General features: G+C 42.5%; 1 protein-coding gene across 6 annotated transcripts; it reads left to right on the top strand.

Annotated features, from left to right (window-relative positions):
• Nucleotides 1-745: 745 nt before the first annotated feature.
• ZNF608 (zinc finger protein 608) lies at nt 746-132,106 on the top strand. Of its 6 annotated transcripts, XM_073557118.1 has the most exons (13): nt 746-848; nt 8,793-8,920; nt 10,996-11,173; nt 13,121-13,371; nt 13,825-14,900; nt 41,744-41,996; nt 120,091-120,178; nt 120,364-122,788; nt 123,150-123,558; nt 124,511-124,686; nt 125,206-125,359; nt 126,161-126,242; nt 131,042-132,106. In XM_073557118.1, the coding sequence occupies exons 5-13, from the start codon at nt 14,040-14,042 to the stop codon at nt 131,046-131,048; spliced, it is 4,455 nt and encodes a 1,484-aa protein (XP_073413219.1). In that variant the 5' UTR covers nt 746-848; nt 8,793-8,920; nt 10,996-11,173; nt 13,121-13,371; nt 13,825-14,039; the 3' UTR covers nt 131,049-132,106. The 6 variants fall into 6 exon arrangements, with proteins under 6 accessions (XP_073413219.1, XP_073413331.1, XP_073413154.1 ...); XM_073557230.1 differs by lacking the exon at nt 10,996-11,173 and having other exon boundaries at nt 126,161-126,220; XM_073557053.1 differs by lacking the exon at nt 10,996-11,173.
• The last annotated feature ends 111,687 nt before the right edge of the window (nt 132,107-243,793 follow it).

Here is a 243,793-nt window from a genome sequence, read left to right as displayed (position 1 = left end):
AATGTATATGATGCCCTCCTTTATGACTAATATAGGGTGTACCTGAATCCCTAATTTTTGGCATTTTTTGCTTCCTTCATAAATTACATTGAAATTTCCTATTTTTTAATGCAAAAATTGTTTTACTTAAATTTTATTTTTTTAAAATCCTTTTTCAATTTTGCCTTATATACAAGTCAATATACAGGAAAAAATGTTTCTTACCATTTTTTCCCTGTAAAATGCAATTTTTTGTCAGTTTGGAATGTTTTATTGTCACTCCTTAAAGTGGAGTAAAAGTGTGACACCATTGTTCTCAGCAGTGATCTGGGAGTCAGAGATGCTTCCAGGGGTCTTCCTCATGCTGTTCTCCTTCCATTCAGCACTTTTCTCACCAATTTGAACATTTTCACTGCCCTTAGACCTCTATGTAGGGTCTATTGGAAAAATGCTTGGCTTTCCCTTTGACTCCCATTATGCTCGTTACTCAAAACGAGCATGCGAGTATTAGGAATTGCTCAGTACAAGCAAAGAGCATCTGCGCATTTTAGTGCTCACTCATTCCTAATTAAATGCTTAAAAAATACAAAAAATGCCTTTATCATTTTAAAGCAGGGGTCTCAAACACGCTGCCCATGCGGCAGGCATCTGTGGCCTGCTTTGCACCACATGTCTCACTCCCTGAGGCAGGGGGAAGGCATGCATTCAGGAGCGGCAATGGCATTGGCTGTTCTGTGTGTGCACCCACTGCACAGGACCTGTGATGAGGTCACAGGAGGGGGAGGAGTCAGGGGTCACATGATCAGGGGCCTCAGTGTGTGCAGGATGGACGCTGCTGTCTGTGCTGGTTGTCATGGTACTGGTTGAAGGTAAGTTTATGCATGGGGTCAGAAGGGGTTTACAGGGTGGATGGAGCAGAGCCCTGTGTATTCGAGGTGTATGGAGCGGAGCCCTGTGTGTTTGAGGTGTGCGGAGCCCTGTGTGTATGAGGTGTACGGAGTGGAGCCCTGTGTGTATGAGGTGTGTGGAGTGGAGCCCTGTGTGTTCGAGCTGTATGGAGCGGAGCCCTGTGTGTTTGAAGTGTATGGAGCAGAGCCCTGTGTGTTTGAGGTGTATGGAGCGGAGCCCTGTGTGTACGAGGTGTATTTGGAGCAGAGCCCTGTGTGTATGAGGTGTATTTGGAGCGGTGCCCTGTGTGTACGAGGTGTATGGAGCGGTGCCCTGTGTGTACGAGGTGTATGGAGCGGTGCCCTGTGTGTTCGAGGTGTGCAGAGCCCTGTGTGTTTGAGGTGTATGGAGCGGAGCCCTGTGTGTTTGAGGTGTATTTGGAGCGGAGCCCTGTGTGTATGAGGTGTATTTGGAGCGGTGCCCTGTGTGTACGAGGTGTATGGAGCGGAGCCCTGTGTGTACGAGGTGTATTTGGAGCGGAGCCCTGTGTGTATGAGGTGTATTTGGAGCGGTGCCCTGTGTGTATGAGGTGTATGGAGCGGAGCCCTGTGTGTATGAGGTGTATTTGGAGCGGTGCCCTGTGTGTACGAGGTGTATGGAGCGGTGCCCTGTGTGTACGAGGTGTATGGAGCGGTGCCCTGTGTGTTCGAGGTGTGCAGAGCCCTGTGTGTTTGAGGTGTATGGAGCGGAGCCCTGTGTGTTTGAGGTGTATTTGGAGCGGAGCCCTGTGTGTATGAGGTGTATTTGGAGCGGTGCCCTGTGTGTACGAGATGTATGGAGCGGAGCCCTGTGTGTACGAGGTGTATTTGGAGCGGAGCCCTGTGTGTATGAGGTGTATTTGGAGCGGTGCCCTGTGTGTATGAGGTGTATGGAGCAGAGCCCTGTGTGTATGAGGTGTATGGAGCGGTGCCCTGTGTGTATGAGGTGTATGGAGTGGTGCCCTGTGTGTATGAGGTGTATGGAGTGGTGCCCTGTGTGTATGAGGTGTATGGAGCGGAGCCCTGTGTGTACGAGGTGTATGTAGCGGTGCCCTGTGTGTTCGAGGTGTGCAGAGCCCTGTATGTATTAGGTGTATGGAGCGGAGCCCTGTGTGTACGAGGTGTATGGAGCGGAGCCCTGTGTGTACGAGGTGTATGGAGCGGAGCCGTGTGTGTGTGTACGAGGTGTACAGAGCCCTGTGTGTATGAGGTGTACAGAGCGGAGCCGTGTGTGTGTGTACGAGGTGTACGGAGCGGAGCCGTGTGTGTGTGTACGAGGTGTATGGAGTGGAGCCGTATGTGTGTGTACGAGGTGTACGGAGCCCTGTGTGTATGAGGTGTACGGAGCCCTGTGTGTACAAGGTGTATGGAGCGGTGCCCTGTGTGTTCGAGGTGTGCAGAGCCCTGTGTGCATGAGGTGTACGGAGCGGAGCCCTGTGTGTACGAGGTGTATGGAGCGGAGCCGTGTGTGTAAATGAGGTGTACAGAGCGGAGCCCTGTGTGTACGAGGTGTGCGGAGCCCTGTGTGTAAAAGGTGTATGCAGTGGAGCCTTGTGTGTACGAGGTGTATGAAGCGAAGCCCTGTGTATTCGAGGTGTGTGGAGCCCTGTGTGTATGAGGTGTATGGAGCGGAGCCCTGTGTGTACGAGGTGTATGGAGCGGAGCCCTGGTGTACGAGATGTATGGAGCGGAGCCCGAGGTGTACAGAGCAGAGCCGCGTGTGTACGAGGTGTGCGGAGCCACACATGTACGGGGTGTATTAAGTTTGAAAGGAATGAAGCCCCCCAACTCAAATTTTTTTTTATGTGCGGCCCATTTACACTGCTGAGTTTGAGACCCCTGTTTTAAAGGCATGCTGTTCATTTGTGATCATTCATGCTGTAAGAGAATGACAGTAGCATTGCCTGTATAAAATTTTGCTTGAATATAATTAAGTTAAAATAATTTTGGCTAATTACTGATTTCCATCACTGGATGAAATGATCTGCTCTGAGGTGTAGACTTTAGGCCGGGGTCACACTAGAGAGGAATACGGACGAGTGAGAGGCGTTAAAAGCACGCATTACACACGGACCAATGATTCTCTATGGGTTTGCTCCCAACAGCCGTATATTTCTCGTCCATATTCTACGGTCCGTGCCAATCGCAGCATGCTGCGATTGTCAGCGTACTACGCCCGTAGTACGCCAATGCAAGACTATGGGTGCGCAAAAAATACCGATTATACACGGACCACACATGTGACTTGCAAGAAATACGCAGGTCTTTTGGCTGCTGACAGGAAATGGGACAATCCATCATCAGGAAGCCTAGACATGCAAATGAGCTCAAAAAGCGCTCCAGACATCCAGGAAGTACGCCTCCACGGAGTACAGCAGCGTCATGGCGCCATATTTCCTCAATGTGGAGATGCTTATTGTATTAGTGCAGGAGTGGCCAGAACTCTAGGACCAACGTGATGCCCATTATGCCTACCGGGCAAGAAAGGAGGCATCATGGAGGTGCATATGTCGCCAGATGTTCCATGATTTTGGTGATCGGCCACGTGAGGAGCAGCAGAAACTGAGTAAGTACAACCCAAAAACTGTTTAAAAATATCTCACATCAAAAGATGCATATAGAATCGGCCACCCCCCCTTCCTGTGCTTGTACTTTTTTCCTCATGAGGCGGGTAGATTTTGATGTGACCCATGGTTTTACACTGCCATCATTTGGCACAGACCACAAGCTCCTCATCCTCCTAGCCAACCAAGTTATTAAGTGTAGTTACTTGATACATGAACTATTGTGACCCTGTGTATCTGGGCTGGATGGGCCAATTAGATATGCCACCCTGGGTAGAAAGCACACCCCAGAAGGCCACATGCCTAGGCTACTGGTAGCAAATTTGACATATCAAATATGTGAAATTGATAATATTTCCTGTCACATTGCAGTGGAAGATGTGATGAGACAGTGGCGCAGCATCCGCGACCAATACAGGCTGGAACGTCAGCAGCGGTCCAGGAGTGGTGATTCGGGCTACATAAAGAGGAAATACATCTATTATGACCGCCTCTCCTTCCTCGCCCCTATTCTGCATCTGAGACCGTAAGTAGATACCTCACACCACATTACACAGATACTTTACAGGGCCAAAAATATTGATTTATTTTTGGCTCTGTTCTATTTCATAACAGAACTCAGTCCAACCTTATGGATAGAGGAACGGGCCCAGATACAGAGCCCATCATTGATCCTGTAGGGGATGAGGTGGCTGGCCCATCTTCTCCCTCTACAAGAAGCATGGGTGAAGAATCCTCTCAGGAGAACCCAGTGCCTGCGACACAAACCCCACCACCAGGACCATTTGCTGCTGCACCATCAGCCATTCTGGAGGAGCAGGGCAACATGAGCAGCAGCCCAACTGCCCAGATCCGGGGCTCCCCACAGCCTGCTGGACCATCCCGGCGAGGACGAAGAAGGCGCCAGATCCCTGCCCAAGATACTCGGACCAAAGTGGACACAGGGGTCCTCAACTATCGAGGAGGCATACTCACGTAGCCTGGCCCTTTATCTTCGTGCCCTTTCCCGTGAGGTGAGGCTCCGTATTCGAGGATGTTTTCAGATCCTGCTTGATGCAAGCACACCCCCCAATACCCCATATGAGTTGTTTGAATATCTGGAGAGGTGGCAGCTTTTACCCAGAAATCTAATGCGCCTTAGACCACCCACACAGATGCTTGCTCAAGCAGGCTCTGAGGATCCTCAAATACGTGGGCCTACACCTCACCCCCTTCCTCCCCCTACCCAACCTTTACAACACCAGCAACACTTGTCTGCCTCTAGCCAACCTCACCAATATGGCCACTTTTTCCCACCCAGTGTTGGAGGCTGGTCCCAACCTGGATGGGGACGACATGGCTATATTGGTGGGTATGAGACACGGGCCTACCCGAGCCAACAAGATGCCCCTGTTCCATATCACTCTGGCCAGTACCAAGCCCAATCCCAGGAGGCAGTACAATACCCACATCATGGGCAACCGTATGCTCCCACACAGGGCGATGTTGGGCAAAGTAGCCAGCAGCAACCACAGGCTGGTCTTCCGCCTTCTCCTTCCCCAAATTACCAAAATTTATAATGTAGCCATTTTGGTATTGCATTATGTTGTATTTTTGTTTTTGTATGTGTGAAAAATTGTTTCTGAAAAAATATTCACATCTGCAAAAAGGCCAATTTGCCATATTGCCACAGTTCTTATATGGCAATAATATGTTTTGATTTAAAAAAATAACAACAAAAAAAAGGGTCAAGTAAACATTTGGCTACTACATTTTACGTCTCTGTCTCAATTCTAAAAAACAGTGTCAGCAAACTAACATACGCTTACCAATGCAATTAAACAGTCATAGAATCAGAAGGGGTAGAAATATATATATTTAGACACACATAAACCTCAAAATTATAACATAGATACAGCATGCTCTTGCCAAGATGTTTCCCCCTCAGGTGACATAAAGTAATTTGTGAAAATATCACGCACTTTGAGGCCAGAGAGCGGTCTACATTGAGGGTTGATAGGTTGTCTCACCCTACGCACATTGGACAACCCACGCACAACACCACCAGAGGAGGAACAATCATGTATCCTGGTGAAGTTATGAAGAACTACACAGGCTTTAACTACTTCATTAACATTTTGTTCACTCAGCTGAATGACAGACTGGAGTACCCGCCATTTGGCACAAAGAATGCCAAAGGAACACTCCACTAGTCGCCGAGCACGTGATAGGCGCAAGTTAAAAATTCTGCGCCTGTGGTCAAGGTTGCGCCGGGGATATGGCCTCATGACATTGCGCGTTAACTGAAAAGCCTCATCTGCCACAAGGACATAAGGGACAGATTCTTGAGTGGAGCCTGGTAGCTGGCGTGGTGGTGGTAGATCCAACTGGTCGGTGCGTAGCCGCCGAGCCTTAATGGAAGTATTGAAGACTCGAGAGTCTCCCGTCCTTCCATAGGCCCCAGTGTCAACAATTATAAACTTGTATTGAGGGTCAGCCAGAGCCAACAATACAACAGAAAAGCATTGTTTATAATTGAAGAATTGGGAGCCAGAGTTTGGCGGCTTACGCACCCGGATATGTTTGCCATCAAGGGCACCAATACAATTAGGAAACTGGCATTCCTCCTCAAAGTCCCTTGATATCCTCAACCAGTCTTCCATCCTGGGCTCGGGCATGTCGAGTTGATGTAGTCTTGACCATTTTTGACTACATGTCGACCTGACTATGCCAGAAATGGCAGATCATCAAATCAGAAAATCATGGTGGAGGGCGGCATAAGACAGGCCAGTGGACAGGAAGCTGAAGAACAACAGAAAAGGAACCTTTTAGAATGCACAAATTAAACAAAAAAAGGTACATACATAAAAAACTTGTTATGTATTCACATCTAATAACACACACATAATTTGTTGCACAATGACTAAGTGATATTCAGTACATCTTACACATAACATTCTGGTCTGTAAGTTTCAACATATCTGGAATAAGATGAGGGCATTAAAATTAGTCCATGAAGCAAAAAATACATACTTTGGGCAACACATCATCAACATAGAGAATGTGGTTGTGTAGTACATACCGTAATATGAGTAGAAGTCGCTCCTCTGCAGATATAGCTTTGCGCATCCTTGTGTCCTGAAAGATTATCCCAGGGCACACTGTCTCCAAGAGTCGATCAAATGTTGCAAGGCTCATGTGACAGTATTGGTAGAATTTAGCCGGATGCTCCGGCAGAGAAGAATAGAGGTGGTGAAAATGACCTCTTGTGAGTCGTTGCCTCAAAAGTGGATGGACCCACATGCGTCTCCTCCTCCGCAGATCCACTATCACTGGGTATGCTTGACCAAAGCGGCGTGACAAAAGCCAGTTGAAGAGAACCTGCTCAGTTGTGTTGAAAGTCAGACTGTCTGCCATGTTGCACATACAACAGCAACACACCTAGTGAAGGCAAGGTCACAAATGGACAGAATGGAGGCAGCCACCTGTTCTTGCGGCAATAAATAGGGTGCAGGCTAATGATTTAAATAGTTAGCAGGCCTCAAAAGCGTTAAATGCCCATTTTGCAAGCCTGCGAGAAAATCTCGCCATACGGATTACATATAGATCACATACGGATGCTGACATGCGCAAAATACGCGACCACACCTTGCTTACGGATGACATACGGAGCACTATTTAGGGGTCATTCATCCGTATTACGCATGTAAACTACGAACCGTATTTTGCGTCGGTTAGTGTGACCCCGGCCTTAGTGTGAGGCTATAAATCTGCTCACCATGTGAGTGTTTAATGTAATAGTTATTTAGAATAGATGCTAAATCCTTTCTTTTCCTGTGAACTATGTAGCTGACTAGTGAGCATGTAGTGTGCATAAACACAACTGTAAGTGTTGTACCTTCTTAATGGATATATATGTTTAATTTGTTTAATCCTCTTCACAAGGGTTTGTGGCTCTATATGACATATAGCTCCTATAACAAAGCACAAAGGGACATGTTTAATAGTCCAGGTGGTTGTTTGAGCACTATACCTGTATTTTATTTGCACCATTTGAGCAACACTTCTCCACTCAAGGGCTGCAGGAGGTCTCTGTTGTAAATGTAGTATTCAGCCCTGATGATATTGTTATCAATGCATTTAATACTGTGGAAAAGACACATCCATACATAGTCTTATTGCCAGAACTGTTGCTCTGCTGTAACATGTTTTGTAAGTTTGTTTTCTGTGCTCCAGTTTCTTCCCATTTTCCAACATACAGTAGAAACTAAGTGGTCTTCTGGGGATTGGGGCATACATAGAAATCATGAGGCATCATAGCAGAGGCTCTTATTGGGACCCTCAGGATGACATAAGAGCATATCTCACAGCCTTTATAAAGGAATTTCACTCCTACTGAAGCCCTAGATTCCCCTTTCATTGCAACCATAAAGTATGATACCAACAAAAGTGCCACACAAACACGGTATGGTATCCCCACAGTAGCCTCCATACGCACAGTATGATAACCCTACTGTACCCCACCCCAACTCTCCCACCAATGTATGGTGACACAAACACATTTTGACCCTGTGTGACTAGCAACACTCCACCATGCAGTATCATGGGCCTACTGTATATACAGTATAAAGGCGTGACATGTCATCAAATTGTATAATGACCCCCACTAGCCTTCCAAACAGTATAATGGCTCTCACACAGTCCTCTACACAGTATGATGGACCCCTCATGAACCTTATCGTTGTCTATTTACATGTGCAATGTATAATGAACCACATATAGACATCTAGACATCCATAAAGTATAAAGACTCCCATATAGCCCTCAAAATATTATGATGGCCTCACATAGCCCTCAAAATATTAAAGTGGCATCCATATAGCCTTCTAGATATAATAATGGCCCACACATAGACCTCCATATATTATAATAGCCCTCCGTATAGTATAATGGGCTCCATAGTCATCCATATAGTATACTGTACCCCATAATCTTATATATATATATATATATATATATATATATAGTATCCTGAGAAATATCACCTAGCTGGGCGTTCTGCTTAAATGTCATATTTGTTTAGGCAGGAGCCCCTAGGTTAGCATTATCACTATTTTTTATTATTATTGCCGGATCAAAAACACCCTGTACTTTAATGTAAGTTATTACTATTTCTTGTTGTTAGATGTTATGTATTAACAGCAACTCACTGTACTTTAAATGGGGCTGTCACTATATCTTATTAGTAGATGTAATATCTTAAAGGGTATAAACAGTAACACTCTATATTTTAATTGGGGCTGTAGCTATAATAGTATAATGCTACCTTATTTCCCGATTCTAGTGTGAAATGCAAGAGCACCATCTGTATCCTGACACCATTAGGGAGGTCGAATTTATCCCTGCGTCTGTGGTTCAGCTATAGTGCGTCAGGCAGAGATCGCTGATTCAATCTGGAATTGCAAATCCCAGGTAACATCATTACTAAAGGGTAAAGATCTCAATATTAGAACAAAGCCCTACGCATTTCATCATAAAGGATGATCAGGGGCTAGCAGTTGTGCAAAAACCACTTAATGTGTCTTTGATGCTATTTCGATGTAACGTATCTGCAAGATTGCTGGATGCCATTGACTGGCGGCTCGGCTCATAAGCCCCATAGCAGCCACACGGCCTGCCGCCTTTGCCGGTGTGCTATCGTCTGGGAACATTTTACACATTCAGATACCAGATACATTTGTAAAAATAGAATGCCAATATCTGATATATTTAGCTTTAATATTCAAAATTCATACATTAACACACAGTTAAAGAAGCACTCCCATTAAGTTTTAATTCGCGAATTGTGTATATACAATATGTGTATGTAGTGTAGTGTGAATGTATTAATATACTCACTTATCGCTATATTTTTTGGCGTCCTGTTATTCTCCTCTTCTGTGTGACATCACTGCTCTCCAGGCTGGCCTGGTCGCACTGTGCTCTGTGTGCCCCAGAAGTGGCTTTTAGAATGTAGGTCTATAGAGCATCAGAACGAGGCTTCATAGGCTTGTATTGTAAATGAGATTTCCTACTCATAGAACATAGAGTAAGCCAGATAGTCGCAAATGCGGTGATGTCACGGAGAAGCAAAGCCGAACACTAGAGAGAACACTGGTAGGTGTGTATATTAATACACTCACACTACATTACATGCACATTTACACACATTTAATGAATAAAAAAAACTTTCTGAGAGCTCTTTTTTTAATACAATAACTTTGTTTTTTCTTCATAATTTCAATTGCTGTTGTGTTCTTTTGTCTTCCATTTCTGTCTTACCTGCAAATGACTAGCAAATGCCTATTTACAACGTTGGATGTAATGCCAACAAAAGATCACTTTCAGACCGTTATCTAAGAATCTGTGCTCGACAAGCTTCCAAAAAGAAAAAAATGGTTTGCTCGACCTAAATATCTTTCATATATTAACCGTTTAATATTGCCCTAATGACAGGGTCGGACTGGACATCTGGCAATTCTGGCAAATGCCAGAAGGGCCTGTCTGGTCATGGGCCGCTTTTTCTGCTACGTTGTTAACAGAATCGGTGTTCTCAAGACACCCATACTGTTAAGAGTTGTGATGGAGCACAAAGTCGCTGACTCCGTCACTCACCCCAGCAGGCCATGGGTATCATTAGAAATATTGGTCTTGTAGTCAATCTTTCCTTCCTCCATCTATGGTAATATTAGTAATACATTCCATCTGGTGCTTGGGGACAGTGACAGTATGGGCCTATGTGATTTCAAATGCCAGGGCTGAATTTCAGGCCCAGTCTGTACCTGCCTAATGGAAATGTTCATCGGAACTTAGGCACTGGGAAGGAAGTTGGTGATCACAGTCTATATTAAAATGCACGAAATTACATTTTTTAACCCTAGGTATACTGAAAATTTGGAGCAGTGCATGTGCTCTGTTATTGCTATACAGCTGAACTACCCCCGGTATTTTATACATAGTCACAGTGATACATATTTATGTTTTCTCTTTACAGGGAATGTAAGTATATTTTAGAAATGTCAAAGATATTTACATCTATATTTATAGAGTGGCTTCATATTTGAAATAGACATGAGCTACTTGTTTTGTTTGACTGGGCGAGCGTACCTTGCAATTACATGTGTGTTTTTTGGCATCTGTCCTTTCCCCAGTCAGCCTGTGCTCAGTGCTGTATTGTGACAGACAGTCCCTTTGTGCTGAGCAGGTTTGCATTTCACACTGCTCATAATTCAGTTAGGAACATGTGTTTATTGCTAGGGTAATTTTTTCTGCAGCCTGCCGTGTAACTGGCTTCTCCTCTTACATGAGTGTTTGTTGGAAGTGTATACACAGCACTATGCTCGCCCTCGCCTCCCCCACTGTGGCTAAAGAAAAAACGCAGCCAATCAGCAGGGCGAATTCCACAAACGCTCGATTCTGATTGGTCTTTCGAAAAAAGGGCATTAGGAACAAAGAAAAGTCCTTTCAGGTAGAGACACTGCTCAATTCTCTTCTTCTCTCTTTCCCAGTTGTGATTTTCCTCAGTTCTGCTGCTCGCCTAGTGATCATTAAGAAGAAATAGCAATCTGTAATGTACAATCAGGAAGGATCATGAGCCCAATATAGGTGTAGAGTAAACTCTCGGCGTTGGCAGCATAAAACATTGATGCAATTAGAAGCAAAGGTCATCTTGATCGTATTCAGATCGTAAGTAGACGTGTGTGAAACGCTGTGTCATACTGAACTGCTAAATTTTCCAGTAAAATAACTGGAAGCTGTTTGTCTTAGATCAGAGGAATGAGGGAGCGAGCGATCAGCTACTCTCAGGATATTTCCTACACATTGCCCACTCCACTAATATAGACCTATGCCGAATATTATTAGATCCACGAGACGGAAAACCTTGAGTGGATATTACCATATCTTGCCGCTCAAAGCCTTGGCAGCAAGATTAAAACTTTTCCTTCCCCCCTAGCATATTTCAAATCCTAAGAAGCTCAGTTACGTTATATGGACATTAACCCCAAGCTATACCATATTTTTTTTTTTATTTTTTTACATTTCTGCCTAAGATGACAGCTAATTTAATTCAAGCCTGATAACCCTCCTGATCAATGCTTTTCACAATTATCTCCGAGTACGAGACCATCCTGTAAAAGGTGCGTGACACGTTGTATAAAATGTTGCCTTTACCATTTCTGTCATATCAAAAATGATTATAGGAAATGAGCAATTCAATGAATTTGAACCCATTGATCACTTCCATCTCTTATTTGCCTAATTCTAACGACATTGAGCCCCTCCGGATGACACCGATACGAGAACGTTCTGCGTATGGAGAGGCGCAATGTCTAGGTTGTTTATAAATAACAGATAATTGATACATTGATATGTAAATATTTCTCACAGGCTCGAGTAACGCCCCTTCTCCTATAAAAAGGGAGAAAAAAACCCCCCTTTCCATGCATGCACAGCACGTTGTCTACTCTTCTCCCCCTGAGACACAGATGTACAGCTGCAGAGAGAACTGTTTCGCATTCATGAGTAATAGTTGTGGCAAGGGGAGGAAGGGAGAGCAGGAGAACCTAAAGAGGTTTGCTTGTGTTAAAACCAGAGATGAGCATTTTCCTGATATTGCCTGTCACCCATTTTGTGTTTTCACGTCACGACAAGCAATTGAGCTCTTGATCCTCACGTGATGTAAAAGCTTGAGCTGCAACAAAATAGCTGCTTTCAGATGGCTGCTTGTTGCTAACTGCCCTTCCCCCTCCCTCCTTCTCTCTCTCTCTCCTCTTCTAACAAACCACTCTAGACTTTCAATCTATCAACAATTCATTATAGCATTTTAACTGGGAATGTCAGCTAATTAAAAATACTAAGCATGCACGGCGATCGCTCCGACGAAACGGAGCCAAAATAAAGCACGTTCGCGTAAAATAAGGGGAACGCAGTCGGCTGATATCAAATCCCGATGTATAGCCATATAATGTTATAGGTTTGAGAGCATGGCCATTGGTCTTTTACATATTGACCATAAGCGGTTAAATGGCACAATGAAACAAATGACAGTGGGCAGAGGATAAGGCTCACATCCCTCTGAAGATTGAGCATCACACTTAAAAATGTTTTGATAATAGGTTTATCAGATCCCAGATCCATCACTGTTCCAAGCAGCAGCCCCCACCCTTCCTCCTCTTCTCTTCTTCATGTGTTTTTTCAAGAAAGCAGATTTGTCAGAAAAACTAGTGATTGGGGGAGGGTGTGGGAAATGCCACTTCCTGAGAAAGCACAGAGCTGAATCCAGACCAGAGTTTCAGTCCCTCTTTTTTTCTCTCCCTCACTCTCTTTCTTCACCCCCCCCCCTCTCCCTCTCTCTCTCTCTCTCTCTCCCTTTCACTAATTTATCTGGATGTTAGCACATTCTGTCTTGTTACAACTGGATGCCTGTAGGTTTGTTCATAGGGATCATTACTTAACTGATCAGGATGGCTGTGAAATCTATGTTTAAAGGAAAGACGTGATTCAAGTGGTGTCAATGAAATAAACCTTACAACTTTTTTTTTTTTCCCCTCAATCCATTTTTTCTGGATTTTTTTTTTTTCCCTTCCATGGATGAAATTGTGAAACAATTCCTCCTTGTGCTTTTCTCGCCAGTGTGAATCCCAGATGTAAAATGGAAAGGAAGGAAGACTGCAGAGAAGGAGAGAGAGAGGAATAAAGTGGGAAGATTCTGATGTTTATGCTAACAAGGAATTACATGGTCATCCTCTCCTCGGGATATATGACTTGTTTTCTTCTTCAGAACTCATGGTGCATATGTAAAATGAGGCATCAACCTGGCTCGATTTCTATGGGTTGCAGGATTCTTTCTCGGTGGCCTTATTAACTAAATAAAATGACAAAAGGTAAGTGCTTTGCCTCTTCTTTTTACAAACACTTCAGTATTAAGCATGATGTTTATCTTCTTACAAATACCATTTACTCATCGTTGTCAAACACAACCTCAGTGGCGGTCACCGAGGCCACCTTGGTGCAGAACACTTAAAGTGTATGTCTTCATCAGTTTCCTGTGTAGTCAGTAATATTATATTTAACGCACATAACTCTTCTCTCGGTGCATGATTGCAGTTTGCTTTTTTCTCCCTTGCTATGTAGTTTTAAAAAAACAAACCAGAAATATGATACATTTTTGCAAGGTCATAATTAGTATATGTTAGAAAATACATATTTTCAGCTCCATAATTACATTCTAACCGTGTTATAAAAAGATTATAATATCACTTATCTCATAACATGCAGCAAATATTGAAGTTCACCTGTGTGTTTGTATAACCCTTACTGTTTTTACCACCCTACAGGAGCTGTAAATCAACCGAAGTCACATTTGGACAGTTAATGGAATACATTGGACAAAAGACTTAACTTTTTATTGGAATAACTTGGATTTATTTATTTTTTTTTATTTTTTTTTTTTTAATTAAATTTGAACAATATTAAACAGAAATAGACGAATGTCCACCTTTCTTCAAAAAGAAGTTCATGGGAATGTAATGCCACCTGTCTCATCTTCAGGATGTCATTGAGCATTTCTACTGTAGGGAAAGGTGTGGATCCAGCTGCAGTTGATGCCTATGACAGTGGTGATGACTGGGAAATCGGTGTTGGAAATTTGATTATTGATTTGGATGCAGATTTGGAAAAGGACAGACAGAAATTTGAGATGAGCAATTCAACAAATAGTGGTTGCGTGTCCAAGGACAGTGGACATTGTTTGGCATCAAGTGGACCAATTAACTCTACCTCCTCTACATTAGCTGACAGCCTCAAATTTGCTTCAGTTCAGCAACCCTCCCAAGGGAACAGCCACAAAGAAACTAGCAAATCAAAAGTGAAAAGGAGTAAAACTTCGAAGGATGTTAATAAGTCATTGCCTTCTGCATCTTTGTATGGGATGCCTGAGATTAGCAGTGGCACTGGCAAAAGACAGCAGGAAGCAGGACGCCTTGGGGAGGTAGCATCTTCAGCTGGCATGAATGCAGCATTGGGCCATAGCACTAATGGAGTTGGCATTACTGCAAATACTACTTGTGGGAAAAATGTCAAAGAGGAGAGAACTGGAAGTAAAAGCCAAAGCACCAGGGGCTCAAAAAGGGATAAGGATTCTGGAAAGTCTAGAAAGGACAGCAGTAATAAATTGTATGACCTTGGGCATTCCAATACTGGAGTGAATAACCAAGCAGTTGTGCATTTGTATGGTTTTGGAGGTGGAAAGGCCCCTGGGAATGGCAGCCCTTTTCATTGTGGCAATAGCCTTGCAGGGGAGTTGACTAAGAATGCAGTTGATTCAGGGATAATGGGAAACTCTGTACTAGGCAAAAAAGACGAAGATGATGAAGAAAGCCACAGGCGAAATAAAAAGTTAAAAACTGAAAAGGTAACTCCTGAAATCATTATCTTTCCTCTCCTATTCTCCCTTCACTGTCTAGACTGTAATGTGTGTTACTGTCTCTTCTTTGTAATGCTTGATAGACTCACAGTGAGAATAATCCTGATTGAGCCTCCCACTCTTTTAAGACAAGTGTTCTAGACAGAAGAGTACATTTTTGACAAGCTGTTTTGTTTGTAAATACTATTTTTCTCCCCATTTACTCAAACAATAAGAATATCAGGATTTTTATCAAAGAGGTTCCTATCTATTGCTTGCGTGCACAAGTGGTCTCTAACTTGTTCATGTTCATTGGCTTTCATTTAGCCGGACAAGTTCTTTTTCTCCTTTGTTTTGTTTCCCATGTTTATCTTGTGTTAATGTAGCTACTATTCCACCCCTCCCCCATAATTCTTATTGCCTGTAGCAGCCAGCTCTATTTGCACAACAGGCTAGAGTATAAACAACCAGTGAGAGATGACATGGTTACAATAATCTGCTCTGTTTGCCCATGGGGTGGGGGAGGTGTCTCATGTATTCTCTTGCATTGGCAGAGCTGTACTAGATAGGATTGCAGTGAGGAGAAAAAAAAATAAAGGATGTAACAAGAGAGCTATTTCAAGAAATGCAAGACAGCACTGTTTCAGGCACTCCTTTGATTTCAACCAGTCTGTCTTGAACTGTGTGAATGCTAAGTAGCTTGAAAGCACATGAGCAAATCAAATGTTAGGACTGGTTATGGAGAATGGCTATTCTTGCTGCTCATTGAGGCAGGTTATTTACTAGCAGTTATCCAGAGGGCGTAAGGTTTCTCTGGGGAACTAGTGCTTTTGTTGATTGATAATTAAGGGTCAAATGCATTCTCCAGGCTGTGAACTCTTGTGTGTGTGGTGTGCCTTTTTTTCTCTCCCTTCACGAATTAAGTACTGTGAAGATTATGCATTCTGCGCTCCTTGTTAGACCCACTTGTTTTAACTCTTGCTTAAAAAAAGTAAAAAAGGGCCTATAATAGCAAACATTTTAATTGGAGGGGGGTAAAACAAACCAATTGCTAAATAAATCAATTATGAAACAAACAATTTGATCAATGAAAGGTAAATTATCAGGACACTATATTTCTAGGATTTTTTTTTCTGTAACCTGTTTCGTAAACATTCGAGATGTGATCGACTCTTGTGCGTGTTTTTACAAGCGTACAGCGAGCATTGCACAATAAGTGTGAAGGAGCAGAATGGTAATGACATTTTCCCGGCAGCAATCTATGTATGACATACACTTGTCGGCCTTTGTTTATGCTTTAGCTCTTTTTACTGTAGGTATTTTTTGCCTGTCAATAATCTGTAATGTGCAGTTTCTTAATCAGCCTTAACAGTCCAGATAAATTGCCCTAATCCAGTGATTATAATAGCACTGGTTAAGGAGTCAGGTCTTTTGGATTGGATTTAGTGGCTTCCTGGAATGTGGGAGGTACCGCCCTTTTATATCCCCTTTAGCCTTTTAATCTTCCAGCCAAATGTTCACAATCAACAATTTTGTTTAGCTGGCAATCTGTACATTTCAGGATCTCAAAGGCTGCTGTCATGGCAACAAAGATTAGCATGCTGTGGTTTCCCTGCTTCTCTTAATAATTCCTTTCACAGCGCTCCTTCAGAGATAAAATGTGTGTGAGAATTATATTTTAGCCATTGTTGTGTTTTTTATGGCTTCGGTTATTAACTCTGCAGTGAATTCAATTACCAGGCAATCTCTGAAGCTTTCTTTGGCATTGAAAGAGTAAAGTCATGTTTTACATCACAATGTTGTATTCTTTGTCACCTTCCCCTCCTGGCCTGCCTCAAGCAAATATTTCCTTTTTAAACCACTCAGATTCTTGTGATATCTTATAGTGGTCACCTAGATTCTATAGAATTGTTAGGAATTTTCTCATTTACTGCTAATAAAAACAAGTGTTTTTTTTTTCCACCTGCAATTATTTTATGTATTTTTTACTTTCTACAAATGAGCAACTCGGTAGCAGACTAGCAGAAAGATTTTCACGATCAAGTTTGGATTGACCAGAACTAAAATACTGGTAACCTCCAGAAACATTAAAATGAATGTTCTGCCTAGAAAATGGCTGGATCATTGGAAGAACGGAAGCTTCTCAAGCGCAATGAATTATGTCCAAATGTGTGGGCAATAAAAAAGACAAGCTTACACAGGCAGCACTGAGTGACAAATGAAGACTCTCATTGGAGCTGGGGTAATTGATTGACTGGTTGTCCAAGACTTGCATCATGTGAAATTAATTTTTATTCTGTTTCCTAGCTACTTGGTCCCGATATACCAAACCACAGAGAAAGGAGTACAAAAAGCTGTTTATAGAATGTTATAAAAATTTACAATTTTATTAATATTGCATACAATAAAATACAAATTAAAATAAATTTTGGATAACAGTTTGTTCAATAGTACAAAGGACATGAACAGTACACAAATAGGTGGTATATATAATATAAAATAAGGACCGGGTATATTAAACCCCTATAAACCAGTATGAAAAAACAATCCTAAAGTGCCCTAGTGTATATGGCCACTCATATGGAGTAGGCTTTAATAGGCGTAGTGAAATTCAATATCAATAATCAACTCAAAACAGTCTGAACCACTCCACATGAATAAAGTGCCAAAGTGCAATTAAGAAGGGGAGTTCTTACCCAAATAGGTCCAATTATACCACATATATAGCAGCCCCAACGCGCGTTTCACGTGGGCTTCCTCAGGGAGCTGATATGTAAAGTCTTAGACATCTTATATTAACCTTTAATATGTTGTTTCCCATTATGGGAAACAGTTATCCCACTTTACTCTTTCTATGTGAAACAATTATCCTACTTTACTTTTTCACTGAGTCAGAAAATAATGAGCGTAAAATGTTCAAGCGTCTGTACGTGACTCCGTAAAGTAAGCAAACCAAATGATGCATGGTCTAAGGCTTTGAGCCAATTTAAAAAAAAATTGCTCTACTTTATGGTTCAAAAGTAACTAAAACCATGGGATTACAAAATCTTTTGTAAAAATGATACTTGTATCAGGTAATCAGGAATTTAGGTCCCAGGAATTAACAATGGGGCTTAATGGGTTTCCTGTTATTCTATATATCCGATTGACCAAAGCAATGTTTGTCAAGAAGAAGGTTGCAAAGTTCAGCGGGGAATATCTTAATCAGTCATATCAAATTTACTTTGTTCTTGTTCGAGAAAGCAAACTGCTATGGATTGTGTTTAGGTCAACAATGACCTTCTCGCTTTATCTTTTCTTGACCGTGTAACTAACATAATGTCTTTCAAACATACTTTTTGTTAAGAAAAATAGTATAATATTAGGTTATATCAGTTTCCAAATCACTTTATAGCTGCATAAAGTCCAACTTGATTAATGTATTGGAGGTTGTGATTATGGTGCCTCTTCAATGCCTTGAATATAACCTGCAGTTTCTTCAGACTAAAACACTGGGTCAAAAAGGTCACTGACTCTAATTGAAATACAAAGTCTATTGAGGCTTCACAGCAGCCACTTCTTAAATCTACATAAGCAATTTAGCAATTAAATGGACTGCTAAATATGGGTGCCTGACAATAAGCCTGGTTCAAGATCTTAGTGGGTTTTTACTTAATCATACTATTTAATAGTGCAGCCTCTGAGTGTTGGCAAATCAGCACATGGCCTGAGCTGTTGAAATCAAATAAAGAATTTGATTTAAGCTTTGATTTATTATACTTACATTATGTTATGGACATTTCTGATTAGTAGAAACGGTTCAATTGTTTTGTCCTATAGCACCACAGAGGTAAGTTAGGATATACAATGAAAAACTGGAGATTTGGAGATTTGTCATTTCTCCTAGGCTTGGACTACCAATTTTATAACACAATTTGGTCATTTTATAGTAGAGGTTCCTTAAGCTGCCCATACACAAGTGATTAAAGTTGGGCAAAATGGACAATTTTTAGCATGATAATTTAGAAATTACATGTGAACAATCAGTCATGATCACACTCATCAGACTAATTTGTGCCAAAAATACATCTTGACAGGTTAGATTTTTGCTCTCATTATTGGCTTAAAAGAGAAGCACATATCATGATTTGCCGAGTTTGGTCCACCATTTACAACTTTTGCATGTTGATTATCAAATAGTATATATTATCAGTCTTCAAGATGACGAATCAGCTGCCTTCTAGCTGATCATAGTCTTATGGATTTGGTCAGCTTTTCCTAACTCTTGCCTTTTGGCTTTTGAAATAACTTGATTCCATTTTACTTTGGGTTCTGCTTCCTCAAATAGAAGTTGTGTGTTTTTAAATAGCTAATTGAAAATTACATTGTAAAGAGAAGAGGCATTGAAGAGTCTCAAATTGTACTCAGTTTGTAAGATTATGGTCCACATGCGCATTAAATAGCTGTCTACCAAGTCCCTCGATACACAATAATGCTTGACAGTGCTTCATGTGTTCTGTATGAAGGAGTCACTGACAGAATCCTGTGCCCAATAAAATGATCGGTTGTTGAAATTTCACCATACCAATCCTCTCTTCCCCAACATCATCTGTTGGGGAACAGTCAAGTCCCCATACTCATTAGAATCTTTGTCTGAAAAACACAAAAAATTACAAATACTGATACACCATGAAGAAAACTTGGGCAAAAGAACTCTAAAAATACATGAAACTTTGAAAGACAAATTGGGCATTCAAAATAGCCCAAACATTAGGCCCAAAAAGTTCTTTATTATATATCAAACATCAAGTTAATAAATTTATACCAATGAAATAAATAAAATCATAGGTGTTACAATTTGCAGGGAACGCATAAAGTTAATGTACCAGACCAAATATATGCAATTGTAAAGGCATTTGAGGGATGATAGTGAATATTGAATTGCTTGAGAATAGTATCTCAGAAATTGGCTAAGTGTCACAAAAATCAAACAATATAACTATACATGCTAACTTACATTGTGGCTTGTTATATGCATGTGCCTGCCCCCCAAACGCACGTTTCGCACCTCTTTGTCAGGGGGTGAATATAATCCTAGTTTCAGTGGGTTTCAAGTTTAGTCTAATGTGTACGGTGCTTGTGATGTGATGACAACATTTACATACCATTTATGATTTGTAATTCATTGCGGCTTCTGACAATCTAGATTACACATCCTATATATTTGACTAGTTCATGTTGGGATGAAAACATGAGTTTGCCTTTTGGTTGCACATGAGTACACAGCATAAACTGAATGCATTTCTCTAGTAATATATCTACCTTTAGTTACAACTCATGGTATTCTTCTGCAGAAACTAATATAAGAAAAAACATCTGCTCCTAATTTCCACCTCCCTGCATTGAACCACACAAGGGTTTTATTATATCCTAGGATCTTTTGTGATGTTGCATACAGTTTTACTATTACAAAGTGTGTATACCACATCAGTGAGTGAATTTCATGGAATTGGACAACATCCCATTTCATTGATTTTTGGAATAGTATCATCTGTTTGTGATTGTATAGCAAATGACAGTATATATGTGGTATATATCAAGTCCATTATTCAGTGGGAAAATAAATGTTTTTAGCTTTGTGGTCTGGTAAGTGGCAAATCACCTAATAAAAATGTTATGTCCCAACACTTTTTTCCTGTTGAGGTTTAAACTTACATTTTAGTGATTCATCCATTACAACTGTGACCTGCCAGCATACAAGCAATGAAAAGGAAAACATCATCTGGCCTTTGTTTGAGGTCTTTTATTGAGGCTAATGACTGGTCTTGTGCCACCCTCAGATAAATGACATTATCTTTGAGGGGTCTGACAGGCAACAGACATGTTAATGGTTAAGCTGCAGGGAGGGTTTGTCATAGCTGTAACAAAAGGGAAAACACAGATCTTTTGACATGATTATAATAGGACAGCAGTGTCTTTAAAAATGTAAAACAGTGCGCATAAGGCTGATACAAGGTGTAGATATGCGTTTGCTAAAACTGTACATGGAGATGTCAACACATCCTTACAGAGAAGCAGCATTCTGAAGGCAATTGTATTTGCAATCCAGCCTGTCTACTACATTTTACTGGTGTTCACTGTATCTTTGCTCATTATTTTTATTTAATTTGTGAATGTGTGTATGCTGAATATTACTTGCACTCTGCTACACGTAAGAACTGTCACCTAGTTTGGGGATGGTCTTCTTTGCCTCAGTCAATGATTTACAGTGCTACAAATATAACCATAGTTGCTGTTTTCCTGTATTTTTTTCAGACATGATTAGTAAAGATGAGTGCTAGTATTTTTGATTCATCAGCCAGCAATACTCTTATTCTAGAACCCTATTTCCACCATTTAAGACAAGAGAGACTAAAATACAGGTCCAAATTTAAACATTCATTGTCATATATGGTGGAGATAAATGATTCAGCGCTGCGGAATAGGTTGGCCCTATATAAGGATTATTATTATTATGCAATGTATCAATTGGATAATCAAAGATTTTCCACATTTTAGTCATCTTTAATGTGATTAGTGGTGATTTATGCCCTTACATACATTTTGATAGCAGTCAGCTGAACAATGATTTAGCTGATCATTTGGTCAGCAGTTATCTCGCCCACCTCCCTCAAATGCAGGAGAGCACTTCTGTGCTTTCTATGAGAGAGCCTGACAGGCATCACAGGTAGAGGCTTAAAGGGAATCTGTAACCCATTTTTTTTGAGATATCATGTAAAGATATCATTGAATTGTGTGTTACCTAAGTATTCTAGTTGTACTTTTGATCCCCTGTCCCCGCACCTTTGATGCATAAATACCTCTTTTATCACTCTTCTGATTTATGGAAATCGCCGCCGTCCAGTCCGATGGGCGTGGCTTATTTTCCTTCCCCCCCGCACCTTGGCTTGCCGGACGCAATTTCTTCTGTAAATATCACAGATGCCGTTGTTTTTTCGCGCTGCGCATTGATAAGGCCATTTGCGCTTGCGCAGTATGCTTTGCTCAACTGTGGGCAAAGCATATAATCGCTACTGCGCAAGCGCCAGTATTTTTCCCTGCGTCTATGACCCGGAAGTCTTCATATGCATATGAAAACTTCCGGATCATAGACGCAGGGAACAATACTGGCGCATGTGCAGTAGCAATTATATGCTTTGCCCACAGTTGGGCAAAGCATACTGCACAAGGGCGAACGGCCTTATCAATGCGCAGGCACGAATAAACAATGGCATCTGTAACATTCACAGAAGAAATTACGTCCAGCAAGCCAAGGTGGGGGGGAGAATAAGCTGAACTGCTAGCTTCTCTAAATTAGCAGAATAGGTATTGTGGCTTACTCTGAACACATTTCGAAGAGCAACTGACTTCTTCATCAGGAAAACCATAAAACGGTCTTTATGGTTGTTCTGATGAAGAAGTCAGATGTACTTTTAAACACGTGAATAATTGGCAATACCTATTCTACTAACTTAAATCTACTCTGGACATCCATATTCATTGATATGTCAACAGTGTAGCACAGCTGAATCTCCATACTATCTTGATTTAAACATTGGATAAGAGTTGTGCTTTCTCACCACTCTGTCAGGTGAATAGTTGCTGCAGCACAAAAGCTTTTGTCTGGATAATGACACATTTTCCATTGTCCTTTTAGCCTATAATCAATCTCAACATTTTCATAAATAATAGCTATTATCTATACAAAGACTGAAGGTGGAGTTACACCAGCTGATTTGAAGCACTTAAATGCACCTCATCAGCTAGTTGTTTGCTGACCGTCAAACATTTAGTAGCCAGTTTACCGCATTTTTCAGACTATAAGATGCTTTTTTTTCCCCAAACATTTTGTGGGGAAAATGAGGCTGCGTCTTATAGTCAAAATATACTTACAAAATACTGTGGCGGCAGTGCCGGTCCGACGCTGCAGGGCGATGCAGCCTCCTTTCCCAGGCTTGTGCGGCGGTTATTCTCTGTGGTGGGGTGGTGATGCTTTGTGGTGTGGCGGTGGTGCTCTGTGACGCGAGATCTCATTGTCGAGATCTGAATCTGAGCATTCTTTCACCAAATGCCGGCGGATCCCCGCCACACCACAGAGCATCACCGCCGCACCTATCACTAAATGCCAACGGAGCCCCACCACACCACAGAGTACCATAACCAAACCTGTCGCAAAATGCCGGCGGAGCCATCGGGAATTCCAGAGCACCACCACCACACCAGCCTGGGATGGGATTTACCGGAGGCCAACTCACCAGCCTGGACCACCGAACAATACCTGTGATCATGCTCCCCTGTGACCATGTGACCACTCCTCCACCTCTGCCGATTCCCCACCTGGTAAGCTGAATTCAGACTGTAAGATGGAGCCCCATTTGACACATTATTTTTTTTCTCCTATTTTCCTTCTGAAAATTTGGAGTGCGTCTTATGGTCCGATGCAACTTATAATCTGAAAAATATGGTAGATAGGCAGACTACGATTCAATGCACACAGAATGATCAGTAATGTATCACTCGGTGCTCACAGGCTGCCATTATTCTTGGCATAGAGGTCCTGTTTACACAGTACAATATACTGCTGAGAACAAAGATCTTTTAAAGAAAACTAGAATATCATTTCACACATTGAACAGGCATTTTACTCATTAGTAGGATGATGGGCAGCCTGTTTACACTGCCTGATTATCGTTACAATAGCATTCCTAGGAACAATCGTTCACAATAATCGTGCAGTGCAAATATACCTTCATATATACATTTGTTGAAGTTTAAAACTAAAATTATGTCTTTCTTTAAAGTTCCATATATATTTCCAATAAGATTTATTTTTAAAAACTTATCTTAATATATGATAACATGTGAATGTTTGTGTAGATGGCATGGTGTATGGACATATGGAAAACCTTTTATATTCCACTCTTGAGTGGATATATGGAGTGGAGAATATTTGTCTTGCTGTGAATGAACTTTTACCTCCGGCGGTTTTGTACATTCTTCTATTGTGAAGGACTTAGAGGATAAAAGGCTGATTACACCTTAGTTCTCACTGTAATTGGAATGGTATGTTTTGCATTTGAATATATGTTGTGCTTCTATTCAGGTTTAAACACTCATGTTACACTGTGAAGACAGCAGCATAGTGGAATGGGGAGAGTCTTATTTCTCCCTGAAACTAGATTTGAGATGTTGAATGAATGGTGTCAATAGATTCTTTTATTTAGTTGCTTTTCTTCCAAGACCTTATTCTTCTTTGCCATGTAAGCAGTAAGAGGTGACAGATGTTTGAAATGACAGAATGGTATGATCTTATTGAGAACATTCACACAAATGTTTTTGAGCTTTTTCCAGACTTGGACTATAAAGCCAAGCATAAAAGTAGAAGTCTTTTCATTGTGCCATTGATTTGTTTAGTTTATTTCCTCACCTGTCTACATTCACTTGGACAGTATTCACACAAACATTTATCTTTGTCTTTGAATTGCACAAAGTTCATTTTTTTACAAAGTGTTCTATTCACGATCCAAGGCTAAAACCATCTCCACATCAAGTAATGATAATCTCATAAATGGGGAAAGTCTGGCAGATTGCAAAATGCAGGTGAAAGGTGTTGAATGACAGCTCCATCTGGCTTTATTTATCATGTGCTTAGTCTAGAATGAAGAAACAAGTTACTCATCTTTGGATCCTTTAAGGCTGGTTTATGCTGTTGTTTGACCCCAAAATATCAGGGACCAGTGATTGATGGATTAGAATTTTGTCATGTATGCCCTTTCTAAAGGGGGCATCACACATAGCGATATCGCTAGAAATATCGCTAAAGCGTCACCGATTTTGTGACGCAGCAGCGGTATTGCTAGCGATATCACTATGTGTGACACTTACCTCTGACCGGCTCCCCCACTGGCTATCGCTGATCGCACGAGAACGTCCTGGGCCATTTCTCGTTGGCCGCTTCCTGCTGGCGCCAACGAGCGACGCGTGGACGCGGGCAGAGGACTTCATCATCGCTGCGTGTGACAGGTAAGTAACGACCGCTGCTGCATCGCTGGTGAGATCTGCCTGTGTGGCAGCTCACTAGCGACCATTTAGCGATGCACCAGCGATCCTGACCGAGTCGTATCGTTATCGGGATCGCTGGTGCATTGCTAAATGTAACGGGACCCTAAGTCTATTAAAACACAGGATAATTGAGTTATCAGTACTCTAATACCATGTGCAGAATGTTTATTTAAAATTTAGGAAAAAAACATACTAGACAATACTGTTATAGGTGCAGTACTAAAGCGTATAGCATCAACCATGATTACCTGTAAATAAAAGTTACTCAAAATGGGATTTCCAACTTTAACAGCCCTGTGTCAGATTGCAATTTAGCCTTAACCCTCTCCTGATGAAACATAATAGTATGTCAGCTTCCTATGTATGCAGTGGGCTCAGGAGTTGAGCCCACACCCTACCTCGCTGGCAGTGGCAATACATGTTTGATGAATGTCACCATAGCCAACTAATTTTAGTAGGCTCTAATGTTGATGGATTGTCCTGACTCTACCCCAACAGTAGATGTTGAGGTGAAAATGGTTCGCCATGTTGAACTTGAACATGCTATGTTCTATTTATCCTGTTTGTGAATAACTACCTGCCAGAGATGTCTAGCAGCTCCATATTCCCTCTTCCACAGTGGGGGAGCAGGAGGAAAAGCTGTGAGCAAACAAGTATGTTTCCTGAATTCCCAATAGGCTGAGTGTCAAAGCTGTTGCCAGACCCTATAGCTTAACTCATTGGAGAACAAAATGATCCTGCATTGAAACTCAGCAAACCCTATCCTTGTTTCCTTCAACATCAACTGTCAAGCAAGGGTAGAGAGGCTCAATGTACTTTAGATGGTCAGCCAGTCTCATGACAACAGTATGTTTAAATGCTTAGAGTAAGCAACATTTAGGTGTATGGTCACCATAATTCAGACATACTGTATATTACTTCACCCCAATCTTTTATTAAACACACATAAAACTGTTTTAATGAGTATCACTCAGTGTATGATTTCATCACACTAACCTTTCCTAATGCTCTCCAGGTTCCTTTCTGAAAAATGTCCTTTAAACCATCAAATAGCTTCCCATCAAAGAAAATCATTTCAAAACCTTTTGAAACCACTTTCTCTTCAAGGCTAAACTTAGAATACAGATGTAATATTTATACTCAGAAAAAGGGTTACGTGTGCAGGAAAATATCAGTCTCTGGTCTCTAAAATCCAGGTTTCTATAAACATTATGACATTTCCACAGGTTGTTAATGTTCCAGCCATGAAAACACAGTTGTACGAGGAATTATCAGTTTCTAACAATCATGAACTTTTACCCTTGGAGATGACTTTTATAGCAGACATTCTAAAAGGGTTAAATAAGTAATAAGTGGCATTTAAAAACCTGCAGACTCAGTTTACAAAATATACAAGCAGACCAAATTTTTTTGGATTTCCTTTTACCTGTTTTTGGCTTGGTAATTTGGATGGCTCATGTTAAAAAGCAATAATGATGTTTGAATTGGAAAGGTAATCCTTACGGTTCTCATTCTCCAGACAGAGCTGTTTGTTTGTGTGTGGTTCACCGCACTACATGGATAATGCTATCAAATATGGCCTTTATTATAACCTTAGAACTGCAATGTTGCAGCACTTTTCATCTTGTATGTTTAGCCTGGGAGTCATTTTCATTCCGACAAATATCTCAAACGGTAAATAAATGAACATTTTTCATTTTTTAAAGAATAGTTCCACCATCGTTACTCTTTTGACAAACTCTCATTTTCACAGTTAGTGGCACTTAAAATTCAAACCCATATTTGCTAGCCTTTTAATGAGTACAGAATGCCTACATGGATGTTGAAACTATAATATCAATGACATTTTTGACATTTCTGAAGAAAAAATTAAAGCCCAATTGCCCAATGTTTAACCTTGATTTCGAGATCATCAATTTCCATCTCTACATTTAAACGACCTGCTGTTTGTAGTTTTAAAACATTAGAACATTTTTTTTCAATTAAAGCTGATTTTGTAGTTTATCACTACAAATGATCATCAACATTCCCCCTCCCCCAAAAAAACCAAGATATTTTTCCATGTCTTTCTGTGAATTTCACAGCATCTGCTTTTGACAGAAAAATCTGTTTCTTGTTTAGTGGAGGCAATCTTGAGGATTTCAAAACTTTTGTATATTTGTACTCATTAATTGAAATGTCCTGTGATCTTTTCGACTTGTGTTCTAAACTGACAGTTTATTCTTCCGTCTCCACTTTATAACTTAACCTCATTGGCCATAGTCAAACATACAAAGTGTGGGTTAGTTAGACTAATTTGTTGTAGTCATGGACCACCCAATGAGCCGTGATACTTCCTGCTTGGAAACAATCATGTTGAGAGAAGGCAAAACCCAGAATAATAATTAGGTAATGGCATTTAGTGCATACATTGAGCTGGTATTATTTAGTGTCTTTCCTACTCTGAACACAGCTGAAACAATCACATTCACAGAATAGGAAGAGAGGTCACTCACAAGAAAGCAAGAGAAAAGTGGAGCTTGAATACCATTAGTTTGGGATCACTGCTCCTGCATGTTCTGTAAGGCTTGTCTTTGTTGTTGTTTTTATTAGTTTATGTTCTGAAAATAATATATATGTGGCACATACATTGAAAATATGATGTGTGTATAAGGAGAAAAAAGAGCTAGTAGGCAAAAAAGTCTAAAAAAATATCATTTTATTACGTGAATGATCAGGACTTACAATAATTACATGTATAAATATAATGAGACCTCCTACATTTTCATTTGTTCTAGATACATTTTTATGTAATGACTCCTCTAAATTTCCACCATGCCCACATATTTCCATTGTACCACGCACTAGAGATTTTTTTTTCCCATTAAACTCACACATTACACAACATAATATTTTGTTTCTCTGTTTTTTCTAAAGCTTACTCAGAATTAAATTACCACTTATTTTTACTTAACATGCAGGTCAGAACCTTTTATAAAATAAGTTAAAAGTCATTGTTTCCTAGTTTTATGCCGTTGCTGTTCAGATGTGACTGACAGAACTGCATGCATTACAGTAAAGCATATTCATTTTCATCTAGTACCCGTTTATTGCCTTGAGCACTGTAAATCTGTCAGCTCTTCACAATACTTTCACCTCTTTCTTCATTTGCTCCAGCTCCTAGTCTGACAACATTCCCCCTAGGCAGAATCCTAATCTGCTTCCAATTAGTTGCAAAATGTGACTGAAATTTCCACATTCAGAATGTAGCAAAAAAAATAATAAGGCTGTGGATTTTTGGGGATTTCCTTTTTTTAAGCAGATTTTTTTTTTTCCATTGAAAACAATAGTTTTTACGCTATTTCTATGGCTTTATTGTTAAAGCTTGCTTCAGCTCACACACTGACAAGAATTAAATGATTTTTTACTGATCCAGCCTTCTGATCCCTAACATAATTAAACTGTATCATTCATGCATAATTCAAGCACATATCATTGCACAGCATTACCGAATCTAAAGTAGTCTTCTAGAAGCAGGGATTATTTTGTAGTATTGCCCTGAAATGGGTAGATCTTCACAAGGCATATAATCTCTCAAGTGTATACTTCACATAGCTGACCTTTCTGAAGGGTTCCAATGAATACCAGCTATTGGTATCAGCTTTTGTATGGGTTTTTTATCTTAGGCATTAAAGTAAATTTTAAAAATGAAGCACACAACTGACTTCTTGTTAGATGTTTTAGATATAGTCTAAAATGTATACTCTAAAACTACTAGAGAATGGTTAGCCATACTTGTCTTCTTATGCTGGATCATTACCTAATCAAATTTATCATTTTTTCCAATTTTTACTCCTTAAAAAAAGTAATTTCCTCTTGTGTGGACTTTTTTTTTTATTATTTAACGCAAAGTGTTAGTTATATAATGAATGATAAAATTATGAAATCAGTAAATAATTCATCAGCATTGTTGAAGTCTACTAAATGTTAAGAATGTCCTTCTGATTTTACCATAGCAATATAAAGCTCTAAGCTATCAGACATTGGTATGCTAGCAGCAGAAAAATATTGTTTCTTGCAGAAAAGGCTAGAACAAAGCTATTGCAATTTGTTATTCCATTGCCTTCAGAGTGCAATGAAGCTTGCAATGTTGGAGGCTTCTTGATGTTCTTCCTAACATTCATAGGGGATGTTGCCAGTACATTCTACACCATCCCCCACAACTTTGTTCCAGATGAATCTCAGGAAAAACATCAAGATAAATATACACCTACATATATATATCTGTTGCACATCAATACAATATCAACAGTCAAGTTATGACATTAATGAGTGCAATTCATCCATCCCACCAATTGTTCTCAGAAATTTGAGAATAGTTGACCCCTTTGATACTTGTTTGTCTATCTCCTTAAGTTAGGTCATGAAGTAATCAGTGAATGTTTACTCTTACCATCTAGAGACTGTTTATACTGACAGTGACTAGAAGAAATGTAGCTCACCCAGTGTTTTGCATTTTTAGTATCCCCCCTAAATTATCTGAGCAAAGACAATGTTGTCTTCCTAAACAAATAAAGTCTGGTGATAAACAGGTGTTATCAGTATCCATGTACAAGTGTTGTGCTCTTACCTAATGCTGACCATACACATTAGATAGCTGTTGGACAAGTTAAGATTTGTCTGACAGCTGTTCACCCATCCCCCTACCTTTTCTACACCATTCTCAGGAATGCTTGGCTTAAGTGTTAGTGTTTTCTATGATGGAGTAGCTACCAGAATTATCTGGTAGCTGCTTATTTTTCCTTCAAACAAAAGAATCAGGCCACTGAACCACAAATATCCAATCCTTGTTGTCCTCCAAGGAGAGCAACAGTGAGATCACCTATATACGTTTGATGGTTGGCTGACCCCTTTAAAATTGGCAAGTTTGACTAAATTTAATCTAATGTACATGGTAAGATTGAGGCATGTAAATAAAAGTATGTCTCAATGTGAAATAGGCTTACATTGTCTATATAATATATAATTTACATTTTTATCATTGACCTTTAATGTTAGTTGAATCGATCCTCATGGTAGTTAGTTGGGTAGATCCTTGATTAATAGTAGAAAAAGACAGCAGGATGGCACTCACCGTTCTCTTGAAATGATTCACTTTATTTCATATTAATAAAGCATAGGCAATGGCACGGGAGAAATGCAAAAAGACGGACGACAGCTGTTTCTGTGCACGAAACGGCTGTCATCCGTCTTTTTGCATTTCTCCCGTGCCATTGCCTATGCTTTATTAATATGAAATAAAGTGAATCATTTCAAGAGAACGGTGAGTGCCATCCTGCTGTCTTTTTCTACTATGATATTTCATGTTTTTTCTTCACATGGATAGAGCACCCGTTCAGCAAGGGCTACAGGTGTCACACTGATAGCGGTTATAAGTGGCTTTGCGGGTATTTCTTTCTCAGGGACAGTGCCGGATGTTTCTTTTTTCTTTGACTGAGATTCTTGATTAATGTCAACTGAAACTATTGTTTTTGGCATGGCCATCTGATTTGATCTCTTGTAGATGCACTTAAACTGCAGATTATTGTGAATGAGCATTAATAGAAACACATGTTTTACATTTCACTACAATCAGGTAATTTTCACAGACAAAATGTTTGTCAGGTGAAATGATTTCAACAAAAGATTATCATTCTTGGCAGAGCCTCATCTTGTGCAACCGGACCTTTGCTGTCGCCTAAAAACTGGCAGCCTGTGCACACTGAACAATCTATTAGGGTATGTTTCCACGTTGCGTACTTGTAGCGCTTTGGAAGCAGCAGAAACCCCACTCCGCCCAAAGCGCCTCCCCTGTTGTACGCGTGGTGAATCATCGCATCCTATCCATAAACTGAATTATCTTGCGGAGACATAAAATCCCCTCCACTATGCTGTAACATCTGGATGCTGCAGATTGAACGCTGAGTTCAATCTGCAGCAAATCCTGAAAACATGCGCTACGTGGAACATACCCTTACAGTCCATTCAGTGTGCATCTAAAGTGCAGTCTGTCTGTGGAAAAAAGCTAATAACCAAATAGCCTATGGGCATTTTTTTAGCTACCAGTCATAAGGTGTAAACACACAATTAAGGGCTCGTCTCATAGCGAGATCACTAGCGAGATCGCTGATGCGTCACCGATTTTGTGACGCAACAGCGATCTAGCCCGCGGTCTTGCTACATGTGACACATATCGGCGACCGGCCCCCCTGCTGGATATCGCTGATCGTGCTCAAATGTCCTGGGCCATTTTTTCATCATTGACGTCCCTCTGGCCAGCGCGCATCGCTGTGTTTGACACTGACGAGCGACCTCGTTGGCGACGCAGAACTCAGGGACGCAGGCTGGAATCGTTCAGAATAGCTGCTGTGTGACAACACACCAGTGATACTTAACAGGTCGCATTGTTGTCGGGATTGCTGGTGCATCGTTGAAGAGATCTGCCTGTTTGGCAGCTTACTAGCGACCATGTAGCGACACACCAGTGATCCCTACCAGGTCGTATCGTTGTCAGGATCGCTGGTGCGTCTCTATGTGAAATAGGACCCACAGATGTTGTCAAAGAAAAGAATGCTTTGGCATGTTGAATGTCAACAGTCAATACTTTTACCTCTATAGAAGATAACCTACTCCCAGAGTTCTCTGACAGCAGCACCCTCCCCTCTCCCCATTGAAAACACATGCATGTTTAGCAATGCAATTTTGTTCAGTCTAAAAATAAAAAACATTACCCCTTTTGTCTGTGGGCTATATCTGTTATCACAATTTAACCATATTCAAAGTTCATGAACAACTGTGATGTTTGTGGTCCAATGGAAACAAAATGAGTTCTGTGATAGTTGGCTTGTGTATGTTACATGGTTGTACTTATTTTGACCTTTATACAGAGGTATGAGTCTAACAAATGACAAATAATTACTTATTTTTTTGTGAAAGTCATCTGACATGGAAAGTCTTTCTGGTGAGTGCAATGATATATTGCACATTTGTTTGTTGTGCCTCTCTTTTGCATAGTAAAATGAATGTCATTCAAATCAATTCCGCTTCCTCCCTGGCATCTCCCTTCTAAGGTGTCATTGCGTTCAAAACAATAGCAAAATGATATTTTATAGTTCAAGTAGATTGCCTGTTTCGCTATTTGCAAAGTACATTGCTTTCTTTTTTTCCATTATTAATTCTGCAGGCAAAAGCCACTGTGCTTCTGAGAAGCATTAAATGCTTTTGTTGACGGCTTATAGTTTTATAAACTCCAAATGAGCTTATTGCCTTTTAACCATCATGAGTACTAAATAATAGAAAAACCTATGAGCCTTCAGATTGGAGAGCCGCCAGCCACCTCCAAGAAGAGGGGAAAAAAAAAGAAATTAATAGTTTAATTGTGAAGCAAATCATTTGTTTACAGATTAAGACCTAGTTGGTAGCCAACTGCCATGGACAAAGAAGTTAAGAATAAATGCTGAGTTTCAGGAAATGAATGCCTCGCTATACATTTTGTCACTGTTGTGGTAATGCTTCTTCCTTGCACAAGGGAGTTAGGGTAATGAATTGTGAGGCCACTACTTTAAGCCTTCTGTGTCTCTTAAAATAACAAAAGGGTTGAGGGCAGGAAAATGTGTTGGGTTTGTTTATGCTGTCTGACTGGAACCAGATAAGCCTGGTTACTCCCAGCAGTTGCCTTAAGTTATTGGCAGGGTGGTTTCACTCTTTTGTTTAACTGTGTGAACTGTATTACAACAAAAATTGGAAAAAAGGGGTGCTTGTGAAATCCAAAAAACATAATGGTCTCTGATTATTACAGTCTTGTCTCTTCCCAAAGACTTTGAGTAAAGATGGCAGCTTTAGATGAATTTGAAAATAGAAAAGCCTTTAAAACTTCCTTAAGGTAACATGATATGCATTTTTTTATTAAACTTTTCTCTTGTACTCTGAAGATTAATGATATTCTCATTCTATTGACCAAAAGGCTGAAATTCCTGGGATTTTTTTTTTGTGGTTATGGCTACTTTACTTCTGAAGTAGCACAACAAGAATGTCAAATTATAGTGATAAGACTTATATTTAAGAGGTTTCATTGAGTTACTACCATTTAATTCATGTAAGTCATAATTGGAATACTTATGGTAGTCCATCAACTAAAATGTACACCTTAATCACTTTTGTAATTTATTTTATTGCAAAATTCCTCACACTTTTTCCTAACTAACTAATCCTTAATTTTTTTTATTGCACTTGTGTTAAGCATGTACCACACTCACCAATGGGTAATGGGAGTAAGGAAGACTAACTATAGAGAGAAGCTGAACCTAGACCCAACTGGATCCTGCACAGTTTGGTCAATCGCTAGTTGCACAATTAAAAACACCACCTTGGACATGACTTTTAGAGAGTCCATCAAGGAGTTTTTCATGCCTCCTGTGGAATCCGAGGGAGTCCGCAAATCACAGCCAACAAGGAGAGAGGAAAGTATGCAAGTGGACATAAAGACCCAGAGTGAGAAACTTAAGACACTTTCATAAAAGGGTAAAGAGGGAAAAGTAAGGAAAGCCCAAAAAATATGTGAAACTAGAAAAAGCTCCAATAAACCTAACAATGGTAAAAGTAGAAGGTGCTGGGAAGGTAAACAGACGCACAGCAAGGATTAGCTGAAGTGATGGAACTTCTTAACAAAATTCCATCTTGAAGTATAGCCAGCAAGGAATTTCAGTGAAGGGATAATATTTAAAGCCTCACCAGAGTGTGATAGGGGAAAAAGAAAATTTGGAAAATGGAAAACACTTGGAAAAGAACAAACGAAGGAGGGAGAAAAAAACCCAAAATGAACATTAAGCATTTGGACAGGGAAGGAAAAGAGCAATAGCTGAACAGATAGAAGAACCAACCACAGCAACAGGTCACCTGATCAAATCCCCAATTTGTACCATGGCAACTTTCTATGACTCCTCACTTGAAAGAAGTCTCAATTGTGACATCACAGGAGGCTTGGGCTGTACTCATTCCCTGCAGTGTCCATCACCTCTCTTGGAACCGGAGGCAGCACTGCAGTTAATTATTAGTGTCCTGCATCACCACCCCCTCTGTAGACATTCTGGATCCTGGGTGATGGACACTGTGGGAGATGTAAGCAGTTCAGCACCCACACTCTGCTTTTATCTCTGCTACCACAGTAGCTTATAACTGAAAGAAGATGTTATCAAGGGACACGTCCCTCATACACATCGACATCAAGAGCCATGCTGGAGTCACATCTTATCACTGTCCCTGCTGACAATTGGTTTGAGGGTGGTTCTAGAAGCACAAAGTGACACCAGTGACACCCTGATGATGATTCATTTGAGGGTGGTGCTAAAAGCTGTGGGGTGGCATTGGTGTTACTCATTTCTTATATGTCTACCCCTGAAGGCATCTTCTTTCACTCAAGCTATCCTGGTGGTGGAGATAGAAGCAGAGTGCTGTCACTGCACTTTCATCTTCCACATCATCCATCAGCATCAAACAAAACCTGACAGGAAATATAGTATAAAAAAACACACATTTAGGCATTAGGTAGATTGGGAAAATTGTAGAACATTGTGTAATAAAGCAAATCGCAAAAGTTGTTAGGGTGTAATGATAGATATTTAGACATTTCTCCATCCAGTTCAGCCTATATACTGTCAGAATAATTCCCCACATCTACATCCTTCTAAAGAACCTAATAACTGTAAGATACCATATTGTTACGCTACAGGAAGACATCTAGGCCTCTCTTGAACTCCTCGACTGAATTGGCCATCACCACCTTCTCAGGCAAGGAATTCCAGATTTTCACTGCCTTAACAGTAAAGAATCCTCTTCTATGTTGGTGGAAAAACCTTCTCTCCTCCAGATGCAGAGAATGCCCCTTTGTGACGATCACATTCCTTTTGTATAAACATCCTCGGAGAGATATTTGTATTGTCCCATTATATACTTATACATGGTTATTAGATTGCCCCTCCGTTGTCTTTTCTCTAGACTAAATAATCCTAATATTGATAATCTCTCTGGGTATTGTAGTTCCCCCATCCCCTTTATTAATTTTGTTGCCCTCCTTTGTACTCATTCTAGTTCCATTATATCCTTCTTGAGCACCAGTGCCTAAAACTGTACACAGCACTCCATGTGCGGTCTAACCAGGGATTTGTACAGAGGCAGTATAATGCTCTCATCATGTGTATCCAGACCTCTTTTAATGCAGTCCATGATCATGTTGTGGGCAGCACGGTGGCTCAGTGGTTAGCGCTGCAGCCTTGCAGCGCTGGGGTCCTGGGTTCGAATCCCACAAGGACAACATCTGCAAGGAGTTTGTATGTTCTCTCCGTGTTTGCGTGGGTTTCCTCCGGGTACTCCGGTTTCCTCCCACACTCCAAAGACATAATGATAGGGAATTTAGATTGTGAGCCCCATCGGGGACAGTGATGAAAAATGTGTGCAAACTGTAAAGCGCTGCGGAATATGTTAGCGCTATATAAAAATAAAGATTATTATTATTATTATCATGTTTGCCTTGGCAGCCGCTGCCTGGCACTGGCTGCTCCAGGTAAGTTTATCATTAGCTAGTATCCCCACGTCCTTCTCCAAGTCAGATTTATGCAGTGGTTTCCCATTTAGTGTGTAATGGTGATATTGATTCCTTCTTCCCTTGTGTATAACCTTACATTTATCATGGTGAAACTGCATCTGCCACCTTTCAGCCAAAGTTTCCAACTTATCCAGATCCATCTGTAGCAGAATACTACTTTCTCTTATATTGACTGCTTTACATAGTTTTGTATAATCTGAAAATATCGATATTTTACTGTGTAAACCTTCTACCAGATTGTTAATAAATATGTTGAAGAGAATAGGTCCCAACACCGGCCGCTGCAGTACCCCTCTGGTCACAGAGACCCAGTAAGAGAATATACCATTTATAACCACCCTGTGTTTTCTATCACTAAGCCAGTTATTTACCCATTTACACACATTTTCCCCCAGACCCAGCATTCTCATTTTGTGTACCAACTTCTTGTGTGGCACGGTATCAAACGCTTTGGAAAAATCAAGATATACCACATCCAATGACTCACCTTGGTCCAGTCTATAGCTTACCTCTTCATAAAAACTGATTAGATTGGTTTGACAGGAGCGATTCCTCATAAACCCATGCTGATATGGCATTAAACAGTTATTCTCATTGAGATAATCCAGAATAACATCCCTCAGAAACCCCTCAAATATTTTACCAACAATAGAGGTTAGACTTACTGGCCTATAAATTCCAGGTTCACTTTTAGAGCCCTTTTTGAATATTGGTACCACATTTGCTATGCGCCAGTCCTGTGGAACAGACCCCGTCGTTATAGAGTCCCTAAATATAAGAAATAATGGTTTGTCTATTACATTACTTAGTTCTCTTAGTACTCGTGGGTGTATGCCATCCGAACCCAGATATTTATTTTAGTCTTATTTAGTCGATTTCGCACCTCTTCTTGGGTTAGATTGGTGACCCTTAATATAGGGTTTTCTTTGTCTCTCGGCATTTCACCAAACATTTCATTTACCACTATGAATACCGTGGAGAAGAAGGCGTTTAATGTATTAGCTTTTTCTTCATCAGCTACCATCATTCTTTTCTCACATTGTTTTAAGAGGCCTACACTTTCATTTATGATTCTTTTACTATTGGTATAGTTGAAGAATAGTTTGGAATTAGTTTTACTCTCCTTAGCAATGTGCTTCTCTGTTTCCTTTTTGGCAGCTTTAATTAATTTTTTAGATAAAGTATTTTTCTCCCTATAGTTTTTTGGGGCTTCAAGAGTGCCATCCTGCTTTAGTAGTTTCTTTTCACTGTCAAAGTCAGGAGTTCTTAAAAAAACAAAACAATGGGAAGTTTCTTTTTTTTTTCTTTGTTAGGCCTGTTTCACACTTCAGTTTTTTCCATCAGTCAAGATCCGCCGTTTTCCTAAAAAAACGGATCCGCCATTTTGTTTGGCGGATCCGTTTTTTTTCCCATTGACTTGCATTACTGGCGGATCTTGACGGATGGCCATCCGTCGCATCCGTTTTTTTGCGGGTCCGCCAATTTTTTTGCATCCGCCGACATGCCCGGACGGAGCTTGTAACATTTTTGTGGCTGAAGGATCCGCATTTCTGCACAGCGCATGCCCGGAGGAATGATCTCAGCCGGAAATTTAACCCTGAAATCATTTCTGGCGAACGGTAAAAATCCTCTCTCTCTCTCTCTCTCTCGTCCCCAGGCTGCGGTTCCTTTAAAATACTTCAGCCAACGGATCCGTCAAAAAACCGGTCCGCTGCCATCCGTTCACTTCAGTTAACAACGGATCCGCTTTCCGCTATTTTGGCGGATTTTAACTGACAAGATAAAACTGAAGAGTGAAACAAGCCTTAGATGTTTATGTCATTGGCCAATTGGTGCCTTTTTGACATTAACGCAATATTCTGCGTATGTCATTTTTTTTTCTCCACAGTCACCAGGAAGATTTACCGCTGAGAATTAGGAATGCGATGCAGTGGGAATAGCATAATAATAAAAATGACTCTTGTCAGTCAGATCCATTATATGTAAATGTACACTTTTCAGGACAATAGTTGGAAGGAAACATTTAATTTAAGAAATTATTGTTCTATGGGTTTATTGATAATATTACTTATGCTAACTGATTTGTCTTTTGGACTTTTGAACTGAACATCTCCAATTTTTACTTCAAAGTCATCAATATCAAATACTGGTAGTTATCTATTGGAGCTGTATTATGTGTGGGGGTCGGTGCCTTGTTTTAGTGATTGGAATCCCATGACTAGTCTTCAGCTCCCCTCTTAACAATATTCTTTATGATGCAAGTTGTAAAACAAGAGTATTGGAAGCTAATTTCCAACATCTCAAGGGCTTTTGGCTGTGGTCCATAATTGATGTGTTCGCGTAGCTGTTGTCTGACGACTCATAATTAGACAGCAATGTTATCCTGGAGCTAAATCTGTAGTGCTCATAAGTCATACTTGATAAACTGTAGGATCATATATTCAGGGTTATTGTTTCTTAACTTTTCCCTGTGTGTTCTTATTTTTCTCCTTAAAAAATTGTATGTCAAGAAAAAAACATAAAGCCAGAGGCATTTCATGAATCTGTCAATGTGAATCAGCCACATTTTATCATCTTCAGGAGACCAATATGATTTTTTATACCTTTTCTTCTTGCAGCTTGTGTGATAAAATAATTAGCATATCCCCTGACAAATATGTGGCTTAGGAACAGTTTGTACCACATGCCATTTGAAACTATAATTCCTTCAATGGCTTGTAATGTTTCTGCCATTTAATTACTTGCTCTTTCTTGTGTCATGTATATTGGTTCTACAGTAAAACTTAAATTGTTTTTCTATTTCGCTGTATAAAAGCGATGTATTCTATCTGTCCTCTGCAATGCAGTATATAAAACCCATCTTCGCTGATCAGCAGCCTCCTTCAAGATTCTTTTAATTTAATATGGTTCAGTAGAAAAAGGTGCAGCTGACATTGTGTTTCTTTAAAACTTTTAACTGGTATGAATGTCTTGTCTACATACCATTATAATACTAGCACTTCCCAACCTTTCAACTAATTTAACAGCTTGTAGAAAGCAAATTTTTATGCAGTTATTGAAATTTGGTTATAACTATAGTACTTTGTATGTTTTTAGGTCAGTGTTACATTAAAATTAAAATGATTGTATTTCAGAAATAAGTGTAAATGTTCTATTATAAATTATAGTATAATAATGAGGTTGAGAAGGACCCCATATATAAATATATTTGTGTTTATCTATGTGTGTGTGCACGAGTTCAAGTGAGCCTCCCATTTAATTTTCTCAATGTGTACAGTATGATAAACTGCATTTTTTTTTTTCATTCAGATCCTTGTAAGCACACCAAAGCCCGGTGGACAGTGAAAACTACTTAGAACTTAGATTTGCTGGAATTATGATCATCTGACTCTAATTAGAATGTGGGCACATAAAGAGGACGCTGGTGGAAAAAAGAATTGAGCATGTTAATTTTCATATCCCATTCGTTTTGTTCTTAAGCCCTCGTTACACATAGCGATATCGCTATCAATATCGCTTTAACGTCACCAATTTTGTGACGTAGCAGCGATATTGCTAGCGATATTGCTATGTCTGATACTTACCTCCGACCAGCTCCCCTGCTGCTCATCGCTGGTCACACGAGAACGTCCTGGACCATTTCTCGTCGGGCGCTTCCTGCTGGGCTTCCTGTGGCGCCGACGAGCGACGTGTGGACGCGGGTGGGAGGACGTCAGGTTCGCCGCATCTGACAGGTAAGTAGCGACCCCCGACCCCTGCTATGTCACTGGTGAGATCTGCCTGTGTGGCAGCTCACTAGCGACCACTTAGTGATGCACCAGCGATCCATATCGTTGTCGGGATCGCTGGTACATCGCTAAGTGTAACGGTACCCTCAGAGTAGATAACCTGCCAAAAACTGTATCTGCAGTGGCTTGCTCCCCTCTTGGCCAAACTCAGTATGTACATGCATGGGGGAATTAGGAGACATAACATTCAGTAAAATATGTAAATGGGCACTTTTGCCTTGCCCCAAAACACATAACATACAGTAAATGCATTTGAAAGAGAATATGAGCAAAATTATATAAAAATGAGAAATAATAAAGTATAACAAGTCATTAGCGTAGACATTTAAGGCTGATTTCACACATCTGTGTTTCATGATTCAGAGACAAGCCTAGCATCTATATGTGCTTATGCCTATGAGATTGTGGGATTGACTTTGGGTGAGAAAACAAAATGCCGGTCTATGCAATGGATGTGTAAAATCTAAAGGCCTCGTTACCCATAACGATGTCCCAGCGATCCCACCAATGATCCGACATGGATGGGATCGCTGGGACATCGTTAGGCTGATCGCTAATGAGATGTCACATAGAAGACAGCCCCTCAAGCGAACAAGCTGGTTTCCAATGTAAACAGCGGGTATCTAAGAGCCGCGAGGCTCATAGATACCCGCTGTTTACATTGGAAGCCAGCATCCAGGGTCGCTGATCGCTGGTCTCTTGCTGCCACACGCAGCGATGCGCGCTGGCCAGCGGGAGACCAGCGATCAAGAAACGGCCCATGACGATGGAGCGCGATCAGCGATACCCTGCTGGGGGCCAGTCGCTGATCCATGTCACACACAGCAATCTCGCTGGCGAGATCGCTGTGGCGTCATAAAATCAGCGATCTCGCTGGCGAGATCGCTGTGTGTGACGGGGCCTTAAGACTGGTTTTGCATTAGTGCTATCATACAGATGAAACAAGTGCTCTGTCTTCTGGACCAAACTAAGATCACTATAAGGTCCTATATACTAAGAATGTATGCAAGCAATTTTGAACCTATTTTTCTTCATGGTAAGGATAAATTCCAAAGGCATCTATTATTAGGAAAATATGTATTACAAATTAAATTGAAAATAATATATGCATTAGATTGAAATTCTTTCATTTACTAGATTATTCTATGCAGAAGTACCATGCAAAGCCAGTTAATAATTACTGAGCATTTTTTGTTCTCAGCTCTTTCAGGATACCTTCTTGGAGCTAAACTGCATTCTTTATTTGCATTTTAGAGATAATCTTCCTTTTAAAAGAGATCTATTTGCAAGTCTATCCTCCAGTTACTTATTCAGTAAACACCTACATGTGTATGAAGCCTGTATGTGGACAATCCTCTGATTAATATCTCCTGCTAGGCTGCTACTTTACAGCAAGCATGAACACCTGGCAGACATCAAGCAAAAATAACACTGCGAGGCTGTAAAGATTTGTTTTCTTACTTTGCTTGATTTGTCACATTGCCACTAGCAGCTGTTAGACCTGTGTACATTTTCCAGTGTAGATAATTGCCTTACTTTGCCTATTCTCCCGGCATTGTTGTAGCTGTAGATAATTAAAAAAAAATAAAAGAAGAACAGAAGTCAATACATTATGACCCTTGCAAGTGACATCATAAAGTTATATTTTTCTTCATTAGTTTTCACTTTTCATGCATGAATGTTATATTTTAGTAAATCATATATTTGGAACATCATACCAACTATTCTGATTTTTGTCGATCATAATTTTTTTTTTCCCATAAACAGATTCTGGGTCTGATGGCTATTTATCTGCTATATTGACTAATTTATCTTAGCTTCTATGTCCACCTTAGGGGGAGCAATATCAGTCCATTAAGGATTATGAGAAGATTTTCATAATTACACACCACACAGATAAGCACTTCCATTTTCTCCCATTAGTAAAATGCAGTTACTCCATTTGCTCAGTCAGTGCTGTTGTGTGGAACATTTTCTGGTAAGAGGGATTACAGCTCTCCCTGTCAGTCTAACACTTTCAACAGCAGGTTTTCCTGCCCTACTTCTCAGTAACTGCTCATTAAATTATTCTCTACAGGGAACACTAGTTCTCTGCACCTTTTCGTTTTCTTTTCTATCAAAGATAAGCCAAGGTCAAATTGAATAGAATCCATATTTACAACCAAAGGTGACGAATCGGAAGCATTTACAAAACAGCAATAGAGTCAATGGCTTTGCCAAAGGAGATATTGTGGGTAAAAGCATCATGCAATTCAATTCACCGCTAGAAATTGATTAAAACAAAGGCAGAGATACCTGTAAAATTATGTCAAACAATTACACTTTACTATGTACTGTCAATAAAACTCAATATTCTTTTTTACCAGGTTGATCCCCTGTTTACAGTGCCTGCCCCTCCACCACCAGTTTCTAACAACATCTCATCTCCAATTCTGCCATCGTATTTTTCACCATCATCAACTATTGCTGCACCTGTGGAACAGCTTTTAGTAAGGACTCGCTCAGTTGGTGTAAACACAAGTGAAGTTGGAGTAGTAACAGAACCAGAATGCCTTGGACCTTGTGAACCTGGCACCAGTGTCAATTTGGAAGGGATTGTATGGCATGAAACTGAAGAAGGTAGGTCTGATCTTCTGTATGAGCTTCTTAATGTCATGTTTCAAAATGTCAGCTGTGTTGCAAAAAGCAGACTTTTAGAAACAGAGAGTCCGTTACCATCAAAGTTACACATGCTTAAACCTTCTATAGAAATATAAACTTGTCTAAAGAGGAAAAATGCTTCAACCTAGTTATCGCTTCTGGAAGAGAGATCTGGTGGCTATTTTTATTAAATGCCAGGAGGACCAGACATGGTTGTTGAGACAACTAGTGTTTTTGTTAGTCACAAATCTTTGACTTCGACATGATTAACTGTATTGTTTTGACCAAGCTGTAATTCTACTGGGTCTTCATGCTTGAATAGGCAGTTTTTTGTCATTAATGTATATTTTAATGTGAAAATGTGATTTTGGGTAGTTATTCAGATGTAATGGGTGTCGAAAGATAAGTTAAGTCATGTACAGCACCATGGAATAAATAGTGTTCTAAAAATAAATAATAATGCTTTATAATGGAAAATTAAACACCCTTCTAGGGTTGAGACTGTGGACAGAATGAATTGGGTTGAAACATCTATGATGGGAAAACTCTAGAATATCGTAAAGAATGGGTCACTGTCTAAAAAATGATAGCAGGATAATATTGAATAGATGAAAAAAATGTTGTGTCAAAAAAGGTAATAATTAGTTAATCCAAAAGATGTAATATGACAAACGGATTTTGTGGCACCAACGTATGTAGGTGTCATTTACTGTATATTACATATTTCAAAATAATGTTATTGTTCGTCTTTAAAGAGTATCTTTCTACCTTGTTTTGTCTCTCCTGCTGAGAGCCCTGTTAAAATGATTTATGCGCAGATAGTTTGCTGACTGCACCTTTTCAGACGTGATTTGAATTTTTATGAAATGAAGTAATCTTGGGAATATTGATTTTGGTCTCTGATTTAATATCTTTCCAGTGTTTAATTCAAGAAATGCCTGATGGTGTATTCGGTCAGCAATACCATGATGCCAATGTGCATGTTTAGCATCTTGTGATATAGATAAAAGAGCTTACAAATTATGGTTGGCTTCCAAAATGTAATTTAGATATTAAAATGTATTCTATTATGACTGCTTGAAGTGCATTTTTTATTGAATCTGTAATTTTATGCATTTACATATACTTGACTTCTGGATGCAGCTTTGTTAAGATTTGATGTATGAGTGTAAATAAATATTCCACTATAAGCTAATTATTTCACAGGTGACAGATGGATGTTATTAAAATGCACCTGTCACCCACATACAGCAGGAACAAGCTTTTTATGGTGAGAAGCAATGTTACAAGACTGGAGCAATCAGTTAGCTTGGAACTAATGGCTAATAAATATTGCCCTTGATCTGCTTCAGTTTTTATTTTAATGACTAAGTTGTTAGATAACTTTCTCATCAATGTTGACTTTTCCCAAGTGGCTAATGGTTTCACTAAGCATAGCTAAGTTTATATTTAAACAATTGGAATATGGTGTCAAGATATGCATTGTCTTATTGCACCTCCAATTTCCTATAGGATATTAGTGCGATTGCTACAGATCAGATTTCACCATACTATTAGATTGGTCAAACATGAGATCCCAGAGTAGTGTTTCACGCATGCATCTGGCATGAATATAAAACAGGTGGGGTAAAACACTTCCAGATAACTTTGGTGGCAACATAACGCTCTGAAAACAAAAGGGTGAGGTTGAAATCCAACAGCACAATCAATTTTCCTCAACATTTACCAATAAAGTAGAATTGGACACTACCATATATTAGATTGTGTGTCCTGCCCAGATCTAATGTAGTGTATATGATGAGCCGTATAGGTAGTATAATAAAAGAGCAAATTCAAAATATCTCAGCAACAGAGAGGAGAAATCAATATATCTATATTTATCTATCTATCTTTGTGTTCAAAAGTATTTGCCCCTTCCTGACTTCCTACTTTTTTCGCATGTTTGTCAGACACTTAAATGTTTTAGATCACCAAGCAAATTTAAATTTTAGACAAAGATAACACAAATAAACACAATAGCAATTTTTAATTGAAGGTCTTTATTAATAAGGGATAAAGAAATCCAAAGCTAGAGGGCACTGTGTGAAAAGGTTATCGCCCCCACTCACCTTAAAACATAAATAAACTGTGGTTTATTGCATCTTTTGGAAACTGAGTTCAAATTTCTTAACCACATGCAGGCTTCCACATCCCTTCACAATCAAGAAATCACTTAAATAGGACCTGCCTGAAAAAGTGAAGTAGACCAAAAGATCCTCGAAAACTAGATATGCCACGATCCAAATAAATTCTGGAACAAATGGGAAACAAAGTAATTGAGATCTATCAGTCTGGAAAAGGTTATAAAACAATTTCTAAAGCTTTGGGACTCCAGCAAACCACAGTGAGAGCCATTATATACAAATGGCAAAAACATGGAAGAGTGGTGAAACTTCAAAGAAGTGGCAGAATGACTAAAATTAACCCAAGAGTGCAGCAATTACTCATCCAAGAGGTCACAAACGACCCCACAACAGCATGCAAAGAGCTGCAGGCCTTGCCTCAGTTAAGATCAGTGTTCATGACTCGATCATAAGAAAGAGACTGAGCAAAATTGGCCTGCATGGCAGAGTTCCAAAATGAAAACCACTGCTGAGCAATAAGGACAAAAAGGCTTGTCTCAGTTTTGTCATAAAACATATTGATGATCCCCCAGACTTTTGGGAGAATACTTTGTGGACTGACGAGACAAAAGTTGAACTGTTTAGAAAGTGTATGTCCCATTACATCTGACATAGAAGTATCAGCATTTCAGAAAAGGAACACCATACCAGCAGTAAAATATGATGGTGGTAGTGTGATGGTCTGGGGCTGTTTGGCTGCTTCGAGACCTGGGAGACTTGCTGTGGTAAATGGAACCATGAATTCTGCTGTCTACCACAAAATAATGAAGGAGAATGTCCGGCCATCTGTTGGTGACCTCAAGCTGAAGCCCACATGGGTCATGCAGCAGGACAGTGATCCAAAACACACCAGTAAGTCTACCTCTGAATGGCTTAAGAAAAACAAAATTAAGTCTTTGGAGTGGCCAAGTCAAAGTCCTGACCTTAGTCTGATTGAGATGCTGTGGCATGACCTTAAAAAGGCAGTTCATGCTTGGAAAACCTCCATAGTGCCCACAATTCTGCAAAGATGAGTGTGCCAAAATTCCTCCAGAGCATTGTAAAAGACTCATTGCCAGTTATTGCAAATGCTTGATTACAGTTGTTGCTGCTAAGGGTGGCCCAACCAGTTATTAGGTTTAGGGGGCAATCACTATTTCACACAGGGCCCTGTAGGTTTGAATTTCTTTTCCCTTAATAAAGACCTTCATTTATAAACTGCATTTTGTGTTTACTTGTGTAATCTTTGGTTAATATTTAAATTTGATAGGTGATCTGAAACATTTCAGTGTGACCAACATGCAAAAGAATAGGAAGTCAGGAAGGGGGCAAACACTTATCCACATATCATATGGGTAGTATGCCACCCTACTCTGAACCTTGTAGCCTTGTCTATAACTCTTATACAATGCATTCGCTATAACAGATAAAGCTGAGATAAAACATATGCATGTGTTAGGATATAATTTATGAGTTTATAGTACACTGTAAGCTTGGAATTATCCATTCTTCTTCATGTTTCAAATTAGTTAAATAGTGACAATGACAGCCATGTTTTGCTCATCACTTTGATGTATTGTCATGACATATTAGCTAGTAATAAAGGGATCTGACCTTTCTGCCTCTTCTGTTTTCTTATGCTGGCTAAGCAGAACTGTGATAAGATGTTTACCATACTGAAGGAAAAGCAGGTTAGCTTTTTGAGGAGTTGTTCTACTTGAATAAACTAAACTTCTGACCTTTGTTGAATTAAAAGTGCTTGTTGTTTGCTGGACCATATCTATTTACAGATGTGCCAGAAGCAAACACTCATTGTGCTTTGTAGTCTGCAGTTTAATAATAGTGAAATGTCTGAAGCAGCAGAAGAATTTCCCATGTTGCTGTAATTATAGCATTTTACTTAGCAGTGGGATGAGGAGGACTCATTGATGTTGGGAAGAACAGAAGCTGTTGGGTCAGCATGTAGATGCCAGGCCATATAAGGTTTGGTTTGGGCATATAATCTCTCACTTTTGACAAAGATTTGGCACTGCTCCTTAACCCCTAAGCAGTTTCATGACAGCTATTCAAGTCCAAAATCACACACCTGGACCAACCGCCAAACTACCATCAAACGGGTGCTCAATTCAGAAAAGCAAACATGTAATCTGATTATGTACAAAAGAGGAAAAAAAGTGATGGCACTCACCGTTCTGTCGTGAAAATTCTTTATTGATTAAAACGCATTTGCACGGGAGGAATGTAGAGAGTGGCGTCCCGTTGAAGCGCAAGTGCGTGAAACGGCCGTCGTCCACTCTCTGTACATTCCTCCCATGCCAATGTCTTTTAATCAATAAAGAATTTTCATGACAGAATGGTGAGTGCCTTCACTTTTTTTCTCTTTTGTACATAATCAACTCAAGTAAAAGGAGACATGACTTAAAGAGATATTATCATCTCACACATTTATCGAGCATCAGCAGGATTTTTACCTCTGAGACATGCATCTATCTCGTAATATGGAAAATCAGTCTCTTTTGATTGGTGGATTAAAATGATTGTCAAGATTTTTTTGTTTACAATAAGAAATGTTATAAAATAGCTCATTTCTTTCTTCTACAGTCCCTCACAGTTTTAATTCTAATATTGTAGACTCATCTGGGCAGCACGGTGGCTCAGTAGTTAGAACTGTTGCTTTGCAACTCTGGGGTCCTTGGTTCAAATTCAACCTAGTGCAACATCTGCAAGGGGTTTGTTTGCTCTCCCTTTGTTTGCATGGTTTTCCTCCTACACTCCAAAGACATACTGATAAGGATTCAGGATTGTCCCAATGGTGACCTTGATGACAATGTCTGTCTGTCTGTGGGGTATGATGGCGCTATATAAGCAAACCATAATAAATAAAAAATAAACCTTTCCAATTGTCCTTTCCAGTCTCTGTTTACTTTGTTGCAGCATTCACTTGGCGTACATTGACTGTAGCCAATAATTGACCTTAGCGGTAATTCTTGTATACATTGCACTGGACACCTAAGGCCAGTGAATGGTTGCAGTGGTGACAAAGTTATCCAAATGAGAAGTAAAGGGCCTGTTACACTAAAGGCCCCGTCTCACTAAGCGACTTACCAGCGATCCCGACACCGATATCAAGGTGTCAGGATCGCTAGTAAGTCGCTATGTGATCGCTGGTGAGCTGTCACACAGACAGCTTCACCAGCGATCAGCACAGCGATGCCGAGCGCCCGGCATCGCTGGCCATCGCTGTAAAAAATAGAATCAAAATAAAAAATATAGTTATTCTCACCTTCCGACGTCCCGTTCAGTCATCCTGCCTCTCTCCACGCTCCGGTCAGAGTGATCCTTTGCACGAATGACCGCGAGATGTCACGGTCTCGCGGGATAACAAAGTCTCGCGGTCATTCGTGCAAAGGATCACTGGGACCGGAGCGTGGAGAGAGGCTGGATGGCTGAACGGGACGTCGGAAGGTGAGAATAACTATATTTTTTATTTTTTTTATTATTTTTTACACCTGATCGCTGGTCTCCCGCTGTCACACACAGCGATGCGTGCTGGCCAGCGGGAGACCAGCGACCAAAGAAATGTCCAGAGATTTCTTGCAGCGATCAGCGATACCGGCAGGGGGGCCGCTCGCTGATCGCTGTCACACACAGAAATCTCGCTGGTGAGATCGCTGTTACGTCACAAAAGTTGTGACTCAGCAGCGATCTCGCTACCGAGATTGCTTAGTGAGACGGGGCCTTTAGCGATATCGCTAGCAATATCGCTAGAATGTCACTGGTTTTGTGACGCAGCAGCGATATTGCTAGCGATATCGCTATTTGTGATACTTACCTCCGACCGGCTCCCCCGCTGATTATCGCTGATCGCGCGAGATCGTCCTGGGACGTTTCTCGTCGGCCACTTCCTGCTGCGCTTCCTGCTGTGGCAACAAGCGACGCATGGACGCAGGCGAGAGGACGTCTTCATCGCCTCGTCTGACTGGTAAGTAGCGACCCCCGACCGCTGCTATGTCGCTGGTGAAATCTGCCTGTTTGGCAGCTCACTAGTGACCACTTAGCACTGCACCAGCGATCCTGACCGGGTCATATCATGGTCGGGATCGCTGGTGCATCGCTAAGTGTAACGGTACCCTTACAATCAGGGACCATTGTAGGAATAATTCTGGAGCACCAGGAGCACTGAAAGCCAAATATTTATTTGTATTTATATTTAAAAGTATTATTATTATTCATTTTTTTTAAAATCCTGATAAATCCATCAAGCTGTCCAGATTTTACACAGGATAATTTCATGTCATTTTGATAGTTGAATGGGGCATGTACTGAGTTGGAGATCTCTCATATGTGGCATATTAGTAGAAGCTGTGCTGGTACTTTTTCCTTGCACATCTGTAACTCCCATAGAAAAGACAATCTATTTGGCACAAATAGCAATGGTGCCAATTTCCAACCTCTTTCTGTGCCGCACTTACCGTACGACGGAGAGCCTCAATTACTTTTATCCCACAACAATCTATTTTAAATGCTCGGAGCTTTGTAGTGCAAAGAGTGATTATAGGATCAAGATAAAACTGGTTGTTAAATGACAAATAAGTTGTTTCAGTCTCAAAAATGTAGCTAGTTGTAGCAGTCATCTCTGTAATTCAGATGGCTTGCTATTTCCCATAAAGACTTTTGAAGTTAGAGACCCCTTCTACACTAGAGAGGAAGGAAAAAAAGACATGGAAGAAATACACGTTTTTTTCATCTTATATACAAGAATAGTCTGAGCATGTTTTGGGTTTCCATCCTTTTTGATCTACCCTGTTTAAAAAGTTCATTGCCACAAGAAAATATTGTTCAAAATTGTTCACAGATGCATAGAAGAATTTCCATAACATTTACGCTGTAACATTTGGGGCACACATGGCATTGTAGAAATTTGTGTCGTCAGATTTCCTGGGATTGGCTTACTACCACCTGGCTTTTCACGTCAAACTTATTATTCTCTAATACATTCTTATCCTGGTTCGAGCCGATAGTGTTTAGCTCATTGGTTTGCCATCCAATCTAAAATCAAACACAATGCAATTCAGCAGTAGACGTATTATTAACAAACCCTTCTGTTTTATTTCTTCTTCCTACGCGCCTTTGATCACTGAATTGGTTATGTGAGCTCTGAACACCATAGATGTTAACTGCTGTTGTGCCTATTCCACTTCATCTGTGCAAAACCAATTGCACTGTTTGAAGTTATGTAAATGAGTTGTTTACTGCTAATTAAAATGTGTCTGTATTTGGGCCAAGGGGATCCTAAACCATATGATTGCTCAGAGACATGCTTCTATTGCCTGTTTACAGTTACTGGGAATACAAAACGGTTCCTGCTTCAAAAACAGTGTGCTAAAACAAAACACTACATTTTGAGATTTTGTTGACCTCTACTAAATCCAGAGCTTGCTTCTGTCAGAAACGTGAGCCTAGGAATCTAATACTCTGGAGGTACTTCCTATAAAATGAGACCTGTTACTCAACTTGTCAGACACTGCTGTATTTTCTCATATTCCTTTAGGGAGATAAAGAATCATTTGCTTACACCTACATCAGTATATTTTTTCAACAGGAACGTCTACACAATAGCCAAATGTTATAAATGGATATCTACTATGTGTGAATTTTTTCAGCATGCTTTTAGACTCCTCTTTAGAAATTTAGGCCTCTTTCACACATCAGTTTTTTGCTATCAGTCGCAATCCAGCAGTTTGGGGAAAAAAAACGGATCCGTCGCAGATTGTGAAAAACTAGTGTGACGGATGCGTTTTTTCGCTGGATCCGATTTCCCTACCTGGTAATAATAATTGGAACATGCTCAGTTTTAAAAAAATGGAATCCGTCGCTGGATTCCGTTATTTGACGGACAGTAACGGATCCTTCACCCATAGGCTTCCATTATAGCCAACGACGGACGGCGCTGGATCCGTCACTGTCCTACTCTTCGACGGAGACAAAAAACGTTACTTTTTCTTCATGTCATTACCAGTTAGCATTCGTCTGGTTAATACGATGGAGTGAGCAAAACTTTACAGTCAAAATAGTCTGTATAAGTTTCTTTAGCTTCCAAAAAAATCACGAACACCTTAAATTCTTTTTATGGACAGGGCAAAAAAAGTACCCTGTTTTTACAGACTGTCCTGGAATTTCTGGATGGTTGGTAAGAATTAAATGTGCATTTTTACATGAGGTTTTTTTTTTAAATTGAATAAATCCCAGGAGAAGGGAATAAATTCCAAACTTTTCCTTTACCTTTCCTTTCTTTATTTGATTATTTGTGTAATCCATATTTTGCCAAGTATGTTTTAAGCAGTTTGTGAATTATATTTTTTTTCTATGCAGCTTTTCCTTTAATCCATGCTATTTATGGTGTTTCTACTTTTCCTTTCTGCTACAACGATCCATCCTTCACATGCTCATATGTTGCCGGGAAGTACATTTTTCATTGCTGCAGTCAGAGCTTTGTTACAACTGGTGGTTTAGATTTAATGCTTGTGAAATTACATATGAAAACCATTAAGAGAGGTTTGAGTACTTAGAACATGAGTATATTATTTTGAAATATCATACAGCATATTATAAAATCAATAGGAGCAAGCCAACTTAAACTTTATTCCCTCTCTTCTAGATCCGGAAATTGCTTTGAGATGTTGTTTATAGTTTATATCTTTAAGAGCTTTTATGTCATATTTAGTGAAAATAGATGGAGCAATTTAAAGATCTTATGTGAATAGATGGCACTTGTGAACAACAGAATCATTTTTAAACCAGCCTTGCAGAAAGCTTGAAATGATGTAGAACATTGTTTGTCTAGCAGAATCATAGAGGTCTGGAGCACAAGGTTCTATGTAAAAAAATACTTACATATTGTCCCTAACCCATTATAATAATAATAAATTTTATTTCTATAGCGCTGACATATTCCGCAGCACTTTACATTTCAGAGGGGACTTGTAGAGACAATAGACATTACAGTATAACAATAATCACATAGACCATAACAGATACCAAGAGGAATGAGGGCCCTGCTCGCAAGCTTACAATCATTGAGGAAAAAGGTAGACAGGAAAGGTGGGTGGTAACAATTGCCCTGATTGCATGGACCAGCCATAATGTTAAGTGTGTAACAGTACAGACACAGGAGGCTAATGGATGCATAAAGCATGTGGGAACATGATGCGTGGAACCTGGTTATGGTAAAACTTTTGGCTGTGCCACACAGGGATAGATTAGGTTAATGCGTTGAGGCAATAGGCCAGTCTGAATAAATGTGTTTTCAGGGCACGCTTAAAATTGTGGGGATTGGGGACTAATCCTATTGACCTGGGAAGTGCATTCCAAAGAATTGGTGCAGCACGTGTATAGTCTTGGAGACGGGAGTGGGAGGTTCTGATTATTGAGGATGCTAACCTCAGGTCATCAGCAGAATGAAGGGCACAGGTAGGGTGGTAGACTGAGATGAGGGAGGAGATGTAGGGTGGTGCTGAGCCATGGAGACCTTTGTGGGTGAGGGTAATAAGTTTGTACTGGATTCTGGAGCAGATGGGTAGCCAATGTAATGACTTGCGCAATGTAGAGGCGTCGGTGTAATGATTGGCGAGGAATATGATCCTGGCTGCAGCATTCAAGACAGATTGGATTGGGGAGAGTTTGGTAAGAGGGAGACCGATTAGAAGAGAGTTACAATAGTTGAGACAAGAATGAATAAGAGAAACAGTAAGAGCTTTTGAGGAATCAAAAGTAAGAAAAGGTCAAATTCTAGAAATGTTTTTGAGGTGCAGATAACAAGAGTGAGCCAGTGATTGTATGTGGGGGCAAAGGAAAGCTCGGAATCAAGTATGATGCCAAGACAGCGGGCATGTTGCAGGGGAGTAATAGTGGAACCACACACGGAAATGGCAATGTCGGGTATAGGTACATTAGTAGCGGGAGGAAACACAAGGAGTTCAGGCTTTGACAGGTTAATTTTCAGTATAGTGAGGACATGATGTTAGACACAGTGTTTAGACAATTGCTGGTGTTTTCTAGAAAGGCAGGCGTGATGTCAGGAGAAGAAGCGTATAATTAGGTGTCATCAGCATAGAGATGGTACTGGAAACCAAATCTACTGATTGTTTGACCAATAGGGGCAGTGTACAAAGAGAAGAGGAGGGGGCCTAGGACTGATCCTTGAGGAACCCCAACAGTAAGGGGAAGATGAGAGGAGGAGGAACCAGCAAAAGATACAGTAAAGGAGCGGTCAGAGAGATCGGAGGAGAACCAGGAGAGAACGGTGTCCTTGAGGCCAATGGAATGGAGCATAGTGAGGAGGAGCTGATGATCCACAGTGTCGAATGCTGCAGAGAGATCCAAGAGAATTAGCATGGAGTAATGACCATTTGATTTAGCTGTTAGTAGATCATTAGAGACTTTAGTGAGGGCAGTTTCAGTAGAGTGTAAAGACCGGAAACCAGATTGTAGAGGGTCGAGAAGAGAGTTATCAAAGAGATAGCGGATAAGACGGGAGTAGACCAGGCGTTCCGGGAGTTTAGAGATGAAGAGAAGATTAGCGACAGGTCTATAGTTAGCGGCACAGTTTTGGTCGAGGGATGTTTTTTTAAGTAGTGGATGTATGATGGCATGCTTAAATGAGGAGGGAAAGATACCAAAGGGAGAGAGAGGTTAAATATTTTAGTTAGGTGAAGGGTGACAGCAGTGGAAAGGGACTGGAGTAGATGTAACGGAAATGGATCACTGGTGCAAGGGGTTGGGCGAGAAGATGCAAGGAGCCTGCTTACTTCTTCTTCTGTGACTGGTTCAAAATCAGAGAGTGAGCTAGATGCAGTGGGGGAGGGAGGACAGTGCATGGTATGAGGTGATTGGGAGATAATTTCCTGTCGAATCTGGTCAATTTTTTCTTTGAAGTAATTTGCCAGATCGTCAGCTCGAAGATCCGTAGTTGGGGCCTGTACTCTTGGGTTGAGTAGAGAATGAAAAGTGTCAAAGAGATGTTTAGGGTTATTGGACAGTGAGGTGATGAGGGTGTTGAAATAGGTTTGTTTTGAGAGGTGAAGGACAGTGTTGTATGTTCTAAGCATAAACTTATAATGGATGAAATCTTTGAGTAGATTGGATTTTCTCCACAGACATTTGGTGCACCTGGAGCACCGCTGCAGGAAATGTGTTTGCAGGGTGTACCAGGGTTGTCACCATCTGTGTTGTGGTGTTCTATGTATAGGAGGTGCAAATTCATCCAGGGCACTTTGAAGTGTTTCATTGTAATGCTTCAATGCAAAATCAGGACATGAGAGGGAGGAGATAGGGGCCAATGAAGACTGCAAGTTCTTCATAAGTTTCTGGGTGTTAATGGCCTGTATATTTCTGTAAGTATGGACAGTGGGGGTGACCTGAGTGGCCTGGCAGTTTTTGATAGCGAATGAAAGAAGGTTATGGTCAGAGAGCGGGAGAGGGGAGTTTGCAAAATCATCTACTGCACAAAGCCGAGAGAAGACCAAGTCAAGGGAGATTCTGTCTTCATGCATTGGAGAATTAGAAATCTACAAATGGCCAAATGAGGAGATTAGCCATAAAAGGTGAGTAGCAGATGGGGAGAGGGGAAGAGCAATGGGGATGATGAAATCGCCCATGATGAGGGTAGGGATGTCACAGGAGAGAAAATGTGGAAGCCAAGTGGCAAAATGATCCAGGAACTGATGGGAGGGGCTGGGAGGAAGATATACCACCACCACTCGCATGGAAAAGGGGGTGTAGAGTCTGACAGCATGGACCTCAAAAGAAGGGAAGACAAGTGAAGGTACTTGAGGGATAATCTGAAAGGTACATTTTGGTGATAGGAGCAGACCAACGCCTCCACCTGCTCTATTGTCTGATCTTGGGGTATGAAAGAAGTGTAGTCCACCATATGAAAGAGCAGCAGCAGCGGTAGTGTCTGACTGCTGGATCCCGGTTTCAGTAAGAGCCAGAAGGTTAAGAGAATTAGAAAGGAAGAAGTTATGAATGAAGGAGAGTTTGTTACACACTGAGCGAGAATTCCAAAGGGTACAATTAAGGCTAGTTTCACACTAGCGTTTAAACGACGCACGTAAGGCGCCGCTAAGCCATGCCCCCTGCCGGCTCCCTGCCCGCCCCTTCCTGTTATCGCCTCCTCCGAGCGCATAGGGCTGCATGCGTTATGCGCACCCTATCTTTAGCATAGGGTGCGCAGGCCGTGCGCAACTATGAATATAGCGTGCGCTGCGCATTTTTGAATGTGCGCCGTGCGCGCCAAAATGCAACATGCTGCGTTCGGCGCGCACGGCGCACCTCCAAAAATGCGCAGCGCACACTATATTCATAGTTGCGCACGGCCTGCGCACCCTATGCTAAAGCTAGGGTGCGCATAACGCATGCAGCCCTCTGCGCTCGGAGGAGGCGATAACAGGAAGGGGCGGGCAGGGAGCCGGCAGGGGGCGTGGCTTAGCGGCGCCGTGCGCGCGTCGTTTAAACGCTAGTGTGAAACTAGCCTAAGAGAGACAGATGGCATGCAGGGAATATTAATAAGATTAGAGGGGTTTCTGAGTATACCAGTTGGGGGGTTTGACTTTCTATAACATGGGGGACCAGGGTTGGGAGCAATGTCTCCTGCGACTAGGAGAAGGAGGATAGAAAGAGTGAGCAGATGGTTAATTGATTTGTGAGAGCATCTCTGATGTTGAATGGTGGAACTGAATGGATCTGTGCAATTTAGCAATGTGAAAAGAGCGTGAGTGTTATACATAGGAAAGAAAAGCAGTGAGGGGCCAATATGGATGGCGTAGAGAGTTAATGCCAGGGCGGTGGATGTGTATGAATGCAGCGGCCAGGATATAAATTAGACAAATGCATATGGTATATATTTGTTGTAATCCTATTGTACATGGAGTAGATGTATATAAATGTCTTACCTGTCTCCTGCTCTGTCTAACTGCCATGTTATAACTGCCTCATACTTTGATGCATATTATGTATATTTCCAAAGAAAAAGTTTGAAATCCAGACTTTTTTTTAGCACTAATAGATGAATATGATAGATATTAGGGAGAATATTTCACAACTGCCATAAATGCGGGATCACATAAACAGGATAAAATCCAACTCAATGGACTTGTGAACAAACTTTTTTCTTTATTCATCAAAAGTGCTCAGTGGAGGATAAAACAGATTCAGCGATGCAAGTTACATGCTATGCGACATTGATGCGTTTCAATTGATCATTATCCTTTGAGCTGGTTTTTCTCCTTTTCATTTGATTGCCCCAAGCTTTGATGCAATGTTTCCTCTGCTCCGAACATCAAAGGATGTCTACTATGGTGAGCTGAACTTGTATTTATACCTGTGGGATGACTGTTGTAATGAAGCTAGTATTTGGGATTGTCTGCTTTGGACTTCTATTCTTGGTTGAAGGGTCCTATAGCATTAAGCTTATCACACAGCGATCCCTGTGTTGGAATCCCAGGAAATCAGATGTAATCTTCAGGCAGATCAGGATTCAATTAATTCTCCTGCAGGTCCACCACAGAAGAGGCCAGTCATTTTAAGATACCCACTTCCAATGAGTATAATTTTTCCTTGCAGAGAATGACATGCTAAGCATGCCAAAATGAGGAGACTTAAAGCCGCAATGCTCCTCTTGGAAATATGCAAATTGTCTCTTCAGAGAGGAAGAGGACTAGAACTCTAGTGCCACCTATTGGAAGTCGCAATCTCCACAAGGAGAAATGATACTTCTTGGATATCGGTCAGACGCCTCTCACACAGCCAAACCAGATCTCACACTTTGCACTGACGAGGGGCAGTACCCAGAAACACAGTGTCTGCAAATTGAGATTCTGGTTTTGACTTTTATCCTAAGTCATGTATTAAGGCTCGTTAAAGAGTCGACATTGACTTTTAGGATTGCTACTTCCAATAGATGGCACTAGAGTTCTAGTCCTCTTCCTCTTTGAAGAGACAATTTGCAAGATACCCACTGAAATAGATGACCTTTCTTTATTATGATCTCTCAGTTGTTTAAATATTTTCAAGTTTACCAGTGGGACTAACACAGTGGATTGAGGCATACCCTTCCATAAACTCAAGATTTATTATTATTTTACTTAATTTCTGAGAATAACACTCAAATCTTTCATAATTTAAGGCATTGAACAAGGGGAAATAACATTCTCAGTTCATTTAATGTCTTTTTTGTGTTAAATTCTTGTGAAAGATTCAATTGTGCTTTCCGTTACAAGCAAAATAATACAGCACAGAATGACTGCAGTTACCCAACCAATCATTAGAGCAGTTCTCTGGCTCAGATTGAATTATAGCATGTCTGATAATTTGTGCATTTGAAAACTGTTCAGCAGGCAGCCATTTTTCACTTTACAGCCTTTGTGTGCTGAACGAGCTGTCAGCATGCCACACACTTCTCACATCCACAGACTGACAGTCCTCTTCTCTCAGCACACCCTGCTTCTGTTATTGGAGTTGGAGGAAAGAGAGCAAAGAAGAGTAAAGTGTCAACTTTGTTTTCATGTCAATTTTGCAACCAGCTGAGCCAATGTTATATTATCTGAGGTCAAAGGGGCAAAATAACAAAACTTGTAGCACTGGCTCTCGGTGATTTACATATAAGTAATAGAGTTGGAATAGCAGAATGGTAAAAGCTTGAAAAAATTATTATTGTACCTTTATTTAAGCACAAATAAAAACCATGCACACAAAGGGATTATTAACATTTTATTCACATAGCATTGTTAGACTATAAATGTTAGATTTTGTATTTTTCACAATATTGAACAGTATTTCATTAATCCATTTATAACTGAAATACTTCATAGATTATGGATGGCCTTGTAATCTCTAATGGGTTTCTACAAGCACTAAGGGCTCGTGCAGATGGTCGTAGATTCTCATCCAAGAGAATCCGGACGATTATGCAAATTACACTATGATCAAATTCTGACCAGAGTTTGATCAGAGCGTCAGCTTAATGGGATTCGATTCTCTCGAATGTTGAGAATGAGAGAATCGAAGCACACTGTGAGGAGAAGGTGGGGAACAACATTTCTACAGCTTATCCATTGTACCAGTGCTCAGAAGTTGACTGCAATCAGATGTCATCCAAGTGCAGTCTCATGGTTTCCACGCACCCATAGACTTGCATGGCCACGTATAATCCGAATACCAAATCAAACTCGGACATGCAGCGATCTTTTCCTTGGACAGACTCTTTCCGAAGGAAAAAATAGAACATGTCCGCGGCCCCATAGAATAACATTGGTCCGGGTGCCATTCGATATTTTGTTGGATCGTACTCAGACCAATAATACAGAAATCTGCACCTGTCCTAAATGTACATGAGATTAATAGATTCACACAGAGTTAATGCCGAGACTCTCACTCAATTCATGATGCCCAAAACTTGGGCATCATGAATCAGAACCTGGCTGTGGAATTGTAGTCAAGTATGTTTTTCACTGAAGTTCTGCATCAGGAAGCCAATATCTGCAGCAGTCCAGCATGTTCAACGAAGCAATGTTCAATTGAGAACATATTATACAGCATGACATAGAGTATGTTCAATAAATAGCATTAAAACCTCCTGATTAAGAGGGCGTACACAAATCCAAAGGCAGGTGGCCAAGTCCAAATATAAAGTAGAAATGATAAGTATGAATAATTCACAATCAGCCAAAGAAAATACTATTCACTGGATCATCCTAGACACAGGACATTCATTTTGCTGTAGAGTTACAATTATATGCATTTTATATGTATTAAAGAAAGTAGTAATACCTATAATTTGTGCACAGGTTTGATAGATAAAAATAAATATAACGGTGTTATAACTGTCTTTCAGACAGTATTTTCTGACGTTGGATGGATGGCAGGACATTCATTTTGATAGACAAAATGTATAACTGATTAGTAGAGATGAGCGACTTTGCCTTTTTTTAGGGTCGAGTCGGGTTTCATGAAATGCGACTTTCTCAAAAGTCGAGTCGAACGAAATCGGCTGACTATAGTGAAAAGTCGAAGGTCCGACTGAAACACGAAACCCAATGCAAGTCAATTGGGAAGCAAAGTCGGCAGGGAGTGGAGGACAGTAAGCACACCTACATGCCGGACCGATATTTTAAAGTGCGCAAAAACTCTCTCTCTCTCTCCCCCCGGACACTGCACATGTCATCTCGTTGCCCACAGTGTACGTCCTTGCTCATTGGCTGAAAAAAAGTCATATGCAAGCATTCTGTGAAATCTGACTTTGGTGCTCGGGTCGCCGACCGCATGGCCGACCTCATGCTATGATCGGGTTTCGCTCGGCGAAACCCGACCTTGGCGAAAGTCAGCGACTTTTGAATCTGACCGACCTGCTTCGCTCAACTCTACTGATTATAGTCCATTTTAGTAATTAGTTCAGATGTAATGCATCCAATCATTATTATTATATTATTGCACCATTTATTCCATGGCGCTTTACACGTCAAAAGGGTATACATAATAAAAACAACTACAATAATCTTTAGCAATACAAGTCACGACTGGTACAGGAGGAGAGAGGACCCTGCCCGCCAGGGCTCACAATCTACAAGGGATGGGTGAGGATACAGTAGGCGAGGGTAGAGCTGGTCGTGCAGCGGTTTGGTGGACGGTGGTTACTGCAGGTTGTAGGCTTGTCGGAAGAGGTGGGTCTTCAGGTTCCTTTTAAAGGTTTCCATGGTAGGCAAGAGTCTGATATATTGTGGTAGAGAGTTCCAGAGTAGGGGGGTTGCTTGGGATGCAATGTTTGGCATAGTAGATAATTATACAGAGACGATACATTTATTAATTTGCCACAGTTGTATAGTCTGTAGAACTGTTGCCTGTGCTTGCAATTTCATATGATTCCTTTCACACATCCATAGAAACACACGTCACTCCCTTTAACCCCTTCACCCCCAAGGGTGGTTTGCACGTTCATGACCGGGCCAATTTTTACAATTCTGACCACTGTACCTTTATGAGGTCATAACTCTGGAACGCTTCCATGGAACCCAGTGATTCTGACATTGTTTTCTCGTGACATATTGTACTTCATGTTAGTGGTAAAATTTCATTCAAATAACTTGCGTTTATTTGTGAGAAAAACGGAAATTTGGCGAAAATTTTGAAAATTTTGCAATTTTCCAACTTTTAATTTTTATGCCCTTAAATCACAGAGATACGGCACACAAAAAACTTGATAACTAACATTTCCCACATGTTTACTTTACATCAGCACAATTTTGGAACCAAAATTTTTTTTTGTTAGGAAGTTATAAGGGTTAAAAGTTGATCGGCGATTTCTCATTTTTACAACACCATTTTATTTTTAGGACCACATCACATTTGAAGCCACTTTGAGGGGTCTATATGATAGAAAATACCCAAAAGTGACACCATTCTAAAAACTGCACCCCTTTAGGTGCTCAAAACCACATTCAAGAAGTTTATTAACCCTTTAGGTGCGTCACAGGAATTTTTTTGAATATTTAAAAAAAAATAAACATCTAACTTTTTTTCATAAAAAAAATAATTCAGGTTCAATTTTTTTTATTTTACCAAGGGTAACAGGAGAAATTGGACTGCAAAAGTTATTGTGCAATTTGTCCTGAGTACGCAGATACCTGATATGTGGGGGGGAACGACTGTTTCGGCGCATGGCAGAGCTCAGAATGGAAGGAGCGCCGTTTGACTTTTTCAATGCAAAATTGGCTGGAATTCAGATTGGACGCCATGTCACGTTTGGAGAGTCCCTGATGTACCTAAACAGTGGAAACCCCCTACAAGTGACCCCATTTTGGAAACTAGACCCCCCAAGGAACTTATCTAGCTATGTGGTGAGAACTTTGAACCCACAAGGGCTTTACAAAAGTTTATAACGTACAGCGGTACAATTAAAAAATCATATTTTTTCCAAAAAAATGATCTTTTCACCCCAATTTTTAATTTTCCCAAGGGTAACAGGACCCTAAAAGTTATTGTTCAATTTGTCCTGAGTACGCTGATACCCCACATGTGGGGGTAAACCACTATTTGGGCGCATGGCAGAGCTCGGAAGGGAAGCAGCGCCTTTTGACGTTTTTGGCTGGAATTGAGATCGGACACCATGTCGCGTTTGGAAAACCCCTGATGTACCAAAACAGTGGAAACCCCCCACAAATGACACCATTTTGGAAACTAGACCCCCTAAGGAACTTATCTAGATGTGTGGTGAGAACTTTGAACCCCCATGGGCTTCACAGAAATTTATAACATAAAGCCATACAATTAAAAAATCATATTTTTTCCACAAAAATGATCTTTTCACCCTCAATTCTTATTTTTCCAAGGGTAACAGGACCCTAAAAGTTATTGTTCAATTTGTCCTGAGTACGCTGATACCCCACATGTGGGGGTAAACCACTATTTGGGCGCATGGCAGAGCTCGGAAGGGAAGCAGCGCCATTTGACGTTTTTGGCTGGAATTGAGATCGGACACCATGTCGCGTTTGGAAAACCCCTGATGTACCAAAACAGTGGAAACCCCCCACAAATGACACCATTTTGGAAACTAGACCCCCTAAGGAACTTATCTAGATGTGTGGTGAGCACTTTGACCCCCCCAGTGCTTCACAGAAGTTTATAATGCCCGGGCGTGAAAATAAATAATTCGTATTTTTTCCACAAGCATGATCTTTTAGTCACCATTTTTTTATTTTCCCAAGGGTACCAGGAGAAATTGGACCCCAAAAGTTGTTGTCCAATTTGTCCTGAGTATGCTGATACCCCATATGTGGGAGAAAACTACTGTATGGGCACACGTCGGGGCTCGGAAGGGAAGTAGTGACGTTTTGGAATGCAGACTTTGATGGAATGGTCTGATGGGGGTCATGTTGCCTTTGGAGAGCCCCTAATGTACCTAAACTATTGAAACTCCCCACAAGTGACCCCATTTTGGACACTAGACCCCCCACGGAACTTATCTAGATGTGTGGTGAGCACTTTGAACCCCCAAGTGCTTCACAGAAGTTTATAACACTCGGACGTGAAAATAAAAAAATCATTTTTTTCCACAAAAATGATATTTTTGCCCCCAATTTTTTATTTTCCTAAGGGTAACAGGAGAAATTGGACCCCAAAAATTGTTTTGCAATTTGTCCTGAGTAGGCTGATACCCTACATGTGGGGGTAAAACACTGTTTGGGCGCATGGCAGAGCTTGGAAGGGAAGGAGCACCATTTGACTTTTTCAACTCAGAATTGGCTGGAATTGAGATCAGACGCCATGTTGCATTTGGAGAGCCCCTGATGTGCCCAAACAGTGGAAACCCCCAATTCTAACTCCAACCCGAACCCCAACATGCCCCTAACCCTAGCCCTAACCCTAGCCCTAACCCTACCCCAACACACCCCTAGCCCTAACCCTAATGGAAAAATGGAAATAAAATACATTTTTTTTATTTTATTATTTTTCCCTAACTAAGAGGGTGATAACGGGGGGTTTGATTTACTATTTATGGCGGTTTTTATTTTTGGCAGCTGTCGCACGCTAAAAGACGCTTTTTATTGTAAAAATAGTTTTTGCATCACCACATATTGAGAGCTATAATTTTTCCGTATTTTGACCCACCGGGTCATGTGAGGTCTTATTTTTTGCGGGACAAGTTGACGTTTTTATTGGTACCATTTTCGGGCACGTGAAATTTTTTGATCGCTTTTTATTCCGATTTTTGGGACGCAGAATGAAGAAAAACCAGCGTTCCATGAATTTCTTTTGGGGGGGTGCGTTTACACCGTTCCGCGTGCGGTAAAATTGATAAAGCGGTTTTATTCTTCGGGTCAGTACAGTTACAGCAATACCTCATTTAGGTCTTTTTTTATGTTTTTGTCGGTTTTATGCAATGAAAACTATTTTATATAAAAAATAATTATTTTTGCATCAATTTATTCTGCGAGCTATAACTTTTTTATTTTTTCGCTGATGATGCTGTGTGGCGGCTCGTTTTTTGCAGGACAAGATGACGTTTTCAGTGGTACCATGGATATTTATATGCGTCTTTTTGATCGCGCGTTATTACACTTTTTGTTTGGCAGTATGATAATAAATCATTATTTTTTGCTTCTTTTTTTATTTTTATTTTTTAAGGGATTCGCTAAAGGGGTTAACTAATGGGACAGTTTTATAGGGCGGGTCGTTACGGACGCGGCGATACCTAATATGTGTACTTTTATTGTTTTTTTTTATTATTTCCAAAAAATGGATTTATTGGGGGAATATTTTTTTTTTTTTTTCTAATTTATTTGGCGATTTTTTTAAAATTATTTTTACACTTTTTTTTTTATTTTTTTTTTACTTTATTAAATAGTCCCAGGTGGGACATCACTGTCCTGTGACAGATCGCTGATCTGTCACATCACAGATCACTGTGACAGATCAGCGATCTGACACAGGCACTGCAGAAGGCTTCCTCATGCCTGCGCTTTGCAGGCACTGAGGAAGCCAGCTTCCTCAGGCCCCCGAAGGCCCCTGTCGCCATCTTGGATTCGGGAGCCTGGAGGAAAGGAGTCGCCCGCAGCAGCGCTGCACATTGCGCTGCCGTGGGGGGCTCAGGGAAGCACGGAGGGAGCCCCCTCCCTGCCGATGCTTCCCTTTAACTCCCGGTACACCGCGATCAAACATGATCAAACATTAACAAGGGGTTAACGTGTCGGGGGCGGTCCGTGACCGCCCCTGACACATTGTGCCGGGTGTCAGCTGTGATAGTCAGCTGACACCCGGCCACGATCAGCGGCGCTCACCACGTGGGCGCCGCTGATCGCGCCCGACGTACTATCCCGTCCATGGGCATAGGGGCCCAGGTCCCATGGACGGGATATACCGTCGGATGTCGGGAAGGGGTTAAACAAGAAGTCAATATCTGGCATTCACTTTTACATATTGTTCTAATATTAATTGCTCTGGCACGCGACTTGCAATTTTTGCAGAACAGGGAATATTCTTTTAGCTTTTCTGTTTTTCTTTCTAGGTTTTTTGTAAATTTATTGCACAAACTATTTTCTAACAGTTGGTGAAACCACAAATGTAAGATGACTGCTTTTACTGCTCCCCATTGCAAAACTGTTGGAGCAGAAAGTCATTACTTCACACACTTGTGCATGCTATAAATGTGTCATCTAGTTTTCATCATAGCTTTCTCAGTGCCTGGATCCCTTTACCTCATTTGTTTCCATTTTGTAGACAAGACAATTTTAGCTGCAGCACGGAGCATTGCACTACACTTCACTGCTTTTAGATGTGGGTAATTTGTTTCCACAAGATGCCTTCCATTTACAAAGCAACTGCATTAGACATGTGAAGAGAGTCGCTGTTCTTTTAAATAAATATCTCTTTATTTGTGATTTCAGCACATATTTACACATTGTTTTCACACAAAATTTAGGGTCTATACATATATATGACTTTATCATTTTTCTTACACTATATATTTGTTTGTAACAATCATTTATAGCATTAGTGGTGTTTTATTGTGCTCATCAGTGAAGTATCAATGGAATATTTCCCTTCTAAAACCATATAAATTCTTCCTTCATACACATATTTGTTATCTACATAGATGTTATAAATTGAAAACATATCTATCAAGAATGGCTTTTGTTTTGCTACTGTTGCATGTACATTGAATTTCATTTTAGCCTTCTAACTTCAATGTCATATCTATCAGCCATACCTTTGTTAAAATGGAGGACAATAATCAATTCCATTATATCAAAAAGTATATAACTATGAGTATCATGTTTGAAGAGGTTATATCAAATTGGAATATTGTTTTATTTTTCTATTCAGAAAAGGTGCCAGGTCTGCCTATAGACTGTGTTCGGTATTCCAGCTCAATTCATTCAAATTAGAGTTGAGAAAATCACCCAAAATTAAATTTGGGCATATTTGCTAAATTCAGGGGGGATATTATATGCAAGTTGAATCAGCCAGGACCCGCCTGTGGTCGACTCTTTTATCGACGTTTACATCTTTTGCTTTCTGTCTTCTTTCTTCTGTCTTCCTTCTGTCAATGTCTTGCTAACACTCAGCCCTACACTATCAATGAGGGCATAATACATGCTATTAATGACAATAGCGCCACATGCGGTCATGTCAGGTGCAGATCACATCAACTTACTATGATCGGATAATTGGCAGTGGTAGGATCATTATGGAGATAGCTGAGGAAAGGTGAAAGTGAGTGCAAGATTTTTGTGTTTATCTTCTTTTCAGTTCTCTGTATACCAGCAAAATGGTGGCCAGTTGTCATTTTACTTGTTTCACCCAAAGCAAATACTCCAAAATTTGGATTTGAATCCACATTTTTAAACAAAAATTTAAGGCAAATTTGTTTTACCTCAAATATATTTGTTCAGCTTTACTTTGAATGGAAATGCTGCTCCACAAATAGTCTGTGGATAGGAGTGATGCAATTTTAAGACCCACTTTTCCCCCATATTTGGGGAAAAAATGGGAGTGTGCCTTATAATGCGACTATACCTTACCTGCCGCAGTGGAGCAGGGTCACTGCTGAAGGAGGAGGCAAGAGTGGTGCATCGCTTCAGGCCACAGGCTGGGATGAGGGGTTATTTGCAGGAGTGACGCTGTGGGTATTCGGTGGTGTGAGGGCTCTGCCAACATTTTGTGAAAGCCCGGGACCCCCGAACTTCCATGGTTTACATTGTGGTGGACATCGGGAAAATGGCTGCCAGGGGCAGCGCATGCACAGATCGAAATCTCGGCACCAAGATCTTCAGGGATGAGATCTCAGTGCCAAGATCTCCATCTGCGCATGCATTGCCCCTGGCAGCCGTATTCCCAGAATGCACCACAAAGTAGACTATGGAAGTACGGGGGGTCCTGGCTTTCACAAAATGTCAGCAGAGCCCCAGCACTGCCGAACACCCACAGCGTCGCACATCCGAACACCCCTTTCTCCCAGTCTGGGGTCCACAGCATCGCCTCACTCCTGCCTCTGCCAGTAGCGACCCAGTGACCCCGTTTCACCCAGCCACCACCCCTGATAAGCAATAAGACACATGGATTGTAAAAAGCACCACCATTTAAAAAAAAAAAAAAAGTTTTTTTTCCTATTTTTCGCCTCAAAATTTTGGCTGCGTCTTATAATCCAGTGCGTCTTATAAACCGCAAAATATGGTATATATTTTCTTGCAAAGTAACCATGTGCTGACAATAGACCCTTTTGAGATTCATCTTCACTTCTATGTGGTAAATGAAGGATCAAGTACATAAACCCCGACTGTATAATCCTTTTATATTGAATTTGATATCGACTTACTATTACATACCTCATACTTTACTCAGTTGGCGTCTGTATCTTTTTGTTATAATTCAATTACTCTTTTTTTCAACTTTGATTTGACTATTTAATAACGCAATCCTAGGATCCAGACATCAAGCCAACATAATAGGATTTTAAGCAGCTGTTGACATTACGCTGTACTATAGAAAGATTGCCAGAATTATGTTTGACTTGCTTTTACTTATTTTCACTTATGTGAAAGAACAGTCTGCACTCAATTACAATATACCAAGGCCACAGGACTTGAGAGTAAGGTTTACTTTGCTAACAGAATGTTGAAAATATAATACTTGTTGCTTGATGTATGAGAGCTTTTTGGCTTGTGGCCATGTGAATAGTCAAGACATCTTTTCATGCTCTGTTGCTTAGGTGCTTTGGCTTACTCTTAGGAACCCTGGAAGTGCCGGAAGACTGTTCTCTATGGATCACAAGCAATGCAGTCATAATAAACAGCACACCAAGACTTTTATGAGTCCCACTGAGCATTTGTTTCTAAAGTAGATATTAGCATGTATATTCCAATGACTTACAAGCCAACCAGATGGGATAGCAGATCAGAAATAGTTTTGCTGGCTGCCTGCCACCGTTCAGTGTGTTTTGATTTGTGCGGATAAGTAACCATTCTCCTTTTCCCTGTTTGCAAGAGTTTTCCTGTAAGGCTTGCAGGAAAGCTAATCCTTGGTTTCCTGTAAAATGTGTGCTTGTTAAAAAGATGTTGCTGCAATGTGCCATGCTGACCCTGAATTGTAGAATTTTATGACATCAAACATGCTCAATGGCTTGTACAGATTGACATTTACTAGAATTACATAGAGTCAACTCCCACACGGAAAATCAGTCTGCTTTATCTTAGCAAAGGCTATTTGAGCTTTGATATTTACAAAGCTTGGTTTATGATTTTCATATATAACTTTATGAAAATGGCAATTATGTACATGTCTACAATGGATCACTATTTGTGATTAGTGAGTCTTTTGGATTACAAAGTCTACAGAATTTTCAAATTTCCTAAAAAATAATTCTTAATTTGGCAAGGCCTCTAAAAAGCCTGGAAAATTGGTGAATAATTCCCTGTGGTCTGCTAAGACTGTATTAAACCCTTTTTGAGCTGTTTACCTCTAACACAGTAATGTCCAAATGTCCTGAACGTTTCTAGGTAGGGAAAAACAGATGGTAACCAGGGGTAGATAACAGCTTATTTAACAGCTAACGGCATTACCAGACTTTTAGGCTAATTATATTTTAAAGACAGCTCAAAAATTATCCCCTTTGGAGACAGATGTCGGCCTTGTTTATATTCATACATAAGCAGTGCAAGCGAATGAAGCCATTACTTTTTCAATAAGGGGTGGTGCTTGGTAGGTTCACATCCCAAAAGCATCCACCTGCAACAGAACGCTGTTTACAGGTGCCATTTATGGGTGTAATATTAGACTATTACAACTAGAAAGTTTGCAAAAAAATAATATTTTATATTTTGCTATGACAACAGTTGCTTTTAAAATTGTGGCATGTGAAGGTTTTTCTATTATCTTTAAAAAGAAAAACATTTCACACAAGTCAGGAAGCACATGTTCTCTGACACACAAGCCTTTTTTCAGAATTTTTATTCAAAAGCAAAATTAGGACAGCGATGAATAAAACTTCCCTTTTTGTTTGCAGTTCGTGAAAATTGCAAAAATTCTGTTATTAGGGTACAATTCCTTCAGTATACAAGCACAACAGATCAATACACTCACTGTCAGGGCTAATGCAGACGACCATAGTATTGGTCCCAGCGTAATCCGTCAAAACACCGTCTGTTAATTCCCTCTGATGGCACTCATCCATTCATGTCTAGAAGTCATTGGAAAGTGGACTCGTGACATTCGAGTGTGGCCCAATTTTCATGTACAGACTTAATGGAAAAGATGGATTTCTTTTTTAAGTCTCTACATCTGAGAAAGTCAGATCACACTCTGATCAAAGTCTGATCAGAGTGTAATTAGCATAATCGGCCCGATTCTCTCCATTTGGAAACAAGGTCGCGTTACCATAATAATAATAATAATAATTTTTATTTATATAGCGCCAACATATTCCGCAGCACTTTACAATTAAGCGGGGACATGTACAGACAATAAATTCAATACAAGTTAAGACAATTCAAACAGTGACATTAGGAGTGAGGTCCCTGCTCGCAAGCTTACAATCTACAAGGAAATGGGGGGACACAGTAGGTGAAAAATGCTTGTTAATTCAGGTCTGGCAATTATAATAGGGATTTTCATATAAAGCTGCATGATCCGGTCATCAGCCCGTGTGTTTAAGTGCAATAGACAAGTATCAAGTGCAGTTATCCTGTGCATGAAGGGTGTGGAGACAGATGAATAGTAGGGTGCAGATTCAGAATAATATTTGGAAGGAGGGAACAGGGCAAAGTTAGCTTGCTGGGTAGTTGATGTGGTAGGCTTGTTTGAAGAGATGGGTTTTCAAAGCGCGCTTGAATAGGTCAGGGCTAGGTATCAGTCTGATCGCCTGGGGAAGTGCATTCCAGAGAGCTGGAGCAGCACGAGAGAAGTCTTGGAGGCGGAGGTGCGAGGTTCGGATTACGGGGGATGTTAGTCTTAGGTCATTTGTAGAATGACCATAGCCTCACACTGCCTGAATCTCAAGTACAGCACCTCCCTATTACTTGAATCTTTTGATTATTATTCACAGACTTTGACACACAAGTCAAAGTCATTCTTGACTAATGGGCTCGTTGAAGTGTGATGTGCCTAATTTATTAAGAGTTGAATGTCACTTAATGAATTAACTATTTTAACTAGCATGCACTGTTGCCAGATATGTATGACTAGAGTACACTTTTTGAAAAAGTTAACTCACTAATCCAGGGCAACTTTTCATGAATTTGACGGTGGGTTAAACCCCATCCTGCTCATCCTCCATCCATGTTATGCTCATATAGGCATAGCTGGCTGGACTAACATGGAAATTCCAAAATTTACAATATTACTGCGCATCCAAATTTTGTGACTTATTAAGATAGGTTTTTATGCCAAAATTCTGGTGCAAACCCCTAAATGAATTGACCCTAATGTGTTACACTACCCTCATGGCTGTTTTTTTTTTCACAATTAGATAGGCCAATCTAAATGTTCATCTTGTATTTAGGTTGTCTTGACATAGTTGTTTCCTGTTAGTAGGTTTTGTTATTGATGTGGTATCAAAATTTAAGTGAGCCTAAAGGTGAGCAGTTTGTATAGCTGTGTTCCCATTTTTCAATGTGGTTTGTTATTTTATTAGACTTTATCTTAACAAGACAATTTCTTACTTTGCTTGCAAGGAAGAAAAAAAAAAAAAACCAAGTGTTTCACTGAGCCGAACCATAGGGGGTCACTTTATATTGTGCTAATTTTCCAGAAAATTTCATTTTCTCAACTATTCACCACTAGTTGTACAATCAACCACCAAACAAAGGTAGGATGCTGCCTTTTGTAACCTACAGAGCTTGTGTATTCATGTTTTCCTTTTCCATTCACAGAACCCTCCAGCTGGGAAAATATAGTGTGTACAATTCTCTGTGCCTTCAACTGACATTTCTCATAAATTGCAACAGAAACACTGTTATCAGCAGCTTAATAACAGCTCTACAGATCAAGTCTCAGCATGACACAGAAACTATGGTAACCACATTTTCCAGGCAGATAAAGGAGGAGGAAGGTTTTTAAGTAAAAAAGTAGCTGAAGCAAAATTGTAAATAGAGCCCAAATTACTTAAGAGTTGATAAGGGTTTGATGGATTAATGGCATTGTTCTGAAAAGCCTCGGCTATGCATCTGAACTATTACTTAAATCTATTAAACATTAGTCTTCGACACAGAAATGTATTCCCCAGTTCTTATACTGTAACACTGTCATTTATTTCTCTATAATACAGCTTTATGTACAAGCAAGTCATCTTATGAATGTGTTGCCCTCACGGTGGAAATGTGTAAGCTGACGGGCTGGGAAAGCGGAAAGCACTTGTTCATTTTTTGATACATTTATCTTAAATGCTTTTGTTACTGTGTTAGTATATCAATGATGTGGATCAGTGGTTAGATATGTTGTTTTGCAACTCTGAACTTCTAAGGTCTAAATCCCACCAAAGATTTTGTATTGTCTTCAAAAACATACTGATAGGGATCTTTTGTGACCCCCTAATGGTGACAGTAATGATAATGTCTTTGAAATGCTATAGAATATGCTGGTCCTATGTAAGTAAAAAAGATACACGTATGTCACTTTTTATTATAATTAGATAGAATAGAAATGGTTTATGTAGTAGAGGTGTTATCATAACATTTCTCATTTTCACTGAGTTAAGGTACTGTCACACTTAGCGATGCACCAGCGATATGACGCGGTCAGGATCGCTGGTGCATCGCTAAGTGGTCGCTAGTGATCTGCCACCTCCTCCCTTGTTTCAGTATACCACCCTACCCGCGCCCTCCGTTCTGCTGATGACCTGAGGTTAGTATCCTCAATAGTCAGAACCTCCCACTCCCGTCTCCAAGACTTTACACGTGCCGCGCCAATTCTTTGGAATGCACTTCCCAGGTCAATACGATTAGTCCCCAATCCCCACAATTTTAAGCGTGCCCTGAAAACACATTTATTCAGACTGGCCTATCGCCTCACCACATTAACCTAATCTATCCCTGTGTGGCACAGCCAAAAGTTTTACCATAACCAGGTTCCCCGCATCATGTTCCCACATGCTTTATGCATCCATTAGCCCTCTGTGTCTGTACTGTCACACACTTAACATTATGGCTGGTCCATACAATCAGGGCAACTGTTACCACCCACCTTTCATGTCTACCTCTTTCCTCATAGACTGTAAGCTTGCGAGCAGGGCCCTCATTCCTCTTGGTATTTGTTATAATCTACTGTATGTGATTATTGTTATGCTGTAATGTCTATTGTCTGTACAAATCCCCTCTGAAATGTAAAGTGCTGCGGAATATGTCGGCGCTATAAAAATAAAATTTATTATTATTATCTCACCAGCGACATAGCAGCGGTCAGGGGTCGTTACTTACCTGTCGGACGAGGCGATCCTGACATCCTTGCGCCCGCGTCCACACGGCCCAGGACGTTCTCGCGCGATCAGCGATAACCAGCGGGGGAGCGGTCGGAGGTAAGTATCAGATATAGCGATATCGCTAGCAATATCGCTATAACATCACAAAAACCAGTGACGTTATAGCGATATTGCTAGCGATATCGCTTAGTGTGACAGGCCCTTTAAGCTACGGCCACACTATCAGTATTTAGTCAGTATTTCACATCAGTATTTGGAAGCCAAAACCCGGAGTGGGTCAAAAATGCAGAATTGGTGCACTTGTTTCTATTATACCTTGTCCTCTGATTGTTCCTCACCTGGTTTTGGCTTACACATGCTGAGAAAAAATACTGAACAAATACTGATAGTGTGGCCGTACCCTTAAAGGAACTCTGTCAGCTGAGAATGACTGTTCACACCAAGTACAGGCGCTCGGTGCATCAAGGTGGAGCCAAACATTTAACTATGCCTTCATACCTCATTGTTTTCACTCTCTCCATCCTACCTTCAGTATGCTTTGAAAGCTCTGCCTTGATAGAACAATAGAAGGGTGGAGATAGGTGGGAAGCCAACAGATCAGAAGGTATAGTTAAATGTTTGGTCATACCATGGAGCACTGAGCACACAGTCATTTTGTTCTGACAGGGTTGGTCCATTTAAAGGTAACCTATCACCAGTTTGTGACTGCCCTTTTTATTTAAGAAAATGGGCAAACATAGACAATATTTTGCTAAATAACACTTAATGGCAAAAATGCTGATAAGTGGACAAATGTAAGGCTAAATGACTCAATTTTCTAACTATAGTTGGGTGTGAACTTCCAGGATTTAGGATCCTGGTATGCAGATTGCACCACCCTCTGCAACCCACTAACTATGAATGCACAAGATCAAGCTTGTTATTGCAAGATTCCACTCTTTGAACTAAAACAGCACTACTACATCCTATGTGTTTTCCAATCGGTATCATCATTAAAGCGGTAACAAATCAGTGATTGCTGTGGCAGCACTGCATTAGTTCAAAACACGAAATCTCTTGGCTGCCGAGGATTGTGGGATCCTGCTCTACGTGCTGAAATACAACAACCAGGAACTTTGGAACTGACTTTTTCTAAAATGTCTGGTCTTTAAAGAGGCAAATTATTTACACTGTATGATTATCTTGAACGGACTTATCTATAAATACTTGTTTCACACAGTCTAAACAGGCAGCTGGTCACCTGACAAGCTAGCAAAATGCTTTTTTCAAGAATGATATGATCTTTTGGTTTGCTCAAGAGATCATGGTTCTTAAGGCCCTTTTACATTTAGCGATGCACCAGCGATCCAACCAGCGATCCGACCCGGTCAGGATCGCTGGTGCATCGCTAAATGATCGCTAGTGAGCTTTCATACAGAAAGATCTCACAGCGATTCAGCAGCGACGCAGCGCACGATACTTACCATTCACACACAGCGATCCTGCGTCCTCCCGCCCGCCTCCACGCGTCGCTGGACGTCACAGCAGGAAGCCCAGCAGGAAGCTCCCGACGAGAAATGGAGCCGGACATTCTCGTGCGATCAGCGATGGACAGCGGGGGGAGCCGGTCGCTGGTAAGTATCACACATAGCGATATCACTAGCAATATCGCTATAACGTCACAAAACCAGTGACGTTTTAGCGATATTGCTAGCGATATCGCTTAGTGTAAAACCCCCTTTAAACAGGACCTGTGCTGTCCAGTAGAATGACAGCTTATGTGCACTGAACAATCTATTTCTAATGGTTTAATGCACATATAAAATGCAATCAGCTTGTCTAAACAGATTATTTAAATCCATGCATCAAGTAGTGTAAATTAACCCTTAGACCCCGATTCATCAAGATCGTCTATTTTCTTGTCGCTCTTGATGAGGGGTCGTGATGTAGTGAGATGCTTCTGTTTCATGAAGAGGGTGCACGATTCTTCATGAATCTGGAGAGTCTGATGAGTGGCATATGCCTCCTCTGCAGGAATTCTTTTTTCATTTAGCAGCTGGCATCAAATTTCTGGCTAGCAAAATGCCACTGATTGCCATGAATTAGATGAAGTGTGGAGTCAAACCCTCACTATACCCCATCCCACCCAGCTCTGCCCATTTTCATAGAACCATAGAATGTTAAAGTTGTAAGGGACCTCCAGGGTCATTGTGTCTAACCCCCTGCTCAATGCTGTATTCAATAAACCGTCTCAAAGAGATATCTGTCCAGCCTCTGTTTGAAGACTTCCATTGAAGGAGAACTCATCACCTCTTGTGGCAGCCTGTTCCACTCATTAATCACCCACACTGTCAAAAGTTTCTTCTAATATCTAATCAGTATTGTCTCCCTTTCCATTTTATTCCATTTCTTCTCGTGTTTCCATGTGCAAATGATAATAAGGATGATCCCTCTATGCTGTGACATCCATTCAGTTATTTATAGACAGCTATTAAGTCTCTTCTAAGCCATCTCTGTTGCAAGTTAAACATTTCCAGATCCTTTAACCGTTTCTCGTAGGACATAACTTGCATCCCACTCACCATCCTGGTAGCTCTTCTCTGAACTTGCAACAGTTTTTCAATGTCTTTTTAAAATTGTGCTTCCCAGAACTGGATACAGTATTCCAGATGAGATCTGACCAAGAAGGAGTAGAGGGGGATAATTACTTCACTTGATCTAGACTGTATGCTTCTCTTAATACATCCTAGAACTGTGTTTACCTCTTTTGCTGCTGCATCATACTGTTGACTCATGTGCAGCCTGTGATCTATTAGTATGTCCAAATCTTTTTCACATGAGCTGTTGCTCCCATTCTGTAGATGTAATTTTTGTTTTTCTTGTGGAGCTGTGATTAACTGGAATGAAAACATTGCAACAAAATTTGGCGACTTTGAAAAGCTTTTAAGACACTTTTTTGATGTGAAAACTTTGTTGAATCAGAGGACTTAGTGTGTCATTAAAGACACCTGTCAGTATTTTTGCTAATTAGATTTTTTTGTGTGAAATCATCTGTCTGTTGTCTGCCCATTTTTTAATAAAAAAACACAAATTTGCAATGGAAATTAAAATTAAAATGTTTGCTTTTTTGCTATCATGCAATAGACAATGTTATCATAGAATAGTAGGGAATATAGCCATTCAAGTTTTAACTATTTGCCTACATGCAATAACTGAGCTGTAAGATATACTTAGTGTTTCTGAGGTTTGAAAGCACAAAGAGATTTTCCAATGTGTCGGGAAATCTCTTTGTAGTGATATGATCTTTCCTTTTTCTCAGAAGGGGTCTGAAAACAGGAAGTTTTACTATGGTGAGATATCTAAACATTTATGACCAGTATAGACTTTAATGAGGTATAATGAATGTACATTATAATTTTGATCTGCCGGAAAAATGCCCTTTGACCATTGGATATTCTTAGACATCAAAGCCTATCTTGTATGTCTACCTTATTTATTCTTTATATCTTTAATTACCCATATTTATTCTTTGTGTTTTTAGTTACCCATATTGTATAAAATGGCTATTTATTCAAAATAATATGAAACATTTAATTTAACTTCTCATAAAATTTAGTTGAATGTGATTGATTTTGGCTTGAATGTTAATAGATGTTGAAGTTCACAAGAACACGCTACGATAAAAAGGACATGTGCTCTGTGCCTGACATGAAAGGATAGAGAAGAATGTGTGGGGGAGGATGTGATCTGATGCTCTTGTATTAGAAAGAATATAATCAGAACTGACTGTTTTGGTATGGCAATAATAAAAGACTGATATCTGTCTGATGATATGTTTGAGCAATAAAATATGGTGTGTTTTATTTGAAGGTGTTGTTTCCTCTCCATGCGTGTTAAAGGGAACTTGTCATGTAAAATAACACTATTAACCTACAGATATGGGGTTAATCTGCAGGTTAATAGCTTCCTGACACCATGTGGCACCTGGCTGCTGGGAAGAAATTTACTTTATTTCCCCCTGGCAGCATTTGGCTTTAAGTCACTGGGGTGGCGCCAGCACAGTTTCTGTCCCTGCTCAATGTATAGAAAGCGGTGGCTGTAACTGTGTCCACGGCATTGACTGACAGCCAGCCCTAATTATGAGCCTGCGGTCAATCAGTGCCAGGTGTATGGATACAGCCACTGCTCTCTATACATACATTAATGAATATGCTGGCCCACTTCTATGACTGGAAGCCAAACAATACCGGGAGAAATAAAGTTCATTTTCTCCCGGCAGCTGGGCTCTCAGCTCTGATGCAGCACAGAAATCTATTGCTGTAACCTACAGATTAGCCCCATATCTGCAGGCTAATAAAATTATTTTACATGACCGGTTCCTTTTAATCCCCAGCTGCAGGTTGTTCTAATTAATCAAACCACACTGTACTCATCTTTCCTGGGTCCGTCAGCAAGTCTATTCACTGCTTCTGTTGTCTGGACTGTGCTACAGTGCTGATATGACGTCAACAGTAACGCAGTCAATCAATGAGCTCAGTGACTCTGAGAAAGATGTTCCCATGTAGACAGAATGCCCTTAAGTGGGTTTTACACAGAGCGATATCGCTAGCAATATCGCTGAAACATCACCGATTTTGTGACGTTATAGCGATATTGCTAGCGATATCACTATGTGTGATACTTACCTCCGACCGGCTCCCCCGCTGTACATTGCTGATCTCGCGAGAATTTCCGGCTCTATTTCTCGTCGTCCGCTTCCTGCTGGCACCGACGAGCATACGGGTGGAGGCAGGCGGGAGGACGTCAGGATCGCTGTGTGTGAAAGGTGAGTATCAGCCGCTGTATCGCTGTACCGCTGTATCGCTGCTGCATCGCTAGCAATCATTTAGCGATGCACCAGCGATCCTGACCGCGTCATATCGCTGGTCGGATCGCTGGTGCATCGCTAAATGTAAAAGAGCCATGAGACTCGCTGGGTTCACTGATTGGCTGCCATACTATCAATGAAAGAGAACATTCCCTTTAAGCTTTTTTTTTTGCATAAGTAACATTTATGAAAGCAATCAAATAATTGTCAGCATTTTGTAATCTATAATTATTAATTTATTATCTATAAATCACAGTAGATTTAAATATTAAATCTTGTTTTATCTTTAACATTAAAAAGCAAGACACTGATCCCATTAATTTCAGATGAGTCCCATTGTTTTAGAATAGGATATGTAGAGTGCCATTGGGATTCCAGTAGATTTGATTGCTAATAATGTTCTGTAGATTGTGCTATCTTCCAGAAATCACAAGAACATTTTATGGAAAGGGCAAACGATCCAGTAAATCATTTTTCATGCGTCTAATTACTGAGCAGTTGAATGTTGTATTCTGTGGCCTCTGCAAGTGAACTTTTCAGGCTGTGGAAAGGTCTGTCTGTTTTCTCAATAGGATTAAGAGAGGAAGTCCAAAGAAATCACCGCCCCCACCCACGACCATTACTTTATATCCCATAAATCCAATGCTGAGAACCTCAATCAACATATACATGCATATGTGTAAATAAATAATAGTAGAAGCAGTTTTTAATTTTATTTATATCCTTCCATTTTTATAATTCAGAATCATTTGAGAATTTTCTCTGCCAATTTAACACAATTTTGCCGCAGTCTAAGATCTTTTATTATTTCGGAAGTTAAAATGTGTTTCTAAAAGGCATAAAAATGCCAGGCATTTCCTTAGAAGTGCAACTCATTGCTTTTCAGTTAGCAAGGTCTGGTGTCAGAATGTTTATTACATGTAAGAAATGATGCTGATATTTTTTCCGTTACAGCTTTGCGGTTGTATTTTAGTGCTGTCTGGCATCCCTGATGAAGTGAACAGCAAACTATTCTCCAGGTAAACTGCCACTTCACTTCCTCATGTGAAGCATTGAGATTAAAATCTACAAACTGACAAAATTATAGTTTGCAGTGAGATATATATTTCAGATATGTGCCTGTATTATGCCAGGCTTGTAGAACATATTGAAAGTATACATAAGATGACACTGTGGTGAAGAGAGAGAACAAATTCTGAGAACCTATTCTCTTTGAAGCTCTTTTGGAGTGTAATAGAGTAGAATTAAAGCTTCTTTTTTCTAAGTGACTCGAAAAAGATATTATTAGTATATATCTAAGTATACAGTATATCTATGTATCTTGGATTCTCTTCTGTTAGAAGGTGAGTGGATGCAACAAAATTTGAATTAATCAAATCACGCTAATTTTTCCAATAAATTCAGTTATTCCACAAACTAAATGTTTATTATGCTCAGAGGTCTATTCAGACCTCATGGTATAATAAATATAGGGTGTAAAAAGAAACACAATGACAACTAATGCTCATCTCACATCCTGGCTGTAGACCTCTACTATTCACTGCCCACTGTCCAGTCCTCAGTGCCTCTTGTTTCCATCATCTTTCGCTATATGTTCACTCTAAATTGGGATTATCGCGCTGACATGACGCACGTCATGAATACGTACACAGCAGCCTTATGAGGCGCATTGACCTCCAAGGTCAAATACTAGTATAAATTGAAAAAACACCGAAGATACGGTGCGAGACAGCGGGAAAAAGAATATCAGAGAACCACACAGTAGGTAATGAGCACAAGGGAGGCCAGAAAGGAGAGTGGTGAAGTGAGTATTAGGGGATTTTTTTGGCCTTTTTCTAGCCTAATAGCATTTGGCTGGACACCATTTTTCGGAATGTGTGGAACGTATTACAAAAAGATTCGTATTCAGGAAAATATATTATATATAATATATTTCTTTATCGCCTTATTGGGGGACACAGATTACCATGGGTGTATGCTGCTGCTGCTAGGAGGCTGACACTATGCAAAACAAGAAAATTAGCTCCTCCCCGGCAGTATACACCCACCGACAGGCACCAAGCACCTCAGTTTGTGCTTAGTGTCTGTAGATCCGCTCTTATTAATATCCCCTTTTTTCTTTTAGGTTTCCAGTCGAACCTTTTAATCTTTTTGCTTTATTTTTCAGGTTTTCCGTCAGGAAACAGGGTGTAGCTTCACCCTGATTTCCCATATCAGGCGGCTGAGCGAGCAGTGTGGTGTCATCCACATCGCACCTCTCAGTTCCGCAGGCAGGACCTTGGCCCTATCACCTCCCGGTGCTAGGGGCTGTGGACCGGTGGCTAGTCCTTGCCAATTACCCTCCTCACCCCTCTCTCTGGACAGGGCTGAGAGGAAGACGGCGGTCGCAGGAGGTCTATGCCGTCTTCTGCAAGATGTGGGCATAGAGGAGCTTCTCCAGTGGCTTTCACCGTGGGCCCCTGTGACAGCCTCTTCAGGGACGTCAGGTAAGTGCCCTACGATCCCTCCAGGCCCCACATCATAACCAGCTGCCTGCCAGCCAGCGTACCTCTGCAGAGAAATCCTGAACTAGACTTCCAGATTTGAATCTCCCGCCTTCCGGTGAGAGGGGACAGATCAATGAGCATAGGGGGAGTCATCGCTCTCAGCGCATTGTCACACCGGCGTTTATATCGCCCCCCCCGGAGTGGCTTCATCGGTTCGGGCAGTGCGGGGCTGCGGAGTCCGGGTCAGTTTCGCTTTCACTTTCGTTCGGGCCCCTCCTCTGTTCTAAGCGCGCTTTCCTGCGCGCCCTTTTCTGCCCCATCACAGGGCTCCATTCACTTTATTACTCCAGCCTCCTCCGCCTTTCTCCAATCGCGGCACGGCTGCAAAGCTCCGCCCCTCCTTCCTTAGGTGTTTCCTGGTTCTTCATCTCTTCCTGCGCTACTTGGGGGACACTTCAGCATTCGGCTGCTCATCTGAATCTGGGTAGGCTCTACACTGTGGCGCTAATTAGCTCCCTCCTGCAGTTTTTCTCACAACCTACTGCGGTCTCTCAACGCATTTTTACTTATGCCCAATCCTTCAAGGGATCTCTGCTTCAGGCCCACCGCTACTCATTACGCCTGTGCGCGCTGTAAAAAGAAGTGGGCTTCAGGTCGCCCGTTCCCCTTTTGCCCATCCTGCAGTCCTTCCGCTATGTCTGCATCCCAGGAGCACGCAGAGCCCCGGGCCGAGGACGCTCAACCTCCCCCGGAGTGGGCCATTGTAATGTCTCAGTCAGTCTCTGACTTGACTAAGGTTTCCCAGTCGCTGGTCCAGGTCTTAGAACGACTTCCACAGCTGTCTACTGCCACCTGCGCGCCGACCGCCTCTCAGGGTGAGTCGTCCGCTCCTGACCGCGACCTTCCAAGAGACAGACAAAGCAGGAGCTCTAGGAAGCGGGCTCTGTCTACCTCGTCCTCTAGCTCGCAGGGTCCCTCGGAACCCGTCAGATTGCATTCTCCTTCCTCCGATGGCGACTCCAGGTCTGTCGATGATTCTCCATCGGAATCGAGTTCAGAGGCAGACAATGTTTCTAAAACGCGGGACATGGTCGATAGTCTGATTTCGGCTATCTTTCAAACCCTTAAAATTAAGCAGGACAAGGCTCCCCCTCAGGAATGCTCTGTACTCCTTAAACGAGCAAGACCTCCGTCTCGGACCTTTCCCAACCACAATGATTTCGATACTACCTTGGCCAAACACTGGGAGCGCCCTGAGCAACGTTTCTCAGGCCGCAAGTACTTAGACGTGCTCTACCCTTTTGAGGCACACCTGCTCACAAAATGGGCCAAGGCTCCTGAGGTGGATCCCCCGGTTTCCCGGATAGCCTCCAAAACGGTGCTATCCTTACCTGATGGGGCATCGCTTAAAGACCCTACGGACAGGCAGATCGAATCTCTGGCTAAGTCAATTTTTGAGGCATCCGGCGCCTCTCTGTCCTATTTTCGCATCAGCCTGGGTAGCGAAAGTCATATCCGCTTGGGCAAAAATCCTTCGCAGGGGCATATTGGCAACAGCTCCTCAGGACGAATTGGCAGATCTTGCAGATCAGATTAACCATGCGGGTAAATACCTTTTTGGCCGCCTCCTTGGATGCAGCCGGGTGCGTGGCCAGGGCAAATAGCAACATAGTAGCTATACGCCGAGTTCTTTGGCTAAAGTCATGGAATGCGGATACCACTTCAAAAAAGTCCCTTACTAATCTGCCATTCCACGGTTCTAGACTCTTTGGAGCCAAGCTGGACCAGCTAATCTCCGATGCCACTGGTGGTAAAAGCACCTCTCTTCCCCAGTCTCGCCCACGACGTTTCCTTAATAGAAGGGGTTTTCGCCCGTTTAGGCCCTTTCGTCCCTTCTCGTCCACGGACAGATCTGGCCAGCAGGATCGCTCATCGGCCACTAGAGAGCGAGATCAGAAAAAGCCATCCTACAAACCAGCTCCCCGCTGGAGATCTAGAGGACAATATTCCAGGGCTTCAGGCGCCAGTTCCGGCAGGTTTTCTTCCAAGTGACGGGTCACCCCCACCTGGAAGTTCTTCCAGGGTGGGAAGCAGACTTTCCTTTTTCGTGGATGCTTGGCTGTCTGTTGTCGACGACGCTTGGTTCAGAGAAATTGTCACATCCGGCTACAAGATCGAATTTGTTTCTCCCCCGAACAGACGTTTTTTCCGGTCTCGGCCTCCGCGACAGCGGTCCCAGACTCCGGGGTTTCTCCAGGCCATTGCCTCCCTTCTTTCCGCCGGGGTGATTGTTCCCATTCCCTCAAACGAACGGTTTTCCGGGTTTTACTCGAATCTCTTCGTAGTCCCGAAGAAAGACGGCTCCCTTTGTCCAATTCTGGACCTCAAGTTGCTCAATCGCCACGTGAAGATTCTTCATTTCAAAATGGAGTCTCTTCGATCGGTGATTGCCTCCATGGAGCCCGGGGAATTCCTCTGCTCTGTGGACATTCGGGACGCCTATCTGCACATTCCGGTTTGCGTGCAACATCAGAAGTATCTTCGTTTTGCGGTTCAGGGAGACCACTATCAGTTCGCGGCTCTTTCTTTCGGCCTAGCTTCAGCGCCCCGTGTTTTCACGAAGGTGATGGCGACCGTCATGGCCATCCTTCGCTCCAGAGGGATTCTCATCATTCCTTATCTGGACGATCTTTTAATCAAAGGTTCGTCTCGTCAGGACTGCCTCCAGAGTCTTCAGATCACTCTGGACACTCTCGGCCGCCTCGGTTGGCTAGTCAACAGTGAGAAGTCCATTCTGATCCCCACTCAGTGTCTGACCTTTCTGGGCATGGAATTCGACACGGAGTCAGCCCGAGTGTTTCTTCCGAGGGAAAAGATTGCGGCTCTTTCCAAGGGCATCAGAATTCTCAAGAGGCCAACTCCCATTCCCATTCGGTCCTGCATGAAGGTTCTGGGCAAAATGGTGGCTTTTGCGCAGTTTCATCTTCGCCCCCTCCAGCTGTCTCTGCTTTCAGCCTGGGACAAGACCACGATGTCCTTGGACCGTCCTATTCGGCTCCCTCTCAGAGTGAGGCAATCTCTCACTTGGTGGTTACTGCCGGCGTCAGTTCTCCAAGGGAGGTCCTTCCTTCCTCCCTCCCCGGTGGCAAGTCATCACCACCGATGCCAGTCTTCTGGGATGGGGAGCCGTGTTCCATCAGAAAGCGGCCCAAGGACGCTGGAACCCACAAGAGACTCTCCTCTCAATCAATCTTCTGGAGATCAGAGCAATCTTCCTGGCCCTTCTTCACTGGCAGCCTCTCCTCTCCGGCAAGCCGGTCCGTGTTCAGTCGGACAACGCCACGGCCGTGGCGTACATAAACCATCAGGGGGGCACGTGCAGCAAGCAGGTTATGTCGGAAGTGGCCAAGATATTCCGCTGGGCAGAACGTTACGTTCCGGCAATCTCCGCCGTTCATATTCCAGGGGTGGAAAATTGGGCAGCCGACTTTCTGAGTCGTCAGGGCCTGGCGTCCGGCGAATGGTCCCTGCATCCCGCAGTCTTCGATCAGATATGCCACCGTTGGGGCACCCCGGATGTCGATCTCATGGCATCTCGGATGAACCACAAAGTGCTGCAGTTCGTAGCCAGGTCCAGGGACCCTCTAGCCATCGCGTGCGACGCTCTGGTGATTCCGTGGTCCCAGTTTCAACTTCCTTATCTGTTCCCGCCTCTGGCCTTGATCCCACGAGTGGTCAAAAAGATAAAATCGGAAGGCGTACCAGTGATTCTTGTCACTCCAGATTGGCCAAGACGTCCTTGGTACGTGGAACTGGTCAACATGCTCGCGGACGTTCCCTGGAGGTTTCCAGTCCGTCCAGACCTTCTCTCGCAAGGCCCCCTTTACCACGAGAATTCTCAGTCTCTGAGTTTGACGGCATGGCTGTTGAGACCGCAGTCTTGAAGGAATCAGGTCTGTCCGGTCAGGTTATTCAAACTATGATCAGAGCCAGGAAACCAGCCTCTTCCCGCATTTACCACAGGTACTGGAAGGCTTTTTTCCGTTGGCGCGATGATAAAAAAGTCTTCCCAATGTCCTTCTCCATCCCATCTATCCTTGGGTTTCTTCAGTCTGGTTTAGAAGCGGGTCTGTCCCTCAGTACGCTCAAGGGCCAGGTTTCCGCGCTCTCTATCCTCTTCCAAAGAGAGTTAGCTTCTCTACCAAAGGTCAAGACCTTTCTCCAAGGGGTCTCCCATGTGGCTCCTCCTCATCATTCGCCGATAGACCCGTGGGATCTCAATCTCGTCCTTAGCGCTCTCCAGAAGGCGCCGTTCGAGCCTATCCAGGACATTCCTTTGTCCCTTCTCTCGTGGAAGGTCACCTTTTTGATTGCCATTACATCCATCAGAAGAGTTTCTGAATTGGCGGCCTTGTCTTGTCGTTCCCCTTACCTGATTCTCCATCAGGATAAGGTCGTCCTCAGGCCCGTTCCTTCTTTTCTTCCAAAGGTGGTTTCCTCTTTCCATATCAATGAGGATATCATTCTTCCATCCTTTTGTCTGGCTCCCTCTCATCCGCTTGAGAAGTCTCTCCACAAACTGGACGTAGTTAGAGGCCTGCGTGTCTATCTCGCCAGGACCTCTTCTTTTCGTCAGTCTGATTCCTTGCTGGTCATCTCTGAAGGTCGCCAGAAAGGACTTCCGACATCCAAATCCACGATCGCTCGTTGGATTCGTTCTACCATTCTGGAAGCGTACCGACTTCAGGAAAAACGGCCTCCTCCGGGGGTAAGAGCTCACTCCACCCGGGCTGTGACGGCCTCGTGGGCTGTTCGTCACCAGGCTTCGGCCATGCAAATTTGCAAGGCCGCAACCTGGTCATCCTTGCACACCTTTGCGAGGTTTTACAGGGTTCATACCCAGGCCTCGTCTGATGCAGTTGTTGGTAGGAAGGTTCTGCAGGCGGCGGTGGCTCACCGGCCGACCTAAGCCTTTTTCTGATTCTTTCGTTCCTTTTTTGCTGTTCCCACCCTTGGGACTGCTTTGGAACATCCCATGGTAATCTGTGTCCCCCAATAAGGCGATAAAGAAAGATGGATTTTTGGTTCTTACCGTAAAATCTCTTTCTTGGAGCCTTCATTGGGGGACACAGCACCCTCCCTGTTTAAGTTGTACCGTGTTGGGTCCTAGAGTCCCTTGTTGGGTTGGTACATATGTTAGAGTTTTCTCGTTGCTTCTCCTACTGCTTTTTCACCAACTGAGGTGCTTGGTGCCTGTCGGTGGGTGTATACTGCCGGGGAGGAGCTAATTTTCTTGTTTTGCATAGTGTCAGCCTCCTAGCAGCAGCAGCATACACCCATGGTAATCTGTGTCCCCCAATGAAGGCTCCAAGAAAGAGATTTTACGGTAAGAACCAAAAATCCATCTATTCCATCTGGACCCGTGGAAGCGTGTTAAATGCGAAACGGCCATAGTCCTGTCTCTTGTCTGCATGCCTGCACTTGTCCTGCCCTCACAAACCTTGTCCATGTATAATTTTCTAAAATAAAGGACTTAGGTTTTTATGATACAGTAAACGGAGTGTGCTGCTTTTTTTCTTACTTTTTAAATTATTTTAAAAATGCCATGAAAACATTGTAAAAAATGCAGTGAAAACGTTATAATGCAGCACTTTAATGCCATAAGAACAGGTTTTCGCTGCATCAAAATTGCTGTGTATGAACATGGCTTACTTCATCCAGTCAAGACATTTTCAGGCATATTTTTTCACAATGTTTTAGAGACTACAGAACATGGTTAATTTGCTTAACCCCTTAGCGACAGAACCAGTTTGCAGCTTAATGACCAGGCCAATTTTTACAATTCTGACCACTGTCCCTTTATGAGGTTATAACTCTGGAACGCTTTAATGGATCCTGCTGATTCTGAGATTGTTTTTTTCGTGACATATTGTACTTCATGTTAGTGGTAAAATTTCTTTGATAAGTCTTGTGTTTATTTATGAAAAAAATGGAAATATGGTGAAAATTTAGAAAATTTAGCAATTTTAAAACTCTAAATTTTTATGCCCTTAAATCAGAGAGATGTCACAAACATTTCTTAATAAATAACATTTTCCACATGTCTACTTTACATCACCACAATTTTGGAAGCAAAATTTCTTTTTGCTAGGAAGTTATAAGGGTTAAAACTTGACCAGCGATTTCTCATTTTTACAACAAAATTTACAAAACCATTTTTTTTAGGAACCACATCATATTTAAAGTCATTTTGAGGGGTGTACATGACAGAAAATACCCAAAAGTGGCACCATTCTAAAAACTAGACCCCTCAAGGTGCTCAAAACCACATTCAAGAAATGTATTAACCCTTTAAGTGCTTCACAGGAACTAAAGCAAAGTGAAAGGAAAAAATTAACATTTAACTTTTTTTTGCAAAAAAGTTACTTCAGAACCAATTTTTTTTTATTTTCACAAGTGTTAAAAGAGAAAATCAACCACAAAATTTGTTGTACAATTTCTCCTGAATACGCCGATACCCCATATGTGGGGGTAAACCACTTTTTCAGCACACGGCAGAGCTCGCAAGGGATGGAGCGACGTTCGACTTTTTCAACGTAGAATTGGCTGGAATTGAGATCGGATGCCATGTTGCGTTCGGAGAGCCCTTAATGTGCCTAAACAGTGGAAACCTCCAACAAGTGACCACATTTTGGAAACTAGACCCCCCAAGGAACTTATCTAGATGTGTGGTGAGAACTTTGAACCTTCAAGTGCTTCACAGAAGTTTATAACGTAGAGCCGTGAAAATAAGAAATCCATTTTTTCCACAAAAATGATCTTTTTGCCCCCAAATTTTTATTTTTACAAGGGTAACAGGAGAAATCATACCCCCACAGTTATTTTGCGGTTTGTCCTGAGTACACTGATAGCCCTTATGTGGGGGGGAACCACTGTTTGGGCGCATGGGAGAGATGGAATGGTCTGCGGGCATCATGTTGCGTTTGCAGAGCCCCTGAAGGGCCTAAACAGTGGAAACCCCCCACAAGTGACCCCATTTTGGAAATTAGACCCCCTAAGGAACTTATCTAGATGTGTGGTGAGCACTTTGAACCCTCAAGCGCTTCACAGAAGTTTATAAACGCAGAGCTGTGAAAATAAAAATTATTTTTTATTTCCACAAAAGTGATTTTTTAGACCCAATTTTTAGACCCCCAAAGTTGGTAAATAGTGGAAACCCCTCAATTCTTGCTCCAACCCTAACCCCAACACACCCCTAACCCTAATCCCAACCCTAACCTTAATCCCAACCCTAATCCTAATTCTAACCCTGATCCTGGTTCGCCCTAACCCTAATTCTAACCTAGCCCTAACCCGAGCCCTAACCCTAGCCCTAATCCTAGCCCAACCCCAACCCTAGCCTAACCATAGCCCAACCCTAACCCTAGCCCAACCCTAGCCCTAGCTCTAACCGTGACCCTAATAGAAAACTGAAAAAAAAATTTTCTTTATTTCGTTATGTTGGCCTAACTAAGGGGGTGATAAATGGGGGGGGTTATGTACTATTTTGTTTATTTTGATCACGATAATAGTTTATCATCATGATCAAAATGAATGAATGGAATCTGCCAGCCGGAGCCGGCAGATTCCCGGCGGGTGCACTGCGCATGCTCCCACCATTTTCCCCAGATCCAAGATGGCGGCACCCACCGGAGGACGTCGGCGAGATGCAGGACCACCGGGAGGGGACAGAGGACCACGGAGAGGTACCGGGGGGATCGGGGACCCTCTTTGTCTCTCCTCTGATGTGCGATCACATCAGTGGAAAGAGAAATTAAATGTAAAATCGGGTTTTTTTGCGGTCGCCGTTATAGGGTTAATAACGGCGATCGCAAAAGCGAGGTCGGTAAAAACCGACTGATTCATGTTCTGTGGGGTCTCGGCTACCCCCGGCAGCCGAGACCCCGGAGAAAATCCGACACTGGGGGGCGCCATTCACTTTCTCCACAGCGCCGTGAATTAGCGGCACTGTGGTTTTAGTACAGATAAATACCGCCGTTAAAAGGCGTATCGGCGGTCGCTAAGGGGTTAATATAATTTGATAATCAAAATGACTAGCTCCATGTGATTTATCATTTTGAAAAGTCAAGTGAGATGCCACTAAAATCAAGATATTTAGATGACCATAGAATTCTATAGTGTTTGATTCAGCAGAATTGTAGGATGTCCAGATTTTACTGCCAAAATGTATATATTCATTTGTGGCCACATTAGTCAACTGACATCAACTTAATACACCTAATAGTTATACTGATTATTATTATTTATTATTATAGCACCATTTATTCCATGGCTGTTGTGAACAGTTGTGACCTGACTTGAAGTCCGCTTACCCCGGATGGGTCCTGCATCGTTCAGATAAATTATTTGTTTGCTGGAATCATTTTGCATTTGATCCAGTTTTTGCCTTTCTCTGCTTTCTGCTTTGCTGTGTGGGTTCGGCATTGTTCCCTGCTGGGACCAGTGCTGGACCCCGTTCCATATGCCACAGCTTATGTTAGTCAGTTCAGTATTGCTAGTCCCCTGTTATATCAGTATCTTTTGTTTTGCTTCCAGTTCACACCAGAATTCTGATCTAGTGGGGGAGAGGTCGTGTGGCCTCAGTATTTATCAGACGTGTTGGATTTTTCTTAGGGTTTTTTGGGTGATTGCAGACAGTATCTTTCCTGTCCTGTTCTATCTAGACAGTTTGGGCCACATCATTTGCTTACTCTATTTTCTGCCTGTGTTTGTGCTTCATCTTGTCTCAGCGGCAATATATGTTTGGGGGCTATCTATTCCTTTGGGGTTCTACTCCGGGGCAATTTAGCTTTCCCCTTTCTTGCTTTAGGCTTAGTTAACTCTTTGGCTGTGCCGAGGCGTCTAGGGCATCGTAGGTACGTCCCACGGCTAATTCTAGTTGTGTTGTTAGTTTTAGGGGTCTGCAATCCACTTAGTTACCAACCTTTCTGGTTTTCTGGTTGCCTAGCTTATTCCCCGGCTATCCTCCTTGGTGACCTAATCATAACACATGGCCCTTTACATGTAAGGAGGGGTACTTGTGAGGAGGGGTATACATAATAAAAATGAGTAAAATAATCTTAAACAATAGTCACGACTGGTACAGGAGGAGAGAGGACCCTGCCTGAGAGGGCTCACAATCTACCAATCTACTGATCTTTATAATGCAAAAGTTAAAGTCTAAAGGCCCCGTTACATTTAGCGATGCACCGGCGATACCGACCATGATATGATCCGGTCAGGATCATTGGTGCATTGCTAAATGGTTGCTAGTGAGCTGCCAAACAGGCAGATCTCACTAGCGATGCAGCAGCGATCGATACTTACCGTCAGACGCAGCGATGATGTCTTCTTCCGCCCGCGTTCATTGCTCGCTCGACGGCGCCAGCAGGAAGCCGATGATGAGAAATGGACCAGGCCGATCTCGCGCGATCAGCAATAACCAGCGGGGGAGCCGGTCGGAGGTGAGTATCACATGTAGCGATATCGCTAGTGATTTCGCTGCTGTGTCACAAAATCGGTGACGCTTTAGTGATATTGCTAGCGATATTGCTATGTGTAAAGTGCCCTTTAAGATGCATGTACACAAAAATGAATAAATGTCACTTGAATCAGCCAATTTAGGCAGGACTAGGCAACCATCTCATAAGTATGGGGACCTGACATGTGATATCAGTGGAGAGAATGATCCAGTCTGTTGAATTCCAATGGCCAATCCTTTTGCTCCCTGGTGAGTTAAGCCAGGAGCAAAGCAGGGAGTCTCTCATGGAGAAAATAGGAGTAAACAGCAATAGCCAATTGTTCTGATGTACAGGGAAGTCAGGAGAGATAGCTCTCAACCACATGATCTTTTACCAACAGCTTTTTAATGTGCATGGACTTCTTTAGATATCCATTAGCCAAGCTGCCCCCTATCATCCAGACAAATACACGATTTGCCAACGATTAATGGAAGAGGCCACAGGCTGTCACCACCAATAGGCCGGTTATCGGGAAACAGGGAGCATATGGTATATACACCTCCGAGCATCAATGAGTACTCTATGGGGACGGCAGAGTAAGCAACTATCTGATCCATCTGCCAGTGGTATATCCATAAGGAGGACAAAATTATTGAGCATTTAAATTCAGACAGCCCGATCCTTATGGTCTGAAAATGATATGAATCAAGCAAATACTAGCCAACAATCAGCAAATGAGCAATTATAGAAATAGTTATTCTCAACTATTGACCAATCTTAAAATGCTAGCTATCACCCAACAAAAGAGCAAAATAATTGTTTGTCAGGTGCAACAATTTGGTTGGCATAAAAATCCTCATTATTGAACATGCTTCAGTCCATGTAAGCAGATGATGTTCTGCTGCTAACACAATAATCATTGCATGCATAATGATTGTATCAGTGATTATTCTTTGCCCATAATTTGGTCATCAGCCTACCTAAATAGCCCAATAAACGAGTGACGATTGGTGAGCGTTTAGCAGCCTGGTTCAACCCTTCTAATGGGACCATCAGCCACTATTTGGTGCTTTTCCTTTCTCTACATAGTTTTTTAAAAAATAAATAAATGTAAGCAATAAGCTTATACTACTTCTTTTTAATATCTGAAGTGTTATCCTCACAGCTCACAGAGCATGCCTTAATGAAGAAGTGTAAACGTCTTAACATGTTGTCAGTGCATCTAGTTAATATGTATTTAGCTAGGAAAGCAACAGCTTTCTTATGTCTTAAGGGCCTGTCACACTAAAGGCCCCGTCACACTAAGCGACTTACCAGCGATCTCGACACCGATATGAAGGTGTCAGGATCGCTGGTAAATCGCTATGTGATCGCTGGTGAGCTGTCACACAGACAGCTTCACCAGCGATCAGCACAGCGATGCCGAGCGCCCGGCATCGCTGGCCATCCTGTAAAAAATAGAATCAAAATAAAAAATATAGTTATTCTCACCTTCCGATGTCGCGTTCAGCCATCCCGCCTCTCTCCACGCTCCGGTCCCAGTGATCCTTTGCAAGAATGACCGCGAGATGTCACAGTCTCGCGGGATAACAAAGTCTCACGGTCATTCGTGCAAAGGATCACTGGGACCGGAGCGTGGAGAGAGGCGGGATGGCTGAACGCGACGTCGGAAGGTGAGAATAACTATATTTTTTACTTTTTTAATTATTTTTTACACCTGTTCGCTGGTCTCCCGCCTGTCACATGCAGCGATGCGTGCTGGCCAGTGGGAGACCAGCGACCAAAGAAATGTCCAGAGATTTCTTCCAGCGATCAGCGATACCGGCAGGGGGGCTGATCGCTGTCACACACAGCGATCTTGCTGGTGAGATCGCTGTTATGTCACAAAAGTTGTGACTCAGCAGTGATCTCGCTACCGAGATTGCTTAGTGAGACGGGGCCTTAAGTGATATCGCTAGCAATATCACTATAACGTCACTGATTTTTGTGGCATTATAGCGATATCGCTATGTCTGTTACTTACCTCCGACCGGCTCCCCCGCTGGTTATCGCTGATTGCGCGTGAACGTCCTGGACGCGGGCGGGAGGACGTCAGGATCGCCTCGTCTGACAGATAAGTAGCGACCTCCGACCCCTGCAATGTCGCTGGTGAGATCTGCCTGTGTGGCAGCTCACTAGCGACCACTTAGTGATGTACCGGCGATACTGACCGCGTCATATCGCTGGTCGGGATCACTGGTGCATCGCTAAGTGTGACAGTACCTTAAAGCTCTCTTACCATTTGTTTTACAAAGAACCCATTTATATAAGAAGATTGCTGGCATGCATGCAGCTGCACTAATCCTCAGTTGATTGAATAAGGAAAGATATTGTTCTTATATTCACATCTTATTTTATTTATTTGGGAATGAGAGCAGAGCAATGAAACAACATTTACGTGGGATGAATATTTAGAAGAGTTGATGCTGTAGGATACTATCAGTCGTATAGGCAACTGCTTGAAGATTCATAACACTGGTCAACAGCATTTTTGGTGCCAAAGATATTTAATCGAATTTAGGGTATTTTTGGGGTGCTGATTCTGAATATGTCATCAGTTTTGCCAGATTGGCTCAAGTTTTTGAGATTTTTGGTATCTTATTTATAGCACTTGTTGGTAAATGCGACGCATCATCTCATTAATTTCTTTGGATTAGTACTTGAACTGAGCAGTTCTCAATATAGTTTTGTGTTAATTAGTGTTCTAAAAGTTTGTTCATAGCTTGATTTTTGCACTAACTTTATGTTGTTGTCTGTTTTCCAGTGAAAAGCATGAACTCATCAAGAAGAAGTTGTCTTAACGATCCAGACTCATTCTGTTACATTTGTGGTGAATACACACTGCCAAAACATAGAAGAAACATAACAGACTTCGTAAAAAAAGTGTATTTTGCCTATTTTGGGGTTATGCTTGGGGACCAAGACAAGTTTTGGGCACCACACATAGTGTGCAAAGCATGTATCGAATTATTACGAAAATGGAGCAAAGGACAAAGAAAAAGCTTCAAATTTGGTGTTCCAATGGTGTGGAGAGAGCCAAAAAATCATCATGATGACTGTTATTTATGGTAAACACAGGTACAGGCACATCTTCACAATGAGGGACAGGCCTTCTTGCAGATTCCATGTTACTCCCATTTTCGTTTCTTATGCTTATTGAATCCTTGCACTTGCACTGCACAGAAATAACAGTCATCATGATGATTTTTTGGCTCTCTCCACACCATTGGAACACCAAATTTGAAGCTTTTTCTTTGTCCTTTGCTCCATTTTCGTAATAATTCGATACATGCTTTGCACACTATGTGTGGTGCCCAAAACTTGTCTTGGTCCCCAAGCATAACCCCAAAATAGGCAAAATACACTTTTTTTACGAAGTGTGTTATGTTTCTTCTATGTTTTGGCAGTGTATATTCACCACAAATGTAACAGAATGAGTCTGGATCGTTAAGACAACTTCTTCATGATGAGTTCATGCTTTTCACTGGAAAACAGACAACAACATAAAGTTAGTGCAAAAATCAAGCTATGAACAAACTTTTAGAACACTAATTAACACAAAACTATATTGAGAACTGCTCAGTTCAAGTACTAATCCAAAGAAATTAATGAGATGATGCGTCGCATTTACCAACAAGTGCTATAAATAAGATACCAAAAATCTCAAAAACTTGAGCCAATCTGGCAAAACTGATGACATATTCAGAATCAGCACCCCAAAAATACCCCAAATTCATTAAAATATTTTGGACACCAGAAAAAAATTTTTTTTTCGTTGACCTGTGTAATCTTAAGTTAATGTTTTCATGGAATATTATGAATATGAAGTATTTGCACGGCTTTGAGCTCTGTTGGATCCAGTTTTATATGGAATTAGATGATGAATAGTGAGTGAAATATAGTTTTGATTTCCAGGAACATTAAAGAAGAGTTTATCTTTCTTGGCACTTTCCAATATAAAACCCTTTGAGATACTGCCAATTTCTATGCTCAAAATTGCTCATTAAATGTCATATCTTTAGGGTAAAGCAGGAGAGATGTGTTCTAAAAATCGCCTGTAATTACACGAGCATTAAAATGGTTTAATGCACTCACTTCGTGAAGCATAAATATATTTCTTTTGAATGTATCTCTTTTCTACACATTGAATATATCTTTGTGCTTGGTAAATGCTGCACTTTCTTTCAGAATTGTAGATGTAGATGCTACTTTTAACATACCTGTGTGTAGTATGTATGAGGAGGCTGAGCATTAGAATGGCACAGCGGCTGCCTTTGTAAAACCAGATTTTACTAATCTGTGTCAAGTTCTAATCTTGCATACATTTGCATTTTACTTGAACCCTTCACACTTTATTAGGCTTCTTTTTTTTGTTACTTCTAGTTTTTCAAGAACCTATAAAATAGCAGGATAGATGCACTTTGTTCATTGATGATACATTTGAATAACTTAGACAGGATTATGGTAAGTTCTTGATCCATGTACCCATGTAGTCAGCCAAAGCAGTAAAGGAAATTTACAATTGGAATTGTTTTCCAGATGAAAATCCTTGGCTTCATCTTAACTTTATTCAAGAAAAGGAGAATAACATCTGAATAGAATCCTGCAATTTAAGTTAGGCCTAATGGGCCAAGGCTGTAGAAACTGTCAAGGGTCTTGATTGATTGGCGTCTACACATCAGTCCCCGGAGCAAAGCAATAATGCTCTTGTTTTCTTTCTGAGAGGATTTCATGTGCCACTCAGGGTTACAGATTATCTGCTGGAAAAGCCGATATTGTAGATAACAGTGCATTATGGGTAGTAATTTAGGCTGAAATAAGTGCTTGGAGTGCATCTGTTAGATGAGTTAGCATTACTTGCATACTTACTCAAAAAAACACAAAAAAGACTTTTACAATTTGGTGCCAGAAACCTTTTCTTCTGCAGAAAATATTGTCTTATGTGTCTTGTAGCCAATCATTTTAATTCGACCAGTTTTGCATTTTATTCCTACCATTCTCTTTTAGTTAGGTAGGACACAGTGCTGTCTACTTGTAAACCACAAATGATCATATGATTGTACAGGAAAGATATATATCTTTGTACCGTGTTAGCCAGTAGATAGAAGAATATTTAGAATTGAGAGTCCTCATTGATTGATACCTTTTAATGGCTAACTGAAAAGATGGTAACAAGTTGCAAGCTTTTGAGACTACTCAGGTCTCTTTATCAGGCTAGACTAATACATAGCCTTCAGATTTTGTATTAGTCAAGCCTGATGAAGAGACCTGTGTAGTCTCGAAAGCTTGCAACTTGTTACCATCTTTTCAGTTAGCCATTAAAAGGTATCAACCATTGAGGACTCTCAATTCTAAATATTCTCATATGATTGTAGGCTTTCATAGATGTTGCTCAAGTCAGACATGCTAAAAAGGTTGATCTAGTCTGTTTTCCACGTTCATGACTATTCTATAAATATTAATACACAGCCAAGTGATCAGCTTTTAGAGTGAACTAGAATGGAGGTAAAAGCTGTAGGCGTCATATTAGGAAATATATTATCAGCTGAAACCCCTTCATAAGATTGTGTTGATTTAAGAAATGGCAAGTTAATCATTGTGAAGTACATTGGGCACAATTTAATGATAAGCTAGTTAGTTAAGGGCCCATCACACTAAGTGATATCGCTAGCAATATCGCTATAACGTCACTGGTTTTGTGACGCAGCAGCGATATTGCTAGCGATATCGCTATGTGTGATACTTACCTCCGACCGGCTCCCCCGCTGGTTATCGCTGATCACGCGAGAACGGCCTGGGCCGTTTCTCGTCGTCCGCTTCCTGCTGGGCTTCCTGCTGTGGCGGCGAGCGACGCGTGGACGAAGGTGGGAGGACGTCTTCTTCGCCGCGTCTGACAGGTAAGTAGCAACCGCCGACCGCTGCTATGTTGCTGGTGAGATCTGCCTATTTGGCAGCTCACTAGCGACCATTTAGCGATGCACCAGCGATCCTGACCGCGTCATATCATTGTCGGGATCGCTGGTGCATCGCTAAGTGTGACAGTACCTTTAGTTATCAGAGGTGTTTCATCTGCAGCAAGGGATTATAATACTTTTTTTTCATCAAGTCAATCTTTTGTGCAGGCATCTCTGCTAGTGGAAGAAACTTGGGAAAAGCAAAAAAAAGTGTTAACAATAGTAGAAATAGTGTAGATATTTAGAAGCATCATACATGAGAATATACAATTCTGTAATAATTGTATTTACAATTATCATGATTATAATGGTACTAGATGGTGGCCCAATTCTAACGCATTGGGTATTCCAGAATATGACCAGTGGGGGTTATACTCACCTTCTGACAGCTCCCGATCTCCTCTCCACGCTCCCGGCATTTTCCGGTCCCAGTAATGCTTAGCGCAAAGGACCGGAGATGACGTCACTCTTGCGAGAGCGCGACATCATCAGTGGTCTTTCACGCAAAGTATTACTGGGACCAGAAGATGCCGTGTGCGTGGTGAGAGGAGGGAAAGAGTCTGGGGGCCGTCGGAAGGTAAGTATATCACTATTTTTGATTTTAATTCTATTTTTTACAAGTTTATGGTACCCTGGGCCTGGAGAAGAGTCTGGAGGATGGTACCCTGGGTACCATCCGCACATTGAGCGCTGCGCCGGTCATCTCCTGGCTGCGTCGCCGCTGACCTCCCGACGGTAGCGGTGGCATGCATCATTCGAATGCTGCGCCAATACGCGGCCGGACAGCGCCTGTCACTGATTGGTCACGACTGGTTGGCTGCAACCAATCAGCCACGCGGAATTTCCATTACAGACAGACAGACAGAATTAGACAATTATATAGTAGATTGCCACACTGTACACTAATGGAAAATTAATTTTTACAAGCAAAGTGAAAAATTACACACATTGAATAATGTTTCTAATATTACTTGGAGGACTTAAAGGGTCATTCCCATCTCCAAGATCCTATCCCAATATGTCATAGGTGTAATAATAATGTTAGCAAATACCTCCAATTAGAAATGTAGTATAGTTCTTCTGATTAGTTATGTTGCTTACCCCATGTGCAGGGCGTTGTAGCAGCTTACGTATCCATTGTTATGACAAACTCACATAGTGACAGATAGTTGTTAGTGGTTATAAACATGGATGTAGGATCTTGGGAATGTGAATACTCATTTAAAGAATGACATATCCAGCTTTGAAACCAACATGTGATCCGTTTGGACACTTTCAGTCTTCCAAAGTCATGATGCACACTGGATTCTCTTAATAGTTGCTGAAGACCCCTTCACAGACACAAATATTGTGTTCAATAATTTGCCCCTATGTGACAGAGCCTTTTGAAAAGTCTTATTTTGAGTGTCACCAATCGGCTACTGCTCACTCTACCTTCGGCTGTGTCATCCACCATGCAGTCATGCATCAGGATGCAGCGGTGTCATGCACCATGTTAGTAAGATGCAGTGTTTTTGTTCACATCGGAACCTCATTATAGTAATCGCTGTACTATATTTATACCTATATGCTTCCCCCCTCACCACTTCCTGAGGAAGCGTCGTGAAGAGTATGTTTAAATTAATGTGCCTTGTCCACTTTGTATATAATAAAGATTATTTTAATAGTTCACATTGATCCTGTGCTGAGTTCTTGTATGTGTTATTTATTATTGTATAAGAGCGTTAATTGTTATTGTAATCCTGCCTGTGGTGATAATGAGACTTATGAAAAGTCTTCTGCAAAAAAACATTTAGTGGGAGTATTAAATAGCCCCAATTGCCAGGTTGAAAAATTGCAAGATTTCTATACATTTTTAAAATACAGATTGTGAAATGGCACAACAAAATTGCCAAACATTTAAACAATACATTTAGAGCACCACTCCAGCATTTTTTTTTATCCATCCCTGGAGTGGTGCTACTGATCTAAGGTCCCTGACCCTAGTTGTATACTTACCTGCTGCTGTTTTCACCTTTTATTAGCACCGCATCAGTCCTACTCTGCCAACCTGTAATCCATCTTTCTGACAAAGTCAGAAAGATGGATTACAGACTGATGTAGGACAAGAAGTACTCTCCTTTCTGTGCTGTGTCCTCCTTCTCTATCTATATTCTATATGTGTTGTGAGATCCCTGCTGCTTCCAGAGACTGTGTGAAATGCGCTTATGCAAGTATATTTATTAGTGTATATGGTGTAGTGTATATGGTGTATGTGCACGTGTGGTTTTCTTTGTGTAAATGACTGTATGTGGCTATGTATCTGCATTCCTGTGTATGTATGATTGTAGTTTTACAGTAAGATTTTATACTATAGTTTTTTGTACCTGGCTTCTACCTGGCCAGCGTTTGATCAATATTAGGCCTTGCTTTTTATCCATATTAAGCATGTATGTTTGTAAAACACCCAATATAAATGCTAAATATGCCAATAACCTTGTATTGCAGGCAGAGGCCAGGACAGTGTCCTTTTGTCCTCCATCTGACCAATGTATATAACACACAAAAAAGGTTTAGATTAGTGCAGTAGATGAATTTATGTCAGATCATAGTGTCCTGTAAAGTAACCCAAGTGTTTAACCCCAATATCTTATGGATAGCAGATGCCCCTGTCATTAACCCTCTGTGTTTGGAAGCTTCAGTGATATCAGAGACAACATACAGACATTAACATCACTGGGGCTCCCCATGATATCTATCAGAGAAGATAAGATGCTAATACTTTTTTTCAGTGCTAAACATTGTGTAGAGTAAATTTATTTATTTTTTTAATCCAAATAGTTTCCTTGTTAAAGTAAACCTGTCAGTGGTTCATGCTGACCAAACTGCAAGCAGCAGTATCAGAGCCTGGCTGTATAAGTGCAGGAGGGTATACTTTATTCTGAAGCACTGTAGGGTTTCAGAGAAACCATAGTTTAAAGTCCAGCTTCTCCCCACACTGCATTAGTTGTCACATCTATCCCATTTGTTTATATTGGGAGCCACCTGTCAATCAACTGGATTCCAGCAGGGAGAAGCCAGCCAGATGTGTCGACAGATTAGTCTAATCAATTTTATAGTAACTAGTCAGTTCTTTAAAGCACCACTTTTATTTATTTCACCCTCAGAGTAAGTTCCCTGCCTCTAGTATTATACTTACCAGCCGCCATCTTCATTTCTTCCCGGAATTGCTCTAAGGTCGATTGTCCTTCTCGTGACTGCTGCTTCTGACTGACCAGAATCATAGAATCGTAGAGTTGGAAGGGACCTCCTGGGCCATCTGGTCCAACCCCCTGCTCAAAGCAGGATTCGCTAAATCATCCCTGTCAGATGTCTGTCCAGCCTCTGTTTGAAGACTTCCATTGAAGGAGAACTCGCCACTTCTCGTGGCAGCCTGTTCCACTCATTGATCACTCTAACTGTCAAAAAGTTTTTTCTAATATCTAATCTGTGTCTCCTCCCATTCAGTTTCATCCCATTGCTTCTAGTCTTTCCTTGTGCAAATGAGAATAAAGTTGATCCTTCTACAATGTGACAGTCCTTTAGATATTTGTAGACAGCTATTAAGTCTCCTCTCAGTCTTCTCTTTTGCAAACTAAACAGAAGTCAGAGTCAACGGTCACAAGCTTTCAGTGTAAAGCCCCCTCACACACAGCGATCTCACTAGCTAGATCGCTGCTGAGTCACAAGTTTTGTGACGCAACAGCGATCTCACCAGCGAGATCGCTGTGTGTGACACTCATCAGCGACCGGCCCCCCTGCCGGGCATCGCTGATCGTCCTCGAATGGCCTGGACATTTTTTTCATTGCTGGTCTCCCGCTGGCCAGCATGCATCGCTGCGTGTGGCAGGCGGGCGACCGGCGATCAGCGACGCTGGAGCTGGTAACCAAGGTAAACATCGGGTTTCTAAGCTCTGTGCGGCGCTTAGAAACCCGATGTGTACGTTAGATACCAGCACGCTGGTGCAGGGAGCTGGTAACCAAGGTACACATCAGGTTTCTAAGTGCCGTGCGGCGCTTAGAAACCCGATGTGTATGTTAGATACCAGCACGCTGGTGCAGGGAGCTGGTAACCAAGGTACACATCAGGTTTCTAAGTGCCGTGCGGCGCTTAGAAACCCGATGTGTACGTTAGATACCAGCACACTGGTGCAGGGAGCTAGTAACCAAGGTACACATCAGGTTTCTAAGTGCCGTGCGGCGCTTAGAAACCCGATGCGTACCTTGGTTACCAGCTCCCTTTACCAGCACGCTGGTATCTAACGTACACTGCGGGTAACTAAGTGACGTGCGTCGCTTATTACCCGCGTGTCATTGTCCTGATTGCTGGTGAAGCTGCCTGTTTGGCAGCTCACCAGCGATCATGTAGTGACACACCAATGATCCTGACAAGTTCATATCATTGTCGGGATCGCTGGTGAGTCGCTATGTGTGATGGGGCCCTTAGTCTATAAGATTCTCATTGTGGCATCATAGTCTTACATTGAGAAGTGACCTCTGGCTCATCCTGTAAACACTGGAGTGATGTAGCAGGTCATAACCTGCAGAAGGCCAGGGTCAGCGGCGGTCACATGTGCTCAGTTGTGGAATTCAGCTAACTTTACAGTTACCATGGCCAGGTATTGCTGATCCTCCCCTTTTATTGTAAATAGAGGCATATCTGCAGCAGCCAGTTATGAACACTATAAAGTGTAAACTAAGCACATCCAACAGTGGGAACGGTTGCTGATTGGCAAGGGTCACAGTTGCACCGATCTAATGTTGATAATAATAATCTAGATTTTATATAGTGTTAACATGTTCTGCAGCGCTTTACAGTTTGCATACATTATCATCGCTTTACCCGATGGGGCTCACAATCTAGATTCCATATCAGTATAGGTACTGTCACACTTAGCGATGCACCAGCGATTCCGACCAGCGTTATGACGCTGTCAGGATCGCTGGTGCATCGCTAAGTGGTCGCTAGTGAGCTGCCACACAGGCAGATCTCACCAGCGACATCGCTGGGGACGGGGGTCATTACTTACCTGTCACACTAGGCGATCCTGCGTCCTCCCGCCCGGCTCCACGCATCGCTCGTCGTCACAGCAGGAAGCGCCGCAGGAAGCTGACGACGAGAAACAGTCCAGCCTGTTCTCGCGCGATCAGCGATAACCAGCGGGGGAGCGGGTTGTAGGTAAGTATCACACACAGCGATATCGCTAGCAATATCGCTATAACGTCACAAGTTATAGCGATATTGCTAGCGATATCGCTTAGTGTGACAGGCCCTTTAGTCTTCGGAGTGTGGGAGGACACCCACACACACACAGAGAACATACAAAATCCTTGCAAATGTTATCCTTGGTGGGATTTGAACCCTGGACTCCAGGGCTGCAGTGCTAATCAGTGAGCCACCGTATTGCCCAATGATCAATGTTGATGATGATCCTAAGAATAGGGCATCAATATTAAAGTACCACACAGTTCATTTAAATGCTCTGCCCTAGTGACAGGTCACCTATTGTGGTGGATTATGTGCAGGAAATGGCACACAAGCCACATTCAGAGTATCCCCATTGAATAGGGTTACTTCACATATAGATCCGCAGTATATCAAGCTGTATGCCTGAGAATACGTCAAGTTAACAATTTAACAATTGCTTCATCTGTAAATATGTGGCGCCCCTGAGGCTCAGTCGCCACAGAGGTACTGCACCTCCTCCTGAGGTGTGGTATCCCACCATCCAGGTAAGGTGGAGACTCCTGACCACACTCCAACACCTGCACCCCACACCACAAAGTAGTGTAGCAAAGCACCTTCAGCGGCTTCCTGCTTGGAGTATAGCAAAGCACCCATTGGTGGCTCCCTGCTTGGAACACGAAACGTGCTGAGAGGTGGGTGGAATTAGATTACAATACAAGGAGCGGGAAGAGTCTAGGACAACAGTCAGTCAGTCAGTTGGTTGGAGAGCTAGAGAGAAGAAGATCCCCGGAGAGAGGGATAGATGGATGGAAGTGCTGCAGCAGATCCCAGTGACCTGGGTCTGCTGGCACGAGAAAGGGAGAGAGAGAGCAGCAAAGACTGAAAACCTGATTCTCCATAGAAAGAAAAGATTAGTATGGAACATGAGGAGTTAAAGAGAACAGAGGACGTGGGTGAGAAGAGAACCCTTCCTAGAAGTTCTAAGCGCAAGGCCGGGTCCCTGAGGTTGTATGGATACTAATGGTCCTGCAGCAGACACCGGAGGAATAGAAGTAGTGACCACTTTATTCCCACACAAGACTTGGGGGCACAACAGCAACTGGATAGTGAGCCGGAACTTAGTAGCAAGGAGTTCCGAAGCAGGCTACAGCTGTCTGCCGTACAAGTAGAGTTCATAGGAACATCAGACAGGTGGAACTCCAGTGTAACTCAGTACTAAGAGTACTTCACTCAAAGGCGCGATAAGAGGAGACGTTCAGAAAGGCACATATTGGCGGAGTGTTGGAAAGGAGTATTCCATCTGGCCTGGGGGTTGACTGAGTCCCTGATACGGAGGACACGGCATGGAGGTTGGCACCTGTTTGTACAACAGACTGTGAGTAAAGCTTTGGAACTACATGCCCTGGTGTCCTCCACTTATTCCTGCGCCAACCTGCCCAGCACTGCTACATCCCTTGCGCCTGACACTACACCATCTACGTGTCACCTCACTTACTCTGCCTGTGGAGGGCTATAACATCATTGCTGCACCACACCATCAGTACCATGCAGCGTCGGCTTAACACCTCCCTTGCCGAACACCACAGGTGGCATCACGAACTATGCATTTCCATTACAAAACACCATTCAATCTCCCTTTTACTTGGGCGCCCAGGGCCACGGACCGGGTCACCGCTGCTGTGACAGTCCCCTCTGAGAGACCGGCCTGGTACTGAGTACCCCACAGCCCTGGGAGGGCGACTCAAATATGTATTCATATTATGGCTTTTGTAGGTTTGGTATGGAAAGGAGGGGGCCTCAAGCACACTTGTTGTACAAGGGCCCTCCGGTGTCATTGTCCGCCTCCGGTAGGTCACAAACTGCTGGAGATTGACCAGAACGCCACTAGTAGAAGGTGAAGACAGTGGTGGCTAAGTATAAAGGGGGTTTTACACTAAGCAATATCGCTAGCAATATCGCTAAAACGTCACTGGTTTTGTGACGTTATAGCGATATTGCTAGCGATATCGCTATGTGTGATACTTACCAACGACCGGCTCCCCGCTGCTCATCGCTGATCGCGCGAGAATGTCCGGCTCCATTTCTCGTCGGGCGCTTCCTGCTGAGACTTCCTGCTGTGACGTCCAGCGACGCGTGGAGGCGGGCGGGAGGACGCAGGATCGCTGTGTGTGAATGGTAAGTATCGTGCGCTGCGTCGCTGCTGCATCGCTGTGAGATCTTTCTGTATGAAAGCTCACTAGCGATCATTTAGCGATGCACCAGCGATCCTGACCTGGTTGGATCGCTGGTTGGATCGCTGGTGCATCGCTAAATGTAAAAGGGCCTTAAGACTAGGGTCAGAAACCTTCGATTAGAAGTACCACTGCAGTACTGCAATAAATAAAAATGCTGGAGTAGTATTTTAACACAATCACCTCTTTTGGTCATTTTCTGGTGAGATATCCCCTCCAAAATGTCTTAGTAAATTTATTGTGAATTAACAATATAGAAAAGCAACATTTGTCAGCTTATGCATTGCCTAACATGACCTTATGCCTTGCTTGGCTTCTGTTATGCTGTTTGAATAAAGTATAGCAATTAAAGTTACATTTACTAAGAACATCCTATAAAGAAAATAGCTTAGACATATTGGACGGTAATAAGCCTAATTTTCTAATCTGCTATAAATATACAAGCACATTACTTCATAGGAAAAAGTATCTTTTCTTTTTCCTTCCTTTAGGAGACCCCAATTAGTCACACTCCATTAGTATTGTTCAGGGCATAGAGCTAGTACCTAAGCATAGCAGTAAAATATTTGCCTTTCTTTTTTTTCCCTTAAGATAAGCAGGTCTGGAATGTAGAAATGGGCTTGTTGACAAGGCAGCATTTACAGGACCCTATTGTGATTCAGAAAAAGCAGAGTGGAAAGAAAAAAGTTTTAGAGATGAACTGCAAAGATAAAATGCTTTATTTCATGCTTTCTAAATTGATGGTATGTAATAAGATGTAACATCTGTACAAAAGCCGAGTCCAGGTTCCTATTTTACAATGGCATTTTTCCCCACAGTTTAATTCTTCTCTTTTTTTTTTAACTTGGGTTGCTTTGTTAGCTTTAAACCTGTCACAAATCTGTTTCTAGAGAAGAGACCAGCTGCTGGCTGGGAGGAATTTGAGTACACAGGCCTGTAAAGGACATTCTCACGCAATTCCTAAGTGGTTTAGATTTCTCAGTAATGTGCTACATACAGAATTACCTTAAGTATGAAATTGAAGTAACATTGCTTAATGTGTTAATAGTAGGCTAAAAGCAAAGAACAAGAATAGCAATGAATGCCATGCTCAAGGGCCTATGAATTACAGACAAATCAAAACAGTAAAGAGATAAATAATGGATGTAAATTTTGCTAGCAGTGCTGCCTTTAGGAACTGGGTGAGGCAGTAATGATCAAGTCATAAATCACAGGGTTTGTTACAAAGAAACATTAAATCCCTTTGAACAAAGGAATCAATTGGCTCAACCAGCTTGTCTCTCTCCTCAACCACCCCCCCGTAAATAATGAAACATATTTAGCATTTTTTTTCACCCTGATGAAAGTATAAAGGAAAACGTTGAGATTTCAGCCAAACATTTTCTACAATATACTATAAATTTCCTAATATCTACAAATTGTTCTCTATATAAAATTTCCGGATTTGTGTTGGAATTTAAGAGGCTTAACTGCATTGGATTGTAATCAATGTTATGTTTTATTTGAATTTTGACTATGAATTTACAATAACGTCTTTGTTTTCATATTATATGTTTCATGCTGGTGTTAGTGGAGCTTCTAAAACTAGGACAAATGGTGTATCCCTGTGAGGATTGACAAGTAATGATGACCTCCTCCTTCAACTAGTAGGACAATCATGTTCAAAAGGTTTACATTTTGTCCTAGAGGGATTACAATCTGGAATACTCATTTACTTATTCTGTTAAGAGAAGATGCCTGGTAGCTTAGATACTACTGAATTTATGTTAAAGGAAGTATGCTTAAACAGAAGGAAATAAGGTAGGGTGGACATATTGAAAATACGGTGGTAAATTGTTTATTTAAGATTTAACCAACATTTTAGGATCAGGTTTATTCAACACATTTCACAGAGTATTAATTGTATTAAAACTGATAGGAATAGAATATTTATTAGGGATGAGCAGATCTTTTGAGATTCAAATTCACTATATTTGACAAATTTTCCCCAAAAAACTTCATTTGCTGCGAATAAGTTGAAATGAATCTCAATACTGGAAAGTGTGTAATTGGTCACAAAATACACATGAGTGAAAGGAGAGAGAAAGAACCCTGCTAACCATAAGAGCTTACACTTTACAAGTGAAAGAGCGGATCCCTCTGACCATAAGAGTTTACACTCTACAGGAGAGAGAGGACACTACTAACCATAAGAGCTTACACTCTAAATGAGAGAAAAACAGAATGACCCTGTTGACCATAAGAGATTGCATTCTACAGGAGCGAGAAAGACAAAGACAAGACCATGCTGACCAATAAGGCCCTTTTACATTTAGCGATGCACCAGCAATCCCGACCACGAGACGACCCGGTCAGGATCGCTGGTGCATCGCTAAATGATCGCTAGTGAGCTGCCACACAGGCAGATCTCACAGCGATGCAGCAGCGATACAGCGGACGATACTTACCTTTCAGACGCGGCGATCCTGACGTCCTCTGCCTGCCTCCACACGTCGCTCGTCGGCGCCACAGGAAGCGCCCGACGAGAAAAGGAGCCGGCCGATCTCGCGCGATCAGAGACAGACAGAGGGGGAGCTGGTCGGAGGTAAGTATCACACATAGCGATATCGCTAGCAATATCGCTATAACGTCACAAAATCGGTGACGTTATAGCGATATTGCTAGCGATATCGCTATGTGTAATAATAATAAATCTTTATTTTTATATAGCGCTAACATATTCCGCAGCACTTTACAGTTTGCACACATTTTCATCACTGTCCCCGGTGGGGCTCACAATCTATATTCCCTATCAGTATGTCTTTGGAGTGTGGGAGGAAACCGGGGGGCCCGGAGGAAACCCACGCAAACACGGGGAGAACATACAAACTCCTTGCAGATGTTGTCCTTGGTGCCACTAACTAACCACTGAGCCACCGTGCTGCCCAAAACCCCCTTTAGAGTTTAAACTCTACAAGGGAGAGAAAGAGAGTGACCCTGCTGACCATAAGATCTTACCCTCTACATGAAAGAGAGAATTCCACTCACCATAACAGCTCACATTGTACAAAAAAGAGAGGACCCCACAGACCAAGAGTTTACACTCTATAGGAGACAAAGAGAGGAGCTTGTAGACCATAAGAGCTTGCTCTCTACAGGCAATAGAAAGTGAGGACCATGCTGACCATAAGATCTTACACTCTACTGAAAAGAAAGAGGGGACATTGTTGACAATAATGGCTTACACTCCCCAGGGGAGACTTAGGGTCCCGTTTCAGATAGCGACGCACCAGCGATCCCGACAATGATACGACCTGGTAGGGATCGCTAGTGCATTGCTACATGGTCACTAGTAAGCTGCCAAACAGGCAGATATCTTCAATGATGCACCAGCGACCCCGACAACGATACGACCTGGTAAGGATCGCTGGTGCGTTGTCACACAGCAGCTATTCTGAACTATTCCAGCCTACGTCCCTGAGTTCTGCGTCGCCAATGGGGTCACTCATAGCGATGCATGCTGGCCAGTGGGATGCCGATGATGAAAAAATGGCCCAGGACATTTGAGCACCATCAGTGATATCCAGCAGGGAGGCCGGTCGCCGCTATGTGTCACATGTAGCGAGATCTCTGGCGAGATCCCTGTTGCATCACAAAATCGGTGACGCATCAATGATCTCACTAGCGATCTCGCTATGTGAGATGGGGCCTTTACTCTGTGATATTAGGGTTGGAAAGGAACTCTGCTGTACAAACTTTGCTCATCCTGGAACTGCTTATCTGAGATTGTCGAGGTACTGACCACCACTGTACAAGAAATAGTGATTTGTCATAGCTGGAGGGCATTATGGTGAGGCCTACACGTCAAAGCACAATTATGTTAGTTTGTTCTATGATGCTTCAGCAGTGTGGGAAATAGTGTCGGGCAAGTGGGGTTTATTTTGCAAGCCATAAATCATATACAAAAATAATTGAATTTGCATAAAACTGCACATTTTGGAAAAATTTATGCAAACTCCATCCTTAGTTGATCAATCAGTTTATCTCTAATATTTATATATCTTTCTCATATACAAATAATATGAGTTTGTTTCTAACAAATATTCACAATTTTACTTGCAAATTACAAATGAGATACCAAAGTGTTATAGCAGAAAATGTAGTCAAGTATGAGCTATAGGTTATCCAGAAGCTACTCACAATTCTAAGGCTTCTATTCTCTCTTGAAATTTCACTCTGCTTTTTGATCCTTTGTAAGGGACAAGGTAAGCTTTTGTTGCCACCCCCATGTTCTGTTGCACTAAATTCCACTTAAATACCTAATGGGGAATGATCATTTTTAGTAAATGCAATTGAAGCTCTTTACAGAATTACTTATGAGAAGTCTTTATGATTTAGCAAGGCCTCAGCTGGCTGCCAGCAGAGGTTTAGGAATGTGTTCTCTAGGGCCTGGTAGCAAAAGATGAAAAGGACCCAGAGCTGGCAAAAAAGCAAATAAATGCTTTGACTTAAACTAAAACATCATAATTTATGAGACTGCTTTCACACTCTCCAGCACAGCATGAATAGATAACAGCCTTTGCTTTAGCACAGAATATTTGCTGCTTTTCAATGTGTCCCTTTTATGCTGAGCTCCAAATGTCTTTCTTTTCGAACGTGAACATTTAATGTCTCATTGCTACAGTAATATATGTATTCAGATCTTTTTTTACAACAGAGCAGAGTTAGTGGGGGTTGGTTAGTCAGAAATATATAAAAGACTATTGCTACTTTACCACACATTGGTGATATTTTTTATACATATTAGACTTCCAATATATAGAGTAGAGGTTTACTGGCATGTTTCTATATTTTCTCTCCATGATTATGGAGGCAGTGATCTTACTCCAGTTGCAGTTGCTGTTCACAGCATTCCGAGATATGCTTTACGTCAGGTTTATGGATCAGCGTAGCCTGATGATAAAAGATAACATCCTCTAAAGAAGAAGAAAAATATACCTTTGTACCGTGTTAGCCAGTAGACATAAAAATAATAAAATTCCAGTCCTCAGTGGATGATACCTTTTTATGGCTAACCAAAAAGATTGTAACAAATAGCAAGCTTTCGAGGCTACTCATGTGTCTTCCTCAGACACTTCTAAAGGTACTGTCACACTTAGCGATGTGCCAGCGATCCCGACCAGCGATATGACGCGGTGAGGATCGCTGGTACATCGCTGGCACACATCCCGCCCACTTCCACGCGTCGCTCGTCGTCACAGCAGGAAGCTGACGACGAGAAACGGCCCAGGACGTTCTCGCGCGATCAGCGATAACCAGTGGGGGAGCGGTCGGAGGTAAGTATCAGACACAGCGATATCGCTAGCAATATCACTATAACGTCACAAAAACCAGTGATGTTATAACGATATTGCTAGCGATATCGCTTAGTGTGACAGGCCCTTTAAGAACAAGAAATGCAGGGTATTAGGAGGCTCAGTGGTTGGAGTAAAAACTGCATGAATTTTTAACATAGATTGGGACATGTAAAATAAAAAAAAAATTGTAAATACGTTTTACAAAAAACTTGATTAAAATAATGGATTATTATCTGATGAGACATTGCTATTACTTCCAAGCTGCATAGTATGTGAAAGTAGAATTCAGTATTTCTCCATGACTTTCAGCCTTTTAAGACTGAATAACAATGAGATGTGTATTTGATCAGTCCCTTTGTTGAAGAAGTAGAAGTGCACAGGAGTGGCTTTCAGCTATGATTACACATCAGATCTGTAAACTACTTTGCTCATGTTTCAAGTGGATCAGATTGTGAAAAGCAGTTTCTTGGCAGTAACTTTGACTTCTAAACAATTCACATTTTGAAAAGTCCATTAGTTATGATTAAAAATAAACAGGCACTACATATTATCATGGTGTACACATAATCCACTTCATACGCATAGAAGATAATTCCCTTCAGGGCCAATACTTGAAGACAAAAAAAAGCCTTGTCCTAGCTCCTAAAGTATTTATTAAAGTATCATATATAGAGAAAGCTTTAACTCTTCTAGATGTTGAATAGCTGACTTTGTAAAAAGGACAATGAAGATTAATGATATTGTTTAAAAATGACTTTATTGGGGCCACTTATTTGTATTCTTGGTTGCTGTTCTAATTGTAGAAAAAAAGTCTAACAACTCTTTCAAAAGAATCAGAAATATTTTATTGCTTCATACACTCAAAAGATTTACATCCAACTTTTGTTCTTGGGACTAGTCAAAAATATTTCTTTACTTTTAGGATAAGGTCCAATCCAAAAATGGTGATAATCTTACAACTAATAAAATTGAGACAATAATGACTAAATCCCCCCATACATATTAGAGATATGTTGGTCATACAATGAGCTTAGCAGCTATTTACACTGATTATTCCATACACAGGAGCACTTGTGACAGTGAAATATCTATAGAAAACAAAAGGATCATCATTCAATTTCGGATAAATTCTTAAGGGTCTCGTTACACATAGCGATGCTCCAGTGATCCCGACAACGATACGACCTGGTAAGGATCGCTGGTACGTTGCTACATGGTCGCTAGTAAGCTGTCAAACAGGCAGATCTACTCAACGATGCAGCAATGATACGGAGATCCATATAATGACCTCGGCGGTCGTTGGGACCTGGTAAGGATCGCTGGTATGTCGCTACATGGTCGCTAGTAAGCTGTCAAACAGGCAGATTTACTCAACGATGCAGCAATGATACAGAGATCCGTATAATGACCTCGGCGGTCGTTGGGACCTTGTCACACAGCAGCTATTCTGATGACTCACACCTGCATCACTGAGCTCTGAGTCGCCAACGAGGTCGTTTGTCATTGTTATGGCGTCAAACACAGCGATGCATGCTGGCCAGCGGGACAACAATAATCAAAAAATGGCCTAGGACATTCGAGCACGATCAGCGATATCGCAGCAGGGGGCTGGTTGCAGCTATGTGTCACACGTAGCGAGATCGCTGGCGAGGTCGCTGTTGCATCACAAAACCTGTGACATTTCAGCAATCTCGCTAACTATCTCGCTATGTGTGAAGTACCCTTAACTCCCTCGACAATCATTTGTTAGGGGCCCACATACAAACTGACTGTCAGCCGAAACCATTGATATCGGCCAGGTTTAGCTGGCATTATTTTAACTTGGTACCTTTGCGCTAATGCTACTAAAATTGACTATTTTCTTCTAAAGCGAAAAGTATTATCTCAGTCCCTTTCATATCAATAAAGATGCAGAAAATGAGGCTTTGTATATAGTAGAGTTTGGCTTACTTTCAAAACAAATACATGACAGATAAGACAGATGTGTTTTCAGATAGATAACATTGACTTATAAGGAGACCCATCATGCTTTCAGTGCTTTAGCTATCCAATATGTTTGCTCAATACATATATAACACTTTTTGTACTTGCCATGTAAGTTATTAAATGGAAAATCAGATTCCATGTTAAAAAAGAGAATCTTATGTGATACAGAAATAATGAAGCTCTAGAAATGCTGCAATTACTGCACAAGTAAAGCAGCTAATGTGACTGATAAGCTAAGGACTCAAAAATATATTGCTTGCCTTAACAGACAGTGACTGGGACTCAAGTGGGAAACATTATGTGCATTTTTTGCTTTTGCAGAAAAAAAAAATGAAGCCATGTGTTGTTTCTCAGCACTGCAGTAGACATTTGGGGTTTCTATTTTTTCTAACAAATATAATTTACAGCATTTTTATAGCATTTACCTTACAGTATAATTATTGGTGTCCTGATGAAATGCTTGTACATGAGATTATAATTGGGGTATTGATTTACGTTATCAATTTCATAGCTAAATTACACTAAAGCAGCCTCGCAGTACTAGATTTGCATCACACAGCAATCTTTGAACCCTTTCAGACATACATCTGCAATGGTGCTGTTTAGCAGCTACGCCGCACAATATGGTTTGACAGCACGAAAACCAGAAGAACATTATGTCCTGTTTCACTTTTTCCATTAAGTATATTACCTAGCCATGTAGAAAAGATGAATCCTCCCTCTAGTTCCCTTAATATTGAGCGAGATGCATAGAGTCCTGTTCTTTAGCCACCAAGTCATATTACCTATTGACACAATGTAATTCATTACAACTATGGCGGGAGATACTGTTACTATGGAAGCAGGGAACGGGAAAGCAGCAAGAGATGCTTTTAGCTGACCAGTCAACTGGATATTGACCAACTGTCTTTTCACGAGGAAGAAATAGATGGTAGTGAATAAGCTTGAGTCTAGTTTTCCAAGAAGCTGAACGATTTTCCCAAATCAATACAGCTCGTCAGGCTTCAGAACAAAGGCTGCGGGGGATGTGACAGTGATTGAGGTGGTGATAGGTTCTTTTGTGTTTAAAAGCAGGCAGACCCAGGGGAAAGCTAAGTCTGTGTTATGCTTTTCATTGCCTTCTCTGTGTGTTTCTTTCAGAGGAGGTCTTCAAAGATCTTGTTTTTTTGTGTGTATAAAGAATGCATAAAGGCAAGGAAAATCCCTCCCCCCTTTCTTTGCAAAAAACAAGCGTTGCCATTCAGTGTATTTCATTGGCTACGTAGCAGCTTAGCTGGTTCTAAGTGTAAAGACTAAAATAATAAACCACAATTATCTAGGCAATAGAGATTCATAAACACCCCATTGCCTGACATTTCATAAATGTTGTAAATGGCTATTTACAGATAATATGGAGAATTATACTGCTTAGCCCCTTCACTGCTTAAGGAGATGTAATTAATAAATGTCGAATAAAGTCCTTCCTCGGAGCCTCCTAGAGTGCAAGCCTATCTAAACCAGTAATTTTTAGTCCTTTCAGTGATTTTAATCTGTGCTTAGTACATTAACACCAGAGCAATGTGTCTCAAAGGTTTATGACTGTAGTAGCAGCAGCTCACTAGGGCATAAAGTGTTTCATTATGTTTCCCTTTGTCAGCTTTGCCCTATCTCCTGAGCTCCATTGCAGTACATTATTTGTTCAGATAAAGCCCAATGTTCAGGGTGACTAATCGCAGCACTGTGTTCCAGATGGTTTGATTACAGGATGTGGTTAAAATGACTCTACAAACATTTGGCTCAGCAGTAGGATCTTAAAAAAACTCCCTGAATCTGTTTCTAGTCACCTGACACATGTATTCGTATAAGTATATGTATATATTGTATTGTTATTATTTTTTCACCTTGTAAAAAGGTACTTATCATATCAAATTGAAATACTTCATTCATTCATGCCTCACTAGGAAATGGCTTCAACATTTGCCTCAAGTATGGAATAGGGAAAGGTTAAAACAGTAGAAAAACTGTAGCGGAAAAGGGCACAAAACCATCCTGTTATACCCTTTTGTTTGCAAGGATAGTAAAGTCGCGTGCAGACACAATTCCTAGGGACACCCGAGAATATCATCTGCTGCTCGTGATGATCTCCAGGGTAGTTGACGAATTTGGACGATAAAATAATATTAAGCTGCAATGCAGTAATGAACAATTTTTAGGGTTAAGATGTGTTGAGGAGTTTCAACGCTAGACTAGCAACTTTTTTCAAGTGAAAAAAAGAAACAATTGCCATTATTTTTTCCTTTTGAAAAAATGTGCAACATGTCTTGGCCTTAAGGATTCTTCATTACAGCAGTGCAGCCTAATATGATTTCATTGTCCAATTTGGTAATGTTAAACGTAAATGGTATCTAATCTGCGGGCAGAATGCTATACAGCATGAAAAACTGATCAGAATGATTTACATTTTTTTGTAGGGAAAGTTTCAGTAAAACTTTATTCATTGAAATCCTTGGGGTTTATTTTGGGCGGTCCTATTTATTGATTGAGAGTCTTCCCTGTATGACTTTGCATGCAGTAATAAGTGTCAGTCACCGATGGGACTGCCCACTTGACTCATATACATACAAGCACCAAGGATTTCAATAAATAAATTACAAGTTATGCCGAACATTTCCTATCGAATATATATATAAATTTTATTTTGATAAGCTTTTCCTTCTCTATACCATGCTGTTAACAGATTGGACTACTTGTGCAATGTGATGGATTCCCTTTGAACGTTATGCAGACTATTTGTATAACATTACCTTTATTGCTTTACATTTGAATAATATAGGTTTCCACCTAGCTTTAAAACCTACAGTTGCGCGGCATTTGTTACAGCTTGTCTTGGTATGTGTGATCTTTGCGGGTTTTGATTTATTGTTTTACAAAGTGCCTTGGAGGGAAGAAAAGGTTAATTTGATGTATTTGCTTGCAAGGCTTACTATTGATCAAAACATTACCCTTCCTCCACTCATAGTTTTGCAATGTCTCAAGAAACCAAGATAATGATTTTTTTTTGTGTGTGAAATAAAAGATTATACATGAAATGACATTGCAGGTAGTTAAAGAAGCAGTAACTTTATATGACAGAGCTTTGGGTTGACCTCATTTTCCTATATTGTGATTTTTTACTTTACTAATTATTAGTTATTTTTCATTAAAATGCATGAATATTTAAATAATGTAATATATTATCAAAATATTGCTGCAATTACCGCTCTATGCCAAAAATATACATTCAGTACATACAGTATTTAGCATCTGTGGAAATATCATATTTATGACAGATTAAAACCTGTCTGGGTTGTAAAGGTTTACTGGAAGAAACTATAGCTTGCAGGAGCAAATCTCTGTTATTACAGACAGTAGAGTGCTCTGAAGATATTTGACAAGCTCTAATGATTGATTATTTTATTGAAAATAACAGTCACACAAATCACCCAACGTTTCGGCTTTACTAGCCTTTTTCAAGGGTATCTTATCTGTGTAACCGTGAGGATAATGATAAGATTCTCTAAGCAGGATAAGCGGAGAACAGGACAGCGCCGCAGTCAAGGGAGAAACTTCTCCCTTGACTGCGGCGCTGTCCTGTTCTCCGCTTATCCTGCTTAGAGAATCTTATCATTATCCTCACGGTTACACAGATAAGATACCCTTGAAAAAGGCTAGTAAAGCCGAAACGTTGGGTGATTTGTGTGACTGTTATTTTCAATAAAATAATCAAGCATATCAAAAAAAGCTCTTTCAGCCTCAGGTTATTATTCTTATTATCAGAATTCTGTTCTTCCTGACGGCTTGGTTGTATCTTTCCCATTTATCATCATATAAGCTCTAATGATTGCTTGGACTGGACATCTGTGACATAGATATGCTTTTATAGTTTTTCACACCTTCATTTCTCCTTAAGCAATTATCACTCATGTCCAACAAGGTCATTAAAGGGTCATTGAGCTTAGAACACAAGTTAAAGGGGTATTCCCATCTCCAAGATCCTATCCCAATATGTAGTAGATGTAAAAATAATAATATTTGCAAATACCCACAATATGAAACTTAGTATAGTTTTTTAATTTGTTATATTTTTTTCCTCATGTGCAGGACCTGAGGCATTCAGGGTTATGACCACTAGCAAGTAGCTTACTAAGGTCGTGCAATGCCTGTACATGAGAAAAGAAATATAGCGAATAAAAAATCTATGCTACATCTCTAATTGGAGGGATGTGCTAATAGTATCATTATTACACCTGTAACAAATATTTTTTATACAGTGTTATATATATGCAAAGTAAGAATACTTTAAAAAATAGAAGTCAATAATTTTGTAGAATTATAGTCAGGTATATGAATAAATAATTATACCAAAAAGGTAATAATGACCATCATTTTCATGTGTAAGTTGAAATGCAGTCATTAACTGAAGCAGAAAAGTGTTTAACAGGCTTAAAACTGGGTGAGGAACAGCCAAACAAGAACAAGATCGAGCATACCAACTAGATAGATATTCTGAATCAGGCCAGGGTCATACTTGCGAGAAACTCACATGAGTCTCGCGTCTCAATACCCGGCACTGCCGCCGGCACGCACGACCGAAGTGTGCGGTTGCATGTATTTCTATGCAGCTGAGTGCTCCTGCCCGAGCACTCAGCACCCTCATGACTAAGGGTGCTGTAACACCCAAAACACGTTGATTTGCTGCTATCTTTGCTGATACATTTATCCTCCATGCTTGAAATATCAAGTGAATAAAGAATTGTTTTTTTATTTCACTATATCGTGGAGCTGGATTTTTCCCTCAATATTCTAATTGGTTAAGTGATTTCTAGTGCAAATTTGTCTGAAACTCAGACCTCCTCCAAGCCAAATTCAAATGATGTTTGACTCTAATATCTCATATTCTTCACAAATCAGAATGAAAATCATAAGGACCTTCAGACACAGTGAGTATTTGCATGGTTAATGTTATAAAAAGAAAAACTACTAGCCAACATCACTTGAGCTTATTGCAAAATGGTAAAGGTCCTGCCTCATGGAGTAGTGCTTCTGAGTTTGTAATGCTAGAAGAAAGAAAATTGAACTTCGCTTTTTAGAATTATGCTGACTAACACAAAAACTCCAGTGATGCATGAGTCTGATATTTGACATTCTTCACACTTCAGATTGAGAATCACAATTGACTTAAGACACCCTGAGTATTTTTCTGGTTAATCTCATAAGTCAAGAAACACTACTTGCTAGTATCAGTAGACCCTATGGCTGAATCGTTAGAGCTTCAGCTGCAAAGAGTGGAGATTGTGGGTTCAAATACTAGGAGCAGAAGATGTAATTTATTATTTTTAAAATTAAGCTGGCTTCCACATAAACTACAGTGATGTTTTATTTGTAAGATCTGACATTATGATTGTCATCCTAACGTATTAATGAAGAGTTTTAGACACACTGTGTATTTGCATGGTAAATCACATAGCCAAAGGAAATTTGGGGGTTGAGGCACTAATTTACCATATATCTATGTCCGAGTGACTGTATGATTACATAATTTCTTAGAAAAGGGTCTAATGATCAAATTTTATTTATTGTAAAATGCAAATACATTTATCCAAGAACTGGTTGCAAACTACAGACCACTAGGGGGTCTCACTAGTCCACTGCTCGCTAGGTATAGTCCTTCTTTAGCAGCAAAAACAGACATGAGGAAGTATGCACCTATGATAGACTAGCTGATGCTTACTACAGCATGCATGTGGGACTTTTAGACACCTCACAGATCTGTAGCCCTCCTGGGATTCAAATGCAGGAGCGCTGCTCCATGAGGCAGGAGGTTTACCATTTGCCATAAGGTAAGTGATGCACAGTGGAAGTTCCCTGCATCTTTGGGACTGCAAGTCAGCAAATGGAGACTGCGATTTGGTCAGGATTATGGGTCTCCTTAATGCTGATAAAGTGTTAAACTGTAAAGCGCTGCGGAATATGTTGGCGCTATATAAATAAAGAATATTATTGTTATTATGCTGAGAAATACAGGCAAACTATTATACATCTTGCAATTAGAGATGAGTGAAGATCGTCGGTTCCCTCCTTTTTCGGCAAGATATAGCACTTACCGAAGAAGCTGCATTGGGAATCCGAATACCTGGACCGCTCCCGATAATCAACGGCGAACAGCTGATTATCGGGAGCGCTCCAAATATCTGGGTTCCCAATGCAACTTCTTTGGTAAGTGCTATATCTTTCTCAATAAGGAGGGAGCCGATGATGTTCACTCATCTCTACATGCAATACCATCAGGGAGCTGCCTAGTTGACTTCAAATTTATTCTACAGTAGGACAATGACCCCAAACATACAGGCAATGTCATTGAAAATTATTTCCAGTGTTAAGAAGAACAAGGAGTCTGGAAAGTGATATTATAGCCCCTACATTAGAGGTTAGCTCTGTCACTTTCCAATGCTGGGGTTCTGGATTCAAATCCCACAGAGGACAACATCGGTGGGTAGCGGTATTGGTATGTTCTCCTCGTGTTTGCATTGATTTCTTCCCACATTCCAAAGATATACTACTAACAGGGAATTTAGGTTGTGAGCCCCAAAGGGGACAGTGATGATGTCTGTAAAGTTTTGCCGAATATGATGGTGCTATATAAGCAAAACATAATAAATATATAAGCAAAGCATAATAAATCATCCAGTGTGTGTGAGATTACATGAAAATCTGTGGTTGGTTTTCCAAAATGTTTGGAGCAACCTTCCTGCCAAAGCTGTGTGCAAGTGTACCTGGAAGAATTTATGCAGTTTTGAAAGAAAAGGGTAATCACACCAAATATTAATTTGATGTAGATTTCTCTTTTGTTCTTTCACTTTGCATTTCAATTACTGAAAATACACGTTTAACACTTCTAATTCTGAAATCATCATTACCTTGCAGCATCTTGTTTCACATCAGCTTAAGACTTTTTCACAATATTGTGTGTATATATATATATATTTATATATGTGTATATAAATATGTATACATGTATATCCTTAGGAGTGACCATAAGGAAATATATTATATATCTATCGAGAAATCTGTGGAACTCTGCTCAATTATATGTTCCTGGCTCAGCATAGATCTTATGTCCAATTTCTGTTATAAACGTTCTGCAGAAGATTTTCCATCATGTTGGGAATATCAAATGTTTCTGATCAATGCAATGTTCAATACTTTCTTTTTAAGCATGACTTTATTGAACAAAAATTCCTCCTGGACATACACTTGAGATATCTTTCAGTGAATTCAAACAACTCATCAACCACCTTATAAGTGTGGGGATCTCCTCAAGTTCCCCAATACACATTTGTCATCAAGAAAAACAAGCATCAATTTCTAGTTTTTTGATCGCATCCATCATGAAAATATATGTAGCAGCAACTACCTTACATATACATAGCTTGTATGTAACATGTATATAACAATTTATAGTGCCTTTTATACATAGACCTTGTTTTGGCTTTTTCTTTATTTTGTACATTTTCCATCTTTATGTAAAGTTAATTATTTTCACAATGTAAAGATTATAAACATTAAAGTAAATAATAATTAGGTAAAACTTAAACATTAACCCCATTTTTTGCTTTTTCTAAGGCTTTAGCTCCAGATCTCAGTCCAACAAGTCACAGGGAATTACTTGTGACAAGCATTGACCAATCTCTGGTTGGCTTACCGTATGTTGAAAATATTGACGCCCTCAGGGAAAAGGAAATAATAAAAGACTTTTAGTAAAGATTTAGTTTAAGTATTCGTGCAAGCTTTCTGTTTTTTATTAGTCTTTGAATGCTCTTCTTGCTGTGTCTTTTATGTTTTCTTTCAAGCAATTTTCACTATACATATGTGCTAGATCAGAGACTTTGTAACACAGTTATTCGGCTTACTTTGTAGAGTTCAAAATACATAAGGCGTATTCCTGTGCTATAAATATAAGAGGTTGTTGGTGGTTTGAAGGCACTCTTGGTCCTGAAACATTCTTGCCTGGAAAGCAGCTGTTCTAGCTATTGCAAAATAGCTTTACACTTTAAGCTGAATATGTTCTAATTTTATTGTTTTAGCCATTTCTAAAAATTGTTTTCTAATAAAAACTTAATGAAAGCCGGGACAGCAGCAAATTATCAGACATATTACAATTTTAATATGTTTAAATTAGATTGATGAATTCGGACAAGATAAGGTGACATAGTTGCATCTTTGTGCTAATTTTTTGGACTAGATTTTTAATTAGATTTTGTATGTGTAAAGCCCCCGTCACACATAGCGATCTCACTAGCGAGATCGCTGCTGAGTCACAAGTTTTGTGACGCAACAGCGATCTCACCAATGAGATCACTGTGTGTGACACTGGCCAGCGACCGGCCCCCCTGCTGGTTATAGCTGATCGTCTTGGAATGGCCAGGACATTTTTTTGATCGCTGGTCTCCCGCTAGCCAGCACGCATCGCTGCGTGTGACAGGCGGGAGACCAGCGATCAGCGCGCTGGTAACTAAGGTAAACATCGGGTTTCTAAGTGGCGCACAGCACTTAAAAACCCGATGTGTACCTTAGTTACCAGCGTGCTGGTGCAGGGAGCTGGTAACCAAGGTACACATTGTGTTTCTAAGTGCCGCGCGCTGCTTAGAAACCCGATGTGTACCTTGGTTACCAGCTCCCTGCACCAGTGCACTGGTAACTAAGGTACACAGTGGGTAACTAAGCGACGTGCATCGCTTGTTACCCTCCTGTCCCTTGTGCTGATCGCTGATGAAGCTGCCTGTAATATCGTTGTTGGGATCGCTGGTGCATCGCCATGTGTGATGGGGCCCTAAGACTAGGGCTACACAGCAAATTTTTTCAAACTATATAATAATTGTGAGAATGCATTGCAACATTGCATCTATTGATTTTCCATTGGCATGAGTGAAGACCTGTGAATGTATGTGGTTGTTAATTGGCTGTCTCAAAAAAAATATCCCTATTGGATTTTTGGAGACAGGATACAGGTGACATTATCTGCAAAAACTTTAACCCAGTCACATTCAGCTCACATGTTCGCCATGTAAGTGATGTGGTTTTTTTTACAGACAAATTGCAGTCCAAAAATATTTTCACCATAGCAAGCCACAGGCAACTGCATAAATATTTTTGTTTCTGTGACTTGTATGAAACTTGTCATTGTGTGGCAAGAGTCATCAAGTAGCCCTGTTACATAGTAGAAATAACAGACTATTAGTAAAATCTCAAATACCATTTTCAAAACAGAGCATGAAGTTACTGGCGGCTAATGAGATTGTTTGTTTGTATTGGTAATGAAATTTATAGTGTCAGATATGTTTTATTTTTTTATTATTGTGAATAGCTTTATTTTATAGGCTTATTAGAAAGTTTGCCAATTTTGTAATTTAGGGTTGTATATTGAATGCTGAAATAAAATGACCCAATTGGAACATGCTGTGCTAGACAGAAGCAAAAATGAGTACCTCAATCAACCTAATTAATTCCTGCTACTGTTTATTATGTAACGTTTTTTGCAAGTTTTTAAGGTTGTTTATATCACTTTTCCATTATACTTTCACCGTAGATTTACATCAAGCAGTAAACTTTTGAGACATCTAATTTAATTGGACAACACATCAGGCCACAAGTTGGAAAAATCAATGTAATATTACAGATCAGCAGAACCTATTGAGACACATGAGCACATTAGACATATATCTAAGAAGAAAGACGAGCTCAGGTGTAATCTAATATATAAAGCTCAAAGTGTGTATGTGTGTATGTATGTGTGTATGTTTGTATGTCCGGGATAGGCATCCGCACCGTCGCAGCTACAGCCACAAAATTTGGTACAGTCACACGTCTGGACCCCAAGAGCGTCCTAAGCTATGTTGTGAGGCGAAATTTTAACCCCACACGTTCCAATTCACCAAACAATTTTGCCCCTATCTACATACTGGGGGAAAAAAGTGTGTGCGTGTCAAGCCCCGCCCCTAATTATGATGTCATAATGCCCCTATTTTCATACTGGGGAAGCAGTGTGTGCGTATCAAGCCCGCCCCTCGTGTGATGTGTGATGGGTATATGGACACGGGACTATGAGATGGCGGATATGTATGATGGGTATATGGGCATGGGACTATGAGATGAAGGATGTGTGATGGGTATATGGGCATGGGACTATGGGATGGAGAATATGTATGATGGGTATATGGGCATGGGACGGAGGATGTGTGATGGGTATATGGGCACTTGACTATGGGATGGAGGATATGTATGATGGGTATATGGGCACGAGCCTATGGGATCGTGGATATGTATGATGGGTATATGGGCATGGGACTATGAGATGAAGGATGTGTGATGGGTATATGGGCACTCGACTATGGGATGGAGAATATGTATGATGGGTATATGGGCATGGGACTATGGGATGGAGAATATGTATGATGGGTATATGGGCATGGGACTATGGGATGGAGGATGTGTGATGGGTAAAAGGGCATCGACTATGGGATGGAGGATATGTATGATGGGTATATGGGCACGGGCCTATGGGATTGTGGATATGTATGATGGGTATATGGGCACGGGACTATGGGATGGAGGATAATTATAATTTGCTATAACTAACCACAGTTAGCTACTATGCCCAGGCAGCGCAGGGCTCTTCAGCTAGTGTTAGATAACAGGTGAACATGATATTTTTTGACAAAACAGAATATCAATATAGGCTATGCTCAAAAACAATAGTCCAAAAAAATTCTGTGTGACACACATAAAGGTGAACACCTATTGTTTTGTTTTCATTGGTTGTTATAGATGAGACCTAATTCATTTTGCCCTGAAGGAAACCCTTTATATTGAGAATTTTTAGCATATAAAAAGGAATCTGTCAGTAGGATCAACCCTTTTAAGCCTTCTATATTGACATGTAGGTCATAGAAAGTTGAACAAAATGATACCTTGATATTTGCAATCCAAGGTTTAATTCCATAGTAATCTACATTTTTCTTAATATGTAAATTAGCTGTTAAGATATATGTGTCGAACAGATCTCCAGAAAAATCTGAATCCAGAGCATTATTTTTTTTAAATGGAAGGTGGCATTACTAGTTTTAGACATGTAGATCAGGAGAGCAGATTGTCAGTCATTACATGTCTCACACTCATAACACTGCTTTGGTTTACAATAAGCTCTGGAGGCAGATTCTCAGGAAGTTCATTGTCTGGCCCTTGGATCTTAACAGCACATTTACATATTTAAACAATTAAACAACCCATTCATCGGATTGCAGATATCAAAGTATCATCTTATTTAACTTTCTATGACCTGCCTGCCTATATAGTCAGCTTAGGAGAATTGATCCTGCTTAAAGATTCCCTTTAATACTGAATAATTTTTTAGGGGTTCATAATATCTTTGTACATGCAATATAATCAAACTTTTTATAAGGAATATATAGACCAATACAATTTTAAACACTTAATATTCTTTCAGGAAAAAATAAATGTTCTTTCTCTTTATGGTTAAATGCAGAGGTTACTTTGTGTTTTTTTTTCATTTTGTAAGCTAGCACTTAGATGTTCAATTTGACTGTTAAGTGAAAGCAATTATGTGTAATAATAGTAACACTAAAAGGTAGTGTTTTACAGCAGGACATGGCAAAAATATTTCCTGCTGTCAATTCTATCTCGATTGTGCATACATATATACAGTTTCCTGTGGGTTTTAGACTGAGGTTGCTAAAACCAAAAAAGGAAGCAAGTCAACCACAGCTACTAAAACATAGTAAACTGAATCTTTGAAAGTACTCCTAATCTGGAAAAATACATAAACTTAATTGAATTTTCTTTTTATATGCAGGTGTACTAGTTGTGAATGTCACATGGCGGAATAAGACATATGTTGGTACTTTATTGGACTGCACAAAGCATGACTGGGCTCCTCCAAGGTAAGCTAGTAACAATCAATAAAGGATATTACTCAATAAATTGTGATACTTCAATATTACAAAACATGTAAAAAATGTTTAGCATGTTTAGGATTGAACTCTATATGTTTTTGAATATATAAACTATAAAACTTTTTTTTATAAAATAATTGAATATGTTTTTAAATATGTAAATTCATTTATAGGTTTTGTGATTCGCCAACAAGTGACCTTGAAATGCGTGGAGGTCGTGGTAGAGGGAAACGGGCAAGGTCTGCAGCTGCAGCAACAGCATCTGCCCCAGGCAGTGAAGTAAATTTTCCAGAAATTAGAGGACTTCAAAATAAAAATAGAGGTGGTGCAAATGGGAAAGGGAGGCGTGGAAGCATTAATACAAGTGGACGTCGGACACCACCAAATTGTGTCATTGAGGATATTAAAATGAGTCCTTCACCTATTGGTAAAAGGAAAAGTAGGCCTGCAATGGAGCTAGACCTAACTTCTAGTTCAGAGGACAATAAATCAGGGAAGAGGGTTCGCACTAACTCTCGTAGCATGCCAACTACCCCACAGGGAAAAAATGACTCTTTTTTGGACCAAGGCTGCTCTTCTCCAGTTTTAATAGACTGTCCACATCCAAATTGCAACAAAAAGTATAAGCACATAAATGGACTTCGTTATCACCAGGCACATGCACACTTGGATTCAGACAGCAAACTGGAATTTGAGCAAGACAGTGAGGATAAAGTTTCAGATTGTGAGGAGGCTCTAAGCAATGTGGCACTTGAATGCAATGAATCAAGCACAAGTTTGGATCAATTAAAAGCGCCCATGTCTCCTGGTTTACAAAGTGCTCCTGGTACACCAAAGGGCAAAAGAGAGTTGGCAAACAATTGCACCAATCAAGTTAGCAATTCAAAAACTGCCAAAACTTCTGGAAAAAGGAAAGGATTAAATGTGGAACTTAATAGCCTTCCTATCATATCTAACATGTCGGTTACACTGGACAATTGTGCATTAGATGGCAGTCTCACTGTAGAAATGCCAAAACTGGAAGCAGAGGGAATAATTGAAAAGAAAAATGAAAAGAATAAAAAATCAAACTGCAAGGTTGATAAAAATCTTTCAAAACTTAAAACCACTAGGCCAATTGCTCCAGCGCCAGCTCCTACACCTCCTCAATTAATAGCAATTCCTAGTGCAGCATTTACAAACACTACAACAGGCACAATGCCAGGATTGCCATCTTTATCTACTGCTGTTGGCCAGGCAACACCAAAGAGTCCCCCATTAAAACCTATTCAACCAAAGCCGACAATTATGGGAGAGCCAAGCAGTGTAAATCCTTCTCTTACATCACTTAAGGACAAAAAGAAAAAGGAAAAAAGAAAATTAAAGGAGAAAGAAAGTAAAGAAGCACTAAGTCCTCAAGAGGAATCTAAAGTTTGCAAAGTGGAAGATTCAAAAGTATCTCCCAAAGATTTATGTGGACATTTTTTAAAAGAGCATATTAACAAGAGTGATTCTATTACTAATGGACTGCCCGAAACTCAAGAAAGCCGAATGGCTAGTATTAAAGCTGAAGCAGATAAAGTGTATACATTTACAGACAACGCACCAAGCCCATCTATAGGAAGTGCCTCCAGGGTTGAGTGCAGCACTGTGATAAATGGACAATCTACTATTGCACCGTTGCACGTCTTGACACAAAATGGTGGAGATAGTTCTACTACGAAGACAAATAGTCCAGCATACTCTGATATTTCAGATGCTGCTGATGACGGGGGCTCTGACAGTAGGTCAGAAGGTATGCGGTCAAAGACTAGCTCTCCCACAGATATATTATGTAATAAAGACAATCTTGTTAAGGGTCACTCTACACCCATTTCACAATCATCTCAAGTAAAAGAATCTCACTCTCCGTACTACCATGGCTATGACCCTTACTATTCACCATCTTATGTGCACCCTGGCCAGGCCAATACTCCAGTGAATGGAAATGTAATCACTAACCAGGGAGGAAAATGTAAAAATGAGGTAGAAGAAGAAGTTGAAAAGAAAGAGAAGACTGAAAGCTTAGATGCTAAAAAGACTGAAGTAAATTCCTGTACCTTGCCACCTCAGCATCAATCTGTCATTACACAACGACACCCTGCACTAGCCCAGTCACTTTATTATGGACAGTATGCATATGGTCTCTATATGGATCAAAAGTCTTTGATTGCATCAAATCCAGCCTATAGACAGCAGTATGAAAAATATTATGAAGACCAGAGAATGGCTGAGCAAAAAATGACACAAACAGGAAGAGATTGTGAGAGAAAACTTGACAGTTCACCTAAAGATTTAGTTAAAGAAGATTCAAAGTTGAAGAATATGCCATCATCTACAATTTCAAAAGCACCTTCAACTCCTGAGCAAGTTAAGATTAACACAAAAATGACCATATCCAATAAAACAGAAGATCCTGTCAAACCCCAGCTCCTACCAAATCATCACCAAGTACAGTGTGATAGCTATAAAGCAAAACAATTGGAGAACCATCAACTTATAAAAGAGGCAGTGGAAATGAAATCTGTCATGGACTCTATGAAACAAACTGGAGTAGATCCAACTGTAAGATATAAACCGGTAAGCGATCAAAGCAAAGTTAAAGTAAATCCTGTGTCCAGTAAATTCATTACATTATTTTTTGTCTTTAGAAATATGCATTATATTTACTATGGAATAAAGGTTGAATGCAAGTTTACATTTTAACATCATGCAACTTGCAGAGATAATAATTGAAAAAGAAAAGTTCTCAACAGAACCCAAGAATAGTTTGCAATATCTAAAATTGATATTCATCCATATCAAGTAAATTCTAATTGGTAGTTGGAAAAATGTAATCGAAAACATTTTGGATATTAATGATACATATTCTTATACAGGATTGAAGTGATAGCCCGCTAACAACTATACTTATTTAAATATGTCTTTTATTTTTTTTAAGGAGTCTGATTCCAGATCATGGCATCATTACATTTACCAGTCAAAGTATCTTGAGCAGCAAAAAGCCGAGGAAATAGAACGTGAAAGAAAAATAAAAGAGGAAAACTCAAAAACTCCTATTAAAGAGACTGTATTACCAGTTCCTTTACAAGTCACAAAAGAGGAGGTAAAAGAGGTCAAGCGTCCAGAAACTCAGTTAGTGGAAGATAACAAGAGTAAAAATGATGATCGGAAAACTCCTGTAAATTGGAAGGATTCAAGAAATGCAAGAGTTGCTGTTTCATCGCCTATGAGTCAGCAGCATCAATCATATATTCAATATTTGCATGCATACCCATATACACAGATGTATGATCCAAATCACCCAGCCTATCGGGCAGTGTCTCCGGTTTTAATGCATAGCTATCCAGGTAATTCTAATTTTTTTTTTTAATTTTTACTTTTGTTTATGAAAATTATATTTTCAATTATATTATGAATGTAAATAATCTTTAAACAAACTCTTCTCTCGGATATATACATTTTTTATATCACTTTTTTTATGCCTGTCTTAATATGATCTATCCTTATAAACATTTTGATCTTGCCATACTTTGGTTTCTAGGGTTTTGATTAAAAAGAAATAAATATCCATAAATTGAATAAAAAAATAGGATTTTAGTAATACATCACCTATTCAATTTTCAGTCATATGCAGGGAATTTCAGGGAAAGTTCCACATTACTTAGCAGCTTCGATAAACTTAAAATAAATACTAATTCCTGTGGAAATTACATGTTCCTTCTAAAGCCCCCGTTACACATAGCGATATCGCTAGCAATATCGCTGTAACTTCACCGATTTTGTGACGTAGCAGCGATATTGCTAGCGATATCGCTACACGTGATACTTACCTCCGACCGGCTCCCCCGCTGCTCATCACTGGTCGCGCGAGAAGGTCCTGGATCATTTCTCGTCGGGCGCTTCCTGCGGGCGGGAGGACATCAGGATCGCCACGTCTGACAGGTAAGTAGCGACCCCAGCGATGTCGCTGGTGAGATCTGCCTGTTTGACAGCTCACTAGCGACCACTTAGCGATGCACCAGAGATCCATATCGTTGTCGGGATCGCTGGTGCATCGCTAAGTGTAACGGTACCCTAACTTTTGGTCAGTCAAGCATTTTTAAATGTATTAAGTCTGAAAACAATAGCTCAAAATAGACATTTAGAAGTGGAACCTGAAATATGACAATCTGCATTTTATAGTCCCAATAAACAAAAAAAAAATCAGATTTTGCCAAATGATGTTGAAAAGATAATATTTGATCAATTATTGTAATTTTCATCTGTTAATGTACATTTTATTACATTTTTGGTGCACAGGAGCATACCTTTCTCCAGGATTTCCTCACTACAATGTATATGGGAAAGTGTCAGGAAGAGATGAATCTGAGAAAGCCAGCACCAGCCCCAGCATTAACTCCAAATCATCTTCAGAATCAAAAGCACTAGATTTACTGCAGCAACATGCAAATCAGTATCGCACCAAGTCTCCCGCAGTAAGTTCATACACTCTTATATTGATATAAGCTACAAAAGTCTAAATCGAGATCTTTGTTTCAAAATAACTTACCGTTGCAATATCAAATAAATGGAAATTCTTCTTCTGTTTTGGCAGAAACTCTTGAGTAGAAAATTGTATTTTATTTATTTCTATGTGTAGTCTACTAGACAGGATAATGTAGTGTTTAGATTACTGTAATAAGGTAGGTAACTATATAGTGATTGCTGATATTGCCACCTGAGCTTTTCCCCACATGTATGGTTTAGATAAAAAATAAGTTAAAGGCAAAATTAGTGCTTGGTGACCACCTTATATATACTAAAGCTTGGGCAGATACCATTTATTGATATTGAGCAGGTGCTCAGGTGTTTGACATTTGCTTTGAAGTCCAAATCTGTAGTCAACGTCTATCAATAGCAAAAACAACAAAAATGCAATGCATAAATAATTGATTTTATAAAATTGATCCATCCTACTAAAATTATACTAAATTGTTTGTTTTTTGCTCATACAGTTGGCAGAAAAAGCTTCTACTGAACGGGAGCGAGAGAGTGAGAGAGAAAGAGACCGGCATTCTCCTTTTAACCAACGACATCTCCATACACATCATCATACACATGTTGGCATGGGATATCCCCTAATACCAGGGCAATATGACCCCTTTCAAGGTTAGTGTCCTTTCCGCTTTTAAATTTGTACTCATTCACATCTCTGTGACCTTAGTAAATGGTTGGTTAACCTATTTTTTGCCATGATTTTAGACTGCAATTATTTCTGGTTGTTTGTAGCCAGAGTCCAAATAAGTCCCACTACAACAAATTCATCGTCTCTTTTTCTATACTTGATCAACTCGGAAAGTCATTGTATACAAAGTTTAATTTGTGTGCATGCTCCCCAATAAAGTACAAAGTAGAGAGAATTTCCATTCACCTCGAGAGACATCTGGTTGCTTGGGAGATATATTATAGTTATTTTTCTTTGTTCAAAAAAGATCCTGCAAATGTTATCATTTGCTTCTCAGTGTGTAATGGTCTATGCTACCAAACGCTGTAAGTGCTCTGCATGCACTAAAGTAAGGCAAATAGTGAGAAAGAAAATATCCACCAGATGCATGGAAATTTAAAAAGACAAATCATCACGGCATTTACTACAAAAAGCTTTCTTAAACTGATTGCAGTATCAGTTTTTTTTCTTTAAAATACCATACCACATCTGATATCGAAAGTATATAACCTCTTTCGTCAAAGTTGATTATCACAACTCAAAACCGAGCTAAATGGTGGACAAGTGCTTTTTCCACTGCTCACCAACGCCCCCAACTCACCCCAAAAAAATCAAAAGAAAAAACTAAATATTTTATTTTAATCCTATTGATGATGTTACTATTCTATATGTAAAAAGGGAACAGAGTTTGTGATGCATGTGCACTGCATTCAAGTGAATGTTCTCACATGGGGCTTTTCCTCTAGGGTTGACCTCTGCTACCCTTGTTGCCACTCAGCAGGTGGCTGCTCAGGCATCTGCATCCGGTATGTTTCCTACACAAAGAAGGTAATTAGAGTGTCTCCTAGTAAACGAGATTGTGTGTATAATATACACATATATAACATGTATATAATATATGTACACACTCGCTTATTCATACTTATGCACTTACAGACTTATGAGTGTTGGAACTTTTCAGTATTGAGAATTTGGCAGGTAAATTACTAAAAATCCAATTTCAGTGTGTCTGCTTATTCACTATCTTTTCAGTGCCAATTCTAGGCAGACACCAAGGAAATGCTAATGAGCACATTTTAATTTGATTTCTTTTTAATGAAAGATTTTTTTTTTCCTTTTTAGGAACGCCAATGTAAGCTTTATTCTGTAGCAGTGAGCTTTGTAAAGTAAAATATAACCAGTTATCCCTGTCAAGGACATCTTTTTATCCTAGTCCATAGCTTGCCTTATAATAAATTAAGGCCTTTCTAAAGTATATCCCTTATATAATTTGAGTTTCCTTGAAAACTGAAACAATTTCTGTAGCTGTAATTTGAGCTAATGTTAAAGAAATGCTTAAAAGTTCCCTATATGTTGTTTTTGCTCATTTGATGTAACGCATAGGTACATGATGTTGTTGATTCGTTCATTACAGTGTAACATAGCTTACCCGTTACTGTAATATTTAGTCATTGTCTAGTCATAAATGTGATTGCCATATAAATTGTGCCTTAAAGAGACAAAAATAACTGCAGATTAAACATTTATTCAAGTTATAACTTTTGAAATAGCAGAAAGAAAACTATTACAGTGCCTTGCAAAAGTATTCGGCCCCCTGGAACTTTTAAACCTTTTCCCACATATCATGCTTCAAACATAAAGACACCAAATATAAATTTTTGGTGAAGAAGCAACAACAAGTGGGACACAATTGTGAAGTTGAATGAAATTTATTGGTTATTTTAAATTTTTGTGGAAAGACAAAAACTGAAAAGTGGGGTGTGCAATATTATTTGGCCCCTTTACTTTCAGTGCAGCAAACTCACTCCAGAAGTTCATTGTGGATCTCTGAATGATCCAATGTTGTCCTACATGACTAATGATGATAAATGTAATCCACCTGTGTGTAATCAAGTCTCCGTGCTCTGTGATAGTCTCAGGGTTCTGTTTGAAGCAAAGAGAGCATCATGAAGACCAAGGAACACAAAAGGCAGGTCCGTGATACTGTTGTGGAGAAGTTTAAAGCCAGATTTGGATGCAAAATGATTTCCAAAACTTTAACCATCCCAAGGAGCACTGTGCAAGCGATCATATTGAAATGGACGGAGTATCATACCACTGCAAATCTACCAAGACCCGGCCGTCCCTCTAAACTTTCATCTCAAGCAAGAAGACTGATCAGAGATGCAGCCAAGAGGCTCAAGATCACTCTGGATGAACTGTAGAGATCTACAGCTGAGGTGGGACAGTCTGTCCATAGGACAACAATCAGTTGTACACTGCACAAAGCTGGCCTTTATGGAAGAGTGGCAAGAAGAAAGCCATTTCTCAAAGATATCAATAAAAAGTGCTGTTTAAAGTGTGCAACAAGCCACCTGGGAGACACACCAAACATGTGGAAGAAGGTGCTCTGGTCAGATGAAACCAAAATCAAACTTTTTGGCAACAATGCCAAGCGATATGTTTGGCATAAAGGCACCACAGCTCATCACCCTGAACACACCATCCCCACTGTCAAACATGGTGGTGGCAGCATCATGGTTTGGGGCTGCTTTTCTTCAGCAGGGACAGGGAAGAAGGTTAACATTGATGAGAAGATGGATGGAGCCAAATACAGGACCATTCTTGAAGAAAACCTGTTGGAGTCTGCAAAAGACCTGAGACTGGGACGGAGATTTGTCTTTCAACAAGACAATGATCCCAAAAATTAAGCAAAATCTACAATGGAACGGTTCACAAATAAACGTGTCCAGGTGTTAGAATAGCCAAGTCAAAGCCCAGACCTGAATCCAATTGAGAATCTGTGGAAAGAGCTGAAAACTGCTGTTCACAAACGATCTCCATCAATCCTCACTGAGATCGAGCTGTTTGCCAAGGAAGAATGGGCAAGAATTTCAGCCTCTCGATGTACAAAACTGATATAGACATACCCCAAGCGACTTGCAGCTGTAATCACAGCAAAAGGTGGCGCAACAAAGTATTAAGTTAAAGGGGCCGAATAATATTGCCCTCCCCACTTTTCAGTTTTTAAATTTCCACAAAAATTTAAAATAACCAATAAATTTCGTTCAACTTCACAATTGTTTTCCACTTGTTTATGATTCTTCACGAAAAATTTATATTTGGTATCTTTATGTTTGAAGCATGATATGTGGGAAAAGGTTGAAAAGTTCCAGGGGGCCGAATACTTTCGCAAGGCACTGTACAATGCTTCAATTTAGATGGAAAAAACCCCATTAAGGCTTATCTGTTCTATGAACAAAAGCTCATTTTAATCAATAGAGCTTGGAATAATAATAACTTCCACAATTGGATGTGTTAAATAAAATGTTCCTGTGCTGAGATAATCTTATAAATGTGCCCCTGCTGTGTCCTGTGTAATGGCTGTGTCTGACTGTACAGGAACATGGTCTGATCATACCACATCTCCTAGTCAGGGGAGGAAGCAAAAGAGTATGCAGATAGGACAACATGGAATCACTGCTGATTCTTTCTTTGAAGTAAAACATTATTTAACAACAGGCAGGAAAATGTTTTACCTCAAAGAAAGAATGACCTTTGATCCCATGCTGTAACATCTGTATAGTATTTTGCTTTTTCTCCTGCTCAGGAGCTGTGGTATGATCAGGCCATGTTTCTGTACAGTCAGACATAGCCATTACACAGAACATAGCAGTGGCACATTTATAAGATTATCTCAGCACAGGAACATTTTTTGTAAACACATCCAAGTGTGGAACTTATTATTATTCCAAAATCTATTGATTCAAAATGAACTTTTGTCTGTGGGAAAACCCCTTTAAGCAAACCAGCCAGAATGTTACTTCTGAAATTCTGAGAACAGCTTTACTTACAGAGCTTAGGTATATAAGTATTTTTTAAACCACTGCATAATTTACCATTTAGCTTAAATTCTTTTGCTAGGCTTAGGGGAATGGGAATTTTACACAAGGTTCTCTCAATTGCACCACCCCAGCATTTTTTTTTCTGTGCTGAAGTGGTGCTTCAAATCTAAGGTCCATGACTTTAGTGTTATACTTACTGCCGGTGTCTTCACCTTTTGTTGGTGGTGCTCCATTCCCGTAGCACCATCTTGTGATCACTGATTCTGACTGACCAGAATTCAGAGGTACAGGTCACAAGCGCTCAATGCAAGTCTATGAAAGCCAGAATGAGGCTTTCGTAGACCTGTATTGAAAAGAAACCTACCACTCACTCTCTATTTAACAGTTGAGCAATCCGGCAGGTCACAAACTGTGGTAGACAGTTTGCGGATCTCATATCCGAAGCTCCTGTCAATTTTTGCTCTTAGCATAGATTGCAGTACGTCTAAGATTTCTTAAAATCTCATGCACTAGGCTGGCACTGTAAAACACTGCTGTTTTCTCACAAGTGAATTCACATTGAAAAATCCACTGTGCTTTTGCATAGTGGGAACCTAGCCTAACTATTAATATCCTAAGAAATATGCAAATTGCCTCTTCTGAGAAAAAGGACTTGAACTCTATAGCGCCACCTGTTGGTAGTAGCGATCCTACAAGTCACAATCAACCCTTTAACGAGTCTTGTAATATGACTTAGGATAAAAGCCAAATCAGAATCTCAATTTGCAGACACGGTGTTTCGGGCTATTGGCCCTCGTCAGTGCAAAGTGTGAGAACTGATTTGGCTAGGTGAGAGGCTCTCAAGGAGAAACTTTACCCCTTGTCCTAAGAAAGGGCCTTACCTAACTAATCAGTCATTTAATTCCTACTGAAAACATGGCTGTCAGATAATGCTTGAACTATCAGCAGGCATGAATGCTAAATAAAGTATGTAGTCCTAGAAAAGAGGATTTTTCTACCTCAGTACCCCAATAGGTCATGTTTTTAGTATTTTTCATGTAGTATAAATACTTCATGAAACTGTTACCCACGTTTTCTCTATGGAATACTCTCAATTCATGACCTGAAGGAGGACTGGGGTTGTGAAACACTGATTTAAATAGTATAGTTTTCTTTAAATTTTGCAGTTTGGTTAATTAAAAAAATCTTTATCGTCCTTGTTAGGGATATGACTCCTAATGATCATGCAGATTGCATCTAATTTTATTCACACTTTTTGAGTGAATATAAAAAAGTATGCTTCTAATGATTATAAGGAAATTTATGGTAAAATATTCTAAAAACTATACAGATGGTTACCTAGGGTGCACAAAAAAGGTTACAATTGAAGTCTTCAAGCCATCAGTTACAGTATTTTACTTTCTTAAATGAGAAATGTTTCCACTTTATACCATTTTAGCTAAATGTCAAGCTGAAACTCCTCTCTGCTGTTTGATCTTGTACAGTCTAAAGATTTTTGTCACATAGATTTACAATGGCCAGTAGGTTACATTACACAGATTTGTATCGAAGATGGGAACTATTTTAACAATGAAACTTTATATGTTTGAAGTTATCACTAAGTAAAGGGCACCCAAGAGACGGCTGAGAATGTCTTTTCAAACCTTTAGATACCTTATGTTTAATTAGATGTTAGTCAAGACAAAGTGCCGTCAATGTGAATATTAAGATTCCCCCCCCCGCAGTCCTATGATTATTTATTGCATTATATGCTTAGCATATCTATTGTAAATGTAATTTTCCTGTCTTTTTTTTTTCTTTCAGGGAATGAATACATTGAAAATGTACATTAGATCATGTGACTGGATCACATGGAAGAGCAATTTATTACACGCATCAGTTCCATGGTGTTTATATAAGAATGCCTAAGTGGCAGGCAAAAAAAAAAAGAAATCATTACATGTTTTGGTCATTTCTTCTTTTTGTAAATTTCAGATTTTTCTTTTTATAACAGAGTAACATGTTCCTGTAATTAGACGCTCGTGGCAGGATTTTATATATATATATATATATATATATATATATATATATATATATATATATATATATAACCTTGCTCACTGCACTTTTTTGTATATTAACATGCACACAAATATATATAAATATAAATATATATTCTTTACTCTTTTTTTTGTATCGGTAACCAGGCTCGCAAATGTGTAGGGTCTGCTGCTAAACTGCACACCAACCAGTAAAATGTATTTGTCATGTTGAATAGTGTTTACTACCAATGGCTGTTGATTATTTTTCCCTAAAATGTAAATAATGTTATGTATCCATGTGCCTGAAACTTGCAGAAACTAATCATATTGGCCGTAGGCTGTAAGAAGCAGGCTGTAATGACGATACTTTGGTACAATGTAGATGTCTATTTGGTGGCTCCCTTTAAGATGCATTTGTGTAAAATGTTACTGTAATAATTGTCTTATTGTAATTGTGCATTGTGAAAATATACATATGGAAGGCATGGGGTTGCCAGTACCACAGTTAAAGTAAATAATAGGGTTGTACATAATGTATAAAATAAAATAAGTAAATAATGAACATCTGTGAATAATAAAATGTCTCTTTTAATCTTGAATGACAAATAACCTGAAAACCTGCATACCACAAGACATCTGTGATTGTTCTATTACTTGAATAGTCCTGCAGTCTTTTTTAATGTTTACAATTATCCAGTTTTAGAAGAGAGAATATAATGCCATTGCCTGGTTACTTGTTTTATGCTGTAATCTAGTTTATTTTATGTAAAATGTATATTGAATGCTTTCTTTTTATACCTGCCTTAAATAATTTGGCAATCAGAATAAAAGAAGTTGTTTTTTTGTACCAGCTTGTCTATTGTGCTTGTGTTATTTTAAATATTCAAATGTTGGAAAAGTTGGAAAATATTCATGAAGAATTGACTTTGTCTATGGGTTGGGTAAGATCTATCTCTGAGTTGTCCATTCAGCTGAGTATTTTCATTAGCTTCATGGATGGTCTGTGAAGATTGTCATAATGGGCAACAGATACCATAAGCTGCAAAACTGAGCTGGAGATTAGATGATTTCTACCTTGTTCTATGGGCTCCGTCACACATAGCGATCTCGCTAGCGAGATCGCAGCTGAGTCACAAGTTTTGTGACACAACAGCGATCTCTCCAGCGAGATCGCTGTGTGTGACAGCGATCAGCGACCGGCCCCCCTGCCGGTATCGCTGATCGCTGTAGGAAACCGCTGGACATTTCTTTTGTCACTGGTCTCCCGCTGGCCAGCACGCATCGCTGCATGTGACAGGTGGGAGACCAGCGATCTGCTGGTAACTAACGTACACATCGGGTATCCAAGGGACGTGCGTCGCTTAGATACCCGATGTGTACGTTAGTTACCACCGCGCTGTGGCAGGGAGCTGGTAACTAACATACACATCGGGTATCTAAGGGACACACGACCCTTGGATACCCAATGTGTACGTTAGTTACCAGCTCCCTGCATCAGTGCGCTGGTAACTAAAGTACACAGCGACGCCGCGTGCTCGGAGTCGCTGTGCTGATCGCTGGTGAAGCTGTCTGTTTGATAGCTCACCAGCGATCACATAGCATCTCACCATCGATCCTGACTAGTGTTGAGCATTCCGATACCGTAAGTATCGGGTATCGGCCGATACTTGCTGTATCGGAATTCCGATACCGACTTCCGATATTTTTTCAATATCGGAATTCGGCATCGGAATCGGAAGTTCAAAATGATTGACAGCCTGACGTCATCATGATGCGCGGTGTGTGCGCATCATGATGCGCCGTCATTTCGGGCCTTCCGGGGGTCTCTGCCGGCCTGCCGGGGGGCTGTGCCGGCCTGCCGGGGGGCTGTGTGGACTGCCCGGGGTCTGTACCGGCCTGCCGGGGGGCTGTGCCGGCCTGCCGGTGGTCTGTGCACCCTGTGGGGGTCTGTACCGGCCTGCCGGGGGGCTGTGCCGGCCTGCCGGTGGTCTGTGCACCCTGTGGGGGTCTGTACCGGCCTGCCGGGGGGCTGTGCCGGCCTGCCGGGGGGCTGTGCTGATGTCCGGGGGTCTGTGCAAGCATCGTCCGATGGGACTACAAGTCCCATCTGGCGATGCCTGCTACCATGACAGTGATTGACACATTAGCCAATGATGAGACAGTAGTAGTCCCATCATCCGGCTAATGTGTTAAATGTTAAAAAAAAAAATACTACATACATACTACATACATACTACATGCATGCTACATACATACTACATGCTACATACTTACTACATGCTACATACATACTACATGCTACATACATACTACATATATACTACATGCATGCTACATACATACTACATACATACTACATGCTACATACATACTACATATATACTACATGCATGCTACATACATACTACATACTACATACATACTACATGCTACATACATACTAATACTACATGCATGCTACATACATACTACATACTACATACATACTACATGCTACATACATACTACATGCTACATACATACTACATGCTACATACATACTACATGCATGCTACATACATACTACATAGTACATACATACTACATGCTACATACATACTACATGCTACATACATACTACATATATACTACATGCATGCTACATACATACTACATATATACTACATGCATGCTACATACATACTACATGCTACATACATACTACATATATACTACATACATGCTACATACATGCTACATACATACTGCATACTACATACATACTACATACATACTACATGCATACTACATACATACTACATGCTACATACATACTACATGCATGCTACATGCATGCTACATACATACTACATGCTACATACATACTACATGCATGCTACATGCATGCTACATACATACTACATGCTACATACATACCACATACATACTACATGCTACATACATACTACATATATACTACATGCATGCTACATACATACTACATGCTACATATATACCACATACATACTACATACATGCTACATGCTACATATATACTACATATATACTACATACATACTACATACATACTACATACATACTACATGCATACTACATACATACTACATACATACTACATGCATGCTACATACATACTACATGCATGCTACATGCATGCTACATACATACTACATGCTACATACATACCACATACATACTACATACATACTACATGCATGCTACATACATACTACATGCATGCTACATGCATGCTACATACATACTACATGCTACATACATACCACATACATACTACATACATGCTACATGCTACATACATACTACATATATACTACATGCATGCTACATACATACTACATATATACTACATGCATGCTACATACATACTGCATGCTACATGCATGCTACATACATACTACATACATACTACATGCTACATACATACCACATATATACTACATACATACAATACATTCATACAATACATACATAGACATACAGTACATATAACATAGAGTAACATACTTACCAATACTTGTCACATTGTTCCACGAAGCCATTGTCTTTTCCGGAATAAATATTAACATAACAAACCACAAAAATACTCACCCACGATCCGAAGCAGTCCACGAGTGTGTCCCACGACGATCTTGGGTAGAGAACTGCAGCATCAGATGATGCTGCCGTTCTCTACGGGCTGCAGGAATCCAATGACGGAAGGTAGGTATCCTTCCGCACTGTATTCCTCCGCCACTTAAAAAAAAAAAAGTCCCTAGTCTCACTTTATGCCATTGCTGCGTGGGAAATTCCCACACAGCAATGGCATAAAGTGAGACTAGGGACTTTTTTTTTTTTTAAGTGGCGGAGGAATACAGTGCGGAAGGATACCTACCTTCCGTCATTGGATTCCTGCAGCCCGTAGAGAACGGCAGCATCATCTGATGCTGCAGTTCTCTACCCAAGATCGTCGTGGGACACACTCGTGGACTGCTTCGGATCGTGGGTGAGTATTTTTGTGGTTTGTTATGTTAATATTTATTCCGGAAAAGACAATGGCTTCGGGAAACAATGTGACAAGTATTGGTAAGTATGTTACTCTATGTTATATGTACTGTATGTCTATGTATGTATTGTATGAATGTATTGTATGTATGTAGTATATATGTGGTATGTATGTAGCATGTAGTATGTATGTAGTATGTATGTAGCATGCATGTAGCATGCAGTATGTATGTAGCATGCATGTAGTATATATGTAGTATGTATGTAGCATGCATGTAGTATATATGTAGTATGTATGTAGTATGTATGTGGTATGTATGTAGCATGTAGTATGTATGTAGCATGTATGTAGTGTGTATGTAGTATGTATGTGGTATGTATGTAGCATGTAGTATGTATGTAGCATGCATGTAGCATGCATGTAGTATGTATGTAGCATGCATGTAGTATGTATGTAGCATGCATGTAGTATGTATGTAGTATGTATGTAGTATGCATGTAGTATGTATGTAGTATGTATGTGGTATGTATGTAGCATGCATGTAGTATGTATGTAGTATGTATGTAGCATGCATGTAGTATATATGTAGTATGTATGTAGTATGTAGCATGCATGTAGTATATATGTAGTATGTATGTAGCATGTAGTATGTAGCATGCATGTAGTATATATATAGTATGTATGTAGCATGTAGTATGTATGTAGCATGCATGTAGTATATATGTAGTATGTATGTAGCATGTAGTATGTATGTAGCATGCATGTAGTATATATGTAGTATGTATGTAGCATGTAGTATGTATGTAGCATGCATGTAGTATATATGTAGTATGTAGCATGTAGTATGTATGTAGCATGCATGTAGTATGTATGTAGCATGCATGTAGTATGTATGTGGTATGTATGTAGCATGTAGTATGTATGTAGCATGCATGTAGTATATATGTGTTATGTATGTAGCATGTAGCATGCATGTAGCATGCATGTAGTATGTATGTAGTATGTATGTAGTATGTATGTGGTATGTATGTAGCATGCATGTAGTATGTATGTAGCATGTAGTATGTATGTAGCATGCAGTATGTATGTAGCATGCATGTAGTATGTATGTAGTATGTATGTTGCATGTAGTATTTATGTAGTATGAATGTAGCATGTATGTAGTATGCATGTTGTATGTATGTAGCATGTATGTAGCATGTAGTATGTATGTAGCATGCATGTAGTATGTATGTAGTATGTATGTAGTATGTATGTGGTATGTATGTAGCATGTAGTATGTATGTAGCATGCATGTAGCATGCATATAGTATGTATGTAGCATGCATGTAGTATGTATGTAGCATGTATGTAGTATGTATGTAGTATGCATGTAGTATGTATGTAGTATGTATGTGGTATGTATGTAGCATGCATGTAGTATGTATGTAGTATGTATGTAGCATGCATGTAGTATATATGTAGTATGTATGTAGTATGTAGCATGCATGTAGTATATATGTAGCATGTAGTGTGTAGCATGCATGTAGTATATATGTAGTATGTATGTAGCATGTAGTATGTATGTAGCATGCATGTAGTATATATGTAGTATGTATGTAGCATGTAGTATGTATGTAGCATGCATGTAGTATATATGTAGTATGTATGTAGCATGTAGTATGTATGTAGCATGCATGTAGTATATATGTAGTATGTAGCATGTAGTTTGTATGTAGCATGCATGTAGTATGTATGTGGTATGTATGTAGCATGTAGTATGTATGTAGCATGCATGTAGTATATATGTGTTATGTATGTAGCATGTAGCATGCATGTAGCATGCATGTAGTATGTATGTAGTATGTATGTAGTATGTATGTGGTATGTATGTAGCATGCATGTAGTATGTATGTAGCATGTAGTATGTATGTAGCATGCAGTATGTATGTAGCATGCATGTAGTATGTATGTAGTATGTATGTTGCATGTAGTATTTATGTAGTATGAATGTAGCATGTATGTAGTATGCATGTTGTATGTATGTAGCATGTATGTAGCATGTAATTTTTTTTTTTTTTTTTTAACATTTAACACATTAGCCGGATGATGGGACTACTACTGTCCCATCATTGGCTAATGTGTCAATCACTGTCATGGTAGCAGGCATCGCCCGATGGGACTTGTAGTCCCATCGGACGATGCCTGCACAGACCCCTGAAGCCTGCACAGACCACCGGCAGGCCGGCACAGCCCCCCGGAGCCTGCACAGCCCCCCGGCAGGCCGGCACAGCCCCCCGGCAGGCCGGCACAGCCCCCCGGCAGGCCGGCACAGCCCCCCGGAGCCTGCACAGCCCCCCGGCAGGCCGGCACAGCCCCCCGGCAGGCCGGCACAGCCCACCGGAGCCTGCACAGCCCCCCGGCAGGCCAGCACAGACCACCGGAGGCTGCACAGACCCCCTGGCAGGCCGGCACAGCCCCCCGAAAGGCCCGTACAGACCCCAGAGAGGCTGTACAAGGCAAAAACAGGGTTTTTCTTATTCCGATACCGGAAGTCCCATAGACTTGAATGGGACTTCCGGTATCGGAATCGGCGATACCGATACTTTTTTTAAAGACCGACCGATCCATTCCGATCCGATACTTTGAAGTATCGGACGGTATCGCTCAACTCTAATCCTGACACGTTGATATCGTTGTCGGGGTCGCTGGTGAGTCGCTATGTGTGACTCCAGCTTAAGTCCTAGACTGGACTTCTCTGGATGACATGATAAAGCTGCCTGCATACCCTTTGGCCCCTAACTGGTACAAGTCCTATGATTAGTTGACGTGAGCAACATTTTAATACTACCAATGTCAGCATAGATTTTAGGCCCCCCAAAATGTCCTACTTAACTTCTCCACAGATGTCTACCTTCAGTTGATATTTGTTAGGACTAGAGTTTGTGCAAATGGATTTGCAGGACTCGGTCTGTTAACCAAGTAAGTAATCTGCTACAACTGGAGAAAAGCCCTGAGAACTACCTGTTGCCGATGGCATCCCCAGGTCCTTTTACAAAGCCATTCTGTCACAAATATCACAGTGGTGTTATGGACATGTGACTGCAATAGGCCAGTGAATCAAAATGAGAGTCACTTAAGACTTGACATAAGAACATAAGAGGCAGTTATCTCCCATTCAGCAGCCACAGCTTACTGACATGGGTGATGGACCAGTTTTGCAAATCATTTCGCACTAGCTCTAGTTAGGAGCATTCATTTAATAAAAAAGGTACTGCTGGTCAGCAGCAAATGGTCTACATTTGCTTTCATGACTATTATTATTATTATTTATTATAGCGTCATTTATTCCATGGCACTTTACACAGGAGGAGGGGTATACATATAAAAAACAAGTACAGTAATCTTAAACAACACGAGTTACGACTGGTACAGAAGGCGAGAGGACCCTGTCCGCGAGGGCTCACAATCTACAGGGCTATTGAAAAATCTGTAATAGATGGTCAACTTTAACTGAGTTCACAGTATAACTAACACATATGTGTAAAATATTTATTAGTCAATAGATTTCTATTGTGAAACAAATACACTCCCGTTCTTTGCTATTGTGAATTTCTAAATTAGGCATTTTACCAAAAGAAAAAAAATACTTTTTGCTTCTTTTAAATTTTTCCTTTCTGACATATCCAGCATCCAATTGTTAAGTTTTCTCTCCCTTCACCTTTTTTTCCAATCTCCCTCTTTTCATTTCTTTTCCATTTTGCTTGTCCTTAACCTTAACCTGTCTGCTTCTTTCTGGATGACCATCCCTAAAAACTGAAATGTACCTTTTTCACAATAGAGTTGGATCAGGATTGTCAAAACTAGATTTATGTAGATTGATTTGCTGAGTATCATATTTTTCTGAAATTCTTAATTCCATGCAGTTCAATTCACAAGGACCTGGCGCCATCTCACACACTGCTGAAGACACCATTGAAGTGAAATTGCTAGTGCCCTGCAGCAATCAATTCATATAGTCAAGTCCTGCCCAACACTTTTGTCATAGCCAATATAAAAGATAGCTAGCCAAGGAATGCCATTTTATGCCTTTACAGTAGGGACAGGAGCTCAGAGCACATATCACAGGGATAAAAAAGCCCTACCGTGATTGTGTTGCACTACTTCAGTGCTGATTTACCAGGTTGACAATGGAAGTAATAGTCTCTGTCTGTAAATACTAATCCAAAGATTCAAGTGATATATAAAGACCTGCTGTAACTGTTGTCACTCATTGTGACTGTAAATTGAATAATCTGTGATATACTGCAGAAACTGCAACTTGGACCCCGGGTTGCGAACACATCTAATTATAATTTATATTTGGTGTGTTCCACAAATCTTAATAGTGGGACTCTAAAAGTCACAAAGTTTTTTTTCAAAGCCATCAGGCGGCCCTCACTATTTGTAGAGGGTCATCAGGCTTCCCTTACTATTGTTAGAGGGCCAGCAGCTGGCCTTCACTATTGCCAGAGGACCATCAAGTGGCCCTCACTAATTTTATAGGGCCAGCAGTCAGCCCTCACTCAACAGTTTTAGAGAGCCAGCTTTCACTAAGCATTTTTGCATAGCCATATATTGTTACTGCAATATAATATATCGATCTGAGGTGGGCAAATTTTCTTTTTCATATTAAAATTGTTAAGTTTGAAACTTGGAGGTCCAGCAGGTGGCCCTCACAATTTATAGAGGGCAAACAGGTAGCCCCACTCTTTTTAGAGGGCCAGCAGGCATTTTTTGGACATATGAGACAAAGATAGAGCTTTTTGGTAAAGCCCATCATTCTACTGTTTACTGTACATGGAATGAAGCCTACAAGAAAAAGAACACAGTAGTTACAGTCAAATATGGTAGGAGTATTTAGAGTTATTTAGCTGTTTATGGTATACTGGGTGCCTTGACTGTGTGCAAGGCATCATGAAATGTGAAGATTCCCAGTGATTTTTGGGTTGCATTGTAGTGACCAGTGTCTGAAAGCTGGGTTTGCATCCTAGGTCATGGGTCTTCCAGCAGGACGATGACCCCAAATATACTTCAAGAAGCACCCAGAAATGAGTGGAAACAAAGCACCGGAGAGTTCAGGATTGGTAATGCTAGTTCCAGTAGCTTAAATTCTCACTCCACCTCTTACATACAGATGCTACAGATAAACTGCGAATGGACACATTAAATCATTTAATTTTTCCTGTTTTGATGAATTTCTGAGTCCAAATCACTGTAAAAAATGAATTTGTCAATAAGTGCATGGAAAAAAGCAATCAGTTTATGGATTATGGAAGATGTACAGTGGGGCAAAAAAGTATTTAGTCAGTCAGCAATAGTGCAAGTTCCACCACTTAAAAAGATGAGAGGCGTCTGTAATTTACATCATAGGTAGACCTCAACTATGGGAGACAAACTGAGAAAAAAAAATCCAGAAAATCACATTGTCTGTTTTTTTTTCATTTTATTTGCATATTATGGTGGAAAATAAGTATTTGGTCAGAAACAAAATTTCATCTCAATACTTTGTGATATATCCTTTGTTGGCAATGACAGAGGTCAAACGTTTTCTGTAAGTCTTCACAAGGTTGCCACACACTGTTGTTGGTATGTTGGCCCATTCCTCCATGCAGATCTCCTCTAGAGCAGTGATGTTTTTGGCTTTTCGCTTGGCAACACGGACTTTCAACTCCCTCCAAAGGTTTTCTATAGGGTTGAGATCTAGAGACTGGCTAGGCCACTCCAGGACCTTGAAATGCTTCTTACGAAGCCACTCCTTCATTGCCCTGGCGGTGTGCTTTGGATCATTGTCATGTTGAAAGACCCAGCCACGTTTCATCTTCAATGCCCTTGCTGATGGAAGGAGGTTTGCACTCAAAATCTCACGATACATGGCCCCATTCATTCTTTCATGTACCCGGATCAGTCGTCCTGGCCCCTTTGCAGAGAAACAGCCCCAAAGCATGATGTTTCCACCACCATGCTTTACAGTAGGTATGGTGTTTGATGGATGCAATTCAGTATTCTTTTTCCTCCAAACACGACAAGTTGTGTTTCTACCAAACAGTTCCAGTTTGGTTTCATCAGACCATAGGACATTCTCCCAAAACTCCTCTGGATCATCCAAATGCTCTCTAGCAAACTTCAGACGGGCCCGGACATGTACAGGCTTAAGCAGTGGGACACGTCTGGCACTGCAGGATCTGAGTCCATGGTGGCGTAGTGTGTTACTTATGGTAGGCCTTGTTACATTGGTCCCAGCTCTCTGCAGTTCATTCACTAGGTCCCCCCACGTGGTTCTGGGATTTTTGCTCACCGTTCTTGTGATCATTCTGACCCCACGGGGTGGGATTTTGCGTGGAGCACCAGATCGAGGGAGATTATCAGTGGTCTTGTATGTCTTCCATTTTCTGATTATTGCTCCCACAGTTGATTTCTTCACTCCAAGCTGGTTGGCTATTGCAGATTCAGTCTTCCCAGCCTGGTGCAGGGCTACAATTTTGTTTCTGGTGTCCTTTGACAGCTCTTTGGTCTTCACCATAGTGGAGTTTGGAGTCAGACTGTTTGAGGGTGTGCACAGGTGTCTTTTTATACTGATAACAAGTTTAAACAGGTGCCATTACTACAGGTAATGAGTGGAGGAAAGAGGAGACTCTTAAAGAAGAAGTTACAGGTCTGTGAGAGTCAGAAATCTTGATTGCTTGTTTCTGACCAAATACTTATTTTCCACCATAATATGCAAATAAAATGAAAAAAAAATCAGACAATGTGATTGTCTGGATTTTTTTTTCTCAGTTTGTCTCCCATAGTTGAGGTCTACCTATGATGTAAATTACAGACGCCTCTCATCTTTTTAAGTGGTGGAACTTGCACTATTGCTGACTGACTAAATACTTTTTTGCCCCACTGTATGTAACCAGAATGTAGGAAAAAAGATATAGAGAATGGGAAAAGTCAGCTCACCATTTCCAGAATGAGTTCCATGCATGGAGCAGCCTGAGCTTGGGCATGCAAGTTACAAAGAATGAAGAAAAAAGATACTCCAGCATTGAAAAAAATTAAACTTTGTCTTTAATGGAAAAAATCAGAAAAACAGACACAATATGAATAACATATAGATCCCAGAGAGCTACCAACTGACACTTTTCGACACTCTGGTATTAAGCATGGTTAGTATCTGTTGTCAGCCTGGAGGCTTAAAAACCTTTCATGGAGCACACAGTATGTACACCGATCTGCAGCTGATGATACCTAGCACCTATCCCTGCTCTAAACACAGCTAACAGCAGTATTAATAGGGAATAGAATAGATGCTACCTTGAATTGTTTTTTAGGTTTCAGCATTCACGATTATAATTTATAAGGCAATAATCTCTGACTAGATGCCAGTAGTATGCTATCCCTACTGCGACAGCTCACTCTAGATGAATTGCAGATTAGTGTGGTATTATTACAGAAAATAGAACTGATTTTCCTTTTACAGTGTTGGTCAGAGCATGGCTGATGTTATGGGAAACATGCTTGTGGGACGGCATATCGGGAGAAATAGTGATGGCTGGGGACTCAGTACTGAGAGATGGACACCTTTCAATGGCAAGCAGTCTGGAAATATGGCCGTTTAGCAATGTGGCTTGTGGGTGGCTGTGTATTTGCATTTGCATTTTAAGGACTGTGGTAGGGACAACTGAATGCTGCACTGGGACATGGATGTGGTTGCTGATAGCGGTTGCAAGTGTGCAACAATAGCTGAAGGGTGTGAGGCATCATCAGCTATATCATAAACATTGGATTTGGATTGGCAAACATATAGAACAAGGGAAGAGGCAGTGTTGTCAACCGCATACACTGTTTCTGGACCCAGCCATTCAGCCCAACTAATCAGGTGCTTTGCTGTCATGTGCCTGAGCATGCTGGTAGTTGTGCTGCCCCTGTTGATGCTAACATGGCAGATGTTACAAATGGCTTTTTTTGGGTTAAATGAACTGTCTGTAAAAAAAGGCGCCAGACTCGGGAACAACTAAACGTTGGCCTGGCAACTTCACCCATGTTCGTGCTCTGGGGAATACTTGCCTGCCTTCTGTCTCTAGCCACCCCATTTCCTCTTCCTACTATTTGTAGTGCTGTGGATCCCTCCCCCTCTGTGCTGCTATACTTGCCCTGCATGTCACATTTCCAGGTTGGGTCAGTGACTTCATCGTCCATCACCTTTTGTTCTACTTCCACACCCTGATCCTCCTCGTGACTTGCTGACTTAACAACATCAGTTGTTGACATATGTGTCTCATCATCATCTACCTCTTGTGACAGTAATTGCATTTCCCCACCATCATCTTCTTTTGAGCGTGGCTGCTCAAATATTTGGGCATCGCTACATGCAAACCCCTCATGTCCCGCTTGAAACGGGCAGGGTGAGAGTCCTGAATCAATAAATGGAAATTTTGACAGTTCTTCGTAGTGTCTAATGGCACTTTTACATTTAGCGATGCACCAGCGGTCCCGACCACGATACGACCCAGTCAGGATCACTGGTGCATCGCTAAATGATCGCTAGTGAGCTGCCACACAGGCAGATCTCACAGCGATGCAGCAGCGATACAGCGGACAATACATACCTTTCAGATGCGGCGATCCTGACATCCTCCCGCCCGCCTCCACACGTCGCTCGTCGACAGACAGCGGGTGAGCGGGTCGGAGGTAAGTATCACACATAGCGATATCGCTAGCAATATCGCTGCTACGTCACCAAATCGGTGATGCTTTAGCAATATTGCTAGCGATATCGCTATGTGTAAAACCCCCTTTAATGTGAGATCACTTGTCTCTGGGCACTTGAGGCTGGTTTCACATTTGCGTTTTTTTTCGCGGTATTTTAGCGCTAAATAGCGCATGCGTTTTTTTCCTATACTTTGCATGGGATGCGCTTATGTGCGCATACACATGCGTTTGTACGCGTTTTTCCGCGCATGCGTTTTTTTGCGGTATGCGCTCGGGCGCACAAAATGCAACCTGTTGCATTTTTTGTGCGTCCGACTTGCCTCAAAAAAACGCATGCGCGCGCAATGCGTTTTTTTACAGCAAGACACCCATTATAAGTCTATGGTGAGCATATGTGCGCATTGGCATGCTTATGTATGCGTTTTTTTGCACATGCGGTTTTTTTTTACCATTAGTTTAGATAATGGAATTTAGGGGTTTGGGCTAGAGTTAGGGTTAGTTAAGGGGGTTTAGGGTTAGGGTTAGGGCTAGGGTTAGGGTCAGGGTCAGGGTTAGGGTTAGGATCAGGGTATGGTTTGGTTAAGGGTTAGGGTTAGGGTTAGGGTCAGGGTCAAGGTTAGGGTTAGGATCAGGGTATGGTTTGGTTAAGGGTTAGGGTTAGGGTCAGGGTTAGGGTTAGGGTCAGGGTTAGGGTTAGGATCAGGGTATGGTTTGGTTAAGGGTTAGGGTTAGGGTTAGGGTCAGGGTTAGGGTTAGGGTCAGGGTTAGGGTTAGGGTCAGGGTCAGGGTTATGGTTAGGGTTAGGGTATGGTTTGGTTAAGGGTTAGGGTTAGGGTTAGGGTCAGGGTTAGGGTTAGGGTTAGGGTCAGGGTTAGGGTCAGGGTTAGGGTTAGGGTCAGGGTTAGGGTTAGGGTTAGGGTCAGGGTTTGGTTAAGGGTTAGGGTTAGGGTCAGGGTTAGGGTTAGGGTTAGGGTCAGGGTTAGGGTTAGGGTTAGGGTATGGTTTGGTTAAGGGTTAGGGTCAGGGTTAGGGTTAGGGTCAGGGTTAGGGTTAGGGTTAGTAAAGTCATGGTTTGGGTTAGTGTGAGGGGCCACCTAATGTTTGGAAAAAACGCAAACGCGGTAAAAACGCACTAAAAACGCATACAAACGCATAAAAACGCTGCGTTTTTTTCATGCATGCTCATAAAAATGCTTGAAAAAAACGCAGCAGTTGTATGCTTTTGTATGCGTTTTTTCAATGCGTTTTTTTGCAGGAAAAACGCGCTGCAAAAAAAAGCAAGTGTGAAACTAGCCTGACATAGTGAGAAAAAGGAGGATCAGGTTTTGGTCATGTGGTCCAGATTCACGGCTACTGAGACTGTGTGGAAGACAGAGTGGTGCTGCCAAACTAATTGGAAGCATTATCTGCTATCCATCCAACATCTTTTTCACACTTGTCTGGCTTCTGGGACAGGAAGCCAGGTTGATGTGATGTGTGTATTTGTTGTGATCATGCAGCAGGCACTATTTCACCTTGTCCATGGTCTTGGCCTTTGCGCTTACCATCAGCATCAGATCCATTTCCCTGTTCCTTACCCTGTGCTTTCAAAATTTTAAATTATGCATGATATATCCATACTGAGAAAACTTTACAGGATTTTTATTGCAGGAAATTTTGCCTACCTCAGATGGACTTGTTACACTACAGGATCAATATAGTGATGCTATTGCTAACCAACCAAGTCTGACTGTATGCTTTTGACAAACAACTGGTGCAGTATAACTTACATGTTAAATTTCCCTAGTGAAAAAACTTTTGCAGTATTATTATTGCAGGGACATCTGCACACTTCAGATTGATTTTTTAATACTGCAGGATCAATATAGCGATGCTATTGCTAACCAACCAAGTCTGGCTGTATGCTTTTATTGCACAACTTTTGCAGTATTAATGCCATATATTATTTTCCTTCTGAAAAAACTTTGCAGGATTACTATTGTAGGAATATTTGCACACCTCAGATGGACTTGTTATATTGCAGTAGCAATATAGCGATGCTATTGCTAACTAGCCAAGTCTGGATGTATGCTTTTGACTTACAACTGGTGTAGTATAAATGGCGTACAATATTTACCTGCTGAAAAAACTTTGCACTGCACTGCAGGATTAGTATTTCAGGAAAATGTGCCCGCCTCTGATGGACTTACTACACTGCAGTAGCAATATAGTGATGCTATTGCTAACTAGCCAAGTCTGGATGTATGCTTTTGATGCACAACTGGTACAATATAAATAGCGTATAACATTTCCCTTTTCAGAACAATTTACAGGATTAAGAGGTAAAAGAATATCTTTAGCCCTGAGAATGGCTTTTGGTATGAGTTGCAGCAGAAAGAAAGTGCAATTAACCCTATCCTGTCCTATATTATCCATTCAGCACAATCTCTCTCTAAGTTCTGCTAACAGCAATATTATTATAATTGATTATAATTAACTCTAATAAATGCTGTTGTTGCAGTTGAAATAAATATTAATGGTGTCTAATCTTTGCCTTCACGCAGCCACAACTCTGTCCCCATCAGCACCTCTTATATAGACCCGATGACTAGAGATGGGCGAACCCGAATAGTAAAGTTCAGCGTACATACCAAACACCTGCTGTTCAGGCACGAAAACCAAGCACAGACTTCACCAGGAAGACCATGTTTCATTTTGGGTTCAGCCACCTGAACCCAAGGGTGTTTATCGCACTGTCATATGCATGACAGCGAGGCAAACACTGCTTCTGATTGGCAGTAAAATCATCATCCCCAGTAAGACAGCCATAGTTCCCATGTTGTAAAATGACATTGTGAGCCCACAGCTATGATCAGAGGTATAAAGTTTTCCTCCAGTAATTGGTGTCGGATGATGGGACTAATGCTTCAATCAGCTGATGCCTGCTACTGCTTATAACAGTGAGAGCAGGAAGAGCTGATGGGAGTATTCGTCAGCCGGCACCTGCGCTGCAAATAAATAATTAAAAAAAGCGCTTTGGGTCCTCCTGTATTTTTGATAACCAGCCAGGCAAAACTCACAGCTGGGGGCTGCAACCCTCAGCTGTCAGCTTCTGCAAAGCTGGTTATCAAGTAAAGAGGGGTCTCCATGCTGTATTTTTTAATTATTTAAATAATTAAAAAAACGTCATGGGGTTCCCCCATTTTTGACAAACAGCCAAACTAAAGCAGATCGCTGGGGTCTGGTATACTCAGGCTGATAAGTGGCCATGGATATTGAACCCCCAGCCTAAAAATAGCAGCCTGCAACTGGCCAGAAAAGACACATTTATTAGATGCGCCAATTTTGTCACTTTACCCGGTTCTTCCCACTTGCCCTCTAGTGGTGTCAAGTGAGGTTCATATTTGTGGGGTTGATGTCACCTTTGCATTTACAGATGACATCAAGCCCAGTCATTACTACTGGAGAGGCGTCTATAAGACACCTATCCAGGGGGAAATGATATTGTCAGTTCAAGAGCAACAGAATTTGATAAATTATTATAGATTGCTTTTCTTTAGATTTTTGGTGTATAAAGATGAAAAGACATATTAATGCCATTTTCACTCTATAATATGAATTTCTCAGGTGTTTTGAATACCTTTAAGCCTAAATTTATTATCCATTCTAGTTTTGCAAAGATAATAGATTTTTGGGAAGATTTTACCTTTACAAGACCATTAAGCATATAACCAGATGGTATATTAACTCAAAATGTCAAAATAATAAGATAATTTACTAGAGATATTTAATTCTTTTGAAATTCAAATTATTTCAAAACATTTAACACACAGTGAATTGATTTGTCACAAATCACAATGCTCCAAAGCGTCTAATTGCCTTGAAAAGACGTAGGTAACACTCTGCAGACTCCTAGGTCTTTATTGAGCTGGTTTCAAGCTCTGTAACAAAAACATAGCCTTAGGGCCCCATCACACTTATGCACCGCATGGCGCTTAGAAACCCAATGTTTACCTTGGTTACCAGCGTCCAGCTCACTGATCTCCCCCCAGCCACACGCAGCGATGCGTGCTGGCCAGCGGGAGACCAACGATCAAAAAAATGTCCAGGCCATTCGAGCACAATCAGCGATACCCATCAGGGGGGCCGGTCGCTGATAAGTGTCACACACAGCGATCTCGCTGGTGAGATCGCTGTTGCATCACAAAACTTGTGACTCCACAGCGATCTTGCTAGCGAGATCGCTGTGTGTGAAGGGGGCTTAAGTCAAAGTGACCTCACCATAGGAAATAATAGTTAAGGGTTGTAACTAAAAGCTCACTTAATAACAGTTCGTTCTTTTTCTTAGTTAAAAAATTGAAGAAAAATTATCATTGTTAGTCATTTGTGATTTGCCAGATTTTTTTTTTTGCAGAATACTGACTCAAACAGATGGAGTCACTGTAAAGCCAGAGTCACACTAAACACAGGAAAAATGGGTCTGAGTCTCCCTGTTGAGAGTTGTGCGAGTGTTTTCCTTATGGTAATCCATGTGTAATGCGTTTGCAATGCGATATTGCAATTTTCTCCCACCCATGTATCCGTATGACATCCATATGGCATCCGTATAACATGCATATGGCTTTACATTTCTCACTGACTTTCCCCATTGAACTAAATTGCTCAATGGGCTGAAATGAGGAAAATGTGTATGTACAGTATTTGTCACTAGATACATGGATGGTCCATGTGGCATCTGAGTTTTTCTTGCACCCATAGGCTTGCATTGGCGAGTCTCGGATGATATACCCTTACAATCGCAGATTTTGCATGCATGTCAAATACGCCTGAGAAAAAAAACGGTGATGTGAGATGCCCCATAGATTAACACTTGTCTTAGTGCTATGTGATGTTTTCTCACATAGTACTCGGACGTATTCTTCGGTAGTGTGCCTAAGAGGTCATCCTGCTGTGACTGAGACCAGTAATTTGCAATATATTCCATAACGGATCTGATTTTTTTCAACTAATCTGGTTGCTAAAGGCAAGGATGTCATTGTGGCTTGTGTGTGGTAGTGCTACTGCCTGGATAGCTGGTGCTAGTGCTGGTGTTTTTTCTGCTTCTCGTGGCTCCCTCATTCTTAGCCATGGTATGCTTTTATTAATTTATGTCAGCCTGTCCATTGCCATTTTTTTTAACCATACATTCTGTAGAATTAAAATTAACTTTTGACAATCTTTTCCAACATAATTATTTAACATTTCATAAAGAGGAAATAACATGAAAATCTAGGTAGACAGGCACATGTGCAGAAAGCAAAGTATGGAAGCAGGCCACAGTATAGGTATGACGTACACAGTTGACAAATTGGACTAGTATAGACATACAAAGTAAAAATGTCTATTTCTGATAAACTTTTTTCTACTTTGGTTTTACAAATTTAATTTCTTCTCCAAAAATGAAGTGATAAGAAATGCTAGGTAGCTACACTTCCTAAAAGCTTTCACCTGCAAAAGGGTGCAATTTTGGTGCTTTTAAAGATATAATACATAACTATTTGACAAATGTGCAAAGTACATAGCTTTGAACATGAACATTTTGAAAGGCAGACAGTCATAGTTGTATGTCTTAATTTCCAGGAATTTTCTTTTGATTAAAAAATCCAATTCCCACTTCACAAAAAAATTGTAAAAGAAATTCAAAAACTCAGTCCAGTCGCTTGTGACTAGAAAGCACTTCATATGTGACTGACAATGATTTCAGATTTTTTACAATAAAAATTTTATTTTGACTTGCTGCTGCTTTCCAGGGCATTTTGAATGAAGAAAAAAGTAATTGTAATTCAACTGCAGCAGGACAAATATTAGCTGCATCATATGACTCATCAATCACATTGGCACTGTTGCTGGTATCTCTCCTCTCTCTCTTCCCTTCCCAGTTGTATCTATGTATAATTTATAGACTATTTTTCTTCTCTTTTTCAGTGTTGCAGTTGTGCATTTATCCAATTAGGTCTTTCTCTTCCTTTAGAAAGAGAAACCTGTCTTTTTTGTCCGGCTTGATCCCGAATGAATGAATTCAACTCATTATTTCAGACTTTTAAAATTCTTATTGGATTTGTGAGTAGAACAAAATCATCCTGTCAATAAGTTTCATACTCTGTGTTCCCAGTAATGATGAAAATAAGTAATGTAATTAAATGCCTCCGCTTAGAATTAGAGTAACTCCCACAAAAGGAATTACACCCACAGAAATCATATGAAATTTAATTAGTACTGAAACCTAAAATATGCCATTGTATTTTACACTTCAACAGTTTTAAAGTTTGAAACAATTAGTTGATTTTACTTATGCAAGATTGAGTTGGACAAACCCACCGGTTTTCCTTTCTATTAGTTATCGCTCTGCAATAATGATATTCTAAGTTCTCCAGAACTAAACTTTGACATATCGGTGAGTAGGATCTTTTTCTCTTCCTTATTTCTCTTCATATCTCTATTACTAAGCTGTAAATACTGACATCCTCTCATTTTTCTAAACCATTCTAAAAAAAAGTTGTTGTATTCCTTGCGCAGGCTCTTATACAGGTTAAACCATGTGATGTGGAAGTTGCAAGGTGTTATGATGAAGCTTGTAGCTTCGTGCTGATGCAAATTTTGGCAACATGTAAAGTGTCAGAAGTTTTTTGGTGCAATATTAACTAATCAAATCACAAATTGTTAGAATTCACCTAGACCTGTGAATATCATGAATTTGTAAGTTAACTTATATTGCATTAAATCAATTTGCTTATCTCTATCTCCTAATACTTTACACATGGATAAAAGAAAATAGTTACAATCCTATTTATAAATATTAAAAAGAATAATGCATAAGACAATACATGAGAATAAAGTGGAAAGAGTGATCTTCCATGATCCTTTGATACTCGAGATGAGTGGCTTTGTCTATGAAGGATTGAGTTTGACTTGAATTTCCTGAAAATTCACCGTTTCACACTAGTTCGAACACTTTGACATTCATTTAGCAGTCTGCAGACTAGAAAACTTTATCCCACACCATTTCACACACTGCTGATACATCAAAAAGCAGCTAATGTCTTTTTGTGTAGCTCAATGGGCTTCTAATAATGCCCTGCAGCTATTCTACCTGGCAGATGATCATAAATTGAACAATAGTGATGTGTACCTGGACCATCACAGATCAGTAATTTCCAGTGGAGCATAATTTGTACAGCAAAGTGATCTTCCATCTATCTCCAGAGTCAGTGGATTAGTTTGTATCTTCTGCAGTGTGTAAGTTCTTATGGTCAGCAGAGTGCTCTCTATTAGTGATGTGTGAACGAGCTCGCCTCTACTTGTTACTCGTCCGAGCATCACAGCACTCGGTATACTCGGCGAGCACCCACCATTTCCGGGATTAGTTGAGAACTCGGGTCTCCACCCAGCTTTTTTGGCAAACTGTAGAGAGCCAATCATGATGCAGGGATTGTCTGCCAGGCAGTGAAAAGCCGCAGCCATCTTTCTTGTGGTCGTGCAGTGATTGGCTGGACGCAGAGCATCATCAGAGGTATAAGAGAACGGACGTCGTCCTTCTCTGTGCATTCATCTCCGGATTTAGATAGTGTAGGGAGAGATGCTGCCGAGATAGGATCAGATTTGGGGATTTATTAGTCAGTGTGACTTCTACCATCGTAAACTGATCAAATCCAGCTAAACCAACAGTCCTTCTAGGGACTAATTCCGGAGTATATAGGTTTCAGTGTTAGGTAGGCAAGGTAGTGTACGTCGCTCTATGCACATCAGTGCAAGGCCTGCGGGTACTGTATGTGTGTATGTACATATCATTGCATACAGGGTCCATTTACATCCTGTGTGCTGGTGCTGCTGCTGCTACCTGTAGGATATATTGACCATATATACCTAGCCCCAGGTGTAGTTACCTTTGAAAAAATTTTTGGCCAGGGTTAATAGAGCTTTTTTTATTGCAAAGCAAACCAGAAGCCCTTTTTTTCTCCATTTGCTTTTTCACAGTGCACAATACAGCCAGATTCTATTCCTTGCACAGCACGAAAATCTTTCAATTTTAATCACTTTTGAGTGCACAGTGAAATATTTCATTTTTATGTGGTACAGTTGAGTGTTAGGCATCAAGTTTCCCCCACTGCACTCTCATTGGTGGTCAGAGGTCACATGGTCCTGTTGCTGCTCCAATTGGACCACTAGGAAGGTCCCGGAAGGACGCCGCTATAAAAGAGTCACATGGCCGCTCGGCCATGCTCTGGTATAGACTCTTATGATTAGTTGTGTGTCTGATGATGGATGCTTGAAACTGGTGACTGATTCATTAAGACACCCTTCCTCTGGTTGTGCTTGTTTGTAGGGTTAGGGTTTAGAATCAGTACCTAATAGTGGCTTTGTCTTGCGCCACTATGCTACCAAGTTGCAGCACCTTACTCACGCCATACTGTGCCGTTCATATCTAGGCATTTCAGTACCGCATAAAGAGGCTGCATCTGCCAGTGCGGCACCGTGTGCTAGTCTAGCGTTTTCCTTCCTAGTCTGTTTGGTTAGTGGTGTCTGCCAGAGTGGTGTAGCGTGCACTCGGTGCACTATATTTCAGTTATCCTCTAGTTGGCTCCACAGTTGTGGCGCCGAGCGCTAGTGGTCTAGAGGGACTCTAACCCTGTGTCCTTGGGGAAGAGTGCTGTGACTATACACTAGCGCTCACCTTTCCAAGCTCTGTGAGCGTTAACAGACTCCGGCGTTTATGTTACGCGGCCCTATGCAGAAGCAGGGTTCGCCTCTGTACACATCGGGTGAAGCTAACCCGCCTATGTTCAGTTTGTATATTGCTATATCGCCTCCGCCATTACCAAGCAGCAGGTAACATCTCTGTATGGTGGACCCCCGGCTGCGAACGCACCTTGATACCGTCTCTTATTACTTGGTGCATTCCGCTAGCCCTAACATTGAGTAGATTTTTTTTGAGTGTCTTACACAATTTCTTGACACTATTTTGCTGCCCCCCAAAAAAATAGGACACATATTTTACAGAGCGGTATATCTGTGACACACCTCATCCATCCGTCTGCTAAAAATTTTGGTCTTTTTAACCCTAAATTCATTTTTTTTTGCTGTCTGTCACTGTACTTATATACAGCACTATGTAGCCAAAAAATGAAAAAATACAGGCCACATATTTGTTGGTATGGTATCTCTATGCCAGCTCATATCTGTGCGTGCTCATGCTTTGGCCAGTTTAGGCCGGTTTTCCTTTTTTGTCTTGGGTGTCACTGTACTTATGTAAAGCACTATTTCACAAAAAAAAATAAATAAAGGCCACGCATTTGTCAGTCTGGTATCTCTGTGCCAGCTCATATCTGTGCGTGCTCAAAGTTTGGCCAGTTTAGGCCAGTTTTCCTTTTTTGTCTCGGGTGTCACTGTACTTATATACAGCACTATTTAGCCAAAAAAAAAAATACAGGCCACACATTTTTTCGATGTGGTATCTCCGTGTCAGCTCATATCTGAGCTTGCTCAAAGTATGGCCAGTTTAGGCCGGTTTTCCATTTTTGTCCTGTGTGTCACTATACTTCTATACAGCATTATTTAGCCAAAAGAGCAAAAAATACAGGCCACACATTTTTCGGTGTGGTATCTTCAATCCAGCTCATATCTGTGCGTGCTCAAAGTTTGCCAAGTTTAGGCCGGTTTTCCTTTTTTGTCCTGTGTGTCACTGTACTTATATACTGCACTATTTAGCCCAAAAATAAAAAAAATACAGGTCACACATTTGTTGGTGTGATATCTCCGCGCCAGTTCATATCTATGCTGTTAGGAACGCTGGAACACACTAAATAAAAAAAATAAATAAAGTGTGTTCGCCGCTCGGGGTCCACCGTGCGGTGGATGGAAAAACCGCAGCTAGGTGATGACAGAGCAATATGGCGGTAGTGTGCACAGGGTTTGACGTCACCCAAGTGCACAGAGCAATCTCTGTTGAATCACAGAGCTGCAACACAGAAATAAACACAATAAGTCTGAGCCTGTTAATGTCATAGGTACTCAGAGTAACACACGTGGTAATGTGGTCACAGGAGTAGCCCAAGATGGCGGTAATACGCCTGTCTAGACCTACCGTAGCTATTCGTGTGTCGAGCGTCGCAACCGCGGATGCCCAAGTAGGCTGCTACTGCAGCGCGGCGTGGATAGTGCCGCAGAGTGACACCGCTGAACAGCAGGCGCGATGTCTGATGCTAGCAAGTGTGCCTGGAGCAATGGCGCGCTGGTGCTGGTACTGGCTAGATAACTCAATCCCACACACAGTCGTAATATCCAAGGAAAGGGGTTTCAAATGAGTCATTCGCCAGATCATGCATCCATCAACATACACACTACAGCAAGTATGACTATACTAGCGCATGGCGGAACAGCCATACGCACTTTTTATAGCGAACGGGACCTTCCAGAAGTCTCCAGAACCCTGAGCTGGACCAATGGAATCAGGAGCAGGACCTGAGCACCTGACTCCTGAACTCCAATGGGAGATTGTCCCACGAGCATGCTCAGAGGATGGGATGAAGGACTTAAGCTGGAGTCACACATAGCGACTCACCAGCGATCCCGACAGCGATATCAGCGTGTCAGGATCGCTGGTGAGTCGCTATGTGATTGCTGGTGAGCTGTCACACAGACAGCTTCACCAGCGATCAGCACAGCGACGCCGAGCACGCGCCATCGCTGTGTTCGTTAGATGCAGGGAGCTGGTAACTAATGTACACATCAGGTATCCAAGAGACGTGCGTTCCTTAGATACCCAATGTGTACGTTAGTTACCAGCTCCCTGCATCAGCGCGCTGGTAACTAACGTACACATCAGGTATCTAAGGGATGCCTGTCCCTTGGATACCCGATGTGTACGTTAGCTACCAGCAGATCGCTGGTCTCCCGCCTGTCACACGCAGCGATGCGTGCTGGCCAGCGGGAGACCAGCAACCAAAGAAAAGTCCAGAGGTTTCCCAGAGCGATCAGCGATATCGGCAGGGGGGCCGGTCGCTGATCGCTGTCACACACAGCGATCTCGCTGGTGAGATCGCTGTTCTGTCACAAAACTTGTGACTCAGCAGCGATCTCGCTAGCGAGATCGCAATGTGTGATGGGGTCTTTAGCCTCCAGAGAGAGTTGCTGCAAAGCAATCTCCTCTGCAATCTCCTCTGCAGTGGACAGAGAGCAGGAGACTGCAGAATGTGAGGGTCTAGATTCCTGCTTAGTCAGGGCAGAAATATGACTCCTCACATTACCCCCCCCTCCTAGGGCCCCCCCTTCCTGAACCCTCCGATCCACCAGCCTGTGCCCGACAGTGGCACAGGCCTCAGACTCGTCCAAAGGCGATGTCCTAGTAGGTGAAACAGAAAACCGGGACACACGGACAGTGGAGGCCAGGTCGCCAGGTTTCAGGAGGGACACCCGGGAGATAATGCAAGCGGGAGTTTCAGGAGAACGCCGCCGTGTATCAACGGCCGTCTCCACACTCTGTCTGGGAAGGCTTTCCCGGGCAAATGAGGTGCATGCCCGAATAAATTTTTTCACGTCCCGAGCCCTGTGCGTCCACCAACACGATCCGGCCAGAGACTTCGTGGTCTGCATATAGCCACAATGGCCGTCCGCATTGGACGCGTGTGCCCACGCGAGAATCTTAGGCGAGGAGGGACAAAGGTCTTGCCAACCGACTCACAGTCAGACCATTGTGGGGCGCTGTCTTCCTGGGAAGCAGCGTGTAGATGGTGACAACCGCACATGGACTCTTGAGCCAAGCGTGTCCCAAAAATGGCGCGAGACACCTCCATGGGCTCTGGGGGTAAAACCTCTGGCTCGGGCAGCTCCAGAAGCTCAAAAAAGTTGGGAGCCGGAGTACCTCTCCGTTTGGAGTGAGCACGCTCCATACCGCGCTCCGAAAAACGGAGGTCAATACGAGTGGAGATGAAAATTAACTCCTCCAGAGTAGTAGGGATCTCTCTGGTAGAGAGAGCATCCTTTACGTGCTCCGCTAAACCGCTCCAGAATACAGGAATAAGAGCCTTGTCGGACCACTCTAACTCGGAAGCCAGTGTCCAAAAATGGACGGCATACTGGCTAACCGAGAGGGATCCCTGAGACAAGGCAAGCAGCTGCAGAGAGATGTCGTGTGTGACCCGTGGACCGAGGAAGATTTGCTTGATCGCTGCTGGCAAGTGAGCAGCGGTCCGAATCTCGTGGTCACCACGCTCCCATAAAGGCGTAGCCCATTCCAACGCCTTGCCCGACAGTAGGGAAATAATAATTGCCACCTTTGCCCGTTCCGTAGGGAATTGCTCAGCCAGCAGCTCCAGCTGAATTGAGCACTGGCTGATGAAACCCCTACAGGAGGCACCATCACCAGAAAACTTATCGGGCAACGGGAGGTGGGTCACTGTCAGCACAAGGGAGGACATGGACATACGGCCTACCGCGTCTGTAAGTGCTTTTACAGCAGCATCAGTGACTTGCGCAGCTGAGAGAGCCCTCTTAAGAGTAGTCAAGTGGCCCTCGAGCTGCCGAACACACTGCAAAAGTTGCTGCTGTTCTGCCATCACTAGCCAGACCCTGACGCTAGTATAATGTTAGGAATGGCAGAACACACTAAATAAAAATCTAAATAAAGTGTGTTCGCCGCTCGGAGTCCACCGTGCGGTGGATGGAGAAACCGCAGCTAGGTGATGACAGAGCAATATGGCAGTAGTGTGCACAGGGTTTGACGTCACCCAAGTGCACAGAGCAATCTCTGTTGAATCACAGAACTGAAACACAGAAATAAACACAGTAAGTCTGAGCCTGTTAATGTCACAGGTACTCAGAGTAACACACGCAGTAATGCGGTCACAGGAGTAGCCCTAGATGGCGGTACTACATCCGTCTAGACCTACCGTAGCTATTCGTGTGTCGAGCATCACAACCGCGGACGCCCAAGTAGGCTGCTACTGCAGCGCGGCGTGGATAGTGCCGCAGAGTGACACCGCTGAACAGCAGGCATGATGTCTGATGCTAGCAAGTGTGCCTGCAGCAATGGCGCTCTGGCACATGTACTGGCTAGATAACTCAATCCCACACACAGTTGTAATATCCAAGGAAAGGGGTTTCAAATGAGTCATTCACCAGATAATGCATCCATCAACATACACACTGCAGCAAGTATGACTATACTAGCGCATGGCGGAACAGCCATGCGCACTTTTTATAGCGAACGGGACCTTCCGGAAGTCTACAGAACCCTGAGCTGGACCAATGGAATCAGGAGCAGGACCTGAGCACCTGACTCCTGAACTCCAATGGGAGATCGTCCCACGAGCATGCTCAGAGGATGGGATGAAGGACTTAGCCTCCGGAGAGCGTTGCTGCAAAGCAATCTCCTCTGCAATCTCCTCTGCAGTGAGCAGGAGACTGCACAATGTGAGGGTCTAGATTCCTGCATAGTCAGGGCAGAAATCTGACTCCTAACATATGCGTGCTTAAAGTTGGGCCAGTTTAGGCCGGTTTTCCTTTTTTGTCCTGTGTGTCACTGTATTTATATACAGCACTAAAAAAAAAAAAGCAAAAAATACAGGCCACACATTTGTCGGTGTGGTATCTCCCTAACAGGCCTCATTTATCAGTGCCAAAAATTTGAACTTTTTAGGCCTACAAATTGTATTTTTTTGCAGTCTGTTAACGTACTTATTGACACAAATTTGATAAGGAAAAACGCATTTTTACCTACAGTCCAGATAGGTAAAAGTGTGGTTTTCCAGCACACATATCACATACAAGTTGCCTCCCAAATCAGCCATTTGTAGTGAATGTGTATAATATTCAAGTCCATTTACAATCGGCAAGGTGCGTGTCAAGGGACGGGGAAGTGGATGTGATAGTGATGGTGCAGGACCAGGCTGAGGTCTTGGGCAAGCTGAAATTGGGCCACCAAAAACACCCACATCTTCTCGCTGGACCTTAGTGTCTGAAGTCCTAGGGGACCGTGGCAAGACAAAACTATTGAAGCCCGAGCAGTATGAAAGGTCGTTGGTTCGATAGCGGTTAATACTTCAAGTTACTTATCTACCACCACCAGCACCCTGTCTTACACATGGTCAAGTCACAGTAGCTGTGAATCTGAAACGCATGTTCCTTACCCTGATCCTCCTTCCTCCCACCATGCTAAGTGCCCAGAGAAAACTGATCCCACACTCGGACACTCCAAGGAGCTGTTCAGTTTTCCATTTGGGGATTTGTGCCTCTCACCCGGTCCTCTTGAAGCGGGGCAAGATGATATTCCATGTAGCGATGCACAAATATTTGAGCAGCCACGGTCACAAGAGGTGGACGATGATGAGACGCAATTGCCGGAAAGTCAGGAGGAGAACCAAGGTGGAGAAGTGGAAGATGAGGTGGTGGATGATATAGTAACAGTCCCAACCTGGCAGAAGGACATGCAGAGCGAGGACAGTAGCACACAGGGGGAGGTAGACGTCACACCACTTCAGGCAGGAAGAAGCAGTGTGGTGGCTGCAGACAGAAGGCATGCAACTGTTCCCTGTAACACCAACATGACAGAAGTTGCCAGTCCAACTGTTAGGTCTTCCCGAGTCTGGTTATTTTTTAAAGACTCTGCCAATAACCCCAAACAGGTCATTTGCAACACCTGTCATGCCAGCAACAGCAGGGGTAGCAAAATTACCAGCCTTACCACCACCATAATGATCAGGCACATGGAAGCAAAGCACCTGACTTTGTGGGCCCAACCCCATGCTGCAGGAACAGTGTCTGCTGGTAACACCACAGCTTCTTCCACTTTTGTGCATGCAAGCCAATCCCCTGTCCACGGTGCATGTGAAGAAAACTCCTGCCCTGCACCTGCCATTGCCCACGTAAGCGTAAATACGCAGCCAATGCCACACAGGCTACAGTACTCAATTCTCCAATTTCTCATCTGCTTGTGCTCAAAATGATGCCTTTTAAGCTCATGGAGATGGAAGCTTTCTGCAACCTGATGGCGGCGGCTGTTCCAAGGTACTCAGTCCTCAGGCACCACTATTTCTCCCACTGTGCCGTCCTGGCATTACACAATCATGTGTCCCACAATATTACCTGTGCCCCCAACAGTGCAGTTACTGGGAAAGTACACCTAACGACGGACATGTGGACAAGTGCTTGTGCCCAGGGATGGTACATCTCGCTGACGGCACACTTGGTTAACATAGTGATAGCCGGGACCTGTTGTGAACACGTTTGACCTGGCTTCTGAGTTTGGGTTCCCTCTGCTGGTTGCTGCTGGTAATGGAGCTGGTCTGGCTGACAGAAGTCAATCACCTGAAAGAGGATGATTGGAGGTCATGTGTTACAGACTGGAAAGATTTAAGTGAGCAACCTTCCCTCAGTTGTTGCCGGTGATTTGGTTTTCTTCCTGAGCATTTTGGAAGTCTGCTTGCCTCTTGCTTTGTCCTACATCTTTCAGATAAGTTATTTTTCTGCTTAAACCTTTTTGCTTTGATCCATTTTTTGCTTTTCTCTGATTTCTGCTTTGCTGGTGTGATTTCAGCCTTGTTCCCTGCTGGGACCTGTGCTGGACTCTGTTCCATATGCCACAGCTTATGTCAGTCTTTTCAGTATTTCTAATCCCCTGTTATATCAGTATCTTTTGTTTTGCGTCCATTTCACACCAGAGTTCTGATTTAGTGCTAGAGAGGTCGTGTGGCCTCAGTATTTTTGCATATCAGACGTGTTGGATTTTTTCTTAGGGTTTTTTGTGTGATTGCAGACAGTATCCTTTCCTGTCCTGTTCTATCTGGACAGTTTGGGCCCCATCACTTTCTTACTCTATTTTCTGCCTGTGCTTTGTGCTTCATCTTGTCTCACCGGCAATATATGTTTGGGGGCTCTCTATTCCTTTGGGGTTTTATTCCGGGGCAGTTTAGCTTTCTCCTTTCTCTCTTTAGGATAAGTTAATTATTTGGCTTTGCCGAGGCGTCTAGGGCATCTTAGATATGTCCCACGGCTAATTCTAGTTGTGTTGTCAATTTAGGGGTCTGCAATCCGCTAAGTTACCAACCTCTCTGGTTATCTGGTTGCCGAGCCTATTCCCCTGCTATCCTCCTTGGTTACCTAATCATAACAGGGACCCAGTCAGACCTTGGGATGGAACAGGTCCTCCCAACGCCAAGGATGGCGGGCCCTACATCAATCAGGGTTGCCCCCACTGTGTACAGCTCCTGCACCTCCTCCTCCTCTTCAGCCTCCATCTCCAAAATGAGCACATCAGTCACAATCTGGAAGCACTGCAGCACTGCCAAAGCCAAGCGGCAACAAGCTGTGCTACAGCTAATTTGCTTAGGTGACAAACCGCACAATGCTGAAGAGTTGTTAACAGCTCTTAAAGAGCAGGATGATGTGTGGCTGACACTACTGAATCTCCAGCCAGGCATGGTTGTGTGTGACAATGGCAGGAACCTGGTGGAGGCTCTGAGATGAGGTGAACTGACACGTACCATGTGTGGCCCATGTGCTTAACCTCATTGTTCAACAATGAACTGGAGCTGACAGATCTGCTGGTGAAAGTACACCGCCTGTGTGCCCATTTTAGAAAGTCAGCTACAGCTTCAGCCACCCTTGCCATGCTTCAGCAGCGATTGTGTATTCTGGCTCACTGACTGGTGTGTGATGTCCCCACGCGTTGGAACTCTTTACTGCATATGTTGGAAAGGATTTGTGAGCAGAAGCGGGCAGTTGTTGAATACCAACATCAACAAAGCCGTTGTTTTTCAGGTTTGACTCTCTGTTCATAATGAAAGAGGATGCATTGCAGGTGGAGCACGAGGACATGGAGCAAGGAACCATACAGGGTGATCACACACAGCCCAGCCTCATGTCATCCCAATGTGGATTGGTTGATAATGAGGAAGAGGAGGAGGAGGAAGAACAGGAGTTTCTTTCATGCTCTGCAGATGAGACTACAACCACAACTGTCATACCGTCTGTTCAGCTTGGATGGCCTGAGGACAGGAAAGAAGAGGAGGAGGACACCTTGGTCAGTCGTCCTGTTGGTGAGGACACGGAAGGCTTGCTGGTAACCAGTCTGGCACGCATGGCTGACTTTATGTTGTGCTGCCTTTTCTGTGACTCTCGTATTGTAAAAATATAGGGTAACAGTCATTACTGGCTAGTGACACTTTTAGACCCATGCTACAAGGAGAACATTCAATCTCTTGTTTCAGAGGCAGACAGGTGTACCAAAATGGTGCAGTACCATAGGACCATTGTTGCTGAATTATTTAAAAAATTCCAATCTCAAAATGCTGGCGGCAGAGATAACAGTTCGTTGAGCAACCAAGGAGGACAGGCAAGAGACACAACTCCAATCCAGCAGAGGCATGGGAACACTCCCATTATCCTGGCACTGAGGCGTGGGGTAATCTCACAAGGAATGCAATGTTTTCTAAGATGCTGAGGGAGTACCTTGCTGACTGCATCAATGTCCTCTGTGATTCCTTTGTGACTTTTAATTATTTGGTATCCAAGCTGGACACGTGGCATGAACTGGCTCTCTACATCTTGGAGGTCCTGGCCTGCCCTGCCACTAGCATTTTGTCAAAGCGGATTTTTAGTGCTGCTAGTGGAATTATCAAAGATAAGCGCATTCGCCTTTCAAAGGAAAAGGCAGAAAGGCTGACTCTTATAAAAATGAACAAGAGATGTATTGGGCCTGACTTCTTGTCACCACCAAATGATTACAGTGAAACATAAACTCCAATGTACTGTTTTTTGGGAGGTGTATTCCCATGCACCTCTTTACAACCAAACATGGGCATACGGTTCCTGATTTTTGCTATTTGGCGTCCTCCTTCTTCTTCTCCTCATCCTCATCGTCCACCACCACTCGAACACCAGGGTGAGCGTATTTCATCATGCTCCAGCCACTTTATTTTTAGGCAGGGGTGTTATGATACTCATCACCAAAATACAAAAAATATGTAGACCTTTCGGGGGAAATGTTTGACAGTCCATACATTAAGTGTATGGGCATTCCAAGTCTATGAGACCTGCTCCTAGAAATTGGGCCTATTTTTTAATCAGGCCTTCCTCCAAGTCTCATCGCCCACCGCTACTAGATCAAAAGGGTTTACGTGTTCCCTTCAGCAACAGCCAGTGTTGAATTATTAACAAGGGTCAGTGGTTATGCAGTGCGTAAAATACTTGTTTTGAAAAAGGTTGAGGTGTACCCCACAGGGGAAAGGTTTTACAGCCCATACACTAAGCATATGGGCATTCCAAGTCTATGAGCCCTGCTCCTAGAAATTTAGCCTATTTTTTTAATCAGGTCTTCCTCCAAGTCTCATCATCCACTGTCACTAGATCAAAAGGGTTTACGTGTTCCGTTCAGCTACAGCCAGTGTTGAATTATTAACAAGGGTCAGTGGTTATGCTGTGCGTAAATACTTGTTCTGAAAAAGGTTGAGGTGTACCCCAAAGGAGAAAAGTGATCGGACCCAAAGAGTGGTCGTAAATGGCTGCACATCCAGTTGGAAGAATGTCTCAAGTGGGGTACCACAGGGCTCTGTCCTGGGCCCTGTATTGTTCAACATCTTTATCAATGATTTAGATGAAGGAATTGAGGGTAAACTGATTAAATTTGCTGATGACACAAAGCTAGGAGGGATAGCTAATACTAGAGAAGAGAGAGAGAGGATTCAAATAGATTTAAATAAACTGGAGAAGTGGGCAGCAACTAACAGAATGGTTTTTAACAGGGAGAAATGCAAAGTACTACATCTGGGCAATAAAAATGAAAAAAACATATATAGAATGGGAGGAATAGGGCTAAGTGACAGCACATGTGAAAAAGACTTGGGTATACTAATAGATCACAGACTGAATATGAGTCAACAGTGTGATGCAGCAGCAAAAAAGGCAAATGCAATTCTAGGATGTATTAACAGAAGCATACAGTCTAGATCACGTGAAGTCATTATTTCCCTCTACTCCTCTTTGGTCAGACCTCATCTGGAATATTGTGTCCAGTTTTGGGCACCACATTTTAAAAAAGACATCAACAAACTGGAGCAAGTTCAGAAAAGAGCGACCAGAATGGTGACCGGTCTGCAAACCCTGTCTTATGAGGAAAGGTTGCAGGATTTGGGAATGTTTAGTTTGCAAAAGAGAAGACTGAGAGGAGACTTAATAGCTGTCTACAAATATCTAAAGGGCTGTCACATTGTAGAAGGATCAACTTTATTCTCATTTGCACAAGGAAAGACTAGAAGCAATGGGATGAAACTGAATGGGAAGAGACACAGATTAGATATTAGAAAAAACTTTTTGACAGTTAGAGTGATCAATGAGTGGAACAGGCTGCCACGAGAAGTGGTGAGTTCTCCTTCAATGGAAGTCTTCAAACAGAGGCTGGACAGACATCTGACTGGGATGATTTAGCGAATCCTGCTTTGAGCAGGGGGTTGGACCAGATGGCCCAGGAGGTCCCTTCCAACTCTACGATTCTATGATTCTATGATTCTATGTTTGACAGCCTAAACACTAAGTGTATGGGCATTCCAAGTCTATGAGACCTACTACTAGAAATTGGGTCTATTTTTTAAACAGGCCTTCCTCCAAGTATCATCCACCGCCACTAGATCAAAAGGGTTTACGTGTTCCATGCAGCTACAGCCAGTGTCGAATTATTAACAGTGGTCGGTGGTTATGCTGTGCGTAAAATACTCATTCTGAAAAAGGTTGAGGTGTACCTCTCAGGGGAAATGTTTGACAACCCATACACTAAATGTATGGGCATTCCAAGTCTATGAGACCTGCTCCTAGAAATTGGGTCTATTTTTTAATCAGGCCTTCCTCCAAGTCTCATCATCCACCGCCACTAGGTCAAAAGGGTTTACATGTACAGTGCAGCTACAGCCAGTGTTGAATTATTAACAAGGGTCGGTGGTTATGCTGTGCGTAAATGCTTGTTCTGAAAAAGGTTGAGGTGTACCCCAAAGGGGAAATGTTTGACAGCCTAAACACTAAGTGTATGGGCATTCCAAGTCTATGAGACACTATAATAGATATTGGGTCTATTTTTTAATCAGGCCTTCCTCCAAGTATCATCCACCGCCACTAGATCAAAAGGGTTTACGTGTTCCGTGCAGCTACAGCCAGTGACGAATTATTAACAAGGGTCAGTGGTTATGCAGTGCGTAAAATACTTGTTTTGAAAAAGGTTGAGGTGTACCCCACAGGGGAAAGGTTTTACAGCCCATACACTAAGCACATGGGCATTCCAAGTCTATGAGCCCTGCTCCTAGAAATTTAGCCTATTTTTTAATCAGGTCTTCCTCCAAGTCTCATCATCCACTGTCACTAGATCAAAAGGGTTTACGTGTTCCGTTCAGCTACAGCCAGTGTTGAATTATTAACAAGGGTCAGTGGTTATGCTGTGCGTAAATACTTGTTCTGAAAAAAGTTGAGGTGTACCCCAAAGGGGAAATGTTTGACAGCCTAAACACTAAGTGTATGGGCATTCCAAGTCTATGAGACCTACTACTAGAAATTGGGTCTATTTTTTAAACAGGCCTTCCTCCAAGTATCATCCACCGCCATTAGATCAAAAGGGTTTACGTGTTCCATGCAGCTACAGCCAGTGTCGAATTATTAACAGTGGTCGGTGGTTATGCTGTGCGTAAAATACTCATTCTGAAAAAGGTTGAGGTGTACCTCTCAAGGGAAATGTTTGACAACCCATACACTAAATGTATGGGCATTCCAAGTCTATGAGACCCTCTCCTAGAAATTGGGCCTTTTTTTTGATCAGGCCTTCCACCAAGTCTCATCATCCATCACCACTAGATCAAAAGGGTTTACGTGTTCCGTGCAGCTACAGCCAGTGTCGAATTTTTAACATGTGTCAGTGGTTATGCTGTGCCCAAAATACTTGTTCTGAAAAAGGTTAAGGTGTACTCCACAGGGGAAATGTTTGACAGCCCATACACTAAGTGTATGGGCATTCCAAGTCTATGAGACCCTATCCTAGATATTGGGTCTATTTTTTAATCAGGCCTTCCTCCAAGTATCATTATCCACCGCCACTAGATCAAAAGGGTTTAAGTGTTCCGTGCAGCTACAGCCAGTGTCGAATTATTAACAATGGTCCGTGGTTATGCTGTGCGTAAAATACTCGTTCTGAAAAAGGTTGAGGTGTACCTCTCAGGGGAAATGTTTTACAGCCCATACAAAAAGTGTATGGGCATTCCAAGTCTATGAGACCTGCTCCTAGAAATTGGGCCTATTTTTTAATCAGGCCTTCCTCCAAGTCTCATCATCCACCGCCACTAGGTCAAAAGGGTTTACATGTACAGTGCAGCTACAGCCAGTGTTGAATTATTAACAAGGGTCGGTGGTTATGCTGTGCGTAAATGCTTGTTCTGAAAAAAGTTGAGGTGTACCCCAAAGGGGAAATGTTTGACAGCCTAAACACTAAGTGTATGGGCATTCCAAGTCTATGAGACCTACTACTAGAAATTGGGTCTATTTTTTAATCAGGCCTTCCTCCAAGTATCATCCACCGCCACTAGATCAAAAGGGTTTAAGTGTTCCGTGCAGCTACAGCCAGTGTTGAATTATTAACAATGGTCAGTGGTTATGCTGTGCGCAAAATACTCGTTCTGAAAAAGGTTGAGGTGTACCTCTCAGGGGAAATGTTTTACAGCCCATACAAAAAGTGTATGGGCATTCCAAGTCTATGAGACCTGCTCCTAGAAATTGGGCCTATTTTTTAATCAGTCCTTCCTCCAAGTCTCATCATCCACCGCCACTAGGTCAAAAGGGTTTACATGTACAGTGCAGCTACAGCCAGTGTTGAATTATTAACAAGGGTCAGTGGTTATGCAGTGCGTAAAATACTTGTTTTGAAAAAGGTTGAGGTGTACCCCACAGGGGAAAAGTTTTACAGCCCATACACTAAGCATATGGGCATTCCAAGTCTATGAGCCCTGCTCCTAGAAATTTAGCCTATTTTTTAATCAGGTCTTCCTCCAAGTCTCATCATCCACTGTCACTAGATCAAAAGGGTTTACGTGTTCCGTTCAGCTACAGCCAGTGTTGAATTATTAACAAGGGTCAGTGGTTATGCTGTGCGTAAATACTTGTTCTGAAAAAAGTTGAGGTTTACCCCAAAGGGGAAATGTTTGACAGCCTAAACACTAAGTGTATGGGCATTCCAAGTCTATGAGACCTACTACTAGAAATTGGGTCTATTTTTTAAACAGGCCTTCCTCCAAGTATCATCCACCACCACTAGATCAAAAGGGTTTACGTGTTCCATGCAGCTACAGACAGTGTCGAATTATTAACAGTGGTCGGTGGTTATGCTGTGCGTAAAATACTCATTCTGAAAAAGGTTGAGGTGTACCTCTCAGGGGAAATGTTTGACAACCCATACACTAAATGTATGGGCATTCCAAGTCTATGAGACCCTCTCCTAGAAATTGGGCCTTTTTTTTGATCAGGCCTTCCACCAAGTCTCATCATCCATCACCACTAGATCAAAAGGGTTTACGTGTTCCGTGCAGCTACAGCCAGTGTCGAATTTTTAACATGTGTCAGTGGTTATGCTGTGCCCAAAATACTTGTTCTGAAAAAGGTTAAGGTGTACTCCACAGGGGAAATGTTTGACAGCCCATACACTAAGTGTATGGGCATTCCAAGTCTATGAGACCCTATCCTAGATATTGGGTCTATTTTTTAATCAGGCCTTCCTCCAAGTATCATTATCCACTGCCACTAGATCAAAAGGGTTTAAGTGTTCCGTGCAGCTACAGCAAGTGTCGAATTATTAACAATGGTCGGTGGTTATGCTGTGCGTAAAATACTCGTTCTGAAAAAGGTTGAGGTGTACCTCTCAGGGGAAATGTTTTACAGCCCATACAAAAAGTGTATGGGCATTCCAAGTCTATGAGACCTGCTCCTAGAAATTGGGCCTATTTTTTAATCAGGCCTTCCTCCAAGTCTCATCATCCACCGCCACTAGGTCAAAAGGGTTTACATGTACAGTGCAGCTACAGCCAGTGTTGAATTATTAACAAGGGTCGGTGGTTATGCTGTGCGTAAATGCTTGTTCTGAAAAAGGTTGAGGTGTACCCCAAAGGGGAAATGTTTGACAGCCTAAACACTAAGTGTATGGGCATTCCAAGTCTATGAGACCTACTACTAGAAATTGGGTCTATTTTTTAATCAGGCCTTCCTCCAAGTATCATCCACCGCCACTAGATCAAAAGGGTTTACGTGTTCCGTGCAGCTACAGCCAGTGTCGAATTATTAACAATGGTCGATGGTTATGCTGTGCGTAAAATACTCATTCTGAAAAAGGTTGAGGTGTACCTCTCAGGGGAAATGATTGACAACCCATACAAAAAGTGTATGGGCATTCCAAGTCTATGAGACCCTCTCTTAGAAATTGGGCCTTTTTTTTAATCAGGCCTTCCACCAAGTCTCATCATCCATCGCCACTAGATCAAAAGGGTTTACATGTTCCGTGCAGCTACAGCCAGTGTCGAATTATTAACAATGGTCGGTGGTTATGCTGTGCGCAAAATACTCGTTCTGAAAAAGGTTGAGGTGTACCTCTCAGGGGAAATGTTTTACAGCCCATACAAAAAGTGTATGGGCATTCCAAGTCTATGAGACCTGCTCTTAGAAATTGGGCCTATTTTTTAATCAGGCCTTCCACCAAGTCTCATCATCCACCGCCACTAGGTCAAAAGGGTTTACATGTACAGTGCAGCTACAGCCAGTGTTGAATTATTAACAAGGGTCGGTGGTTATGCTGTGCGTAAATGCTTGTTCTGAAAAAGGTTGAGGTGTACCCCAAAGGGGAAATGTTTGACAGCCTAAACACTAAGTGTATGGGCATTCCAAGTCTATGAGATCTACTACTAGAAATTGCATCTATTTTTTAATCAGGCCTTCCTCCAAGTATCATCCACCGCCACTAGATCAAAAGGGTTTACGTGTTCCGTGCAGCTACAGCCAGTGTCGAATTATTAACAATGGTCGATGGTTATGCTGTGCGTAAAATACTCATTCTGAAAAAGGTTGAGGTGTACCTCTCAGGGGTAATGTTTGACAACCCATACACTAAGTGTATGGGCATTCCAAGTCTATGAGACCCTCTCCTACAAATTGGGCCTTTTTTTTAATCAGGCCTTCCACCAAGTCTCATCATCCATCGCCACTAGATCAAAAGGGTTTACGTGTTCCGTGCAGCTACAGCCAGTGTCGAATTTTTAACATGTGTCAGTGGTTATGCTGAGCCCAAAATACTTGTTCTGAAAAAGGTTGAGGTGTACTCCACAGGGGAAATGTTTGACAGCCCATACACTATGTGTATGGGCATTCCAAGTCTATGAGACCCTCTCCTAGATATTGGGCCTATTTTTTAATCAGGCCTTCCTCCAAGTATCATCCACCGCCAGTAGATCAAAAGGGTTTACGTGTTCCGTGCAGCTACAGCCAGTGTCGAATTATTAACAATGGTCGGTGGTTATGCTGTGCGTAAAATACTCATTCTGAAAAAGGTTGAGGTGTACCTCTCAGGGGAAATGTTTGACAACCCATACACTAAGTGTATGGGCATTCCAAGTCTATGAGACCCTCTACTAGAAATTGGGCCTTTTTTTTAATCAGGCCTTCCTCCAAGTCTCATCATCCATCGCCACTAGATCAAAAGGGTTTACGTGTTCCGTGCAGCTACAGCCAGTGTCGAATTTTTAACATGTGTCAGTGGTTATGCTGTGCCCAAAATACTTGTTCTGAAAAAGGTTGAGGTGTACTCCACAGGGGAAATGTTTGACAGCCCATACACTATGTGTATGGGCATTCCAAGTCTATGAGACCCTCTCCTAGATATTGGGCCTATTTTTTAATCAGGCCTTCTTCCAAGTATCATCCACCGCCAGTAGATCAAAAGGGTTTATGTGTTCCGTGCAGCTACAGCCAGTGTCGAATTATTAACAATGGTCGGTGGTTATGCTGTGCGTAAAATACTCGTTCTGAAAAAGGTTGAGGTGTACCTCTCAGGGGAAATGTTTTACAGCCCATACAAAAAGTGTATGGGCATTCCAAGTCTATGAGACCTGCTCCTAGAAATTGGGCCTTTTTTTAATCAGGCCTTCCTCCATGTCTCATCATCTACCGCTACTAGATCAAAAGTGTTTATGTGTTCTGTGCATCTATAGGCAGTGTCGAATTAATAGCAAGGGTCGGTGGTTATGCTGTGCATAAAATACTTGTTCTGAAAAGGTTGCGGTGTACCTCACAGGGGAAATTTTTGACAGGCCATACACTAAGTGTAGGGACAATCCAAGTCTATGAGACCTGCTCCTAGAAATTGGGCCTTTTTTAATCATACTTTCCTCCACGTCTCATCATCCACTGCCACTAGATCAAAAGAGTTAACGTGTTCCATGCTGCTACAGCCAGTGTCGAATTCCAAACAAGGGTGTGAGGTTTGCTGGGCGTAAAATGCTTGTTATGGAAAAGGTCTCCTTCATGTGTGTTACTTGAATTTGGCAAAACTCTCAGCACAGCTTGTCTGCACTGGTAACTCACCCACCTCTTAATTTCAACTTAATTTCAAAAATGTAAATGATGGCTGTGAGGGATGAGGGAGAATCAATTTTGGATTATAGGTTCAGGACATCTCCGCTCCGACCACTCCTGGAACCCTTGCATTACCCCAGGCCATAAAAAGCCATGCAATGTTTCCTTTTAATTAAAATTCCAGGAAGAAGCTCTATGAAGCTTTTAACACAAGGGCATGAAGTCTTCTGCAGCTACAGCAGCTGGCTCCTTTTGTCTGGCTGAAGCCCATGGATATACCATGGCACAACAAGTCACAGCATGGCTCTGAGGTATTGAATCTGGAAAATGAGCTACAATAACAGAATGCATTATCTCTGAGACTAGCCGAGCACATAATCCGAATCGGCGTTCCCCCATATGCCCGTGCCCATCAGCCACCTGTAGCACTCTGCATTATTGAATTATAAGGCATAGCTACCAGGAATTACATATGGTAGGCATATTTAGTCTCTATGCGCAGATAAAATCCAGAAGAACCCAGTGGCGGCGCCACTAACCCATTCAGAGCTTTTGGCAGAAAGTTGTGGGCCATCCATGATTCTGGACAGAAAATCTTATTCTCTAGCAAGGGATGAGGGAGAAAACCCAGCCCAGGGGTGGCAGCAGAGTGTTGGAGGGAACAGCCGAGGAGAGATAAGGCAGTCCCTCATTTTGGACTTTGTTTTCTACTGGCAGGAGGACCCGTTGTCTGACACGACCAAGGGAACCACGTAAATAAGATTTGTGATCCATCAGTGCCTCCCTGTAGTCACATGCTACATAACAAGGTAATTGCAACCTATCTGTACCCTATCCTTGTACTACTCTCTTGACTGTATACCTGTACATTGTTCTTGTAAATACATACCTGTATATTTCTAGTGCGCTTTTTCTGCGATTAAATATAAAATTAATCTTGGGCTGCTCTTTTATCCCCATACAGGAATCCCCACATCCAAACGCTCGGTTGGTCAATTATACGCTACCCGGTTTGGTTTCTGACCTGATCTAAGCCTGCTGTTGGACGGGGCTTATTTAGAACGAGGAACTGGTGGCAGAATAACCGTACTATGTTTGTGAGGAATTCTGGCAGTGTTGGCCAGGAGGTTTATATATATATATATATATATATATCCCCAGCCTGGACTGGTGAAGTATATCCCCCCTCACTGGGAGCACCTCAATAACTCGTACCTATAAGGGAAGCCTTTCCTGCGACTATTTGCCCTTGGTGAAGTCCCCTGACTTACCTGGGGCAAATGGTGGCACCATAGAGACATTCCCTGCTGGGTGTCCTTCTCTCCCCTGCCCCACGGCGAGCAAAGTAGATACCCTCTTCCCCTGTGAGATCCATCACACTGGCCCAGACCCTGTCTCATGCATGTCTCATGCCTGACTGCTGTGCCATTATAACATTTCTACTGTGGGACAAATCATGCCACTTTTCCTGGTGTCTGTCCCTAATTTTTTAAAATGTTTGGACTCCAAGTTGGGTCTCCTTCATGTTTGTTGCCTTTACCAGTAGGGCTCCAAGACCCACTGGTGCTCATTTACTTTCAGTCAAATAGCTGTGTTACTATCCTTAAATTAGAATTACAATAGTAGTCTGCAAAGCTGATATGTTGCTGTTGCGTGAGGTATCAGGGCTCCTAGCACAGCAGGCCTACAGCGGTCCCTCATCCATCTCTTAAATTTAATTTAAATTCAAAGCTGTAAATGCTAGCCCAGATCTTTGTCTCATACATGGCTCATGCCTGATAGCTGCGTCTTTATAAAATGTCTACTGTGGGTCAATTGAAGCCACTTTTCATGGTGTCTGCCCCTAATTTCATGGAAATGTTTGGACTCCAAGTTGGGTCTCCTTCATAAGTGTTGCCTGAATTTGGCAGGGCTCTAGGAGCACCACGCCTACACCTGTCACTCATTCACCTGTTACTGATGAACGTTTAAACTATAAATGCTGGTCCATACCCTATACCATGCATCCATGCTGCACATCTATACTATTTTGTACTGTTGGTCAATTGATGTCACTTTTCATGGTGCCCATCTTGAGCTGTTCTGGCAGCTTATGGGCCCATCTGAAAGTGTTCTCTATGTGTTTGGTTTTAACTCCCATTGAATTTAGTCCGGTTTGGATACGTTCTGCAAACTGTTTGGCGAACATCGGGAAGTTCGCCAATGTGAGCTGAACCAAACCTTAAATGGTTTGCTCATTTCTAACCACTATGACTTGGGTAAATGTTAAGGGATTTTTGTAGGTGTGCAGGGAGCCAATGCAACATTTGTGTCTTTGCCTTGAATAAAAACAAGGATTTTTCATCACAAGGTAACAAACTTTATATTGATAAACTCATTAATTATGATAGCCACCATGTGGAATACCGTATGGAATGCACTGCGTGTAAAATAAAATACATAGGTTCCACCATTAGAAAACTAAAACAAAGTATCTCAGAACATGTTGCATATAGTCAAAAGAATGCATCCTATGGCAGTGTGAAAAGTGCATTTTGTCAATGTACATAATTGTGATACTAAACCCATCATGTTCTATGGTGTAGAGAAGGTTTCCCACTGTCAGGACTTGAACACAGCAGCTCTTCCCTCTGAGCTATTCAGGTCACTGGACAGTTCCTTGCTAAATCAGATACTAGTACCTGTGTGTATCCACCCTGAGTTCCTGATTGTATCCACCTCAAGTTCCTGATTGGCTCAACCCTGTGATCTCCTGATTGAACACTCTACTTAAACCTGGCATTGCACTTCCTTTCTTTGCGAGATTATTGAGCTCCCAGCCTTTAGTCTAGCTTCTTTCCACCTGCTGCTTATCCTTAAAGTTCTGCTGCTGCTACTGTGTACCAACCTTTGGCTATTTCTTGGCTAAGATCGTTAGGACTAATATTGAGTTGCGGCCGAGAAGGACAATTAGCTACTTGAAATCGTTTGTGATAAAACTGTGTTTCAGTGGCAAATCAGAATGCCAGATTTCCACGTAACAATTGTTTGGCCTACTATGGTGATGCAGCCATGAGGCCCCTTTAGCTGCTCAGAATCATTTGCGCTAAAACTGCATTTCAGTGGTAAATCAGAAGGCCAGATTTCCACATAAAAATCATTAGGCCTACTGTAGTGGTGAAGCCACGAGGTCCAGTTAGCTATTCCAAATCATTTGTGCTAAAACTATGTTTCAGTGGCAAATCAGAAGATCAGATTTCCACTTAAAATTTTTTAGGCCTGATATAGAAATGCAGCCAAGAGGCAAAATTAGCTGCTCCAAATCGTTTGTGCGAAAACTGTGCTTCAGTGGCAAATGAGATGGCCAGATTTCCACGTAAAAATCATTAGGCCTACTATAAAGGTGCAGCCACTCGTACCAATTAGCTACTCTGAATCGTTTGTGCTAAAACTGTGTTTCAGGGGCAAAACAGAAGGCCAAATTTCCACTTAAAAATCATTAGGCTTACTATAGTGGTGAAGTCACGAGGCCTGATTAGCTGCTCCAAATTGTTTGTGCTAGAACAACGTATCAGTGGCAAATCAGAAGGCCAGATTTCCACTTAAAAATTGTTAGGCTTACTATAGGGGAGCAGCCACGAAGCTCAAATAGCTACTCCAAATCGGTTGTGCTAAAACTGTGCTTCAGTGGTAAATCAGAAGGCCAGGTATACATGTAAAAATCATTAGGACTAATATAGTGGTGCAGCCATGAGGCCCAATTTGCTATTCTGAATTGTTTATATAAAAACTGTGTTTCAGTGTTAAATCAGAAGCCCAGATTTACATGTAAAAATCATTATGTCTACTATAGTTGTGCAGCCACGAGGCTCAATTAGCTACTTCGAAACATTTGTGCTAAAATTGTGTTTCAGTGGCAAATCAGAAGGCCAGATTTCCAATTAAAAATCATTAGGTATAACAGTGTTGTTCAGGCAAAGTATCTAAGAAAATAGATAATGATTGTTCATTTAGTGACAGGTCCCTGAGAGCTGTGGGCCGAAAGTTGTGAAACAGCAGTTTACAAGAGTGGAAGGTTACTTGCAACATGAGTGGGAAAAAGCAAGGTCGCGGTGGAAAGGGGAATAGACTTGGTGTTCGATGTGTATGTGGGTTAGATGTTAGTGTTAATGAAAGCTCAACTGAATAAACACTGTCTCGTCCTATCTAAAGTTCACTGAAAACATCTGTTACTGACCGGGCTAGTCGACTCCCTTTCTTGGCAGCCGTACAGCAGTACACCTTGTAGATGAGGCTCAGAAAGAGCATGTGATACATTTGATGGCAAGGGCTGCATCAAGTTGGCTCTCCTACTTTTCCTCTACTTTAACATCACACACAGTACAATCTTTAGAGGTGACACTCCTAGCACCCTTGTTTACACTCCGCATCAAAAATTTCCAAACGCCCAACTTATTGTGGGGAACATCAGATTGGCAAATCTGCAGAGCTGTTCAGACATTCTATTCCATAGGCATCATAGGTCTGCTCCGAAGACTCACAGAATCCAAAGGAACAAAGCATCGATGCCCAAAATGTTTTCATGTTGGATCCAGGGGTTGGACCAAGTAGGGTCCAACCATAATTTAGACCCTCATCACCAGACGTTAAACAACAAGGTGATCCTGATTAAAATCAGATACTAGAGGCACACATGCACTGTATTGTTGTGTCAGGGCTTGAAGAGGAGGATGATAAGGAGTGTGAGAACAGAGAGGATGACAATAAGGTTGTAGATCCCAATTGGCATGAACCAAAAGATACACAGCTGAGTAGCTCAGCAGAAGAGGTGGAGGAGGAAGATGAGGAGGTTATGTTGCGACTTCCCACACAGACACAAAGTGATGCAACCATGACAAGCATTGCAAACTCAGCTCCAACTCTGACTGTGGCTAGCACTGGTCGTGAGTGTGCAGTTCGCAGGGACAACAAAGGTTGCCTAGATTGGGCCATTTGAAGCCACAAAGGATGATCCAACACACGTTATCTTTAAAATTTGCAAAAAAAAACTAAGTAGAGGAAAAAATTGTAATAAGTTCACAACTGTCACGCTGCTGCAATTCAGATAGATGCAAGCTCCACCAAATGGCAATAGAGTGGAGGGAGGACTGCACACAGCAATAGCAAACCTGCAGCACAGCTACGAGGCTACCAGCAGGTGGCAGCAGAATAGTCAAACAAGCCTGCTCGATATTAGTCTGTAGCGTAATACCAAAGGAATAAACAATCACAGAGTCAGAAACATGCCAGTACCAGTCAGGAGCAGATATGCCAAAGACAAGAGACTGATAGCAGGTCAGGGTCCAAGCCAAGTCAAATATAAGAGAGTCCAAAACATGAGAGGGGGAGCACACAGTCAAGACAGGAAGATGGGAACAGACACGGGCTAACTCAGCAATAGCAGAAGGACAAATCAGGGTATACACGGAGTCAGCTGCTCACGCCATAGACAGAAACTATAACTGACACCGCCTGCAGGGTGCAGAGGGGAGAAATAGCCAGCCTGAAGCCAGACGGAGGCAGAGAAAAGCTAACCCTTGAAATGATCAGACCGGGAAAAAAAGGATACAAAACCCGTCCTGGATAATGACAACCACTATATGCATGAATCGGCAAATGTGCAATCAACATGCCTTAGTGTGGGAATCTCACTGTGATAAAATGTGGACTAGCAGGCCTTACAACCATTGGCCAACCCATCAACCACATCTGCTGCTTCTTCCTCCACCGTCACCATTCCAAGTCTTCTCACAAAAGTCTCCGTCCGCAGAATCTACAATTGTTTACCCATCACTGTCGGGGTGAGTGAGAGCCAGTCAGCTGTTATGGAAGTAGACATGACTGCTGCTTTTGTATCACCTTTCACAACTCATCTTTCTCAATCCACTATAACATCTCTGCCTGCACCTTACTCACAGTCCAGCAGTTTGTCCTGTTCCCCGTACTCAGCCCTCTCTCAGCATAGCAGTCAGCCCTTGGTCCCACAGTAGTGGTCACATAAAAGATTGTTTCCTCATACACATGGCAAAGCTAAGAGCTTGAACTCCACCATCTCTAATCTGTTGGCCACAGAAATGCTGCCTTTCTGCCTGGTGCATGCAGATGGTTTCAGAAAGTTGATGGTCGTCACAGTCCTGCTGTCATGCACAGTGTGGGAAGACTAAGTGCAACACAAGGGGAAGAGGGGAAGGAAGGGCTCAAAATGTCTCAAATGCTAGGGAAAGAGGGAGTGCAGACCCTCTAAGTAGATCTAGTTATTATCCTGTCTCCCCTATCGTCCTTTTATTGGTTTCACATCACTCGCCAAGCAGGAACCTAAGCCCTGTATATCCCTAGAGCTAGGCCCTGAATAGGGAAGGGGGGTGAGCACTGGTCAGTCCCCCTGAACACTTAAATTAAGAAAGGAGAAAAACAAGGGAGAGCAACTTTACTTGAGCAGACTCCAGAGAGATAACACCAAACAACTTCCAACAGCACCAGAGAGGAAGCAAGTTGACTGCTATAGCTCCAAGCCTTCACAGGGGAAAAATGTGAATATCATCGGTGACTCCCTGAAGCAGACTGTGAGTCTATAAACACTCAGGTCCAGGTGTGTCAATTAGAGCTGGAGGGAGGTTGCCACTGGGTCCAAAAGTCAGAAGGATTAAGAAGGCATCTGCAGTGCCAAACACAGAGACCTACAGCCAGATGCAGAGCAACTGTCTGTAGCATCTGACACACCCGTGACAGTACCCCCCATTCTATGAGTGGCCTCCAGACACTCAGGACCAGGTTTCTTATGATAAGAGGTGTGGAATGAAAGAAACAGTCTGGGGAAATTCACCTTTGATGTTGAAACCCACATTATTTCCTCTGGGCCATAATTCTTCCCGTGCACCAAGTATTGTAGGAAATGATGTTGGAGTCAGGAATCTACCATCCTCAAATCTGAACCTCTAGATTTCCATCAACCAATATTGGAGGCGACGGTAAGGGTGATGACTCAAGAGGTTTCACATATTTCTTGAGCAGAGACCTTTGAAAGACATTGTGGATCTTAAAGGGCCTGGGGTATCTCAAGATGAAATGCTGCTGAGTTAATGGTAGTGATTATGTTATAGGGGCCAATAAATCTAGGACCCAACTTCCAGGAAAGAACCCTCAATGTTATATTCCTAAGAGACAACCAAACAAATTCACACTCAGGTCATGACCTGTCAAGCGTTTTCTTTCAGCCATTTGTTTGTACCTTACTCCATTAATCTTCAAATTATCCAGAACCCCCCGCCACACCAAAGAGAGTGACAAAGCAAAACGTTCCTCCTCAGGAACTCCCGAAGCATCTCCCCCAATAAAAGTACTAAAATGTGGTTGGCAACCATACGCACCAAAGAACGCTGACCTGCTAGTAGACTCCTGATGATTATTAACAGCAAATTCTGCCAACGGTAAGTAGGATACCCAATCCATGACTTTTGCACCCCAGTCGCAGATTGGGCATACTAGACGATGGTGATGTTTTTAGTGTCATATATTTATCTCGTGTTATTGCAGTCTGTGCCATCTTTGTGGTGTCTTCTGTGCCTGCCATTGCTACTGCTGCTACAAACTATTTTTGGAAATGTGGAGACTCCAAGTTGGGTCTCCATCTGGTGGGTTGTCTATGGTGGAAGGTTTGTCAGAGACCAATTATATTTCTACTCTGTGGAAATTGATGTCAATTTAGTGGTGTGTGACCATTATTTTTGAAGTGTGGAGACTCCAAGTTCTCTTTCCATCTTGTGGGTTGCCAATGTAAGTAGGTATCCCAGGCAACCCTGCACTTACTTTCAGTCAACTACCTGTGTTACTTTCCTTACATTTTTCTATCAATAGCAGTCTATAAAACTTATATTTGTGCCATTTGCGTGTGGCTGGAATAATAAAAAAAATAGGAGGTGTTGCATGAGTTGTGAGGTCTTCCAGCTAAGAAGACTTACACCGTTCCCCTAACCATAATTAAAACTTCAATTTCAAGCTGTAAATGCTGGGCCAGACCCAGATAGCTGACTGATTGGGTGTCATTATGACAGGTTCTACTGTGGGTCAATAGATCAGTCTACTACCTGTTTTACTATTCTTACATTTTTCTATCAATTGTAGTCTATAAAACTGATGTTTGTGCCATCTGAGTGTGGCTTGAATAAAAAAAATAAAAATTGGAAGTGTTCCATGAGGTATGAGAACTCCCAGATAAGAAGGCTTATACCTCATTGAAACTTCAATTGCTGGCCATGACCAAGATACCTCATACATAGCCCATGGCTGACTGCTGCTGTGCCATTTGCAAATTTCTACTGTGGATCAGTTGATGCCACTTTTGCTGTAAACTGTAAGAAAGACTGCTTTGTTCTTTTTGGTGGCCTTATTGTAGGAAGGCTGAGAAAACATGTTTCTTCCTGTTTAATATGTGCATGGAACAAGATGCCACAATCTTCACCTCTAGGACTCCTTCAATCTCTTTCAGTTCCATCCAGGCATTGGGAATCACTCAATGGATTTAATCATGTACCTACCCCCCTCTAATGAAATGAAGGTTATCCTAGTTGTGGTGAATCAGCTCACATTAATGACCCATTTTATTCCAACTAATGGGATTCTTACCGCTGAATAACCGCAGAATTAGTGGTCAAAGAGATATTTAGGCTGCATGGGATTCCTATATATGTAATTTCTGATAGAGGTGTTCAGTTTACATCAAAATTTTGGAAAAGTTTCTGTGCAGCTTTAGGAGTTACTGTCAATTTGTCTACTGCCTTCCACCCTCAATTCAATGACCAGACAGAATGAATTAACCAAACTCTCAATCAATACCTGCACTGTTTTATTTCTTACCTACAGGATGTCTGGGTGAACTATTTACCAACAGCAGAATTTGTCTATAATAACACCAAGCACAGTTCTACATCTCAAAACCCATTTTTGCTAACTATGGCTTGTATCTGGTATGTATTCCTAATCTTTCATTGAATACTTTGGTTCCTGCCTGCTATTACTGATAGACTTAGGCTAAGTACACATAGCGTATCATCTGCACGCACAAACGCATGCCAAAACACATGCAAACGCATGGTTATGCTGCGTTTTTTAGCCGCATCAGCTTAAGCATTACACCAAAAAAATGCTGTGTGTGCATGCGTTTGTATGCGTTTTTTGCATGCGTTTGCATTGTTTCTACGCATGCATTTGAGATTTCCATGAATTTTGGTATGCTGCAAATGCTGTTCCAGGAGAATTTCCTTGACAAAAGCCACACACAATGGGCGTGTCTCATGGGGATTCTGTATATAGACCCTACACAGATGAAATCCTCATCTTTTCCTGCTGTATCCAGCTGCAAGATGAATCTTGACATGGAGGGCTTCTATCATAATCTGGATTTGGCATTGAAATTGTCTTTTGCCTTTGCTGTGGCTTGTGAAGAACAAATAAGAAGAGAAAGACGGAGAAGATGTCATCATCGCTACTGGCAACACCCCATCGTTGAAATCCGAGAGAGAGCCATGGAGCCTACCACTCATTGTACACCGAACTGCATGAAAACCCAGAGAAGTTTTTGTTTACATGAGGATATCGGAACAGAGCTTCGATGACTTGCTGCAATGTGTTCGAGGATCTATCACCAGGCAGGACACACAACTGCGTCGAGCAATTCCAGCGGAGGAACGTCTGTTGGTGACCCTGAAGTACATAATTTTGAAAAACAAACACATCGTTAGTATTATTGTTAGAAAAGCCATGTACTTATATTTTTTCCATTTTCTATTTGGCAGATTCCTGGCCACCGAAGAGACCTTATCATCTCTACATTTTCAATTCCGGATTAGAGTGTCCACCCTTTCTGAGATTGTTGGAGACACCTGCCATGCTTTATGTGACATTCTGCGTGAAGAATTCCTCCCCCAACCCACAACTGAACTGTGGCTGGAAAATGCTGCAAAATTCAAGGAAATGTGTAATTTTCCAAAGTGTGTGGGGGCTGTGGACTGCAAACACATTCGGATTATGAAACCTGCTGGAAGTGGATCCGAGTATTTCAATTACAAAAACTACTTTTCGATTGTTCTCATGGTGATTGCAGATGCTGAATGTTGATTTGTCGACGTTGACGTTGGCTCATTTGGAAGAGGAAGTGACTCACAGACTTTCAAAAACTGACATGGGCCAACGTTTGTATGGTAGTATTTTCTATTTTCCATCTCTACAACCTCTTCCGAACACTGAAAGACAGCCAATGCCATTTGTTGTGGTTGGGGATGAGGCATTTAAAATGTGAGCCAACTTCATAAAACCATACTCAAGTCGGGACTTGAATCACACCAAAAGGATTTTCAACTATCGACTGACAAGGCCACGAAGAACTGTGGAGTGTGCCTTTACTTTTCTGGCATCTAAATGGTTAATTTTGGGAACACCAATCAATTTAAAAACGGAGAAAATTTATGATGTGGTTAAAGCATGTGTTGTTATGCACAATTACAGTGCTGTGCAAATTAATTGGGACAAAGCATTTTTTTTAAGTAAAATCGTAAGTTTGTTACCAGTCAGTGATTCAAGCCAGTTTTAACTGCTTTGAACAGGCACTCACACCTGTTCAAAGCAGTTAAAACTGGTTTGCATCACTGACTGGTAACCAACTTACGATTCTACTTAAAAAATGCTTTGTCCCAATTAATTTGCACAGCACTGTACATCCTGGCAAAATAGCGATAACAATTAGAACTTGACGAACCTGTTGCAAGCACTTTGAAGGACTACCATGATCACCCTCTGAGGACTACATTGGATGTTGCCCAGATGAGGGATAAGTTTCCTGCTTACTTTGTTTTGGATATTGGACTTGTGGCATGGCAAGATCTTTTGGTTTAATACACTTGTAAGTAAGTGTACCTGTAATGTTTGCTGACTTTATTACTAATAAAACACCTCCAGTGAAACACCTGTTACTACTTCACTCAACAATACCATACACATGTGTGTGTTTTCAAATAAAGATACAAAAAAAACACAGGGATTGTGCAAACAAAATAAAAATTTTATTTACCAACAACAAGCAATTGATTATTTTGCATAAACAAACATTTGGGTTTATGTTCGGGGTCTGTCTGACGGTGAGATATTGTGGACCTTGGGGGTGTTGAGCTATGATGATTGGGTGGTAGTCGATGATGAAGGAGTTAAAGAGGAAGGGGCAATGAATAGCAGGATTGGCTAATGGATGGGACTGGACACATTGGGAGTAGACGACACATTATGAGTAGAATCTCGGGAAGGGATAGACAAATTGGAAGGGAGAGACACAAGAGAAGGTAGTGATATATTTGACAACAGAGACACATTGGGAGGTGAGGGTGGAGGTGGTGGGTCTATTTTTGGATGACATTTTTTGCTCCGGGACTTCATTTTCCTGTGCTGAGCAGAGTCACTAGTGGGAGTCTGTTTTTTGTAGGTACCTCTGCATTTCTTGCTTGGCTGAGTGGGAGTGTTGGCGTCTGTAGCAGTGTGCTGGCATGGTGCAGAAATGGGCAGCGTGGTGGATGCTGCATGCTGCAGGGGTGCTGCACTCAGCAGCATGGTGGATGCTGCATGCTGCAGGGGTGCTGTACTCAGCAATGGGGTGGAAAATGCACACTGCAGGGGTGCTGCACTCGGCAGCGTGGTGGATGCTGCATGCTGGATGGGGTGCTGCACTCTGGAGCGTGGTGTAGCTCTGATCTGGGGGAACAGCCATAATGTCAAGCGATGGTGGTGGAGGATAGTTTGGAGTAGGTGTCTTCGCCCACTGATGCTGTGCTTTGCTTTGTTGCTGTGTCGGGAAAGAAATGTTCGCCTGCTGATAATACCCGTCCTGCAGATGGCAGCTGCGGGACTGCTGCACTGTCTGACTGTAAGCAGCTTGGCAGGCCTGCATGACATTCAGCTGGAGTTCAGGCGTAAGGTTTTCTGACACTCCCCGCTCTAATGCGGAAAAAAAATGTTGCGCCGGTCTGAAGGTCGGTTTCAAGGCGGTCAAGGCATCTGTGGACATCCTGGAAAAGTGTGCCCATCTGAGTAAACCCACTGTCCAGTCTATCTCCAATCACCTTCATCCCATCCTGGACGATTGAGCTTGTGAATAAACTCGGGCATGACTGACCTCTTCCAGGCCCTCTGTTGCTGGCGAGAAGACCCAACAAAAACAGTGGCAGAGAAATGGTAGAGGGGAAAATCTGATAGATCGTCTGCCTGTTCCCCATGGTGTAAAGCTTGCCCAGTTGCTGCATTGCTGACAGATGATTGAAAGTGTTCCATGGCTGGTCGATGAGGGGCCGCTCCAAATGAGGACAATCAAGGTTCTGGCTGAGTCCAGGTTCTGTGTGGAAAATAAATTAAAAACATTCCTAAAAAAACATTTTAGAAAGTGCCAGCATGTCCTGCAAAACTGAACAATTCAGATGTTAGATAATTGAATACAACACAAAGATTCTCGCGTTCGATGAGCAACCGCAGGCCTCAGGAAAGCCAGTATGCAATGGTATTTGTATTTCGATATCTTTGGAGCAACACCACTTCGAACTTGAATCTCCTCTCTCATATCTTTACTGAAGCAATCCTTCATTGAACGCCAATGAACTTTAACTCTCTTTACTGTGAAGGGGGAAAAAAATAAATATAAATTGTAAAACAATGCACCTACATTTACAGGTTCACAGCCACATCTAGGGCCGAATTGAGCATTGGGCACTTCTGGCAAATGCTCACTCGATCCTTTCTTGTTGTCATGGAAGCCGCAGGAAGCTGGTAATAGCTAAATATGAGAGAAAGCAAAAGGACCTTCCATGACATCATGATCATGTGATCAATGTGTGGGCGGGATCAGAATACCAGCAGGGACGGAGGTCACATGATCCATTCATTAGAGAGAAGGCTGTGCCTGTCCTGCAGTGCTTCTCACCCCCCCCCCGCAGACAGCTCCAGAGTTCGTTCTCAGGCTGCAATTGGCTGCTCTGTGCGCTCAGGACCTGTGATGAGGTCACAGGAGGGGAGGAGTCAGGGGTCACATGATCAGGGGCCTCAGTGTATGCAGGACTCTGCTGTCTGTGCTGGTTGTCATGGTGCTGGATGAGGGGAAGTTTATGTGTGGGGTCAGGAGGGTATGGAGCGGAGCCGTGTGTGTACGAGGTGTACGGAGCGGAGCCGCGTGTGCGAGGTGAATGGAGCGGAGCCACGTGTGTATGAGGTGTACAGAGCAGAGCTGCGTGTATACAGAGCGGAGCCACGTGTGTACTGGGCTTGCGGAGCCACACGTGTATGAGTTGTACGGAGCGGAGCCACGCGCGTATGAGGTGTACGGAATGGAGCCGCGTGTGTACGGAGCAGAGCCACGCGTGTACTGGGCTTGCGGAGCCGCACATGTACGAGGTGTACGGAGCAGAGCCACGTGTGTACGGGGTGTGCGGAGCCACGCGTGTACGAGGTGTACGGAGTGAAGTCGTGTGTGTACTCTGTGTATGGAGCGGAGCAGCGTGTGTATGGGGTATGCGGAGTGGAGGCGTGTGTGTATGGAGTGGAGCCATATGTGTACGGGATGTGTGGAGCGGAGCCAAGTGTGTATGAGGCATACAAAGCGGGCTTTTCCCATGAACACAGGAGTACATGGCAGAGCCCCGATGAGCATTTAAAAACTCGCACATGACGTTCCACCAGAAGTGATCTGCTGGAAGCTGACCGGAAATTAAATAATTTCATGAGGAGATTGTGACGGAAATAGGAATGCTTCAGATCCATCACCATGTCCTCCGACAGCGCAGACAGCAGGATCGCCTTGGAATCGGGGATGCTGGCCATGTGAGTGGATTATGATATGTCCTGCACCAGGAGGCTCAGGTGAGCACTACAATGGGAGCCGGGCTGATATAGTATCTTTATAGAATCTTTCTTTATTTCTTTCTCTCTGTTTCTTTCTTTCTCTGTTCTTTCTTTCTCATTCTGTTCTGTCTTTCCTTCATTTTTGTTCTCTCTATCTGTTCTTTCTTTCTCTCTCTAATCTTTCTTTTTTCCTTCTCTCTCTCTGTTCTTTCTTTCTCTTTTTCTTTCCTCTCTTTCTTTCTCTCTTCTTTCTTTCTTTCTTCTTTCTTTCTTTCTTTACTTCTTTCTTTCTCTCTCTCTGTTCTTTCCCCTCTTTCTTTCTCTCTCTGTTCTTTCTTTCTCTCTCACTCTTCTTTCTTTCTTTCTCTGTTTTCTTTTTTCTCTCTCTCTCTGTTTTATCTCTTCCCTAGCACCAGTCAGTGTGCCCACAGTACCAGAAAATGTGCCCATAATGCCAGCCACTGTGCCCTCAGTACTAGTCAGTGTGATCAGCAGTGCTAAATAGGTGGGGTTGGGCGTGGACATGGGTGTGACAAGTTGCAAAATGGGTGTGGCCGGGCACGTCCTAAAATTTGCAGTCTTTGTCCCTCTTTCCCTTCTTCAAAAGATGGGAGGTATGATAGGGGCGGATATGACCAGGGGGTCTGGTTGCCCAATGGATTGCAGTTCTGTCAGGAATTCTGTCACCATGCGTACAAAAGGGGACAGAGCTTTGGGAGGAGTACTGCAACTAAAAGCAATAAATAGGACTGAGCTGAAATACTGGGCACAGCTGTGACTATGTGTTATATAGTCATGTTAATCTCCTCTCACTTCTTATAACCTACAAGTGTACAATGATATTATATAGTCACCATGTGACTAGTAAGCCTGTGTAACTTCAAATGCCAGGGCTGAATTTTAGTCCCAGTCCGGCCCTGGCCGTGTCAGACCACATTGCAATACTTACGAATATCCTTTCTGACTTGTGTGGTGGCATGGTCCCAATTAGCCAAGAGCGATTGGACAAATTCTTCCCAAAGTCATCGAATCACTACTCAGTCAAAATGTTGTTGATCACTGGTGTCCCACAATGCTGCTCGCTCTTGCACAAGCTGAATCAGTTGATCATTGTCAATGATAGTGTGTGGAACCTAGACATCAAAGAATCACAAAAAAATTAAGTCATATTTTAAAGATGAAACACTTCAACCAAAAACAATCAAGACTACTTGCATGCCATCTTTCCACCTCAGGAACTCAGGCCCGACGACCCTGGGAAGAATCATCACTCAACTGCTCTGGCTGTTCAGCACCGGAAGTGTCCTGTAAAGAAAAAACATGATTTTGATGTATGATTTATGTGTCGTATTGACAGTCAATACATACCAATCAGTATAGCAAATGTATTCAATTCATCTGTGTCTTGTCCACTCTGGGAAGCATTCAGGTCTTCACTTGAGGATATGTTGGAATAGAAGGCTGCAAGAGAGACAGAGTACTCACTGCATAACATGACAAACACAAAGAGAAAGAGTACAGACTGCAGTGAAAGAGACAGACAGACATTTTCATAGCTTCTATACTCACATCCAGAGTCTTCAGATGAAATCCAGAGTCTTGGTAGCGCATCCAAAGTGTTGTAATCACTTCAAGAATCTTGAGAGTACTGGAATTACAGTGGCCACACCCCCTTTTTATACAGCTTGGTTTTTTGAGTGGTTGAACATGTTCAGTCTGAAGTAAAGTATGCATGCGCATTGAATGCATCCATGCACATATCCATGCTTACTAATGCATTGCCATAGACAGTAATGCATTGTTTATAGTACTCATCCACATGCGTATTCCTGCGCATATTTGACGCCTCAAAAAATGCAATATGTTGCATTCGCCGGACACCTTGAAACGACGCATGGGGATGCATACATCCGCATACAAACTGATGCCAATGCATGTCCTTGCATACACAATGTTAAAGATAGGTACGCAAGACGCATCAGGACAGAACACAGGTGCAAAAAAACGCTAATGTGAACAGACTTTATAAACTTGTGGAAAGCTCAGGAAGAACTAATTAAAATGTTACAAAAGGTCAAAGAAGATTACAAAGAAACAGCAGATAAACCTCACAAAGCCCCTGCTACACATCAGGTTGGTGACATGGTGTTAGGGCTAGAGGAATGCAGCAGGTAATAGAGGATGGTATCAAGGTGCGTTTGCAGCCCAGGGTCCATCGTGCAGAGATGTTACCTGCTGCTCGGTAATGACGAAGACTATATGGCAAAGTCACCCGGTGTGTAAAGTGGCGAGTTCTGTTGCTCCACAGAACCACCTTGCCGCAGAGAGTAACTAACAAAGCCTGTTAAAACTCATAAGACTAGGCTGGGTGAGCGCTAGAATACAGTCACAGGACGCTGCCTCAGAGGCACAGGGTTAGAATCCCACTAGAACACTAGCGCTCGGCACCGCAGCTGCGGTGCCAGAGAGAACAACAGAAATATAAGCACACAAGGTGTACGCTGCACCGCTCTGGGGGACACCACTAACCTCCATGATTTGGGCAAGGAAAGCGCAGAACTTGCACATGGTGCCGCTACTGGCGGTTGCAGCTACTTGAGGCTGTACAAAGGTGCCTTGCTCTGGATGGCACAATATGGCACTAAGTGAGGTGCTGTGAGTGGAAGCACTGTGGCACAAAGGCAATACCATTGATAGGCGCTGACTCTACTACAGTTCCCTATCACATGCGTATCCAAGGGATGGGAGTCTGGGACCGACGTCTCCACTTAGCAGGAATCTCTGCGGCCACAGAAGAATGGGAGACTGCAGAGGACATGGCTTGAGATTCCCCCTGTGCAGTGGGGGAAACTCAACACCTGACATTACCCCCTCTAGTGCCCCCTGCCCCCTGAACCTTGCAATGCTCAAAGGCCGCAATAAGTAGCAGAGCGCGGATGCTCTCCACAGGCTCCCAGGTCCGATCCTCCAGTCCACCAGATAACACTTTTTCCCACGTACCATCCTGCACCCCACAATGGCATTCACCTCCAACCCGTCCGAAGACAAGCCCAATGTCACCGCAGATGACTGGGAGAACCGGGACATGTGGATGGGCTTAATGAGGGACACATGGAAGGTATCGGTGATACAGAGGCATGGAGGAAAGGCCAGCTGGTAGACCACAGGATTAACCTGTTCGAGGACCTTGAAAGGACCTATGTAGCGAGGAGCGAACTTAGTGGACTCGATCCGCAACCTGATATTACGGGCAGAGAGCCACACTAAGTCGCCAGGGGTGAAGGTCGGAGCAGGGTGCCGGTGTGCATCCATGGAGACCCTCATTCTCTCCTTGGAGGCCTGGATGGCATCCTGGGTGCGGTCCCAAATATCACGTGCCTCCACCGCCCAGTCTGCCACCTTAGAGTCAGTGGAGGCCACTGGCATGGGCACAGGGACACGCGGATGCTGGCCGTAATTAAGGGAATGGGGTCTGACCGGTGGAGTTGGCCACAGCGTTGTTCAAGATGAACTCTGCCCACTGCAGCAAGGATGCCCAGTCATCCTGCCTGGCAGAGACAAAATGTCGTAGGTATGTGACCAGGGTCTGGTTGGCCCTCTCTACCAACCCGTTCGTCTCGGGATGATAGTCCGAGGAGAAAATTCAGCTCAACGCTGAGCAAGCGACAGAGCTCTCTCCAAAACCGAGACGTGAACTGGGGACCCCGGTCACTGAGGATCTTGTCTGACATGTCATGTAGGCGGAAGACTTGTTTGATGAACAGCACTGCCAGGTCCAGTGCAGAAGGTAGCCGAGAGATAGAGAAATGGTCAGTGACGACCCGGATAACCGTGCTGCCACTGGACTTGGGTAGGCCCAGTACGATGTCCATACTGACCATCTCCCAGGGCCTGTCCGCCACCGGCAGGGGGTAAAGCAGTCCAGCAGGCCGTTGCCGAGGAGACCTATTCTTGGCACAGGAGACGCACACACAGTTAGGGTTGTGGCTCACACTAAATATAAAATATAAGAAAGTGTGATCGCAACCCAGAGTCCACCGTGCAGAGATGGTAACCTGCTGCTCGGTAATGGCAGAGTACCAACTGAACGCCAGCGGGTTAACCACTGACCCGGTGTGTACAGGAGCGAACTCTTATTTCACAGAGCTGCTGAAGCAAATGCCAGAGCCTGTTAACTGCACAGAACTCGGCAGGGGGAGTGCTAGTGTAGAGTCACAGGACTCTGCCCCAGGGACACAGGGTTAGAGTCCCTCTAGCCCCACTAGCGTTCAGCACCGCAACTGCGATGCCTGGACAAAGTGACTGGAGATAACTGCTCCAACAGCATGCAGCGCCACTCTGGCTGACGCCACTAACCAGCCTAAGCTAGAGCTGGAAAGCACAGTATCTGCGCGCGGCACAGCACTGACAGATGCTGCTGTATAAGTGATACAGTGGTGCCTTATGCAGATTGGCACACACTGGCGCTAACGTGTGAGAGGAGCTGGGAGCACTGCGGCGCAAGGCAGTTCCACTACTCGGGGCTGACTCTAACTCTAAACCCTATAGCAAGCACAACTAAAGGGAGGGAGTCATAAGGAGTCAGTCACCAGTCTCATGCATCCATCATCACTAGTGTTGAGCATTCCGATACCGCAAGTATCGGGTATCGGCCGATATTCGCTGTATCGGAATTACGATACCGAGTACCGATATTTTTTCAATATCGGATACCGGAATCGGAAGTCCCCATAATGCAATGAGCCACTGTTGTGGCTGTGATTGGCTGCTGAAATGATGTCATCATGATGCGCGGTCTGTGCGCATCATGATGCGCGGTCTGTGCTGACTGCGGGGGGTCTCTGCCGACTGTCGGGGGTCTGTACGGGCCTGTCGGGGGCCTGTGCCGGCTGCCGGTAGTCTGTACAGGCCTCTCGGGGGTCTGTACAGGCCTGTCGGGGGCCTGTGCCAGCTGTCGGTGGTCTGTACAGGCCTCTCGGGAGCCTGTGCAAGCTGTCGGGTGCCTGTGCCGGGCTGCCGGTGGTCTGTACGGGCCTCTCGGGTGCCTGTGCCGGGGGCCTGTGCCGGCTGCCGGTGGTCTGTACGGGTCTCGCGCGGGCCTGTGCCGGCTGCCGGGGGGCCTGTGCCGGCTGCCGGTGGTCTGTGCGGACCTGCCGGGGTTCTTGTGTGTGCAGGCATCGTCCGATGGGACTACAAGTCCCATCGGGCGATGCCTGCTACAATGACAGTGATTGACACATTAGTCAATGATGGGACAGTAATAGTCCCATCATCCGGCTAATGTGTTGAATGTAAAAAAAAACAAACAAACATACTACATACATACTACATATATACTACATTCATACAACATACATACATACTACATACATACTTCATATATACTACATTCATACAACATACATATATACTACATACTACATACATGCTACATATATACTACATACATACCACATACATGCTACATATATACTACATTCATACAACATACATATATACTACATACATGCTACATACAGTGGGGCAAAAAAGTATTTAGTCAGTCAGCAATAGTGCAAGTTCCACCACTTAAAAAGATGAGAGGCGTCTGTAATTTAAATCATAGGTAGACCTCAACTATGGGAGACAAACTGAGAAAAAAAAATCCAGAAAATCACATTGTCTGTTTTTTTTTCATTTTATTTGCATATTATGGTGGAAAATAAGTATTTGGTCAGAAACAAGCAATCAAGATGTCTGGCTCTCACAGACCTGTAACTTCTTCTTTAAGAGTCTCCTCTTTCCTCCACTCATTACCTGTAGTAATGGCACCTGTTTAAACTTGTTATCAGTATAAAAAGACACCTGTGCACACCCTCAAACAGTCTGACTCCAAACTCCACTATGGTGAAGACCAAAGAGCTGTCAAAGGACACCAGAAACAAAATTGTAGCCCTGCACCAGGCTGGGAAGACTGAATCTGCAATAGCCAACCAGCTTGGAGTGAAGAAATCAACTGTGGGAGCAATAATTAGAAAATGGAAGACATACAAGACCACTGATAATCTCCCTCGATCTGGTGCTCCACGCAAAATCCCACCCCGTGGGGTCAGAATGATCACAAGAACGGTGAGCAAAAATCCCAGAACCACGCGGGGGGACCTAGTGAATGAACTGCAGAAAGCTGGGACCAATGTAACAAGGCCTATCATAAGTAACACACTACGCCACCATGGACTCAGATCCTGCAGTGCCAGACGTGTCCCACTGCTTAAGCCTGTACATGTCCGGGCCCGTCTGAAGTTTGCTAGAGAGCATTTGGATGATCCAGAGGAGTTTTGGGAGAATGTCCTATGGTCTGATGAAACCAAACTGGAACTGTTTGGTAGAAACACAACTTGTCGTGTTTGGAGGAAAAAGAATACTGAGTTGCATCCATCAAACACCACACCTACTGTAAAGCATGGTGGTGGAAACATCATGCTTTGGGGCTGTTTCTCTGCAAAGGGGCCAGGACGACTGATCCGGGTACATGAAAGAATGAATGGGGCCATGTATCGTGAGATTTTGAGTGCAAACCTCCTTCCATCAGCAAGGGCATTGATGATGAAACGTGGCTGGGTCTTTCAACATGACAATGATCCAAAGCACACCGCCAGGGCAACGAAGGAGTGGCTTCGTAAGAAGCATTTCAAGGTCCTGGAGTGGCCTAGCCAGTCTCCAGATCTCAACCCTATAGAAAACCTTTGGAGGGAGTTGAAAGTCCGTGTTGCCAAGCGAAAAGCCAAAAACATCACTGCTCTAGAGGAGATCTGCATGGAGGAATGGGCCAACATACCAACAACAGTGTGTGGCAACCTTGTGAAGACTTACAGAAAACGTTTGACCTCTGTCATTGCCAACAAAGGATATATCACAAAGTATTGAGATGAAATTTTGTTTCTGACCAAATACTTATTTTCCACCATAATATGCAAATAAAATGAAAAAAAAACAGACAATGTGATTTTCTGGATTTTTTTTTCTCAGTTTGTCTCCCATTGTTGAGGTGTACCTATGATGTAAATTACAGACGCCTCTCATCTTTTTAAGTGGTGGAACTTGCACTATTGCTGACTGACTAAATACTTTTTTGCCCCACTGTATATACTACATTCATACAACATACATACATACATACATACTACATACATGCTACATATATACTACATTCATACAACATACATACATACTACATACATACTACATTCATACAATATACATACATACTACATATATACTACATTCATACAACATACATACATACTACATACATGCTACATATATACTACATTCATGCAACATACATACATACTACATATATACTACATTCATACAACATACATACATACTACATACATGCTACATATATACTACATTCATACAGGAGTTATTACATGGCAGTCAGTCACGGCTGGAGTCAGGTAACCCACACTCTGCTGTCCCTTTTATCCATGTGCTTTATTCCTATCCTCCTATGTTCTCTTGCAATCCACTTTCACCGACCAATCCCCCCTCCATCACGACTCGTATACATCGGCTCCTCTCTCTTTCCTTCTCCCATGTACAGCTCCCATGCACTTCTCACCTTCTTAAAAAGCCTCAGCCCATCTTGCCCAAACACACTGCACAAAAAATCTTCATACAATTCCAAAAACTACTTGCTCTTTATCTTCCTGCTCCTACTGATTTCAGGGGACATCTCCCCCAACCCCGGTCCACCATCCCCCAACCTCAACCCCTACCCTACCTCACATCGAAACCTTAATAATCTTACTAATATCACTTGCACTCCTTCATCTCCTTCTTTCAATTGTGCCCTTTGGAATCCACGGTCTGTATGCAACAAGCTTCCTTTCCTACACAATTACTTTCTGAAAAACTCTCTGAATCTGTTGGCCCTCACGGAAACCTGGATTCAGGATTCTGACACTGTCTCTCCTGCTGCCATTTCCCATGGTGGCTTACAATTCTCCCATTCCCCGAGACCGACAAACAGACCTGGTGGTGGAGTCGGCATACTCCTGTCCCCACAATGCACTTTCCAGGTCATCCCCCCAGTTCCATCACTCTCATTCCCTTCTTTTGAAGTCCACACCATCAGGCTCTTTCGTCCCCTCTCCCTCAGAGTAGCGGTCATATACCGGCCCCCAGGCTCACCCACCCACTTCCTGGACCATTTCTCTGCCTGGCTGCCGCACTTCATGTCCTCAGAACTACCAACCCTTATCCTGGGAGACTTCAACATCCCCATTAACAGCCCCACTTCCACATCTGCATCCCAGCTTCTATCACTAACCACTTCTCTAGGCCTCTCTCAGCTCTCAACCTCTGAAACACACAATGACGGTAACACCCTGGACCTGGTTTTCGCCCGGCTCTGCTCAATCTCCTTCCTAGATAACTCACCGCTTCCCCTCTCTGACCACAACATTCTCTCCTTTACACTCACAAATCCTCGCTCACTCCAGCACCCTCCTACCTACCATTCAGTCAGAAATCTACAAGCCATTAACCCTCATACACTTTCAGACTCCCTACACTCATCATTGTCCCCAATCTCTTCTTTGTCCTGTCCTGATCTGGCTGTACATCACTTCAATGACACTCTTAGAAGCACCCTTGACCAAGTAGCTCCCCTCACCCTCAGAACCTCCAAACACAGAGTGAAACAGCCCTGGCTCACATCGCAAACCCGATTTCTCCAGCGATGCTCTAGGTGTGCTGAACGCTTATGGAGGAAAACACGCACACCAGAAGACTTCATACACTTCAAATTTATGTTAAGGACATATAACTCTGCCCTTCACCTCGCCAAACAGACCTACTTCACCACCCTGATCTCCTCACAATCCAACAACCCCAAGAAACTTTTTGACACCTTTCACTCCCTCCTCAGGCCAAAAGCACAAGCCCCTATCACAGACATTTGCGCTGATGACCTAGCCTCCCACTTTATAGAGAAAATAGACAATATCCGTCAGGAAATCCGCTCCCAATTACCAAGTTCAGTGACTCCCATCCCTCCCTGCATTTCCCCTGGCTCACTCTCCACATTTGCTCCCATCACAGAAGAAGAAGTCTCCAGGCTCCTCTCCTCTTCTCGTCCGACTACATGCACAACCGACCCCATTCCCTCACATCTCCTCCAGTCTCTCTCCCCAGTCGTCACAACTCACCTAACTACAATCTTTAATCTCTCCCTCTCCTCTGGCATTTTCCCATCCTCCTTCAAACACTCTATTATTACTCCATTACTAAAGAAACCCACCCTCGACCCATCCTGCACAAACAACTACAGACCAGTCTCCAATCTCCCCTTCATCTCTAAACTCTTGGAGCGCCTGATATACTCACGCCTTACCCATTACCTCTCCACTCACTCCCTCCTAGACCCTTCACAGTCCGGTTTCCGCCCCCTACATTCGACAGAAACTGCACTCATCAAAGTGACCTTCTGACAGCAAAACGTAATGGTGACCACTCTCTGCTCATTCTTTTCGACCTTTCTGCAGCTTTCGACACTGTTGACCATCCTCTCCTACTCTCTAGGCTCCAGTCACTAGGCATTAAGGACATTGCTCTTTCCTGGTTCTCCTCCTATCTTTCCGACCGCTTCTTCAGTGTTCTTTTTTCTGGCTGCACTTCATCTCCTCTTCCTCTCACTGTTGGGGTACCTCAGGGCTCAGTCCTTGGCCCCCTTCTCTTCTCTCTCTATACGGCCCCAATTGGACAGACCATCAGCAGATTTGGCTTTCAGTACCATCTTTATGCTGATGACACACAATTGTACACATCATCCCCTGACCTTACCTTCGCTGTACTACAGAACGCCACTGACTGTCTGTCTGCAGTCTCCAACATCATGTCTGCTCTCTATCTGAAACTCAACCTCTCCAAAACTGAACTTCTTCTGCTCCCACCATCTACTAACCTCCCTAAATCTGACATTTCCCTCTCTGTGGGTGGCACCATAATAACACCCCGACAGCAGGCGCGCTGTCTGGGTGTTATGTTCGACTCCGATCTCTCCTTCACCTCCCATATACAATCTCTTGCCCGCTCATGCCGCTTACACCTAAAGAACATCTCTAGAATCCACCCTTTTCTCACCATGGAAACAACAAAAACTCTCACTGTCGCCCTGATCCACTCCCGCCTGGACTACTGTAATGCTCTATTAATTGGCCTCCCTCTCACTCGACTCTCCCCTCTCCAGTCTATCCTTAATGCAGCAGCCAGGGTTGTCCATCTGGCTAATCGTTACTCAGACGCGTCCGCTCTTCGCCAGTCGTTACACTGGCTGCCAATTCATTACAGGGTACAATTGAAAGTACTTGTTCTCACCCACAAAGCTCTCCACAGTGCGGCACCCCCTTACATCTCCTCCCTCATTTCTGTCTATCGGCCTAACCGACCGCTGCGCTCTTCAAATGACTTTCGACTAACCTCTGCCCTAATCCGTACCTCCCACTCCCGACTCCAAGACTTCTCCCGTGCTGCGCCAATCCTCTGGAATGCTCTACCCCAAGATATTAGGACCATCCACAATTTGCATAGTTTTAGGCGCTCGCTTAAAACACATTTGTTCAGAGCGGCCTATCACATTCAGTAATCAAAGTTATGTTATGTTTGTGTGTGTGTAGCCCATTCACTATCTCCATCTAACCCCCACCCCCTGAAGATGGCTGGACCGTCATTGTAAATACATCATTGTAAATACAAACCTGTGCTTTGTATCTCCCCCACCTCATTGTAGATTGTAAGCTCCACGAGCAGGGTCGTCTTATTTCGCTTTAATTATTGTATTGTTAACGTTGTTACTTATGACTGTTGTGTTTGAAACTGTTCAACTGTAAAGCGCTGTGGAATATGTTGGCGCTATATAAATAAAGATTATTATTATTATTATTATTCATACAACATACATACATACTACGTATATATTACATTCATACAACATACATACATACTACATACTACATACATGTTACATATATACTACATTCATACAACATACATACATACTACATAATACATGCTACACATATACTACATTCATACAACATACATACATACTACATACAAGCTACATATATACTACATTCATACAACATACATACATACTACATACTACATACATGCTACATATATACTACATTCATACAACATACATACATACTACATACATGCTTCATATATGCTACATTCATACAACATACATACATAGTACATACTACATACATACAACATGCTACAGACATGCAGCATACATACATACATACTACATACTGCATACATACTACATACATACTGCATACAATACATTCATATATTCATACAACACATACATAGACATACAGTACATATAACATAGAGTACATACTCACCATCACTTGTCACTTTCATCCCCGAAACCAGCGTCATCTATGAAAAAATATGAAAATAACAAACAAGCCATATACTCCCTGATCCGCAGAAATCCACAAGGGTCCCACACCGATTTCCCGTGGAGAACAGCAGCATCAGCTGATGCGACCGCTCTCTAGGGTCTTGAATAATCCAATGACGGGAGGTAGGTATCCTTCCGCACTGTATTCCTCCGCCACTGTAAAAAAATAGACCCTAGACTCACTTTTGGCATTGCTGTGCGAAAAAGTTCCCACACAGCTTTTGCCATGAAGTGAGACCAGGGACTATTATTTTTATAGTGGTGGAGGAATACAGTGCGGAAGGATACCTACCTCCCGTCACTGGATTCCTGGAGCCCCGTAGAGAGCAGTCGCATCAGCTGATGCTGCTGTTCTCCAAGGGAGATCGGCGTGGGACACGCGTGGATTTCTGCGGATCAGGGAGTGTATTGTTTGTTTGTTATTTTATATTTTTCCACAGATGACACTGGCTTCGGGGATCAAAGTGACAAGTGATGGTGAGTATGTACTCTATGTTATATGTACTGTATGTCTATGTATGTATTGTATGAATGTATGAATGTATTGTATGCAGTATGTATGTTGTATGTATGCAGCATGTAGTATGTATGTATGTTGTATGTCTGTAGCATGTTGTATATATGTATGCATGTAGTATGTATGTACTATGTATGTAAGTTGTATGAATGTAGTATGTATGTAGCATGTATGTAGTATGTATGTATGCTGTATGAATGTAGTATACATGTAGTATGTATGTAGTATATATGTATGTTGTATGAATGTAGTATATATGCAGCATGTATGTAGTATATATGTATGTTGTATGAATGCAGTATATATGTAGTATGTATGTTGTATGAATGTAGTATGTATGTATGTTGTATGAATGTAGTATATATGTAGCATGTTTGTAGCATGTATGTATGTTGTATGAATGTAGTATATATGTAGCATGTATGTAGTATGTAGTATGCATGTTTGTTGTATGAATGTAGTATACATGTAGTATGTATGTAGTATATATGTATGTTGTATCAATTTAGTATATATGTAGCATGTATGTAGTATATATGTATGTTGTATGAATGTAGTATATATGTAGTATGCATGTTGTATGAATGTAGTATATATGTAGCATGTATGTAGTATGTATGGTGTATGAATGTAGTATATATGTAGTATGTATGTAGTATGTATGTATGTTGCATGAATGTAGTATATATGTAGCATGTATGTAGTATGTATGTATGTTGTATAAATGTAGTATATATGTAGTATGTATGTATGCTGTATGAATGTAGTATATATGTAGTATGTATGTAGTATGTATGTACTATGTATGTATGTATGTTGTATGAATGTAGTATGTATTTAGCATGTATGTAGTATGTATGTATGTTGTATGAATGTAGTATACATGTAGTATGTATGTAGTATATATGTATGTTGTACGAATGTAGTATATATGTAGCATGTATGTAGTATATAAGTATGTTGTATGAATGTAGTATATATGTAGTATGTAGTATGTATGTATGTTGTATGAATGTAGTATATATGTAGCATGTATGTAGTATGTATGTTGTATGAATGTAGTATATATGTATGTATGTAGTAGGTATGTATGCTGTATGAATGTAATATATATGTAGTATGTATGTAGTATGTTTTTTTTTTTTTTTTACATTCAACACATTAGCCGGATGATGGGACTACTACTGTCCCATCATTGGCTAATGTGTCAATCACTGTCATTGTAGCAGGCATCGCCCGATGGGACTTGTAGTCCCAACGGATGATGCCTGCACACACAAGACCCCCGGCAGGCCCGCACAGACCACCGGCAGCCAGCACAGGCCCCCGACAGCCGGCACAGGCCCCGGAGAGGCCCGTACAGACCACCTGCAGCTGGCACAGGCCCCCGGCAGTCGGCACAGACCACCAACAGCCGGCACAGGCCCCCGAGAGGCCCGTACAGACCACCGGCAGCCAGCACAGGCCCCCGACAGGCCTGTACAGACCCCCGAGAGGCCCTTACAGACCACCGGCAGCTGGCACAGGCCCCCGACAGTCGGCACAGACCCCCGAGAGGCCCGTACAGACCACCAGCAGCCAGCACAGGCCCCCGACAGTCGGCACAGTCCCCCGAGATGCCCGTACAGACCACTGGCAGCCGGCACAGGCCCCCAACAGTCGGCACAGACCCCCGAGAGGCCCGCACAGAGCCCGCCCACACACACAGACATGCACAGTGTCCGCCCACGCACCTCCCACACTCTTCCCCCCTCCCGAACAGGATGTACAAGGCATGAAAGGGTTTTTTTTAATTCCGATATTTCTGTCCCATTGACTTGAATGGGACTTCTGTTATCGGAATCGGCGATACCGATACTTTTTGGGGTATCAGGCCAATCCAATCCGATCCGATATTTCTGAATATCGGATGGTATCGCTCAACACTAATCATCACACATACCACTAGCCATCTGATTCTATAATAGCGCATGGCCGAGCGGCCATGCAAGTCTTTAATAGCTGCGACCTTCCGGGACCTTCCCGTGGTCCAATCTGAACAGGCACGGGACCTGAGCATTTGACCCCTGAACTCCAATGGGAGGTTGAGTCACGGGCATGCTCAGTGGAGCGAAAAAGGGACTTAGTCCCAGGAGCTGCTCGCCATTGGCTAGTGCAGGCTGCTATAGCTGAACCAGGGATGGCAGCAGCAAACAACCTGACAGCACTAACTTGAGCAAGGCACTGGGAATTATGTCTTTGCTGAGCAGGCTCCTCCGTGGCTGGAACTAAATGGGAGACCACAGAAGGCAAGGCTTGAGATTCCTCTAGTGCAGAGAGAGAAACCCGACGCCTAACACGCCCGAATATAGTCTCCGACATCACGGGCCATATGCGACCACCAGTCCTCGCCAGGTGCTCAGATGTCGACTTTGTCCCAGAGTGTCCACTCACCCTGGACATTTGAGCCCCAGAGAGAACCGTGGTTGTAGATGGGCAGGATGGGCAGGAACAAAAGCCTTGCCCGGAGGTACTGACTCGAGGGTGACCAGAGCTGAGATCCTCAGGCTCTCAGATGGGACAATTGGCCGATGCTCTGTCTCCTCTGATGACATTATGGAGCGAGAGAGAGCATCCTGTTGGTCTCGGGATGATAGGCTGAGGAGAGATTTAGCTCAAAGCTGAGCAGACTGCAGAGCTCTCTCCAGAACCGAGACGCAAACTGGCGACCCCGGTCGCTGACAATCTTATCCTGCATGCCATGCAGGCGGAAAACGTGTTTAATAAACAATGCTGCCAGGCCCTGTGTAGAAGATAACCGGGAGAGAGGTACCAGGTGCACCATCTTGGAGAAATGGTCAGTGACAGCCCAAATGACTGTGGTGCCTTTTGGACTTGGGCAGTCCCACCACGAAGTCCATACCGACCATCTCCCAGGGCCTGTCTGCTACTGGTAGGGGGTAAAGTAGCCGAGCTGGCCGCTGCCGAGGAGACGTATTCTGGGCTCAAGAGACGCATGCCCAAATATAGTCCCTGATGTCACGGGCAATATGCGGCCACCAGTACATCCTCGCCAGGAGCTCAGATGTCCATTTTGTCCCAAAGTGTCCACCCACCCTGGACGTTTGAGCCCAAGAGAGAACCTCCAGTCATAGATGGGCAGGAACAAAAGTTTTTCCCGGAGGTACTGACTCAAGGGCGACCGGAGCCATGGTCCTCAGGCACTCGGATGGAACAATTAGCCGAGGCTCTGTCTCCTCCTCCTCCGATGACACTATGCAGCGATAGAGAGCATCAGCACGGACGTTCTTCTCCCCAGAGAAAAAATGGAGGGTAAAGTGAAACCGGGAGAAGAACAGGGACCATCAGACCTGGTGATAGTTTAGCCGCTGGGCTGTCTGCAAGTACACCAAGTTCTTGTAGTAGGTATATACCTGGAAGGGGAACCGGGCCCCCTCCAGGAGATGTCTCATCTCCAAGAAGGCCAACTTCAGTGCCAGCAACTCCCTGTTCCCAATGGAATAGTTCCTCTCCACTGGTGAAAAGGTCTTTGAGAAAAAGAAGCACGGTTGCTTCTGACCTTGAGCATCCTTCTGGAAGAGGACCACTCTGGCACTGACGGAAGAGGCATCCACCTCCAAGATAAAGGGTTTGTCCACATCAGGACGATGTAGAATGGGAGCACTGGCAAAATGAGTTTTGATGGAGTAGAAGGTCTTGGAGACCTGTTCCAACCACAAATTCAGATTGGCTCCCATCTTGGTGAGGGCAACCAAGGGAGCCACCAAGGTGGAGAAGTGGGGAATGAACAGGCTATAGTAATTTACGAACCCCCAAAAACTCTGCACTGCTTTAAGGGAGTGGGGTTCTTGCCAGTCCATTACCACCTGCAATTTGGCAGGATCCATAGCCAAACCCTCGTCCCTCAGAAACCCCTCTAATCTTATTAATATTCCCTGCATGCCATATGTCTCTCTTAATTGTGCACTTTGGAATTCTCGCTCAGTGTGTAACAAACTCTCCTTCATTCATGACTTTTTCCTTTCTAATTCTCTTAACCTCCTGGCTCTTACTGAAACCTGGATCCAGCAGTCAGACACTACCGCTGCTGCTGCTCTTTCATACGGGGGGCTTCACTTCTCTCATACCCCAAGATCAGACAATAGAGCTGGTGGAGGCGTTGGTCTGCTCCTATCACCAAAATGTACCTTTCAGGTTATCCCTCAAGTACCCTCACTTGTCTTCCCTTCTTTTGAGGTCCATGCCGTCAGACTCTACACCCCCTTCTCCATGCGAGTGGCGGTGGTGTATCGTCCTCCCGGCCCCTCCCATCAGTTCCTGGATCATTTTGCCACTTGGCTTCCACATTTTCTCTCCTGTGACATCCCTACCCTCATCATGGGTGATTTCAACATCCCCATTGCTCTTCCCCTCTCCCCATCTGCTACTCACCTTTTATCTCTAACCTCCTCATTTGGCCTTTCGCAGCTTACTAATTCTCCAACGCATGAAGACGGAAACTCCCTCGATTTGGTCTTCTCTCGGCTTTGTGCAGTGGATGATTTTGCAAACTCCCCTCTCCCGCTCTCTGACCACAATCTTCTTTCATTCTCTATCAAGAACTGCCAGGCTGCTCAGGTCACCCCCACTGTCCATACTTATAGAAACATACAGGCCATTAACACCCAGAAACTTATGAAGAACTTGCAGTCTTCATTGGCCCCTATCTCCTCCCTCTCATGTCCTGATTCTGCATTGAAGCATTACAATGAAACACTTCAAAGTGCCCTGGATGAATTTGCACCCCCTATAAATAGAACACCACAACGCAGATGGCGACAACCCTGGCACACGGTGCAAACACGTTTCCTGCAGCGGTGCTCCAGGTGCGCCGAACGTCTGTGGAGAAAATCCAATCTACCCGAAGATTTCATCCATTTTAAGTTTATGCTTAGAACATACAACACTGCCCTTCACCTCTCCAAACAAACCTATTTCAACACCCTCATCACCTCACTGTCCAATAACCTGCTCAATCCAAGAGTACAGGCCCCAACCACGGAGCTCCGAGCTGACGATCTGGCCAATTACTTCAAAGAAAAAATTGACCAGATCCGACAGGAAATTATCTCCCAATCACCTCATACCATGCACCGTCCTCCCTCCCCCACTGCATCTAACTCACTCTCTGATTTTGAACCAGTCACAGAAGAAGAAGTAAGCAGGCTCCTTGCATCTTCTCACCCAACTACTTGCACCAGTGACTCATTTCCGTCACAGCTCCTTCAGTCCCTTTCCCCTGCTGTCACCCCTCACCTAACTAAAATATTTAACCTCTCTCTCTCTTCTGGTATTTTTCCCTTCTCATTTAAGCATGCCATCATACATCCACTACTTAAAAAACCATCCCTCGACCAAAACTGTGCCGCTAACTATAGACCTGTCTCTAATCTTCCCTTCATCTCTAAACTCCTGGAACGCCTGGTCCACTCCCGTCTTATCAGCTATCTCTCAGAAAACTCTCTTCTCGACCCTCTCCAATCCGGTCTCCGCTCTTTACACTCCACTGAAACTGCCCTCACTAAAGTCTCTAATGATCTGCTAACAGCTAAATCAAATGGTCATTACTCCATGCTAATTCTCTTGGATCTCTCTGCAGCATTCGACACTGTGGATCATCAGCTCCTCCTCACTATGCTCCGTTCCATTGGCCTCAAGGATACCGTTCTCTCCTGGTTCTCCTCCTATCTCTCCGACCGCTCCTTTACTGTATCTTTTGCCGGTTCCTCCTCCTCTCATTTTCCCCTTACTGTTGGGGTCCCCCAAGGATCGGTTCTAGGTCCCCTCCTCTTCTCCTTGTACACTGCCCCTATTGGTCAAACAATCAGTAGATTTGGTTTCCAGTACCATCTCTATGCTGATGACACCCAATTATACGCTTCTTCTCCTGACATCACGCCAGCCTTTCTAGAAAACACCGGCGATTGTCTAAACGCTGTGTCTAATATCATGTCCTCACTATATCTGAAACTGAACCTGTCAAAGACTGAACTCCTGGTGTTTCCTCCCTCTACTAATGTACCTATACCCGACATTGCCATTTCTGTGTGTGGTTCCACTATTACTCCCCAGCAACAGGCCCGCTGTCTTGGGGTCATACTTGATTCCGAGCTTTCCTTTGCCCCCCACATTCGATCACTGGCTCGCTCTTGTCATCTGCACCTCAAAAACATTTCTAGAATTCGACCTTTTCTTACCTTTGACTCTGCAAAAACTCTTACTGTTTCTCTTATTCATTCTCGTCTTGACTATTGTAACTCTCTTCTAATCGGTCTCCCTCTTACCAAACTCTCCCCCCTCCAATCTGTCTTGAATGCTGCAGCCAGGATCATATTCCTCACCAATCGTTACACTGATGCCTCTACCTTGTGCCAGTCATTACACTGGCTACCCATCCACTCCAGAATTCAGTATAAACTTATTACCCTCACTCCCAAAGCCCTCCATGGCTCAGCACCACCCTACATCTCCTCCCTTGTTTCAGTATACCACCCTACCCGCGCCCTCCGTTCTGCTGATGACCTGAGATTAGCATCCTCAATAGTCAGAACCTCCCACTCCCGTCTCCAAGACTTTACACGTGCCGCACCAATTCTTTGGAATGCACTTCCCAGGTCAATACGATTAGTCCCCAATCCCCACAATTTTAAGCGTGTCCTGAAAACGCATTTATTCAGACTGGCCTACCACCCCAACACATTAACCTAATCTATCCCTGTGTGGCAGAGCCAAAAGTTTTACCATAACCAGGTTCCCCGCATCATGTTCCCACATGCTTTATGCCTCCATTAGCCCTCTGTGTCTGTACTGTTACACAGTTAACATTATGACTGGTCCATACAATTCAGGGTAACTGTTACCACCCACCTTTCGTGTCTCCCTCTTTCCTCATAGACTGTAAGCTTGCGAGCAGGGCCCTCTTTCCTCTTTGTATGTGTTATAATCTACTGTATGTGATTATTGTTATGCTGTAATGTCTATTGTCTGTACAAATCCCCTCTGAAATGTAAAGTGCTGCGGAATATGTCGGCGCTATAAAAATAAAATTTATTATTATTATTAAACCCTGGGCAGAGATGATATATCCCAGGAAAGGCAAGAACTCCTGATCAAACAGGCACTTCTCCAACTTGGCGTAGAGGGAGTTAGATCGTAAGCAGGTGAAGACTTTTCCAACCTCTTTCCGGTGGGAGTCCATATCTGGAGAGAAAATGAGAATGTCATCCAGATAGACAACCACTGAGGTGGAGAGCATATCCCGAAAGATATCGTTGACAAAGTCCTGGAAGACTGCCGGAGCATTACAAAGACCAAAGGGCATGACCAGATACTCATAATGGCCATTCCTGGTGTTAAATGCCATCTTCCATTCGCCCCCCTCATGGATGCGTATCAGGTTAAAAAAAATAAATCAACTAGGAAAGAAACCGAACCAAACTGATGTCCAATATTTACAATAAAATAGATATTTTATTCACGTTGTTAAATCACATACAAAAATGGTGGGAACACAAATACCAGAGTGGAAAGGGCAATACTGGGAATCAAATAGCACCTATATGTTGCACATAGAATAATTTATGTAATCATATATACTCAGCAGTAATTTATATATGCAAATGTAAAATTGCTGATAAAGTTGCAAAGTGCAATAATAATAATAATTTGCATAAAGTGCACAATTTAGGGCAAAACACATCCAAAGTAATATCAAATAAAGTACAAATGCAAAATATCAAAAAGGATCGCACATATTGAGATCACTAAATTGGATTTAAATTACATGCATGAAATTTACATATACCCAAATTGAAAAAGGCGCACAGATGAATAGAAGTCTCAGACTATGCTAGGCACACAAAAAGCAGATGGTACCAGTACAAAAAATTCTCTGTAAACTAAAATGTACCAAAACAAAACAAAATTGTTGCGACAGGAGCACACAAAAAATATATATACAATGCCAGTGCAAAACATGATATTGTGTGTTATCTCTGTGCCCACACCTGCTGCAGGCTGACATTAATATAGAAAAGTTATAGATTGGTAAATAAATTTGTCATGCACACAGGTGTGCTACAGGCCAAATGGCCATGTGCTACAGGCTAACAACAATAAAAAAGGTAATGGACTGGTAGCTAAATTATCAATGCACACTAGTGTGCTGTAGGCCAAGTGGCCGCATACTGCAAGCCTCAGTACATCGTGCTATGTGTCAACAATATATGTCCCCCACAGATCTAATTTGGTGAAAACTCTCGCTCCCCATAATCTATCGAACAGTTCCGATATCAGGGTCAGAGGATACTTGTTCTTAACGGTGATAGCATTAAGACCCCTGTAATCGATGCAGGGACGTAGCTCTCCATTCTTCTTTTGATATATTGAGACATGGCCTTTGTCTCCGGGAGAGATAGGGGATAGACTCGACTCCGGGGAGGCTCAGCACCAGGCAAGAGGTCAATAGGACAGTCATAGGGGCGCTGAGGCGGAAGCGTCTCCGCCATCTACTTGGAGAACACGTCTGCAAACTGTCGATAGTGTTTGGGAAGAGTGGAAAGATCTGCGGGAACCTCAGTTAAGGCAACCTGAATGCACTCCCTCGGACATCTACCCTCACAGGATTTACTCCAAGTGAGAATTCTCCCCGAGGACCACTCTTTATGGGGAGAATGATACAGCAACCAGGGAACCCCTAGAAGAAACTGATCGATACCCTTGGGCATGACGAGACGGGATATCATTTCCTGATGAGATGGAGACACCGAGTGTATCAACAGGGTAGTCTGGTGGGTAATCTGTGAGGGTAGAGCAGCGCCGTTCAGCACTCTGACGGTGACTGGCTTAGATATTATAACCAGGGTTATTGTGTGCTGTTGAGCGAAGGCAGACAACATGAAATTGCCCTCCGCTTCGGAGTCGACGCAAACCTCTATCGCAAGAGTGGATGAGCCAAACTGAAGCATCCCCTTCAAGGACAGCTTAGAGAAAAACGCCGCTGATTCTAGTGAGCCTCCTCCTACGACCACTAGATGCGAGCGTTTTCCCGACTGCTGTGGGTACCGGTTGGCAAGGTGACCAGACTACTGGCAAACATGACAGACCTCAGGTGCTTGAATGGGCCGGGACCAAGATCCTGCATGAGAAGCCCCCTGAGGCCCGGATGCCCAATCAGGAAATTCCAGGGGATTAGCAAAACTAGGTGCCAACCTAAATCTCTGCCTGCAATGGGAGCACTTCAGCCTTCGCTTGGCAAAGCGAAGGTCTATATGGGTGGAGACGGTGATAAGCTCCTCCAGTGTGGCGGGAATCTCCCTGGTGGCCAGAGCGTCCTTCACATGGTCAACCAGACCTCTCCAGAATGCTGGAATGAGGACCTTATCTGGCCACTCCAACTCTGAGACCAGAGTCCGGTGACAATGCCAGCAGCTGGAGTGCGGTGTCATGGGTGACTCGCGGTCCCTAGAAGACTTGCTTCAGAGTGGCCAAAAACTGGGGACACTCTGCACCATATGATCACCAAGCTCCCACAGCAGTGTGGCCCACTCCAAAGCCCTGCCCGAAAAGAGAGAAATGATAAACCCCAGCTTAGCCCGCTCAGAGGTGAATCGTGCAGCCAGTAGCTTCAAATGTATAACACACTGGCTCATGAATCCCCTACATAAAGCATTATCGCCCGAGAACCTATCGGGCAGCGGGAGGTGGGATAAAGTCGGGGCAGGGATGGCAGTGGTAACACGGGAGACAGTCTCCATGGCTGCCTGAACAGCGACCATGGTAACATCCGCAATAGATTCTGAATGCTCGAGAGCAACCAACCTGCCCTCCAGCTGCCATATGTGCTGCAGCAGTGGCTGTTCATCTGCCATTACTAGCCAGACCCTGGCGCTAGTATACTGTTAGGGCTAACGGAATGTGCCAGGTAATAGAGGATGGTATCAAGTTGTGTTCGCAGCCCCCAGGCACCACCGTGCAGAGATATTACCTGCTGCTCGGTAATGGTGGAGAATATACGGCAAAGTAATAAATGAACACACGCGGGTTAAAGTCACCCGGTGTGTACAGTGGCGAATACTGTTGCTCCACAGAACCAACTTGCCACAGAGAGTAACTACCAAAGCCTGTTAAAACTCACAGGACTCGGCTGGGTGAGCAGTACAATACAGTCACAGGACTCTGCCCCAGAGACACAGGGTTAGAGTCCCTCCAGACCACCAGCACTTGGCACTGCATCTATGGAGCCAGAGAGAACAACAGAAATATAAGCACACAAGGTGTGTGCTGCACCGCTCTGGGGGATGCCACTAACCTCCCTGATTAGGGCAAGGAAAGCGCACAACTTGCACATGGCGCCACTACTGGCTGTTGCAGCTACTTGAGGCTGTAAAAAGCTGCCTTGTTCTGGATGGCACAATATGGCACTAAGTGAGGAGCTGTGAGTGGATGCACTGTGGCGCAAAGGCAATGCCACTGATAGGCGCTGACTACTACAGTTCCCTATCACATGCGTATCCAAGGGAGGGGAGTCTTAATAAGTCAGTCACCAGTTTCATGCATCTATCATCACTCACACATATACCAACAAGAGTCTATACTAGCTCATGGCCATGCACCTCTTTTATAGCGGCGTAATTCCAGGACCTTCCCAGTGGTCCAATCGGAGCAGGAACGGGACCTGCGCATGTGACCTCCGACCTCCAATGAGAGGTCGTTCCATGGGCATGCTCAGTAGGCAAAAGACAGGACTTATTTGCAAGAGTATGGTGTTAAAGCAGAGCCAGAAGGAGCAACCAGATGCCTAGCATTAGCCTGGGCAAGATGCTGGGACCGACGTTTCCGCTGAGCAGGAATCTCTGTGGCCACTGGAGAATGGGAGAACGCACAGGACACGGCTTGAGATTGCTCCTGTGCAGTGGGGGAAACTCAACGCCTAACACAAGGTTAGCATGATCAAGCTTCCTTACCTTTCCACTTCGCAAAAAAAAAATATATATATATACAGTAGGTATGGAAAGTATTCAGACCCCTTTAAATTTTTTACCCTTTGTTTCATTGCAGCCATTTGGTAAATTCAAAAAAGTTCATTTTTTTCTCATTAATGTACAGAGACCCCATCTTGACTGAAAAATATAGAAATGTAGGAATTTTTGCAAATTTATCAAAAAAGAAAAACTGAAATATCACATTATTATTTATTATTATAGTGCCATTTATTCCATAGCGCTTTATATGTGAGGAGGGGTATACATAATAATCACATGAAGTATCACATGGTCATAAGTATTCAGACCCTTTGCTCAGACACTCATATTTAAGTCACATGCTGTCCATTTCCTTGTGATCCTCCTTGAGATGGTTCTTCTCCTTCATTGGCGTCCAGCTGTGTTTAATTAAACTGATAGGCCGAAATTTGTAAAGGCACACACCTGCCCTCTCCAAGGAGCTCAGATACAGAATTGTAGCAAGGCAAAGATCTAGTTGCAAAAGATTTTCTTCAGTACTCAAGGTTCCTAAGAGCACAGTGGCCTCCATAATCCTTAAATAGAAGAAGTTTGGGACCACCAGAACTCTTCCTAGACCTGCCCTTCTAGCCAAACTGAGCAATCATGGGAGAAGAACCTTGGTGAGAGAGGTAAATAAGAACCCCAAGATCACTGTGGCTGAGCTCCAACAAATGCAGTAGGGAGATGGGAGAAAGTTCCACAAAGTCAGCTTTCATTGCAGCCCTCCACCAGTTGGGCCTTTATGGCAGAGTGGCTCAACGGAAGCCTCTCCTCAGTGCAAGACATATGAAAGCCTGCATAGAGTTTGCTAACAAAAACACATGAAGGACACACAGACTATGAGAAATAACATTCTCTGGTCTGATGAGACGAAGATAGAACTTTTTGATAATAATTCTAAGCGGTATGTGTGTAGAAAACCAGGCACTGCTCAACACCTGCCCTATACAATCCCGAAAGTGAAACATGGTGGTGGCAGCATCATGCTATAGGGGTGTTTTTCAGCTGCAGGGACAGGATGACTGGTTGCAATTGAAAGAAACTTGAATGTGGCCAAGTACAGAGATATCCTGGATGAAAACCTCTTCCAGAGTGCTCTGGACCTCAGACTTGGCCAACAAGACAATTACTCTAAGCACACAGCTAAAATAACAAAGGAATGGCATCTGAACAACTCCGTGACCATGCTTGACTGGTCCAGCCAGAGCCCTGCCTAAACCCAGTTGAGCATCTCTGGAGAGACCTTAAAATGGCTTTTCACCAATGTTCACCATCCAACCTGATGGAACTGGAAATAATCTGCAAGGAAGAATGGCAGACGATCCCCAAATCCAGGTGTGAAAAACTTGTTGCATCATTCCCAAGTAGACTCAAGGCTGTACTAGCTCAAAATGGTGCTTATACTCAATACTGAGCAAAGGGTCTGAATACTTATGACCATGTGATTTTTTTTTAATAAAGTTGTTCAAATTTCTACATTTCTGTTTTTTCAGTCAAGATGGAATGCAGAGTGTACATTAATGAGAAAAAAAAATGAACTTTTTTGAATTTACCAAATGGCTGCAATGAAACAAAGAGTGCAAAATTTAAAGGCGTCTGAATATTTTCCGTTCCCATTGTGTGTGTGTATATATATATATATATATTTTTTTTTTCATCTTTTACATTTTAAAAAATACAAAAAGGAAAATTGACTGATGCAAAAGTTTGGGAACCCTTGGAGATTTTTGTGCTCTGATAACTTTGACCCAGATTTCATACCTTAATTACCCTGTTAGAGTTATGACTTGTTCACTATCATTGTTAGGAAACAATAGGTGATGAAAACATCTAAGCTTTAAAGAAATCCAACCTTCTCTAAACATGTGCCAAAAAACAGCAGCCATGAGTTATTCTAAGCATTAGCCGAACAATCTGAAAATGAATATGGTGGAGGCACACAGGAGAAGGTTATGAAAAGATAGAAAAAACGTTTTCAAGTTTCCTTTTCCTCAGTTCGAAATGTAATTAAGAAATGGCAGTTAACAGGAGCAGTGGAAGCAAGATAAGGTCTGAAAGACCAAGTAAAATTTCACTGAGCTGCTTGTAGGATTGCTAGAGAGTAGAGTTGAGCAAATTTGTTTCCGAATACAATCAGCAGTGAATATTGTTTTTGCAATATTTGTAAAACACAACTGAATGTTATTAGAGTCAATAGGAGTAGAAATTACCGAATTTGCTCAGAACCGATCATCAAACATACATTCGGAACGAATAGGGTACCCATATGGCACGAATATGTCAAATTCAGATTCGGCAGCCGAATCTTGACAAATTCGCTCAACACTACTAGAGAGGCAAATAAGAACCCCCACTAACTGCAAAAGATCTTCATAAAGATTTAGAAGACACTGGAGTTGTAATACATTGTTCTACTGTTCTACTGTTCAGAGACATCTGCATAAATATGGCTTTCATGGGAGAGTAATCAGAAAAATTCTCTTATGCGTCCTCACCATAAAATTCAGCATCAGCAGTATGCAAAAAAACATCTTAACAAGCATGATGCTTTTTTGAAACAAATCCTTTTTGAATAAAATGAATGTGCTTAAATTATCTGTTTTCTCAAATGACTGTGCCATTGAAGTGTCTTTTCTTCTTTATACTCATCTACACCTACTGAAGATTACTGAGCCATTCTTCTGGCTAAAAGTACTGCACCAGGACACTTGGCACAAGCAGTTATTTTAACATATACCCTAATTATGCAATGCATACTGCCAAAAATTAAAGTGATTGTCCACTACTTGGACAACCCCTTCTCATTCCTCATGTTTGGCCCTATTAAAATTAAAAATGACTATACTCACCTCCGATGCAGATACTATTCCACTGGTGTTGGCAATAGTGTTTCCAAGGCTCCCATGAGGTTTTTGCTAGTGATGGGCAAACCCCTGTATGTTAGGGTCCGTGGTTTCAGCTGAATATTTAAAAAATACCAAAACAGTACTCGAACCCTGACCTCATTAAGATGAATGGGGGGCCCGAACATCTGTTGCTTGCCACGGCTCACAGTGAAGTGATATCACCGCTAGTCACTGATGCTGCACTCACAACAACTCATTCTGTGGTTTTCAGCCTGGACGGTCGCATCTGGCATCCTACAGGTTTGAAACCATCTATTGCAGACATGGATTATGGCATGGGACAGTATGTCACACAGATGAGGGATATTGTTGATTTTTATTTTTGTTTTTTTTTTACAGGAGATCAGAACTTTGATGAAATGGATGTTAGATGAGTATTTTTGTTGTTTATTAATTTCTGTGTTTTACATGGGACCAAGGCTTCAATGGAATGAGTATAAGGTGAGTATAACTGTGTTTGTTATTTTTAAATAAATTTATAAAATGGTGTGCATTTATTTCAAATAAAGGAAATTAAATTCTGGATTTTTTTAATTGACAATATGACTATATAGTTAGTAATGCATAGGCATCTTATAGACACCTATCCATTACTAACTGCTGGGCTTGATGCCACTTGAAATTACAATTATGAACCTCACCTGCCACTGCCAAAAAGGCAAGTAGGAAGAGCTGGGCAAAGCGCTAGAATTGGCGGATCTAATAGATGCGCCTTTTCTGGGGTAGCTGTGGGCTGCTATTTTTAGGAAAGTGGCCAATATTAGGGATGAGCGAGTAGTGAAATACTCAGACTCGCTGTACTTGTTATGAGTAGCTCCTAATACTCGGGTACTCGTAACAAGTAGTGAGGCCAATGTATGTCTATGGGAAATGCAAGTAATGGGCGGAGACTATGTGTGCGGACGGAGAATGTGTGCGGGGGTCTGTGGAGCTGTGTGTGCGGGCTCTGCTTTGCTAATTGGGAGGTCTGTGCGGGCTCTGCCGGGCTGATCGGGGTCTGTATGGCACAGACCCCCGATCAACCTGTCAGAGCCCGCACAGACCCCCGATCAGCCTGGCAGAGCCGCACAGACCCCCGCACACACATATGAGGCTGCGCGGCCAGCCAATCACAGTAATGCCACAACAAAGAAGGCGGTGGCTTAACTGTGATTGGCTGACACATGCTGGGCAGGAGATCCGAATATTGTGATGCGAGTAGTGAAATGTACTCGCTAGGATTCAAGTACCGCGAGTACCGCATTACTCGCCGAGCACCGAATCCTAACGAGTATAGTCGCTCATCCCTAGCCAATATACATGGCCCCTTATTAGCCTGTGAATCAGTCCACACATGTCTCTTTAGCTTGGTTGGCTGTCAACAATGGGGGACCCCAAGACTTTTTTAAATTATTTACTGAAATAATTTAAAGAAATGGCATGGAACGTGTCTGAACAGTAGGTGTTTGGTATGGACGCCAAACTTTACTGTTTGAGTTCGCCCATCAATAGTTGTTATGTCCCACAAACTCTGAGGTTATTTAATGTCATATTCACTGTCCCAGCCTTTGGATGTATTGAACATGAACAGTAATTCATGGATGCGGCAACAACCTTATGTGAGCCCTGGCAGAGTGAGTTCCAACATTGCTGGAATGGTGCCGGCACCAGAGGTGAGTGTAGGTGTTTTAATTTTAATAGAGCCATTGATAAGGGGTTGTTGAAGTATTGGACAACTCCTTTAATTACCCCTATGACATTATCTGCTGTGTTCAGAGAATTCAGCTGAAAATGAGCTACTCATGGCTAGTGTTGAGCATTCCGATACCGCAAGTATCGGGTATCGGCCAATATTCGTTGTATCGGAATTCCGATAACGAGTACCAATATTTTTTCAATATCGGGTACCAGAATCGGAAGTCCCCATAATGCAATGAGCCACTGTGGTGGCTGTGATTGGCTGCTGAAATTATGTCATCATGATGCGTGGTCTGTGCGCATCATGATGCGCGGTCTGTGCCGACTGTTGGGGGTCTTTACGGGCCTCTCGGGGGTCTGTACAGGCCTGTTGGGGGCCTGTGCCAGCTGCCGGTGGTCTGTATGGGCCTCTCGGGGGCCTGTGCCGGCTGCAGGTGGTCTGTACAGGCCTCTCGGGGGTTTGTACAGGCCTGTCGGGGGCCTGTGCCAGCTGCCGGTGGTCTGTACGGGCCTCTCGGGGGCCTGAGTCGGCTGCCGGTGGCCTGTACGGGCCTCTCGGGGGCCTGTGCCGGCTGTCGGTGGTCTGTGCCGGCTGCCGGGGGCCTGTGCTGGCTGCTGGTGGTCTGTACAGGCCTCTCGGGGGCCTGTGCCAGCTGCCGGGGGCCTGTGCCGGCTGCCGGTGGTCTGTGCGGGCCTGCCGGGGGTCTTGTGTGTATGCAGGCATCGTCCGAAGGGACTAAAAGTCCCATCAGGCGATGCCTGCTACAATGACAGTGATTGACACATTAGCCAATGATGGGACAGTAGTAGTCCCATCATCCGGCTAATGTGTTGAATGTAAAAAAAAAACATACTACATACATACTACATATATACTACATTCATACAACATACATATATAATACATACTACATACATGCTACATATATCCTACATTCATACAACATACATACTACATACATACTTCATATATACTACATTCATACAACATACATATATACTACATACTACATACATGCTACATATATACTACATTCATACAACATACTGTAGGGATTCGACTCGCTTAGGTGCAGCGGGAGACAAACATGAGGCACGTTCCTTTAAAATTTCACCAGGTTTATTACTCCATAAACCATAGACAGCATAACACTGAAATGTAACCTTCACTTCAGGCAAAGGAACAGAAATGTCCGTGGCTTCAGACTCGGACTGAGAGTCTCAGCACATGCTGGGAGCTGTAGTCCTCCCCATATACACTCTCTGTAGTGTCCCACCTGGACACATGGAAGTCTGTCCACACTCAGACAGACTCACTCTCACTCTCACATGTGCCAAACACCTCAATTACATAGCCCTGTAACCACACCCACAGGTGATCACATGGCTATGACATCACTAAAGGTTGTATTGCACATACAGGCTTCCCTGACACAGTGTAACAGAAAGATCAGCAGTACCTCTGCTGATCAATACACCCTGGAGCCTGCATCCCAAGGCCACCCACCTTGAGACCCATAATGGTCATTTAGGACCCTGCTCCTGTTACCACACTGAATGTGCCTGTACACCCGTCCTGGGACACCCACACAGCGCCCCCTAGCTGACATAGTGGTCACTACACCACATACCTCCCCCCTCTGTTCAAACTTGTGGGGTTGAACACATGACATCACCCAGGTATCTTGAGACCTGGCACCCATGTCACCTTGCCCTACAAGTCGAGAGGACCATCTCCGTCTGTTTCGGTAGTCAAACTGCCTCATATTCACGTTAGGCCTCCCCCGCCCCCAGCGGTCAGTATCTCGGCCTTGGGCTTTGGCCTTCCCGTCAACGTCCGTCAGTGTGATCAGACACTCTTTAGTCTCCACCTGTTTGCAGTGCGCTCCGTTACCCGACCTTTCTCTCACTGGCCGGCTCTCCCAGTTCACACGGTCATGAGTCCCACGTCCAGCTGGGCCAACTGGCTGGTCTGAGTCTGACCCTCTGTCACTATGTCCACCACCGGGTCTCGTGCCTATGTTACTACGATTAGAATGGCCACTTGCGGACTCTCGACGTTCTTGCCTTCGACTACCTGTCCTTTCATTCCTTGGAGGATCCCTTCGGGTCCTTACACCTTGGGTTGGAGGTGGACGCCACCTGACGTTCTGTATCTGCTTATTCATCTGCAGCCGATCCTGTCTTAGCTGCTCAATCTCCTTCAGGTACGCTACCCGATATTCCAGGAGCATGCGAAGCGTCTCAATGCTTTCCACCGAACCAACCACAATGACAGGAACCATGTCATCTTCAACAGCGACTTGGATTTCACCAGCAGGTGGGATCCTCACTCTCTTCACACTGGATCGATTCACCATCTCCTGCATCACCTTTCCAAGTCTGCCAACGACTTTCCCTACCAGATTTCTGGGTACCGGAATTATGTCTTCCACAAAGCCCAGCCGACTTTGAGCTTCCCTTGCAAGCTCCAGACGTCGAGCGGCTTTCCTATTATGCTCCACGAGCATCTGTTTCGTGCGGAGACATTGTAGGTGCATCTCCTTCAGGACAGCCACCCTTCTCTCTGTGTCTTCCGTTTCTGCCAGTATCACCAACTGGTCTGTTTCTGGTGCCCAGCTCACACTATAGGCCTTTACTGCCTTTTTAAAGGTCTCATGGACACCTTCTCTGGCACACGCTTCTCACACGTTTTCGGGTACCTCCATCACGCACTTGAAGGTCATGGACTGGCTCTCATCCTGGACAGATGGCTCTGGGTTCCCCACGGACACTTCCCTCAAGGTATCTGCCAAGACCGGGTGACTGTCTTGTGCAGCTCTTGGCTCACCATCTTCCTGAGATTTACAGTCTTCAGGACCCTTTTCCAAGATGGGCTTTGGCAGTTCTGCCTTGCTATCAGTCGGGCACGGCCGCTGTACGTCTTCGCCCATCCACTTCTCCTGCAGAAGACCTTTTACTACTCCACTGAGTTCTTGCAGAACTTTATCTCGCTCCTCTGCCAGGTAGCGACGCTCATCCTCTCTCCTGAGAATCTCCTGTTGATGCTTCTCTGGGGCCTCTCTGAGCACCTCCATATCTTCCAACAGGGTCTTGTTCATGGTTTTACAAGCGGACAGGTGACCTCTGAGCTCAGAGACTTCCTTCTCCAGCTCATCCACTCTGTGCTCAGCTGCTTGCCTTAGGACTCTTTCCCGTTCGACATGTTCTGTTACAGTCTCCTTTATCAGCTGTATCTCACGATCTTGTTCTCTTTTGTTCATCACGTGTCGCACCACTACCTCTTTAATTATATCATTAAAGGGTACCACTGGGTCAGTCACCCCAGTCGAGTGAACCCTCCAGTTACCGTCCAGCACCAATGTGTCTAGTCCAGTCGTCTCATCCCCAGCCCACCATCTGTCTTATCACGAGACATCAGGTCCGTCAGTTGGGCAGACGTACTTCTTCCTCTGGTCAGTTCTACCTCTGACCTGTCCATGTCAGGAGCCGTCACTGTCTCAGTGTCCGCTGGCCCCACAGTCGAAGCATCTCCATCGTCAGACCAAACGTCATCAAACAAAAGAAAGTCCCGGCCCCTCTCCCAGGCATAGACTAAGTCCCGTGGTATTCCTCTACCTTGGCACTCACCACCTTTGGTCCCCTCAAACACTACTCTGTCTACTGCGTAGTTCACTGTGACCCCGTGTTTACAGCGAACCCTGATGTTTTTCTCGGTCAGAGAGAAAATGAGAGGAGTTCCTGTCAGAGTCACCTGACTCTCTGATTCCAGCCGACCAAAGGCTCCTTCCCGGTGCAGCATCACTGTACACATCTGTGGCCCATCATTACTCCCCGGAAAGTATATTCCACATTCTGAAAAAGACCTGCACATACACTGCGGTACTCCAGACATACCTACTGAGACACCCAGTGCTGTCACTTCTTCACACTTGGCCCCTTTCTGGACCACCACCCCGCTTTGGGTTGCCACCCCAATTTTGGCCACCGCCCCCTTTTGGAACTCCACCCCTTTTTGGGTTACCACTCCAATTTGGGTCACCGCCCCTTTTGGGACTCCACCCCTTTTTGGGTTACCCCTCCAATTTGGGTCACCGCCCCTTTTTGGACTCCACCCCTTTTTGGGTTACCACTCCCTTTTGGGTCACCGCCCCCTTTTGGGTTACCACTCCCTTTTGGGATTTCCCCATGTCCGTCCTGCAGAACCTCTTAGGCCACAGTTCACACCACACAGTTTGTCTCTCACGATACCAGACAAGTCCTTGCTGGCACCACCACAGCTTCTGCTGTCACAAACCACCGGCACCTCCAGCTGCCGTTCACACACACACAGTGGCTGGTGTCACTGCAGTTCCTGCTGCGCCATCTTCGTGGACCCGCCGATCCACTGGAAGCCGCTTGTCCCCTTCGTAACCCCGCCGGATTACTGGAAGCCGCTTGTCACCCTCAAAGATAAAAAAGCCACAAAAGTGCGCCCATAGGGCCTTACCAGTGCAGGTATAATGGGTTATGCAGCAATAATACAGGGTACTCACCCTTAATAGTTATGTAAAGCCACAACTACTGTATCCGCTTAGTCACATGCAATAAAGCTGCAGCAGGATGGTGTAGACAGACAGCGTCTGCTACCAATGCTCCCAGGGCAGATCCCAAAAAAGGAAAAACACCAGGTCCTTGTGCTGCGAGACCTTCGTGACCCCACTGAGCCACAGCAAGCACCTTCAGGTTTTGCAGAGGAAAAGAAAAAAAAAAAAGAGAAAAAACACATGCACAGTCTCTCACATGTCCTGTTCGTGTGCCACTCAGGACGTACCGTCTCCACCTGAAACCGTCCAACACACAGGGCACACCGGGTGCTATTCAGGGAGCCGACCCTCCTCCCAGGGTCTCCCAACACACCAGCCTCACCAGGTCCAGGGGCTCAGCGGGTGCTCTTCAGGACATCCGTCTCCGCCTGAGACTGCCCAACACACGCCTCACCAGGTCCAAGGTCATAGCACGTGCTTCAGGGCTCTTCCCAACACTGACCCTCCAGGACCTTGCTCACTGACCCCTCCAGGAACACAGTCTCTCACTGACCCCAGTGCAACACAGACTCCTGTCTGTTACCTGTGTCGGCCACACAGGTTCCTGGACGCCTCTTCTCCTCAGAGGTATCCCACAAATTTTAATACAGTCACTTTCTCTGACCTCGGTCAGTATTACTCACAGTTGTCAGACCGTCTGCTCTCCTGGCTCAGAATCGACAGCACTGCCACACGTGCTTCTGGGAATCGCTGCCCGCATTCTCCACCAATTGTAGGGATTCGACTCGCTTAGGTGCAGCGGGAGACAAACATGAGGCACGTTCCTTTAAAATTTCACCAGGTTTATTACTCCATAAACCATAGACAGCATAACACTGAAATGTAACCTTCACTTCAGGCAAAGGAACAGAAATGTCCGTGGCTTCAGACTCGGACTGAGAGTCTCAGCACATGCTGGGAGCTGTAGTCCCCCCCATATACACTCTCTGTAGTGTCCCACCTGGACACATGGAAGTCTGTCCACACTCAGACAGACTCACTCTCACTCTCACATGTGCCAAACACCTCAATTACATAGCCCTGTAACCACACCCACAGGTGATCACATGGCTATGACATCACTAAAGGTTGTATTGCACATACAGGCTTCCCTGACACAGTGTAACAGAAAGATCAGCAGTACCTCTGCTGATCAATACACCCTGGAGCCTGCATCCCAAGGCCACCCACCTTGAGACCCATAATGGTCATTTAGGACCCTGCTCCTGTTACCACACTGAATGTGCCTGTACACCCGTCCTGGGACACCCACACAGCGCCCCCTAGCTGACATAGTGGTCACTACACCACAATACATACTACATACATGAAACATATATACTACATTCATACAACATACATACATACTACATACATACTACATATATATAGTACATTCATACAACATACATATGTACTACATACTACATACATGCTACATATATTCTATATTCATACAACATACATATATACTACATACTACATACATGCTACATATATACTATATTCTTACAACATGCATACATACTACATACATGCTACATATATACTATATTCATACAACATACATATATACTACATACATGCTTCATATATACTACATTCATACAACATACATACATAGTACATACTGTACTACATACATACAACATGCTACAGACATACTACATGCATACATACATACTACATACTGCATACATACCACATACATACTGCATACAATACATTCATACAATACATACATAGACATACAGTACATATAACATAGAGTACATACTCACCATCACTTGTCACTTTGATCCCCGAAGCCAGTGTCATCTATGAAAAAATATGAAAATAACAAACAAGCCATATACTCCCTGATCCGCAGAAATCCACGCGTGTCCCTCACCGATCTCCAGTGGAGAACAGCAGCATCAGCTGATGCGACCGCTCTCTACGGGGCTCCAGGAATCCAGTGACGGGAGGTAGGTATCCTTCCACACTGTATTCCTCCGCCACTGTAAAAAAATAGTCCCTAGTCTCACTTTTGGCATTGCTGTGTGAGAAAGTTCCCACACAGCTTTTGCCATAAAGTGAGACCAGGGACTATTTTTTTAATAGTGGTGGAGGAATACAGTGCGGAAGGATACCTACCTCTCATCACTGGATTCCTGGAGCCCCCTAGAGAGCGGTCGCATCAGCTGATGCTGCTGTTCTCCACGGCAGATCGGCGTGGGACACGCATGGATTTCTGCAGATCAGGGAGTATATTGTTTGTTATTTTCATATTTTTCCACAGAAGACACTGGCTTCGGGGATCAAAGTGACAAGTGATGGTATGTACTCTATGTTATATGTACTGTATGTCTATGTATGTATTGTATGAATGTAAGAATGTATTGTATGCAGTATGTATGTAGTATGTATGCTGTATGTAGTATGTATGTATGTTGTATGTCTGTAGCATGTTGTATGTATGTATGTGTGTACTATGTATGTATGTTGTATGAATGTAGTATATATGAAGCATGTACTATGTATGTATGTTGTATGAATGTAGTATATATGAAGCATGTATGTAGTATGTATGTATGTTGTATGTCTGTAGCATGTTGTATGTATGTATGTATTATGTATGTACTATGTATGTATGTTGTATGAATGTAGTATATATGTAGCATGTATGTAGTATATATGCATGTTGTATGAATGTAGTATATGTGTAGCATGTATGTAGCATGTAGTATGTATGTATGTTGTATGAATGTAGTATATATGTAGCATGTATGTAGTATATATGTATGTTGTATGAATGTAGTATATATGAAGCATGTATGTATGTTGTATGTCTGTAGCATGTTGTATGTATGTATGTAGTATGTATGTACTATGTATGTATGTTGTATGAATGTAGTATATATGTAGCATGTATGTAGTATGTATGTATGTTGTATGAATGTAGTATACAGTATATGTAGCAGGTATGTAGTATATATGTATACTGCATGAATGTAGTATATATGTAGTATGTATGTAGTAATAATAATAATAATAATAATAATAATAATAAATTTTATTTTTATAGCGCCGACATATTCCGCAGCACTTTACATTTCAGAGGGGATTTGTACAGACAATAGACATTACAGCATAACAATAATCACATACAGTAGATTATAACAAATAACAAGAGGAGTGAGGGCCCTTCTCGCAAGCTTACAGTCTATGAGGAAAGAGGGAGACACGAAAGGTGGGTGGTAACAGTTGCTCTGATTGTATGGACCAGCCATAATGTTAAGTGTGTAACAGTACAGACACAGAGGGCTAATGGATGCATAAAGCATGTGGGAACATGATGCTGGGAACCTGGTTATGGTAAAACTTTTGGCTCTGCCACACAGGGATAGGTTAGGTTAATGTGTTGAAGCGATAGGCCAGTCTGAATAAATGCGTTTTCAGGACACGCTTAAAATTGTGGGGATTGGGGACTAATCGTATTGACCTGGGAAGTGCATTCCAAAGAATTGGCGCCGCACGTGTAAAGTCTTGGAGACGGGAGTGGGAGGTTCTGACTATTGAGGATACTAACCTCAGGTCATCAGCAGAACGGAGGGCGCGGGTAGGGTGGTATACTGAAACAAGGGAGGAGATGTAGGGTGGTGCTGAGCCATGGAGGGCTTTGTGGGTGAGGGTAATAAGTTTATACTGAATTCTGGAGTGGATGGGTAGCCAGTGTAATGACTGGCACAAGGTAGAGGCATCGGTGTAACGATTGGCGAGGAATATGATCCTGGCTGCAGCATTCAAGACAGATTGGAGAGGGGAGAGTTTGGTAAGAGGGAGACCGATTAGAAGAGAGTTACAATAGTCGAGACGAGAATGAATAAGAGAAACAGTAAGAGTTTTTGCAGAGTCAAAAGTAAGAAAAGGTCGAATTCTAGAAATGTTTTTGAGGTGCAGATGACAAGAGCGAGCCAGTGATCGAATGTGGGGGGCAAAGGAAAGCTCGGAATCAAGTATGACCCCAAGACAGCGGGCATGTTGCTGGGGAGTAATAGTGGAACCACACACAGAAAGAGCAATGTCGGGTATAGGTACATTAGTAGCAGGAGGAAACACCAGGAGTTCAGTCTTTGACAGGTTCAGTTTCAGATATAGTGAGGACATGATATTAGACACAGCGTTTAGACAATCGCCAGTGTTTTCTAGAAAGGCTGGCGTGATGTCAGGAGAAGAAGCGTATAATTGGGTGTCATCAGCATAGAGATGGTACTGGAAACCAAATCTACTGATTGTTTGACCAATAGGGGCAGTGTACAAGGAGAAGAGGAGGGGGCCTAGAACCGATCCTTGAGGAACCCCAACAGTAAGGGGAAGGTGAGAGGAGGAGGAACCGGCAAAAGAAACAGTAAAGGAGCGGTCGGAGAGATAGGAGGAGAACCAGGAGAGAACGGTGTCCTTGAGGCCAATGGAATGGAGCATAGTGAGGAGGAGCTGATGATCCACAGTGTCGAATGCTGCAGAGAGATCCAAGAGAATTAGCATGGAGTAATGACCATTTGATTTAGCTGTTAGCAGATCATTAGAGACTTTAGTGAGGGCAGTTTCAGTGGAGTGTAAAGAGCGGAAACCGGATTGGAGAGGGTCGAGAAAAGAGTTTTCTGAGAGATAGCGGATAAGACGGGAGTGGACCAGGCGTTCCAGGAGTTTAGAGATGAAGGGAAGATTAGAGACAGGTCTATAGTTAGCGGCACAGTTTTGGTCGAGGGATGGTTTTTTAAGTAGTGGATGTATGATGGCATGCTTAAATGAGGAGGGAAAAATACCAGAAGAGAGAGAGGTTAAATATTTTAGTTAGGTGAGGGGTGACAGCAGGGGAAAGGGACTGGAGGAGATGTGACGGAAATGGGTCACTGGTGCAAGTAGTTGGGCGAGAAGATGCAAGGAGCCTGCTTACTTCTTCTTCTGTGACTGGTTCAAAATCAGAGAGTGAGTTAGATGCAGTGGGGGAGGGAGGACAGTGCATGGTATGAGGGGATTTGGAGATAATTTCCTGTCGGATCTGGTCAATTTTTTCTTTGAAGTAATTGGCCAGATCGTCAGCTCGGAGCTCCGTGGTTGGGGCCTGTACTCTTGGATTGAGTAGAGAATGAAAAGTGTCAAAGAGACGTTTCGGGTTATTGGACAGTGAGGTGATGAGGGTGTTGAAATAGGTTTGTTTGGAGAGGTGAAGGGCAGTGTTGTATGTTCTAAGCATAAACTTAAAATGGATGAAATCTTCGTGTAGATTGGATTTTCTCCACAGACGTTCGGCGCACCTGGAGCACCGCTGCAGGAAACGTGTTTGCACCGTGTGCCATGGTTGTCGCCGTCTGTGTTGTGGTGTTCTATTTATAGGAGGTGCAAATTCATCCAGGGCACTTTGAAGTGTTTCATTGTAATGCTTCAATGCAGAATCAGGACATGAGAGGGAGGAGATAGGGGCCAATGAAGACTGCAAGTTCTTCATAAGTTTCTGGGTGTTAATGGCCTGTATGTTTCTATAAGTCTGGACAGTGGGGGTGACCTGAGCAGCCTGGCAGTTCTGTATAGAGAATGAAAGAAGATTGTGGTCAGAGAGCGGGAGAGGGGAGCTTGCAAAATCATCCACTGCACAAAGCCGAGAGAAGACCAAGTCGAGGGAGTTTCCGTCTTCATGCGTTGGAGAATTAGTAAGCTGCGAAAGGCCAAATGAGGAGGTTAGAGATAAAAGGTGAGTAGCAGATGGGGAGAGGGGAAGAGCAATGGGGATGTTGAAATCTCCCATGATGAGGGTAGGGATGTCACAGGAGAGAAAATGTGGAAGCCAAGTGGCAAAATGATCCAGGAACTGATGGGAGGGGCCGGGAGGATGATACACCACCGCCACTTGCATGGAGAAGGGGGTGTAGAGTCTGACGGCATGGACCTCAAAAGAAGGGAAGACAAGTGAGGGTACTCACTTGTAGTATGTATTCATGTTATATGAATGCAGTATATATGTAGTATGTATGTATGTTGTATGAAGGAAGTGTATATGTAGCATGTATGTAGTATGTTTTTTTTTTTTTTTACATTTAACACATTAGCCGGATGATGGGACTACTACTGTCCCATCATTGGCTAATGTGTCAAACACTGTCATTGTAGCAGGCATCGCCCGATGGCAGACGATGCCTGCACACACACAAGCCCCTCGGCAGGCCCGCACAGACCACTGGCAGCCGGCACAGGCCCCCGAGAGGCCCGTACAGACCACCGGCAGCCAGCACAGGCCCCCGACAGGCCTGTACAGACCCCCAAGAGGCCCGTACAGACCACCGGCAGCCGGCACAGACCACCGACAGCCGGCACAGGCCCCGGGAGGTCCGTACAGACCACCGGCAGCCGGAACAGGCCCCCGACAGGCCTGTACAGACCCCTGAGAGGCCCGTACAGACCACCGGCAGCCGGCACAGGCCCCTGACAGTCGGCACAGACCCCCGAGAGGCCCATACAGACCACCGGCAGCCGGCACAGGCCCCCGACAGTTGGCACAGACCCCCGAGAGGCCCGCACAGAGCCCGCCTGCACACACAGACACGCACAGTGTCCGCCCATGCACCGCCCACACTCTTCCCCCCTCCTGAACAGGATGTACAAGGCAAGAAAGGGTTTTTTTTAATTCCGATATTTCTGTCCCATTGACTTGAATGGGACTTCCGGGATCGGAATCGGCGATACCCGATACTTTTTTCATATCGGCCGATCCAATCCGATCCGATATTTTTCAATATCGGGTGGTATCGCTCAACACTACTCATGGCACTAATATCTCTTTTTTTGTATTATTAATTAATTCACTCTGAGTAGTATGTAAAAAAATTACTCACCAAAGTAGCTCTTTTAGGGGCTAATTGTGTTTAGATAGGTGAAAAAGAAAACATCCAGGTTCTAGGATCATCCAATAAAAAACAAAACTTTGAAAACCCACACACGGCATTCATAAACTAAAGGTACTGTCACACTTAGCGATATCGCTAGCAATATCGCTATAACTTGTGACGTTATTGCGATATTGCTAGCGATATCGCTATGTCTGATACTTACCGTATTTTTCCGACCATAAGACGCACTTTTTTCCCCAAAAATTTTTGGGGAAAGTGGGGGGTGCGTCTTATGGTCGCAATATACTAACCTCCGGGGCTCTGCAGTGTGGTGGTGGCAGCGGGCGGGGCTCTGCGGTGCGGTGGTGGCGGCAGGCTGTGCTCCAGTGCAGGGGCGGCTGCGAGGAAATGCCGGTGGAGCTGCCGCCCCTGCACCGGAGCACAGCCTGCCACCACCCTCACCCCGCAGAGCCCACCTGCCCCAGCTCAGCACAGCCCACCTGCCCCAGCACAGCTGCCCCAGCCCCAGCACAGCTGCCCCAGCACAGCTGCCCCAGCCCTAGCACAGCTGCCCCTGCCCCAGCACAGCTGCCCCAGCCCCAGCACAGCTCACCTGCCCCAGCCCCAGCACAGCTGCCCCAGCACAACCAACCTGCCCCAGCACAAGGAAATTTTAGAGTACTTCAAGCTTCCTTCTGCCTACAATCTTTTTGGAGATAGAAATTTCTTTTTCCAGCAGGACTTGGCACCTGTCCACAATGACAAAAATTGCTAATACCTGGTTTAAAAGCAACAGTATCACTGTGCTTGATTGGCCAGCAAATTTGCCTGACCATAACTCCAAACAGAATCTATGGGGTATTGTTTAGAGGAGGAAGAGAGACACCAGACCCAACAATGCAGACAATCTAAAGGCTGCTAACAAAGCAACCTGGGCTTCCATAACACCTCATAAGTGCCACGGACTGATCGCCTCCATGGCTTGCTGCATTGATGCAGTAATTGATGCAAAAGGAGCACCAATGAAGTTTTGAGTGCATTTACTGAACATACATTTCAGTAGGCCAACATTTTGGATTTTAAAATCATTTTTCAAGCTGGTGTTATAAAGTCTTCTAATTTACTGAGATAATGACTTTTGGATTTTCATTGACTGTAAGTCATAATCATCAACATTAACAGAAATAAACACTTGAAATAGATCACTCTGTTTGTAATGACTCTATATAATATATGAGTTTCACTTTTTTATTAAAGACCTGAATTAAATTATCTTTTTGATGATATTCTAATTTTGTGAGGAGTACCTGTATTATGTCATGCTGTAAAAAAATCATATATTAACCCCTTTCCTACATTAGACGTACTATTCTGTCCATGTGACCTGGGACCTAAGTCCCAAGGACGGAATAGTACGTCTAGCACAATCAGCTGCGCTCATGATTATCACAGCTGACACCTGGCACTATGTGTCAGGGGCGGTCACGGACCGCCCCCGACACATGAACCCCTGGCACACTGCGATCAAACACGATCGCAGTGTACTGGGGGTTTAGGGAAGCATCGGGAGGGAGGGTGCTTATAACTTCCTAGCAAAAAAAAATTTGTTTCCAAAATTGTGCTGATGTAAAGTAGACATGTGGGAAATGTTATTTATTAACTATTTTGTGTCACATAACTTTCTGGTTTAAGGGCATAAAAATTCAAAGTTTGAAAATTGCAAAATTTTCAAAATTTTCACCATATTTCCATTTTTTTCCATAAATAAATGCAAGTTATAGCGAAGAAATTTTACCACTAAAGTGAATTAAAATATGTCACATGAAAACAATCTCAGAATCGCCTAGATCCGTTGAAGCGTTCCTGAGTTACTACCTCATAAAGGAACAGTGGTCAGAATTGTAAAAATTGGCCCGGGAGTTAATGTGCAAGCCACCTTTGGTGGTAAAGGGGTTAATGGCCCTGAAGAGAGAACAAATAATGATACTGTAAAAAATTGCAAATAAGATAAAAAATTATTTGACTGGAAAGTCAAGAAAAGACAAATTAAAGAAGGGTAAACTCATTGTTACAGCAAAGGGTAAGGTACAAAGGATAAAGAAATGTCCTGTGAGAGTACTGGGGAGAGTCCAGTCGGATATCCTAGCCAGTAGTGCATAGAAGGGTGAAGGAATTTGTGTTGCAAATACATGGGAGAGTAGGGGAGTGGGGTGTGTGATGTCTGTTGGTGGTGAGATTAAAGGTGTAGTATACGTTATATTTATTGGGTGTATCCTAATATAGGTACTGGATAGCATATGGGTTATTGACATGGATGGGGAAATATATGTGCAACGTCCCTGTAGAAAAAAGAGGAATATAAGTAGGGGAATGACTGTGCTGTATACTATACTATGTGACTATCAGAAGATAAAGAAGAGTGAATTGGATGTCTATTGGTTCTGGAAGGAATAAGAGAGAACAAGATAAATTCTCGTATGTAACAACATAAGCATAAATACAAAGCAAAGTACAGTAAGGATGGAAGAAATCAATATTATCTCCACAGTAGGAAGCTACGGTAATTTACTAGAATGTAAAGGAAGCTTGCCGTATTATTCTGTGGTCACAGGACACAATGACATAGAGCAGTCACATGATACTATGACGTGGCACGTGACATGATGACGTAATACGGTCACGTAACCTATGATGCTCCAGACTCCCAGCACGCCTACACTTCTGGGATCTCTGCCTTATAACCCTGGCCAATATACAATGGTCGACAGCGCTTACCTCAGCGACGCTACTCTTTATTCCATGCGCCTATACTCCAGGTTCCTCCTTTACAGGCATACAGGTACTGTCATTATACCCCTCTTGCATGTTATCTGCGTTATCCAAGGTTTTATATATATATATATATATACACTCACTGGCCACTTTATTAGGTACACCTGTCCAACTGTGTGTTAAGACTTAATTTCTAATCAGCCAATCACATGGCGGCAACTCAGTGCATTTAGGCATGTAGACATGGTCAAGACAATCTCCTGCAGTTCAAACCGAGCATCAGTATGGGGAAGAAAGGTGATTTGAGTGCCTTTGAACGTGGCATGATTGTTGGTGCCAGAAGGGCTGGTCTGAGAATTTCAGAAACTGCTGATCTACTGGGATTTTCACGCACAACCATCTCTAGGGTTTACAGAGAATGGTCCGAAAAAGAAAAAAAATCCAGTGAGCGGCAGTTCTGTGGCCGGAAATGCCATGTTGATGCCAGAGGTCAGAGGAGAATGGGCAGACTGGTTCGAGCTGATAGAAAGGCAACAGTGACTCAAATTGCCACCCGTTACAACCAAGGTAGGCAGAAGAGCATCTCTGAACGCACAGTGCGTCGAACTTTGAGGCAGATGGGCTACAGCAGCAGAAGACCACACTGGGTACCACTCCTCTCAGCTAAGAACAGGAAACTGAGGCTAAAATTTGCACAAGCTCATCGAAATTGGACAGTAGAAGATTGGAAAAACGTTGCCTGGTCTGATGAGTCTCGATTTCTGCTGCGACATTCGGATGGTAGGGTCAGAATTTGGCGTAAACAACATGAAAGCATGGATCCATCCTGCCTTGTATCAACGGTTCAGGCTGGTGGTGGTGGTGTCATGGTGTGGGGAATTTTTTCTGGGCACTCTTTGGGCCCCTTGGTACCAATTGAGCATCGTTGCAACGCCACAGCCTACCTGAGTATTGTTGCTGACCATGTCCATCCCTTTATGACCACAATGTACCCAACATCTGATGGCTACTTTCAGCAGGATAATGCGCCATGTCATAAAGCTCGAATCATCTCAGATTGGTTTCTTGAACATGACAATGAGTTTACTGTACTCAAATGGCCTCCTCAGTCACCAGATCTCAATCCAATAGAGCATCTTTGGGATGTGGTGGAACGGGAGATTCGCATCAGGGATGTGCAGCCGACAAATCTGCGCCAACTGTGTGATGCCATCATGTCAATATGGTCCAAAATCTCTGAGGAATGCTTCCAGCACCTTGTTGAATCTCTGCCACGAAGAATTGAGGCAGTTCTGAAGGCAAAAGGGGGTCCAACCCCTTACTAGCATGGTGTACCTAATAAAGTGGCCAGTGAGTGTATATATATATACTGTATATATATACACATGCTCTCCTGTCCATACTTTTGACCATATACAGTGGGGCAAAAAAGTATTTAGTCAGTCAGCAATAGTGCAAGTTCCACCACTTAAAAAGATGAGAGGCGTCTGTAATTTACATCATAGGTAGACCTCAACTATGAGAGACAAACTGAGAAAAAAAATCCAGAAAATCACATTGTCTGTTTTTTTTTCATTTTATTTGCATATTATGGTGGAAAATAAGTATTTGGTCAGAAACAAGCAATCAAGATTTCTGGCTCTCACAGACCTGTAACTTCTTCTTTAAGAGTCTCCTCTTTCCTCCACTCATTACCTGTAGTAATGGCACCTGTTTAAACTTGTTATCAGTATAAAAAGACACCTGTGCACACCCTCAAACAGTCTGACTCCAAACTCCACTATGGTGAAGACCAAAGAGCTGTCAAAGGACACCAGAAACAAAATTGTAGCCCTGCACCAGGCTGGGAAGACTGAATCTGCAATAGCCAACCAGCTTGGAGTGAAGAAATCAACTGTGGGAGCAATAATTAGAAAATGGAAGACATACAAGACCACTGATAATCTCCCTCGATCTGGTGCTCCACGCAAAATCCCACCCCGTGGGGTCAGAATGATCACAAGAACGGTGAGCAAAAATCCCAGAACCACGCGGGGGGACCTAGTGAATGAACTGCAGAGACCTGGGACCAATGTAACAAGGCCTACCATAAGTAACACACAACGCCACCATGGACTCAGATCCTGCAGTGCCAGACGTGTCCCACTGCTTAAGCCTGTACATGTCCGGGCCCGTCTGAAGTTTGCTAGAGAGCATTTGGATGATCCAGAGGAGTTTTGGGAGAATGTCCTATGGTCTGATGAAACCAAACTGGAACTGTTTGGTAGAAACACAACTTGTCGTGTTTGGAGGAAAAAGAATACTGAGTTGCATCCATCAAACACCATACCTACTGTAAAGCATGGTGGTGGAAACATCATGCTTTGGGGCTGTTTCTCTGCAAAGGGGCCAGGACGACTGATCCGGGTACATGAAAGAATGAATGGGGCCATGTATCGTGAGATTTTGAGTGCAAACCTCCTTCCATCAGCAAGGGCATTGCAGATGAAACGTGGCTCGGTCTTTCAACATGACAATGATCCAAAGCACACCGCCAGGGCAACGAAGGAGTGGCTTCGTAAGAAGCATTTCAAGGTCCTGGAGTGGCCTAGCCAGTCTCCAGATCTCAACCCTATAGAAAACCTTTGGAGGGAGTTGAAAGTCCGTATTGCTAAGCGAAAAGCCAAAAACATCACTGCTCTAGAGGAGATCTGCATGGAGGAATGGGCCAACATACCAATAACAGTGTGTGGCAACCTTGTGAAGACTTACAGAAAACGTTTGACCTCTGTCATTGCCAACAAAGGATATATCACAAAGTATTGAGATGAAATTTTGTTTCTGACCAAATACTTATTTTCCACCATAATATGCAAATAAAATGAAAAAAAACAGACAATGTGATTTTCTGGATTTTCTTTTCTCAGTTTGTCTCCCATAGTTGAGGTCTACCTATGATGTAAATTACAGACGCCTCCCATCTTTTTAAGTGGTGGAACTTGCACTATTGCTGACTGACTAAATACTTTTTTGCCCCACTGTATATTATAATATATATTAACCCTTCCCTTACTCTACCAAGTACAATGTGATCACTTAGTGTCACCACTATCGCATTGGATGTCTCCACTTTAGAATTTAGAATTCCTACACACTTCTATGCACTACTGGCAGGAAAATCTGACTGGACGTTCCCCAGTTTTCTCACAGGACACTCTTGTATCCTTTGTATCTTAACTTTTTGCTGTAACCATGAGTTTAGCCTTCCTTAAATTGTCTTTTCTTGACATTCCAGTCATATACTTGTTTATCTTGTTTGTGATTTATTACAGTATCATTATGAATTCTCTATCCAGGTACACTGGGACCATTATTGTATGCTTGTTTTACTGCAGGACTTATGATTTTTGACAACAACGCTATTGTTCATTATGATTTATTTGCTTTAAAATTATTTACATCATTATAATTTATTCACTTATATGACACATCCCCCTTGTTACTGTATATCCCCTCTAGTTCTGATGGAGATCTGAGTGCAGACCGAAAACGTTCACAACAAATAATGTATGCAAAATAAAAGGAACTCTTATATTCAACACCACTTCACTTGAGTGCCAAGTTTTTTTGATGAAAACCAAAACTTTATTATAGAAAAATATATAAAAACAGTCGCAGCTAAAAACACTGCAGCAAAAGAGGGCAAACACTTTTCAAACATGTATTTTAATTGTGTTTGGTACACGATATGCAACTTAGTCCATATTTAAAAAAATATTATTATGTAATAGTTGCTGTATTTTATTGTATTCTGTTGCCAGTTATAGATGTTTTTTATCTGGTCACATTAATATTCAGCACTGCACAGCTTCCAATTGCATCTGTTCCCAAGCTATTTTCACATTTGGGCAAGCACTGATATGACCCTTTATGCTAAACTGCTGCCTTGTTTTGCTCTGTATTTTTTATCTCCAATTTTAAATATTTATGTTGTAAATCATGTATATTAATTTGCAGGATTTGAGATAGCCAAGTTGGCATTAAAGCTTAAGAAAAGCAAATATTGATAAGTGATAAAGGCCATTGTCTCCTATGCTAGCGATGATTGCTCTGTGTTTATAAAGAATTTTTGTTTTTTTATTGCATTGATTTGTGAATTTAAGGCACAAATACCTAAGAATCAATCACTTATGATTTTGTTCATAGGTTTTGCTTCTGATAGATGACTTTGATACAAATCAAACAAGTGTTTCATGGAAAATAACACTTTTTTGTCATTTCTCAGTGCAACTTATATATTGCTCTAAAATGCTTTGCTTTTCAAATCAGTTCATTGTATTGCTGTACAAAATGATTGTCACATAAAAGGTTCCAACTTTATACAGACAGGAAAGTTTATATTGTATGAACGTATGGTATATTTCTGTGAAAGGAATAGTAAATATAAGTATTATTTCTTATATGATACATTAATTCAATATCTATAATTTAGCAGCTTTATTAATTAAATAATTCTACTGGATTTTAATGGTAATAAAAACCACAAATTGACCAAGAAATACAGCTCTTGTAAAAAATAATTATGTTTATGCTTTTTAACTTTAGTTTTTAAATCTATGGTGCAAGCGAAAGCTTTGTGGGGAAGCTACTACATGTAGATTATTAGTATTATTTATTATTATAGCGCCATTTATTCCATGGCGCTTTGCATATTAGGAGGGATATACATAATAAAAACAAGCACAGCATTCTTAAATAGTACAAGTCACGACTGGTACAGGAGGAAAGAGGATCCTGCCTAAGAGGGCTAATTATCTGCAAGGGATGAGTGAGGATACAATAGGCAAGGGTAGAGCTGGTCGTGCAGTGGCTTGGTCGATCAGTGGTTACTGCAGGTTGTAGGCTTGTCAGAAGAGATAGAACTTCAGGTTCTTTTTGACGTTTTTGATGGTAAGCGAGAGTCTAATATGTTGTGATCGAGAGTTCCAGAGTAGGAGGGATGCGCGGGAGAAATATTGTAAGCGATTGTGGGAAGAGGATATAAGAGGGGAGTAGGAGTAGGAGGATCGGAGGTTGTGTGCAGGTAAGTACTGGGAGACGAGTTCACAGAAGTATGGAGGGCACAGGCTGTGGATGGCTTTGTATGTCATGGTTAGGGTTTTGAACTGGAGTCTTTAGATACTGGGGAGCCAGTGTAGGGATTGACAGAGGGGAGAGGCCAGGTTATAGCGGGTAACAGGTGGATTAGTCAGGCACCAGAGTTTAGAATACATTGGAGGGGTGCGAGAGTGTTAGTGGGGAGGCCACAGAGCAGGAGGTTGCAGTAGTCAAGGCGGGAGATGATGAGGAAGAAACCAAGGTAGCAACAGAAAAAATGATCCCTAAAACTTCACTTTTAATCAATCGCCGCACACTGCACTGATCTTTCGGCCAGAGGGGATGGAATCCCCTTTCCTTCTTTGCCCCTGATGAACCCTCAGTATCTAGGAGGGGGAAACGCGTCGGGCTGGGCCTCATATCTTCTGATGGCTGATAAGTATTTTCATAACGCTGACAGACCTATTGTTTGATGGTTGGCAAAATGTTTCTGTATTAGGGCAACCCGGCAATCAGGGATTGTTTTTTGTTGCCACCATTGTTTATATGTAGGACTATTATGTCCATTATTTAAGCGTTGTGTATATTATTTTTATGCCACTAATTTTTATCTGGTGGATAATTCTGGCGGTTATGTAACCTGAGGTGCTTGGATTGTGCATCCCTGTGGCTGCACCTCTTACTGTATACGTTTTTTCTTTTTCCCTTTTTTTTGGGGGGGTATATCAGGTCTGTCAACTTGCAGCATAAGCCTTTTTTATTACGAGATAAGTCATTATAAGCTGCTATATATCAGTATTTTTTACTACGAGATATTATCTGGGATGGATTATTTACCCATGATTTTAGTACGAGATAAGTAAAACATCTTCAGAGACGTTATACAGTCTCTCCACCAGGGTTTTTTTTCGGGTGGTTACTGTGTGTTTGTGTTTTTTTGTGTATCCTCGTCGTGGACTAGGGTCTTGTAGGGTGTATTAGGGTCACCGACGTTGAGCGGGGGCGCCACTATCGTCTGCAACTAGGGTGCCAACCTCCGCGGCTAGGCAGGGATTGCCAGGGCCCATTAGGGCGAGTTTAGTGACCTGGAGTATCTATTACTATTTTTGTCTGGTGTCTGTTTAAATATTACCCTAGTCCTTATGCACTGGGATTGTCCAGATTTTAAACATTGATTAAAAGTGAAGTTTTAGGGATCATTTTTTCTGTTGCTACCTTGGTTTCTTTCTTGTCTTTGATCCCATAATATTTTTTGGAGGTTTTTTTTGGGAGATGATGAGGGCATGGACTAGGGTTTTTGCAGATTCTTGGTTGAGGAATGTACAGATCCGTGAAATATTTTTTAGTTGAAGTTGGCAGGAAGTGGAAAGGGCTTGTATATGTGGTTTGAAAAAGAGATCTGTGTCAAGGATAACCCCAAGGCAGTGAGCTTGTGGATCTGGGCAGAGTGGGTAACCGTTTACTTTGATCGATAGGTCCATTGGGGGGGGTGTCGAGTGAGATGGGGGAAAGATGATAATTTCTGTTTTGTCCATATTAAGTTTTAGAAATCTAGCAGAGAAGAAGGATGAAATAGCAGACAGGCATTGTGGGATTCTGGTTAGTAGGGTGGTGATATCTGGTCCAGAGATCTAGATCTGTGTGTTATCAGCATAGAGGTGATACTGAAAGCCGTGAGATTTTATGAGCTGTCCCAGGCAGACGTAAATGGAGAAGAGCAGGGGCTCTAGGACTGAACCTTGTGGGACTCCGACAGATAGGGGGTGCGGTGAGGAGGTGGTGTGCGAGTGGGAAACGCTGAATGTCCGGTCTGTTAGGTATGATGCGATCCAAGATAGGGCCAAGTCTGTGATGCCAAGAGATGAGAGGGTCTGTAGTAATAGGGAATGGTCCACTGTGTCAAAGGCAGAGGACAGGTCCAGGAGGAGGAAGACAAATTAGTGTCACTCGGCCTTGGCGGTTAATAGGTCATTGGTGACCTTAGTTAGGGCAGTTTCAGTGGAGTGTTGTGGCTGGAAGCCAGATTGTAAGTGGTCGAAGAGGGAGCAAAAAGAGAGGTGAGAGGACAGTTCAAGATGGATATGTTGTTCCAGTAGTTTTGAGGCATAGGGAAGAAAGGATATAGGGCTATAACTAGATACAGAGGATGGGTCATGAGAGGGCTTTTTGAGGATAGGTGTGATTGAGGCATATTTAAAGCTTGAGGGGAAAACACCAGTTGTTAGTGATAGGTTGAAGAGATGTGTTAGGGTTGGGATGAAGACTGTGATGAGGTTAGGGATGAAGTGGGATGGGATCGGGTCAAGTGCACAGGTAGTGAGATGTGATCTTGAAAGTAGAGTGGAGAGTCGATCTTCTGTAATGGTGGAGAAGTTGGTTTTGGGGAAGGAGGGCTGAGCAGTTAGGTGGAAGGGCTCTGGGGGTTGTTGACCAAAACTGTCTCTGATGTTATCAATCTTGAAAAATGAGGAAAAGTCCAGCTGAGATGAGTGGAGAGGGAGGAGGTGCTGGGGGACAGAGAAGATAATTGAAGGTGTTGAATAGCTGTTTAGGGTTGTGAGACAGGGAGGGTATAAGAGATGAGAAGTAGGTTTGTTTAGCTTTTGGCGAGTGTTGCCTTGAAAGTAGTGAGGGACTGTTTGAATGCGATGAAGTCTTCGTTGTAGTGGCACTTCTGATCGGCGGTAAAATTATCCCTGTCGGTCAGAGAGCTGCAGTTCCCACGCTATCAGAAGAAAGCGTGTGCCCGCAGCTGTGATCGGAGGTAAAAAGTTTACCTCTGGTCACTTGTGTCAGCTGATGGAACATACATCTATTGGATTAGTAATTGAGAGGTGTCTTATAGACATGGGCTTGATGTCACCTGACAATACAAAGTTGACATCAACCCCACAAATATGAACCCCACTTGCCACCGCTACAGAGCAAGTGGGAAGAGCCGGGCAAAGCACCAGAATTGGCAGATCTAATAGCTGCACCTTTTCTGGGCAGCTGGGGCTGCTGTTTTTAATACCAAAAAACTGAGTGCAAAACCTAATATAGAATCAAAGACGATACATTATTGGTTTAAGTAGACAGCTAAACTTATACATGCTAAACAAATTGAACATTAGAATAAATTAATAACCATGATACAAAGATCTAATTCATAAATGGAAAACTTTATTCCAGAACACCATTGACAAAAAAATTAATAAAAAACTAGACATGATAAAAACATTTAAAAACAAGGGGAGCAGAGCATCACACATAATGTAAACATGATCTATAATAATAAGCAGGAAAAATTTATGATCATAAATGTTAATCAAATAAAGTGCTGTGCATATAATCAATCCAAATGGTGTTGGAAACACAGAAAAATAATTACCTAACCTAGATAACAATATAAATCTAATAAGGTGCAGTACCAAATGGTACTGGAAAAACTGCAAAAAAAGAGGAACAAATACTTAATATATATCAAGCGGTATATGTAAAAACCGCAAAGTGCATAAATAAATCTAATGGTCAATAAATAACTCCATACAGAGTAGGTATGAATAAGTATGAGGTAAGTATACTAACCAAGATTCATCCTTTGTGTGGTGCCACTGCTACCCCTCACTCCAACTTGCATTTCACACGTCGTTTCATCAGGGAGTGATTATGGAGGAGAGCCACAGCAGGGTTAATATAGGGCTCTGCATACATATTAGGCCAATCAGGAGAATATTATCCAGGTGCACATGATACAGCGCTTGATCCACTGCCGCGGCGAACGCATCCATATCAAGGGCCTCACGGCAACGTCATCAGAAGGCGCAGTCGCCCTATCCGTGATGTCACAGGTGAGACACACGACCAGGCATGCACACACGGTGGATTTAGACCAAGCGCACAACACCCAGGCAGCCATAGAATGTAAGGGCAAACATAAGTGCATAATAAGTAAGTGGCCATGAACTTATTAAGACAAAAGTAACAGAAGTTATAACATACATGATGAAATGGGATCAATAATTCTAAGTCCACATGCAAAGAAAATACATGAGGCACAAAGACAAACAAGAGCATATGGCAGAGGCTCACCAAGAGCTCAGCACACCAACAGCCATAAGAGATATAGGCAAGATAATAAGATGTGGCAATCATAAAACATAGATGGTTAGCAATCTAAGATATGGAATTCCTGAATTTGGCACATCATTAAAATAAAGAAAAATAAAAATAAAAATAAATGTGATGTGATATAGTGAAAATAAATAAATAAATATATAATGTGAATTATAATTAAATCCCAAAAAAATAAAGTGAAAAAAATAATATATTCATATAGTGAATACAGCATAGTTATGTATAAGTCTAAATAATGAAACAAAAATAAAATAATTGTACCAAAAATTATAAATAAGATGCTTACAAAAAAGGGATTTATTCAATAAAGTGTCCATATGATCAAATTTAGATTCCTCGTCATAGGTCCAGAGAAAATATATAAGTTCATATAATAAATTATAATTAACCCCTTCACCCCCAAGGGTGGTTTGCACGTTCATGACCGGGCCAATTTTTACAATTCTGACCACTGTACCTTTATGAGGTCATAACTGTGGAAAGCTTCCATGGATCCTGGTGATTCTGACATTGTTTTCTCATGACATATTGTACTTCATGTTAGTGGTAAAATTTCATTCAAATAACTTGCGTTTATTTGTGAGAAAAACGGAAATTTGGCGAAAATTTTGAAAATTTCGCAATTTTCCAACTTTGAATTTTTATGCCCTTAAATCACAGAGATACGGCACACAAAAAACGTGATAACTAACATTTCCCACATGTTTACTTTACATCAGCACAATTTTGGAACCAAAATTTTTTTTAGTTAGGAAGTTATAAGGGTTAAAAGTTGACCAGCAATTTCTCATTTTTACAACACCATTTTATTTTTAGGACCACATCACATTTGAAGCCACTTTGAGGGGTCTACATGATAGAAAATACCCAAAAGTGACACCATTCTAAAAGCTGCACTCCTTAAGGTGCTCAAAACCACATTCAAGAAGTTTATTAACTCTTTAGGTGCGTCACAGGAATTTTTTTGAATATTTGAAAAAAAATGAACATCTAACTTTTTTCACAAAAAAAATACTTCAGGTTCAATTTTTTTTATTTTACCAAGGGTAACAGGAGAAATTGGACTGCAAAAGTTATTGTGCAATTTGTTCTGAGTATGTTGATACCTGATATGTGGGGGGGAACGACTGTTTCGGCGCATGGCAGAGCTCAGAATGGAAGGAGCACCGTTTGACTTTTTCATTGCAAAATTGGCTGGAATTCAGATCGGACGCCATGTCACGTTTGGAGAGTCCCTGATGTACCTAAACAGTGGAAACCCCCTACAAGTGACCCCATTTTGGAAACTAGACCCCCCAAAGAACTTATATAGATATGTGGTGAGAACTTTGAACCCACAAGGGCTTTACAGAAGTTTATAACGTACAGCGGTACAATTAAAAAATCATATTTTTTCCACAAAAATGATCTTTTCATCCCAATTTTTATTTTCCCAAGGGTAACAGGACCCTAAAAGTTATTGTGCAATTTGTCCTGAGTACGCTGATACCCCACATGTGGGGGTAAACCACTATTTGGGCGCATGGCAGAGCTCGGAAGGGAAGCAGCACCATTTGACGTTTTTGGCTTGGAATTGAGATCGGACACCATGTCGCAATTGGAAAACCCCTGATGTACCAAAACAGTGGAAACCCCCACAAATGACACCATTTTGAAAACTAGACCCCCTAAGGAACTTATCTAGATGTGTGGTGAGAACTTTGAACCCCCAAGGGCTTCACAGAAGTTTATAAAATAAAGCCGTACAATTAAAAAATCATATTTTTTCCACAAAAATGATCTTTTCACCCTCAATTCTTATTTTTCCAAGGATAACAGGACCCTAAAAGTTATTGTGCAATTTGTCCTGAGTACGGTGATACCCCACATGTGGGGGTAAACCACTATTTGGGCGCATGGCAGAGCTCAGAAGGGAAGCAGCGCCATTTGAAGTTTTTAGCTGGAATTGAGATCGGACACCATGTCACGATTGGAAAACCCCAGCTGTACCTAAACAGTGGAAACCCCCCACAAATGACACCATTTTGTAAACTAGACCCCCCAAGGAACTTATCTAGCTGTGTGGTGAGCACTTTGAACCCCCCAGTGCTTCACAGAAGTTTATAACGCCCGGGCGTGAAAATAAAATATTCGTAATTTTTCTACAAACATGATCTTTTAGTCACCATTTTTTTATTTTCCCAAGGGTACCAGGAGAAATTGGACCCCAAAAGTTGTTGTCCAATTTGTCCTGAAAATGCTGATACCCCATATGTGGGAGAAAACTACTGTATGGGCACACGTCGGGGCTCGGAAGTGAAGTAGTGACGTTTTGGAATGCAGACTTTGATGGAATGGTCTGCGGGTGTCATGTTGCCTTTGGAGAGCCCCTAATGTACCTAAACAGTGTAAACCACCACAAATGACCCCATTTCGGAAACGAGATCCCCTAAGGAACTTATCTAGATGTGTGGTGAGCACTTAGAACCCCCAAGGGCTTCACAGAAGTTTATAATGCCCGGGCATGAAAATAAAAAAATCGTATTTTTTCCACAAACATGATCAATTAGTCCCCAATTTTTTTATTTTCCCAAGGGTAACAGGAGAAATTGAACCCCAAAAGTTGTTGTCCAATTTGTCCTGAGTACGCTGACGCCCCATATGTGGGAGAAAACTACTGTATGGACACACGTCGGGGCTCGGAAGGGAAGTAGTGACGTTTTGGAATGCAGACTTTGAGGGAATGTTCTGCGGGGGTCATGTTGCCTTTGGAGAGCCCCTAATGTACCTAAACAGTGTAAACCCCCACAAATGACCCCATTTTGGAAATGAGACCCCCTAAGGAACTTATCTAGATGTGTGGTGAGCACTTTGAACCCCCAAGGGCTTCACAAAAGTTTATAATGCCCGGGCATGAAAATAAAAAAATCGTATTTTTTCCACAAACATGATCAATTAGTCCCCAATTTTTTCATTTTCCCTAGGGTAACAGGAGAAATTGGACCCCAAAAGTTGTTGTCCAATTTGTCATGAGTACGCTGACACCCCATATGTGGGAGAAAACTACTGTATGGACACACGTCGGTGCTCGAAAGGGAAGCAGTGACGTTTTGGAATGCAGACTTTGATGGAATGGTCTACGGGTGTCATGTGTGTTTGGAGAGCCCCTGATGTACCTAAACTATTGAAACTCCCCACAAGTCACCCCATTTTGGACACTAGACCCCCCACGGAACTTATCTAAATGTGTGGTGAGCACTTTGAACCCCCAAGTGCTTCACAGAAGTTTATAACGTTCGGACGTGAAAATAAAAAAATCATTTTTTTCCACAAAAATGATATTGTTGCCCCCAATTTTTTATTTTCCTAAGGGTAACAGGAGAAATTGGACCCCAAAAATTACTTTGCAATTTGTCCTGAGTAGGCTGATACCCTACATGTGGGGGTAAAACACTGTTGGGCGCATGGTAGAGCTTGGAAGGGAAGGAGCACCATTTGACTTTTTCAACTCAGAATTGGCTGGAATTGAGATCAGATGCCATATTGCATTTGGAGAGCCCCTGATGTGCCCAAACAGTGGAAACCCCCAATTCTAACTCCAACCCGAACCCCAACACACCCCTAACCCTAATCTCAGCCCTAACCCTAGCCCTAACCCTAGCCCTAACCCTAACCCTAGCCCTAACCCTAACCCTACCCTAACCCTAACCCTAATGGAAAAATGGAAATAAATACATTTTTTTATTTTATTATTTTTCCCTAACTAAGGGGGTGATAACGGGGGGTTTGATTTACTATTTATGGCGGGGTTTTATGTTTGGCGGCTGTCGCACGCTAAAAGACGCTTTTTATTGTAAAAATAGTTTTTGCATAACCACATATTGAGAGCTATAATTTTTCCGTATTTTGACCCACCGAGTCATGTGAGGTCTTATTTTTTGCAGGACTAGTTGACATTTTTATTGGTACCATTTTCGGGCATGTGACATTTTTTGATCGCTTTTTATTCCGATTTTTGGGACGCAGAATGAACAAAAACCAGCGTTTCATGAATTTCTTTTGGGGGGGTGCGTTTACAACGTTCTGCGTGCGGTAAAATTGATAAAGCGGTTTTATTCTTCGGGTCAGTACGGTTACAGCGATACCTCATTTAGGTCATTTTTTTATGTTTTGTCGGTTTTATGCAATGAAAACTATTTTATATAAAAAATAATTATTTTTGCATCGCTTTATTCTGCGAGCTATAACTTTTTTATTTTTTTGCTGATCATGCTGTGTGGTGGCTCGTTTTTTGCGGGACAAGATGACGTTTTCAGCGGTACCATGGATATTTATATGCGTCTTTTTGATCGCGCGTTGTTACACTTTTTGTTTGGCGGTATGATAATAAATCATTATTTTTTGCTTCCTTTTTTTATTTTTATTTTTTAAGGGGTTCGCTAAAGGGGTTAACTAATGGGACAGTTTTATAGGGCGGGTCGTTACGGACGCGGCGATACCTAATATGTGTACTTTTATTGTTTTCTTTTTTTTATTTCCAAAAAATGGATTTATTTGGGGGAATATTTTTTTTTTTTTTCTAATTTATTTGGCGATTTTTTAAAAATTATTTTAACACTTTTTTTTATTTTTTTTAACTTTATTAAATAGTCCCAGGTGGGACATCACTGTCCTGTGACAGATCGCTGATCTGTCACATCACAGATCACTGTGACAGATCAGCGATCTGTCACAGGCAGTGCAGAAGGCTTCCTCATGCCTGCGCTTTGCAGGCACTGAGGAAGCCAGCTTCCTGCAGGCCCCCGAAGGCCCCCGTCGCCATCTTGGATTCGGGGGCCTGCAGGAAAGGAGCCCTCCGCAGCAGCGCTGCACATTGCGCTGCCGTGGGGGGCTCAGGGAAGCACGGAGGGAGCCCCCTCCCTGCCGATGCTTCCCTTTAACCCCCGGTACACCGCAATCATGTTTGATTGCGGTGTGCAATGGGTTAACGTGTCGGGGGCGGTCCGTGACCGCCCCTGACACATTGTGCCGGGTGTCAGCTGTGATAATCAGCTGACACCTGGCCGCGATCAGCGGCGCTCACCACGTGGGCGCCGCTGATCGCGGTAGACGTACTATCCCGTCCATGGGCATAAGGGCCCGGGTCCCATGGACGGGATAGTACGTCGGATGTCAGGAAGGGGTTAAAGACCACAACTTACCATGCATAAGCAAAATCAGTCCTCCACAATTAAAAGAAATAAAAACATGCCCAAAAATATACATAAAGGAAGCAATACCATAAATATAAAATAATTACAACTAGAGTTGAGCGAAACGGGTCGAAAAAATTCAAAAGTCGCCGACTTTTGGCAAAGTCGGGTTTCATGAAACGAAACCCGACCCTAGGATGAGGTCGGCCACGAGGTCGGCGACTTACGCGCCAAAGTCGCGTTTCAAAAGTTTGTTTTGCGCTCTTTTTCAGCCAATCAGGATCCACGGACACTGTGGGCAACGTGATGACATAGGCACGGGTCACCACCATCTTTCAGAAGGGCATGCAAGTGATTGGCTTGCTTTGGTGGGCGTCACAGGGGGTATAAAAGGGCGTGCACGCCGACCGCCATCTTACTTCTGCCGATCTTAATATAGGGAGAGGTTGCTGCTGATTCTGTAGGGAGAGCGTTAGGCAGGGAAGAAGACAAAAAAACTGCTTCTGCTGCTAGCGATTTGGCCTGCACAACACACAAGTCACTGTGTGTGCAGTGCAAGGGGAGGCTATATTGTGGTGTATCAGTGGTGTTGGTTGTTGGGCTGCCTTTTAAGGATTCCTGACACGCTGGCATTGCTGTTTACCCACTGCTCCGCAAACTGCTTTTTTAAAAGCAATCCAATCTCCCTTATCCTCTCGTCACTTTGGTCACAGGCAGCTGTGCCATCGAGCGTGTCACATAGCGCTCAGATATCAGTGGGCCGCACACAATCCACAAGTGTCCACTGTCCACAAGTGTACGCAGAGATTCAAAATCTCAATTATCCTCTCTTCACTTTGGTCACAGGCAGCTGTGCCATCGAGCGTGTCACATAGCGCTCAGATATCAGTGGGCCGCACACAATCCACAAGTGTCCAGTGTCCACAAGTGTACGCAGAGATTCAAAATCTCCATTATCCTCTCGTCACTTTGGTCACAGGCAGCTGTGCCATCGAGCGTGTCACATAGCACTCAGATATCAGTGGGCCGCACACAATCCACAAGTGTCCAGTGTCCAAAAGTGTACGCAGAGATTCAAAATCTCCATTATCCTCTCGTCACTTTGGTCACAGGCAGCTGTGCCATCGAGCGTGTCACATAGCGCTCAGATATCAGTGGGCCTCACACAATCCACAAGTGTCCACTGTCCACAAGTGTACGCAGAGATTCAAAATCTCCATTATCCTCTCGTCACTTTGGTCACAGGCAGCTGTGCCATCGAGCGTGTCACATAGCGCTCAGATATCAGTGGGCCGCACACAATCCACAAGTGTCCACTGTCCACAAGTGTACGCAGAGATTCAAAATCTCCATTATCCTCTCGTCACTTTGGTCACAGGCAGCTGTGCCATCGAGCGTGTCACATAGCGCTCAGATATCAGTGGGCCGCACACAATCCACAAGTGTCCACTGTCCACAAGTGTACGCAGAGATTCAAAATCTCCATTATCCTCTCGTCACTTTGGTCACAGGCAGCTGTGCCATCGAGCGTGTCACATAGCGCTCAGATATCAGTGGGCCGCACACAATCCACAAGTGTCCACTGTCCACAAGTGTACGCAGAGATTCAAAATCTCCATTATCCTCTCGTCACTTTGGTCACAGGCAGCTGTGCCATCGAGCGTGTCACATAGCGCTCAGATATCAGTGGGCCGCACACAATCCACAAGTGTCCACTGTCCAAAAGTGTACGCAGAGATTCAAAATCTCCATTATCCTCTCGTCACTTTGGTCACAGGCAGCTGTGCCATCGAGCGTGTCACATAGCGCTCAGATATCAGTGGGCCGCACACAATCCACAAGTGTCCAGTGTCCAAAAGTGTACGCAGAGATTCAAAATCTCCATTATCCTCTCGTCACTTTGGTCACAGGCAGCTGTGCCATCGAGCGTGTCACATAGCGCTCAGATATCAGTGGGCCGCACACAATCCACAAGTGTCCACTGTCCACAAGTGTACGCAGAGATTCAAAATCTCCATTATCCTCTCGTCACTTTGGTCACAGGCAGCTGTGCCATCGAGCGTGTCACATAGCGCTCAGATATCAGTGGGCCGCACACAATCCACAAGTGTCCACTGTCCAAAAGTGTACGCAGAGATTCAAAATCTCCATTATCCTCTCGTCACTTTGGTCACAGGCAGCTGTGCCATCGAGCGTGTCACATAGCGCTCAGATATCAGTGGGCCGCACACAATCCACAAGTGTCCACTGTCCACAAGTGTACGCAGAGATTCAAAATCTCCATTATCCTCTCGTCACTTTGGTCACAGGCAGCTGTGCCATCGAGCGTGTCACATAGCGCTCAGATATCAGTGGGCCGCACACAATCCACAAGTGTCCACTGTCCACAAGTGTACGCAGAGATTCAAAATCTCCATTATCCTCTCGTCACTTTGGTCACAGGCAGCTGTGCCATCGAGCGTGTCACATAGCGCTCAGATATCAGTGGGCCGCACACAATCCACAAGTGTCCACTGTCCAAAAGTGTACGCAGAGATTCAAAATCTCCATTATCCTCTCGTCACTTTGGTCACAGGCAGCTGTGCCATCGAGCGTGTCACATAGCGCTCAGATATCAGTGGGCCGCACACAATCCACAAGTGTCCAGTGTCCAAAAGTGTACGCAGAGATTCAAAATCTCCATTATCCTCTCGTCACTTTGGTCACAGGCAGCTGTGCCATCGAGCGTGTCACATAGCGCTCAGATATCTGTGGGCCACACACAATCCACAAGTGTCCAGTGTCCAAAAGTGTACGCAGAGATTCAAAATCTCCATTATCCTCTCTTCACTTTGGTCACAGGCAGCTGTGCCATCGAGCGTGTCACATAGCGCTCAGATATCAGTGGGCTGCACACAATCCACAAGTGTCCAGTGTCCAAAAGTGTACGCAGAGATTCAAAATCTCCATTATCCTCTCGTCACTTTAGTCACAGGCAGCTGTGCCATCGAGCGTGTCACATAGCGCTCAGATATCAGTGGGCCGCACACAATCCACAAGTGTCCACTGTCCACAAGTGTACGCAGAGATTCAAAATCTCCATTATCCTCTCGTCACTTTGGTCACAGGCAGCTGTGCCATCGAGCGTGTCACATAGCGCTCAGATATCAGTGGGCTGCACACAATCCACAAGTGTCCAGTGTCCAAAAGTGTACGCAGAGATTCAAAATCTCCATTATCCTCTCGTCACTTTAGTCACAGGCAGCTGTGCCATCGAGCGTGTCACATAGCGCTCAGATATCAGTGGGCCGCACACAATCCACAAGTGTCCACTGTCCACAAGTGTACGCAGAGATTCAAAATCTCCATTATCCTCTCGTCACTTTGGTCACAGGCAGCTGTGCCATCGAGCGTGTCACATAGCGCTCAGATATCAGTGGGCCGCACACAATCCACAAGTGTCCACTGTCCACAAGTGTACGCAGAGATTCAAAATCTCCATTATCCTCTCGTCACTTTGGTCACAGGCAGCTGTGCCATCGAGCGTGTCACATAGCGCTCAGATATCAGTGGGCCGCACACAATCCACAAGTATCCACTGTCCAAAAGTGTACGCAGAGATTCAAAATCTCCATTATCCTCTCGTCACTTTGGTCACAGGCAGCTGTGCCATCGAGCGTGTCACATAGCGCTCAGATATCAGTGGGCCGCACACAATCCACAAGTGTCCACTGTCCACAAGTGTACGCAGAGATTCAAAATCTCCATTATCCTCTCGTCACTTTGGTCACAGGCAGCTGTGCCATCGAGCGTGTCACATAGCGCTCAGATATCAGTGGGCCGCACACAATCCACAAGTGTCCAGTGTCCAAAAGTGTACGCAGAGATTCAAAATCTCCATTATCCTCTCGTCACTTTGGTCACAGGCAGCTGTGCCATCGAGCGTGTCACATAGCGCTCAGATATCAGTGGGCCGCACACAATCCACAAGTGTCCACTGTCCACAAGTGTACCCAGAGATTCAAAATCTCCATTATCCTCTCGTCACTTTGGTCACAGGCAGCTGTGCCATCGATCGTGTCACATAGCGCTCAGATATCAGTGGGCCGCACACAATCCACAATTGTCCACTGTCCACAAGTGTACGCAGAGATTCAAAATCTCCATTATCCTCTCGTCACTTTG

This window comes from Dendrobates tinctorius, unplaced genomic scaffold (genome assembly GCF_039654945.1).
Source record: "Dendrobates tinctorius isolate UK_male_01 unplaced genomic scaffold, ASM3965494v1 ptg000003l, whole genome shotgun sequence".
NCBI lineage: Eukaryota > Metazoa > Chordata > Amphibia > Anura > Dendrobatidae > Dendrobates > Dendrobates tinctorius.
The sequence above is the reverse complement of the archived record's forward strand: the minus strand, read 5'-3'. Positions and strand labels throughout refer to the sequence as shown.

Bases quoted from the DNA above. Each gene is read 5' to 3' on its own strand.
- ZNF608 (XM_073557230.1), top strand. From the start codon at position 14,040: ATGTCATTGAGCATTTCTACTGTAGGGAAAGGTGTGGATCCAGCTGCA. The intron at 122,789-123,149 runs GTAAGCGATCAA...ATTTTTTTTAAG, and splicing joins CAACTGTAAGATATAAACCG to GAGTCTGATTCCAGATCATG. The intron at 123,559-124,510 runs GTAATTCTAATT...TTTGGTGCACAG, and splicing joins TTTAATGCATAGCTATCCAG to GAGCATACCTTTCTCCAGGA.